At 40.4% G+C, this 209,792-nt stretch overlaps 2 protein-coding genes across 14 annotated transcripts; both read left to right on the forward strand.

The window, feature by feature from the left end:
- The first annotated feature begins 69,540 nt into the window (after nucleotides 1-69,540).
- On the forward strand, nucleotides 69,541-72,324 carry prmt6 (protein arginine methyltransferase 6). The gene has a single exon (XM_031294661.2). The coding sequence runs from the start codon at nucleotides 69,605-69,607 to the stop codon at nucleotides 70,658-70,660; it is 1,056 nt and encodes a 351-aa protein (XP_031150521.1). The 5' UTR covers nucleotides 69,541-69,604; the 3' UTR covers nucleotides 70,661-72,324.
- Nucleotides 72,325-82,069: 9,745 nt separating this feature from the next.
- Nucleotides 82,070-204,909, forward strand: ntng1a (netrin g1a). 13 transcript variants are annotated; one of them, XM_035999553.1, is made up of 11 exons: nucleotides 84,128-84,885; nucleotides 92,911-93,594; nucleotides 139,257-139,900; nucleotides 165,667-165,839; nucleotides 183,831-183,857; nucleotides 187,842-187,886; nucleotides 188,976-189,035; nucleotides 190,880-191,047; nucleotides 193,341-193,475; nucleotides 203,125-203,397; nucleotides 203,431-204,909. In XM_035999553.1, exons 2-10 carry the CDS (start codon nucleotides 93,346-93,348, stop codon nucleotides 203,382-203,384), a joined length of 1,761 nt encoding a protein of 586 aa, XP_035855446.1. In that variant the 5' UTR covers nucleotides 84,128-84,885; nucleotides 92,911-93,345; the 3' UTR covers nucleotides 203,385-203,397; nucleotides 203,431-204,909. The 13 variants fall into 13 exon arrangements, with proteins under 13 accessions (XP_035855398.1, XP_035855446.1, XP_035855413.1 ...); XM_035999520.1 differs by lacking the exon at nucleotides 190,880-191,047 and having other exon boundaries at nucleotides 84,129-84,885; nucleotides 188,979-189,035; XM_035999519.1 differs by lacking the exon at nucleotides 190,880-191,047 and having other exon boundaries at nucleotides 84,130-84,885.
- Nucleotides 204,910-209,792: the final 4,883 nt, after the last annotated feature.

Consider the following 209,792-nt stretch of genomic DNA (forward strand, 5'->3'; position numbering starts at 1 on the left):
TAGAAAAAACAATATACAGTAACTTTATGATCACACTAAGGTATGTAGGCCCATAGTATTTATCCTGTCAAATGTGTAAAATATCAGAAATGAAAGTGGAACTAATCACACTTTTTGTCTGACTATAAAAGTTGTGTCTTGACACAGGAGTCCCGTGTGTGCACTATACGATATAATACTTTCAGGAATTTTATTTATGTGACTCACTTGAACAAACACATACGTTTCTAAATTGTATTATTTTTATAGGTTGGTGTGAAAACAGTTTGCAAAATTTGAATATCAGGTTTAATTTTGTATATTTTGAAAATATTGTGCCTTAGTATTTAGGGGCCCTGATGTTTAAACTCTTGCATGTTAACCTCCCTCATATTGAGTGCTGAGAACAGCTTTCTGGTCTCACTTTTTATTTTCCTCCCTCTCATGTCAAAGCCTTTCCAACAGTTTCTCTGTTGAAGGTGAGAAGTGTGTGAAAGGCTTGAAGGCTGTCACAGCCTCAGTCTGGACCTCCCAGAGGGCAAACCCCTGTGACAGGTGACGTGGCTTCACTGCCATCACAGCCATTTTGGGACTCTGCTTATTGACCCTGTATATCTCAGTGGGCTTTAACATGTTGGTTTTGAATGGTGTGGTTGCAGACTTGGCTGAGTAAACACAAAGCTTGTTCATTTGCCCATGGGTATGGTTTCTAATGGATCAATTGTTAAAGAGCCATATTAACCTGTAAGGATCAGTTTAGGTTATTACAGTTTATCTAGTTTGTTTAATTTCTCGTGGGTACAGAGGCAAACAGAACTACACAAGTACACGGATGTGTTTTAGAATGAAATATGTCAGAATTCTGTATATTTTCTGCAAAGTAAGATTTGCAATAATGCTGCAAAACATTTACTTTTTAATCAACCGCTTGTGTCCTTTTCATTGAATATTTGACTCTCAAACAGCATACTTAACATACCATAGAAATGATTCTTCAAAACACCACTTGCAAATCTGTCCTATTCCATCCACTCTATATCCCTAAAAACCCAAAGCAGTGGCGGCTGGTTTCGCTTTGCCTTCAAGGGTCCAGTAACATAAGCAGTCACTTGGAGGGGGTGAGGAAGCTGTTTTTAATGATCCCCAGGGACAAACCAATATATTTACCATAATCCCAAGCCTGGGGAAGCATCAACTTCTAATCACCTCCATCTTCCCTCCCCACTGCAGATAGAGATCAGCGCCCATTCTAAACATCACAAAGCACCAGGCTTTAAGATGAATCTCTCTCGCTCTCTGAATGACTCATACATACCGTAGGAAACACTGCTTTGTAGCTTGGTGTGTCTGATTAATGTTTTTTACACTATTTGTTATTTCAGAGACGTGATGATAATGATGTTGAAAAAAAATACTTGTTGTTCAATCACATGTTGCTACATGTAGCATTTACAACTATCATTGTCAATTTAAATATATTATACTAAGCAAATAAAAACATATTATAAAATGCCTCTTGTCTTGTGGCAAAGATATTGCTGCTTCATGTTGAGGGACTCTGAAAGCTGCTGCTTTATTTTCAGTTATTTACTTCTTTTTTATTATTTTCTTTCAAAGTTAAATTTACTTATTTCCCCTTCCTGTTGTGTAGTGTAACACGGTTGAAACTGTTGCAGAGGTGTATAAACATCTTGGATACTACCACTGGGTTTGAGCCAGAATTAGAAATGATGATTTTGTTGTCAGAGAACATGCTGAGGTGTAGTAGTAAGACTGATTTGCCATATTCACTTCACTTCATTCTTCTGTCTGACATTGTGGTCAAGTTGGTCAAATTTTTGCTATATTTGCAATCAATGGCAAGCGATGCATCTATCCCTCCAACGTCATTTTCAATTGATATGGAAGTTGTGGTAGCTGTTGCAGGGAGCAGTTAATCTAATGTTTGTCATGTTTAAACATAAAAATACTGTATTTTAATCATTTTACAACAACTTGCATATCTGTGTCGATCTCATGATTTTTCTGGCATAGGGCGAGACTCTGATTGGCTTGTTTTTCCAACCATGGAAACCATTGATAATAACTTTTCCACTAGGCTTGTCGCGGTAGTCAGTGTTACCAGTGTTACACGGTGTCTGCATATGCCGATTACATTACTTGTGTACATTACTTGTGTTATGCAGTAACGACATGCATCTTTTAAAGCGGACGTCACAAAGATTTGCTGACGATAACGCCATAGTGACTTGCAAAGTAGATTTTAGCTAGTAGTTCATTTTTGAGTTTTGGAACAACTTTTTGAAATTATCATTTTTGATTCCCTCCCCCCCCCACACACACACACACACACACACTTTTCCCCATTTTACAGCCTTTGCATTCAGGCCTTCACTTCCATTTGTGGCATGAGTAATTCATCACTAGTCTCGGGCCATCATTCTGTCATTGAATGAATGAATACCAGCCACTGTCTGCTCTGATGGACCACTCGGTTGTACTTGCACTGCCTCACTTTCATGCTCAATTACTGTGACCTCACTTTACATAATTATATGTGTGATACAGTAATTACCTAGATATGTCATTTACGTCATCCAGACAATAACTGATCTTGACTTCCTGCACTGTTCATACACTATTATCTACATATGCTTTGTAAACTGTTACATAGTGTGTGACCAGGGCATTTCAACAGGTGACAGATTGTGGGAGGACGGAGTGGAATATTACCAGGTCAGGGCCAGTCATCAGAACATGATGTGGCCAAATTAAGTTTCTTCAGAGAATAGTAATTGGGTTATACTTAGGTTTATACAAGAAGGAGAACATTTCACTTCCTGGGGGGGAAATTGTTGGTCCACCATATTGGCAGATCAAGCAAATTAATCCCTTCTTTATTCTTAATCCCTTTCCTTATCATAAGATTATGAAAATCCAGATCCCTCCCTCCTCTCAGATATTAAATTGCACTCATAATATAACTCCTGGCTTAAAGAGAAAAAGAGGACTTAAAAAAACACAGCCCATGCCTTCAGCGCTCGCAGATCGTGGCTCAAGTGCTCTTTGTTTTGATTTTCTTTCAGTAATTTCTAATTCCTCCACTCTATGAGCCTAGTAAACTGCGCCATGAATAATGTCAGGGGGCAGCCAGGCTTTGGTATTCAGTAGTTCACAATCTGCTTAAACTGAAGCAAATTGGGAAAAAATAGCTTTCAAATGCACTTTCATTCCTGTGTGTGGGGGAGAGGTTTAGGCAGGGTTATTTTCTCTGCAGAGGGCATTTTTGCTCTCAAAAGACGTCAGCCTCTCTTACTCGAGCCAGTGTGTGTGTGTGTGTGTGTGTGTGTGTGTGTGTGTGTGTGCGTGCATGTGTTTGATAACTAGTCATTGCAAGTTCATTTAGACATTGCAAATATTTAATGTCAACTTTTGCCTTGCTTTTTTGTCACGTATACACAGCATATTTATTTTATACACATTTGTCAATTAATGTATCCTGCATCTTTCACTACGAGTGTTCTGCTGATGAAGTTAGACTTTGTTACAGTGGTGATCTTTGTCTTTTCTGTCATGATGCCATTGCTTGTGCTGCTAATGCTACTGTAATCACAGTACATAGCAGTCAGTTATTTATTTATTTTTTTAGTTTTGTGCAATGCCCTTTTTGTTAATACATGTCTGCTGCCACATGGGGATGTTAGGAATAATTAGCTGAAAAATGATGCCAGTGAACATATTCAAATCTACACACAACATAAAAAACTGTAGAAAAAGGATTCAGTGTAGGCTCAACAATAGCTCTTGGCGTGTGTGTTTTTCTATAGGATTTCTGATTTCTAGTCCCTCCAGTTAGGACTAATACTGTTTGTTAAAATAAAATTTTCACTCTATAGTTACTTGAGAACTCAAGCACACAACCTTCAAAATGTTTAGCTTTCAATGGAACTGAACCTGAATCTTGATAGAAATGCATGTCACACCAGTGGCTTTTACTGTAGACAGCCCGTTGGCACCTTAGTGACAAGAAAAACAGGCTGTATGTCAAATCATATGAGCACATCCTCTGCCACCTTTTGTTTTGTGTTAATTAAGTGTTTGACTCTTTACAGAGGGCAAACAAGAGAAAGCTGCAGTACCTGCCATTAGTGGCATGGGGCAGCTCTATGAAAATACTGCATCATTAGCACATTATTGGTGTGTCTAAATGTCACACAGGACTCTGAACTATTGGGAAACAGCCTCCATGCACAAGCCACAAGCTCTTATTTTGTGTCGGAGTCCGCCTTGACCGCTCTGAAAGTCACACCGGAGATCGTTATTAACCTTCTGCAGGAAGTGGAGTCTACGTGTTTCTGCGTGCTCATATTTCTGTTTGTGTGTTGCTTGGGGGGGGGGGGGGGGGGGTAAAAAACACTGTCAGAAATGGAGTGTACTCATAAATCAAGTCAAGGTCCAGCCAGTTGCCCCTGCCACTGCAATTTTTTTCTCCTTCCGTGTTTCCCGATATTTGACGCTTCCATCTTGTGCTCTTTTAATCTCATCAACCTCATCAAGTTCAGGAGTGGGCGGCGGTGCTCGGCGGCGGGCTGTCCGCTGTTTCAGATGAGCTCTGTCGATATCTCTCATCAAACAAGAGCTGATCAAAGGCCTGCCAGTGCCCATGCAGGCGGAAGGATTAAGCCACATCATGCACAACCTCCTTGACAAAAAAAAGCCTCTCCACACGAATAAAGAGATTAAGTCAAGAGTGAAATCTAATTCAAGGGGAATTGTTCAAAGCAGGGGCTCCAAGTCGTGCTCTACACCTGACTACATCTGTGTGAGTGTGATGCATTTGTAAGCTTTGTTACAAGCTGGTGTTTTCTCAATGAACCAACTCACCAGATACAACAAGATCAATTTGATTTGTTTTCACCTATTGTGGTAATGTAACAACGCATCGTCAACCCCAAAAGCTTCTCTGTCCTACAGAATAACATTTTTGAAAATAATTGTAAAAGTTTGACAATATTCAAATTAAAGTTACTCTAGTCTGCAGAAATGTAAAAATGGCCCTGCATCAACGAGGTTAAGCTTATTAAAGTTGTAATATAGGAAGTCGTCCTAGGAGCCCTTCCAATAATGGCAGACCGTGGCTCTCTGAGGACCAATCGAAACATTATCATTACAGGGCCAATCAGCAGGTGGGATTAGTTCGGCTTTGATCCAAGGACTGGGCTTTGCTTTCTCTGATCCACTCCTCACGAAGTATTTACAGGCTTTGAATTGCCAACCATGTTCCTGTACAATACCACAATGCCTTTTCACACAGTAGCTTGATTGCAACGTGAGTGCTTCTATAGACCAACCAGACCAAACCATTGCACTGGAGACATGGGTTTAAATGCCCTGGTATAGACTCTAACTGTTGATCTGTATTGTTGGTTATTTGTTCCACGACTGTATTATCCTCTTATAATGCCATAGATAAACACAGGCCATAGCCAGGGAAGTAGTGGGAAGTAAACCCACTTTACCACAATGCACTTACCTTATTGATTTGTTTTATAGACTCAACTCACTTTTATTCTGTTTTAAATCGTAAGGGTGTGAGTTTATAGTATGTATCACAGTCAGAGTTATCCAATTCATGTAAGGAAAAAAAAATGTAGTAGTTTGTGTTATAACAATCGCCTGATTGCAGTTCATTATTCAGGCTGACTGTAGCATCTGAAAGATAATTAGTGGAAGATGACCAGGGTCAGAACGTTCCTCACAGAGGCAGCGCTGTTTGGATGGGAGGCATCTTTGAAGCTGGATCTCTTTGATGAACAAAATACATAAAGGTCAAAAGTATGGCTGTTTAATTAGGTTAATGAAGAGCAGATAGCCTTAATTTGGCTTTATAGATGTCATATTTAACAGATTAAATGAAAAATTACAGCTCTCATACATGTTTTGACATGGTTTTAGAATGGCTGCTTTTGTTATACTTGATATTTATTATTAGGTTGAATTAAGTGTCCCAATAGCTTCCCAGGATCCAAAACTTTGCTCCCCAACAACATATGGCATTGTGTATAATGACTGACAATCTGTTTTAATGTACCAAGGTTTTACAGGGCAATTAGTATGCCATTTACCTAGGTGTCTATTTGTGTGCCAATCCTCAAAAACCTCTCCAAGGGTTAACCACTAAAATTGGTGAAATTCAATTTTGTATAGAAAACGAGAGGGTGGATATGTATATGTCCAACAATTTATCAAAATGTATATAAATCTCTCTTTCCTACCATCTGTAGCATATGACTTTGTTTATTTGGGTGACTTTACAACTATTTACATCTGTCTACCGTAGTTGAAATGGAGTTCTGCAGTCCTCTGGCCCTCTGCAGATCATGCCACTCTGCCAAGCAGAGGCGATCTGGGATTATGCACAGTTGTACATTATTTATTATGTGAGCGACACATAAGACCTGCACTTAAAGATTGCTCCGTTTTTGTTCTTCAAGGCAAGGCAGAGAACACAGTACTTCCTGCCAGTTGTTTCCTTGTCCCAAATATCTGAGGCATTCACATCAGGAAAACATCCATCAGGCTTCTTTTCAGCAGCCTCCACCTGTGGCACTGAACCAAACAGAATATTCAATCACAGTGAAGCACCATAACCAAGACGAGAAATTACATTGGCAAACGTCAGTAATACGGAATCAAAAATCCTTCTACACTACTGTTTACTACACCCACAGTAAGAACGAGGAGCGCTCCAACCTTACCTCCTTTCAAGTAAAACCACACAACAGAGGTGTTGTAAAAGACAACTCTGTTTACCCGAGGGAACAGGGGATTTACAAAATTGTATTGACTTATATTAAGGTGAAAACGTTTTTTATGCCTTCGCTCCACCGACATCTGTGGCCGTTAGCATTATTTTTTTGTGCTGTCTGTCCAACCGTCCGTACATCGACGGTCCCATTTTTGTGAACGCGATGTCTCCGGACCCCCTAGAGGGAATTTTACAAAATGCGTTTTCGGCCATAGTTGAAGAATTTATACGCTAATTACGACATTTCACAATGTCTTATATGATAAAAATGGGATGAAATGATGAAGTGATGACATAATATATCCAAAAGGTCAAAGATCAACTTCACTGTGACATCATAATGTTCCGCTAAAACACTTTTCTGGCCGTTACTCAACGCCATTACTCAAGAACAGAAGGGGAGACATTTGATTGGATACTGAATTGGGTACACTAATCTTGGTGTGTCCACCTTGAAACTGTGGTGATTGTTTATATCTTCTGTGCTGCCGGGATGAAGATGTGTGTGAAGCATCCATATTTCACCAAAATATACACTTAATACCTTGTAATAAATTGCTTCAAAGTCTTCACTACATATGTTATATGAGTCTAGACAGATGTAAACTGCAACTTGACTAGCTGGTGGAGGCATACAACTGCAAGGCGGCAATTCTAGTTTCTTCTGTTTTCTTTCTTGTGAATCTTTTTTTTTTGTGGTGAAAGAAAATGTCAAGTAGTCAAGTCAAATAATGTCACATGCCTTTAAATGGCTTTTGATATACTGTAAAATCAGTTGTAATAAAAAGAGAAGGCGGGACGAAGATACTTTTATTAACTAGAAGACAACAGTAGCACTTACACATACATTATTTGTAGCTTATAAATTGCTCATAGTTTTGAGACCTGCATTTGTATGATTTTGGCTAAGAAGCAACTTGCTTTACATATAAACAAATTGTAGGCGTTGGCATCCACACAGCAGGAGGCACTGCAGAAAGGGGTTAACTGCCTACATGACAACAGTCTACAGCCATTCTGGCAGCTCTGTGACGCTGTACTTGAATTAAATGCTAATGTTTAGAGTGTTAAATGGAAATGTAGATGGAAATGTCACAATAAAAAACTGTGACCTGATGATGGCGCTAGATGAGAAATTAAGTGATTATCAAAGTCAATAGGATTCATCCCCTTGTAAAACTGAATGTCTGTACCAAATGACATCTAAATGACAATGTCCATCTATCCAATAGTGGTTGAGATATTTCAGTCTGGAGCAAAGAGGTGGATCCACCTACCCCATCAACCGACAGAAAGAGAACAGGCTGACAATATTATTTGTGCAGCTAAGTGCAGGTCCTGACACATGGATTTATCTAAATTCTGAGTTTCTGGAGGCACATTAAATGCAGACATTTTTAAATGTGTCTCTCCCCACCTTTACCTTACCTTTTTCCTTATTGTATTGCAAACATGCATGTCTGAAACCACTGGACCCTCACACCAACAAATTAAAATTCATATTCTTCTTGGCATATCTATTAAATAATGTACAGAATGTTACATATTTTGACCTACACAAGACTTTCCATCAAAGAAGTGGATACACCAGTCTGCACACAACCCATATTATATTATTCCCAAAATGTTGGCTTGGGTCCTGGCTACAATTTGTCAAACATTTGTGCTGAGATGTACTCAGATTCTTCTCGGGTATCTTTTACAGCTGCACTTTAGCATTTTTTCCTGATTTTATCTTTTTTCACTCATCTTTCTATTTTAGCCTTGCCATGCAATTACAGCACCCATTAATGTCTCCATTCTCTCCCTTGCCCTCGACAAAATGCCCCAGATCAGTGTCAAATGGGGAGGAGGACCGAAATAGACTCCCTGTGACATGCATGTAATATACCAGGCTTGAAGGTTGATTCAATATTTATTCATACATGTTGGAAAGGAGAGGATTTGAAAACTAGTAATGCTTCTTTAGTTACATACAATACAATGTTAGCTGCACCTTAACCACTTTGTAAGATTCAACATACTATTCAACAGAAACTAGGGACAGGACAGAATGATTAGATATTTTAGTCAATGCTGGTCAAGTCAACTTTATTTGTCAATTTTGCAATGTGTGCCAGACATACAGAGCAATTGAAAATACGTCTCTCTCTGACACGTACAACAAGTATAATATAAAACATAAGAAATATATACAAATAAAGATAAAAAAAATATAAGTAATATGTACAAATAAGATAAAGAAAGATAAGTAATATATACAATACAGTAATACATTCTAAATAGTGCAAATGTAAGGCAAAATCCAACAGTACAGATGAAGGCATTGAAATGTGCAATATAAAGGAAGGAGGAGTCCATGAGTGTCTTCTTTTATATAAAGTGGCCAGTGCAGATCCTGATGGGGGGGGGTTCAGAGTCCAGCGTTCTTGGGGGCAGAGGGGAGGGGAGGGAGAGAAGGAAGGGTGTTGAGCTTCCTCACAGCCTGGGGATTGAAGCTACAAGCTAAGGTACAAGTGAACATCATTGTCCGTCATTAACCCGCAAAGTTGCGAGATATTGTCTTGAAACCCTTTTTTATGCCTTATTTGTGTGGCTTTCAAAGGTGAGAGATGACATACATGTTGAGGTGTTGGCATGATATTGCCATGGTAGAAAACTGAGTGATCATCCTGTTGTCATGTTTGTGAGACGACTCATCAGCCAGCACTTGCCAGAAGAACTGGAGTCTGTGATAGGGATGCATCGCACCAATACTAGTAGACATGAGATATAAAAAGGACAATATGTCAAACCTGCACCAGTAGACACAATCTGGGGTTATGATCCATTCAGACTAGAGTGCGGATCGGGCCACAATTTTCTGTCCGCACACACTGAGCTCTCTTAAAGGAGCCGCAGCACCATTTTACAACCAATGACTTATCGCTCTGATGTGACCGAGCTAGACCCGAACCCCGGATATAATTTCTAAATATCTGTCCGAACCCAGCCTGGCTCGGGTCAGATATCAATCCTCTAATTCAGACCACAGTGGAGACTGGTTTGTCCTCAGCTGAGCAGATTTTACAAATGCTGTCACATAAAACTGAGAGAGAATGGTGTAAAAGTAAAATTCTAAAGGAGACACCGCAAAGAAGCATAAATTACTGGAAAAAGGGAAGCTTTTAAACATAGTAGGTATATAATTTCCTGTTGACAGTACAGAGTGTGAAACAATCAGCTCCCTCAATATATTGTACACAGAAGCTCCTATGCATTAGGACAACAGGCCTACATGAATACCAATCAAGCCTGAATGATCTTATAGTGCAGGGATAAAAACACCACAGGGAGAGGAAATATCAACCCATGAGCTGTAATAACCTTAGAATCCAAAATATCTGAGATTACTAAACATAAAAATGACTGCAGCCTGAGACTGTATGTATGTGTAAAGCACAACCTCATTGACATGCATGCACGGTACGCTTCCATACTTGTTAGTCTGGAAGCATTGCTAAAGTATTGTACCAGCCTGCTATTATAAACCATAAAATATGAAAGAGAATGTAAAACATACAGTATCCTCCTATATTTCGTTCGACGAAGACACACGTTTCACTAGTTTGTGACTGCTGTACATAAGAGCATCAACTAAAAGCCTCAAACGCAACGTTCATCAGCCTGTCATAAGCCTTTATATATTTTTTTTTTGGAAAGAAAAAAAGGCTCATCATGTAAGTCCATTCTTTCCGAGGGTGGCTGACTCTAATGAGCAGTCATTTATCACTGTAATAAAACCAGCGGGAAGATTATTCCTGCAAGTTCCTGTACTGCTGAATGTCCGGTCATCAGCATGAGGTATGGACGACTTTCAGGTGACGTTATTGGCTGCATTGCGTTATAATGACTGTATATAAATCTCTAGGGTCATTGACTTAGTCTTTACTTTAGGATAGTAGATTGTTGATTGTATTTTTAGACTATAAATTAACCTATGTATTTTACTATAAATAGGCATTAGGTGTGTGATGCAATGCTGCTATTGGTAACTATTTCACAAAAATATCTGTATTGTATTTAGATTCATACTGGAAGTGGCTGGGGGCTACACAGGACACCGTCATGACTGCTTCATGTTTTATTAAATTCCAGTGCCATATATGCTTCTCCTAAGTCACTTCAGAAGTGCTCGTTAGGCCATCTTGCATCTTTTCTATGAAATCTGCAAAAGGCCTATATTATGAGACGAGGCCCAGATGAATGTAAAGTTGGTCTGACATGTCTATGATAAAAACTGAGAGTTACTGACAAAAAAATCCTCCAAAATCCTGAACTGAAAGAAGAAGTTACTGAAAATGAACCTAAATATCTGAATTGACAATCTACACCTCTGTGTTTTTAGCCCATAGCCTTCATTTTGGCAAATCTGCATAATATTTGAATATGATTTCAAAACAGATTTATGGACATTTAATGGACATTAGACATTGTGAGTCTTGACTCTAAGAAGTGGTAGTGTGACGTGTCTGGCAAATTGTGTCAATTTGGAAAAGAAGCATAAGCAAATATTATATATCTTTAATATCTATCCAGTAGGGGTGTCCCCGACTAAAAATGTACATAGTTGAATCTGATTGGTCAAGTCTTACCTATCGTTGACTGGTTGTTGAATCGTGTTTTTCTTTTCTGTTTTGCTTTGCGACATTGGCTAGCATTTTTTTTAACACAGACAAAAGAGCTAAAACAACCACATTAGCATATTGGCCACGGTACATATGACTATTGTTTAGCTGTTTGAGAACGACAGCGCTATCTGCATGTGTGTTTCTGTGTGTCCGTGCTGCACTCTGAGTGGAGGAGATTGATAGACAGACACGTCACTTAGTTAGTCTGCATGCTGTTCATGAGCTAATGCAAGACCATGAACAAGATCCATTGTAGCAATCCACAGACAGAAGGTAAACAACAATGACCAAATTAAAATATTAGATATAAAGATCCCTGGGGGTATTCTATATGTTTGTTTTCTTCTCTTCTAGTATTGTACATTTTACTGCATCTTACTGTAGCATCATCACTGAGAGCTAACCTGTGATGTAAGTGAAGATATTTCTATCAGCATTCTTGCCCATTGCCATGCAAACATCAGAAAAGACAGATAAACAGATGGTTATAATTCATGACAGGACCAATTTTTTTCAAAGACAGCCTGTTCAAAAATGTGCATCCTCGTGCTCACCTTCTGAACACGCATGCACCTAAACATCCTGCAGAGTTTCAGGTGCTTCTGAACATTTGCACAGAGGGGGAAACATTTCCTCATCAAAGTCACTCCTCTCTTCACTTCAGTCGAGGAAACCCAGTGGGTTCTTGGGAAAGAGCAATGGTGGCACTCTTGAGTGGAGGCCCGTGCTGCTGCCTGGCTTTCACAATGAAAAGAATAGTGTGTATAATAGTTCTGGCCGGTGCTTTTCTCGCTGTTTATGGAAATGCCATTTTGTTTCAAGTCCTTTGTTTTGGATAAACAAAAAGACTAGATAGAAATGAGAGTTTAAGATAAATGGTGGAGCCTAGTCGCTATGCCTCAGGGAGGGTTTTCAAACGTGAACCCACTAGAACAAACTGTTCCCTGATGAGCCCATTAAAGTATGTATTATTTCATATAAAGCTGAACTAAATAATTTTCTGGTCCTCTTTCCCTGTGTTGGCGTTGATGAATATAAAGACTCATTGTGTTCAGTGCCTTTTTGTTCTTGTTGTCTCTGTTGTCCTTCTTTTGAAGTTCAAATACTCTGTGAAGTGGAAAAGTATTTTTTAAATGTTTTTCTGTAATAAATCCACTGGAGGGGTGGCAACTTATTTTTCTTTTATCAATCTGCTTGCTGATCTTTTTTGTGCATGGGCCAGTAAGTCCAATCAGAATGTAACCCCTAAGCCCTTTGATTCCACCAACACAAGTTGATGGTCTCCCAGCTTGTAAGCTGCCTATCAGATAATAAGGGGGACTTGAATACCAGCCGGTGTGCTGCAATGAGGGTGGTCCTGGTGTTTTCACCTGCCGTCCAACGTCTCTTTGCCGGCCCTGTCTCACTGTTCTCTCCAGGGAAATCTCCCAAGAGCAGCTGTCCTTATCAATGTGCCGGCTCCCCGCTCACTGCCTGCCTGGGCCACATTCTCCATGACAGCGGCACTGAGGTAGTGGTAATCTGCCAACACTTCAACAAAATTAAACCGCCAACCAGGCCACCAACGGAGACGCAATGGGGAAAGATTTCCTGCTCACCGTGATATGCCAACAGAGGCCACAGACATTATTATGGCTTTGCATCTGTAAGAAATAATCACTGCTTAGCGTAACAATGTGGAGCCCTTAGTGATTCTACTGCTGCTTTCCGGTTAAAGAGTCAGTTCACCCAAAATACAGTAAAACCCCTTTCCTTTTTCCTTGACTGCAATCTGTCCATCCAGATACCGTTGCTTTGATTGATTGGCTTCATCTGATGTCACCTCAGTAAAATGGTGCTCAATGCAATTTGGTTTGTTGTGCTCAAAGGATTAGAAGAGCTTCATTTGTTGTAAAAACACAATTACATATTGTCATAGCTTGCATGAACTGATCCTTTAAAACAAAAGTGAAGTGCTGAACCATGGGTGCAGTCACAGCACATCAAAACTAAATGGTAACACATTGTAATTAGGTGCACACATTCCTGGGTAGTTTGACCAATTAAACTAATTGATGAATAGCTAACCAGTAGTTCCTTGATAACTGTGAATTCAACTATTTTGCAAATATAAGTTACTTGAGAACAGACTGCTTGATATTGTAAATTAACCAGAATCTTATTAATTCCTAGTTAGTTGTGAATCTGCATACAGACCACTTTCTTGAGTGAAATGAGAGAGAGTGAAACAGCATCTTACAAATATTTATTTACAAATAATATATTTATTTTATTCCCTGTTTTGGCATCATACACATTGGTGCAAACAAGTCGCTACTTTAATGCGCCATTAGATGAAAATGGTACACATTACTAACAAAGCACACTGTTTTATTCTTAACAGTGTTACTACTTTATGTTTGCACGATTTAAGTGTACTTTAACAACATGGTATTTGGTGTTTTACACACCTCATGTCAGGCTTAGTTCTCTGGCTCACAGATGTGCTTCATTTTTCATTTGTTTGGAATCAACAGAAGAGCTCTCTTGAGCAGCAGAAGCTCAGCACAGACAGCGAAAAGAGCACCACCTAGAGAAACTCACACTTTAACATCAGTGCACCCAAAAAAAACTGTCACTGCTTGCTGCGTGGTCTAATGCAGGAGAGAAGAAGACAGATGTATTTTGGACTTTTTTTTACCCATTATGTAAATACTTTTTGAAACATTAACCACCAGGACCACATATTATACTGCAGATTGCAGTCTTTGTGATTTTCTTTTCATACACATCTAACCTGCTTGTAAAGGTTTTTTCAATTTTCTGCAGTTTTACTTAAAAAACTGCAGAAAACTTACTTAAAACAATCATTACTGTTAACATGACACATGCATTAGAATAGTCAATGTAAAATAAAAACAGGATAGCAGTACCAAAAACACTTACCAAAAACTAGTCAGCATTATTCAAAGTACAATAAAACTATCACAACCACTGGGAAGAGTTGGAAGGGGTGAACTGTGAGCTTTGAAGAAGAAACTCCTCCACTGATAGATAGAAAACATGCAGTTTTCATATGCTACGAAAACAGGTGCAATGCAGAACAACAGTGCTATTGAATGATACCATGTTGAGACTCACTACGTGGTGTGTCATTGCTATAGCGCTTGTGGCATTTTCAAGCATTTTCTGAAGCCTTTTGTTCCGCTCCTATCCTTCCGTTAAACCTCCTCACCGTGTCGCCAACATTACGAGTAGTTCAGGGTAAAATATAGTCAGTTATTGTATATGAAACCAAATTCTCCTTCCCTTTATTTGAAGTATCTTGGGAAAGCTGTGAAGCTCGTTGAGGGCTAAAACAAGGAGAGGGAAGAGAGGCATGAGGATTAGATAAAGTCTGGCACATACCGAGACGATAATAAGCAAGGCAGGAAAGTGAGGGGAAAGAGAGGGAAATGGAGAGAGAGAGAGAGAGAGAGAGAGAGAGAGAGAGGGGGAGAGAAAGAGAGAGTGTGAGAGGGTAAGACGGGGAGACACAAAAAGATGAAAACAGAGAGGGGGTGGTTATAAAATGATTAAGGGGCATGCTATATAGAATTTCATGATTTGAAAAACACAAACAGGTCTGTCAGATGCCTCTGCATTACCATCTGTTCTCTGCTGCCAAAATGTACAGCGGCGAAAGATTTGTGACGCTTCACTGTTTTAAACGTAAATAGCTCTCTGATCCAGCATTACTGAAATCATAGTTTCACCTTAGAAGGTTAGGTCATGTTGTATCATATACACATACAATGCTCAGCATAAGTGAATACAACCATGCTAAAGTTGACTAAAAAGAGGAATAAAAAAACATCTTTTGTAAATTGATCTTAATGCCTTAATTAAAAAAATTAGGAAAGATCCGACCTTTAAGGACACCAATTTTCTTTGTGAGTGAATAATGTATCGTAAATAAATAAATGTTCTTCTTTAAAATACAGGGGGCATAAGTAAGTACACCCCTATGTTAAATTCCCATAGAGGCAGGCAGATTTTTATTTTTAAAGGCCAGTTATTTCATGGATCCAGGATACTATGCATCCTGATAAAGTTCCGTTGGCCTTTGCTATGGTGAAGGGTATGTGATGATGTGGGGCTATTTTATTTTTATTTTTTTAATTAAAGCATTAAGATCTATTTCCAAAAGATGTTTTTTTTATTCCTCTTTTTAGTCAACTTTAGCATGGGTGTATTCACTTGTGCTGAGCACTGTATACTATGTATATATATATATATATATATATATATATATATATATATATATATATATATATATATGTATATGTATGTGTATGTATGTATTCTGTTATTTGTACAATATCCAGTATCATCATGCAGGGAACAAGGCTGTAAATTGTATTAAAAGCTTGGCAGGAAACTGGTATCATACACTGTAACAACACCACTGAATAAAGGGTTAACAGTGTACATGCTGTAAATACTCATCTGGTATTTTTGCTTCATGGAGCCTCTGGCCCCTTCCTGTCCGGAGCCTGTGAGTCTGGACACACAGACTAAGGGCCAAAGTGCTCCTAATTGTGCATGGACACACGCACGCACGCATGCACACACACACACACACACACACACACACACACACACACACACACACACACACACACACACACACACACACACACACACACACACACACTCTAAAAAAGGGACAGTTCTTTTGTAAACCCCCCTGGCATGTAAAGTGCACTTGGTTTGATCACATATACTGTATACAGTACAAGGGGAGAACCCGATATTGCCTCACAGTATCATTTAAAAACTATTGATTTTTTAAACTTTTCATAAGAGGAAGGTGCATTATAGTAACATGATGCCTGCTCATCGCTGCACTATGATAAATGGCTGTGGATAACTTCTCAATCATTTGAGCTTGTGCTTACTCTTAATGTGCATCGCTTCAAAGGTAATTAAGGTTTATTTAAGGCTCTACATGTAGCATTTGAACGTGAATGAATTATTATCATAGTCATTGTGGTCCATCAGTTAAAAAAAAAAAGGGACCGTGAATGAGACTCATTATTCATTGTGTAACGCTAGGTCAGATTTGGAGAGAAATCTGCTCAACAGCTTTCCAACTTTTACAACAGGAAAAGTGCACAGAGGTTTCAGATTTGCTGGCACTGGCAGGTCAAGGAGTAAAAGGCTTACTAAAATATATTACAAATATCTTCATCATTGTCAGTAAAGGCACATAAAAAGTCCTTAAATCAAGCGTTTGGAGCAGTGTTTACATGAGTCCCCGTTTTGTTTGTATTGTGCATACACTCGAGCATGCACGTGTACGAATGTAAACATATACAACTACATTATTCAGATATGCACAGATAATGCTCCCAAAACGGATAAAACAACATCTGACCCACTGCATTAATAAAGCAGAATAATGCTTGACTATTGCTACACAGCTATTTTTTTACCTACTGATGTTGATACCAGGCATCTTGCACAGAATCAGTTTAGTTTTACTTTTTGGTGTGGGGTTCAAAGACAAATCATGCTTTATTATATGATTAATTTAGGGACATTTTTAAAATATTATGTTCCGAATTGAATTGTATATTTTGTGGCCAGCAGGATTAAAATGTAAGTATAAAATAATAAAAAAACAAATAAAGTAGTACAGACATTGTTAACAACTCTGGTACAAGCCCTGTCCACTTCTGGTATACTTCTGGAGAAAGATATTTTTGTGAAATAAACAGATACAGGCACAGATAGTAGCTTTGCAGTATACGCCTAGTCAGTTTCATGCTATTCTACGTACCAAGGTGCCAAAATAAGCAGTAAAAAAGAAGAAGACTGCTAGAAAGCAAACATGGATGTAAAAAATGCAGTGTTTACAATATTACAATAATTTACTTTGCAAATGTTTTATTATGAAAGAAATTCATTCAACAAGTGTGTTAGACCTCAATGATATACACAATGCAATTTGGTGATAAACATTGAATGTAGACATAACTTTTGATTATTTACTAGAAAACTCCTAAAGGCACCTTTAACAGAAGGCGCGGCATCTGTGTGTCCTATCCTTTGAGCTGTTTCTGGTCTGTTTTTACTCAGTATTGCCTTTATTTCCCATATATTTATTTCCTTTAAACACCATTAAAAAGGAAATAACCATAGGGACATACAATTAAATATATGTTTCCTCAGTGAAACCAAATTAATATTATACACGTGTTCCAAAAATAACTAAGATGATAGGAAATTGCATTCTGAGCAGCACTGCAGATCAACAAAAAAGGGATCTACATAATCAGGCTATGATTGTTTAAGAAAAAGGCTCTTACTCAGCAGTATTAGTTTATAAGAAGTTATAATGGCTGACATAAAAAGAGAGGGGGAATGACTCTGCCCATCATATTACAAGGGCTATTCTGATGCTGTTTTACCTTCATGGTCCTCCTGGATGATTATAACGGCAGCACAGTGGGAGGGGAAATAAAGCTGTACGGCTGGCTCTATAGCTAGCATCAGATGACTTAATCAGGCCATAAAGAAGGCCTCACTTACAGATGCTGTGTTGCCCCTGTGCTCCGCATTTCATCAGCCCCAGGGAAGGGTGAAATATGCTTCCTCTGAAGGTAATGTGCCCTATCTCTGTCCAAGCGGTGACAAATTTATCGCCCCCTCGATTATTTACAATCCATCTGAGCCGTGATGATCTGGCTACTGTTATTTAAGCTGCAGAGGTACAGCCATGTTGGTAATACTGCTGTTGTTGTGAGGTGCCAACAAAGGGGCACAGCAGAAAACGAGGGGAAAAGTAAAAATACATTTGTTTCATGTGGGTTTTGTACGGTGGCCGACAGGGGCAAACGCCCTGCAACTTAAGAAAACACATGCAAATAGACAAAACACAAGCAAATTAAGAAAACAACTTAATTCATTTGACAACGGAAGTTCTCCAGGCCTCTAGAGGGAGCAGCTAGTGGAACAGCTTGATTTTTTTTTTTTTTTTTTTTAAAAGTGTTGTGTAACACTCATGAGTGTTACACAACACTTAGCCGGCCTTCTATAATTGGTCATCTGCTCCAGGTAGGCAGGACTGGAGTGTGGTGTTAACATTCTCGCATGTAGCTACATGCAACAGCAGTAAAATATGTCATCTTGGCTGCCAGTGTTGTTAAATTCTCCCCAATTCACATTACTCCTGAAACATTATGTAGTATTTGGTTTAAAAGCCTTTTTCTGCAATTTTTGACTGCAGAAAGTGCTGCTATGGCTAACGCATTGGCTGTATTGAACGTGTAACGTATGCGGACCGTTCGCGGGGCGTATGTGGCTACACCTGCTACGCACACACTCTGTAGGATTGTGTGAGTCACAGGCGAGATGGAGAGCTTTTGCTTTGGGATTGTTGTTTCTTCAGTTTTTTTGAGCACAGCGCTGTGAAAACGTCAATCTACTGTCAGCTGTTATCAGAGGATGCAAGTGAAGGAAACAAGAAATAAAAACAGAAACTCTCAAAACGAAAGTCATTAAGTCGTTCCCTGTGTATCGGTAGTTTAATTTAAAATAAATATACACACTTTATGATCCATTTCTGTGTAAAAGGGTCGCACACACCTCGCATAAAAAATATAAATAGAAGACTCTCCTATTTTTACGCTTGTAGAGCGGATCTCTGCGGAGCATACGCATCTCTGCCCGGTGTAGCCAGTTTCATTGATTATAGTGAAAGCGTAGTGTTGGATGGTCCGCTCTGCATATGTTACGTGTGCAATGTAGCCAGCCTGTAAGTGTTCACTGCTAACTATAGTAGCTACATGCCAATGGCAGTAAGGCCGGCTACACACTGCGTGTGTGGCGTGAGCGTGGCGTTTCTGTTGCGTGTCAGTTGCGTGGCGGCTGCGTGGATTTTGCCTGGAAACGCTTCCGACACGCTTGCGTGTCGCGTGAAAAAGTAGGCGTCGGTCTTATTTCTAGCATGCGTTTTTGCCGCGGCTCGAGTCGCGCCTGAGACGTGCGTGTCACGCAGGCAGTGTGTAAGCTCTAACCTGTTAACATGGGAGCCGAAATAAAAACGGACACGCCATGCAGCTGACACGCTCACACCACGCAGGCAGTGTGTAGCCGGCCTAAACAATGTCATCTTGGCTACAAATGTTGTTAAATCTCCCCAATTTTGGATCACATTACTGCTGATCTACAGGGTCCGTGTACTTGGTGGCCAACGGATTTTCGTTTTGAAAGGAAAAAAACTAAAACGAAAAACGGCCAGTTTCCCAATTACCATTAGTAAATAGGAAAACAAAAAACGGAAAACAACCCATTATTCGTTTTTTGTTTTGATATTAAAAAACGGAAAACGAAAAACAATCTCGTTATCCGATTGTCTTTGATGTATTTGTAGATGGAACTCGGAAATTAAAATACGTGTGTATAAGTCGTATTCCTTAATTTTGCATTGGTATTTTTTCGTGACCCGGAAGTTACTCCCGCCACGCCAAGACCCGCCCTTCAATAGCATTTATTGGCCAGTACCGCCTGTAAGATCCGTTCTGTGCATGCGCATAATTACATAGTAGAAAACTAACAATGTCCATGTGCGATTTACAGTCTATGTTTGTACCATGTGTCAACACTTTACGACCAAACATTACAACTTTTTTATTAAATCTTTTTTTATTAAATATTTATTATACAATAGTCATAGCTACAAACATTCAAAACTTGTCACTGATCCAAAACCGTGTAGCGACATCGTTGTTGTGTTGTTTACGTTAATGTTTTTACCTTTAATACTTCGTCTTGACTAATAACCATAGACTGTCTATTATTAATGCGATGAAGTGTAAATGTACATAAGTGTCCTTTTGAAGATGGGATGACAGCTCTCCTAGCCACCACTGCTGTATACCACTATAGTAGCTACATGCTAACAGTCATCTTAGCTGGCAATGTTGTTAAATTCTCCCCAATTCCGGGTCACATTCCTGCTGAAACATGTCCGATTGTGTAGTGTTTGGTTCAGAAGCCTTTATCTGTGATTTTTGACGTTAGAAAGTGCTGCTTCGTTCCACTACAATGTTAGCATACTCATAGCTAACTATTGTAGCTGCATGCTAACGCGACATAGCGGAGCATATAGCTAGCTATGTACGTATGTAGCAGGACTTTGTACCGTAAAAATCACCAATAAAGGCTTCTAAACCAAATACTAAACAAATACAAATACAGTAAAGTGACCGGAATTAGGGGTGAAATGTCCAGCATTGAGCTACATAATAGTTTGCTAGGAGTTAGCTGGTCTCTCACAGAGATCTCATTTGTAGCCCTGTTTTACCCGATACTTTCATAAAAGTACAAACACATGAAGTGAGAGGTATATACACATGCTTAAACTTTATTAAAAGCATGGTTAACCTGAAGCAGGACGGAGTCATGACTTTAAACACCAAAGCAAGGCTTCTAGGTCAGGCTAGCTAGCGTTAGCAAATTACCTTCAAAGTTGCAAAGAAATGATGAAACGTAAAATTTGAAGCCTTTATTTAATTTGCTACATGGTGTTCTACTGGATGGCCAGACGACGCTCCGTTAACAGATACTTTAGGCAACTCCAGCAAACACCTTGTAAACTTCATCTCTGCCATCATAACGGTCAACTGTCACTGTCTAATGTTTTCTTCCGGTAACCGGGAATGTCCAAACATCCTTACGCCAATGCGTGCATAGAGCTGTGAAGTTTGCCGGTGTTCGCGCAAGCGTAGAACTGATCAGGCAGTGCACAGAACGGATTTTACAGGCGGTACGGATCGGGTACTGACAAAGGAATAAGATTTATACACACATTTTAATTTCCGAGTTCCATCTACAAATACATCAAAGACAATCGGATAACGAGATTCAAAACGAAAATCCGTTGGCCGCCAAGTACACGGACCCTACAGCTGCCTTGTTTGTACTTTTTGTTGATTGTAAAGACAATAATTAATAGAAAATTAATTCAAAACACTTGACATGAGAATTTTTTTTGGGCTTTCGTCCTCTTGGAAGAAATGTATCAATTTGATATCTGAAGCTTGATCCGTGACAAGCTTTGACTGCAAAGTTTTGACATCATGCAGTCAGAAACCTACCTATTATCTAAAGCATTTTATGGTAACATTAATAAGCTGGTGGAAATTATGGATGTTCAGCTTATAAATGTTTGTGTTGTCAGATTCAGCTTGCCAGTGAAATGGTAATGTACAATACTGCATATTGTTGATTAGATTTTGTTTACCTTCTGAATTCAAGTTTCTCTCTTTTCACCAAACTAAGACTAGCATAATTGCTTTGTTAACTTGTAGCAAAACACACTTCAACACACTTTCCACTGTTCCAACAATCACCAACTCTGGTTTGGTCGGAAAATAAACCTTTATTTACAGAGTTAAATGTGTATCTCTCTGCCGTTGCCCGCTAGGCAGTGGCTTCACCCATTATTCGGAGGCAGACTATTAAATTAGAAAAATAAAATTAGAAAAATTGCCCACAGAAATCATCATCAAAAGAACAACAACAACCGACACTGTACTTCAGTCGTCCAATCAGCCAACCCTACCCTGCATGACGATAGATTTAGTACATATTGTGATGCCGTGTGTTAGTACTTGAGCTCTCATTTGTTTTTAAAGGGTCTTTGCATATATTGACCTCTCAATAAAAAATGACAACATTATAGGTGCATGAGGGGCTGGTGCTTGAGAAACATTATCATCAAGGATAGGGGACCCAGGGACCCTGAGTTAGAGCCGTGCGCGGGACTGTTTTTTTAATCCCGCTCCTGCCCGCTCCCTGGTGGATTTCTGACCATTACCGCCTGCTCCCGCAGTTTGTATGTTCTGCTCTCGCCTGTTCCCGCAGCTTGTGTGTTGGGTCCCGCCAGCACCGCGAACATAAGATTGATTGTCAATAGATTGACCATTGATTTTGTATCTTCTCCACTCCTGCAGGGAAACTAGTTATTTTACTGTATAGTATTAATAAATTTGCATATCTGTCGGTAATAAGTAGCTAAATTATGTTCTAGTGCATAACTACATTCAAGTGCAAAGTTATTCTAGTGCAATATAAAGGCAAAGTGACATTGTAGTCATTTATTTATTTCACTTATTTTAGAGCGTGTTGTTGGCTGTGGTTTGCTTTGCTCAGGTTGTTTTATTTCATTTTGTTTCCGTCTTTTAACGCACACTAACAGATTTCATGTTAAAGTCCCTGTTGATTGTATCCCTCCAACACAACACAATCCCTCAGGTCGCCGTAGGAGAAAAGGGCGGGCCGCAGGAAAGATGTGAGAGAGAGGGTAGAGTAGAGTAGAGGAGTGTTAATAAAGTGTTTGGCTGGTGTTTAACTGGATGCACTGTGTGTGTTGCTGATATTCTTAAGCAACCTAGCTAGGCGAACCTAACAGTCGGTTACAGCACTGATCAGGGGCAGCGGCCCTAAATCCCGGGACCCACTGTTGGTATTTTTGGACCGGCCGCTGTTAAAACCGCCCGCTCCCGCAAGATTTGTGTTGGGTGCAGGATCCCAATCCCAATGCAGTCCTCTACCCTGTTTGATTTGTGATGGTGGTATATCCAGTTCCAAACATAATTGGCCATTTGAGTGGGTGTGAAGCCATTGAGGGCTCTTGTCCTTGTCACTGCACGAGCAAATCCTACAGGTTGGTTGTGGTGTTAGAACTGGGAGGACAGTGTGAAGCTCTCACATTTCACACTCTCCCAATGATGGTCCTCACTGGCAGGTGAAAGGGAGCACTCGGCACCTTGCGTGATGGAGGAAGCACATTGCTGTCTGCAACCTCAACAGTACAGTCGGCAGTGTCAAGGACTTTGCAGTGCAAAGAGAATTGTGCATTCTAAAATGGGGAGAAAGTGGGCTAGAAACATTGACAAAATTACCTCTAGTGGGTTGAGTGCCAATCGCATTTTTCTTCTTTTACAAACTAGGCCCAACATGATCGGCACACAAGGATAGCCAACATGTTCCACTGTGCACACACGCCCATCAAACTGCCACAAAAATAAAATAAATACATTTAAAAATCAATCACCAACCTCAACCTCAGTAGAATGTGCCAGTGTTTTAACATCCCCTGTTGGTTTGTCAGCCTCTCTCAACACGTGGGTTCCCAACATCCTCCACCTTTTCCCTGTGTCAGTACGATTCCCTTCCCCTTGTCCTGCTCGCCAACTTCTCTCAGCAGTGGCTTAGAAATTATGATTGCTTATTGGACTGTGACTTTCCCAGCCACTGCCTCTCAGTCACCTACACACACCTACTTCCTCTATTGTAGCATCAGGTCCCTTGCCTCGCTCGCTCTCTCTCTCCCCCCCCCCATTTCTGTGCTTCCTCTTGCTCTTCCTCTCCATCCTCCACTCACTTCAGTGCCTTTGTGATCGGAGTGACAGGCTTTACAATATGTTGCTTCGGATCTACCTCACCTTTAATAGTTCAATAAAATGCCAATGCAGGGTGGTGTAGGACCCTGGGGAATGACTGGAGAAGCCAGTCCTGTCTTTCTTTCTATCTCTGGGTCTCATTCTGTCTCCTCTACCCTTTTCAGTCAAGACAAAAAGCTAAACAAACAGCCACAACCATTAATTATCATGGACAATATAGAGGGGAGATGGGTCTGTGTTCAGTCAAAGCTGAGGACAAAAAGTCCGTAAAGCCTGCCATCTGAGTTGTTGTTGAGAAAGATTATAAAGAGAGTGACAAAATGACCAAAATTAAATACATACAGTATATTTGTTCAAAAATGAACCAACACATCTGAGGATCTTTGAGAACCTTGTTACAGGTTGAGCCTCAAGTGTTAAGAATTGTGTAAAGAACCCTATAACTAGAGGTGATGAATATGAAGAGAAAATCCACATTTATTACAAAAAAGTACATAGCATCTATCTGCAAAGTAATGGATGAAGTAAAAATATCTACTGCAAATGCAATACAGTTATTTGTATAATGAATTGAATGCCAAAAAGCATGAAAAAAAAAGTAAGATTGTAATGTTACATTCTACTTATTGCACTGTTTTAGCCACGCTAGCAGCATGGCTCTATGGATGATAATGTTGGGCGCTCGGTCCACCACGTTGGTTCTGACTGAAATATCTCAACAACTATTAGATGGGTTGCTATGCGATTTAGTATGGACATGCATGGTCCTAAAAGGATAAAGACTATTGACTTTGATGATCCTCTAAATTTTCCTTTAGTGCCACAATAAGATTTATATTTGTGATTCAGAGTGAAATATTTCAACAGCTACTGGATGGATTGACACAAAGTTTTGTTCAGACATTTATTCCCAGATGATGAATCTGAATCACAAAAGGTCTGGACAACTATAGGATAGATTGCCATGGAATTTGGTGCAACTATTCATGTTTCCCACAGGATAAATCCTTCTGACTTTGAGGACCTGCCCTTTCCTCTAACGCCACCATGATGTTGACATTGTTGTTTTTATTGAAAGATCTCAGCAACTATTGGATTGGTTGTCATGACATTGGTACATTTATTATTTTTTTATTAATATGTGAATAAAATAAACTAATAAAATAAACTAATATACTAAATTAATTATCAGGTCAAAACATAAATGTGTCCAATATGTTGTTGTATAAATAAATACCTGCAAAACTAAAGACATTGTCATCAGCCTCAGCTGCACTTTGTGCTTAGTGCTAATTAGCAAATGTTAGCATGCTAACACGCAAAACTAAAAAGTGAACATGGTAAACATTACTTGCTGCGCATAGCATCAGAGCCGCTAAACTCGTACCCCTATTTTCCACTGGGTGTGTCTGTGAGGCATTCCGGATGCACCGCGAGCAACCGCAGCCATTCAAGTTAATGCTTGATATTCCACCTGCCACGCCACGGTGCGTCCCAGAAGTGTGTGTGAATCGGCTCTTCGCTCCGCTAGAGATACGCGCCAGGTCTATTTTCACGCGAGCCGCGGGCCTTACGGACAGCGAGAATATCCAGTCACTTTACCTAAAGAACCTGAAACATAATCAAAATACCCCCAAAGCCACAACCACATTTCTCATATCCTTGAAGCGACATTATATTAAATTAATATTTATCAAGGTCTTATCTGAGGCATCTTTGAGCTAAATGTGGTTAAAGCTCCTTGAGTAAACTCCTGATAACAGATGATATCTGCAATAGATGACTGCACACTGTGACTAAAGAGCATATTTACTTTTTCCATCAGTATCTCCCATCAGCATGTCTTATTATTGGGTTACTGTAAACATCTCTATTTATTTGCATAGATCTTACTTTTTTTTAATCAAGGATGCCAATATAAGGTTTAAGTGATTTCTTGTAGTGGGTGGGCCTGCAATACAGAGGGTTGATGCCCGACAGTTTCCACATCCCTGACCTGAACTGGAGGATTTGTCTCCAGCATAATAACCACAGTGAAAAGGATCAGTCCACAGACATAATTAAGACACAATATCCTAACAGAGATCTAGAAAATGTGTGTGTGTGTGTGTGTGTGTGTGTGTGTGTGTGTGTGTGTGTGTGTGTGTGCATGAGTGAGAGAGAGAGAGAGAGAGAAAGAGAGAGAGAGAGAGAGAGAGAGAGAGAGACAGGATATGTAAGAGAGACAATGCTCAAGTCTCCAAAATTATACCATTGCCTGGGGATAATGGTTAGCATCGGGGCTTTTGAATTGGTAATCCAGAAGACAAGATGCATGGATTAATCATGAAGTAAATCTATTTTAGGTCAAGTACATTTGATAGGCATTAGCAGGCGGCAGAAGGTTAATACGCGAGGTTAAAGAAGCTACCGATGTGATCACTTTAGCAGACGATGAGAGAAATTTTTAAATGCATTCATGGTTGTGAAGTAAACAAAGACATTTTAAAGTGTTCATTGGGTATTTTGTGCTGGAATGAATCTGGAAAGTTAGGAAAAAGAAGGTGCAGAAACACAGTGGGTAAATGGCAAACACCTTAGCCCATTTAAATGCCACAAAACTAAAGATTTAAATAAATAATTTTTAGGAATCAAACTGATACTTAAAAATCAGGTTGGAGTAATAGCATACATTAATGCTCATGTCTATAAAACATCTTCCTTTGTTGTGAAATACATGAAATACATTTTAGTTAAACATTTCTTGTTTTAAAGGGGAAAATCAGTTCTGCTTATCCAGGAACTCTTATTGTCTTACCATCTTGGAACTAGTGGTTTAATTGCATTTTAAACTGGCTTAGAATAACATCTTTACAGTTGGAATCTGTAAGATTGTCAACAAATCAAACCCAGTTATTGATGCTATTTATGATCAATGTATTTACATTATTTAATTTCCGTAGTTTTCATTGTTAGTGAAGGAGTCTGCCATTTTCGTGTGGGATTCAAATTGCCTGCCAACACAGCATTCAACTGGCAAAACAGGGAATGGCTTTTATTATGAAGTAATCACAGGAAATGCAATGTATGTGAAATTGTGGTTGCTCATGGCACTTTATTAAACACCATGAGTTTGTTCAGATGCACCTTTTTGTTGCTCTTCTGTTGAATGTCTGACAAAGTAGCTTCTCAACAAGTGTTTGCTGCCTCTAGAATTCTAGGACATGTAGTATTAAACTGCACTTTTCATCTGTAACTACAGGTGTCACCAACTCAACCAGGACTAAAATCTTAATTATTATTTTTTATTTGATCTTTTAATTGTCAAGTGTGTCAAGACAATTGCGCAAGTATCCTCTATTAGTTCATCTTGAGTTTACATACAACAAAAGATATACACTCATTCCAATATAATATTGTGAAGAAGCCCCAGCTGTGTTGGGCATGTACATAGTGAATGGAATTTTAAGCCTTGTGGACAATACATGAAACCGAACGCTTTATTTAGTTGTAATAATCAAACTTCTTTGCACATTATGCATGTTCAGTTTTCTTAATCACCAGCCCAACCAACATGCTGTTGAGTCCTTGCTACTACAGACATGCAGTGAGTCAGGAGTCTGTGGAGAACTCTGGAGGAGGAAGGCGATACCTCTGACTCCTTTCCTTCAGTTCATTCAGACGGGAGGTTGATCAATGCTTCGGCTCTGTATGGACTGGGACTGGTGTTTCTAGGCGTCACTGCACTCGTTAGTGTAGACTGCCCTCCAGCCCCCCTTAACCACACCAGTCCAATCACTCTTCTGAGACTTTTAAAAAGAGCGTACTAGTAGTTAAAAGACTTCTAATGATATGCTACCTCTTTTGGTTGTTTCCTTTTTTGTATCCTTTGTCCTTTTTTCTTCAACACTCACTCCCAGCAATATTGCACTTTCTGCTCCACTCTGTGACCTCAATGACAAGATAAGCAGCGGCTAGATCACCAGCCACAGTCAGTCAATTGTTCAGTGATCAAGCATCGAGATGACATCATTATGCGCTGAAATATTAGCCGAGCCCGGCTCTATCTGCCCAGTCCTACATTCCTGTCACTTCTCCCTAGCCCCTTTTTGCATATTCATTGACGGTGTGATCTCCTTGGCGTGTACCCTGGGGAATCAGGGGGATAACCTGAAGTGTTCATCTGTGCCCGTGTTTATCTGGGCCGCGGCATGGGGGTGGGTGTTAGGGTGCAGAGCGGGCGAGCCAGGGCTCAACTAGGTGTGTGCATACATGATTTATGTGGCTTATACACAGAAGGGGGAGATAGAGGACGACCTTGCTTGCAGTTGAAGCCAAAGCTATCTCCCTACATGTTAGATGCATGGTATGGCATGTTGATGCCGTAGAAGAAATGTCACATTACAACGTTTAAGGCGGGAGATGTATTGCTTTAAAGATTCAATCAGGGTTTCCTCTTCTTTAGCTCCACTCTTGGGTTTTATGTCTGGACTTGAAAGTGGTTTTGCTTTAAAAAAAGGTTTGCATCTTTTTTACATTAAAAAATGTCGTTTGTTGCTGATGTCGTTTGTTGTACTGAACGATATGAGGCATTTCACATTTAGGCAAGCAACAGCATTCATTTAGAGTAAATATGAAAGCTAGAAAAAGTTTAAAACTGCAGTTTCTTTATTATTACATTGTCATCAAAAAAGGCAGACATTGACTAGTGAAAGCCGCATATTTAGAATAGAACAGATTGGATGGATCACATAGTTCAAATATCACTCATAATGCACAAAGTGTTTTATGAGGTTTGGTGGAGGATGGCTGAAAGAACAGAGCAGTAATTAAATGTCTACAGTTACATTAGAACACCCCCTAACCACATCTATTAAACTGCATGTGAGCTTGTAATGAGGCCGCCAATGCTTGCAGCACTCGCATGTGGTTTTAAAAAAAATGTGTTTCCAGTTGCTTCCTTTTGCCCTCCGCTTCACTTTGACAATTCAATCCAAAATCAATTGTGTTCTTGACTGTGACGACGTTTTAACCCTTGTCAAAACAAGGGACCGTGTAGGAAATGTGGCCTACAATTGTTGTGGTTGAAACCTTGTACATGTGAGTTCACAGTGCCATGATTGCAAATGGGATCTTGCATTGATTTGTGTTTTCAATCTAACATACAGGCCACAAAGCATGTCGAACTTGTCACCTGACAAGCTTTAGATTACTATGCTGCATCCGAGCAGGCATATAAAGTAGTCCTATATGTATTTTCACTTTGCCTGTTTGTTTGTATGTGTGTGTGAGAGAGAGACTGCTCAATTTAGGTCTTTAGTCTCCTTTTACTGCATTGAAATCAGCTGTTAATTCACTTTGCTGTTGTCATATTACGTTCTATTCATTTCCCTTAACTTTGGCTTGAATCGTATCAAATACATTAAACCACGAGTCATTTTCAATGTGGATGACAGCTTGTTAATGCAGATGAAAGCCCTCCTCCTTGAGACTGTACATTTTAGGAGAAATGTGTGAGAAACCTTTTACCTGTCCCTATTCACACAGAACCAATCACCCGTTGCTTATAAAACACATTGGATACGCTGTATCATATGCAGTTGTTTATGTGACAGTTCTGTCACAGCTGTCAAATATAGGCCATGTAAAACCCCAACAAAATGAGAACCCAGGCAGCATGTTTCCTCAGACGAGATTGCTTTGCGGAGGTAGTAGGTGACATGTTTATCCTTAATTTATGGGTGAAATGTGTGTCTGTGTGTGTTCATTTACCTATCCTGCTGAAAAACTGTCGGAGTAAGTAGTCTTATACTGTACAGGGACAGTGTAAAGGATTACACAGTGACAGTGCATGCACAATAGTGTCTCTGTTTAAAATTTTACACAACTTACAGTAAGCACTTAGCCTGAATTCAAATTAATTAAGCACATTAGATATGTGGGCTGACAAGCTCTGCATGAAGAAAACTGAACCTGCATCACATCTTTTCTTTGATGGTGTCCTACAGTGTTTTGCAGTGTGTGATATAATATTCTGTGTAATATCTCTAGAGGACGTCAGATCTGGACGGGAATTAGCAGATTCCCTTCAACCTCGGCATTAACTATGCTCGCATCACTTTAGCCGCTTTCCCACTAGACAAAAAAACCCACTAACACCCACTCTGTCCGTCTCCATGTAAGCACTTGAACATTGTTCCAAATTAGTCGGCACCGAGTTTGAAAGACAGACTGAATAAGTAACGTATAAAAGTAAAAAAAAAAAAAAAAACTACCACAACATTTTCCCTGGCCTCTATGCGTCTTTCTACTGTTTACTAACCCTGTTTTCCGGTGCGTTTGTGACGTCGTATGACACAAAACAGAAAGCCATACCCGTCTACTGGCTAAAAGGAGTCAGGAGTGCAGGGTTTCCCACCTTTAAAAAAGCCAAATATATAAAAAATATACAATGGTGACAAATGACGAAAAATGATGTTAGTACTAAGACTCAGTTAGAATTAAGGGGTTTGGGAATGAAAGTATGAAGAGAAGTATGAAAACAAACCTACCACTGGTTTGTCTATAATTCGAGGTTCTACTCCTGTATGAATCCCTATGCGTTTGCATGCCTATACACTTGCGCTAGTGCCTCGCATCCCCTGCTGCTGCTACCTTTTCCTGACAATAGAATTTTATGTGATGCAAAGGCATGTTCCTGAGACCTTTTTGCCTTTCTAAATGGCTTTTAAACCTTATTTATACACCGCTGTCCCACTGGCAGAACCTGCCCATGTCCACGCACCACGTCAAACTAATAAGGCACACACAAACAGCCTGCTATTATTCAGCAGCGTGAGACTGACTACATGTAAGCATGTTCATGATTTATATTCATAGTCACACTCAGGCCCCAAATGGGTTGGCAGTGTGAACCTTTCATTAGGGAGGCCGTCAAGTATCCAAGAGGTCACAGCTTTGAATCACAATGTTCAAATGCAAAATGTGTCACTCAACAGTATCCACATGCAGAAGTAAAGCAATCCATGTTCCTAAAGGTTTCTAAACAAAGACAAATGTATTAATTCAGTAAAGTAACAGTTTGATTATTAGCAGATTTCAATGAGAAAACAACTACAGGAACGTCTTGAGCCTCACAAAGAGATCTAACAAGGAGTTTGTTACAGTGGCTTGTTTTCTCACATCCATCTCATCTTACTTTACATCTGACAGCATGAGCAACAGTAATTACTGGGGCTAAGAGAGGGGGAGTCCCATTCGTAGAGAATTACCAATCGTTTAAGATTTGTGCACAATACCAAAACAATTGCGTTGTACCCGTTGGGTTGCATATCAGAAGCTGGTTTTGGATTGATGCCCATGATAGATGTTATCTTGCTGCATTTAAATATAATCATTTTCAAGCCAAAAAAACAAAATGAAACACAAATAGTTCCAAGGACTCTCTAACACAAACCTCTATTCATGTCAGTGTGAACAGCATGTAGACCAAGATGTGACAGTCAAACCGTCCATTGAAACAAATTAAGTACTACTTTGGATGCTCTTTAAGGGGCAACTCTGTTCATTTTCAGTAAAAATATCCATCTTCCTCTGCTCCTTCAGAGAGAACCATGATCAAACGCCAAATGTTTGACTCAGTCCCAGAGCCAGAGTTATCGTCTCCAGCAGGATCAGATCACAATAGCAGCTGTGGGTGCCTTGGACACGATTTTGACATGTTCCCTGTCGGAGGCAAAACATTTAAACCTGGCAAATTTTAAAGCAAAATTTGTACTTTTTTGGACTTCACCTAAATGAAATCCGAAGGGTGAAGATGTTTTAGTTTGGCAGGTGTTTCATTTCAATTTATTGCAACCCTCAATATAGCAACTAGAGGTAGAGAAAATCCTCAATCTATCAAAAGTCTAAGGTTTAAGTTTAGAATGCCAGTGTCTCAAATTGTATAAAAATAACCTTGTTGTGGGTGAGAAGGAGCATTGCTTTGAAATACATGTGGATTAGAGCATATTAACAGTCTTTGTTAGGCATAAGTGCTTTTTTTTAAATAAAAAAACAATAAAAGCACGTACAGTTATTATTTGGGCCACGAGGATGGATACACCCAGATCAGCTCTTCATCTGCTCTCAACTCACCTGTTTCACATTTTGGATCTTGACTTTCATGTAGGTGTTTTTGTACTGTAAAGGAGAGCATCAGAGTATCATCTGAGCTCTCCTTGAACCTGACCCAGCTGGATGCCCCGGTTCATGCTGGGCCTCAAACTTTTTGCCTGTGATCTCAGCACTCCCTAAAGGGATACACCAGGACATGTTTACTATTGACAACCATGGAGCTATAAAGGAAAATCAGAAACTCACCTTCACCATATTGGCTGATCATTGACTGAAGCCCAGTTTTTATTCAAATGTCAACATCAGCAAACCAGCAAAACACTCAACTCTCAACACTACGCCCCCCCCCCCCCCCACACACACACACACACACACACACACCAGCATACTTCTATTTAAAGGGTAGTATACTTATTTCTCAAGCACCACTGATAAAATGAATATATCTGCTCATTAATAGCGAAATATTCATACTAAACACATTTTTCTGTTCCCACTATACCACTGGTTCAAACAGACGCCCATCCCCTAATAGCTGAGTAAATAGGGAACAGGAGCATAAAGAATACTGAGGCCGTGGATGTCTGTGAGCTAGTGGAGGATTATCCATATAGACCTGCTTTCTTCAGGTCATTAAATCATCTGGCGTTCTGTAGCCAGGGCCACGGCCAACCCATAATGGCATGAGCTCTCTGGCTGAAACCTCCAGCCTGTCAGAGCTTTAATAAGCTGGAGGCTGACACTTCATGTAACACTGAGCCAGAGGGACTCCAGCGCTCTCTTTAGGAAAGCGACCTCGCACTCCCTGGTGGGCTGAAGAAACATCCCGGCCGAGGTGAAATCATAAGATTTTAAATGAGACGTCAAGATTCATGCAGCTGAGTTTGTAAAATGATCCGGAGCTCTGTGGTGTGAGAGTTATACACGTGTAATAGAGTATTTACACGCAATAATTGTAGAATTCTAAATAACAATTGTGTTACATTGTGATAAATCTTAAACTAGTTTACTTTAGTGAAGAAGTGCCTCTCCATTTTACAATGGTGTTCATACAGAGTGATCATTGCCTCAAGCAAAACTAATCCCATGATGGGGGGATAAATACAATAGTAAATCTACATTCAAGTCACCTGAAAGTATCAGAAAGCACTTTATTACTTGAGTCAGGGCAATAAGAATGCAAAAGAACTATTAGAGTCGCTGCAACGAACTTGAAGAGAAATGGAACAAATCAAGCCAAGGCTTTCTAATTGTATGCAGAGAGGCTGCAAGGACTGTAAATCCTGCAAGGGAATTACCTGGCTGTATGCATCTCATGAGCAGGACATATTTAATATCCTCTCCTGAAGAGAGAGTATTGGAATGATCCGAGGTTTATCAACAACTGCTCCTATTCATCAGACTTTTACAGCCTATTTCCATTCTGGGTTGTTATTACTGAGGCTCTTGCTCAAGGCCATCCCTCAAAGTGCTGGACTAAATCTCCGGTACATCAATGAAAAATGCAAGTGCTACTGCATCAGATTTTTAAATATGCTGGTAAAGCAGTCTGATATGTGGGGTCTCCAGGCAAGTGTCCTGAGACTTCCTGTCCTGCCATACACAGTGGCCTAATGGTCTGTAGAGCTGTAACTGGAGCACAGATATTGTTTCCAGCTTGCCTTTCCTCACCTCTTTGTCTTAAACGTTGCCCATACGTGACACTCTGGAATTGAATCACTTCCCCTGGCTGCTGCCTCTTTAGAGCCCTCCAGATGAACAACTGTTGCAGCAGTGGCCAGTGGAGCTCGGAAATAAATGCCCCCCGTTTAAAGATTATCATCCTATCCTCATCCTATCAGCCGTCTGTGCATTGACTAAGCGACTTGCCATGTTAAAGAATGCTACTGTCTGTCTCCGATTAGAGCCCTATCACACTGCGTTTCCATTGCAGGGTAATAAAATGTAATATACAGAGCTGTCACTCACAGGTTATATCCTGCTAAGAGAATATGGAACTGGGAGTTTAAAAGCAGAAAGATAAGCAAGCTATAATACTGCAGGTATGGCCCCTTCAGTAGCAGGTGTTGGAAAATGTGTGGCAAACCTGTCCCTTATAAAGTAATGTTTCCAGCATAGTACATGATCTAACTGGACTGTAGAAGTCCTGAAGGATGACAAGAGACATGTCAATGTCACCCATGGTTTTTCCACTGCTAGGTTTCTCCTGGAGAACGCTGATTTCTTGGTCATGTATATTCGGTAACAGCGATTTACATGTATTCATGTGCAGGACAAAGGATAAAAGGAGAGATTAATACACAGAGCGATGCATTCTCGTATTTAAAATAATTCCATCCAGGGTCAGACCAAAACTGAAACTAACAGAAAGTAGCATTTAAAAGTCTAAATAAATTAGTTTCACCAGGCCGAACCATTGACCATTTATTCAATTCAAAGACTTTCACACTATGTAGAAAAGCTGTGCCCTGTCTTTCTGTCCGTCTGTCCTTTCACTGCAACTGTACTCTTTTGGTTCACTCACGCAGGTTGAAAGTGTGTGTGTGTGTGTGTGTGTGTGTGTGTGTGTGTGTGTGTGTGTGTGTGTGTGCATGTGCATGTGCACAGAGAGAGTGTACAAAGAGGGGGGGGGGGCATTTTAGTGTTGTCTTTTTCGTCAACGATATTGCATGTTGATATCACCACAGTCATGACGGCGGTCCTGTCTCGTCATTATTACCGTATTATTTGCATTCCTAATCCAATTCCTAATTTCAAACGTCAAACTTGACACTGCACTTACTCTTGCCCGTAGCAAGACACCTGTCAAGTTTGAAATCGATCGGACTAACAGTTCGAGAGATATGCTTATAACAGACACACAGACACACAGACAGACAGACAGACGTTCCTGTAATTTAAAGATAGATGCTATATCACTGTCGTGTTCACAACTTTTTTGCTACCAACCAGTGGACAAAAATCACTTATTGCAGGTTTAAAATAAGTAAGGGGAGCAATTTAACTACTACTGTATGTATGAATGTATATGCAGATTTACAGTAACCAAGTTACAGTGCATGTACTGCAAACAGGTTGTCCAATTACGTGCATAAACCCAATTCTCTGAGTAGCCACCCGCACAGTCCTGAGGAGAGGCAACATTAGTGGAAACGCCTGTGTGAGCGGACTATGGGTGTGTAGGGACTTCAAATTAAGGAGTAGCCCATTATAATCATACAGTACCTCTCTTAAAGATGAGCTCTATTCGTGACATTTAGACCAAGGCCAAAGAGGAAGAAGGGGAAGATCAACCTTGGTAAAAATATTGTCCGTAAAGCCATGTTTTTTTTCACACTTTTGCATACATGAATAATTCTAGGCAGTTATTTTACACAAGATGACCTTTAAGTAGCCTAATCAAGTGCTCGTTATGTGTTATGGACTGTACCAATTATAAAACTGACATACCATTACCTCAATATAGCTAAACTAATGTAGCCACATTGTTTTAAAAGAATCCAATATTTGCTCTCATAGTAAAAGATGACCTGATCATTCTCAGGATGTTTAATGGTAAATACTTTTGACTTTTTTTCATGGTTCAAAAGCTGGCAACTGTAGCCAGAGGCGGACTTTACCATTAGGCAAAGGTCGGCAATTGCCTTGGGCCCCGAGCTACCTAGGGGCCCCCAAAATGCCCCATTAACTTATGCTTAAGGTTTTTTTTTTTTTTTTTACTTTTCGCAAATTATATATTTCTAAAACTCCATTTGCGAAAAATGGCATCAAATCATTAGTTTTGCAGACCGGAGGGGGCCCCCCCACCTCACTACATGATTGGACTATTCCATTATCTCACTTACTGCGCACCTGCGAAAGTGACAAGGCTGTAATGCGCCAAAATACGGAGAAAGAAAAGTGACAGACAGACAGGGTGCGTGTGTAGAGTAACAGACAGTGTACAGAGTAGAGTAACAATGAAGCCAAACTACCCAAGTGGTGCTGAAAAAAGGAGGAAGCGGGAGGAAAGCAAAATGTTTTTAAAAAAATTGCCGAAGTTAACAAAGTTTTTTGTGATGCCCGCCGCTGACAATGACAACAACGCTACAACCCATGCTACAACCACCATCACGACCGTTAGCACTGCTGCTAGCGAGGAGGAGCTACCTGTTGCTGCCGACAGTGCCAGCCCAGGCTGCTCAAGTGATATTGCTGCTAACGTTATGGATATGGAATCAGTGATAGCAAGATTTGCTGAGGCCAAAGCTCGCAAGGTCAGATTATAGCGCTTTAGACATGACAATACAGACACTCACTCACTCACACACACACAGACACTCACTCACACATAAACACTCACCCACTCACTCACTCACACAGACCCTCTCACACAGACACACTCACTCACTCACACACAGACACTCACTCACACATAAACACTCACCCACTCACACAGACACTCACACAGACACACTCACTCACACACACACACTCACACACAGACACTCTCACACTGATACACTCACTCACACACAGACACACTCACTCACTCACACAGACACACTCACTCACAGACACACTCACTCTCACACACACACACACACACACACACACACACACACACACACACACACACAGACTGAGAGAAACTCAAGGTTTCTTCTCTCTCATTTCCTCATTCATTCATTCAGTCTGTATCAGGTGCATTTTAATGCAGTTTGTTATCTGCATGAATAAAAACTTAATAAATAAAACTTATTGTTAGGCAGATTTTAAAACGTTTTTTTTCTCAAACATGTCATGTCCTTTTGTCGACGATCCCGTTGATGAAAAAGCTGTATTACTTCACAGAGAGTTTACGTCGGGAGATGATATTGAGTCCCGACTAAATGTATTTTCATTTCCACATAACCGATTTGAGAGGTATTTTTTTTCACAGTCCATCAGATATGTAGATACCTTATCCGTCCTCATATCACTAACATCCACCATCGTGGACATGCTTTAACATCCCAGCAGATTCTTTGTGTCGCATTACGTTTTTTGCAAATGGCAGTTTTCTTTATTGGTGATGCAGATCATACTGTAGGCTAATAGTAAAGCCACTCGTCAGAAAAGTGTGACCCGCTCTGAAACGTTTTTTAAAAGTTTTTTGTATTGTTCCCTGGACACAAACCAGTGAGAGACATAAAAAAGAAATAAATGATTATAAATTATAGTTCTGTTAATGATCATGGTGCTGCAGCCTCAGAATGGGATATAGTAGGCCTAGTAGTTTACTTTTTCGCCAGTAGGATTGCACCCAAATGAAATTATAGGTGTAATACAATTCCAGTTTTCACTAGTAGGCTAATATTATAAGTTAACTGTGATTAAATATGAAATTAATACACTTTTAATGCTTACGCATTGACTCGAGCAGCAATTTTCTCCCACACCAATTCTCTCTCTTTTGCAGCAGCAGGCGCTGTCTTACTTTTTTAACGAAATACATGTTCAAACTCTAGAAAAAACTAGAATCATGGCTCCATTCATGCTGCCTTTTTATTGTGGTGGTGCACGTGCGTGAACCTACTCTGAGTTGATTGAACCAACTCATATCAGCTGTTCTGGAACCGAAAACTCTTCCCATCTCAGGGTAAATCAACTCAGACATCAGGGTTAGACTCCGAGTTTGTTAAACCTTCTACCTGAAACGGACCCCCGAAGTCTAGACATCATTGCTGTGTGAAGACTGCTGAAGAGAAGTTACAAGTAGAACTTTCTTAGAAAAATAAGGATTGACAAAAGGGGGGAAACAAGAGATGTAGAGGGCCCCATGTCTGTGTTTGCCTTGGGCCCCAAAATGACTAAATCCGCCCCTGACTGTAGCTTGCATTCTCATTCGGGTGAAAAAAAAAACAAGCAGTAAGTCCATTTATTTTCTATCTTTTAATCACCCAGAGCTTTTGTCAGGTATGAGAAACAGGAACAACTTCTGTCAGATGTTAAAATACTACAGCATCCAAAAACTTTCTTTCTTATTTTACATCAAATACGCATCCCTGGATGCTTAAAAGGTGGCTGTAGAAAGTTGGCAGTTTCATTCTTCTTAGAGAGAACAGCGGCTGTGATCAGCTTGAATTCATGTCAGTTGGATCACTGTTACAGCTACATTTAAAGCTTCCAGGGTGTGACTATCTGATACTAAAAAAGAACACTAGAAGGCACTAAAAGGATAATGAACTACTTTGGAGAAAGAACCTGGGAAATGGTGCATATTACAACAATGAAGACATCATATGTTTTAAACTAAGACATGCAGTGTCATCAACCCATGGGCCCACCACCTTGGGAGGAACCGCTGGGGTCGGGTGCGCTGCCACATGGGTGGCAGTGAAGGTCAGGGGCCTCGACGGACCAGACCCGGGCAGCAGACGCTGGCTCTGGGGACGTGGAACGTCACCTCTCTGTGGGGGAAGGAACCGGAACTTGTGCGGGAGGTGGAGCGCTACCAGTTGGATCTGGTGGGGCTTACCTCTACGCACAGTCTCGGTTCTGGAACCATACTCCTGGATAGGGGTTGGACTCTTTTCTTCTCCGGAGTTGCCCAGGGTGTGAGGCGCCGGGCGGGTGTGGGGATACTCACAAGCCCCCGGCTGAGCGCCGCTACGTTGGAGTTTGCCCCGGTGGACGAGAGGGTCGCCTCCCTACGCCTGCGGGTTGTGGGGGGGGAAACTCTGACTGTTGTTTGTGCGTATGCACCAAACAAGAGCTCGGAGTATTCGGCCTTCTTGGAGACCTTGAGTGGAGTCCTGTATGGGGCTCCAGTGGGGGACTCCATGGTTCTGCTGGGGGACTTCAACGCGCGCGTGGGCAATGATGGGGACACATGGAGAGGCGTGATTGGGAGGAACGGCCTCCCTGATCTGAACCGGAGTGGTTGTTTGTTGTTGGACTTCTGTGCTAGTCATGGATTGTCTATAACGAACACCATGTTCGAACATAGGGATGCTCATAAGTGTACTTGGTACCAGAGCACCCTAGGCCAAAGGTCAATGATCGATTTTATAATCGTTTCATCTGATCTGAGGCCGTATGTTTTGGACACTCGGGTGAAGAGAGGGGCAGAGCTGTCAACTGATCACCATCTGGTGGTGAGTTGGGTCAGAGGGTGGGGGAAGACTCTGGACAGACCTGGTAAACCCAAACGGGTAGTGCGGGTGAACTGGGAACGTCTGGAGGAGGCCCCTGTCCGACAGACTTTCAACTCACACCTCCGGCGGAGCTTTTCGTGCATCCCTGTGGAGGCTGGGGGCATTGAACCCGAGTGGACAATGTTCAAAGTTTCCATTGCTGAAGCTACGGTGGGGAGCTGTGGTCTTAGGGTCTTAGGTGCCTCAAGGGGCGGCAACCCACGAACACCGTGGTGGACACCGGTGGTCAGGGAAGCCGTCCGACTGAAGAAGGAGTCTTTCTGGGATATGTTATCCCAGGGGACTCCGGAGGCAGTTGCAAGGTACCGAAGGGCCCGAAGGGCTGCAGCCTCTGCCGTGAAAGAGGCAAAGCAGCGGGTGTGGGAGAGGTTCGGAGAAGACATGGAGAAGCACCAAGGTGCTTCTGGAAAACCGTTCGCCACCTCAGGAGGGGGAAGCGGGGAACCATCCAAGCTGTGTACAGTAAGGATGGGACGCTGCTGACCTCAACTGAGGAGGTAATAGGGCGGTGGAAGGAGCACTTTGAGGAACTCCTAAATCCGACTAATACGCCCTCTATGGTAGAGGCAGAGCTGGAGGATGATGGGGGATTGTCGTCAATTTCCCTGGTGGAAGTTGCTGAGGTAGTTAAACAACTCCACAGTGGCAAAGCCCCAGGGATTGATGAGATCCGTCCAGAAATTCTTAAAGCTCTGGGTGTGGAGGGGTTGTCTTGGTTGACACGCCTCTTCAACATTGCGTGGAAGTCGGGGACGGTGCCTAAGGAGTGGCAGACCGGGGTGGTGGTTCCCCTTTTCAAAAAGGGGGACCAGAGGGTGTGTGCCAATTACAGGGGTATCACACTTCTCAGCCTCCCCGGTAAAGTCTACTCCAAGGTGCTGGAAAGGAGGGTTCGGTCGATAGTCGAACCTCAGGTTGAAGAGGAACAATGCGGATTCCGTCCTGGTCGTGGAACAACGGACCAGATCTTTACTCTCGCAAGGATCCTGGAGGGAGCCTGGGAGTATGCCCAACCGGTCTACATGTGCTTTGTGGATCTGGAGAAGGCGTATGACCGGGTCCCCCGGGAGACACTGTGGGAGGTGCTGCGGGAGTATGGGGTGAGGGGGTCCCTTCTCAGGGCCATCCAATCTCTGTACGACCAAAGCGAGAGCTGTGTCCGGGTTCTCGGCAGTAAGTCGGACTCGTTTCAGGTGAGAGTTGGCCTCCGCCAGGGCTGCGCTTTGTCACCAATCCTGTTTGTAGTATTTATGGACAGGATATCGAGGCGTAGTCGGGGTGGAGAGGGGTTGCAGTTTGGTGAGCTGGGGATCTCATCGCTGCTTTTTGCAGATGATGTGGTCCTGATGGCATCGTCGGCCTGTGACCTTCAGCACTCACTGGATCGGTTCGCAGCCGAGTGTGAAGCGGCTGGGATGAGGATCAGCACCTCTAAATCTGAGGCCATGGTTCTCAGCAGGAAACCGATGGAGTGCCTTTTCCAGGTAGGGAATGAGTCTTTACCCCAAGTGAAGGAGTTCAAGTACCTTGGAGTCTTGTTCGCGAGTGAGGGAACAATGGAGCGGGAGATTGGTCGGAGAATCGGCGCAGCGGGTGCGGTATTACACTCAATTTATCGCACCGTTGTGACGAAAAGAGAGCTGAGCCAGAAGGCAAAGCTCTCAATCTACCGGTCAGTTTTCGTTCCTACCCTCACCTATGGTCTGAAGGCTGGGTCATGACCGAAAGAACGAGATCCAGGGTACAAGCGGCCGAAATGGGTTTCCTCAGGAGGGTGGCTGGCGTCTCCCTTAGAGATAGGGTGAGAAGCTCAGTCATCCGTGAGGAGCTCGGAGTAGAGCCGCTGCTCCTTCGCGTCGAAAGGAGCCAGTTGAGGTGGTTCGGGCATCTGGTAAGGATGCCCCCTGGGCGCCTCCCTAGGGAGGTGTTCCAGGCACGTCCAGCTGGGAGGAGGCCTCGGGGAAGACCCAGGACTAGGTGGAGGGATTATATCTCCAACCTGGCCTGGGAAAGCCTCGGGATCCCCCAGTCGGAGCTGGTTAATGTGGCTCGGGAAAGGGAAGTTTGGGGTCCCCTGCTGGAGCTGCTACCCCCGCGACCCGTTACCGGATAAGCGGAAGAAGATGAAGATGAAGATGAAGAAGATGCAGTGTCATCTTGCTTGGTTTTAGTTCAAGTTAGATTCCCCGATAGTAAACAATGGCTCTCACCCAATTACATAGCTTGCCAACTCAGCCAAGCTGGTTGTGGATAACTGTAATTACTGTTAGCCACAATTTTGCTGATGAAGTAAGTGAAATGATTTAAACACCCCACTGGAGCATCTAACACAAATAGCATTTACCTCTCCTGTGTTGCACAAATCATGCAGAAACATCTTGTCCAAATAATTATCCAAATAAGCTATATACTGTCAGAAAGAATGGCAAATTAGCAATGATACACCACCTAATCACAAAATAGGATTTTATTTTTTTGACATAAAAATAACAAATCATCCTTGTAGGAGTTAAATTGACATACATAATGAAATACAGAAATAATGCTCCAGAGCAATTTAATGCCATTACGTACTAATATAGCAGAGGTAACAAGTCTCACCTCATACAATGAAGTCTTCTCCCACAATGTCATGCTCATTCCAACAGTCATGTGAGGCAAACATATGCAATCTCAAAGTAATATCGGTTTAATATGAGTGAGTATCCATTAGCTCAACTCTCATAGAATATGATGTACTTGTATACAAGACCATAGATAAGGCATTGCAAAGGATGGACCAAGAAAGGCACTTAAGCTAACTGACACCAATGATATACAGTGTAGCTGATATTTTATAACATTAATTTTTATCAGTGAATCGAATATCTATTAGTAAAACAGGCAGATTAAAACAACATTTGGATGTGGTTCAGAATGAAAGAATGGAAGCTGACATACATGAAACTCCCAGTGCTTTTCAAATGCCAAGATAAAATAGATCTGCTCGCTTGCTATGCAGTTCATTGCCACAGACAGCCTTTGTTAAAGACACACTTCCCATGGGTAGCGCACTATGCACGGCTCGCAGGAATCTCACTGAATGCAGAGGAGAGTGGAACAAAGAAGTGTAAGCTGGCTTTTTTCCATTTCTTAATAAGGCTCTTTTTTGGACAGACAGCAAAAAATGAAGTTCTTTAGGGAATTTAATATTACATTTATGGGATCATGTGCTCACTATTCTAATAGAAAGTTGAAGTTTTTTGGGACCATTTGAAACATATTAAAATGAACTATAGGTGGTCGGTATCATAATTTTTTAAATATGAATTAGCTTTTATGAGACGCAGTGTGCAAGGAAAGAAGAAGGAAATACTACAAAGGTGGATATTCATCACACATATTTTGCCATCATGCTAAATTACATGGCAGCTTGAAATGAATAAAATCAGTTATTAAAGCTGCAAGTCTCAAATTTTATTTGATTGTAAGTATAAACCTCTCTTAAAGGTACTCAGTGGTTGCGTTAACCAAATATTTTGGAAAGATTTGAAGGGCGTCAGTCATTTTGACAGATTAGAACACGTGTGCGATCTACCGTAACTTAAAGTAATTCACACCCTGTCCAGTTAAACTGAAAGTGTCTGCTCCGTACAGCAGTCACAGCACAGAGTAGCCGCAGCCAGGAGAGTTTACTGGAACCACGATGGCGGAGGATTTGGTGTCAAAGTGAAAAGCAAAAGCGCCTATTTGGCAATATTTCCAGTTTAAACCCAATGCTAACAGGGAACCTGACAACGTAAACTCCGGGCATCCACCCAGCAGCAAGAATGCGTTAGACCTGCCCCCCACTCCGCAGTAGCCATCACATTGGTTGGCTATATCGCTAAATACCATTTAGGGCTGAACGATTAATTGCATTTGCGATAATATCGCGATATGTTAAAACACGATTTCCTAATCGCAAAGGCTTCGATTTGGTCACATGACTCGCGAGAGCAAATCAGTCTGCACTCCGCAGAGAAAGCATCAACTTAGCACGCTAACGCTACGTCGTACCTTGAACTGATTTCTGGCATTCAAACAACTCTGAGTTGTAGTTTAAAACTTTTACAGCTATTTTAATAAAATGAAGGGTTTTATTCTGGTTCGAGTCCATCCGTGCAGTTAATGAATACAGACACGCAGAACTGAAGGCTCGGTTGGCAACTAGCTCTGATTAGCGGTTAGCTCCAGTTAGCTCCGGTTAGCGGTTAGCTCCGTTATAAAGATATGGAGTGGAGGAGCTGCCACTGAGAGGGGTAACAACCAGACTCTGATAAATGACGTTCGGGGAGCTTTCACAGCAGCGTGGCCGCGGTGTTTCAACGGTTTTATTAGTACAGTTAATCCCACGGCAAGAACACCAGCAACTAGCTAACGCAACGATAGCCTCTCTGAACAAGTGCACTCGGCAGCACGCAACTTCCCGAGGGGGAGGGGCTGGAGGCAGCTCCTCTGTGCACTGTAAAAAAAAAAATACACTGTTGTGTGTGTGTGTGTATATACTATAATTTTACTTTTTTAACTGTCTAGTGTGTAATTGTGTGTTGTTCATACTATAAAATGATTTATTGTTTGTCTTTGTTGAATAATACAGAAGACAAAGCTTAAAAAAATAATCGAATCGAAATCGCAATATTTGGGGAAAAAATCGCAATTAGATTATTTTCAAAAATCGTTCAGCCCTAATACCATTGCAAAAAGTCACGGCAGCGGAGTGTCCAAAGTTTCTTGAAAAAGCCCAATAATAAGCAGTGTTTTGAGTGGCCTCTGCTCTCACCGCGGGCAAAATATAATTTATCTTCTTCGTGTGGTGTTGACATAAAGATTGACCGCACAGTCAGCGTCTCTGTTCATCTTTTCTCTCCATTCCCTTATAAATGCATGATCTTGTTCTGTATATTAATTATTTAAAAATAAAATTAATGAAAATGAAATTCTAATAAATATGTCTTTATTATCATTAAAACATTAACATTAAATAGAGGATAATAATAGATTATGACGGAAATTGTTCGGCCGGACAACGAGAAAGTCTAACACAACTTCTAGTATTGCTATTAACCAATGATTTTATGAGTGTATTATACACACAAGTGATGCAATGAAACACAGGAAACACTAGCAAGTAAACATGGACGTAAACAATGTAAGATTTAAAATTATTAAGAATATTTAGTTTAGCAAATGTTTTATGAGGAAGTAAATCCATCAAAATACACACAATGAATGAATTTGGTAAGAAACAGTGAATGTAAACACAAAATGGGGCTGCAGCAAAAATTCTAGAAGAATTCTATTTGTTGGAGATTTACCTTTTTTGCCTACGTGAATATGAGTTGTCGGATATGGACACTGACTCACTGGAAAAGAAGGTAAAAGTCAAAACAAATCGAGGTGAACTGGCAGTGAGTGAGTGTTCCTGTCATGCTGGGAAAAAAATGTGATGGCTTCACAGTATTGTCAATCTTAAAAGGTCTACTTCATGTAATAGTGCATATTGATGGGTTAGGAAGTGATACCTCTGATTCTAAATATTACACAGCAATTGGCATTGACAGAATGTCGCATACTGTATCACAGTTCAATTTGTGCTATGCACTAAACCTGTTTTTAAAGTGCACCTAATGTGCTTTTCCCTATTTTCTGTCACATATATATAATGTTACAATGTCGGATGTTCATATTAAACGTGGCCAAAGCTTCAAATAATGAGTTAAACGTATGTAAAATGAATCCCTGTGAGCAAACATCTCAGATTTCAAACCATTCTAAACACTCGGCTTCCAACAGTTGTTTTATCCTCGGCTCAAGGTGACATCATTCCCTGCCAGATTTTTTTATATGGTCATCTGCTGTAGGTACAGTACGTACATACATAACTAAATGTAGCTACATGCTAACGCCAGGGAAACGACATTCCTGCTGGAACATTTTTAAGTATTCTAGTTTTTGTTTGAGGAGCCTTTATTGGTAATTTTTTATGGTAGAAAGTGCACCTAGTTATAGTCAGTCTACTGCTACATGTAACCTTAACGTTAGCTACATGCTAAGCCCTGACAGCTGTAATCTTGGTTGCTGATGTTGTAAACTTCTCCCCAATTTCGGATCTTATTCCATCTGGAATGTTAGTTGTGTAGCTTTTGGGTTAGAAGCCTTTATTGGTGATTTTTCGTGCAGCTATACTCCGTTACAGTCATCACCCGGCTGCAACAAACGATACACAGACCCGGAAATGCTGACCAATCAGAGCAGAGGGGGCTTTTTCGGGAGGGTGCTTAAAGAGACAGGCGCTCCGACAGAGCATCTCAGACAGGTGCAGCAGCCATGGGCAGTATGAGAAAAATTATGTGTGTTTGAACATTAAAGCAAACATATCCTAGTACAAACACAAAATACAAGTATGAACCTGAAAATTAGCATAATAGGTCCCTTTAACTATTCATTATTCCATGACCTCAGTTTGGATTTGACTAACTGCTACCTCTGGCAGGTTTTGTCACTTTTGATCAGAACAGAGAATGCTTGAAATGCAGTCATTTTAAGAGAGCATGTAGACAAGATAAAACTAGAAGTCCTACAGCATACACATGTTCTTATCATAACTGCCACACATATAGTAAACAGGACTGATACTGGTCTAGATTCTAAGAGAGAAATCTTTTTTCCTTCAATTATACCATAAAGAGATCAAAATTGCTTTCTAATACAGTGGATAATGTTGTTAAATTCTGTTTAACATTTCTGGGGATGCCCAAACCATCAACACAAGCATTTTACAGCACTTCACTATATTGTCTCGAAACCTATTTGGCTTCACCGATTTCTGCACAGTGACCCTCAGTCACACACAAGGATCTCTTTACAGCTCACTTCACATTTCATCTGAGAGCTGGGAACATAAACCAGACCGCTACACTTGCTCTGTTTGCTGCGAATGCTGAGGCAAAGGGACAGGAAATCATTGCCATCAAAACAACTCTGGCAAAGGTCAGTCAAATCAGGGGAATTAAATTAGTCACCTTGAAGAAAAGCAGAGCTCTGTAACAGATGTGGAGGAAAGGACAGGAGGCGGTGGCACGCGGGAAACTCTACATGATGGAATGGATTTGTTTGTGGCTGAGTGTGTGTTGTGTGTGTTGTGTGTTTTTACTTGCTAATTAAGGTGTGTAATTGGGCCATTCCCATTTCTTAATTACCATGACAATAAAAAGGGATTAAAATGATTAAATACGGTTGAGCCCACATTTGGAAGTAGATAAAAAGACGAATCAACCCATCTACACTTTGTTGCATTGCACTCATCACTACTGAACACTGCAGGAATTTCAACAGCCTGTTTAAAGTAAATGCTCTGACCCATGCTCTGCCCATCCTTTTCTAGCAAAGCGTTATACATGTTTTCACACTGGCTCCAAAGAGAAGGTGATGCAAAAATAAGGAGCTTGGAGCTGAAGGATAGAAAATGTAGTATGGTTGGATGTCTTTTAATAGCAGTTGCATTTAATTTACAGACAACAGTGCAATCTCATCTTCCAGAAAGGTCCATTTCATGCTATCGTGGGCAAATATGAGGAAAGGTGGAAAAGGTCGCGGCTGTCAAATTTGTATTGTAGGTGACAGAGGAGCTGCAGGGTCTTTTCAGCGAGGGGATTCGTTAGACAAGCAATTCATTTGGTTGTTAGCGATATCTCATTATGTCAGATACACAACGGCTGCAGTTGTATTCATAGAGTCATTAAGCATGTTTGCACGTGTCGTACACCACAGGAGGTATGAAATAACTCACAACATAGTGAAGCACTGGAGACTTTGATCATGCACACGATAGGCATTGCAATAAAACCTGTTTCGTTTAGTTTTTAGTGACTGAACAATATAAAGTGAGAGATACAAGTGATAAAAGCGCTGCAGCCTTGAAGAGTTGGTAGCTTTGATTGTCTCACATGTATCATCCAGCTGACTACGTGCTTTAAAGTTGTTACATGTTATTGATGGAAGAACTATACCTTGAGGTACTGCATGTTGCTCCATTGGACACTTGGAGAATTGGAAAATCTTTCAAATCTCTCTATATAGCTATTTGTCTATAAAATGAATTACAAAACAGTCAAAGTTAAAGCATCTTTAGATATTGTTTATTAATAGTTTAACACTCCATAGATTGAACCCATATGTGCATGTTAGTTAATTGGTTTCAAATAATGCAGTATGTGATTATGATATTTATTATTTATAGGCGGGTCAAACAATCTGTCGCAAAAACAGATAATATGACAATTTGATTACATTATTTTCCAGTTCAGTGTTCAGAATTAAATTCAATCTAATAACTTCACTTCACTTTTACATTTAGGTCTCAGAAAGTCTGCTGTATTGGAGACAATACATGAGCTTTTCTAATCTAAAAATAAATGATTCCCAAAAGCTTCAAGTGCTTAATCATCACTACTGTATGTATTTACAGACAGTTGTGGTGCTGGATATGATGGTGTTTTTATGAATGCTGGTGCTGACAGCTGCATATGACCCAGAGTATGAAATTGAGTTCAATTGGTCTGAACCAATTTTACATAACAATTTAAAGATTTAAAGGTGCCAAGTGCAGCATTTTGTGTTTCTTTAAAACGAAGACCATATTCCAGTAGCCTCCTGTAGGAGAACGAGGGTCTTGCTACTTGTACACCTGCTGCTCCGCACCATCACTTTTCACGTTTGAATTGAAGAGCCAGACAAAAGGGTAGGATAGAGGCCAATATGCATTTGACCAGATAAGCTGATCTCAAGTGGAAACCATGCAGTAAGAATAGTAGAACCGCTATAAAGTTGCATATTATCTAAAGTAGGGGTGTAACGGTACGTGTATTCGTACCGGACCGTTTCGGTACAGGGCTTTCGGTACGGTGCACAATCGAACGCAATCTTTTGAGTGCGGAACATAGGTCAATTTTCGTGTTTCCACACGAACATATTAAGTGGCGGAAGTCTCCGCGTTCAGCGCAAATCCCGCCCTGCAGCTGATTCTAAAGTTTTCATTGGTCATGTCAATATGTCAATCACTGTACAGATTGCCTACACCAAACACTGATCTCTAAACCTACCCGCCGTCACTGTAACCTAAACCAATGAAATCGACTGCAGGGCGGGATTTCCGCTGAAGTGGTTTGGGGGAAAAAATAAAAATCACACACCGCGTGCTGTACAACAAAATACACGGCACGCTTTAGCCCAGCCTCTCGCTAGCTAGCGTCATGGCCAATGCAGACAAGCCCATAGACAGTATGGACAAGCCGGAGCTTGAAGAGCCACCCATATCATTAAGGTCTCCTGTTTGGGAACACTTCGGTTTCCCAGTGAAATACGTTGCTAACGCACTTGAAAAGGCATCACGCGAGTGTGAACACTACTACAAGGAAAAAAATGACCGTAATTCAAACGCAGCTCCCGTTGGCATTTAAACAGACCTTTTATGGTAATTCCGATCGGGCCAACGCAATAACGAAAGCAATTGGTGTTTTTATAGCAGCTGATCTACGACCATACTCGGTTGTTGACGAGCTGGGATTGATAATGCTGCACTGTAATCCATAGTTATTTATTTATATTTTTCATTATATTTTATTTAGGGCTGTCAATCGATTAAAAAAATTAATCTAATTAATTACAGACTCTGTGATTAATTAATCAAAATGAATCGCATACATAATTAACGGTGCCTGAACTGATACTTTTTAAGAAAATAAATAAAGAAAAGAAAACAAAGGGTACTAAACAACAGTTGGTGACATTAAAGAATGGCTTGTTTATTGCTAAGGCCATATGGTCAAAATTAAATGATTTAATAATAATGTATAACAATAACAATGACTTATTTCACTAGTAAATTGCTGTTGAACGACAAAAACAACCACCAAGGACATTTACAATAACTTCAAATGCACCACGACGCTGTAGTTTACCAGTTTCATTGAACGCCCCGTCTGTGTTGTTTTTCCGACGGCAGCTGCAGATTGGTACATCCCGCTGTTGAGTCACAGTCCTCTACAGTAAAACACAGTCACACTTTACACCGTTCAGCGTTAGCTGTCAGCATTGTAACCGTGTTTAATCCAGCTACTAGCTAGCAGTAGACTAACGTTAGCTGCTGTCGAGTATAGTGTTAACTAGCGTCACGTGCAGCGGTGTTTGTGTTGCCGTCTGTTTCAGAGCACCAGAGAGAAGAGCAGACATATCAGTGGCACCAGATTTCGGTAGCCAGGGTTGGCAGGAAGAAGATTTTTACAAGTAAATGTTCCAGTTAATGATCCAAGCAGCGCATTCTCATCTCCCTCCTTCATTTTACAGTCCAATGGTGGCTAGAACGGCTCCGGGTCAAACGTCAATTATGGAATGGATTATTCTGCGTTATTTTGACAGCCCTAATTTTATTATGTGATATTGGTTTGAGACTGAGAGTATTGTATTTAGTGGAGAACTTTGCAGCAGTATTTTTCTTATTTTTTTTTAATTTTATATATATTTTATTTATTATATTTTATTAAAAAGTGTTTTAAAAAGTGTAAACCAATTGTTAAAAAAAAGTTTATAATAATAAACAACCTGCAGTTTGTTTGCATTTCTTTCCCTTACTGTACCGAAAATGAACCGAACCGTGACTTTAAAACCGAGGTACGTACCGAACCGTGATTTTTGCGTACCGTTACACCCCTAATCTAAAGTAAAGCAGTAGCTGTCAACAAGTTATGGCACTTAATGCTACAACTATCTTTACACGCTACACCTCGTGGCCTGATTGGGGCGCTGTAGTGAAGCACAGCACACATCCAACTTGCCTTTAATTCATACTAAATGGCCTAGATTGAAGCCATATTAATTGTTTGTTTTTTTGGCTGCTTGGGGCCAGTGCAACAAGCTGCAAACACAACGCTGATATATTATCACTTCATAGAGTTGTCATGCAAATGTATTAGCAAATAATTGTCTACTGACACATCCAGTAGACACAGAGCAAAATTAGCAAGCATCAGGATGTGTTTCTGAACACCTGACCAGTCTAATATTCACTATCCTTTTAGCTCTGCTTTAGCTCTTTAGCTGCTAAATGCTCAACTCTGTTAACCAGCTAGTCGTTATCTGAGTGATTTAGCTGAAAACAGATAAGAGTGGTGAAAGTGAACCAAACAGTAGATTGGCAGCACATAAAACCAAAACAATGAGCTGAAGGACCCTACATCGCTCCATAGTGCTGAGGGAAACTGCAGTCAGATGATAATTATCTGTGAGTTTGGGACTGCAAACACATACATACTTAACATCTCAGAAACCATGTGGACCATTTTGACAAAATTTGGAGGGAAGATGCATCTTGTTAATTATTAATCTACCAAGCAATGCAGCCTTGCTGCAACCAGCAACATTTCCAACAACTATTGTTTTCCACAAAATGCCAAACATTAACAGAAATAACCTTCAAGGACTTCCAAATATCACATCACAGGTATGGCAGAAAATTCTGACTTCCCTCATCCTGTTTACACCTGCAGTTACAATATTTTTGAAAAGGAAAATGCCAGCTTGAGTTCATATTTATTGCAAAAAGAGGTTCACTGAGAGTATGCCGAAGTCCTGTTATCTGTAATTTACAACCATGTTATGTTAAGGTAATGCTGAAAAACAAGGCATCCCTCTGCAGGAGGAATCCATTCCCCATGCTGTTAAAAAAAAAAGCTTGATCCAACTGGATGCTTTTTTATTATACTGGAAAGAATGTAGAGAAAAATATGGGCTAAAGCACAGACAATTATTTACAGCTTATTAGCCAGATGCAGTGGGGCATTACTTAGCTCCATGCTGTGCGGCCTGCCATCTTGAATGCATCCAGGGACCTTTCAGCAGAATCCTGTCATCTACAGCACACTGTATGTCTTTGCACTTTCTTCCAGGCAATGTGGCAAACTCTTTACTGGCTCTCCAGGGATGGAGAATGACCAACTTTAACTAAATGTCCTGTGCAGTGGCCCAGAGTAGCCATTTAGGAATGCAGTGTAATGTTCCCTCTGGCACATACTGCCTCGCCAATTAGAGGTCAGAATGGAGGTAATTGTGCAGAGCACCACTTTAGATAGACAATGTCATTGTTTGGGGATGAACACAAAGCAAAATGAAGAGTCATGGCTCACTGGATCCCCAAGTGCAACTTTTTTAGAAAGCTCAAAATAAAGGCAAATGCTTTTTCCAACAGTTGACTTTTAGCAGCCACTACATCACACCCAAAATGTATCTTATTGGACAGGCAATTCCCCTGGTGGGACACTGTTCACCTAATGTTCACATGCCACAAAAATAAAACACATTACATTTAACATGTGGCTTTGTGTAAAGTTTTTTTTATATGTGAAAACAAGTGTGTTTTTTGGGTGAACAGTAGCACTTTGTTTACTCTGCCGGAGGACACTGGCTATATTTGCCTGAGGCCTACACAGTCACCATGACAGCCTCAGACAAGGACATCAAAACCACCCAAGGCAAGACAGTACATTTTACTTTGGGTCAAGTTTGTGTAACAATCAGCTCACGTGCTGGGCTAAAAAAACTCAATCACACTGCACACTGATAATACTAACATTTCATTAAGCTGAGTGATGCACTCCTTTAGGAATATTTCGTAAGTGTCATAGCACAATGTAAATGTTTTCATATTCCTCTTTTATTATTAAGCAGGAAAAAAAAGTTCCAGGTGGGTCAGTTAATATTTCAAAGCACAGTAGGTGTATCACTTTAAAAAAAAATGTAAACAATTTAAAATACTTTTCTCCATGAACACAAATTAATTTTTTTTTTCAACAAGATTTTAAGATTTCATTATGAAATTTTGCTTTCTATGTTATTGTAGCAATCAGTGGGACGAGACATAGCGTGGGTAGGGCTGGAAACAAAAAAGCAAGCTAGCATGGCTAGCACAATATCATTCAATAAAGTAGTAAATTATTCAGCTTCTTATCCAACACTTTACTGTTATTACTTTCTACCGTGATCTTTCTCTAAACCTAACCAAAGACAATATGCAACTGGAACTAAATGTCTCAGCCTTTCCTGTACAGGAATGAATGGGAGGCGAAATCTTGTGACCTCACAAGATGGCTATGTTTGGGGTGTGTCTGCCTTGATTGACATGTTTCATAGCACACCTCAGCTTCTTCTAGCTGTTAACCTGATGCAGAAATTAAGATCTTCTGACTCCATACAATAAAACACTTGGGATGTTTTCTAAGGTTACTTTCATACCAGAGCTGTTTGGTCGGTTTTAACCAAACCCTGGAGCGTTTTGTCGGATAGTCCAGTTTGTTTGGACTGGTGTGAAAGCTCATCCGAACTCTGGTGGGGACCAAACAACTGAACTCTGGTCCGCTTGAAAATGGGGGTCTCGGTTTGCTTCAACTGCACCAGAGTTCAGTTCACTTCAGGTGAGAACGCGATTCGACCCAAATACAGGAAGTGAGCCGAAAACAGATGTCCAATAGACCAGCAATTGCTTCGACCGCGTGACGTGTGTTTACAATATTTGGTGCGTTTGACAAAGTGTAGTGTGAACCAAATGAAAAATGCAACAATGTTGCAACTTCAACCCTGAATCACACCAAGTCTACCGAACTATAGGTGTGAAAGCGCCCTGAGCTTTAAAATGCATGCTGATGGGTGAGTCCACAGATGTTATGTATTGTTGCACACAGTTTAAAGAGAGCACAAGCAACTCAAACTTTACCATCTACAAACCATCAAAGAGAAAACATTATATAACTGGACACACTGATTGACAAGCGATCTCTGCACTCTGCACCAAAGTTGATTTGAATACTGTTGACAGTACGGTAGTACAGCAGAATTTGACCACATACTTCCAAACCCTTTGTACTGAATCTAAAATGCGATCAGTGAGGCTGGATTAACAAATTAGTTCCAGAGTATTTTTGGCTGCATGTGGACGGTGGATTTTACTTTTTTCCAATACACTTAGAGAACAGGATGAAATAATACACGTATAGTGCAGGAGTGATTTGATTATGCTGAGACATTCATGTCCTTAAACCTAAATTATTCATGCAGAATTTGTGTCATTCTAAGCTAAAGAGACTAGCTGAACAAAATCCACCACTGACTTTTACATTCAGGCTTTATAGCGACTATTTCTATTCATCAAATCTGAATTATGTGGCTGAACGTGGCAGAAAATCCTTTATCTGTCCACTTAGGGTCTTTAATTTCACAATTCCATTTCAACTGGAAGAGGTTGTGGACAGATCAATGTGTGCAATAAGACACACAGAGTCTAGCAATTAGCAGTTGTGCTAATGTGCTTGAATGGATTTTCTGATTTGGTTGGAGGAAAGCAATACTGTAGAGCTAAATCTCTCGCCACCTGTCCTCAGTCAGCGTCTCCATGACAGTACAGTCAGAGAAGTCGAAAGCACCTCTGCCTCACTACAGTAGTATACCTATAAGCAACATTTAATTATTCCTGCAGAAGTACAGCAGGATTGTATATTTAAACTGGCATATATTCAACTTTACAATTTTTCAGAGCTTGCTTGTTTTTTTTTCTTTTTTTTTATATACCGGAGAAACAGTTTTTGCAATGAAGGCTTGAAAAATGCTGAACTCTCCAAAGTTCAAGAATGAAGTCTATTTTTCTCTAAGTATTTTCCATCAGTCTTTAGCTGTGCTATGTTAACATAAAAAAATGAAAAAATAGATACAGCATAGTATCGCAATATCTTCTGTGGCAATACTGTATGAATACACGGACGCCAATCTTTTATTGTATAAATTGCACATGAGAATTTAACTTTTTGGTACTAGAATAATAAAATCAATTGCTTTTTCAGTCCACTAGATGGAAAATTGAAGTCAGACGAACAAACAGAAATGTATCTTTTTATATACACCAGATGTTTTTTGATGAATTTCTTACTTTGGGGATTTAATTTGAAATTGGAAAAAAGGTAATTCATTTGAAATATATCGCAGAATATCGCAATATGTTTAAAATAGCAATAATATCGTATCGTGACAAAGATTTCCAAAGCATACAAAAAGCACAAGAGAGACGTGTTATTTCCTGCAGACGATACCAGTCAATAGAATTTCATTTGAGCTAAAGGAGAGAATAGGTGGCATCTCACTAGTGCACACAGAATGCCCTAAATTATGATAGTAGTATAAGTAAATTAACACAGCTTTTGAGTGGAGACAGCTAAAAATATCAAACATGTATTTACATTTTAGAAAGCTGTTGAAATTGTTGGATGATGGCTGGTTCACATTTTTACAGCCCACCTCTAATGAACTCTTTTAAATGACTACTGCATCCCTGTTATCATTGTGATGTGTGCTGAGTTTCTTTTAATATTTACAGCATTATGGGAGTTTCTATTTAATCCTTTAGCTTTTAAGACATTTAAAGCAGCTATTGATGTGCTTTTGTATGCATTAGCAGCTCCATGAGACAGCGGGAGGCAGTTTGGATTTGAAATAGATGAAGCCAATTGCCTAATACCTGGCTTAAAACAATATGCCCCTATAGGTGAGCTATTCTCTAACCCTATCCTTTAATGTCTACGCCAGTGTCTCTGTGTGTCTGTGTCTACGTCTATCTGTTCAGATAAACCCTCCACTGACACGCACTAACACCACAGGTTCTCTCTTCATGCCTTCTGTGGAAGAGGCACGGTACCTTAACAGAAAGTGAATACTGCCTTCTGTCCTCCTGAAAGAGCATTGATTTTTACTTTGCAGCACCCAAGGTCAGCGTGAAGAACACGCCGGGAGGATCTTATCACCTCAGAAGTACAGGCCTCTCTCTCAGTCTATTTATTGAAGGGAAAATAAACACAAATGAAGTTGAGAACACAGCTGTCTGACTCATCGTGACCTTGCATCGTGGCAGAGCAACAAATAGCTAAACTGTGAGGCGCTTTCAATTAAAAGAAAATTGAACAATGTGTTATGATGTTACATATCTTTTAATTGTATGGCTTTTGCTGTAAGCTATGCGTGTGTTTTCAAATTTCTCCGTGTCTGTTTATCTCCAACTCTTTCTCAGCCGAAATTGACCTCGTAACCTCAGACTTAGCATTTCCTTGGCTGTTTGTGATATCATACTACAAAAGGCAACACACTGCCTTCGAGGCAGTAAACAAGTAATGGGCCTAATCATGGCAGGTGACAGCATTTCCAAATTAATTGTTTCCCAGTGAATGACTTTAACTTGGCCCAAAGTGCAGAATTAAAACTGACAGCAGAACACAAAAGGCAACGTTGCATCAAAGAGGGGAATAAAGACGATGTAAAATTTGCCAACACAAACTCCTTACACGATTGTGTTAATATGGAAATTCTCCTGACACACACAGTGCCACTGTGTAATGAATCACATGTTGTAAACCACTTGTTTTCCTATATTTGTTTTAGTAAAATGAACATATGAATAACATGCTCATGGTGGATTCCGCAAAGCATTACAATCCAAGTTTGTATTTTTCACAAACATTGAATATGACACTTTGCGTTTTGTCAACTCAACCATGCACACGCAACATACTGTACAGTATATCGTATTGTTCATATACGTTAATAGATCTATGTTCACATTTGATACGATTTAAAAAAATATATCTTCCTCTCTATCACTCTAAACAGAACTTTTAAGGCTTTTTGATATTTATAAACGTCCGTTACATTCAAGCCATTGCCACAAAGCTCATTAAGACTATCAGCTCCACACAACTCTCTCTGTATTTCTCAGTATGGCTATGTTCAGAAGATTGTGTCGTCCGGTGACTTACCCGCGCATAATTCAATTCAATTCAATTCAATTCAATTTTATTTATAGTATCAAATCATAACAAGAGTTATCTCGAGACACTTTACAGATAGAGTAGGTCTAGACCACACTCTATAATTTACAAAGACCCAACAATTCCAGTAATTCCCCCAAGAGCAAGCATTAGCAGTGGCTAGTGTGACAGTGGCGAGGAAAAACTCCCTTTTAGGGAGAAACCTCGGACAGACCCAGACTCTTGGTAGGCGGTGTCTGACGGTGCCGGTTGGGGTTGTGCTGAACAGTGGCAATAATAGTCACAAAGATAATGGAACAGTGACTACAAATGGTAGTCGTAGTAGTTCATGTCATAACAAGGCACTAAAGGGCGTTACAGGATGTAGCATGGCACAGCACAGCATGGGCAGGCGAAGCAAGACGCAGACACTTGGCAGGACGCAGCCGGACACTGCAGAGCATCGCCGGACACTGCAGGGCATTGCAGAGCGTAGGACCACAGTTACAGCTCCAACCAAGATCGTGGTGCCACCCTAATCCAAGGGAATATTCTGGGTGGGAAAGAAACATAAGGACTCCAGGGAGTAAACCCCCCAGAGCTAGGTTAGTAACAAGCATTTCTGGGGCAAGGATGCACACAAATGGAAACAAATGGAAAGAGAGAGGAGAGAGCAGCTCAGTGTGTCACAGGAAGGAAGGAACTCCCCCCGTAGTCTAGAACTATAATAGCATAACTAAGAGAGGCAGGCTAAAGAGAGGTTCCTGGTCAGGCTAGAACTCTCCCCAACCGGATTGGGCTGTACTGGCCTGCCTCCCTCTACTCTATTCGCTCCCTAACTATAAGCTTTATCAAAGAGGAGTGTTTTCAGTTTATTCTTAAATATAGTGATGGTGTCTGCCCCCCGGACCCAGACCGGGAGCTGATTCCACAGGAGAGGAGCTTGATAGCTGAAGGCTCTGGCTCCCATCCTACTTTTAGAGACTCTAGGAACCACGAGAAGCTCTGAATTCTGGGAGCGTAGTGCTCTAGTGGGACAATAAGGTACTAAGAGCTCTTCAAGATATGATGGTGCTTGACCGTCGAGCATAAGCTTGAGTGAAGATAATTACCTTCTTACCTCAAGAGTCCATCATGTTTTTTTAATCCTCCGTGTCCTCCTTAGCTGCTAGCAACTGCATGGAGGAGGGGTGTGGGTGGTGTACGATCACGTAAGGTTTGTATCATGTGGACGCGCCAAGAGTGTTGTTGTCATTACTTAGAATTCCTCATGGGGGCGACAGAAACTACGCACCATAGCTTTAAATGTTTTGTACTACTCCCGATAAAAAGAAACCTTTAACACAGACGTGAAATGCATAATTTTTCAAAACAATGTCTAAATCTGATATATAGGCACATGTAATCACATAAAGCCATAGGAGGTGCTGGGAGGTGAGGTGAGGTGAGCGGTTTTCGCCTGTCTGTATGCTAAGCTAAGCTAACTGGCTGCTGGCTGTGGATTTGTATTTAGCATACATACATAAGAGTGGTATCAATTATTGTAGCAGTTGCGTAGCAGAATTAATAATTGATACGGACATATGTAACTATAATTAATAACTCAAAATGATATAAAATATAAAAACATGAATGGGCATTAGGTAAAGGAGAGTGATGGGACCCATTTTGCGCTATCAGAGAAAATAAGTTTTATATTTAAGACCTCGGGAGCATCAATAGGAAGGAGATTTGAAAGCCAATTAATTTATTAATTAATGAATTAATCTAGTCTCATAATCTGAAAGCTGCTATTTTACACACACTAATCCGGAACCAAGTTAATGAATGATGAATGAATGTATACAATGATGAACATTTTATGAATGAAAGCAGACCACTGTGTAGGTTAGATAGAATTAGTAAATTATATCTTTGATTGATGTTTACAAATTAAATTAAATTCCAATATATGCATGCATCACATTTGAGAGTGTAAGAAACACCAGGGAGGATTAGGAAATAATTCCAATATTTGGCCTAATTCTAAGTTTTAAGGGAGATTCTACTTTTGGTCTAAAGCTTATTAATCAACACTTGTTAATTTCTTAAAGGCATACTATGTAACTTTTCGCAGCTGTAGTTCCAATGAGACAACCTGTAGGGGGACCGAAGAGGGAAAAGTTACATAGTATGCCTTTAATTAGGAATTCAGCATCAAGCATCTGACATCAATCTATGAACACATGAAAATGCGTTTCTTCACCTGATAGTTCTGCTGGGTAGAGAAGACACTGCTCTGGAGCAGGGGCGATTCCAGGATTTTTTAAGTGAGCTGGCACAGGATGGACCAATAATCAGTTGGGGGGGAGGGCAGGGGAATACAGCATAGGAAATATGCTTAGAAATATAGGAAATTTTGCATAGGATAGAACAACACAATGTTATTTAACTAAATAAAACACATCACATTCATTATTAATTTCACTTGTTTTCATTTTCAACAAATTGTGTATCCAAATACAATACACATTTTCTCTGGGTTGTTAAGGCAAAAATTTAGGTAGTCATCATGGAAACAATAATTGGTCATGTGACAAGGGCTGGGAAGTTGTTTTTTTTTACAGAACCGTAAACAAATAAAGTGCAATACACTTACAATAAACTTGCCTCAAACTTTAACAAAGAAAACCTTGCTGTACACAGTTTTCAGATAATAGGAAACGGAACAGAAATAAAGTGCAATACACAATTTGATCATGCACAACAAAACAAAACATGCAAGAATTAAATTCCCCTTTCAATACCATGGATAAAGTGCCACTCGGCCAGCCATGCCAAAACACTTATTTATGAACTTCAATATTCAATGGAAAATAATCTCAAAATGAAATAGCACAACGTGGTGTCAACATATAATACAGAGCTTTCAAGCCGCAGAGCGGAGTTCACTTTGTGGCGAAAACAAAATTTTCCACCCAGGAAATGCTTGTCCGTTCCTCGGGAGTGTTTAAATCCAAACCACGATCTTTTTCCTAAACCTAACGAGTCGTTTTGGTGCCTAAACTTCGTCGCCGCATGACGCTAACTTTTTCTGGCTAAATTCCACTACCACGGCCCCTGAAAGGACCGTCATCTGGTGGTGCCTGTACCCGGCTCACAGACACCTGTTGGCGGCTAAACAACTGCTGCCGCTGGTAGCCGGCGTCCCGGAGCTCTGTAGCGGCTAAATACAACCAGCAACTGCTGCTCAGATTTTATAGCTCTATGGCACTGTAGACTCTTCACGTCACAGCGCTTTACTTAGTTTAAAATACTTCTATTTTAGGTTTATAATGGTCTATTGGTGAAGCAGCATTAATAACTTACCCCGGTGGGTACATTTTGTCCCCACCGGGGATAAAAATAATTCAGCAGAGGCAGGGATATATAGACCAGAAAGGGGGAAATCCCACGCATCCCCCCTGGCAAATCGTACCCTGAACATGTGTATATATTGATATGCGCAAACAGTAATATAATAAGGTACATGTCAGTGTTTTTTCGGAAGAAGTGGGCTTCGTGTATTACCCCCTCCCTGCATGGATGAGAGGAATTTATATGGACACAAAACAAAGGGAAATGAAAATGGGTAATACACAGATTGAAAAAATATATTTAAACTAAGAGGATTAACCAAAACAAAACTGAGGCATGAGCCTTGGTGTGCCCAGGAATTTCTGTAAGACTTTGGATATATTTAATATGCCTATATAGAATACATATATATTCTCAGTGTATTAATTAACAGGATCTGACTGTACCAAAGTGATTAATGTAAAACTTAAGACTGATAGTTAAGTTATATAGGTTGAAATTGACTAAATTAAACACTAATCTGAACTAGTACAAAGTATTACGGCTGTGTTTTTCTTTTCTCTTGAAGGATTGTGAAGGAGGGTTTGAGAGAGGGTCGGGAAACACTCTCTGTGGCTGTTAGAACATTTAAAAACAGAACATTTTGCTATTCTTTTCATTACAAGCTATGATCAATTAACTGGTTGTATAACTGTGTATTCATAATTATTTTGTTTCATGAGCTACTAACAGAGTCACATGGCATGTTTTTCTGATTAAATGTATCTATACCAGTTCCTATAGACGCGGTTCCATGGTTTTACATTAAAAAGAAACATAACTTCAGTATTTGTCAGATGGTTAGTTAACCCTTGTGTTGCCTTCCCGTCAACCATGAAAAAAACACTTTTGTTGTTCCTATCTCAATGTTTCAGTCACTTTTTGTAGTTCTCAAGTACTCAAGTTTTGTAGTTTACATTTTAGTGTTTTATTCCATTGTTTTGGTCACTTTTTTTCAACATTTTAATCGCTTTTTCTGATTTTTTCAGCTTTTTGTCACTTTTTCAATATTTTGGATGCTTATTTTTTGCTCTTTTAACGTTTTGTCGTGTTTTAATATTTACGGCCCTTTATCGACGTTCCATATTTTCTGATATTAAAAAACATTGAAAATGGGTCAAATTTGACCCGAGGACAACATGAGGGTTAAACATAGCATATCAGTTAATGTACATTTTTACTGGCAAAATAATTTTTCGTCCTGTTCTTAAAAGCACACAGTGTCAAACTGGTTGGTCTCAGTGACTTGTCTCAGAGTCTATTGAAAGAAACCAGATGTCAGAGCTTTTGGCTGTTAAATGTCATAATTTATTAATTATTTAATTTAATAATTTACAATCTTCAGGATGTCAGGACAGCCACTCAACTTTGTTGTTTCTCTTCTGTGAGAATCTCCAGGCCTAGTCGTAACTTACATAAGAGATTGTCAGTCTACTTCCATTAGCACAGGAATTTCACCATTCTGGGATTAATAAAGTCTATCTTGTCTTATCTTATCTGAAAGAAGTCTTACTTGATTATTTTGCATTTTCTTATACTTAGTCATTTTCCATAATAATAATAATAATAATAACTTTAATTGTATAGCACCTTTAAAAACAATAGTTTACAAAGTGCTTTGACAGTGAAAGTAAAGCACATACAAATCAATACGCATATATACACATCGAATCAACACACATACCCATAAATACACAACATTGTAATAGTGAAAAAGGAAGGATAGGGCAGCTCTAAAGGACAGAAACAAAATAAATGATAATGAGTAAGACGATAAAAAGACGATAAAAAGAGGGCATCACATAAAAGCAAGTCTATAAAAGTTTGTTTTAAGAATCATCGCTTCATGATTGCTACATTATTATCCAAGTCTTGGCAAGAAAGTGAATAAGCATATTTTCCAAAATGTTGAAATATTCCTTTAATCGAGTTTTGAGTTTTTCGAGTTGGTTTATATGTCTTAATCGCTTGTGTTAATCCATTGGCAACACTTGACTCCTTTGCTCTCCCCACAGCTAGAGAAAGGGCTCCTGCAACTCTAACTTCCTCATCTTGAGAAACTGTGTGAAAGCTGCAAGAAGCATTACACGAAATGTCATCCTCTTTGGCCAAATGGATTGATCCTCCCATGGCAAACACAGCATGCATTTGCATGAAGTTGACTGAATTTTCAACTCATCTCTTTGCCTCATGTTGCGTGCTTGCGTTGCACTACAAGTGAATTACTTGCTTCTCATAGAAAAAAGAATGGAGACAGAATTGATTCCTTAGTGGTCTGCAGTTGGTGTGGCTCGCTGGTGATCCATAGTCCTCGTCCTGATGTTATTGTAGAAGTAGAAGAAGAGTCAAAGTCTCACGTACAAAACAGGATTATCAGGTAATCCTGCCTTGTACAGAACACAACTGGTTCCAGAGCACAAAGTCCCAGACGCCTAACTACAAACCTGTGTCTGCATATATTAGCCCCAGCAGGATTTCACTATTCATTATTAGGAATTTACAATAGAAGGCTGGCTTTGCTGTGGAATTATGATTCATCTAAAATGAACAAGTCGTAAAAATATGCAGAATTTTCTCTAACAAAAACATTATCATTGTTATTATTTATCTACCTCAGAATCTCATACTTGCTCTGTAGCTCACTAATGAACATGTATATTATAATATTAATTTGTCAAATGTAGAGCTATTGCTAGATTAATATTTGATGGAGCCAGTCTAGCTGTTTCCCCATTTCTAGTCCTTATACTAAACTAAGCTAATCCCCTGCTGACTCTAGCTTTATATTAGGCGTACAGACATGAGAGTGGGATTGATCATCTAACTCTCTGCAAGAAAGTAAATAAATGTATTACCCAAAATGTCAAACTATTCCTCTAACTACGTAATGTGTCTTACAGACCTTGATTGATAAATAAATGAACGTATATTTTATATAATGATTGGTGATAATAAACCTTGTTTTATGTCTGTAGGATATTGTAAACTATTATTTTAGAGCAGCACAACTCCCTTAGACTTCATGGGACAATTACAGTATCTCTTTTATTTATGTACTTATCAAATAACTTCCATTAACAAACAGACAATATTTCCGTTTAACAAATTGCGCAGTGGGTTTGTCGTGGAGTCAGCATAATACCCCGCCTGCCATAACGGCTGTTACATGCCGGTTGTTCTTAGTAATTTAATCTAATTGCAGTGTAATGTAACTGATACTGGGGTGGCATGAGGGAAGTGAGTCTGCAGGGAAAGGGATGTAATTAATGAATTGATTGCCGGGGCTCTGGATTGACAGGCCATGATCCTATAAAGTGATTGGTTGAAGCAATTGAAAGGTCTCAGGTAGGCTTGGGAGTGGTGTGTGTGTGTGTGTGTGTGTGTGTGTGTGTGTGTGTGTGTGTGTGTGTGGGCTGTACAGACAAGGCCGTTATAACTTTTCCAATGATAAGTACTGGCATACACTGTGTTCATATAGGGAGATGTCAAAGCATGAAACTAGATAAGACACTCCTGCAAAAGGCATCCATAGATCCATGCATGAAACCCTCTTTTGGGTGAGATGAATTATGTTTGCTGTAAGAAACAGGTGAATAAGAATGCAAATAAGAGATGGAAATCGTGTTATGACCCACCAGCATTCACAGATTTGGGCTCTTTCTCTGGGAGTGAGATATCAAAGTACCCTGGTATTGATCCCCGGGAACAATCAATATGAAGCCATTGCACCTTTGTATTTGTTGCTCAGCAGTCTGCCTTCCTCTGAAATGGGTGACCATGACACCAAAACTGATGGTTGTGTGTGGTAGTGTGTGCACGCACTTGTGCACGTATGTATTATGTACAGTATGTGCATGTGTGTATCTTGCCACTGTGGGTTGAATTGTCTTGAAGTGGCCTCTGCATGCTGTTTGTGCAGGTTGCTATGCATGCGTGTGTACATATCTACTAGAAGTATGCAAGGTTGGGTTATTGTGTGTGTGTGTGTGTGTGTGTATGTGTTTGTTGCAGCAGTTGACAGGTCCAGTAATACTGACAGGACGCAGGCAGTTCCCATGAGGCTGTTGACAGCAGCTGGCCAAGAAGAAGAGCAGCTGCTGGGCTTCCAGTACAAGGAGCTCAGACTGCGCTTCCCCCTTTATCTCTCTCCCCTCTTAAGACGTCTATTCACTTACTGTGTATTACAGTTACTTTGTTTCATTACTGATATAGCAAAAATCATCATATTATATCAAAGTATGAAAAAAATATTTTTTTCCATTTAACACACACACAGACACCATGAATTCTACACATAACTTGGTGCTTGAGGGAAGATGAAGATGAAAAAAATAAAAGCTGGTTATCGATTTTTCCACAACACCCCTCATTGTCCAAAGTGATTGTGCTACCACCCGTCCGCCATGCTTGACCAACCCTTGCCTGCGCTGCTTTCGCCACCATCTCTCCCGCCTTCAGCATTATCTCTGGATTTACTCAACATGTTTCAGGCACAAATGGGGTACTGACACACATACAATAATGACACACACATACACCCTCAAGCACCCCTCTGCCCTTCCTTAGACCTTGTTCACTTCATAGATGAAACGGCGCTCAATCCTAAAACAACGCAAAAGAACATTTATTGCGTCTTGGAGAAAAACGACCGACCGGGTTGAAAATGATGACTCGTGTTATAAGAGTAGTGTAGCTCTTTTGGGGAATAGCTCAGTGTGTACTGTGTGCGTAGTGAGTGTGTGGAGGGAGAGAGAGAGAGAGAGTAACGGTGGATGAGCTCAGAGCTGAGGAGAAATTAACAGTAAAGTTGTCAAGTGGTAGTCAATGTAAAAGTAGGTTTCAAGATTGTCCATGAATAAACACTGCAGCTCCTCAAGACCAAAGTGAAGTAAATATAAATATATACTGTACATACACTACACTACAGGTAATGTGCAAGTCTGAGTCAAGAACTGAGTACACTTTAATATCTGTTTATTTATCGCAAGTAATATCGTTACCGCATATTGCATCGTTTCCTCACATTGGGCAGCCCTCATCCTCCATCCAAGGCATTGTTTTGGCCAATTTAGCACACATTTCTCATAGATATGTTTGTAACATGCATTTTTAATTCTACTATTGACCTTGCAATCATCATGACAAAGGATCAAATGATTGCTGCTGTAATGTCTTTTCAGAGGTTACATTAAAACGACGATTTGAAATAAGGTAGGTGTGAAGGGTAAGGTTACACAAAATTTAATACCAAGTTAGCCTCCATGTTAGCATCAATAAAACAGTAGTCTGGATCGACGAAATTTTACCGGATAGTTCGGGCGCCGCCGGATGTCCCTCACTTTCCTCTTACTTTGTGTTTATGTTACACTACTGTAGGTTGCATCGAGGAACCGCAACCGGAACCTCTGAGCTAGCAAGCTAACGTTACATGCTGAAAATGGCAATTATTTAAGAAAATTGGGATCGTGCAACAAGGCAGGCCTGCTCGGTTGTTTCGGGAAATGATTGGAAAGATTGACAACGAATATGTTTAGGGCATTTACTATCTAACTGGGACATTTTGGGACCTATTGGCAGGAATTGCTATGGACAAAATACACACGGCCATACACTGGTAAGAGCAAATTACGTTTAACCATATATCCAGCTAATTTAAATAGCTCACGTTACTGCATTGTGTGAACAGTTAACTTCAGGTTATATTGTATCTGGAGTTTTCTTTTGCGTGGTGCAAATGTTCCACCAAAACAAGTTCCTTCCTGAGTCTATTTTGCAGAGCCACGGTTGCGTCTGGAGCTTAGCGCCGCCCAAGACGTTTGTGATTGGTTTAAAGAAATGCAAACAACCCAGAGCGTTTTTTCTCCTATCCAGGAGTGTGTGTGTGGAGGGGCCAGATCTACTCCACAGTGCTAGGATAGGTCTGGCAATGTGAGACTAATAAATCAATTAACAGAATATTTCCCATCCTTCTTTAACTTAACATAAGACGTGGTGTATGATATAGAAGGAAGAGGTAATATTCACATGAGGAAAACTTCTGAACAATCAAAATGTATTTATAATAATGTGAGTACACTTTTTTGTCAAGACACTGTCTGTAATTCAGAATATAGCTTTTTCATAAGCCCTGACTAAAGTAGCAGCACAATTTACAAACAATAAATAGCACAATATAAATAAACAGTACTAATGTAGTGGACTAAAAGACAAATTACAGTGAGAGTTATGAGTTGAAACAGTGTTGATTAAATATTAAGTAAAACATCAATAAAGTGCAATTAAAATCCACACTGAAGAAAATATAGCAATTTTAACATTTTCTGAAGCTTATTTCAAGCTCTAGTGGCATCAAATATGAAAGTTCTAGGAACTGAAGAGACTATATATGCTGTATGCTGTATGTATGTTGAGTTGAAAATTCTAAAAGGACAATGCATTCTCATGAACGGATTTCTATCAGTACAAAACAGGCCACCGCCCGCTGGTCACGTGACGACCGGTCACATGACAGTTAAGTTTAGCGGTCTTTACAGTTACATTTAGCCAACAACAGGTGGCTGTGAGCCGGGTACAGTGCACTGCGAGGTGACGGTCCTTTCAGCGGCCGATGCAGTTGAATTTAGGCAACAAAAAGTCACCGTCATGCGGCGACGTCAGTTACGTTCAGGCACCAAAAGAACTATGTAAGCATTACTTTTCGTAGTGATATGTACGAATGGTTCATGAGAACAGCCTGAAAAGGATATAAGAAGGAGAGTAACACACAAACAAGTTTTACAAGTGTACTTTAAAGGCATCATATGCTTGGTCAAGGATAGCCAGTTTACCTCAGCATACAGGGTGCACTGATGCACTGCAGCCTTTTTGTACAGAAAGGGATGCTTCAGATGTTTCTGTACCATTGTAAAATGTTTTTCTTTTAATGAGAAAGACATCTTTTTTTTTTTATAAATATGTTTATTGATTTTCAAGAAAAAGAGTAAAGAAAGGAGAGAGAGGGAAAAAAAAAAGAAAAGAAAAAAAAACCTAACAAAGAACACATAACATGCAGAACACAGCACATCTTGGATTACAACAATATTCTATGGTCATAGTTAGGATGGGTACTATAAACAAAAACATGTAAAAGTAGTGAAGATAAATGAATTTGACATATACAAAATCACCTACTCATTTGCACAGTGAGGTTTTATACAATAGCCAATGCCTAGGAGCTCACATTTTTAAGGTAATTCAGTATCGGGTCCCATGTTTTATCAAACTTGTCTCCTCTATCTTCACTATAGAATCTCAATCTTTCCAGATGTGAAGTATTTGACAATTCTCCCAGCCACAAATTATATGAAGGCACAGAATCCATTTTCCATAGAGAAAGGCATCTTAATCTTGTTTCCCACAATCAGATTATGATTTTACCGGGTTATTCTAACCCAGCTATGATGCACGTGCTGACCCAAACCTGGGTCAGCTGCAACAGCTCGTTGGATAGCAGACTTTTCTCTGCATGAATACAGATGCATCTTCATGTACTTTAAGGATAAAGGTAAACCGTGCCAGGCATCTAAGTGGGAGCTGGGTGTTGGCTGTGTCTGGGCCTGGCAGCAGTTCTACCAGAGGCTCGAGAGGAGGAGAGGACAACATGGCCAACAGCTGCTTGGCTGTCTGTTGTGTCTACTGGCTACATCACCTTTTGCCAAGTGCAATCTGAATTCCACGGCTTGTATTTTACGGTTCAGTAATCTATGCTATTGTATATTTTTATTCCTCTTCCGCATTTAGTCCAATTTTGTTTTTGACCAGTCGGTTGTGGGTGTTCAGCTTTGATATTTGGCTCACTTTAGGATTACACTGTATCTTTAGATACTGTTTGGTGTTATTGTGTTTCTGGTTTAACATAAATCAAATATATCCAAAAGGGAAAACTAGAGCTTTGAATATCAAGTCAATGTTTACTACAAAGGTATGGCTCATTTCCCCTTAATGGTTGCTGTTTCCATTACTCAAGCTGTAAACATATCAGTTCATGCAGAATTATTTCCCTGCTTTCTTTTCTATATAATTTTGAAAAGACTGAATTATTAAATGCACACATTGTCCCTGGAGTGCTTGTGTTTGAAAGGCAGCATTGAATCCAAATTTAGAAGAAGCATGTTAATGTGAATGCACACACATACACACAAACACACACATTTGCCAGCAATATTTTATATTTATTTATTTTTCGCAATGCTATTATTTCACATTTTCTGCATTACACTGTGCTGTTTTCTTGCTTTAACAGCTAGTCTTGAAAACAACAAAATATCGACCATCTTGAACTACTGCTTCCTTCTCTCTTTTTCTCATCTTTAAGGAATGGGATACAGCTCCTGCTCATTTGTCCAATATCTTTTGCCAAATATCTCTGAAACAGAGTGCAGAGGGTCCCATAGGACTGTCTAGAAGCGAGGAAGCTGAGCCATAGGCAGCTGTGTTCTGCCTGCCATAACTTTGGGGAAAGCTCAGAACTGGTAATGGCCATGCTGTGTTGTGCAGTGTGTTATATGAGATAGGCACTGTACAGTATATGTACTATAGATCAGTGGTTCCCAACCTGGGGTCCGGGGACCCCTAAGGGGGGCGGCAAAGATCACAGGGGGGGCGCAAGTCTTTATCTGGCTTGAGGTTGAGGTAAAAAAAAATATATTTGCACATGTTAAACAAATTATGATAATACACTAGAATATATAATGTATACAAAAGTCTGTATAAAAACTATATATTTTTGTTTTCGCTTAAACTTGTAGGCAGGCTACTTAGTTGGCCAAACCTCCGGGACCTCTTCACCTGTGGCCCTTGCTGTCATCAAGTTAGCTGCTAGCTGCTATCATCCTCATTTTTCCTGCCGCCACGGCATCACTATTTTATGAACGAAACATGGCGGAGAGACGTAAACGTGCTGATAACTCCTCTGCATTAAAAAAGAAAGTGAGGGAAAGTTACCTCAACTTTGGTTTCGGAGGGGGGGCTCAGCTTTTCTTAGACATAAGTAGGGGGGGCGCCAAGGAAAAAAGGTTGGGAACCACTGCTATAGATGATTGGAATTGGACCCTATATTAATTATGGAGAGTGAAATGCTCACAGATGTACGCAAAGGCAATATGACAAGAAGACACTGTATCGAGGATCTGATAAAGCGTCTAGCATCATGTGGTGCACAGTGCAACTTATTGCATGGAAAATAAGAATGGCTTCTGTAATCTCAAAGTTGCACTATAGAGTACTAAAATAAAATGATTTCGCTATTGACAAGCCCAAATGAAAGTAACAGGTTACAACTAAAATGACTTCTTTTTAGAGGTTCGGGTGACTCCAGCTTTGTGCACGGAGCACTTGTTGGCTGATAAGTAAAACATTTATATATAATTATAAACAACAAAGTATGTGACAGTGAAAGTACAAAAAGTATTTGCACATTTAAAGGTCTGCTATATGATTCTATTCTTTGCCCTTACGATTCTATTCTTTTTATGATTTAAAATTGCTTGTATGTGTAATGGTTTACACAAACTGAAACGGCTAAAGCTCCTGAACCACTCTAGCTGTAAACAGGGACTTGAAAGAAAGAAACCCTTCAAGGTTTCTTAGGAAACACTATCAATGTTACTGAACAGAGCAATGGCGGTTTAGTGAAAATGTTAACTTACTGTGAAAATGATTTGAGTCTTTTTAGCATAGATCAGAGACACACTGGAGCTAAAGGCACCAAAAACAGCTGTCTTCAATTTGACCCATTGTAGCACAAAGTATGAAAATACTACTATTTTAAAAGAGACATCTCCCAAAAATAAGTGTCCAAGTTAATACTGCACAACCAAATATTGTTCTGTCATCCAAAACATTTTTATTAGAGTCTGCTTTTTCTATTTTGGAATATTGCATCAATGTCTCAAAAGATAGAAAACGCACACTTTTCAGTTTGTTCACTTCAACAGCCGTGAATTTCTGTCAATGCTCGCTGCTACACAGTAGAAGCTCATATGTACCATCTCCTCCCTGACACTGAATGCAGCAACCCGACCACTGCGTCACTGTTGTTTGATTGTGGGAATTGTAGTCTATTCAAACATGTGTCTCTCGTATTGTGAGCGGTGGGAAACTACAAGTTCCAGATTTCACAATGCGGAAGAAGCGCAACAAAACATTGTGAGGTTGTAGCACAAGAGTCGAGAAGATGTCTCATGTCGTAAAGAAAAGAAAATTGGATAAAACCCGTCAGGACAGACTGTACTTTGACAGCTATACTGATGTGACTATTCACGAGGAAATGATAGCGGACCACGTCCGCACGAACACGTACCGGATGGCGATACTAAGGAACAGTGAGTCCATACGGGGTAAAGTTGTACTGGACGTCGGGGCAGGAACCGGCGTTCTAAGCATTTTCTGTATTCAAGCCGGTGCTAAGAAGGTCTACGCAGTTGAAGCCTGTTCTATCGCAGAGCAGGCTGTGAAAATAGTTAAACAGAACAACATGGAGGACAAAATTGAAGTCATTCGAGGCACAGTGGAGACGGTGGACCTGCCGGAGACGGTGGAGGTGATAGTGAGCGAGTGGATGGGTTATGCCCTCCTGCACGAGTCCATGCTCAACTCGGTCCTCTACGCGCGCGACAAGTGGCTTAAGCCGGGCGGCATGATCCTGCCCAGCAAAGCCGAGCTCTACATCGCACCAATTAGCGACCCGGTGGTAGAGGACCGCTTACATTTCTGGTACACCGTCAAAGACCAGTACGGCGTCGACATGTCTTGCATGTCCGACTTTGCCAGGAGATGTATCATGAACTCCGACATAACTGTGAACTCGGTTACCGTCGAGGACGTGCTGTCCCACCCGGCCCGCTTCGCCGAGCTCGACTTGTACTCGGTCACCGTGGAGGAGCTACGGTTGGTGAAGGGCAAGTTCAGGTGCGAGTCATTCGGCTCGGCGGCAGTGAACGCTTTCTGTGTTTACTTCACGGTTACTTTCCCCTGCCCGGACAAGCCGCAGGCGCTGGTGCTCTCCACTTCCCCGTTCAAACCTGAGACGCATTGGAAGCAGGCGGTGCTGTACCTGGATACTCCGGTGGATGTGGTGCAAGACACGGTGGTTTCCGGAGAGATCAGCATGTTTCCCTCGGAGGAGAGTGCCAGACACATATGTGTCCATGTAGACTACACAATAGGAGAGCAGAAAAGACAGTCCAAAACTTTTTCCATCCCTGACTGGAGCAGTGAAGCTCAGTCATAGTTTAGCATCAACATTTAGTGTAACAGTTCAATCACCAGGCAACACACTCAAAGGCCTAGGTCCTTGTATTATTAGTTGTCACTAAGACTCCCAACCTGCTCAGTGTGAGTATTTGAGGAAGTGGAGCAATGACTGTATTTTTGACCAGTGTGGTAAATAATCCATATCTAAAAACTATAATGTCACATTAGGTCTCACTTGGGCAAGTGTATGAAGGGACTGCAGATGACATCTAGCCTATACATACACATGCTCATACATATTTAGGTTTTGACCCAGCTCTCTAGGTGTAAGTCTTAAAAAATTCTGTTTGAGTAGACACAAGCACACAGTGGCTACTACAATCATCATGTGCACTACAGTACATGGTCTTATTTTGGAGTTGTTTATGTTGTGTAGTGTTTATGCTTGTTTTTCACACCTAATAAATAGTTCAGTAGACATCTAAATTGGAAGAGGACACATGCATATATCTAATACCTTATACATTAGATATGTTTTGTATTGCACACTGTATGATCAGTTTACAGCAATTATGACCTATTTTATACCAAAACATTGCAGTAGTAATGAGTAGGATTGTAACTAACCATTAGCTTACTGATTAATTATGTGGTCTATAAAATGTCAGAACATATAAAAAATGTTTTGACCAACAGCCCAAAACCCAAAGATTGTTTATTTACTAATACTCAATTACTTACTTATTACTATACTATTACAGACAGAGAAAAACAGCATATCCTCACAGTTGAGAAGCTGGAATAGGGGATGTTTGGTATTTTTAAATCAGAACTCCCATAAACAATTAGTCAATTGTCAAAATAGTTGCTGATTACTTTTCTGTCGACCAACTAATAAATTAATCGACTAATCATTTTAGCTCTACTATTTCTTGTAACAGTTTAATTATTATTGGTGGGGAAACGCCTTAGAAACAGTTTTGACCATCAAAAGAAACAAAAAGTCACTTGACTAATAAATAGTTTTAGGAGGGTGTGTAGCTCTGGGCTTTTACAAATTGTTAAATAAATCCAATGCCATGCTGCAGACATCTGGTGTTTTAATAAATGTAATCATGCATATTGTGTTGGATCTGAGAAAGACACTGCATTTAAATGAGGACTGATATATTGACTTGGACTAGCTGCAGTCAGGCAGGAGGTGTTTTACATGGGCTTGGTTTCAGTTTTTAATAACAAATTAAAGTGGCTCATTCTTTTGGTTTAAAACAAGCACGCACTGGCAGTGGTTGCCAGACACCCCTGACTTTGTCCAAAGTTGTAATTCTACTGCAGCATTTTGCAAAATAGCAATGACTATATTAATTGTACCACAATGTATTTCCTTCCTGGCCATTAAGGATCTTGCTGTCTCCAAGCGACTAAGTTGTGGAAATATGCAATGTTTTTATCACAATCAACAATCAAGAATACATTTTTTTTTTAATGAAAGTTAATACTTTGATGGCTACGTTTAATAATTTCTCACTCATGTATTAACGAACACATTATCTGGTCACTGATCAGTCATTGATTCACTTTTGATACTACTTCAGAGTCAGCGTACAGTAAGTGGGTTTGACGGATTATATTGCAGGGAAACTGCGTTTCACAGAGAATTGAGCAAATGCAAACTAGACTCTAATAAACTGTTTGACTGTTTCATGTGTCATGAGTCCTGACTGAAAACATAGCTAACTACAGAAAGAATGATGAGCATGTATCAACACAATAGCTATTGTTGTACAGCTTCATTAATAAGACATTATTACAAACACTGAATTTGATTATAAAAATGTAGATGTTGGGTTTTATTGAGGACCATCAGAACTTTGTTGCTAAATGAATATAAATACTTTGAAATGTATGATAATGTAGGCTATGTAAAAAAACAGCGACATTGAGATAAAAAAGGAATGAATACTTATTATAAATACTTTTTCATTTCATGTTTATTTATTAGTCTCGCATTGCCAGATCTACCTCCACAGCGCTTGTCTATCTCGTCTTGTGCGACGCTAAGCTCTGGACGCAGAGAAGGTGGTTCTGCAAAATAGTCTCGGGAAAATAACTTGTTTTGGTGGAACATTTGCACCCGGCAAAAGAAAACTGTTCACATAATACAGTAACGTAAGCTATTTAAATTAGCTGAAAACATGGTTAAACTTCATTTGCTCTTACGAGTGTAACGCCCTGTGTATTTTGTCAATAGCACATTACCACCAATCGGTTCCAAAACGTTCCAGTTAGAAAGTAAATGCCATAAACATGTTCTTTGTAAATCTTTACAGCCATTCCCCCAAAAGAATCAAGCAGGCCTGCCTTGTTGCACAATCCAAATTTTCTTCAAAACCTGCCATTTTCAGCATGTATCTCGCTAGCTCAAAGGTTGTTTTTTTTTACCAAAGGGAATTCCCGATGAATATCCTGGAAATGAACTGTCGTTGATCCAGACACTTGAAGAACAAATCTCCAATGTACAGCATCACAGCAGTTATAGCGATTGCTAATTTCCAATGCCTGTTTCTAGAAGGGCTTTTAACAGTCATAGGACAAACACATAAAACAGCCACATTCAAAAACATACAAGGGCACATACACCTGTACCATCCCCCAACCCCCACCCCATGATTAACATTTCAGTATTGGCATTGACCTACAAAACTACTGTACTTCTCTTCAGCAGTATTTGTAACACTAGATTGGATACAAATAATATAATAACAAATCCACTCCTAGATGATACTTTTATACTATTTTTTTTTCCCAACAAAAGAAATATTGTGTTACTCCCAAGTCAAACCAAGGACAATATGGTAATTAAACCGTTATGTAACTAAAGTAGACACTGCGGACTGTGCTGATTAAGTCTATTTCAGTGTGTATTGAATTCAAGCCATAAGATGTGAACGAGTCTTAATGCATAAAGCACCTTTCCTGCGTTCTAATTATACGGCAGTTAATAAATACACATAGATTCCTGAAAATGTTAGATGATAATTCATTTTTCACACCCCATCATCATTTGAAATATGGTGTTGTTTGTATCAGTGTCATCAGTACAAATGTGAACCCACTCTGTAATGAACACATTGGAAATTAATCACAAGCTGTAGTGTCTACAAATCAAGGGCATTGTCTGTCAGGATACGAAAGAGTGAATAATGGCTGAATCACAGTTTGAACTGCAAACATCTAGCATCCACTTGGATTAACTACATGGCAAGATTCTGAGTCGAGCAAGAGTAAAAAACACACATCCATAGCTGATAGAATACTCACATTGCTCACTGCCTTTTCAGAATGACATAAAACAAGCTGATTAACTGTTAGTTATGGCCATAAGGAATAGGGACACGTTAGCTAAAGTTATCCAAACCCCATATGAAAGCCTCTATGGACAATCTGAAGTGTAAAACTGTCCTCAATGGTTTTCTTGACCCTCATTTTTTTCTTAATGCGCAGTATTTCGCACTTTAACTCCATTGATCCTGCATCTGAGTATGATCGTGAGGCTTGTGTGAGACATTAGTTCCATATTGAAAGTAAAGATTCAAGCAAAGACTTGACACTTACACAACAGTCATCAGTGCCTTAACACTGACGACACAACTTTAGACAGAAGATCCTCAGTTACTGTGTAAAGTGACAGCAACTGCAAACAATAAACAGTACAGCAATCAAACTCACGATGCATGTGATCAGTGAGAACACACGAACAGTAGAAACCTATCGAGAAGAAAGCAGTCGTCCGTGAAGTCTCTCCTGTCACAGCACACTGAAATCAATGCATTTCTGTAATGAGCTTCAGCTCTACTGTAGTGTCCAGAAAGCACTATGTGGAGCTAACAAACTGGACATATTGCTCCGTTATGTAACTAACAGTCATTACTTGAGCCTTTGGAGCACTTTTTGTCTTAACTAACAAGTATTTTTGATGGTCAGTTAAAGCACATACAGACATTGAAAAGTGTTAGGATGTCTCTGGAATGTCAAATTTTAGCTTGGTGTAAGATGACAGCCTTGTGGAGTGGAAAAGAAAATTGATATTTTCACATAGTAATTTGACATGGGAATAACCCACTTTTTGCCATTTAAACTATACTAGACCATTGGTCATGTGTAAATATTGGCTCCCTGATTTGCGAAACATGTCATTGCTAAACATGACCATCAGTGGCATTGCAATAGCAGTAAATACTCATAAAACTTGCAGTATTTTTTCTTTCTTTGTTGGACTCTTTAATGAAACAAAATGTTCTAAAATCATGTTCAAACTTTACAGTTTATGGCTGAGAGATGTTGCAGTCACAACCGTTCTACACTCTTTCATTCAAAAGTCAAGCAGTCAGATCATCTTAAAGCCCTGGTTGTAACCACATCTGACCAAGGTCAGCTCCTTGTTGTCAAATGTCAAACAGGATTTTCTTTTCCTGGGTCATTGCCCTGTTGTGAAAGGGCTATACAGTGTACAGTATGAGCAGGGTCTTTCAGTTTCTTTGTTGCCAAAGAAGCGCTTTTGTGTCAGAGAGAGACAGAAGCTTTTCATTCAAATGAAATTCTACACTTGCATCTGGCCTCATGTGCACGTACAGTGGCTAAATGTCTCCTACAAGTGCCTGAAGAAGAAAAAGCCCCCGAGACAGCACAAAGGAAGGTGTCCAGTGAATGGAAATGTCAAATGCAGCGCAGGCAGCCACTGTTAAGCCCAGAATCACGCTCATGCATGCATGGCCACTTTGGCTGCTAAATGCTAAACTAATTGTGATCCAATTCTGCCTGAAATGGTTTGGAAACCATTAGAAACAAGTGTTAAAACTTGAAATGGGATTATTTGTCTTGTATCGCACAGCAATTTAGGAGCCAATCAATAGACAATGTGCTTAATCTAACTGATTTCAAGACTCATTGTTCAATGCAAAACTGGTGAACGAGACTGAAAGGCAGCACAGTCCAGGAATCGCTGAACTGGAGTCACAATATGTGCCGTTGTCTTTAGAACCTCAATCAAAGTCATGATAGGTGGTTAGAAATAAAGTGATGTGTATAGTAAATTTCATCAGAATTCTGTAGAATCATATTTAACAGCTTATATTCTGGTTATATATGAAGCTTTACTGTATACATATTGTGTCAGCCTAGCATTTTCTCTCATTCTTCCTTATAGATTTGTTCAACTTTATCTAAGTTGGACAGAAAACATCTATGAACCACTTTAAATTGTTACACAATTTTAAACTTTTCGCTCAAAAACCCTGTGTTGATTTGGCCAGCCTTTATGCCTGAGGTCTTGTTGGAACACCCCGTCTGAGGTCTTTGGCATTCTGCGCCAGGTTTTATATATTGTATCCTATTGCTTCAATGCTGAGCACTTTGCATTATGCCTGATGTTCAGTTTTGGTTTCATCCAACCACAAACATTAGATGACAGCATCATCTTTTCTTATACGCATGTATAAGAAAATCACAGTCTTCTTGGTCTGAAGTCTTTGTCCTGTCCCTCCGTTTGGATAGACATAACAAAGCTACGTCGTTATTAAATTGCATCCAATTGTTGTTTTCTTTCACTGCTTCCCTTCCTCGCATCTTAGTCAGTCCTACCAAGGAAGCATGGGAGAGATGCGAGGAAATCATGTGAGGAGAGAGGCAATGAGGAAATGTGTTTTAGAGGGATGGGATGTCCTTTTCCTCTGAAGTGTCAGGTGAATTCGCCAGCTGTATGGGCAGAGTTAGAAACGGCTTTCAGCTGCATGTCTTCCTGGAAGGTTGCTCTTTTGTATCCTCGCTCATAGCTCCTCAGAGATCCCTCCTCGATCCTCGGAGCAGGAATAATAGCGTTGAGATGGCCTTGTACGAAGGAGGGCCAGAACAACTTCCGATTCAAGCAAGGAGTGAGGAGCTATCAAATAAGAGACCTGAGATTCAGCCCAAGTGTACCGATGATGAAGATTACACTTAGAGATTACTTTTTCCCCAGATACGTGCCTCCTCACTGTCATGTCTTAGAATTTAATTTTGTTTGAATCAAAGCATTTTTCCCTTAATTTAACCAGATAAAAGTCTCATTGAGTTTAAACTCTTTTTCAAGAGAGACCTGGCCATAAAGGCAGCATTAAAACATTGTTACAACGATACATACATACAACATAAACAGGCTAAAACAACTGTCACATGCTACAAAGGAGTATAGACAATATTGAGTTAAGATGCATGAACAGGTATGAGTGTCCAAAACCATTGAAAATAAAATAAAACAATACATTTAGAAGCAAACACATTGACCAAGAATGCTACTTCTGGATCCTTCAAACTGACTTGAATTCACCAACAGTAAACAGCTCGGAACATTTTAATTCCCTCTGTACATTGTTCCAGGAGAAAGGGGCAACATATTTAAAACATATTTAGCCCAACTCCATTATAACTCGAGAAACTGCCGTCTGCAGAACATTGTGAGTGCAGGCCATATTTGTTTCATTTCTACTGTATTTACATAGATAAGGAGGAACCAGCCCAAGGAGAGAGTCATTATAGAACAGTCGACCACTGGGAACATCTGCGCACACACAGTTATACTCACTCACAAATACATTAATTCGCAGAAGTATACAAATACAGTGGTGTACAATATAACCACAGCAGTAATAAAAAGCAAAGCACAGTGGTACACAGTATCCAACATCTTTAGACACTGGGCGATGCATGAGCAGAGCAGGAATGAAGAACGGAGAACCACTTTTTATTGCTTTTGATGATTGCCAATGGAGTTGTAATATACCACAGTGGTCACAGGAGTGATTTCAAGTAACTCACTACAGACGACAATGTGACATTGTAAAGTTCAAGGCAAAGAAATACACAACTTGCAGTTATGTGGTTTTTATGTGACAGTGGTGATATGGGTTTGTCAGCGTCTAGAAAGATGGGAACACGGTGTACAGCTGTTCACATCTGTGTTGACCACATCCATTTAGCTCCTTTTACCTGGCTCCCACTGTATTGCCCTGAAAATTGGAACATTCAGTTTGATGTCTGTCTCAACAGCACTCCATTTAAAATATAACAGCACTCGCATCAGTGACTGTAATAACCTGACTTTAGGAAAAAAGTACAATAGTGGGCTTTTTACCATATTACAAAAATTGTAAGATCAATGGTGCCCAAAAGTGATGAATCTCAGGGTCTTTCACCTCCACATTCAATACCTCGCTGTCACCGCTTGCTAAAATCAAATAGTGCCCTCTGTGACAAAAGTTATAAATTATGTATTCTTCAACTAAAATAGAAAAAATGTAAATGTCCATAATGGGATTTGGTTTGAGTTGAGATAGTGGTCAGTAATGTCAAGCCCATTTAAATCCCTGCAGTAATTTGTTCCTGTTGTGATGTTTTTAGTGACCAGATTAGCATGGGTGGGGGGGATCATTGAACGTGTTTCTACAGAGCTCATTTTCGATCACTGCTGAAACCTGACTGGACTCCGGTGGCGCACAGTATCTAATCATGGCTGCTCATTCATCCTTGTATGCTAATGATACCACGAACAAGCCAATAGGATTCAATTCCCACCCTCGCTTACAGTAACCAATATTTCTGTCAGCATATCCTGTGAGGACAATTTGGGGACGTGGTATTGACAAAAGCTAATTTGGTGACAACCCCCCAGAGAGGTTGACTTCATTTCTCTGGGGCCGGACCATTTGTCATCATTATCATTAGCAACAGGAACTGACCCTCATGCCTGCAGCTAAACCCCAAAATAACTCTGTCCCACTGTATGTTCCTATATTGTTTCTCAACAGTAATAAAACAGTACACTTATTTAAATGAGAAGCAGTATTTATTCTAGCCCTGAGCTGCAAAATCTCAGCCGAAAGAACCCACTGCCTGTCACAAATGCATCCAGCTGAAAGCACTGAGGCGTGACTTCATGGACGGACACACGGCGTACAACAAGGACAGATCTGGACGCCGCCTGTTAAGAAAGTAAATCCCAAATCACTCGCAGGGACACGTAAATCTAAACGGGATGGCCCCGAATCACAATCAGCCCGAGGCAGACGGCTCTCAGCCTGTGAGCAAAGTACAAATCTACCAAACTGTGTGGCCACATTCTCCCCTGCCCCCTCTCCTCCCCACTAATCCTTTTTCAATCATGCACTTTTTGGATTATGCCTCTATGTAATTCTTCTCAGGTATTGTTTTATAACTTAATATGATATTTCAATGTGGGTGAGTCGGGTTATGGGTTTAGGACACCATGTTGGATTGGATAAGCAGTGAAGGTCTGCAGGCAGCAGATTGGAGCGGAGGGTTAGTGCCAGGCAGAAAGAAGCGTGATAAACCTTTGACACAAAGTCCAAATGCAGCCGGTGCACAAAGGTGCTGGGACTGACCTGATTCAGTCCTTCGAAGGTATCCCATATTGCAACGTGAACCCTGTATTTGTCCAACTCTTACTAAGTGTCTCACCTCCCATGAGAAGTTAGGATGCTGTGCATGCTCAATGTTTGTAAAAGAAGTAAAGATAGCAGCTCTGCAGCCACCATCTTGATCCGCCTTGTCCGTATCATGCAAGCAGGAAACGCTCACAAAGACACAACCCTTTCATTTGTCTTTTCAGCTCTTTAGGTAAACTCATCAACAAATCTACACAAGACTTTTCTCTGAAATGTGGAGATTCATGCAATGCAATGTTTTTTTTGACTTAAATATTAATCATTTAGAATTTTATTTTTTATCCATCATCATTTTTATATATAAGAAGTCTGTACCAGCTGATGATTTTGCCAAAGTCAGCGGCACCAGTGGTGAAATGTTTCTAAATACAAAAACTCAAGTAACGTACTTAAGAACAATTTTGAGGCACTTGTAATTTACTTAATACTTTTTTACATTTTTACAGCTTAAGTTACTTTGTAGATTAAGATTTGACAAACAAAATGTATGATCAGTTTATAAATTATGGTGCAATTGTGTGTATTAAACTACTAACTACATAAAAGTATATATTAAAGTATTTAAAACTAGCTTCAACTTGACCAGCTATAACACTAAACTCACTTACACATGTATGCATCAGTAAGGGAACGCAAAATGGATATTTATCAAATATTTCACTAATTGTGTAGCATGATATTGACACATCACGATGTAGTGGATATTTTAATTGAGATTAAATTGAAAAACCATATAGAGATACAATGACCAGATCAGAGTGTCACTTTCACTGGCTCATCCAGTCAATTAAATACATGAATGATCATCACAGGTGCCAAACACTCCCATAAAACCAAATCTAATGCTAACATTGCTTGCCATATAGTCTAAAAAGATATAATAATTGCGTATATACTTCAGTGTAAGCAGTCTGGCAACATCTCTGACGGTTGACAAATGTCTATCTTCTCATGGTATATATAATCATATTGCCCAAACCTTATGCATCTTAAGTAAAGTTTTGAATGCAGGACTTGTAATAGAGTATTTTACATTGTTGTATTGATACTTGTAAAGGCTCTGATTATTCTTTCACTACTAAAAGTCACCACTGTCTGTTCTGCAGATTTGCCTGAACTTGCATTTGTCCATCCCAGCTCCCCGCACTCTGAGACTAAGGTTGATGACACAGCTGTATCTTACCACATAAAAGTGTATTGAGCACAAGCTTAAACACAATATTTCTTTATGAATAACCTGCCCCCCCCCTCTTAACACACACACACACACACACACACACTCCTCTGGAGTTACTCTTCATTGAATAGGCATAAAAAAATCCAATACCTCTGTGTCTGGCGTCCGCCAGACAGGGATGTGCAAAGACAGCTTTACCCATCAATTTTCTAATAACCATCATGAAATAAGACAAGAATGAAAAAAAAAATGAAAAAGAAACTTAACAACACACAAGGGTTGAGGTGAGATATTGGAACACAGGCTCACGTGATTATCGGTCTCTTAAGTAAAGAGCCATCTATTGAACCCACTGATGGATTTGAAGACACACGGTCTGTGTGTGTGTGTGTGTGTGTGTGTGTGTGTGTGGATAATCCTTTAAATTCAAACGCATCCTCTTTCCGTTCTGACCTCTAGCACATCTTGTGTGACACAGTCCGACCACACCTTGTTAACACACACAAGACACCTATTGGTGTTTAAGCACCTTCACCTTTTATTGGTGCCTGGTTTCATTTAGAGAGAAGAACGTCTGCCTGAGTGTAGTGGTTTTAGGCCTTGGAAGAAAAAACTGTAGAAACTGCTTTACAGTCTTCAGATGAACTTCAAAAATGTATTGTGAGCGAACACATTATACTGTCATTGCATTGAGTCAATAAGAGGGAATTTGCTCTTCGGTAGCTTTCCACTGTGCACTCCTCTTTCTTGTCGCTGAGTGATTTAGAAAAAGAGGTTCATGTAAGGCAGGTTGCCCTTGGGCTCACAGAGGAGAGAAAGAGAGAGCAAGAGAGAGAGAGAGAGAGAGAGAGAGAGAGAGAGGGAGAGAGAGAGGGAGAGAGAGAGAGAGAGGCAGCTGTGTGAAGAGCTGTCTCTACAGCTCTGTATCCTTAGCCTGTCCACTGTTTCACTAATAAAGTTCAAGATGAGTTTAAAACTATCTGAACTGCCCTGTAAAACAAGATGATCATGTTCTTGTGTTTTTTATCTGATGGGTTTGGTTGGCTGTATGGATAAATACCAACAATAAACTCGATTTGGCTTGTTGTTGAGATTTATGGCGTTCAAAACGTACTTACTGGCTCAAAAGCTGCCACCCTTTCAGCTGGAACTGCTCAGAAACTGAGTGAGCTACTGGCATCATATTTTCTATTCACAAAAATAATTTGATACATAGTCTCTTTATTTATTTATATTCTCTTTATTGTGTCTTTCTGTTGGATGTACCCACTGATTCTCTAGTTTCCTTTACTGTACCAGAGATCTGCCAATGTTCCATTAAGACGTCGATAATAGTCATACAGTTCAGGTGTAGTTTTAAACATTGCCATATTTTTGTCAAATCAATTGTTCTGAATAATGACTCTAAACAACAAGAGTGTGATCAAGGAGAGTGACAGCCTCTATCTGGCAGCGGTTGCTCAAAATCTACATGTTTACCATAATCCCCTTTGCTTTCTGTGTCTAAGGGAGGTGGTTTTACATCATTAGGAAGTTATTTAACCATCAGTCTTTCCTGAAAGTCTTATCATTCCTTCTGTTTTGTGCGATGCAGCAATTTCCCTTTATGCCATAAAGCAATGCAATAGAGTTCCCAGAAATTCCTGCCACTAATGCCAATGCTGATGATCATTTTGCCTGTGATCTCAGTGACTTGTCACAATAAAATGGGTTTTAGTGGTCAAATGTAACTGGGCGATTTTATAAGATCGTCTAACTGCACCAGTTACAGATGTTTCTGTTCACGGTTGCACTGAGCTGCGGCTCACAGGCTTCAGCAGAGAAATAAACTTGAGGTGAAAGTCAGTTGTCAAAGACTGGCCGCCTCATTGTGTCTGAGAGCAGCGAGTGTGGCCACTCTCCGCTGCCTCCGAGGCTCTTTCTAAGGAGCCACTTGGAATCTTATTTTTGTCATCCGCTTCATTTTAAACAACTTTTTTGTAAAAAAAAAAAAAAAAATCCCTACACCTGGCGTGGAGGATTTTCTCCTGTCGCCTCCGCTTGTGTTGTCCTGGTAGAAGTGACGTTGCGCTGGTACCCGGAGCTCTCCTCCATTCCCCGGGAGCGGCGGAGACAAGCTGGTCGCTTCCACGGCGAGTCTCCCGTTCCTGCGACGCGCTAAGATGTCCCGTTTTAAAGCGGATTTATTGGGCTGCAATAGGCGACATGACTGGCTGTCCTCGGCGGTATGAAGCACTAAAGACCAAGGTAAGAGGTTCCGGCAGCTGATTTCTTTTCATTTCATTCATCTCCATGCGAATGCCGGAGCGCGTAAACTTTTGAAGCTTCGCTGCCACGCGCACCGAGTGGGTGGCCAAATTTTGCGTCGTGATTAGAGAAAGTAATCCGAGTATTTTGAGAACAGATGCTATTTTTTTTTTTTTTTTTTTGGTTATCGTTGTCTGCTTTAACTCAGCGCTCTGGCTTTTCTCTGCTTGGGGATGTACTAATCAGCAAAAGCCGTTTGGTGCGATTCCAAAAAAAGAAATCAGGTGTAGCTTTAAATGTGTAGTCTCCAGACTCTGTAAATGAAATAGCTGTTTTGTTTCTTTCACTAAACTGTTGTGCTCTTACAATGCTATGCATAACTCACCTGTATGTACGAGCCTATAAAGGACACATGTACGCGCTGTGAGCGCACAGAACCATGGCGGTATGGGGACTGTGCATCCCGCATTATGAATCAGTCATGCTCTGTGCAGATAATAACACACATGATTGCTTGTCATTTGTAGATAACACGGAGACAGCGCTCTTGTCATCCAATTGATTTTTTCTCTCACCCTGGATAACCATATTTTATCATTATCTCATCTTTTAAAAACAATATTGATCTGGGTAGAAGACTTTGACACGCGCTTTCTGTGAGCTCCGGCTTTCTTTCTATCTTTCTGGTAATACCATTGAATGTTACATGCACCAAGGTGGGTCAGGGTGATATGTGCGGCGGTGATTAGGGCCTCTGTGGGCCTGTAGAGGCTGCATACACACTGTAAGCATGGACACATTCAGCTGTGTAGAGGCTTGTCAGCCTGCTGCGAGGTTAACCTGTGCGCCAAGTGTTATGACCTGACTCCAGTTAGAAAACACATGAGTTCATGGCAGCAGATCTGTGCGTTTTGATGTGAAATGATAATAAATGCAAGACCCCTTTTCTCCTATATTTATTTCATTATTTATTTCATTATTTATGTCAGTTAAACGCTTCTTTTTTTTTTTTTTATAACGGCACATGTGCCTTCTCACTGGAGTGCCACCTTCCTATTAGAGTTCTTTTATTCAGACTTCCTCTATTTACACATATTTGGAGTTGAAACAACTCACTGAATGAGGATAGGATAGTGAAACTACCTAAACCCAGGGTACGCTCCTTGTTTATTTACATAATAGGGTTAAAACACTTTTTTTTGGAACAATTACGCACCAATCTGAATTGTTACAAATACTTCAAATAAGACATTTACTTTATTAGATACATATAACGATTAGTAATAAACGTTATTAAGCATGTGGCATTTGGAGCCGTTCAGAACTGGGAGTCAGAGATTTCCATTCATCTATTTTCATCCGGATGCAATAATTCCATTGAGACTATTAATGCGCGCATTTGTTGGATAATTTAACGCGATCAGGCGACTCGGGTGGACTCCACCATAAGAGGTTCAACTACAGGCGATCCTCCTCCCTCCTGAGTTCCTAACGGGTCCCAAAAGAGGATGGTGCGCGCGTGTGTGTGGATGTGTGTGGCTGGGGGGGGGTTTGGGGTTGAAGGCGAGGTGGAGACGGGCTAGAGGGGTAGGGAGGGAAACCATAGGTGTGCGTGGGAGGGGAAACAAGCTGAGTGTGCGTCTCATCTAATAGAGCCTAGGAGCGTATTATCTTCCCCGTCATCTCCGTCTGGGCGGTCGGTGCTGCGCCGTGCCTTTCCGGGAAACCATCAGTAGAAGGTGCGTTGATGCGAGAGGATTTTCTTGGCCGCCGAGTCTAATTGGTGCGATCCATGTCCCAGTTGAGTGTCTGAAACCTATTCGTAGCGAGGGAGAGGTGAGAGTTGGGACGAGATTCTCGCAGAGATCCGCAAGCAGGACTGTTTGGAAATGAAGGAATTATAAACGGGGCATAAACAGGAGGGACGCACGCCAGCAGGTTAAAGTTTTGTTTTGCAGAAGTGGGTGTTTTCCGTGATGGAATGACACTTGGAGAGAGGATGATGGACACTTTGGCACCAGAGGTCCTGCTCAGAAATCCTCCTGTTTACGCCCGGCGCGGTGCTGACCGAGCACTCAGGACGGTGATCAGTCATTTGTTTTGAAGTGGCAGGAAAATCCTCTTGATCGTTTTCTCCCCCCCCCCCACTTCGGTCGCCAAACAAGAGTGCGAGATGGTGCGCGCAGCGATTCCTCAGAGCCTGACGTGCGTACTCATCACATTCCCGTTAAGGAGCGCATCTTAAAGAGCTTCTTTCTTCACTCATGTTCATTCTGCCGCTCTGAACTTGTTGAACGGCGTTAAAGAGCAGGGGGACAGGGAGAACCCCGTACAAGAAATGTAAGTTTTTTCTTTTGCTTGTAAAGTTTACTTTCTGTGTGTTGGAGCTACATTCCTGCGTTAAAGTGGCTGTTTATTGTCTTTAGAAGTAACTCTGGCCTGGCTGCATTTATCTCTCTCTGTAATGAACAGATGAGGAGTGGGCAGATAGTTGTGACTCTCTCCCTTCTAAACAGCATACACAACTTTTAAGACTCTCAGAACCACAAAGGAAGACTTAATTATATTTACAATGAGGCGACTTTGAATGCATCCAAAACTTACAGCATGTCTTTAGGTCATTTTTAGAGGCGCCCCCTTGTGGAACTTATTACCTAATCGTTGCCTATCCATCACGCATAATAACATTTGTGTCATGCTGCAGCCAGTGGGCCTGCCTTCAATACGTCACTGTATGAGCAGCCTATTACATTAAGATTTGTTTTGGTACATGCTTTCACTGTTTACACATGCATTAGCTTCTCATTTTAATGCTTGATTCCAATGCTCCTTTGTGCTTTATAGCCCTGTGGGTAGGACAGATATTATTACACAAATGTCTGTGGCGGTGCATGCTCTTAAGTTATTATGTTTTTCATAATAGTTATAATCTGCAAGATCCAAAAGATTTCATCTTGGCCTTGTGTTGGATAATACCTAGCAATTATTCTCATAAGGACATCTTGATTACTAATATCGTTAAACACAACAGGTTAAGGGCTAAGGCACATCCTGAATGGATTTGAATTTGAAATTCAAAACTGGATGAGGTGTTATTAGATTTCAAGTTGCAACTCCCAGTCACAATCAATCGTCATTTTTACGGCCTCTGTAATTGTGATTGCACTCTGTCTTATTATTATTTTACTCATCCAATGAAATAATGACAGGTAATAATGAGTCATCTCTTGTGGGCTTGGTAGCAGCTGTCACTTTAAACCATGTTGCTATTCCTGCCTACATTTCCAGCATGAGAGAGCTACCTGGGTGAGCCCATTCTTTAGAGCTAAAGTGGACATTTTGAGTATTCAGACATGTCACTGTGGTTGCAGAATAATGTGCTTGCAGCCTTTTAGGAAAAGTGTCTTTAATAATGCATAAGGTGTTCCCGTGTCACAGAGAGAAGCATGCTTGGTGGCGAGGAGAGGCAGGGATAGAGAGAGAGAGACAGGGATCATGGAGGGTGGCGGAAACGTGATCTTGTCTAACTGTCTCATTGGGTGCCCCGTGCACTGCTGTATATGTGGCGCTGGAGTAACTGACGCCCGAGGGTGTTCAGCTTGACTTGGGGCAGCACTCGGCCCAGTCACCCTGTCAAAAGTGCTGCTCTCGCACACACAGAGTGCATGTGGCAGCTTCAGCAGCTCGGGGGAGGGGGGAGGGCGGAAGGAGTTGGAAAGGACAGAGGGAGTGACAGAGGATTGTGGCAGATGCAGCCTGTGGAGGCAAGTGGAGCACGACTTCAGCAGTCAGGGACTGGCTCGCCTTCAGAGGCCTGACCTGTCTGGCTCCAGTAGACGTCAGATTGGAGGAGAGACTGCAGCCACATCCTGTTAAAGGAGTGATTACCTCAGCCGGGTTCAAGCATGGCTTTTTGATAGCCAGCACTAATATATCAGTGATTCTCCCAAATTTATCACTTTCTTGTATAGGTGGGAAAAAGTATCTCGAAAATGAGCAACTCTAAAAGATAATGAAATTCTTTCAGTGTGAGACATTCTTAATGGCTCTTTTTTATTGCATGCAGGTTTCACAGACAGGTCGGAGTCTATCATATCAGATGTGGAAAAACAAGCCCAGTTTGTCTAATGCTAGAGCAGAGCCACAGCTTTGATTCCTTCTGAAGCCGCCCAGCCATCCCCAACGCAGATTCACTTAACCAGCTGTCAGCACTCCAGCCTTTTGCTACCTGTCGTCATTATTAAAAGATCATGAGCCTGTCGATTGAAGGCGGCGACATTTTAAGAAGTGGAAAAGAGCGCTAAGTGATGGGCTGACTCGGAGGCAAGCCCCAGGGATGCATTATAGGCGTGCTCGCTGTTCTACGGTAACGCTGGCTGTCATGTTTGCGGGGCCATGCCCCACTCCCCATATGTTTATTCATGAGGACAGCGGCCCTATTGGCAGGTTGTTAACAGGCAAGATTAGAGATTCTGGAAAGGCAGGCAGAGAAATCTGGTGAGTGGAGCACAGAGAACTGGCAGGAGGCTTTTTTTTTTTTTCTGAAGCTGGGCCAGCTTCTATCTTTATCTATCTTTCATCTGCTTCTTTCGTCTGCCCTCCTGTCTTTCTGCCCTTCTCTCTCCCGCACTCCTGTTTCTCTTTTAGTAAGGCACTGGTGTGGAATATGAAACAGGTAGAGTCAGAAGAGATGAAAGTAGGTAGAGGCAGGGCAGAGGCAGGGTCAGGAATTGCCCTTGAAAGTGCATAAAATGCGTGAAATTAAAAATGAAAGGGGGGGAAATAGCAGGGATATCAGTGGTAACCCTGTAATTATTCCACTTTACTCTGTCTTGAGCACATCATTTAGAGCTAAAGTGGACATCCTTTCAATTTTGGAACGTTTATAATAATATTATATGTTGAATTTTTAAATAGACAGGCAGGTGTGTAAGTACTGCCCCCTGTAGGCCACCGTAGGTGAATTGTGTGAGATTATGACCTGACGATTCTTTTCAGTGTCCTGGCTGGGTGAGGAAAAAAAAATGAAAATGCAGTCTGGAGCAGTTAAAAATGTTGGCACCACACAGCCAGCAGCAGGGAAAAATGCTGAACCCACACAAACCACCGGTCAATAAAAAAATAAAATGATCAATATGGGCATGAATTGAAAAGTGGAAGGATGGGAGATGAAGTGAGGAAAACACTGTTGTTCAAAATCAACAAAATGAGTGTTTACTTTCCAATTTGAAATGTAATGGTATGATTTAGCAGTTTGATCAAATTGCCACTGAAAGGGTTCCAAATGTCCTCTGAGTAAGAAGTGAATTACTTACTTCTAGGGTTAAAGTGAGTAAGAAAAGCTAAAAAAGGAGCGGCTCTGGGGACGTGTAACATTTCCCCTGGTGATTTGGAGAAACACTCAGTCATGCTCGAGTGGCCCCAGGGATGAAATAGATGTGGACACCAAGGGCTGTTTCTCAGCCCCAGAGACAGGGGAGTGGTCCGGTTCATGGGTGGCTGTTTGGGTGGGTAGGATGAACTCCCCAGCCAAACAAACCCTCTCCTGTGTCGACCGGGCCTTGTGAAAGATTCATGTATTTAAATATAATATTGAGAGCTGCTGGGTTGGCTCCTTGAGTCCCCTGTCGCTGGCCTACTGTATGTGGTTTACTAGCATCGTGTACGGTGAAGGTTGATATATTTGACCAGAAGCTGCCAACAGCTGATTTTTTTTTAGCCTATTTGCAAGTATACATTTGGTTTTCACTATGAATATTCTTTGTAGAGTGGATTCAAATATTTGAATGTTTTAATACCTGCATACATACAATAACATTTTAGCTACTTAAAATTACTAACTTACTTTCCTTCATCTTCAGTTTAGTGTTGAAAGCCTCCTTTTGTAAATATCTTTTCTTTACTTGCCTCTTTGTTATACCTTGCTGCTTTAACTTTTTATATTTCTTGTTTTTATATTGACATTTTTCACATATTTTTCATATAAGTCCTCCTTCACTCAGATTGTTCCTTCACTGGGATGTTTGACGTTCACTGTGCAGAATGTTACAGTTTGACACTAAAGGCTGTTTCCTCATTCATCTGCTGAGAGAGGGGGGGGGGGGGATTCTCTCTGTGCTCACCTTACATCTGATGTATGGATGAGCAAGGCTTTGTGACATCACAACTATCTTGGAAGTCAATCATGGTCCAGCATGCAACTTACACAAGTGTGATGTGAAAACTTGAACGTAGTAGTTAAATTAGCCATGGCTCCCGTAGTTGAACTTTTGACTTTTGAACATATTTACATATTCATAGATTCTGCATTTTCAATGAGGGAGAAGGACTAGATTTAATTCGAATTTTTAAGCAGGTAATTGGACGCTTTTGTGGAAAAACCATATCAGCAGAAATTATCATTTAAAGTATTTGTACTGGTCTTTAACATGTCTGGAGGAGATCCATAAGGTTATTTTGCTTTAAGGGTTTTATACTCTCAAAAACAGGTGAATCACATGTTTTCCTCATCTTTCCTATTGTAAATATTTCCAAAAAGTGGTTAAAACCTCTTTTTCCCCATATCACACACAATATTTTAGCTTATATGTTTTATATTTAAAAATGTTATATCTCTATTTTTCATGTGCAACTTTTCACATATTTAAAGTTGTTTGTAGTAGCCTAAACACTGCAGGTATCCCATTGATAAAAGGTGCTAGATAAATATGTTGTGACCAGGCTTCAGTAATGTGCATTATGAGCATTTTATTTTCACTTATTTATTGATTTTCAAAATTGAACACAAAAACAGTTTGTCTGGCAGTCCTTCCCTCACACCCAGTGACCCCCCACTGTTACTGTAAGTGTTCATGGCTCTGTGCCTACTGTGCAGTATATATTCCTGTACATGGGAGAACTTCAGACTTCCTGTGAGTGCGCCTCCTCTGATGTCCGCGGACCTTGATCGATGGTTGGAGGAAGCGACCTGCCCTAAAATAAACCTTTTTTCTCACTTAAAATGCACATCCACACTTCTTCCATCTGCTCTCCCTTTCTCTCTCTCACCTCTTCTCCTTGGGGCGATGGAGGGTTATAAGCAGGGAGTAATGAGAGGAAGGGGCCACTGTGTCCAGGACCGTACACTGATAATGACCCCGCTTTAGTGAGCTCTATTGCTTGTTATCAAAGCCTTGCCACCGCTTGTTGTCTCATTACCCGTGACTCGAACCTCTCTTTATCCAGAGGTTGCACGTGAAACGCACACGTGCAGGCACTTTCCGGCCATCTCTTTCGTCTCCTCCCTAACACGGTAATATTATGTCTCGTAATGGGAGCAGGGGGCTCGGTGCCAAGAGTTCCTCTGGATAATTGGCTGCTTCCTCACCTGCTGACATCTCCCCCATTGACATTCTTACATTTTACATTTAAGGTGCTTCATTTCTTCCCCCACCCCTTTTTTTTCTTCCTCTTTACTCCGTCCTCTGACTTGCAATACCTGCTATTGTACTTTTTTCTCTCCTTGTACTGATTTTACATTGTCTTTCGATCATCTTGTGCAAAATTGAATCCCAGTATCCAGCCATATCTGTGCATGATGCTTTTTTCTATTCATGTGATGGATCGTTATTTTGCACTTAGAATGAATGGGAGTTTTTTTTTTCAAAACAGAACATATGCCATAAGGGGCAATTTGCAAGATTTCTTTTTCAGTTTGCATACAGTTTTCAGAGAATATTTTTCATCTTATCGTGCCATGTTCTTAACTACCTCACCTTTCCCAAGTTTTTCTGCCTACACCATCTTGTTTGTGTGCACTCGCTGCTTTGTATTTGACATATGTATGCTGCTGAGTCTTTGCCCCTGACCTTGGCTGTTCCTTAACATAATGATTTACATTCCATCAGTTTGAAATGGCTCTGAATTGCACAGTGTGAAAATATCTGACACCGATGCAGCTCTAGATCTACTACACTTTGGTACAATGCATCAAATTTACACTTTGATGCGTATTACAAATATTACTATTACCACATTCATATATATATATATATATAGCCTACACATGTGAAACCGTGCTACTGAAAATGTGCCTTCACATTTCTGTCCCTTCTTTTGGACGTTTATCTCCTTATCTTTACATCGTATCACTATCTCCATAATCAAGTCAATCATCTGGAATGTTTGTAGTTGTTTCAACACGTCTTCAGGCAGACCGTTAAATGTGAGCACAACTCCTACACTGTATATACAGTCTACTGTTCACGTATTTTTTTTCTCACACTCTCACATTCACCTTGTCATTCTGTCACACTTGCTCGACTAATAGTGCTGCTTTTTTGCACATCTTGTTCATGCTGAAATCCATAATCTTATGTTGTATGCTAATACAATCCAATTTCTCCCCTTTTTTCTACTGATACTATTATTTGTTTTATTTAATGGTCCAGTGTCTAATCTAATCGAATCAAATGATAAATTACATTTTTAATTAATTAGCAATGTGTGTGGTAATACCATCATTTTTCAATAAACACCATATCTATACTGTAGCTGCTAATTGATCCCTGATGACTGGATGGTGCATTGGTCAGCACACAGACACACAGTGAATCAGCTGACTGATTAAGCTGCACTAAAATGTCTACCCTCCTGTCTCCGACCATTGACTCTGCTCTCCATCCATCACCTGCAGCCAGGCTGCTGTTTGAAGGCGGGGAACATACCACATACCTGTGCTGTATCCACGGGCTCAGCCAACTGGCTTACTGCTGTGTTTCTGGCTAGACAGACATTAAGGTACATGCAGGTTGTACACAGCCCAATTTCAAAGACTTTTTAAGGTCAATTCAAAATCCAAATAAAGAAAAAGAAGAATGTTTTCTAAAAAAACATACATAGGCTATTTCTGATTATGCTAGGAGTAAAAAACAGACAGCAGGGGGTTTATATCTGCAAGGCGTCTTGATGCTCAGCTACAAAAACTTTAGACAAAAGAAAAAGTGAGGCCACAGCTCACAGTGGTTGGCACATATAAATGGGTGCATGCGATATACACTAGTGCTGTGGCTCCTGCTAACAGCAGCTCTACCAATTAAGAGAAGAAACATGAAAGCCACAAGATATTTATGTTAACATATGACTATTCTTATCCTAAGTTGCAAAGTAAGTGGCCACTTTATCCTGTTTAAGTGAAAGTCAGGTGTTTATATTTTCACTTGTTCACTCTAGTAAGAAGTAAATTAAAGCGACTAAAATCAATATTTTCATATTAACTATGGATCAGATGACTGTGTTTAATGTAATGTAATGTTTTCTGCAACAAGGTCAAGGAGCCCCACTGCACACTACCTGCTCAGCAGAAGTACATTTTAATCAAGCACATAACCTGAAATGTAAAATATCTATGATTTGTTATTTCCATTTTATGACACTTTTCTTTATGACATTTTAAAATGAAGCCACCATACTAATTACTCCACAGCCGCAGGTTATTTTTACACTGAAAAAAAGGTCAATGCCAATAACATCCCACACCCAGTGATGACAACACAGTCATAATTAAAAGTCATCCATGAGTCTCTGGTGGACCATTGACTCCATGATAGCACTTTATTTGAGTGATGGTTGTCCACTAACTGATTAAGAATCATAATTTGATATAGCTGATGTCGCCAAGTTTCAGCTATTTCAGACACATTCATTCATGTATTCATTCTATACAGTCTCTTTCCCCAGAACTCCTTTGGTTTTATAAACAATAGTATTTAATAGTAATATGCCACACAGGCAGAACTGAAGAAGTTTCTCGGATGAGAGACGAAACGTCTTCGGAGCATCTTCACCCAATTCCAGTTGCCTTTGATTTTTACCCTTTAAGTGCCGCCATGGAACTAGTAGATTGAAACTCAAATTTACATTCAATTTACAACATTAAGTGGAGCACCTCACAGTTCTGCTTACTATGTATGATTAAGACACCACGGTCAGACCATGTGAAGTTAGTTAGTCAAAACATTGTAGTTACTATGATGACCATGCATAACACACAATGTATCTTGATGTCTACTCTTTATTATTCCAGCTCATACAGTGTGGAATGGGAGGGGTGTGAGGAGACGGGGAGCGCTGTATCTAACACTGTAGACTTGATACCGCTGAGTGAGATGAGGGTTTTGTGTGAAAGCAGCGAGATCCAATTTACCCTGATGGCCTCACTCACTGATTTTCTGTGTTTTGATGGACAGCAAACACCAACATGGCACCCATACACCTTTTTACCCGTGCCATGGCGCCAGCTAATGTTCTCTCACTGTCAAATTCTACTCCAAAAAGGGAGGCATATTCACCCCCCCTCCCCTTCTTCTGTTTCCTGTTTCTCCGCAGCACCAGATCGCCACGCAGGAACAGGACCATGATTGACAGCCGGGCGAGCTGAGGAGACCTGTCACTCATCTTCCTATCAGCGTGTCAGAGGGCTATCTCCTTCTCGCCTTCCCCCTCTTCGTCCTCCTTCTCCTCCACCACCATCCTCTTCCCTCCCTCAATCCTCTCCTCTTATCTTCTCAATGGGCTGGTAACCTCACCATCCCTCCTAAAAACCTCACCACTCCAGAAACCTGAAAGAGACAGATATAGTAAAGAAAAACAACAACAACAACTCTTCTAAAAAGACTGTCGCTCCACCTGAGGGAAGTTTGGCATGCCTCCTCACTCCAGTTGAGTGAATTGTAGTAAGTGGAAGTAGAAGAGGGATCCCTTGTTATTACACCTTCAGAAGGAGATACAGCTCTGGGAGAAGGAGCCGAGAGAGGACCAGTCATGCGTTTCCATTTTGCGTTGACGCTGCAGGCGCTGTGGACCAGTGTTTGCCAGGCGGCCATGCAGCACTACCCTGCAGCGTGGGGCCACTACGATGTGTGTAAGTCCCAGATTTTCTCAGACGAAGGCTTAACCTGGGACTACATGGCCTGCCAGCCAGAGGCAGCAGACATGACCCAATACCTGAAGGTAACTCTGGATCCCCCCAACATCACCTGTGGAGACCCTCCGGAGACATACTGTGCCCTGGTGAGTACATGCAAAAGTGAAAAACAATCTTCCCTTAGAAAAACTGTACACACACACACACACACACACACACACACACACACACACATAGAGCTGGGTACCGAATTCGATACTTTTTAGCCACACTCTGAATTGCCTACTGAGTATCGAAAAATGCCTTGTCATTCAATCACAAATTTCAATACCTAAGGAGCAAATCTCATCAGTGTCAGTGAGCCAATAAGCATGCAGCATGCTTCTACCAAGATCTAATAATGCTGCTGATTGGCTGTCTAATGTTATACGCCGTAGAAGCAGGAAGGAAAAACTATACGTTGCGCACAGAGACAGGGCTCACAGAGTAGGAGCTGAAAAATAATTGAAAAGATTTGTGCCGTAATGTTGTAATTTCTTTTTGTTGAAATGGATTTCATAAAATTGGTATCGAAAGAAGTATCGTTTAGGAACCGGTATTGATGTTACGGTATTGGTATCAGCATTGGTATCGAAAAATTTGGAAAGATACCCAGGCTAATAAATACACACACACACATACCAAGGCAGCTTTCTTATCTGTGTCTATGTATCGCGTATATACCCGGCTTGTTCTGACCCCACTGTCGTGACAGACATATTTAAAGCCTGTATGACTCAGATACATTGTGGCTGAGGAAATAGAGGCTTGTGCCCATTGACGTCATGTTCTGCTGTTTAGAAAGCTGCTTCTCGGAGTACACTGCAAACCCCGTATGTGCTGTTGCTTACTTGCAGAAAACACTGTGTAACGTGACTTTACCCTGGAAACACACAAACACACACACACACTCTCTTCATGTCACTCCCCGCACACATCAGAGTCAGATAGAAATACAGTGTGATTGCAGCTTCTCTGTTGCGTCAGTGTTTGTCTTTTAGCAGAGTTTGATGAATGGGTGGCCTAAAAATTCAGACAATCTCTGGGTGGTATAGTGTACAGGTGGACTAAAAATACAAAAGGATGTATGAGAACTTAAGTGGAGCAGTATTTTAAGTGCCAGTACACAAGGTTTTTGTTTTTCTTACATTTAGCAACACCTTTGCACAAGCAGTGCTGTAAGTGGCCCAACATAATATTCACTGTCAGCATTCATTACTAGTCCGTATGGTCATGTTTCACTCTTAAAATGTTTATTTAGGGAATCCAGTCCCACTTTTTGCCTTGAAGGCTGATACTTTCCATTTCAGCATACATGCATTCCTGTCTGTCAGTGTCAGACTTTCTGGTAATCAACTTCGAGATAAGGTAGGAGGTGCTGTGTCTCTGCAGCCACAGTGGTTGTCAGGGCCCCTGCTAACAACTTAGATCTACTTGTGTGTTTTGGGCTAATTAGCAAATGGTAGTATGTTAGCAGGTTGACCTTAGCATTTAGCTCAAAGCACCACTGTGCCTATGTACAGCCCATGGATGTATAATAAGAACTGGATACAGTGTTCAAGGCAGAGCTCTGTTCGTTCCTATAAGAGTTGCTCAGTAGCGTATGAAGCCATCATGGAGCCAAAAATTACCCAGATGATCGACACTGCTTCCGCACTGTGCGGCCCATAAAGCGGGCGCATTAGAGACCTCCACTAACTTGAATGGAGATGAACTGATTTAATCGTGCGGCTCTTCTTGACTTTCCAAATGTTATTGGACAGAATGGCTCATTCTGATAGTGAAACGAGTCATTTTGCGGAGGTTGTGATGCTCACAAAAATGTATCCACTGATTAGGGTTGCACGATATTGACAAAATGTGATATTGCGATATTGATTATGAATATTGCGATATCGATATTAATTTCTTCTTATTTTTAAACATATGTAAAATTACAAAAGTTACGGGAAAACGCATCAAAATAGATTCTTAACAAATGAAACAAGTTTTCTTACAACACAAGGTTTATTTCAACTGACGGTCATATTGGACTGGTACAACATGAATAAATAAATAAGGACCATGTCTACAGAACAGGACATGTTTGGTGGGACAGTATAAAATATATAAAGAGAACAGGACACAACTTTTCTTTCGCTTCTCTGATTCGTTCCGTTTTGTTGTCTCTATTTCTTCACTTACACTGTCGTGTACTAACATGTGCAAGTGGCACGGTAACTGGCCAATGAAACATGATCATTATAGCGTTTCAAGCGGGCTCTAAATCAAACACAACTAAGCCACACAGCCAACAGACGGGATGCATCGCTCCACAAAATAAACAAAATATTGCGTACTTATTACGACACTTTCGATATAATATTGCGATAACGATATTGAGTCGATATATCTTGCACCCCTAGATATAATATTGCGCAACGTGATATTGCGATAACGATATTGAGATATCTTGCACCCCTACCACTGATTTACAGATTTACTGATTTTCCCCGTGTAAGCTTATGGGGAAAAGTCTTTTTGGGCCAGAGGGCATCATATGACGGCCCTGGAGTTGCAATTCCACCATTTGGCGGGTATGTTCAATTTGCTTCAAAGCCAAGGGCACTTCCTGGGCGCCTGGTACAGCCCCACAGTTAGCTTTAGACTCTTAGTCCTGTTCCCATACAAACCAGATACTGTACAATACTGCCTTATTGTCCTTTTTCAAATCAAAGAGAGAAGCCTATTCTGTATGACAAGAATACTAACAATTAGCAAATTTGCTTATGGTGTTTTGCTTCAAGTTGTTTTATGACCAAAAGTAGGGCTTTTTGGAATAATGAACCAATTAGTTTTTTAGAATGTCAGGGTTGTTGAATCACTGAACAAATTTGCCATGATCGACTTGTTGACGAAGTGGTCCGTGTTGTTGCACACTAGTTTAATCGTGATGACTTAAAAGTGATGTTTTGTAGGATGAGAGGGGTTTAATATTCAAACACAGCACAATAAAAAGCACTGATTGGTTGATTGCTTTACCCTTTGAAGTGCATGTGGTGCTGTTGATTCTGCAAATTACATTGCAATCATGAAAATCACAAATTCCTGGTGGAGCTGAAAAGAAAATGAGCAAAAGATGCATATTAGGTCAAGTATTTAATTAGCAAACCGCCCTTCTTCTTATTCCAGGCCCTTTTCACGTTAAAACTCACAGCTGGTCGCCTCAGATTAACGCTAAATGATGAATCCATTTTGGGCCATGGTGTGTTACCGAGTCATCAAAAATTCTCTCAGAACAAATGCACTTCTCAACAGCTTCAAGAGCTCTTTAGATAAATAGCGAGATGTTCCAGGAAAAGTAGTAACTTGAGGAGTATAAATAGACAGTTGCCATCAGCGGAAAGTCAGCTGAGGGGAGACACAGAGGAACAGAGAGGAATTAACAAAATACAGATGACAAAGACAGTGAGCGAATGATCAAGAGAGAAGCGAGACGGCACGAACATGGGGGAGACAGAGACTCAGAGGACTATGTGCAAAGCAGACGGTGACTGAAGAACTAATATCTCCTGCGTGTGGCGGGATGGAGGCTCTGAAATGTGAATAATTCAACATGTTTTGTAGCTAATGTGTTTTATTCATAGGACACATTATTCAGCCCGACATCTCTCAGGCACTTTTGAAAAATGCTGAGTCCCGTCATTGTTGGCCAAGGTTGGTTGAAGGCAAAGAAGGTTAAGGGGGTGGTGAGGCGGTAGGAAGCCATATCCGGGAGGTCATTATCAAAATGGGGTCACCCTCCGTTCTCCCTCTGGGTAGCCCCGTGACCTCCGATTGATCCACATTTGAACCTGAAGTATGTCTGGTATTTGCTGCGCAGCGAGTTGTGTTGTGGATAAACTGGATGAACAGCGGTCATCCGTGTCTGACGCATCAGTGGAGCCATTCTATTTCTGGACGCACACTTGAAAGAGTTTATTATTACTATTGCCAGCCTTTTAACAGTCTGATGATCGCTTATTGAATTAGTGGGAGTTTGCGCCGCGCTGTCGCCCTCATGTCTCCGGCAGTCAATGTGATAGGGGTGCTTCAATTAAACAGGCAGTGGTTAGCTCCCACATAACCATTTCCTCTCTCTGCTGTACTGTACTCATCACAAATCACACAAACATCAGTGAAATATAACCCCTGCCGCTTGCCATAGAGCCCAATTCTCTGCAATTGGTTTATGTTTACCCCAGGCAGTAACATGGCTCCAAATCAACATCAGAACAATTATCATTGATATTCCAGCTACTCCGGCTGCCAATACACTGCTACAGTGCCAATAGTGGTTTGTATCGTAAGTCAGATCATTGCAGATTCGGGGCAATTATCATTAGGGCGCGTTATCGGAGAATTTCATCTCTCTGGTAATTGATTCTGCGCTCGCGGAGGCGGGTGTATTTTAAAGCCTCGCGTCTGCTTCCTGGAGTGCTGAAGGTAACAGACACTGAAGCCTGAGGAGAGGAGAGAGAGAGAGAGAGAGAGAGAGAGAGAGAGAGAGAGAGAGAGATGCAGCAGCTCCAAGGTGTGGTGCTTAAATGAGCATGACACACACACACACACACACACACACACACACACGTATGTACACTTTCACACACACCATTCTCTCAGTAAAGGCTTTTTATTCTGCTTCTAGCCTGGTGACCTTTTCGATAGCAATAAGCTGGCATTCACTGAACTCTGGCACACAAATCTGCCATCATATGAGATTTCACTGTCCCCTCCAGTTCGACTCAGACTGGCCTTTAAAAGCATGGACAGGCCGCAGAGCCTCGGCCAGTTGATGATTGACTTGGTGCAAGATTCAGGAGAGCAGCTTTGACTTCATACAAACATGATGTACTATTGCAGAAAAAGCTGATTCTTTTTAACCAACTTGTCCAAAAAGACTAATTGACAGCTCTGATTATTAGGTATTCTCTAAAGCTCCATACTGGAAAAGTTACAAAATAGTAAATGCAAATACTTATTTTACATTTAGACTGAAGTCTGTGCTGGCTAGTACAGGTAGATTACACGGAGTAGTAGTTGTGCTTTCCTCATGTCTAGCCCCTGTACCATATAGAGAAGGGCTCTCAAGGGAATGATCAGTTTCATTTATTCTGCTGCCGAGGTTTTAAATAACATCTACTCATATATTCCAACACTCCATTTACCAACCAGCATAACCTTGCATGTGTTGGTTCTTCTTTGATGCACATGGCATTAAAAATAGAAAATAGAAGAAGCCCCTTTCTAGGTGTAACTCCATAATTTATACTAACCTTGCGTGTGTCTGTGTGTGCGCGTGTGTGCGCTTGTGTGCATGGGCATGTTCCTATGCATTCCCGTGAAAGTACTGTATGTCTCTATTTGTGCCATCAATTTACAACCAGGAAATGCTGATGAATGCTGAAACCTGAGTCCCGGCAGGCTGGTGCATTTCATAGCCAATCAAATCTAAATGAGGAAACAAACACACACACACACACACACACACACATCACGACACTCAAACACACTGAAAGGCAAAGTGGGTGCGCGCACACACACACACACGTTTTCCTTGATTAAATGTTATTAAATCTGTGGCATGATAAGAGAAGGTAGCTAACACATATTGTCTTAATTATTCTGATTAGCTAATGAGATATGTGCACTGATTTAACTAGGGTGACCAGACGTCCTGAAAAATTCGGGACAGTCCTGAAATCCAAGCAGTTATCCCGAATCCCAAATCCTGCCCTAATTGTCCCGAAAATTAGAGCAAAGTCTCAAGAGCAGATTCTCGAGTAGTTATAGTCTGATAGAACATTAAAAACTGTCGCTGCTCATTGGCTGCAACAGTACGTAGGCGGCTAGGTGCGAATTCTGATAACACGCATTGCTATTTTTCATTCATTCATTGTTGAAATGGAGGCTCAGGCTGGTGTCCCAGGACCCGATGAACACATAGCTAAAAAGCAAAAACGTCTCTGCAGGTACCGGGAGGACTGGGTAGGGAAATACCCCTGGATTACTGCAGTTTTACGTGATGCAAAGAAAGCGTTTTGCAATGTATGTAGGAAGGAGTTTGGTATTTCACATGGCGGTGGGGGGAGTCAGACGTCAGGCTGCATGCTAGCAGCAAACTACATATAACTAACAGCACAGCTGTACAGACCAAGACTTTGGTCTCATCCTTCTTTAAGCGGGAGGATGACTCCATGTATAATAAAATAGCTGCTGCTGAGCTGGTTTTTTATTTGTATTTTCGGGTTTACATGACAGACAGTTGAATTCCTGAATAAAAATAATAAATCATTTTGGTGCAGAGTTTTGAAATTCATGTTACAGCCCCCCCCCCCTGTCTCGTCCGTCCCAAATTTTACCCATTCTTATCTGGTCACCCTAGATTTAACTCTTGTAAAAGTGAACTTTTGGCCCATTTTCTGAGCATTAGCAGAGCTGGATGAGCAGTAAGGTTAGCCATATTGGAGCATGTGGTGAGCATTGTAACTCTGGTGGAGGTGAAAACAAATACTGTGATGAAGATGTGAGGTGTGCGTTTTGTTCTGCATGTGGTGTTGCTAATCATCTGCTCGTTTAGTGACAGTGAAAACAGGTGTGCATCTTTCTAATCCCTCAGCAGTGACTGGGCACTGTCAAGTGAAGGAATGGTAAACATGTTACACAATACATGACACCAATACATTTGGTGCACTCATGTGTCCCCTTGTGTGTGCCTATAGCTAACATTAGATGTTAGAAATATTTAAGTATCTTAGGTCTTTATTTTCCTTTTGGCATTTTACAGTTTAACTGTTTTACTCACCCCCTGTGCTTACCAGAGCAGATGGTACATTCCAGGTTAAAACAGGCTGAGATGCTAACATTGTTACTAACTTCTCTGTAGTGGGAGAGAAGGCCTGACATGGAACTTTAACTTTTGTTTGTTGATTTTACTTCAGCTTTAGGTGTTGAACTTGGCCAGGGTTTACATTTTTGCCTCTTGGTTCAGTTTATTTTTCTGCTAATAAAACTCCCCCCTCTTTCGCAGTAATGTCATTAGATGAGGCATTGTTCATGATCCCTTAAATTTACAGTGCCTAAAGAAATCCCTAAGCAAGTGTGTTGCATGTAACTGATAGTAATGTGTAATGAAAACAACGGAGTAACACAGCATTGAGTAAAAGATTGTAGCTCACAAAGGCTTGCATGATTAAAGTGGCATGAGGGACTTTTAATTTGTGTTGATTCTAGCGGCCCCTTTGGGCAAAAGCGGTAGTGTTTTTACCACACTTGCCCGTAAAAATCTGTTGAAAGCCCGATCGTGTTTTCGCAGTCTGTCACTTTCCCTTTTAGCATTTAATTGTTCTTCGTTTTAATTTCCTTTTTTTCTGTGATGGCCCTGCCCCAGTATTAGCCAGAACTACAACAGATAACTTCTAAAATTAAAATACAATTAGGCCTATATAAAGAAATCTTCTGCTACCTTTTACCTGGCTGGATACTCACTAACACCGGCTTTTCCGGTGTTACACCGAAATCTGTGACCCATCAGAATGTGGTACTGTAGAAGCGGTCTACTTGCCGTAAATCATTTTGTGAATTTGCAGGCATTAATAAAAACTACATATAAATATAGTTCTTTTCACGATTAGCCTTGTTTGCTGTTACAGGTCATTTATGATCATCATATGGGAAATTAAGCAGTTTCAGAAATATTTAAAAGTTCCTCATAGTTACTTTAAATTTGGTTTTTGGTTCTATGTATTTTGGCCACAAAATGCGATTTGGGGGTGCACTGGGCTCCCATGGATATACATTACATTGCCCTTTTCCTAAGCTGATCCTGATTAGAGGTTTCAGACAGACAAAGTGTTTGAACTCCGCCGTACTCCACCCACCCCACACTAGCAAACTGTGACACCTCTCAACAGGCTCGGCGCTGACATTTCCTTGAGAAACGTGTGCGCTATCAGCAGCAATATGTCTCATTTCATATTGTAACAGTCAGCGCAAGGGTTAGAGGAGAGTGAGAGGTGGCTACAGTGTTGTCTGTGACATTCTGTCTCACTTGTTTATAATGGCTTTTTTCTATAAGGCAGGACTGCAAAAACAAGCACAAAGGTGGCTTTTTAGAACTGCTGATTGATTTGAAAAAAAAGCCAGATTCAAGAATGTAGTAGCAATTAACCAGCATTGAAACATTGATTAGTCATTCAGTAGAACTGTTTAACATCAGAGGATTAAGTAAACTTGATCCATTTTATGTGTCTTCTTTCATCTTTGCTAGACCAAACCAAATCAAAGGCGTATTGAAATTTGTGACAGAGGCAAGGGTATGGACTAAAACAAGCTAAAAGGAAAGATGTGTGTAATTCCCCAATTCTTGTTTCATTGTTCTTTGTTTGATTAGTGATTGCTATCTGGAGTGCAAAACAAGACTGGAGTTATTATTTCTGCATAATTCACCAACAGGCAGCGTTTGAGACTTGACTGAATTGTTCATACATGATCTTAATCTGTGCTCAGGGAAGCTGAGCACACTTTTTGTGTAATTTAATTAGTCTAATCAACCCTTAAAAAACAATTTCAATTTGAAGTTTAGGTAGCACACACTCCTCTGTATTTAAATATTGTACTTAAAGGATTACACTTTCCTTTTATGAGTAGAGCACTTCATAATCTAAGGAGCCATAAAATAAGACTAAAGATTAAAGCTGCACTTACATTACCATTGATGCAACCACCAATGATAATGTACTGTATATCTCTGTATGCTGCAGGAACAGAGGCTCGCAAATTACCTAAAAATACACATACTTTAAAATGACGGCTCCGAAGCACAGATGTCTCATTTTGTTAAATGCCTGTTGCTTCGACTCCTCTTTCCTTGTGCCTCTTCCTGAGGTACATCTCACTTCCTTTAAATTGCATCCCCGGCTCCTCCACTTGCCTCCCTTCCTCGCATCTTACTCCATCCCACTGAGGAAGCAGGGAAATCATGGGAGGAGAAATGAGGAATGTGTCTTAGAGGGATGAGACGTCCTTTTCTCTGAAGCGTCACATGAATTCGTCAGCTGTATGGGTGGAGTTAGCAACCCTATCAGCTGCACGGCTTCCGGGAAGGCTGTTCCCGTGTATCCTCGGTTATAGCTCCTCGGTAATTCCTCCTCGATGCCTGCTCCTCGCAGCAAAAATAAGAGCTTTGAGATGGCCTTCACGAATCAGGGACAGAACAACTTCCGATTCAGCCGAGGAGCTATGAAATAAGGGATGTGAGATGCTCCTCTGGTGTCCTTCGCTCGCATCTCAGGAGGGAGGGATTAAGGCCTAAAGATAGGAGACAAGGAAAGAAATCAAGGATATACACATTGAGAAATGAGAAAATGGGCTCATGATCACTGTGACACTGAGCACTTATGTTACTTAGCTGTGTTTACCTCATGCAAATTTGAATTCGCAAAATTCACACGTTTGACCTCTGGTCTCAATTGAAAGTTTATGGATAAATGAAGAGAAGTGGATACCTTGATTCAAAATGATGTTCAATTCTTTCCAATTAAAGTTGCTTACTGGGCGCACCAAGCATATGAAATGATAACCTTGATACACTCCTCAAGACATTTAGATTTCGTATTTTTTATTTGTAAAGAGTCATTCTGGGGTGTATGTGCCTTGGGATGTTTTTTGGGGCCACAGTGTGTCACATGACCTGCAATTCCAACTGTGGCCACAATGCCAAAACGGCAGCACAGACCAGGGCTTGTAAAGATTTTTACCCCAGACCTCCAGATCCTCGAATATGTTAGTACAGGTTGGGGCTACAGCAAGAACAGTGAATTAGTTATCTTGGGCTGCTGCAGGTTTCTGTAGAGAAAGTTGATGGTCAATGCAAAATTAAGGAAATTGAAGGAAGACTAATCTGTTGCATTTCAATAACGCACATCTAGCAAAGCCTTCATAGTCCCGTAACCAGTGTCAGTGTGTTGTACTGGTGGCGTTCTTCCTGTTTGACATCTTTGCCGGCTACACCTCCGCCGGTGCATACTGGGTCAGCTGGAACCACCGTTCACTGATATTTCGGGGGGGAATGGCCAGTTGGGGCATCTCCAGCCACTCCATGCAGCTGCCCTTATTGGGGTGCTAAACCCCAGAAACTGTCCCTTCTCCATAGCCACAGCCAGTAGCTTGATTTCTCAGCCTTCTCAACCAGTTCTTTAATGGCCCTCTGTAGGTTTGTCCCGTCCATACCAGCAGCACAGAGAAGTTGCTGCTTTGCCCACAAAGCCCCTGCATTCTTCCACTGGGTGGATGGTTGCGGTCCAGCCAGCCTCTTTGCACTCCTGTGCCTTTCCAGAAGTAAGCAGAGACACTGCCTTGATTAGGTAGCATTCCTGCTCCACCCGCATGACCTCCTCCACGACCATGGTCTTCCTCTGCTCCCTCGTGGCTTTGAAACACTGCACATGTTCTTCCCGGCCCAGTCCTCCTACTGTCTTGCACTCTGCCCAGGACCTCTTTTTGCTGCAACCTGCTGGTGGTTGGTCCACCCAGGGAAACCAATTAGATCAGCAACAGATTTCCATGGGTGGACGCTTTTTTTTTTTTCAGCATTCATAATAGAAAAAATGGCAATATTTTCAATATTTACATTTCATTTCATATATTTCATTTTATATATATTGTTGGACAGGTATATATATTTTTTGGACGGAATTCAGGCAGGAATTGATTAAGTCAATTTCATTTTGTGAGAGGCTGTTGCATCATGATCCTTATGCAAGATTCACAATAGTTTTTTGATGCAATGTGATTTTCCTTTATGCATTTGTAATTTAGCCAATAAAACCACAACATTACACTTTTGTTCAAAAGGGAAAAGAATGCCCTTGCAATATTGTAAATCACATCTAATATATAATAATAGGGATGTAACGGTATGAAAATTTTACCTCGGTTATAGTGACCAAAATGATCATGGTTTTCGGTATTATTGCGGTATTTTTAAAAGTGTGTTCAATATGTTCAGAAAGCACTGATAGGCCTACACAAGCTGAAATAGTTTCAAAAAGTGTACAGTGTTTATTATATTACAAAAATATTGGAAATAGGCTTGTAAAAGCTATTGAAACTAGGGGTGGAACGGTACATGTATTCGTATTGAACCGAAACGGTACGGGCGTCTCGGTTCGATACATGAATTTACACAAAGAATACACGGTATAAAAATAAATAAACTTGCGTGCAAATGAATTAATGTAATGTGGAACTACTGTTACATACGCGTTTCTTAGGGACACCTAATCTGTAGTCCCGCCTTAGCTCTGAAGCTCCCAAGTTCCGCCTACATGTCCAGTCGGTCCAGTGAGTCCTTATATATATATATATATATATATATGTCAATGAGTGAGTCCACACGAAGCAAACTAGTCCCTTCCATATACAACCAAACACGGATGTACTGTAGCTGTATCCCTTCTTGCCTCGACCACAAATGGCTTCCAGGCCCATTTGCTTCGCTGTTTGCTCCGCTGTTTGCTCCGCTGTTAGCTCCGCTTTTAGCTCCGCCGTTAGCTTCGCTGTTTGCTGCTAGCTCCGCTGTTAGTGTGTGAAGCTAATGCCACAATTCGCCAACTGCTCTGTGTAACCGAAGCTGCTCTTTTAACATCCCTGCTCTGTGCATTCACATATGAGAGCAGCGCTTGTCTCCCATATCACACTACTAGCTGATTGTCTTATTTTGTTTACAAGTTCCAGATGGGGTCTGGAGATGACGTGGGGTAGCCTACTTATTGTTTACTGTTTACATCTTACTTTATACACTTCAGGCTGTTGCAGCTAGCTCAGGGGAGAGACTGGATGACACTAGGTGGTACACAGCCTGAGACATGCACAGTAAAAAAAATTGCCTTCTGCATATTTGTTATGCTTTTCCCTCCATTGTACCGAACCGTGATGTCTGAACCGAGGTATGAACCGAACCGTCACTTCAGTGTACCGTTCCACCCTTAACTGAAACACTGGCCTGCTGTAGGGGGTCCGGTAAGAACTTGAACCAGAGATGTCTGACTTTGAGATCCAGGAAGATTTATTTACAACTCCAACATGAAGTTAACTGAAGTTGTATTTGACGTTACATGTGAAGTTGGATGTGGTTCTGAAATATAAGCAAATAATAATGCACATTAATAAGCATCTGACTTACTATAAACATTATTTACCAAAACTAAATGTTATAGCCACCAGCATATAACAAGAAACAATACTAAGAATTACATTCATTTCTCTGTAATAATTAACATAAATGTAACATATTGCTCAGTATAGTATAGTATAGTATTACTATGGCCTTTTTTACAAGGCTGATAAATGTCCTGAGCGCTGTCATCTCCTCCGCCATGATTCCAACTTCAATAAACGCATTGTAGGCTACGCAGTGCGCCCGCACGGCAACTTCAGGAGACTGGGATGAAGCTGGGAACACGCGGTTTCCACACCGTGGTAATCCACCGTGATAATAATATTTTAAATGAAAACGTAATTGTTATCATCAGCGTTTTTACCGTGGTTTACCGTTACACCGGTAATCGTTTCATCCCTATATAATAACAAGGATAATATGACAGTATGAAAACAGCATAGTAAGGAAATGTACGCTACTCCTCTGTATACTGACAGCACAGAGCCGTCACTCATCATGACAAAAGTGCTGCTGTTGGTTAAAAGCTACATTTGAACTATATTTTGTTCATGCTAGAAAGGTGGTCTAAATCCGGTCCAAACCTTCCTGCCACAACAGATCAACAGGCCTACAGACAAATTACTACAGGACACTAAACAAAATATTATTATAGGAAACCATCTGGACAGCTCAAAATGCTCACAATAATTAGGGTGACGTGTCCAGAATTGATTGATGGCGCATCAATCAACATTGGTCAGTGAAAACATTCAACAATACTAACAATTACTTTCACACATTGCAGTGGATGCAGCAATTGTTAATCAGTCTTATGTTTTGCTTTCTCGTTGAAAATGAATGTTGGGAGGTTGAGGGGTGCGAAATTGGGGGGCACACAATGCACTGTGGAGAGGCATTGCACCCCAGTGCCATTCATTGTATTCCATAGGGAAATATCTATCTTATAATCTTATGTAGAAATATTAAATGATGCACTCATGCTAAATTTCCTAACATAACTGACACCTGAATAACTAATTTTTAGTTGTCAAACACTCTTAATATGAAGACTGCTAGTTGTAATCACTAGTTCTTATAATCTTCAGCCTGCTTTCTAGGGGTATGGCCTGCCTGCGGTTTCCCATAACAAGCGTTCATTTTGTAGCTTGATACATCCAGCTGAAACACTACCAGCACAGTGAGAATAGGTTGAATATTGTCTAACACAGCACAGAACTGTCAGACTGCATCTCTCTGCCCAATGTGAAGGTTATACCCATCGCGGTCACAGGAAGATCTCATCAAATTCTCTCTGACCCATCCTGTGCCATAAACTTTGCATGAGCGTCGGGCACTGTCTGAATTTTTTATCATTTTCTTATTTCCTCAAACCGCTCGTTCCTCTAGGTCTTCAGGCGCCAACACAAGTGCAGCCTTGTCAGCGAGCCGAGGCCAGGCTCAAGAGAAGTCCATTAAACAGGTGTTGGCAGAAAAAGCCACACTTCCTCTTATGGGCATGTTGTGGCCCAGCCTCGCATAGTCCAGCCTGAGTGAGACATAGTGCGGAAACATCCGGCCTTGCATATTCTTACATCACATTCATCTGTTTTTGATGTTTGAATGCATTCTACGAGGGTTTTGTTTTTGTGCAACATGTACTTCATTAATGGTGTAGCAACAGTAACAAAGGGGGGTGAGGTCAATTATATGTGCATTGCTGTTATTGCTGCAGTGAATATTGCCTTTTATCTGCCGTGTTTTCTTTTATTTATGCTATAAACATCACCATCATCAGCAGCAGCAGCAGCATTATCGTCTTTAACACGATCACCACCAATTTCATTATATCGCCCGTATCATTATTGTGTGATATTTTATGGGGTAAATATAAATGGAAATGAGAGAGTTTTGTTTTAAAAAAAAAAAAAAGTGCAAACTGGAGGATATGTTTGCTTCCAGCGAGAAAAGTTTGTAAAAGTGAAGTTGGTGAAGAGTTGGTATGCAGACAACATCAGGTGTTGCTGTGATGTTGTGCGAGTGTGTGACTCGTCTATCTGGGCTCCATCAAGGCGTTCAGTGTTGCCTCACCGTTTACGCTGCCATAACAAGATAACAGGGGGCCTCCTTGACTCCAGCTTCCCACAGGGTTTTCTGTTGACTTCTTTTTTTTTGTTTGGAGCAAAACATGTCCTCCTTTGCCATAAAGTATGGAGAGGAAAGCTTGGAGAATCTGAAGAATGAAAAGTAATGAAAAATAAAATGTTTTTCCCCACCGTATTGAGATATAAAACTATATGTAAGACTATGAAAGTGCCACTTGAAATATATTCTCTTGCACGTATGACGTCAATGGGAGAAGGGCTAACGTTTCATTTTGGGAAACAAAAACATTAAATTTCACTTTCATTCAGCTTTGGTTTACAGATACTGACATGATGAATTCCCAGAAAATTAGTATTGAATAAAAGTCAAGAGAGGAATGATCTGATCTCTCATAGCTCCGATTTAGCCTCTGCTATTGACTACAAGTCACCCAGAAATATCACATTGTCTCATTGTTAAATGCTCACTGCACTCACTGGATTTGAAGACCCGTGCATAATATAAACCAAGCATATGGGCCTTCACAGTCTGAATTTTATGACACAGACTTTTTCTTCTCTTTCTCTCGATTATTTTATTTGACAAAGGTGTTTTTACCCCCTTTTCTCTCCAATTGCTCTGTGGGCTTCAAAATCCCTCTTGCGGTAATGGGGGCTTTTGTTGCATTTCACAGTTCATCACTCATGGTAAATTATGGTCTGAAACCCCCTCCATCATCCCCCTGTACTGTACTCCTTCCACTCCTGTGCACGGGGCTCTGAGAATAGGTGGAGATACAGTGGTTGGCTGCTGGTGAGATCCGTTGATTTTAATTGCTCTTCGAACCTCTGGGGTGGATTTCCCTTCAGAGCTCACTTGCTTGAACACTGATTTTTACAATCCCCCTTCCCTCTTTGGGACACGGATAACAAATGACAAGCACACACACACACACACACACACACACACACACACACAGGCCAATACAGACAAGCTCAGAGAGCCCAAAGCATGGCATGTGGTGTTATTCATATTTAGAGGCACTCATGTTTTCATTTATTTTTGTTGGGAGGGCTTTTAATGTTAATTGCCGCAGATAAGTGGGAGTGTTGTGAATGGAGCAATCCCAGTGATCCCATCTCTCATTTTTATCCCCGGTGGGAGGGTCAGATGCTCCCACAGCCGTGGCAGACGCTCTCCCTCCTCTACTCAGCATTCCAAAGCAGCAGGGCCTCCCGCCCCTCATCAGCACAATGAAACCCTTCTGTTTTAGTTTTTTTAAGTGACTGGTGTACAGTATGTGGTATGCATGTATGCGTTCGCCTCTGTCTGTTTCTATTTGTGTCTGTATTTACATTCACACTACAGGCTTTCATGAGTTCTGAACTGCAGCTCACGTCTTACTGTTTTAGATGACTGTTCACATCTATTTTAGGATGTAACCTAATGTATGTGCCGAGCTTAAACGTAAACTGCTATGATGTGGAAACAACAAGGATGTTCAGAACAACATGTGCCAGTATGTGCCTTCAAATTCTGCCTATTTTGCATTCTTAAAACCATTGGGTGCAGCCAAACTGCAATGCTGCCATTTTACAAATGTCATGATAGTCGTCTCAGGTGAGCAACATATAGGCCGCATGCCTTGTGATCAGTTTAGTATGACATATCCATCTCATCCTAATTGGAAAGGAAGAATTGCAGCGTATTGTATTTCAGGCGTATTGGTATGAGATGTAATGCATAACTTCTTGATGTCAAAACTCAACCGTTTGCAAACAGAGGAGAAAACCTTCCAAGGAAACATCAAATAATTTTAATGGCAAAATGGGCTTTGACCTGATGCTAAACGCTATATTTGTTACTGTTGGCCCGAAGCGTTAATTAGTCCTTATTTAACTTAGATAAGTAAAGGGAAATAAAGTGGAAGCCACTTTCTCAGAAGTTTAATGTTTTTCTTGCCTGTTTGGTCTCCGAGGAGCATTCCTCTCCTCTCAGATAGCTTTTCGGCCCATTCTGTCGTCCTCCTTGTTTGAGGGAAATGTGAGGCTGTATGTTTCACCCTGACAGGCTTCCAAAAAGACTCCTGGATTACTTTGACTGACAGCTCCCAAACCCTAAGATCTGTTGTGTCTGGCCCACACTGAGCATACGGCAAACTCTGAATCAATAGCAAAGCTATCAGTGATGGAAATTGAATGCTGAATCTTGAACGCTGAGTACCCCCTTATGAACTATATAAGAGCATTTTTCCGCTGTTCATCTCAGGTATTTTTCTCCCTGGCAGATACGAGTACTGCCGCATTAAGAGAAAGTGTAAAGTTTGTTGGAACGTGCACCTCTTTGGAGCATCAAAAATAGAAATAGAAGGGAGATGAGAGGCCACAGATGGAATTGTCTTCAATGTACAGAGTCGGCAGTCTTTCAAAGTGATATTACACTCTCGTAGAACATTTTCATTTTCCTGTGCGCTCAGCTTGATCTGACACTGAGCAGTAATTTGACATTTGCTGCCATGTATCATTTTGGATGACTACTCATTGATAGTTGGGAACAGGCTGGATTACTAGTTCAAAAAGACAGAAGAAAACAAAATTAAACAAGTGACATTTCAGATAGAAAATCTACTACAGGTATATACAGAAACAAACATAAGAACTGTCACTGAGGTTTTTAGCCATCTGAACTTTTGGGAGAGCACTAAAATGGCTCCTCTGTGCAGTGTCCTACACATGGCTGAGTTGCTTTGTAAGCTAACATCTGCTCAGCAGAGGGAACCGGAGCGGTCAGCGCACAAGACGAAGGTCTGGAAAATGTGCTTGCTTAATTAAAGAAGGGGAAGAACCAGTGCAGCTATTTACACTTAATTCTGACATAAATCTGCAGTTATCGCACTGGCGAGACTGTCCTCTCCCCAATTTAGGAAGGACCCGAGAGCTTTTCCTTAATAAGCAATCCTCCTGATTAAGCCCAGGCAGGAGTTACAGTCTCTTTCTATGGGAGTGAAAAAGCTAAGAGAAGCTGAATTTAACTAGAGGGAAGGTAGTTAGCAAAGTGCCGTCATGGATATTGAGATGGTTAGCATTTTATTAACCCCAGTCAGGACAAAGAGAGTAATTGGTAAATTGGGTGTATACTTGCAGTATCTGCAGGACTTTAGCCTAAGGGTGCTGGGATTAAGACACTTGGCATTTCAACCTCTCCATCTCCCAAACCATCCACTGAGCCAATACTGTCTGCCTCAGTCCATTGCTCCCCTAATTAGCAAGTTGTTTTATTTCCTGTGGCTGCTAAACTAGTTTCTGTCTCTTTTTTTTTCAGTCTGGAATGAGAGGACATGCAGTAAAAACATCTCCCACAAGGTGCAAGGCACTTGTCAGAGAAGCATCATGTGACAAGGGTGCAAACGGTAATCTGTTCATTATGTTCGCAAGGACAGCAAGCGATTGAGAGGCTTGGCGTGGAAATGCATTTTACATCCTCTCTGTCTGCACATCAGAGGCTCTAAATGAAATGATTTACTCAGAGGTGCCAGGCATTTGCTGTTACTCTGGGACACACATTGTTGTCACGTTGAAGGCTCTCTTTCAACGACATTCAGCATGGCTTTAGACTATTCCCCCACTGTAAAGACAAGGGCCATGAGCCAAGCTGCAGACGCTGTGGCAGGGAGCGTTGGCATTTGATACGAATCAGCTACCCCCTCCTCGCCTGAATTCCCTTGGATCTCATCAAGGGATTTCTTCGCCACGTATTATTAGCTGGCTTGCTTTCTTGCCATCACCCTTCCTGCTTTAGGGAATATGAGAGAAACACCGAGGAGCAGACAATTATACATCAGTTGTGGATTACATATATGAAAACCTGATTTCTATATGGTTGGTAGATCTATCTTTGACCTGCCCATTTAGCATGTGATGTCATCCTACCTCACCTCTCAGACTATTTTAGTTTTTTTCTATTTTCCTTATGTGAATTAGCCCTTTAATAGTGATTGTATGCCAACACTTACTTCATGAAAAAGTAAACTCAGACACATCATCATATTGTGTATGATGATGTGTCTGAGTTTACTTCATGCCAAGTTAGACTATGGGAATGTGTCGATTTTATCAACTGTCTCAGCTAAAGGACATATTATTTATTTACAGTATTCTAGACCCTCTGGGAAACACGCTTCTTCGCTTTCTTTATGAGAACTAGATCGAGAAGATCGATACCACTCTGGTGTCTGCACATCAAATATGAGGCTACTGCCAAAAGCTCCTTAGCTTAGCTTAGTATAAAGACTGGAAACTGGGAAATGGCTTGCTTGGCTCTGTTCAAAGGTAACAAAATCAGCCTACGAGCACCTCTAAAGCTCAATGATTAACATGTTTGTTTAAACCTTACAAAAACCAAGTTGTGATTTTACGGGAGGGTATGTGCTGGACTATTTCTTGGACGGGCGCAGTGACTTCTTGGAGTCTCTAGCTTCATATTTAGTGGGTGTAAGTTATCGATCTTCTCATCTAACTCCAGGCAAGAAAGGATATAGGTGTACTTTCTTACTAGTCTTTTTATATACAGTATATTGACACACGAGACACAAATATTGGAAGAAAATGCAAATAAATGTAGGAGTAGTGAGGCCATTAGCTCTCTGTCATGGCATAGATGCTCTTGTCAGCAATGCACATACTTTAATGCATGGCACATGATAACGTATTACTTTAGCCATCAATGCTTATTCCATGATTTACACCTACAATAGGCCCTTTGGGTTGTTGAAGCAGGAAAAGCACAGGTAGAATTTATAACATTAATGCTGGCTGCATTCCAGTTAGGTGAGCCAGTTACAGGGCTCTGGTATTGTAAAGGCTCACTCACTGACATGGCTTATTGGGACACTTTGTTAACAAATTGTTTATTTTACACCTGTGCTTTTCCTGCTTTTACAATCCAAAATTTCTGCTGTGAAAGTAGTCTGTAGTTATAAACATAAGCTGTGTTATCCATGTTAGATTGTTGTATTTTGTGTTGAAGCTGCTGATTAGATTTTGAGTCATGGCATCACTGTATCCCTCTGAGTTCAAGCATGTAGCAACGCTGCTTCTCACACACACACACGATGGCTTTAAAAAAAAGTGCATGTGCACTTTGTCTGTCAGTAATTCTGCACTTTTCGTCTTGACTGAGCAATTTGTTTTAGTCCTAACTGAATAAAATATGTCCTGCTAATAATCCTAATTAGCTCCCCTAATTTACTCTCCCCTCCTCCTCTAAATACTCCCTCTGGTGTGCAATTGAGGTTGGAACTCATTCAGCCCTGCCACTGCTTCTCAGCTGCCTGTCTGACTGATATGCAAGTGGCGGCGCCACAGCACCTTTTCCTCTGCTGGTGCTATGGGCTTGCTCAACTTGTGAACAGTGATGGTGCTCGGAAATTTAGGGTTTTCCATTAATGTGCTGTTGGCTAAATTAGGGCTAGTTTCAGCACCTCCAAGCCCCTCCCTGGCGCCAACTCTGCACTATGGTGGGTGAAACCAGTATTGTTACTGTTGGAGGCTTCAGTTTAATTTTTTTTAAGCCATGGAAGGTCAACGGAGCATTTATATCTTTCTAGTTAGATATTTGGTACTCATGCAGGATGTGAAAGTTGCCTTTTTAACCAGTTATTCTACCTGCCGCTGAGCTTTTTGGGATTAAATGGCATCCTCAAGAGCACACCCACGCTATAGGTGTTAATGGAGAAAAGAATTTTCTCATTCATTTTAAAAACACCCTTATTTCACCAGCTGTTTTTTGTCATTTAAATCAGTCACAAGCCTCCCTTCTCTTCCGTATCTGCTGCCCCCATCACTAGAATGTTATAATAATTTTAAAAAGGTCGCCTTTGTTTGTGCTGCAGATTATGTATGCGTTAGCAAAGAAGAAACACAACCAGATTTAGATCAGATAACAAAACCAAGAGTTAAGATTTCCAGCTTTTACCCTGGTGTTAATGATGTATAGGAGCAAAAGCTGGTTCGAGTGCCTGATTCATTGCTACTGACTCTTTTGAACCTGCGGAAGTGCTTTTGGAGAACAGATCATAGGAGCCAACGTGTGTCTGTATGTGTGTTGGTGTGTGTGACTGAGTCTCGCTGTGTATCCGGGTGCCATGTGGCACCGAGCAACTCAGCTTTGCTCTGCCAAGAGATAAGAACACAGGGTAAGCTGCTCGCTGCGCCAGCCTACTGGATTTCACCTCTGAATCGTCTTTGTTGGAAGTTGTAGGGCTGCTCTATTTCTGAAGTGACAATTCTTGCAGAGCGTCATATTGACTTTATATGCTGTACATGCTCAATGTGAGAACCCATTTGAAATAGATTATCAATGGCAAAGCACTTGAGAGAGAATTAAAAAAAAGCAGTTAAATCCTGTGTCGGCTGGAAACTGAAACCTTGTTAAAGAATTGTTCGTGGAGGATGTAGTTTCACATGGTGATTAGGAATATTAGCATGTAATAGGCTGGTCTGATTGTTTTGATTATGGGAGTACTCTAATCTTAAGCACTTCATGTTACCATAGCACCACAAAGATTATGTTAGATGCTGTTTAATCCAATGTGTTATTGTAGATCAGAACACAGTGAAATACAGGGAGACTGAAGTAAAGGTGTTAGACTGTTGTGCCGACTGGATGCATGTCTTGCAGAAGATTTCTGCCAGTGAAACGTTGGCAGCAGTCAGCAAACAGGTCTGCAACAAGAGGGCAGAGCCTGCTGGGAAGTGTAGGCGGAGGCTGGCATATGGCTGACGCTGCTCACAGGCTTTTGCCTCACCAGTGCTTACCCTTGTTAGGCTGCCTTTTTGTTTCAAGTGTGCAGAACTGAGATAATGCTGTCGCTTAGTTGTAGTGCAGCATCTTATATTGTCGCACTGTTGTTACAGTGTCATGCCAGTGTGTGTATGTGTGTGTGTGTGGGGGGGGCAGAGATGATAAAAATGTTGATACTCAACAGATTCGCCTTCATTTATTACCGTGTGCATAAAGCAGTGAGAAGCTGCAAGGGCTTTTTCTGCCCCGAGTGACACCTCTCAGGCAGTTGTTGGGGCTTTGTGAAGCCTGAAAGAAATTACCTGCAGACACTACTCAGTGAATAAAAAGTGCTGTCAACTTTGATTGTCAGTTAATATTTTTTAATTTACAATATTCTCATGAAAAGACACACAAAAACATCAGTCAAAGACGACACAGTAAAACCCAGTGCTCTTTGTAGTGAAGATGGTATGACGGCTTTCAACTTTTTACATTTCATGTAAATGTTTTGGTCCATGGCTGCTATACCTGTGTTGTATTGGTAACATGAATTTTAAGAGTGAGATGACTAATTGGAAAATCCAACAACCATCTGCTAGACCTTGTGTTTCTTCCAGACTGCTGTCTGACCGCTGAGGATCAGTATCTGTGGTTGAAGAGGCACATTGTGAGACCACAAACAAGTAGGCTTGTCACACTTTGGTTCATTGGCGCAGCTAATTATGCGATTGCTTTAACTCCCTCGCTCCAGTCCTGTTAAAAGCTTACTTAGTTCAGAGCATTTCAAATTCATTGCTTGCTCTTTGAAATTTACAACGGTTGATTTGAAAAGTGTCCTGTTGTGGTGTTTTGGGGAAGCTCAGGTGTCCGATCCTGTGATACTGCAACTTCCTGTTGGAAAGAATAATGTAAATCTTGTTCTAAAAGAAAGCACATTTTATCCATGTTACCCGTGCACTTTAATGTATTAAGCTTAAAGCATGTACTCATAACGGACCTAGTTGTTCCTCTCTTACCTTAATGGCTGCTCCCTGAAGCAGTCACAGAAGATGTGAAAATTAAAACTTGCTCTGTTTTCAGCTACTGTACACTGAACCAGTATTTACCTTTTGTTATATAATTGCTTGTGGCGTGGTTCTTGTTTTTACCTTTTTTCGGGGCTGAACATAAGTTATACCTTATGAATATTCAGAACAGAAACTTTTACATAAAGGCCTGGTAGAAATACAATATATGTTTGAGTGACAGCCACTAAACACTCTCCCTCCTCACAAATCTTGTTTTTTTCAAATCCCTTCTGGACACCGCCTGGCTGCCTCCAGCATAACAATTTAAATCCCACCTGATAATACCTCTTGTCACACTGACAGCTGTCATCAAGTCAGCCGTGTTCACTGTTTAGTTTGCTTTTCAAATTAGCAAGTGGATATTCTCACAATGGTCTTTGTTTTTCCTCTTCTGAAAAAGGAAAATACGCCATCAGGGAATGCAACCAGGCATAGAGCGGCTTTTGTTCATTTGCTGCAGTTTGCTGCCGCAGTTTTTGAAGTTCTTAATGTTTCAGTTTGGATTTGTCTGGTAGATAACCATGGTACGTGGTACAACCTGCCTGCTGCCATGTCTGAATTTATCCCTTTCATTATAGAAACTATAAAGCTTTCAACGTCATCCGAAAACACAACCCAGTGAGTTGTTGACAGTGTAGTACATGGTTAGTGCAGAGAGCACAAAGTTCCCAGAGACAAAGCTTTATTTATGGCTTGCTGCTGTCGAAAACAACTTCATGAAAATGTCCACATCTGACGGCAGAATTCAATTTGGGCAAAAAGCTTACATTTTACAAGGTTGGATTAGAAGCCTTACTTTGAGTAAGACAGGTGCAGTGTTGCATTCCCCAGCTTTAAAAAGCAACAACCTATAAAGTATTTAGAGCCAAGTTGAGTTGTCATATCAGCATCTGTTCAGCATCAAAATACTCGCAGGGAAGTATCATATCCTCAGCTGCATGTAAAATTGCAAAACAATCATTACGTTAAATTACACCAGCATTATGGCAATGATTTAAGCTTATTGTCGGCCATAAAACACAGTGTAAGTGGAGCCTGTGGAGTAATCAGCTAATGTTCTGAAAGAAACAAACAATAATATTTAATCGACTGACAGAGCTGGAAGGCGTGCTAACCCGTAATCACTCACTTCTCCGATTACCCCCAACCGTGCCTGCAGTGTTTGAGTTGTAACAGCAGCCATGACTTGTGTCTTTGTTTGTTCATGTGCACAGTGTAAAGGTTAACTGAATTTACAGTGTGTCACCTTGCTGGTGATGGTACAGTACACGAGCCGAAGTGGGCATTTGGAAGTGTGTTGGCTTGTGTGAAGCAGGCTGAGGTGAGAAGCAGACCTGCCTGAAATATTGAGATCCAGCCAGGCTGCTGATCACAGCCTTCCTCTTCACCTGGTTGAGAGATCCTGCTGTGAGGAGATTCAGGTTGAGGTAAACACTCTCAGTACCACTCCTGTCCATCTCTCTTTCTTTTGTTGTTGTTTTGTTTATACTTTTATTCAAATACAGCCTTTCTTTTAGCAGAGTTTTAGCAAAGTAGCAGTGCCTGGTAGCCATTTGTTTATGCAGGCTCACACATGCATTTCCAAATAACTGTAACACTACGCAATATCACACAACTCTGTACCTCCCCTCTCAGTCTCTTCTTTGCTTTTTCCCACCTTTTATCTGTTTTTCTTTCCTCCACATCTGAATTCCTCCCGAGCAGAACCACACAACCTTTTGTTACCTAGCTGAACAACACACCACCTCTCGGTGGAGAGCTACAGTAAGCCTTGGGAATCCATTCAGGTCATCTCTTCGACCTGTTTCAGCACTGCGAGGCCAATTGGAAGAGGAAAGTAAGAAAGCAGTAACAAAGGCACTAATTACCTTTTGTCAATCGAGGCAGTTAACAGCACATTTGTTTCAGTGTAGCTATAATGGTATGTAATGCTATATGCCGAAGATATAACACTCTACAAAGACTTTCCCCGTCCATTCATAATAGGCTTTATGTCCGTGACATGACTACCATTCTGTATTTGTGTTCATGTGTCACATACAAAGTGCAATATAGCTGTTTACAATGGACGTCAAGGCCTTGCCACTAAATTGAAGTTGTAAGATTCATCACCTGTACACAGTAGCCTTTATTCCACCCACATTAAGTGATTGGCTGCATTTAAAGCCATTCAAGTTCTTCTACAGAGCTCAGGTCCAAGGTCTATGCAGCATGTACCTCCACCCCTAAGATGGTCATCCTCTATTCAAGAAAGCTTCAGAAGAAACCCCACAGTGGAAGCTTACCAAATGCCCTCTCGCTTGAAACGGCAAAACTCAGCCCAACAACGGTTTAGTTTGCAAAGTTTCAGCCTAGTTTGTTTGTTTACTGTTTGTTTACTCTGCCTTTAGAGAACGTATTTGACAAATGGAATGCAGTTTAGCCAACTTGGAAAGCTTGGATGTGAACAAAATACAAAATAATTACACATTGAAAACATTTGGTCAGACTCCAAGCATCACAGAATTCATGGTTAGAGAAGACAACGTTAACATTGACCGTACTACTAGATCTGTACTGTGGCACTTACAGTATGGCAGTAGAATCAAGCCTGGGAGTTAAACTGAGTTTCCAATTATGTTAAATTTCTACACAACATCACAGCTTGTTTTCAGGGGTTTATGGATATTTAGGAGGTTCATTAATTCAGGGAGATTGGCTGTCATATTCCCATTAAGAAGTTAAAACTGGGAGGAGGTTTGGCAAAGCTGTTCTTTCTCGCTGCCAACAGACTCTCTCCAAGGGTTTCAGTCTGTGTGTGTGTGTGTGTGTGTGTGTGTGTGTGTGTGAGTGTGTGTGTGTGTGTGTGTGTGTGTGTGTGTTTTGTGCCTGCAGTTCTAGTTCCAGTGTAGAGTCAGTGAAACAAGACTGCTTTCACTGCATTATTTTGTGGATTAGTGGAGTGGTGATATTGGTAGTTGAAAAATTACAGCCCCGAAAATGTTTGTGAATTGTCAATGAATGTCAGTGTAGCTATTTGTATCATATTTTGCTAAAAGACAAGAATTATTCAATAATCCATGTTACGTGGGCAGGGAACTAGCCCTATTTAATTGATACAACAGCATATTAACGCTCTTGGCTTTGAAATAAGATATTCAGCAGTCTCCACTCTTTACACTCTTCTGGGCTTTCCACCAGATTTTGTAACCTGGCTGCAGGGATCTGTTCCCATTCAGTCACGTGAGTTAGCTTGGACACTGATGTTGGGCGATTAATGTACTATACCAGGCATCAAAAAATGGCAGAACGCGGTCCGAGAGCCTTTCATCTGGACCCATCACCAATTTCTGATAAATTAATGAAAACAAATAATAATCTCGGCAGACAAACTTAAGTATGGGTATCTTGTTTCGGTGCAGTCTCCAGTGGACTCCAGCATACTGGTAGGTTAGTGTTCGCCTTTGTTCAACTTTGACTGAGTGGATGTGCTCAGTTAGCCAATAGAAACGCTGATGCATTGCAGAGCGCGTTCTTCCTCCTTTATTTATTCATGCATTTTTTTCTAGTGTGTTGACCATTCTTTGCACATTAACACACTGCCAGACTACAAACTGTAGCTTTGCTCTCTGTGATCACGCTCATCAAAATGTATTTATCAACCACATCAGAACCGTGACATCTGTGCAGGTCAGTCAAGTTCTTCTAAACCAAACTCAGAAAGCCATTTCTTTATGGACCTCATACAGCCACACAGATATTTTACAAATCCTGGCAGTAGTCTGATAATGCCACAGAGATTAGATCTATAAGGAAGGCTGAATTACAGCCAGCCCTCATGTCTGCCGATACTGAATCAGAGAAAAGGTTGAAGTTTGATACTCCACAATGATATGCATTAACTCTAGCTTCAGTGATTCCTTATTTACGTTGAAATGAAACGCCAGTTTGAGTGCTATTGACATTGTAGCTCCCTGTTGCATCATAAAAAGCTGCTGTTATTTGCTCTCCGTTCTGATAATGTATCTTGTTTGTAGATGGTGTGTTAGTGTTTTACTCCTAACATACAAAAAACCTGTTTAACCAAATACTAAACTGTGTTTACTTTTTTTATGCATCATTCAAACCCGGAATGTTTCCCTTCGGCATCCCCTTTCCTTGCCACCGCTTCCCTTCCAGCTGGCTCTCCCTCTCCAGTATCAAAACTAGGCCAGCTGAACAGGGTAGGCACAGAACAGTTTGCCAGTGTAGTTGAAATGAGAGATAAAGGCTGAAGTCAAACAGGCGCTGGCGAGGCAGAGCACCGTCACCGATTTCCCAGGTTGCATCCGAGAGCTGTCGAGCCGTTAGCTTCCTGCCATGTTTAGCGTGGTGACAGAGCATTTGTAACACCTCCGCCCATGGCTTCCACATATCTGTCACGTCAGATGAAATCAATTTTCAGAAGGGAGAAGTAAAAGAAGAAGCGGTAGAGGGGGAGACGGGGAGAGGCACGTACAGGAGTAAGAGAGAGATCTTTTTCTGCTTCGCGAGAAGTGGTTTGAGACGGTGCTGGGGCTGGGAACAATGGCGCTGCACCCTAGTTTCACTATGCATTGTTATTGTTGTCAGTCACGGGCAAGAAAGTCATGCCTCGGCTCATGGTGTGTGGACTGGGGTCATACAGAATTGCAGGAAGCCAAGGGTGAGAAAGAAGGGGGAAAGCATGTTGAGTGGTGAAAGAGTGATCCTGGGAATTAAACAACCTTGGTGTTCATACACTTTACTGAATGAAAACCAGCAGATTGGTAACCGTAATGGTACATGGTTGAAAAAATGGAGTCACATTCATCAAAGCATGTGTAGAACAAGTTGTGATGTATGCATATGAACTGCCCGTACGGACAAGTAAGTTTGTGTTTATCAAACATGTGCACGTACAACTGAACAATGAGATGAACATTGATAAATCTCACCGGTTCTGCATCCATCTGCTCATGCAGGCTCATTTACAATAATTATTGACTCTATAGGGTTGTACGTACTACCTCATGGCTGAATTGCAAATGTGTTCATAGCTCTTGGTGCCACATTGTATATGTAGGAATCTCATGTCTAGAGACTAACAAATGTGACAACCTTAAAGAAAATGCTCCTCTTAGGATTCTAGAAGTCTTAGAATTTTAAATGCAAGGTGAAATCTCACCATGGTTGCACAAATTCGGTTTTGATTGCACATATCTCTGTAGGAGTTCATAAATAGTCAAGTACCAAAATAGAACACGGGAACCTGCAGTCAGCACTGTTCTCTTTCATTTTACAAACCTCCTCTACAGAAACCTACTTCTAACACCTCTACAACGAGGAAAGGTAGATATTACTTTATTTTTTTGTCCCATACTGCACACTGTAATTTGCAGTTACTGTATGCATATAAAAAGCTGGAAAAAAGGGATGATAGTACATTCCCAGGACATGTGGGAAATAAATAAAAATAAATACAATTTTTTTTACTTCTTTTAGCTGTGAAATAGTGAAAAGCCAAATGATGTTCGTCACACTGTTTCACCGGAGTTCCCAACTTTAAAAAATGACACTTGAATAAGCCATTCTGGTTTGGTTCTAGTGTCTGTCAAGACCGCTCTAGTCAGTGATTCTTAGTGGGACTCTCCTCTTGCAGAGCAGCAGCTCATTAGCACAGAAGCTGCTTACATGAAACTACATACATGTATGTATACAAATACATTATTTGGATATGAACGGATGATGTGTTATAAACAGATACCAATAGCATCCTCTTCAACCTATTGACAAGTAGCAGTTTGACATTTGAGGCAAATTGTGTCAGAGTCAGAACTCATTCAAATCAAAACACACACACACACTTTTGTATAAGGGGTGTTATGTTAACACATACATAACACGCCTTGTACAGATATAAAGAGTTCATTTCTAAAAACAGATAAAAGCCATTCTTCAAATGAATAAACCAACACTAGACCTAAACCTACCACATGAAGGTACATGAAATACAGTCGTCATACTTCCTGAGTGAGGCCTCCCTTTTTTAAAGGCAAAATAAGAACATTAAAGATTAACATTTATGTGAATTCTTACTTGACAGTGGTTTTACATTTCTGTAGTCCTATGAGTGTAAACAAAGAGGTTCTCCTCTGTCCACCATTGGCACATATCCCTTTATTTCATCTTTTTCAATCTTATCTGTTGACTTCTTAATGAGCACAGCCACAGATCACAAGATCAACCACTGCATCTAATCCCTCTTAAAAGGGCACTGCAGCCTGAAACCTGTGTGCTTCTGCTGTGTTTGGTGCCAGATATGTACACACACATTTCTGCAGGCCACCCCATGTCACACACTCACACACACACACACACACACACACACACACACACACACACACACACACACACACACAGACAGAGACACACACACATACACACACACACACACACACACACACACACACACACACACACACACACACACACACTACTCTGTGTGGTCTCATTAGTTTGAATCTCTTAGTTTAATTAATCACTAACCGACTGCTTAATTCATCTGTAATTTCAGCAGAGTTGACTTGATTAGTGTAGTATTCCCCTCTGGCCTTAAAGTTTGATTTCTGTACTTCTTTTTACCCCCCCACACCCACCCCTCACTTTTCTCTCATCTTTTATAATGGTGGCTCATCAAGCGCTCAGAGACAATCAGCTGGCGGAGCACCCTTGACTCCCTTTTGAGGATTGTGATTATGATGGCGTCGGATGCTTGAAGTTATTGTCATGGAATCAAGGGGATCCACTTTTGTTTCAATGTTGCTGCATGCGAGCTAGGAGAGTCTTCCTTTAGTTTCTATTTTATAGACTGCTGCCTTATTTTGACTGCGACAAGCTTTCAGAGAGTCAATGCATCAAGTGTCTCTTGCTTTGGTGCGCAGTTGCTGGTGGTATTGAAACGTTTTTTTTAATTCCGTTTTATTGATGTATGATGACGGAGAACTACATATTTCAGAAATATTCACAGGATTTTTGATGGCTGCCTTCATAATGACTGTTGTAGTGACTGTTCACAAAGATTTTCTAAAGAAAGAATATGTGATTTAATGTCACTTTGATACTACTTCTTTTTTTAAATCACTTGGCAAAAGTTAGATGCGGTGACTGAAATGGGGCACAATTATGTTCTGTTGTTACAACTGCTGATAACCTGGGTTATTAAGCTATTTTAATGTAAAATCTGAGAGAAAAAAATGTAAAAGAATCAATTCTTGGCCAAGTTTAGGAATTTCATTCATATTTGTAAATATACTAAGCTGTCAAGAATCATAGGAATAGTGCCAAGTTGTCTTTGTGTGTGTGTGTGTGTGTGTGTGTGTGTGTGTATATATGCCCACTTTGCCTGTCAGTGTGTTTGAGTGTCGTGATCCTGAGAGGAAAAGAGAGGAAAAGGCCCGAGCTCTTTTTCCCAGGAGTCATCTGTCAATCATTTCCTCAGATTCAGTGGTAAGAAAAAAAGAAAAAATGGAGGGGAGGGAAAGAGACAAAGAAAGAAGAATAAAGAGGAAAAAGAAGAAAGTCTTCCTGTAGAATGGCTAAATAGACCTTCAGTGATCTGACAGAGAGGCCTGGAGCTGAATCCCAACTACCTCTGCACAGTTAAATATCCACACTGGGACTGCTAAGCCTTACCACGCTATTGATTTTAATCATCTTTCAAAAGCTGTGACTTTAAAATAAATAATAAATAAATAAGAGACTGGAATAAAGAAAATAGAAATGCTGTGACTCTGGAAGATGACCAATTGGATATTTTCTCCAACACTCTCAGCTCCCCCACCCCATCCTGCACCCTTTGAGATGATTATAAGGTGCTAGATTTAACCCCTGCTCTGGCTGCTGCTGACCAAGTCACAGAAGCACTCATTAACGGGAATATATTCTCCATGTTCTCACAGCGCTCTATAGAGCCACTAATGAGGGTTAAAGCTCGATGACGGGAGCTTAATAGAAAAGGCATCGCTAAGAGTGAAATGTAAAGGCATTTATATGACTGTAAGAGCATTCCATGCAAAAATTGTGCAATGGAAACTCTTCTCTGCTTATTTTTTAATGGCAGCAGGCCAGATCACAAGTTATTTCTCCTGATAGCATTTATGTTGATCAATAAATCATCATCTGTTTCTCAATGCTTCCGAATCGGAACCTAAATACTGTGGCATTCCTCTAAAGCCATTTAGGCCTACTGTATCTCTCTACTGGCCTGGAGGTTGGAGCAGCCATTTGCAAGGGAATAAAATATTGGTTCAAGTAAAACACTCAACAGGTCTGAAACCCACCCATTAAAACATCAAAGCCTCGCTATATTTACCTTAAGTTCCAAACCGACTTATATACACTTGAAAAAGCAAGGCACCAACACTGCATCTACACAGGAAGTGTAGCGGGAGCAGCACGTTAGCTGAGCAGGAGCTTTTAGGGCTGGGACGATATGCTTTTTTCCCGATTCAATTATTTCTCGATACATGGATGTCGATTTGATTTGTATTGCGATTCTAGAAGTATTGCGATTTAATATTATTGAGTATTATGATTTTTTTCCCCCTTCTTTAACAAGAACTTTCTAAGAAGAATGCACATCACATGTCAGTCAGTCAGTCTGTACATTATATGTATTTTCTGCATTTTCCGTCGGTTTTGCTGGAAACGGACATGATGTAATCATATGATGTAGTCGCCGTCCGCGGTGCTGTATAAACAGAAAATATTTAGGTGAATCATTTGTAAAAAAAAAAAAAAAAAATCCATTCTAGGGGAAATAATCAATTTTAAAAATCGTCGCAAAATAAAGTCACCATACGTATGATTTTCGATTTCTTTTCCCACCCCTAGCAGCTTTAGTCCTCTGGCATTTTAACACGCTAACATTTGCTAATCAGAACTAAACACAAAGTACAGCTGAGCTGATAGGAATGCTATTAGTTTTACGTTTTTTAATAGACTTTTTATGTATAGCACTTTTTATACAAGTTTGTAGTTTGCACTTGGTCATAAACCATGTATTGGACAAATTATAATTTTGAGCTGATGGTGGCGCTAGATGAAACATTGAGTTATCACCAACCTTTTCACAATTTATCCTGAGCAGGACATGATTGTGTTCACCAAAATGCTTCACAATTCATTCGATACTTGTCGAAACGTATCACTTAAATCCACAACCCTTATTCCTCAACCTGGCACAAGAAGAAAAGTTGGTGGATTACCAAAGTCATTAGGATTCCTCCGATATTTCAGTCTGGAGCAAAGTAATGGACAGACTGACCGACACGTCAATAGAGCCACTATAGTGACTAAAACATATTGCTCTTGCTAAAACTTACCTGGATAAATAAAGCTTAATATATAGCAATGACTGACAGATTGTTTTTTTCTTTTGGTCAATGCCAGGGACGTCACTAGGATTGAAAGACAGGGGGGGCTTAGCCCCCAGGGTATTTGTAACTTGCGTTTGCAAAATCTTTGCACTCACATGTTTTGTTACTGTATTAGAGCTACACTTATGTCAACAACCAGCCAAGAAACCAATATGTTAACAAGTAAACAGTGACAGACATATCCTCTTCTTCCATTTCTACTCTGTTCCTTCTGTCTTATCCTTTAAGATAAAAAAAAACCCTGATGCTAATTTCATGACTTCAAAATGCAAATTGGTCACATGAAACAACATCCAAAATGTTGCATACTTTATCATGTAAGCTATTGATACGGATCCTATTTAAAGTGGCTACTGTCTAAATACAATAACTTGATGGCGGAAGGAATAAAAGATTTGGAGTAACGTTTACTGTATGTAGAATTGCTTTCATTTTATTTTCACATGTGTATCTGTGGGCATGTCCTCATCTTTAGCCTAGCCTTAGGCAACATCTACATATGTATTTAATGTATCACAGCCAATGAATAAAGAAAGTTAAATTGGTTAGAATATAGCTAGCATATATAATAAATATAATGAAATAATTTAGTTTAGGCTATGCATAGTGCCTAGGCCTGCCAACAAATGCTTATTGTTACAAAACAGTCCTTAAACCTATAGACCACTACTGACCTTAATCACACCGGCTCCCTCAGAATCAACTGCTCTGCCAATCTCCTGCTTCTTTCTCTCTGCTGAAATATCTTCCAATATCCATCTCATCTGCTCAATGAATTGAAGGATACAACGGTACATTAGCATTAACAGGGACCCGATGACTTTAGTTTTCAGTGACAACAACATTCTATGGGGGTTGATATTGTTTTAGAATATGCCTACTATAGAGATAGGCTATATTATTGGCAATGAATAAAGAGTTGTGATTAGCTTGCTAAGTTAACCATTTCTTGTATTTCGCTCGTTCACTCTAGCTAGACTATAGGTTTCCATAGCAAACCAAAATATCCCCTTTCCTTTACCTCAAGAAAACGTAGCTAAAGGTAAGCAGGTCATTAAAAACAACTTACAATTTCACTCTGTATCACACTAGGTGTAATCAATCTTCCTTTCACCATTAGCGTGTACCGGTGTGTGTGTTTGTGGGGGGGGTTCAGACCAAAGAGTAGCGATGAGACGAGATGAATCCCCCAGTTACTTGCAACGTGCCGGTCTGCAACGCTCTGAGAGCTGCCAGTTCACACCAATGCAACGAGACGGTGCGGTGCATCATCTTGATAGCACAACAACTCTCTGTACTTCTGTCTCTGAACTTCGGACTTTTCGGCTTTTTTTGTAGCTGGATATATATCATTTGAATGAAATATGAATGAGGATAAATCTAATTGTTATTGTTGTTCTTATTATTATTTAGGGGGGCTTAGGGACATTTTGGGGTAGCTTCAGCCCCCCTAAAATAGGCCTAACGACGTCCCTGGTCAATGCAATACATAATTGGCAATAATTGTTCATTTCAAACATTAGTAATCCAGTTATACAGCATGTTGCAATGTCTAATGACAAAAACATTGGACTTATTAAGGCTAAGGCATGGTTACAGTAGTCCCACACTTTGCCATACCATTTATAGCTCAAATATCCCTTTGTGTTTTATAACTTCGTTCCCCGCTGACATCAGGACAGCAAATGATCCAGCACTAATTTGAGAGGTAGCCATATTGTTGCAGGTTTGTTTCCATGGGGAAGAAGCCAGGGCAGCTCCCTGCGCTGGGGTTAGCCTCTGAGGTTGGTTAAGGTGACAGTGATCCATGTCTCTCTGGAGGGCTATTATACAGGATATATAGCATTATTATACCATTAAAAATACCCGTAAATGAAAGGATGGTGAGAGGAATGGTGGTGGGGGATGGAGTGGTGATGAGAATGTAATATAGCCTTTGCTTCATGTCAACTCCTGAGAGATTTCTCAGCTAAAAGATGAGGGGTGATCATGGCTACAGGCTAGTCTTGTTTTCAAGTCTTAATGTATAGAGAAAAATTCTTCATGTTATCTGACTGGACAGTTTGATTGAGAGATGTAGCATTGCAGCAGCCAGCAGATCGATTATGCCCTGGTGTATTGGCTCACTGTAGAAATGTCATCTTAATAAACGATGACTGACACTTGTCTTGAAAATGGTGGAAAATAACAGTGATCCATTCCTGATTTGGTGGGGGCAGCAATGTAGCAGGCTAAAAAAGAATATATTTGAAACTAGCTATCTGAGCAGTTTTCAGTGTATGAGTCACAATTTCATATAACAAGCATATTCCAAAGGACCAGTTACTGGCTTAAATCTCTCAAAACATATTACTCTTTAACTTTTCTGTTTAATTTAGGCTACTTATAAATTAATAATGCTCCGTTTTTCTTTTGTAGAATTGAATAAGGAAGGATTAGGCTTTGATTTTAAGTGGAACATACTTCTTCTCTTTCTGATTTAATGCACTGCCACTCTTTTGTGGCCATAATTCAGTGGAATACTCTCCCATTACACCTTATTACATGTAGAAATCCTCAAACCTTTTCATGCTTGACAAAAAGCTGGATATTGTCACAACAAAACTATACACATTTATGAAGTGTGTGTGTGTGTGTGTGTGTGTGTGTGTGTGTGTGTGTGTGTGTGTGTGTGTGTAGGGGTTACGATTTCGATAGCAAATGTGCTACAAACTGGTACAATGCATCTCTGCTTGTTCTTATACAAGGTTCATGTTTAATTGTGCATTGTCCCTGTTTAAATACAATTACATTACATTATAACTGGGTATTCTTTAAATATCCTTCACAGATAATTAATTGTTATTAGCTATGGATCTTCTGTATTAAGACACCATTGTCTAAATCAGTGCTTCCCAACCAGGGGTACTACCCAGGGGGTACTGTTTATGTTGGGAGCAAGGTTATAATTGTTAATGAACGAAATAACGAAAACTAGGTAGGAAAAAATATTGTCGTTAACTGAAATAAAAATAAAAACGAGGCATTACAAAAAAACGATAACTAAACTAAGTCTATTTGTAAAACTAACTAAAATAAAATAATCAAGTAAATGTCCTTAGTTTTCGTCTTTGTCGATGTCTTTCATAGAGCAAATAACGTTATATCTTTCCAACCATGACATTTCCCGTAGACATGTATAGTACAGAAATTCCGACATTCCATGTCAAATTGAACACAACATGTCCGTGCCCCTCGCCTGGCATCATAGCGGTACCGAAAGTCGGAAGAAAGCGGCACCTATTTGTTTATGACTGTGTCAGATAAAAGCAAGTGCCTTCTGTCAGAAGGTCTGAGATCTACCGCATCAGCAGACCAATCACGTAATGCACAGCAGACTATGGTGCAGGTAGATTATTTTCTGAAATATAGTGACTGTATTCTTGTAATAGCCTATTATCACTTTATATTTCTCTAAATATCATGACTCCTCCAAATCACAGAGAACACAGATGGGATGAGTTATATTTTGAATGTGCACAAAGTTTTGGACATGAGCAAAAATCTTTGTTGTGCACAACACAACTTATTTCACCCCCAAAGAAAACAAAAAAAAAAGTACACTTGCATAGATAAGGATGCTTTGTGCTGCAAGAATAAGTTTCATTAGCTTTGAGTTAGCTGTGCCAAAGTACTGTGCCAATGTACTGTACTGTACTGTACCGTTAACTGGTAAAGGTAAAGGTAACTGTCCGTGTAGAAGGTATACTTACAGCCATCAAACAACCCTCGGCTGTAGCTCTTGATGTACTTGCCTTGCTCTCTCAAATATACCATCTCTTAAGCAGGGGATATCGTCTTGTCCTCCAAACCATATCGCAGTGGCACCCGCTGGGGCTCGCAATGCCATATAAAAGATAATGGAATATAAAATTGTTTTTATATCCTTTAATGGGGAGAGGCTGCGTGCTGAAGGCTTTCTCCACCATTGTTTTAAGGCACATGAATCTTCTAAATCGCCACCACTGATCGCGATGAATGCAACACAAAGACATTTACACATCGTCTCATCTCATAACCTCCGCTCAGTCAACTGGACGGCCTGCAATGTGGTGCTTAAGGTGGTTGAACGGCGCAGCAAGTTGCCTTAGATCACTATTGAATTTCCCCCGCTGGTGCCACAAAACAGTATATTTAATTTGTTGGATACTTTGAGCTGTCGGCCTGCGGTCCACTTCAAGCTTCTGACGGTTGGTGCAGCACCAATACTCTTTATATATGTGTGTTTGTGTGGGTGTGCAACAAATGTCATTCTGAGACCAACTTTGTTCGATTATTATTCAAATTATTTACTATTGTTTTGTCTAGCCAACAGTCCAATTATTCCATTCACAATGATGTGAAAAAGATCCACTTCAATCCTCACATTATGGATAACGTTTAACAATTAATGATCAAAATTGTTGTCAATTTTCTGCCGACCATCTAATCAAATAATTCAGAACTAATATGTATTAATGTAAAAGATGAGGATCACTAATCAACGTTGCGCCCTAATGTAAAGATGAGTGTGTAAGAGTGTGTGTTCAGAGGCTGTAATGCCTAAATCAGGGTTTAATCTTCAACACAGTCCTTTAGCTCATCATAATAATCATTGTTTATTCTGGGATTTGACTGTTTCACCTTACTGTAAAAATTAACTAGTTTTGCCAAAAAGCTGTATCAAAATCTATGCTAATGTCTGAGACAGTTGGCAAGCTGAACCTGGTGTGTGTGTGTGTGTGTGTGTGTGTGTGTGTGTGTGTGTGTGTGTGTGTGTGTGTGTGTGTGTGTGTGAGAGAGATTTCAGGTCCCCTGTTGCCTTGTTGACCATGGTCCAGGCCAGTCGACCTCCGGCTGACCCTGAGCCATTTGAAAATATGATTGTAATCCTTGTGAGGATTCGGCCTGGGTGTCTATTACCAATGTAATCTGTCACACTGGCATCCAATATTCATTCCACGTCCAGGTTAAGCCCCTCTTTCTGTCTGCACCACCCATCACCATGTGTGTTAGAGGGAGAGAGAGAGAGAGAGAGAGAGAATCCAGTAAAGGTGTTGGCATGACTGGAGAGAGAGAACGAGAGAGAGGTTTTGAAATTGAGAGAGCACTGCTTCAATCAAGCCCCTGGGTCGGGGTGAAGAAATCTATTGTGGAACACAAGGTCTCATTAATGCAGCAGGGATAGCTTTAACCCCACACCCCATCTCACACACACACACACACACACACACACACACACACACACACACACACACACACACACACACACACACACATAAACACACTCCCACCTTGCTGAGGGAAGAGAGGTAAAGATATAGAAGAGAAATGGATAGATGTGAGGAAAAAGATGATGCATGTCTGGGGAGAAGGTGGGAGAAAATCTATACTGTTGATGAAATGAAATGTTCACACATACGAAGTTGAAATATAAGTATATGTAACAGATATATAGATATAGAAATTACAGTTCTTATGCATTACCTTACTCTGTGAATTTCCTTTAGTGGACTTTTTGGACCTTTTTACTCCCCTACAAGTTAATATTGGTAAATTGATATTTTTCAATTTGGATATGATGGTGATGGTAAATTCTGGGTAGTCCTTTATGAGACCGCTGACCTCTCCAGGGTGGATCATGGATGGATGGATGGATGGAGGGATGGATGGATGGAGGGATAGATGGATGGATGGATGGATGGATGGATGGATGGATGGATGGAGAGATGGATGGAGGGATGGATGGATGGAGAGATGGATGGATGGCGGGATGGATGGATGGAGAGATGGATGGAGGGATGGATGGATGGAGGGATGGATGGAGATGTGGATGGAGAGATGGATAGAGGAATGGATGGTACGAATATGATTTGAGTACAATACAGTATCTCAGCTTACTTATCCAGCATTGTTATTGGCCATTTTTCTTAGGAAGTCTAACAGAAAAAAAATGTATTTCTTTTACTGGAAGTAACTGGAAACTTAAAGCAATGGATAAACAGGAAGGAAGACTTTTTTGTGCTTGCACTCTCTCCCCGTTATGTGCCATGAAGCATTATCCCTTTGCAGTGGTGGAGGAAGTACTGAATCTCAGTACTTATGTAAAAGTACAAATAACCAGAGACATATTTACTTTAGTAAAAGTAGAAGTACCACAATGACAACCCTACTTAAGTAAAAGTAAAAAATACCTGATTTTAAATGTACTTTAAGTATTAAAAGTACTTGCATAACGATTTATTCTCTTAATCTTATTTGCATATTACCAAAAAAAAAGTTGCTTAGTTGGTTAGTTTGCACCTTTGTCAGTGAGGGCATTGTGTCTGCGACCCGTGATTTACAAAGGGCTGGTTCAGTTATTTTGATGCTGAGCTTCGACAGTCTCATTACTGTCCACTACCACAAACAAGGCCTGGCTTTTAAAAAAAGTTCCTATCCTAACCAGCATAAAACAGAAATATGTTGTTAGAATTGGAATGCGGTTGGTTTTATTCATGGATGTTTTTTTTAATTTTTTTATTTCACTTCAAATAAAGTGTGTAAAGCAGCGGAAATGGGGAGGCGGATGTGAAGAGGTCCATATATAAGATATGAACCATAGACTGTTAATATTTACAGTCAATGATATGAACGCGTCTTAAGCAGCCTGGCGGAGAAGTAAACGACGCTGTGGACAGAAATACATGGCAACTATAATTTAAAAACGGGAACGTGTGATGGCCAGGAAGACGTTTTGGCAGGGGGAAAAACTGATCAGAAAATGTAATGGAATGTTGTAGAAATGTAGTGGAGTAGAAAGTATAGATAATTGCTGCAAAATGTAATGAAGTAAAAGTCAAAAGTATGCACTATTGATTCTACTTAAGTAAAGTACAGATACAGTACGTGAAAAATGTACTTAAGTACAGTAACAAAGTATTTGTACTTGGTTACATTCCACCACTGTCCCTTTGTGAGAGAGTCTCCTTTAAATGAATGTTGTAATGATTTATGGACAGCCAACTGCAGCACATGATCTTTAATCTAAATGTCTTTTTAAACTCTGTGGCAATTCGAAAGACTCTCCTCACAGACAGTTTAATCTTTAAAGATAGCTGTTGATGCAAAGCAAAGGATAAGAGTGGGAGTGTGATTTGGAAATGGTTGGAATTTATTTCTAATAAACTGTGTTTCTTACCAAAAACCTGCAAAGGCTGGAGCATTTGGTGAGGAAGCAATTTGTTGCTCTCATTAGTAGTTCCTGGTATTGATATGTGTCGAGAGAAAAACTCCTCCGATCACTCTCCATCTGTCTTTGTCTCTTTCCTGTGCTACAATAACAGCAAAGACAGGATTGCATGTGGGTGTTGTTGGCTGGATGGATGATTGTCTGCCTGCATTATGTGGGTCAAAATTGCATCTGAAAAATAAACTAAACATAATATTTAATTTCTTAAAATACCTTAGATCAGAAGGAACAGTGTAAGTGGCAGACCAGCCATTCTTTATACATTTTGTGTAGTGCCATTCATACTGAGTTCATAGAAGGTGTGTGGCGAAAACATCCTTCTAACATATTCTCCTAACAATAGCCCGTGCTTGAAGCTGACATGATTGACAGTTGACTTCATGTTGTAAATGACGATATCGATGTCAGTATCATAAATTGTGTACACAATCTGTGATTGGGGTTGCATCTACAAGGCAGGAAACATCTTATTTCAAATTACCATATTGTAAAATATCCACAAAACTGTTATTATTGAGCATGTTAGTGTGGCCATAACATTGCATGCAGTATTATTCTAAGTATGATGGGTACAGAAGCTAATTTTGTCTAACTCCTTTTGTGAGAGGCATTGAAGCTTAAAGTGTGATTTTTCACGGCAGTCACATGCATTTTGGCAACACTGTTCAAAAAAGTTAATAGCTATTTATTACAGTACAAATATTGCACACACAACGGCCATCCTTTAGGAATTATATCTTTTTACTCCTTTAAAAGAAAGAAGGTTGTTAAGTCAAAAACAAGATCAAATCACATGTTTAGATTGATTGATTTTTCTCAGGCCCACTGATCACTTTCAAAACGAAATTTATTAGTGCAAGAAATAAAGAAGAAGAAGAAAAAGAGACGATGGAAAGGTAGAAGGAAGAAAAGATGGAGGGTGGGATCAATTTGCTAGTCCAAGACATCTGTCACACAAACGGGTTTGTTTGATTGGTGGGAGCCCATTTATCTAGATGGCTTGTCAGCAGTTAGTAAATTTATATTCCCCCAAGTCCCATCCTCCATCAGCGGTTATGGTGTGTCCGGGCCAAGACTGTCAGCCACCATGGTCATATCTTATTTTAAAACTAGAAACGATCAAACTTATCTGCTCTACTTTTCCTTTGTGCATGTATACCCCTATCTACTTTTCATGGATCACAACTGTAACCTCTGTATCTGATTGTTGGTGCAAATACAATAACTGATGATGAACATTACACACATTCTCCCTACCTTTGTCAGAACAACTTTTTACATAGAGCTTTGTTCTTGTTTTTTTTTGTTAGGTAAAGGTTAAATCATATAAGATGAAACACCTCTTGTCATCTGTATAGAGCCATTATGAGAAAACACATGAATGGGAGGGAAAGAATCAGTGCGGCATGGTATGGTTGCCAGGTATAGTGTACAGTAGTTCAAGTCGAGCAATGAATCATAAAAATGTGAGAATTTGCATAAAAGTAAGAAGAATTTCTCAGTGGACAAGTTCAGGAGCCTTTTCTTATTTCATTCTTATGGATAACAAACTAAGGTATAGCAGAGCAGCATGTTTTTAACTTTAAAGCAGCCATATTATGCTCATTTTCAGGTTCATAATTGTATTTTAAGGTTGTACCAGAATAGGTTTACATGGTTTAATTTTCAAAAAACACCATATTTTTGTTGTACTGCACCGCTCTCTCTCACTGCTGCAGATCCTCTTTTCAGCTGGTCTCTGTTTTAGCTACAGAGTGAGACCTCTTTTCTTCTTCTTCTTCTGTACTATCTTTGATTGCACTGCACATGCCCAGTAGCTCAGATGTAGATCATGTCAGCTAGCTAGCTCCATAGACAGTAAAAGAAAGGCTGCTACAACTTCGGTCAGTTACAAGGCAGGATTAGCTGGGAGACTTCTAAATGAGGGCGCATGTAAGTAGTTCTTTTCGAGATTATGGTGAACTTGTGTGTGTTGTAGCAGTGCTTTGCTATTGAGAACAAGGTAGCATGCTAGCGTTAGCATGCTAGCGTTAGCCATAGCGTTAGCATGCTAACGCTACAAGCTAATGGTTGCGGTTAGCCTGCTCGTTTCGGCTTGTGACGTCACAAGCCGTGCCGATTTTGAACAGCTCACCCAGAGACTGAAGGCAGGACACATTCAGAAACTGTATCTCACTCTAAACAGCATGGATGGATTTTTTTCAAAGTTTGTATGTGTGTGGAAGCACCAGAGACACAACATAACACCCCAAATCCCAGAAAAAGTGATTTTTTCATAATATGGGCACTTTAAATTAATAATTTGTTCAATAAACTGTAGCAGTTACGGATGCACAATGAAAGATCTCAAAACTGAAAAGAGAGCCTTAAGACTTGTAAATAAAACCACTTATAGAGCATCAACTAATCCATTTTTTTATCAAATTAAAAGCACTAAAATTTAGAGATATTGTTGACTTTAAATTAAAGTTAAATTAAATTATGTACAAAGTAAATAATCAACAGCTATCGAACAGTATCCAAGGGTTGTTTCAAATGAGAGAGAGCAAGCATAACTTAAGAGGAACATTTGTATTTCAAAAGAAACATATAAGAACAAATGCTAAATATCACTGAATCACAACCAAATGAGTTAATGTATGGAACAGCTGCAGTGAAGAGATGAAATCATGTACAACAATGAGCAATTTCAAGAGACTATTTAAAATGAATATATTGAATGGACACGAAAAGGACTCGAGGTGATAGTATTGTATACTGACTGTATGGTTCTTGGATCTATATACTAAGTCTAGTATGGATGTGTTGTTATTTGATTTACTATTAATTATAGATAAACGGAAAGGAAGAAGATAGATGGAAAAGAAAGAGAGGAAAAAAAAAAAAAAAAAAAGGTGTATGTATGCATCTATGTCTGTGTATGCATGGGTATATTTGAGCTGTAGGTAGGAAGATATACGGTGTACGTGTATGTAAAGAAGAATTGTGTTGAATTGTTTTGTATTTAACTAAAGGATAAAAATAGAGAAAGGGGGTGGGACTAGAAAAGTTTGTTTATGAACTTCTTCCCACTCCTTTTTGAACATGGGAATTTCTTATTTGAATTACTTATAATAATTTTGGTAGATTGTGCTGAGAAGTACATGTCCTTATTCATTCAGTCATTTTAATTTTATATATGTATGTATGTATGTATGTATATGTGTGTGTGTGTGTGTGTGTATATATATATATATATATATATATATATATATATATATATATATGTATGTGTATGTGTGTGTGTATATATATATAATTTTTTTTTACATGTTCAAATAAATTACTACAAAAAAAAAAAGAATAGTGCCTTGATTTACAAATGTTTGAGAGTTAAGTTGCTTCAGACAGATGATATGAAGGCAAATTTGTTGTCTCAAAGCATTGGTTGGCAAAGCAAGGAAAACTTCCCTGTGGCCTAAACGCTTCAAATAATGCTGGTCTGTGGAGTGCAGCTGAATGGAATTAGTCTAATTTATTATCCTCTACGTTGCTGCATTGTTGATTTTTATTCCTCTAGTCGGCTTGTAAAATTAGCCCGAACAGTTTGACAATAATGGTGACAACACCAAAGGAGTTTAGTGCTCCTGATGATTTGTGAAATCCACCAACAACCACGTACATGTTGGTATACATGAACACACACACACACACACACACACACACACACACACTTGCTCTCTGACTCTATCTCACTGCATCACCATGCTAATAATCGGATTAAGCCGCTGTGTTTTGGGTGGGTTGACGCCATCTCTATTAGCACCAATTTAGCGTGACCGCTCCAGCAACCTGAGCGCTGGCTTTGTTATCTGCGGTAGCTGTCCCCCATCCTGACCACTTACACTGGGATTAATAGAAACATCTTTTGTAATTACAGAAATGCTGTGTTGCCATGCCAGGTGCTGTCAATTATTTTAATGTGTGCCAAACCATTAATTGGCCAACAGAGCCCTCAGCGGTGCCCTACAGTAAAACATAGATATCTGGCATTGATTTTCACGAGGCCGTACTCAGCATTTTATCTCCTTTCTCTTCTGACCGGTGAGGTTATTGATCTTCATAAAGGCAGTATTTTGTCTTTAGGGAAGAAGCGGAGTAGACAGTAATGAAAGGTTTTTAACCTGTGTATTTGGGGGAGTGCTGGACGACTGGCCAGGGTTGCCAGATGCTACACGCAGCAGATTTTCAGCTGCTCGGCCACAGGGATCGATAGGGATACATCTTTGTCTGATTACAGAGATGCGCTGGTGAGGATGGCTGTTTTTGTGTGTGTGTGTGTGTGTGTGTGTGTGTGTGTTACAGTAATAGCTGTTCAGTGGATCTGCCTGATTTAGACGTAAAGGAACAAAAAGCTTGACCATGATACAACAGCAACACCCTGTGTAGTGTTTACTTGCTTTTACTCTTCAAGCCAAAGGTAGATGCTACAGCTCGACTTTGTGTTCAAGTACTTTTACTTTAGATACTTTAAAGGTCCCGTATTATGCTCATTTTCTGGTTCAAACTTGTATTTCTACTATTTCTACAAGAACATGTTAACATGCTTTAAAGTTCAAAAATACTTTTTAAATACTGTCTCACTTTTTCCAATATGGGGACATTTAAGTAATTTTTGCTGATAATACCTCTGTACTTGCACTTAAAGAGTAACTTAACACCACCAACATCCAGATGTGGATGTGTGAATGTGATCAGGGCGTTCGTGCAAAAGAGAGGCTCCCTCTCAGTGAACCTTCCCTGAATAAATAAAGGTAAAAAAATAAAATAGAATAAAACACCAGGATGAAAAGCAGTCTTTCGCTCTCCTCTTGAAAAGGTGTGATTGGGTCAGTTGAACCCGTAACCAGGGTCCTGGAGTAAACCCACCGGAGGTCAACCAAGACATCATTTTCAGGGTTTAAGTTACTCCTTAAGTAAGATTTTGAATGGATGATCTTTCATTGTAGTGGTGTATTTTTACATTAAGGTATTCTTACTTGTATTTAAGTAAAGGGAGTAAAGAGTACTCCACTGTTTATAAGTAAGTAGGAAGCAAACACACAGTTGAAAAGTATGCACGTATGAGGGTCAAGAGTTACTTGCTCAATGTAAAAATAGAATATTGTGTAACTGAGAACTTGATTTCAAGGCAGAGATTTAATTAAAATATAAATGTTTTTAACGTTTATTAGGATTTCAAGCATATAAGGGCATCATTTGCAATGCATATAAGTAAAAGTACTTATTGTGTTGTTCAGTTAGCATGATACTGTAGAAATAGAGTATAATTAACAATAATGGGGGCAATAAAAGAAACATGTTCTTCTCTCTCCTCCCAAGTCTACACCTGTGCTCCTAGCATAGCACCATCCACCATCAATGAACAGTTTTAGGTCTCCCTCAATGAATGCCCATTTACAACAAGCCACAGCTACACAGTCAGCCATCCTGCATGCAAAGTGTGTTTTTTAGAGACTTTGCACACCCCCTAAGCAGGCATAACTGTCGCATATGAGTTATTACACATCTGTCTGTAGATACACGGTGCACCAGATGCTGTAGTTAATGGCACACCTAACCTCCCACCATGAGATGGTACACTAAAACCCAAGTGGAATTTTCCACTGCCAGTCTGCCTCCTTCCTCCTCCGTGTCCTCCCAGCCACCGCTGTCCAGTGCTGGGAGAAGCCTTTAGGGGACAACGGTCCAGACCGGATATTAATGGGGCCCTTTAACAGTCAGAAAGCCTGACAGAGCTCTGTTTCATTGTCACCTTGCCTTGAAAGACTAGGAAAAAATTGCAAAGCTTATTAGCCAAATGGAGCTGTTTCTCCCTCGAACTTACATCAGAGGTCTGCTCCTCTATCTCTTTCCTCACCACATCGCCACACTCACACTTACTTACACACACACACACACACACACACACACACACACACACACACACACACACACACACACACACGGGCACACGCACAGGGTGACATCTCCCACCTAATCAAGTAGTGGATTATCTTGTACTGATAAATTGGAGCTTGTAGCACTTGAAAGGTCCTCTTGGAGAAGTGCCTCCTCCCCCTGACAGCTAGATGGAGCCCCCAGGGAGCAAGGAGAGAACATCGCCTGATAATGATTTAGACTAAATCGGACAAATGTTTTTGGAAAGAACTCTTTCAAGCGAAGGGTGTGATGAATTTTAAACCACCAAAAGTCAAATTCAGACACGAGGGATACAAATAATGTATTAACCCTTTATGAATGAAGGTATGATGAATAGGTTTTGGTGAAGTCAGGTGCACAACCTGTTTTTAAGTGTTAATGAGTCAAGTTGGGAAAAAATAAATAAGGTACAAGAGCAACGCAAGATACTTGCAAGATAAGAGCCAACGAGCTCACTGACTGAAAATGAAACAGTGTTGCTTTTTTTCAGTGCTATTCATTTTATCAAATCAGTCTACGAATGAATTTGTGTTCCTCTGGGTCACTTGACACATACGGCACGCTATTCTTGTGATTCCAACATTGGTGAGCAGGAAAAAACAGACATCTTAATTTCAGGACTGGGAATGATGTGACCTTTGTAGTAACATGATGTAACAATGCAACAGAAAGCAAATGTGCCGTAATGACAAGATTCAACAGGGGTGTTGGCAGACTCTTAAAATATAAATGTGCAACATAAAGCTGTGTGGCTTCAAATATGCATACACGACTGCTCACTACACCCAGCGGAGAATATGTATGCACATGATACCCTCATTGTTATTCAGCTTACGGCTTCACAAATCCCTAAATGACTCTCCTAATGACATGGTGGTGCATGAGAGATGCAACGCCATGCCTACATTGAGTTCTCTTCATAATCAACTCTGAAGGACCTGATTTGTTATTCCATGCAAACAAGACTTACAACCTTTCCTTACTTTGTCTTCCTCCCTCTCTGGTTTGTTTCCTCTGCTCTCTCTCTATGTAGGAGAACCCCTATATGTGTAATAATGAATGTGACGCCACCACAGAGGAACTCGCCCACCCTCCGGAGCTTATGTTTGACATCGAGGGCCGTAACCCCACAACCTTCTGGCAGTCCACATCTTGGAAGAAATACCCAAAGGCCCTCCTGGTCAACATCACGCTATCTTGGAACAAGACCATTGAGCTGACCGATGACATCGTCCTTACTTTTGAGTCTGGCCGGCCCGAGCAGATGGTCCTGGAAAAGTCGTTGGATTATGGAAGAACCTGGCAGCCGTACCAGTTCTATGCCACTGACTGCCTAGACGCCTTCACCATGGAGCCCAAGACGGTGCAGGACCTGACTCAGCATACCCTGCTAGACATCATCTGCACTGAGGACTACTCACGAGGTTATGTGTGGAAGTATGATAAAACAGTGCGCTTTGAGATCAAGGACCGCTTTGCGCTGTTTGCTGGGCCCCGGCTCCACAACATGGCTTCGCTTTATGGCCAACTGGACACTACCAAGAACCTGCGGGACTTCTTTACCATCACAGACCTGAGAATCCGTCTGCTCCGGCCCGCTACAGGAGCTACCATGGTGGACGAGAATAACCTGTCCAGATACTTCTATGCCATTTCTGACATCAAAGTCCAGGGCAGGTAAGACCTGAATTATTCTATACGCATGCCATTTGCAAAGCGGGCAAAGCAGGCAACTGCCCCAGGTCCCCAGACACCTAGGGACCCTAAAGGTCTCAGGTGCGCATGTCAATTGGTTTTGTTAATTTGATAAAATCCAAATCGATCAACTTAAGCAGGATCTATAGGGGTCCAACAAGACATTTTTGCTCTGGCGTGCCCTACCAGGTTAACCCAGCTATGGGTGGACTAGTTCTCTGAAGAATCACATTTAGGACTACCTCAGTGGTTTTTCTCTGGTTTTATTGCAGTGACAGTACAGCTACCCAATAGTGAAGAAATATGCGTTTACCGTTCTCTACCATTCTTTCCAATTAAGTAGCGGATCCATAATGATGTGCAGAGTTCACCAGTTGTCAGCATGTCTTAATTAATCAAGCTGCTTACGGCTTGCTGAAGCACTCTATTTTGGACGCCAAATTCACTCAGCTGTCTATTAGCGTGTGGAAGACATTGGAGGTAGCATTTCAGACATCAGTTCACTGCACGTTGTAATTAGTGTTTGATTTACGGAATCAACAGAGGGTCATATAACATGAAAACAAGATGGCATTATCCTGTCAGAGGAAAGGCCAACAAAAGCTTCCCCCGCTTCTTGACACTACCACAAGAGTCACTGGGCCATAAACTTAAGTGGATCAGTTTTACACTCATGTGAATATGGTTGTAGGGGTGATGGAATGAAGATTTAATTACTCTTGTTTTGCTTTTCACACATGACAAGTTTGCAGTACAGAAGTGCAGAGTGGCGGAACGTTTTCGACAATTCGAGGTTGGGAAGATGACTGCAAATAGAAAAATCAGTGGTGTTCAGTGCTCAGTCACAGCAAAAATCAGTTGCTTTAACTGATGTGGTTGTGTTTTCTGAGCTGAGTGCAAGGATTAGCATCAGGCAGAAATTTAAAGACCTCAGTTGTAGTTGTTCTCATGCTACACTGATTATAGCCGTACTGTAATAATATGTTTGCTGCTGTGACATTATTTACATGATTATTCGCAAAAATCCCTTTAAGCTATTTAATGAATCTCTCATTTGTTGATATTCTAAATGTGCCATTCAAATACTACCATACTACACATGGCTGTAATGCTCTGTAAATGAGCAGGTACCCTTGAGCACAAAGGCCTACAATAATGAATGCCTAGCTCAGAAATTGAATTTTTGACTTGTCACATGATTGAGAAGGTCATTCAGCAAAAATAACTGGAGGGAATTTACTAACACACAAGAGTTGGATGGGGCATCCATTTAACACTCGCTGAAATAAAGGGGGCTGTCATAAGCGCAGATTATTTATTCTATCTAACTAATCATGACCAAACTCATACATCCCTGTGGGGCTGTAGATTTGAGCAATGGCTGTGCGCTACCACCGGGCCGCTGTCGTTTACCAGCCCGCTGCTTTTGGAGTGACGCTCGCCGGAGAAATGTTTCCCACTGTTTACCAAAGGTAACACACAGTTCAGCCATAATGAGATACACTCTACACAGAGAGGCTTCACTCTTCTTTTTCCCCTCCCATGGCGAATCGCTGCTCAGCCCCTTTCTCCATGCGTCGTATACGAGACATAAGCTCCTTAACCCCCGGAATACAGTTCTGTGTGACTCGGCGGGAGCGATTTTGCAGGGGCAGTGAGGTTGAATCTGGCATATTTTCCTGTGTTGGACTCAGTTGCCATCCCCCTGGATCAGCAGAGAGAGGGGGTGTGGAGGAAATACAGTAGGAGAGCCCGCAGATTTTCTGCCCTTGCCACAACAGTGTGAGACACAAAGAAAGGAACCTAAGCTCTTTGCCAAAGTAGGTCAACCTAGAAAAGATAGAAAAGGAAGGGAAAAAGAACAACTTTGCAGAAGTAGACCTCTTTGCATCTGTAACATGTAGCTAAAGTTGTTAGTGGGAAGCCAGAGGTGTCATTCATGGCCATTCTATTATGGGTGATTACAAGGGAGGAACGGACTAAAGGCACTAGGGAGAGAAAATCGATGCAAAGAATTTCAAATCAAACCAAGCATGAAGCTGTGAGATCTGAACAATGCATACTGCCCGGTGACTTAAATGAATTTGACACCCTCTGTGTTTTATTGTAACAGCAGGTCTAAATGGGTGTGTAGAGAGAGAATGTGTCGATCTTTGGGAGGGTTTTCTAATTATCCACTGTATGACTTTGGCATAATTGCTCTGCCTCTCTTTTGTACATGCTTTACAGTAACTGCAGCCTATAATTTGGTCAACTATTTCCCCCTTTTTGCCCAATCTCTTAACCCTCCTCTTCCTCCATCCCGCCTGTGATAAATACAGTGCAATTAAAGCTGGAAAACATTCAGGCTACTAAAGGATCTCTTTCTGGTTCCCGGTTTCTCTTTTTCGGCTTCCGTCCCCCGCTCCCTGTCTCGCTCTATTTCTCCTTTGCAGAGCAAACCTGTCTCTGAAGGGGCTTTGGGTTCCTGCCTTGAATTATATACAAAGACCAGCCCTATTCCATTCCTGTACCATCACTCGAGGGATAAACACCAACTTCATACCCGCGAAAAACACTACCCACAACAAACCAAAGAATACACCTAATAGCAAGAACTGTAGTTTGTACTTTTATATAATGCCACCGTCATGGTTATTAATTGCCAAAATCTACAATAACAATCCCTTTTATAGGCCGACATTTTAAATGGCCTCCCAATCTGGCAACAGAGCTGTGCTATTAGTTCCAAACCTGTTCCCTGCTGTCAGTGCATAAAATAAAATGTAAGCCCCATAATGTAAGCACCAACCACCAAGACACATATCTTGTAAGTGTTACTTAAGCAAAAAATCATTTTTTGATTCTGATTTTCAATTCTCAAACTCAAATTTCCAGCTTGTCTCTCTCCTGTTTACGTACAGCAAAAAAGATTTGTACTCGGCTGATATTGTGGAATCTGTAGAGAGCCACTAGCCACTACTATAGAGCTCAACGGGGAGATTCTGGAGGTGAAAATCACATTCATATTCTGAATCGAGAATTTTGATTATTAGCCATAATCTCGTAACCATTGAAGGTAGATTTACCACCAGCGACGAGATTGTGAAACGATTTTTTATGCCCTTTTTTATTTTTTAATTTTTTTTATGGCCCCCTATAGAAGCCACAAGTTGGTATGATATCAAATTAAAAAAAAAAGATTTGCGATGTCATGGAGAAGGACTATACTACCCAGAATCCTAAAGTGTAACAACGACGTCTCTGATTGGTGGAGCTCGCTATTACCATGGAAATGTTTATAAAAAAGGAAATGTTTATGAAGAAGAACATGTTTGAATGCACGCCTGATACGTGAAACCATTTGGATGTTACATTGAGGAAAATGCTTGGATTTTTAAAACACTTGGTTAGGTTTGAGATAAATTCCAAAAATGGTTCAAATCATATCTGAAAGTGTATTGAAATATGTACTAAAAATGGTGTGAAATCCATCCGTAGCAATCCTATTGCTATGCCCATTGCCACCGCCCACAGAATATAAATATGTCATCATGCCTTCACACTTTAGTCATCATTCCCACTCACTTAAAGGATGTTTTTTTGGCACAATACGATTGCATGTTGTGCAATAAGAGCACTGCACATCTGCGATAGTGTGTCAAGTGTTAAGTAGAATGCAGCACGCTATTCTATCATTGGGAATTAATTATCATTACTTGAAGGAATGGTTCCAGAGATAGTGTTTATTCACTTACTTGCTGAGAGTCAGAGTGCTATCGACCTTCTCATCCAACACAAGAACGCAAGAAAGCAAATAAGCGTATTTCCCAAAATGTCAAACTATTACTTTAGGCATTACTACTCTGTTATATTATTGGAACAAGGACCAACTTATATCCACAAGTATGATAAAGCAAATCTTTCATCTGAGGCATACACAAATGTAACAGATGTAAAAGATTAGACAGTTCATCTCTCCCACAGTGCATGGGTCATACTATTGTGCATTCTAATTGGAGTTTAGTTCAGTACATGTGTGCTTTGGATACAGCTGTTTCAACTACAGATCAGCAATTTGGTGAGTGATGGCTCTATCGGATCTCCCCTAAGGGAGGAACAAACAAGAAGTCAATCTGCTTTTTTTCCCCCCCCTCCCTCAACAGTGCTTGGCTTGCTCTTAGGCCTGCCTGTCGTCGACAGATAATCTATTTGTGCTAATTTCATGTTTCTCCCTGCCCACTTCCCCCTTGAATAAGTCATTCCACTTGTCTACACTCCTTAGTCTCTCTCTGTCTGTTTCTCTCTCTCTCTCTCTCTCTCTCTCTCTCTCTGTGTCACCATAAGCATCTATTTACCTTCCGCTGTGCTCTGCATTTCCAACCTTTTTTTAATCAGCAGTCTGCATTAGTCATTGTGTGGGAGAATGCCATATTTGTAGGACAGGCCTAGCCGGGAGGTCAAGATAACTTGGACCATCTGTTAACATCCACGCCACATGTTAGTTTTACAGCTGTAATCAAATGACCCACATCCTTTTGTGAGTCCAACAAAAATAAGTTGTAATTAGTTAGAAATGTCAATGAGGCTATAAGTCGAATTGTCTAATGTATGTTTCATATTTACTGGTGGAGCATCCAGGGATGACTCATGGCTGCCACTCAAAGGGCCGAGCTGTTAAGTGGTTGTAATCATTCACCCAATTCATTCTGCCCCCATTCATCAATCTGTCTCTTTGCTGTCCACACTGCCAGTTTTTCCATAAACTGTTCAGATGCAAATATGACATTGGTATTATTAGACCATTACGACCCAGACCACTGCGCTTACAGTTGTGTGCCATAAAGTAATGTCACTTTGTGCAGTAAAGCAAAGCAGCATATTTTTCCATCAATGAATGTCAATAAGAATGTATGATTATCAATGCATGAAATAGCATTTTATGCTGTAGCTCATCGAGGTGGAGCTAGTTTTAACTTTAGTTTAGTCCAGTGGTTCCCAACCTAGGTGTCCAAAGTGTAACATGATACATATAGAGGGTCATGAGTAAAGTGACTACTAGCTATAGCTGTCAGATAAATGTATTGAAGTAAAAAGTACAATATTTTCATCAGAAAAATAGTGGCGTAGAAGTAGGAAATAGCTTTAAATGGAGTACAAAGTACAAATACCTCAAAATTGTACTTTTTAAAATGTACTTTGTTACTTTCCACAACTGTTAAAAGTTTTTAAACAACTTTGTGGACGTTGCCTCGTTTCTTTTGTAAATCTGGTGAGTAGTCCTGGTCAAAAAAGATCCGTTTGCCTTGAAAAAACACTTGTCCCTGGCTCCATGCTTGCATCCTTCACCGCTGCATCCAAAAACCTCACTATTATCGATCTGGGGGAGGCTGCAGAGTCTTTAGGTTTGGGCATGAGGGAGCGTTGGGCTCTTTCGATTTTAACATCTATTTCTGGCGGTAGTTTGAGCAGTGTTGGGCAAGTTACTTTTAAAAAGTAATTAGTTACAGTTACTAGTTACTTCTTATAAAAAGTAATTAAATTAGTTATTCAGTTACAAATTATGAAAGTAACTAGTTACTTCAGAAAGTAACTATTGCGTGACCCCACCTCCACCCCTCTTTAATGGAACTTAAAATACAAGTGCATGTTCAATTATGTATGATAAATCTGAATATTATAATGAAATGGACACTTAATACAATACATTATTAACAGAAACAATGTACACAAATCTAAACTATTTTACACCTCAACAGGCCACAACTGGGCAAAATTGAATTATGCTTGTTAAGCACTATACCAAAAATAAATAACAAATATATACACTCTTTGTAGTGCAAATAACGTAAGTGGCCTGATGTTTATACTTGTGCGCTGGTGTGTGCGTCAAGCCGGCATGTGTGTGTGTGTGTGTGTGTGTGTGTGTTTGTGTGTGTGTGTGTTGTTCTTGTGTGTCTGACTATGCGTGCTTTCGAACACCCGCCCAACTCTACCTTTGATTGGCTTACCATGACATTTTACTCAACCTCAGCCAATCGTCAGCATTTATGCGCTTGCGTCATGCACTGCCCACTACCCAAGGAAGAACAGTAAAAAAAAGTCTTTGCCTCTCGGCTCAGACTCAGAGATCTAGTTGGTCTGATGAAAAAAACAGCTTCAAATATAGTAACGCGCCGCGTTTTTTGGCAATAACGGTAACGGCGTTATTAAGATGGGAAGAATAATCAATTAGATTACTCGTTACTGAAAAAAAGTAATGCCATTAGTAATGCCGTTATTTATAACGCCGTTATTCCCATCACTGCGTTTAAGTACCTTCTGGAGCATATCTTTCACAAATCCAACCATATATTTTCCTTCACTTCCTTCTGGAATTTCTCCTTCTGCTCAATGTTTTCAATTCTCTCGTCATGCTCACCCATCTTTTCTTTTATGTCCGTTACAGCCTGTTTCAGTCGTTCAAGGGATTTCTTAGTGTGGTTATGGTCGTCTTGGTTCTCTTTACAGAGGTTCCTTAACTCTTCTAGTAATGTTAAGTCTGTGTCGTACTGGCACATGTTGCCCGCGGTGCCAATCCTAGCAGTAGAATTGGTCGTTGTGCTCGTTTGTTCTCCTCTTTCGAGGTATCTTGTCTACTTTGAGTCCTCTGTCTGTCCGGCTGCCCCCTCGTCCATGACGTCACCGGAAGTCTGCTTCATACTGTTTTACAGTGATACTTATTCACTGTGTGATCCGACAAGCGCACATTGTAAAATTGTATTGTTCCGTGGCCTGAGTCTGTCCTCTGATCCATTCTTGCCTCCCTGCTCTTGTTTATCCACCTTCTCACTTCAAGTGTGCACAGACATGTCTCCTTTATTTATTTCTGCTGTGTGTTGAGTCTGTTCAGTCTGAAGGTGTGAGCTGCCTGCCTACACTTGTGGGTCCACCAGGAGAGGAAGCGTAGGATGGTTTATTAACTGGTGACCTTTTAGTTTGCAACTGAAATGTCATCACTTCTTTTACTGAAGGTTCATGGTTACCTCTCAAGATTTTGCATCTTTGGTTTAAGATTGTATTCAGCTTTCACTGGATTTACTTCAAACTATTGTCCTGAATCGACATTTGGTTTTTTTGTTCTGTTTTTGACCTGCTATGAAGCCTGATTTTACTTTACTTTATCTCCTTGTATCTATGTTACTTTTTACTGAAGAGCTCAATCAGCCAGTCAGTCGCTGCGTCAGACTCAAACAAAACCAGCTGCCTCTTAATTTCCTTTGTCTCTTTCTTCCGTCTTCCATCAACATCTACATCACCTGTTGCTCCTGACTTCGTCCAGACCGTTTTCTCCGCCTCTCTACCTTTGATCCTCTTCCCTCGGTTCATCTCTAGCTGGCGTCCTCCCTGCTTGAGTCTGCCAGGTTAAAGAGCTCAAAAGAAATGTTTATCGGTCAGGGCAGAAACGTATTTACTCACCTTGTTCCGATGCTCTGGAAGTGCCTGCTTAATCATTCTTTGAAAAGTATGCATGAGTGTTTGGACAACAGAGCGTCTTACAGTTTTTGGGACCAACCTCCAGCTGCAGAGAAGCAGGGGCAAGCTGGCAGAGAGAAACATCTCTGCCAGAAATAAATCCTAATATGATGTATTAGTCCCCTTTGTCCTTGTAGAGTTGTGACCAGTCTCAACACCTGCAGTCCCTTCATTGTTGTCCTCATGCAGCTCCTGCTTTTGACTTCTCGCTTTTTCAAATGCTTTTTAATGTAGATAATGAGAACAATAAGGTAGAATTTGTTTCCTGTGGTTTACTTGTGTTGAGCATTTACCATTCTCAGTCATTTACTCTAACATGTCCCCATCTCGAGGCAGCTGTAGTGGGTGTATTTCTGTGTGTGGCGATAATAATATAGAAGCTGGCCCCCCTGTCCAATTAATTGGATATTGCCAGCTGCACAAAACGCCCCGAGCATTACACATGTGAACCGTGAAGGTAAAAAATAAAGAATATGAGGGGAGGGTGGATTTGAAAAATGCAATAGGCGGAGGCAGAATATGAGACGCATCGCGTTGACAGCAGTAGAGCATAGTGCATCGTATCTAGAGGCCACAGCTGCCTGTGCACAGTCATCTGCGTATGGCTGCTGGCAATATTGAACTGCCATCACCACGTCTGTGTCCTTTATGGCAATGGACAAAAGTAGGGCATATTCCTGGATGGTGGGACAAACATATTCTGTGTGATGTTTTTTCTGTCAGTCAAGCCTTGGTTCAGATGCTTAATTAGCTCTCATTAAGGAGAGTAACCATATTGTTAGCCATGCCAGCAGCGCGGATCTATGAATGGCAGCCTGTCAGCCCGCCGGTCCACCACTTTGGTCACTTTTGAATGGATTATCATGAAATTTGGTACTGATATCCATGGTGTCTAGAGGATGGATTCTAATGACTTTGGTGATCCCCTGACTTTTACTCTAGCGCCAGCATCAGGATGACATTTGAGGTTCTGAGCAAAATGTCTCAACAGCTATTGGATGGATTGCCATGGCCAAACACAACGGTGTTCCCCACAGGGTTGAATTGTAATCTCTTAACAATGTTCTAGTGTCATCATCATGTCAAAATACCTGCAAAACGAATGACATTCCCTTCAGCCGCTGCTGTACTTAGTTGTTTTTTTGTGCCAATTACCAAATGTTAGCATTTTAACACATGGTTAGTTTAATGCTAAGTACAGCCCCACAGATCTGCTTTCATGGCTGTAGACTGCAGACACTACAGTGGTACATGCATATTACCACCATATTCAACCATCATATAAATAGTGAGGGGATTATAAGTCATTGCACCACCATCCTTTGGCAGGATCGGCCATTTTTAAAAGACCAACATGTAGCAACATTTACATGAACTTCATATGTAGAATAATATAATCTGTGATAAGGCTTACAGAGACGTATAGTAGCTGTTGGATACAGTTAGAAATGTTTTAAGACTACATGACATGTTTAACTTCTTCCACCAATTGCTATTTCCTTCCAACAGAGTTTTTAATCAGGTCCTTGTAGCTTTCCTTGTTAGCCACTGACCACGTTTGAACATGGTGCTGTTGCTGTTCAGCTGTTAAACTGCCACAGGGTTGCATTAAAAAAAAGTTACATTTGGCTTGTTGTATCACATAAAGAGTAACAAATGATTTAATGAAAGACTTTTGGCATGTACGTGCCAAAGCAGTTAGAATGTCTCTCACCCTTTTTTATACTTCATATTTACATGTGTAAAACCCTTGTGTTGTCCTTCAGGTCCCAGTGACCCGAAGGACAACACAAGGGTTATGTACTTCCGTTTACTTTGTTGAGAATTACTCTCTAAACCCTGTCTCTTGTAAAGTAAGTAAGTAAAGTTTATTTCTAGAGCACATTTAAACACAGTTTAAGCTGACCAAAATGCTGTACAAAAAAGCACTAAGGTGCTGTATTGGCCCTTGTTTTGTCCTTCGGGACCCGAGGGACAACACAAGGGTTAAGATGTGATTTTCAGAGTGGTATGCTATTGTCTAGTGTACTTTTTGTTGGTAGAGAGACATTCAAAATGGAGCTTAAGAAGTGAATCTCCCCTAACTCAAGGCGTAAACAGCACAGATAATGAAATTAATCAGGCATATTGAAATAGACATTGCATTTTCTTCACTGAGTCTCACAGAGGAGCAATACAATCAGGCACTTTTGTCAAATCTAGTTGAAAATCAATGTATCATTTCCAAGTACTACACTCCAATTAATTTGGAGAATATAGTTAGTCAAAAACTCACATGGGGTACAGACTAATTATTAAAAGACACATACATTAAATAAAGAGATAAAAGCTCCATTAAGCAACAATTATCATCCATACCCTGGGTGCCATGTAGGTGTGAGTTTGCGTTATGCAACTTCCAGGTATTTAGAAGCTAAGATTCAAACATATCTCTCATTTAATATCATATCAGTAGTCCGGATCAAAGGAAGTACATTTCCAGGACAATTGCCTGACACACGCGTCAGATGTCCCTCACTTTACACTCTCTATGTGTTGCCGTTCTCAAAATCCCTTTGCTCCAGGAAACAACAAACTTCGAGCTAGCAAGCCACACGCTGAAAATGGCAATTTTGAAGAAAATTTTGATCGTGCAACAAGGCAGGCCTGCTTGGTTCTTTTAGGGAATTATTGTAAAGATTTACAAGGAATATGTTTTCTTTTGCGGGATGCAAATGTTCCACCAAAACAAGTTCCTTCCCAAGACTATTTTGCAGATTACGATTGCTGCGTCCGCAGCTTAGCACCGCCAAAGACAATTGTGATTGATTTAAAGAAATGCAAACAACCCAGAGCGTTTTTTTCTCCTATCCCAGAATGTATGTGTGGTGTAGCCAGACCTTACTCCACAGCGCTGTGGAGATAGGTCTGGAAATTGAAGACTATCATATCAGTAGCAGTCAGACCCAGTACAATGTGAATTTAAAAGTGGAACAAAAGGAAAAACATGTTTCCAATACTCACCGTTCAGAAAACAGTTCTCTGTGAAGGAAAACAAGTGTTGCTGCAGTTATGAGAAAAAAAAATGGTTGTATGAGTTTTGAATGTGTTTTGTTACAACAACAAAAAACTTTATTCTAATTGTTCAAGGGCATCTGTCTGAGTGGCACATTTTATTTATCCTGTGTGTCTTTCGAAGGTGAATATAAGTGTGAGTGCTGAGGTGGACTTTTAACTCCCAAACTGTTTCCATGTATAAATTACCTTTTTCCAAGCACGGATTCTTCTCGCTGCCTTTTAAAAACCTCCTCTGTCTTTCCCGACACTGACTACCACTCTCACATACAAATGGCAGGATGAAAGAAAAATGGGTTTTGACTGCTTAGCCTCTGTTTGCTGAATTGCCCCTTTTCCAAAGACAATCCGAGCTTAAACCTATTGTGCTGTACTTTCATAAGGCCCATGATATTTCATTTTTAATATTCATAACACAAACAGCAGTGTTTGCTTTCAGCTGTTTTCCGTCTGATTAAAGTTGCTGCATTGATAAAGGAGGCTGCCTATAAAAACCTCTGTAGGCGTAGTTTGTGTGACAAAAGGCACCCAGGTGAAAGAAAAATCTTTGCTTTTGAAATAGATAGTGCTGTAACAACATTTACTGCATTCAAATATTTCTAAAGACAAATGGATGCCATTTGTTTCTAATAATAGCGGTTGTAAGTACTCCTTAAAGCTCAAAATGAACAGCCATTTAGACAATTTGTTAAACTGTCGCAACATTTTTAACAAATACAGCTGGTAATTTTTGTAACCCATTTTTTTGTAATCCAATTTTCTTTTGTTTTGTTTGATATTTTCGGGCCAATCAGTTAAAAAAAAAAAAAAAAAAAAAGGTTGTAAGTAATAAAAAATAATTTATTGTACAATGTTCTATTTTTCAATAAAATCAAATAAAAAAAAACACTGACATTATAGACCACTAAAAAAGTTGCACTTAATGACATGAAATGTGCACTTTTGTTGGAAATTTAATTTTACTGAAGCTTAAATAAGGATAACCTCTAGCCTTTTCTTGTGAAAGCATTTTTTACGTTTGTGTTTTTCACCAAAAACAATGTGTAATCTCTCTCTCTCTCTCTCTCTCTCTCTCTCTCTCTCGCTCTCTCTCTCTCTCTCTCTCTCTCTATATATATATATATATATATATATATATATATATATATAAACAAATAGGTCTAACAATGTGTTGCCGATTATTTAAATATTGTAAATCATGCCTTTTTTTACATCTATGTCTGCTAGCTTGCAGTGTTTCTCAGCATTGCCTCCGGGAGCACATTGCTATGCTTCTTTGCACGTTACCGCCACCAACTGTTGTTCAGCGGAATAGCGTTTAACTGTTTATCGTAACAAACTAAATGAGAACCCAGCTCATAAAAAACACAGGGTCCACAAAAAAAGGATGTGTCCACATTCAAATTCTCTCACGTGTGGTGCCTTCTCTTCTCTAAAAACAACTGATGTCAATGTTTCACAGTGACGACCAACATAGAAAACAAACCATGGCTACAGGTAGCATGGAAATAGTACAGAACAGCTCAGTTCTTTGTAGAATTAGGTACACTTAGAGCTTTATGTACTAATAAAACCCAGTGATGAGCCACAATGCCACTAGCGTTAAACCCACAGAACGGTGCACAAGCCAATCCCTTACTATTTATCACAGGCCAGAGGAATCGACCGAATCAAGAGATATGAGGAGCAAAGCTACAAGTGACATGAAGATTTTATCAGCGGAGGAGGGGACAGGAGGGGCGACGCCTCAACAAATCCCTTTCCCATTCTCAGGGATGAAGCAACTTTCATTTTTCACTTCAGAAGCCGAAGTTTACTTTTCAACTTGATACACCTTTTTCTTACGGAGTGCTGCACTGCTGATAACGCAGATCTTATATTTTGTGCATTGATTTCTCTCCCGATGGGTTTAACATTATTAGTAGCCAGCACAGACATGGATTTATGTCAGTGCTGATGTGCCCCGCATGACGAGACAACTCACGCTTCACTGGTATCTACGAGATGTGGTGGCATCATATACAGTATTTCCACAACTAAGGGTTGTGTGTGTGTGTGTGTGTGTGTGTGTGTGTGTGTGTGTGTGGGCATTTGCTCCAGGCTATATTCATCATATATTTGTTCCATAAATCCAAATCTCGTTCAGCAGGAATTCAATCTAAAATCCCCACATATACACACACATACAGATAACTGAGGCAGCATCTTTGATTCCTGTCATGATCTATACATTAAAACCCCCATACAAACCAAATGATTAATCTAACTGTTTACCATGGAGCTACATTAAAATCGTGACAATCTCAATGGGTACAATGAGCCCTTTTCCGATCTGATTTCTCATAAAGCCTTTTTATCTCCAAGTTAGGGCAGCCAATTTCCTCTATTGTGCCAGAAAGGGGTCTCAGGCGCAGAAACCAGCCATATCAGAGCCATTTTCTCTTCCTCACTGTCGACAGAGCACATTCAACATTCATGTGGTGACCCATTTCATTAATGGAGAGGCCTTTTTCGACGTGTCTTCCCCCCGTTTTTGTCGGCTACAGCCGCCCTTATAATGGGCCCTCCTGTCAGGGTTTCATGACTAATCTCCTCATTGACCTCTCCTTCACTTACAGCCCCCACCACCACACTGATAATTTGGTAACTGGTAGAGAGTGGGGGGAACATGTTGGCAACACTTGCATAGTCAATGCCATCTGGAAAAACATAAAACACTCCACTCAGAACCAGTTTAAACATGGTTCTATATTTAACTTAGTATGTATTGTAAGCTTGTGAATATGGTTATGTAAGTGTAATATTTGGATTTGAAAAAGTAGCGTAGCATTTTTAAACCTCTTAAATAATTTAGATTTCATTGGGATATGATTTCATGTGTAATAAATACCGAAATGATTGGGAGCCTCTACATTGCTAATGTTTCTCAAAACGAAAACCTCCACAATGTCAAGTTATTTTTCATTGTCCCTTACACCATCTACCATCAGCTCATTGTTTTGATTTTGGGGTCAGCATATACATTGTTCTGGTTCACCATTACATTACATTACATCATCATACACATGTACTAACAAAAGCTTATTTGCTATTAATACAATATTTCCCTAACCCTATCCATATGAATGTTATGATAACTATAAGTACGATATTGTAGGAAGCAAGAATTTGGAAAATGTTGGCATTGGATGTAAAAAAACAAAAACAAAAAGAAGAAAGTAAACGCATGAAAAACAATCCAGGGTTATGTAGATTCGTCCAATATTAACATTCTTGTCTGATAATATGGTTGCCTGTTTAGTGCCAAAAGAAATAGATTAAAAATACTGTGTAGTGGCCAAAAAAAGATGAGTTTTTAAGCTATGAACTCATAACAGTAATTGTCTCTAAAAATGAATGTGATAATGACTTATTAATGCTAAAATAGCATATGTAAGACCTGACAACTCGTGCTAATGAACTCTAAACTTCAGGTACCCACCTGAGGAGCTCACCCTGACCCAGGCGAAAGAAAGTGATGAGTTGCAAAGTAGTACATAATCAAAAATACCAAAAAGAGTTGGCCACCCTCTCATCAGTCAGACATCCGTGAGAGCTAGCCATATCAGAATGGGTGGCATTGGAACTGAAGTCCAATAAAATGTGATCCTCAATGAAAATTCAACTCTCTATATATCTTCACATTCAGTTCTCACAATTCAGATTCAAGTTACTGTGACAGACATCCGGGTACTTGAAGGATGAAGAGCAATACTATTCAGATTCAGTTTTTCAATGCAATTATTCAAATTAAACAATACAATTTCAAATAATGTGATTCAAATTCAGTTTTTTTATGCAATTATTCAAGTTTAGCAATTCAAATTCAAATATAAATGATTCTGGTTCTGGCACATATTTCAGCCCATATGTTGACAGCGTCATCATACTGTTCCTGTTTGTCTAATTCCCCTCGTCTGTGCACATATATACACACACACACACACACACACAGTGAGAGCGCCGATGTGGTAAGATCCCAAACCTCCCCAAGCGAGATATTTGATTCTGATCTGAAAACGACAGGGAGTGATGAATAAAAACTGCTTGATAATGGGATCATTGAGTCATGAAAAACGATTCTAAGCGAGTTATCTTTTTGGGAGGCCAAATGAATGCAGACGTTCATTATGTATGACCATCCGATGGTGCTTTAGCCTTCAAGCAGAACAAGAGCATACAATAGAGCTGCACCTGACAATAGAGGGGAAGAATAACAACCAAACAAAGAAAAAGTGATGTACTGAATTGTTCAGACCTGTAACTTACTGGAGCATGATGACTTAGTGGTGATGTTGGCTGATGACTTGAGATTATAGTGATTATGATGCTAGATGATGGTGATTGAAGGGTCTGCGTGAAGTTCACTAGGTTTGACTTACTAAGCTGGAACCAAATACACATTTATGCAGGCTGTTATCATGAATAATTATATAGCTACGGAAAGTAATGCACCGTAATTCGTATGTATTCCACATATTTATTGCTGTATGCACCACAGTAACTGCTGCTGTATAAAACCCATCAGGGCTGCATAGGGAGTAGGTCAGGGTGGATGGGTGGGTCATAACACTCGGGGCTTTCTTTCTTTTTGTGATTAACAATTTTCGTTTTGATTAAACACAAAACATACAGTTTGCAACATGAACATATCCCCCCCCTTCATCATCACCATCCACCCAGACAGAAATCAAGAAAAGATGACACAGTAACCATGCTATTCAAATCCATACAACAAAATAATAACAAAATAGACAAACTCTAAACCAAATGAACATATGTAGCCTATAAATGACGACACCATAAACCCATCATATACTGCACCTCTCTCACCAGCACAAAGCTTCTTAGAAGCCCACCAGAAAGCTCAAGTACCTTCCCCATTTTCTAGTTTAGACTTCTGATTTGGAAAACCGTTTGTATGACATATTTCCGCCACACTAGCCATCTTACAAGCCAAAACTCAGGGGTTTCAAGCGCGGGACAGGAGTTTGTGTCCCGGGCAAACCACAACCCTAACCCATCTGCCTTTGGCTTTCCATTAACTGCTCAGTCGTCGGACGCAGTGGGGGAAGCCATCGAGATAACTTTTCTTATACCTAACCCTATATAATCCTAACTATAACTAATCCTATGTAACCCTAATCCTATCTATACCTAACCCTAACTATACCGAACCCTATGTAACCCTAACAATACCTAACCCTGTATAACCCTAACCCTACCTATACCTAACCCTATCTATACCTAACCCTATATAACCCTACCTATACCTAACCCTAACTATACCTTACCGGGTAAGGTATAGTTAGGGTTAGGTATAGGGTTAGTGTTACATAGGGTTAGGTAAAGATAGGATAAGGCTTACCCTATCTTTACCTAACCCTATGTAACACTAACCCTATCTAACCCTAACTATATCTAACCCTCTAATCTTACCTAGTCGTTATGGTGCCTAAACTTAACTGTCGTCGCTCACTTTTTGTCGGCTAAACTGTAATGGCCTCTGAAATGACACCTCACGGTGCCCTGTACCCAGCTCAAAGTAACATTTTGTCAGCTAAATTTACCTGTAAAGAGCATTCAACTGTCATGTGACCAGTCTTCATGTGAGCCGTAATTTTGTAGGATATCATACGAACTGTTATGCATAACCTTAATACGATATTATATAAACCCGTTTTCGAGAATGCAGTGATTTTTGTCACTGGTTGTTTTGTAGTGAGTATATACTGACACTGCTGTGCAGCAGTTGAGTTCATTTGAATGTGCTGACAATAATTAAGACCTTATGGGCTATTTAAAGTTATAATCCTTAAAAATTCAGTCCTGATTAATTTGGCGTCTGACACCAGTGTTTGCTGGTGGTAACGCTGAGAATGTCTTAATAATAGTCCCAGAGTTCAAATCAAAATGACACATTTTTAACCACTGGCTGCAGGAAACCTCACCTTTCCAGATGACATCATTATGTCATGAACACACGTGAATTACGCACAATGTCGCTGTTCTCTTCTGAATTTCATACAGCACATGTATGTTTCATTTTCTGTGAATCCCTGGCGATATGTGCAAGTCATTTGACTCCAGCATGAGAATGGCGGACTTCGCCACTGACAATGCAAACTACTATTAAAAGAGGTAACTAATACATACATTTATTTAATGGCCATAGCAAAATACATGCCAGCCATAAGTAGTATCAGAAATTGGTTTTGATGACATTTTTAAGGATTGTAATTTTAAGATGGTTATTGTGCATATTTGGGAGGGAAATAAGCAAAAGAATGCTTTCTGTTGCTGACATTGAAATATTGCTTTAAAAAGCACATTTTGCAATTTCAATCACACATGCCTAGTGCAAGACAGAATGAAGGAAATATTTTGTATTTGTCTTCTTTATGCCATGAAGTGCCTGTGTGTGCTTGTTCACTTATTTATAATGTTTAATTATCTCACTTTTCTGCTTTCGGCGGCTCCCCCTTTTTTATTTCTTTGTGTTATCACTGACCCGTTTGGGAAGCCTCTATCCACCGTTCATTGGCACCAAGGGAAAGGTCCATGATTGAATTGAAAAGGCTTCCTTGAAAGAGTTTTGTGATTCCTCTATTGTAAAAGAAAATCTTGGCTACATGTTTCTGTCCCTGGTTTGAAAACAAAATGTGCTGTAAATAGGCAGATCAGACTGCTGTTAATGCTTTGCTGGTCTTTTGGCTTGTTTTGTAATGCTGAACAGACAGCTCCCGTAAATTGCACATTACATGTGTATTTTACTGCAATATTCTTTGTTTCTGACTCTTAGGTGTTTGTTATTGGAATAAAGCTGTTACTAAAGTGTTGATGATGAGAGGGGCAATCGTCTCTTATCTCTCTGTCTCTCTCTCTCTGCCCAATAAAACAACTTAGTGTTGCAAACTTTACAACTGCTTTTCCCAAACGTTATAGCAGAAATACATCATACATCAATTCCAATAACCGCTTGTATAAAATTCCCTTTTCTTATATTTTGCAATATTGTATTACAGTAACACTAATCTGTCATTTTGCCAGCTAAAGGGTTTGGTGTGGCCACATACTGAATATATTACATATACTCATTACCCCACCCCACACACACACACACACACACACACACACACACACACACACACATACCCTCCCCCTTGAAAACGAGATAGGACATCTGAAGGGGTTTATCCTCACATAAAACAAATTTAAATAATTAAAAACATGTTTCACTGTTTTACTATGAATGCATTATTAGCCTGTTAGCTTCTGTTGTGGTTTGTGGTGCTGAACGGACAGCTCCTCTTAGTATGCATCTTTTACTTTGCTACAATGTTCTGTGTTTCTATCAATTAGTTTGCAATATAATATAGCTACTATAGCTAGCCATAGGTACTGAAATCTTGAACGTCCAGTTTCTCTAATCTCTCTCTCTCTTTCTCTCTATAAGTCTCTTCTCTATCTCTCTTCTTCCCTTGTTGCTGAATAAAATAACTATGATGCAAATTTTGCACCTGCTTTTCCCAGTTGTTAAATCACAAATAAATTTCCAATGCTGCAGCGGTCAATCTGCAATAAGAAATCCGTTTCTGTGACCATTTCTATAAATCCTCCCATATTTTGCAGTCTTACTGTACTAATACCCTCCAGTACACGTTACATGAACCCAAACATGCAATCTTTGTGCTGATTTTCTTTCATTTTTCCTGCAAAAATGTTTGCGGTTGCCCCATTTTAAATATAGACTCTTTCTAACGCATTAGAGCCTAAAAAACTGCCACAGATCCTGACCTGAAATGCACAAATAAAAAACCTATGGCCCAGATGTAAACACACACAAACCCAGTTCTTCTCCCTTTACATCTTCCTCTCTTTTCTATCACACACACACCTGCATGCACTCCTTCAAGCAATTCTTTCCATCTCATGCCATTCTCATTAATCACCAGAGGCCATACAGCCTCCCATTTAATGTAGTGGAAACGCTGCCCCCTTTGGTCTGTCAGGGGCAAGTTTTCAACACAGCAGTGAACACTGTTACCACCCAAGCTAACAATGATCCCAGCCCAGGGTCCAAGAAGGAGAAGAGATGCTAAGAGTTAGCCCTTTTGCTAGCTGGGAAACGGCCAACATTTTCTGTAATTACACCTGCTCTTTGGGTCCTACCCTGATTTAAGATTCTGGCCCCTGGTGGGCATAGCCATGGGAAATGTCTGCTCCAGACATTGGGATTATGTAACAAGGAAGAGGGTTGCCAAAGTTTAATGGCTGGTGACATTAGCAAGAAGCAAGATAACAGAAGACAGTTAAGAAGTAGTGGTTTTCATTATTTTCCATATTCCCTATTGAGTTAACGTTGTGGTGTTATTTCTCTCTGAATCCGGGTTAATTTTATTCCTTACAAATGTGATCAGAAATCATTAAATAAATTGGTGATACTGTACTGAGGGCAAAAAATTTAAGATTATTTTAATATTACATAATGTGTGGCTGGGGATGAGGCAAATGTTGTATGCTGCTACATTACACTTGATATCTCTTTCTTTATACACTCACATTCTCTCTCTCTCTCTCTCTCTCTCTCTCTCTCTCTCTCTCACACACACACACACACACACACACACACACACACACACACACACACACAGAGGTCAAATGCAGTCTAACCTCGGCAGTCTGTGGACCAGCTACCGACCCAAACAGATCAATGCTGGCAGGATCTTTGGGGAGTTACTTCCTTAAAGGGCTCCAGTCAGCGATGTCGCTTATGAAATGACAAGATCACTTAATATCTCTTCTCCACCTGGCCTCGCCTTGAATCTGTATGGCACCAGCATTCTGACCGTGATGGAGTCTCTCCCTCCTCCGCAGTGCATTTTCTGTCGCCGGGTCCACAGCCAATAGTCTTTAGCTGAGAGCAGTATCAGTGAGGCCCAGCATGTCGATTGTATTGAACTGGCTTGGCATGTCACAGGCAGTAAAGACCTTCTGATTGACTCCTGCTTGGATAGCATGTCCAACTGCATACATTAGTAATGCTGAGGATTCGATAGATGGATGGCCCGGACGGATTGATGCAGGCAGGCAGCACATTTACCTCAACGCAGGGAACCGGAGATGGACTGAACTTGCAGTGACAAGGATCACAAAATGTATTCTACTGCTATCTAAGCTACTTATGAATTAGATTTCGATTTTTAAATGCATTATTTTGAGAGGAACATACAGCAGAACCCTTCATCAGCTCACCAAAACAATCGTTAAAATAATTTAAAGTGCTGCAATTTTTAAGCTTGCTGCCGTAGTTAGGCAGCTGGGTCATTGTGCTGTGTGCCACCCCAAGGCTTAATTGGATACTTAAGGATATCACTTTTCCAATATGTACTGGTGTAAATATAAGAACAGCCAGACAGTGTCACTATACAGTTATAGCTTCTGTATAGACTCAACTCCCCTTCTTGAAGTCATTTGTTCATGTATGTTGCATTTATACAAACTTTAATCAGTCCCTCCAGGATTGCAACAATTCGCGCAAATTTAACCAATCACCGTGAATTGAGTGTGACTCGCAATTTTGACCAATCACCGCAACTTTACCTCAAATTTGACCAATAACCGGAGTTTCCCGCGACTCCAACCAATCACAGTAGTCCCACGTGCGTCAGTATGTGACTCTGAGAGCCTCTGACCAAGCGGGAGTGAGAACAGGTTGACGTAACACACGTACGTCGCCAAATTCATTTCCTTGTTTCTGATATGAAGACGAGACGTGTGTGACTCGAACATCTCACATTTACCATCAAAACGTACAGCAAAAGACCGTGCAAAAAATTTCAGACCGTCCTGCCAACCTGTATACATTTTAACATCAATGTACGCTCTAACAATTTTTCATTCTAAAGTCGCTGAAGTTGCTGCCGTTTCAATCCTGTCGGCTCTCTGCAGCGGGCGGGGCTGCTGCTCAGTTCCCCCACGACTGATGTGCGCACACACACACGCGGTGGATGCAGGAGACGTACAGGATGACCTAAATTGAGGACAGCTATGCTCGTTATTGTAAGTGCAATGATAAGTTAAAGTCCAATAAGTATTTTATCAAACCGTATGAATGTGCGTCCCAGGCCAGGATAGGAAATTAACTAACAATGTAAAGATCAACAGGCCACTAACAGATATGTTCAAATTTGATTCATTCAATAAATTATTATTTTTTGTCTTAAATCCACCAGCCATTTTCATATTATACCAACATTTGCAGCATCCTGAGCCTTTTGGTAAGGTTACTAGGAAAACTCAGCCCAGAGGAATTTTATTTTCCCCGAAACAAGTTTCCTTTTTATTTCTATTGTCTCTCGCAACTTCATTGCAACAAAAAAAAGTTTTTCCATAAGCTCCAGCAAAATCAGGCATTTTGGGCCGCAACAATCTCAAAAAAGGCTGTGAAATTTTCATTTCATTACCAAACCAAAATGTAGACGTTACAAATGATAAAGATGTTCTTGTATGATTGCTGTGCTCAGACAGATGTTCTGCCTTGCATCAATTTCACTTGTGTTTCTTCACCCCTAACTGCCAATGACCAACTGCACTTTAGTCTTAAGATGCTCTGACTGTCTGTGTATTGACTGTTCAGCTCAGCCTCTGACTGAAACGCCAGTTCTTTCTGTTATGCCCCCCCCCACCTAGTTTCTCTCCTTTTTCTCTAGTCTGTACATTTATGAAGCAGATGTATTCATCCCAATGCAAGTTCTGCAGCATTATATAATGTATATTCTTAGATATGTTCAACATATGTATATCCTAAATAGGCCTATAATGTCTCTGCATGCAGTAGCTGTGTAAATGTTTTTTTTCTCAAGCCAACAGATTGAACCATACGTTGACATTTAAGAGAGGAGTAATACAGAGAATGTGCCATGATTCTTCTCCACTTCTCTCTAACTGCCCACTTTCTAGTTAAAGGAGAAGGATGCAATTAGGGGAAGGTTGGGGGCCAAGGTCCATCCCAGGAGAGCTTGGTGTTGATATCTCATTCCTTCCACTTCCCACAATGCACTGCAGGCCAGAGGACATGGGGAGAGGGGGGAGAAAAAAGGTAGAGGAGGCAATTAGCAGGTAACACGTTAGCAGACAGGCTGATCTGTTTTAAGCCAATGCAGACGTGTGTGTTCAGGGGGATCAGGTGGGAGAAATATATTGTACAGTCAATTTCATTCTGTGTGTGTTTCGCAATTATCCATTCCACCGACAACAAATCGCCTGCACACACACACACACACACACACACACACACACACACTCACCTCAAGGCCTTTTAAACAGCCACTCCTGTGTTTCTATTTCATTTTCTTCTCATTTTCATCACAAATAATTAAGCCGAAGTGTTCTCTGAGCCCCCCGCCCCCCGACACCTCCCCCCACCCCACTGCCCGCCCCTTGCAACCCCCGGTGTGTTGTCGCTACTTTACAGCACACACTGAATGAAGACACAAGCTAAAAAAAAAAAACGTTTATTAACAGAATGTTTGACCCAATTGGCTTGCGTATGAAAACACCTGGGCGTTAGATTGAAATTTAATTGCTTCACTTAGCTAACCCACTTAAGGACCATGTTGAGTTTAGTCTGCTCAATTTGTTGGGATCAGCAGCTTTGTGCGTCGGGGATGTTGTAGGCTTGGATTATGGATAATTACTATCAATTAGTGGCTGATACTTTTGGCTTTGAAGCCGCAACGAGCAAAATGGAGTAATGTCGGGGAATGAACTTGGCTGAATGGAATTATGTAGATAATGGCTGACGTGATAGAAAGGAAAGGGGCATTTGTTTTTGAGAAACAGGGAACTGTGTTGCTCTGTTTTTGTTTGTTGTTGCTCCAGTGGGAAGGCACAATATGTCGTCTGCACCCACGGTGTCAATCAGAAAGCCATTACTGCAGAGGTCAGAGACACACTGCTCCAGGTAAGCTATGTCTCAATGGGCTGCTGTACTCGCATTTCCACCAGGATAAAGAAAAATAATAAATTTGCGCCCAACAATATCTTCTGTCTCCCGCATTTCAAGGAGAACTTTAAACTTGTGTCAGATAGGAGAATGTTTGCTGCTTTCTCTCAGACAAAATGGAATCAAACCTTCTTTTTTTTACCTCTCTCTTTTTTTGTTGTTGCCAGTCTAGCAATTTAAGCTCATGGGTAATTTTGTGAATACATATCAGGACCTTTAGCTCACAGGCGGTGGCTGGCACACTCAATAATGCCTCGAGCAATATCACTTTGAGAGCACCACACAAAAACAAAGATGCCTTAGCTCCATGAATATTTATTAATAGCAGATACCGGAGTTTAAAAATGACAGACTAATAGGTGGATGGAGAGGAGAGATATGATGAGAATGATACAAAGACTGATGGAAAGTCAGCAGAAGACAACCCATAGAGCTTTCAAAGTGAAGCGGGCCCAGTAGGAAATGAAGGCGCGACACCGTACGCACGGGGAAGCCTGGAGGAAATTTGCTATTAAAATGCTGTTAAATACACGTTGTCTTGGCAGTGAGGGAGTCTCCCCTGGTATCTACATTCAGGAGCCACTGCTGATTGGCAGCACAACAGCACTGGTGGGTATGAGACCCAAAGGGCCTCACTTGCGGTCTCCATCATTATGCCGACGGCGCCATCATTTCTGGACACTGATTAAAATGTTAGCGATGTTAAAAGAAGCTGAAGGTTAAATCACAAAGGGCTCCATGCGAAGTCATTTCACTCCACATCCTCTACCCACTCCTCTCATACACACACACACACACACACACACACACACACACACACACACACACTAACGAGGCAAACTTTTATTACAGAGAAGGAAAGAAAGTGCATTTAACAGGGCTGTGTAGGACTGCATTCTGATCTTGATTTTAGCCACTAATGGACGCTGAGCAGGCTCAGTACCTAGATGAGGCAATAGAAAGAGAAATGCCATCACAACAAACATCAGTAATTATAGTGTCAGTGTGACCAGAGAAATGTAGATTCAAATAAATTGAATCTGAATCCTTTAGAATTCCTATCAGATCCATATAGGGTCAGCCTTCAACATTTGTACCCACAGTAAAGAATACATCTCATATATTGAGGTATGTTATCAGCTTCTGTTGGCCCAGAAGGCAGAAGCACTACAGTTGTGAGTGTCAGCCGTATTACTGTTCTCATCCTGTTTTTACAACCTGGAAATGACCTGAGCAGCATGAGCTATGAAATGATGTATAGCCTACTTACTTTTGCACACCTTATATTACATGAGCTACCTACTCCAATCACTGCATGCCCCATCTCAAAACTAATGTGCCTGTAAGATATGCATGAAATGTCCGACATTCTCTGGGAGATTGTGACTACTGTAACAGATGTAAAAAGCACAAAGTGCACTTGTGATCATTGAGTGGTGTTAGAGAGTGCTGTCTCTTTTTTCATTTAATCAAGCTCTAAACCGGATCTAAAACGTAACCAGGTATCGGACCCCAAACCGATTCAGCACACAGCCCTTGATTTGGGGTGAATAGCAGATAGGTTGAGGGTGAAGGAGTAGTGAGTGGTTTAAGACTTTTCCTCCATTATGATATGTCTGCGAGGATTAAGCTAAGCTGTGGTGAAGTAGAACGGACAGGGTGACAGAGGCCAGCTATCACCAGAGTTTCTATCTAAGACGTTAGCGAACATAACTGTGGGGCTATCTGTGTCATCTCCTCACTCTCTGCCTTAGGAACCAATGGAAACATGCCTTTCACCTGGCTCCTTTTCTTTCTTTTTTTATGGTAATAGCTAAATGATAGGGCACTTTCAAAAGAGGGAGACAGGCTTGAATGGTACCATTTTGTCTGCCTCTCAGCATTTTATCCTAAAATAAACAAACGCAGCTACAGTTCCATAATTTGAGGATGAGTCATACGTGTTGGAAGTCAGATTTCCAGTTTATATTTGAAGTTGCAACCAGTGTTAGCATTGACACTGTACCATGACTCATGATGCGCTTTGGAAACAATAATGTCATTAAATATGTTTTGGGAGTGTGTCGTGTCACATTTCAGCATTAGATGTCAAGCAGTGAGTGATACCAGCTCAGTTCTTTACTAAGTAATAAGCAGTAGGACACCAGTACAACAGGAAATAGACGCGGGGGGGATAAAATATGGGAAACATTATGTGAAAGGAAACAAAACTTAGATGTAACTTAATCACAATTACAAAGGTAGACACCTATTAAACATACAATATCTAAAATTCTTGACTTTCTTTGAAAAAGGAACATTTAATACATCTGTTTATGTGCTATGAAAATGATCCTACGTCTAATGTTAAATAAACCATTCAAAAACCCAATGTATTGTCACAAAGCTCAAACAACCTTTGCGTAGAATATTTTTACAACACTCACTCATGTTGTTCTCTATTGCAAAGTTCTTCAAAAAGAGGTCAAACCATTCCCCATATTCCTCCTCAGAGTACTTTATGCTGCATGAGGATCATAAATTCATTTAACAGATAGATATCCCCTCAATGCTCATCTAGCCACAGCAGAAAATGAATTTGCTGAGTTTATTGCTAAATGAAGGTTCTGGTGAGCAGGATGTGAGTGAGGATTTAGTGCACCTTAAGGGAGTCCCTCTTTCCAAACTGGAAATATGCTTCTAAGATCTCATCTCATATTAATTTGTCACAGTGAACGTAGCCGTGCTGGTGCTCCATACCGCCCTCTGGCCAACTCTGAGCTTTTCATCGCCTCGCAGAGCTGCAAGCCTCGGCACCTCCATTCTCCCAGTGCTTGTTCCACAATTTAGCTTGGCTTGTTTTCCTCAGCCTCCCCTCGCACCTCTTTATCCATCTCTCTCCCTTCTCATCTTTCAATTAAAACTCAGCTATAACTTCCCAAGTGTGTGTGTGTGTGTGTGTGTGTGGGGGGGGGGGGATAATGATGCCAGATTTCTTCATGCAACTGCTTGCCTCCTTTTGAACTAGCTCCTCTTGGAAGTTGAAGAAGCAACTGTTTTAGCCGTTGTGACTGTATTCCAATGCCACCGCTCGTCAAGGACAGGAAGAAAAGCTGTCTGTTGTTCATTCAGCGCCAGCAAATCCACTCATCCCCTCCTTCTCTCTGTTTGACAGGTGCAAGTGCAACCTTCACGCCAACAGCTGTGTATATGACAAAGAGAAGTTGAGCTGCGAGTGTGAACACAACACAACTGGGCCTGACTGCGGCCGCTGTAAGAAGAATTACCAGGGCCGAGCATGGAGCGCTGGCTCCTACCTGCCCATCCCAAAGGGCACAGCCAATATCTGTGAGTAAACACACACACACACACCCTACAGACATGTTGAGTAATTAAAAGGACACAGCAGGTATTAGTATAGATCTTACAAGCACTGGGCAAAATAATGGAGCTTTCCAACAAAGGCAGAAGAGTTCGATTCTATTAAGTTCCAATTAGCACCATCATGTGTCATCTTGAGAGTTCTGACAATCACCGTGTTAATAGTGAGACATTGAGTTGTGAGGTTTCAAAGCAATGTGAAGCAACTAACGACGTTTCAGCGAGAGATGACATGTTGAGAAACCAAGACCAACTTTTCTGTATTTGATTGATCAAGTCCTGTGGATACAAATGTAGTAAAGTGGAGTTAAGCCAAATAATGTATAGGGTGAACAGGCTGTTCTTCTCGGGTTCTGTAGCCCTGTGTTGTAATTTAGCCGAATAAAACAGGGATGCAAAATTATGTTAAATCTGGGCAAACTGCATTAGCAAAGGGAGCAGTCAATGCAGTAAGTAAGTCATTGAGCGAAAGCACACACTTACAACAACAGCACAGTCACTTTAGTACTGATACCAAAACTATACACAGAAAGACAAAGTCTTTCAAACTTGGACTGAAACATTTAAATATAAGGGGAAGCACTGCTCCATATTAGCAACTTAATATGCACAAAAACTGCTCATTTATTTAATAATTAGTTTTGAATGTACAGTAGGTGCAGTAAGCTTATGGCATCTGCCTGCAGATGCCTTGTGTCTGACTCATCGTTACCATCTTCATATCCTTTACAAAAACAGCCACGACACCAAGTCATTGCTTTGACTAAAAAGACCATGCATGCTCTCTCCTCCATCTGTACAAACTGAGCGTGCAGGGTCAGGGTTTCAGTTCCCTTTAACTTTTAATTACAAGCTTTTCTTTGTATCTGCATTGAAAGGAAAGTGACTTACAGACCTAATGAAATGAGCACTGCTTTGTTTAAACTTTGGCTCAACTGTAATAACTGAGAACAGTGTTTCAGGAGCTGTTATAATAAACAAAGCAATGATTGATTATATATGATTATACATAATTTGTGTATATTAGTTTTTTCCCCTATTTATATATGATTATACATAATTTGTGCATATTAGTGTGTTTTCCCCTATTCTACTGACTCGGTCTTCTGTATTGCAATCCTGAGAGTTTGTGGTGGGACTAACTGAAATTTAGTGTGCGACGATATTAGCAGCAACATGCCACTGAAGAGATCATTCAAATGATCTTAAGTAGGGCTGGGTATCGCCAATGATTTTCCAAATCGATTCAGTTTCGATTCACAAGATGATTGGATTACGTTTGGATATCAATTAGGTAAGGGAAATTTCAGTTCCAATACCAAATTAGCTTGGATATAAAAGAGATTCTGAGAGAGAACTGTAAATTGTACAAGCAAGAAGAAACCCTCATATTTTGTATTATGCACTAGGTTAATGTTTACATTAAGAATTGAGCCCCAAAAAGTTTGTTCAAAGTACTTTTCACTTAACAAGACTAACATTATATTAACATATTGAACACATTAAAGGATCGCTTTCGGGAGCTTATTAATCAATATCAGATAACTCAAACAAAGATTGATTTCAACCGGAGAATCGATTATCCAATTATTACCTAGCCCTAATCTTAAACCCTAACATTTATTCTGATACTGCTGATTTCACCATGGACTGTGCTTAGTGTACTGCTTTGTTTCATCTACAAATTACTTAGGATTTCAGAAGTTTCGGTGAAAAATATGTAGCTGTGTCATCCATTTCTTTCTCTCCCGGAAGACATGATTTAGAAACACGTTCTGGAAAAAGGCTTCCCCACTCTGCACAATTTTTGGCATCCTCTCTTGACCCCAAGGTCTTATCATATAAGAATGGCATGTACAAACATGAACAATAGTGTTATATATATAACACTTTAGGAGGGTGTCATTATTGGGAACAGCAGTCTATAATAAATCTACAATAATAATCCACCACATTCACGTGCAGTTATAGGGGCCAATTACCATGGTCCCATGTATGATCCATTCATTCAGCAGACTGCATGATCTTGCATCATCATAATTATTGTCAAGTGCCTGGGGATGTACAGTAGGGACACAAGCATTGCTTTACACTGGTATACTAAATGTATTAGAGTGAATAAATAAGGTTCTCCCAAGCTGCAGCTGCAATGCTAATGTAGGATAGAACCAGTTATTTACTCGTGCTTGTGCTGCAGAAAGTAGGCCAGCTTTACAGTGGTGTTTTTGTCTAATGTCTTGTGGTATTTTTTATTGTCTTCTTCGAGAGCTTGGGCTGTGCTGGGAACCTTTGTTCATGTGGGCCTATTAATCCAATGAGACAGCTTGAACAGATTGGTTTTTATGTGGCACGTGCGAGTGATAAACCTGTGTTAATAATTGTTTTGGATCTACTTTAACGATTACTGAAACTGCTGAATATTTTCCATTTGTCTGCTGGTTTTTGACTTGAAGCTCTGCAGTGTGAAGTTCTTCTTTGTGCTCTTTTGTGAATGAAACTTGTCCACAGCCTGAGTGGAACCCTTATGTGGCAATAGAGGTGCGTGCATGCTAATGATCATTCCCAAATTCACACCTACTCATGAACGGTTGGCTCTCATTGAACGAGCAATTAAGAGGGAGTGCTGAATCTGACTCGTAGCACTCTTGAGTATGAGCAGACCTCATAGGAAAAAAGTATAATTTAAGATTAAAATAAAAAAATGTTCTTGCATGAGGCCCTTCCTTTTTGTGATATTGGGCTATGCAGATAAACTTTGCCTTGGGTAGAAGGAGAAATGTAAAGCTTTTTACAAGCCATGCAAACTTTTGGGATATATTATCTCCATTTCCTCATTTTTTTCAAAGGTTGTCTCTCCAACACAATCCCAAACTCTCGCTGTTTATTATTTATTTGGATCCCCAACAGAAAAAGCAACAGCTGCTCTGCTGGGGTATGAACAAAACAAGGACACAGTGTCACACAGATAACCCCCCCCCCCCATACACACACACACACACACACACACACACACACACACACACACACACACACACACACACACACACACACACACATACACACACACAAACAAGTTTAGTGGCACTGCAGTGAGGAGCTGAGCTATGATCCAGGTCGGCATGTTTACACTTCCTCAATGACTGCTAATGGGCACTAGGGGGCAGATAAGCTGTGAGTTAATACATTAATTAATGAATGATTGACCTTTGCGTAGATATATGATTCACGTTTAGCATAAAAACAGTCAACATCATCCCGTTCTTATTATCCTCTCCAGTTCGCCTGCCATACATCAGCTAAGTAGCAGGGAGAGGAGCAGCAGCGCTATAAGTTTGAGTGTGCCGGGATCCATTTGAAAACCCAAGTTTTATCCCGCCTGTCCCCTTATTGTATCCGCTGTGATTTCTGCCTTTCTCTGCGGTGCTCGAGGACTCTCTGCCACTGGCTGATGACTTATTCTTCATCCCAGAGGATCCGTGTTATGAGACTTAGGGAGGGTTAGTAAAATGGCCATTGCCAGAGCCCAGATTGACAGCACATTATTAAAAAAGGTGACACACACACACACACACACACACAGGTGCTCATCCAGACCTCCACTACTCAAGGACACACACACTACCTTTGCCCTGCAAGTGATGAAAAACAGTCTTAGTATAAAGTGCATTATTATACTTTGTCTTGGAGGGGAAAAAATCCATAATGTAATAACGCAGTGAAAAATCTATAGGAATGCGATTCTGTCCCTCCTGAATAGAAAAGAAATGCACAAGGCTGACAGAAAAATGCACATTGTGCTGTTCTATAATGTTCAAGCCCATTCAACTACAAATACCAAAAGTCTCTTTCCCTCTTAATGTTTCCCCCAAACCCAGTGAGCATATGGCAGCTCCTCGGAGACAAATTTGTCAAAGATGAAAATTTAATTAAGATTTAATTTCTTTTTACTATGCCCATCAAGTCGTCTGATGCGATAAGGAGATCGATGAATCATTATCCGGAGGGGGGTGTGGAGTTAGGGAGGGGCTATATTTCGTCTTACAATGGCACGAAGAATAAGAAGAAGAAGAACATGATTCAAAAAGTGATGAAGAGGGAAAAGGATGGCAGAGATAGAAGGAGGGGAAGTGGGCATCACTCTCTGTCACAGCTAACTCAGCCTTCTGGGGTGGCTCTGTCTCTCTTGTTTTCCCTCTCTCCATCTATGACTCTCACCCCCACCCGTCTCTCAGCCTCACACGTTCTCGCTTTCTCCCTCTGTGGAGACAGAAGGAGAGGGATCAGTTTGAGAATTAACCATGGCAGTTCATTTCACTGTAGGGCTGAGGAAACTGAGATAGAAGCCGGCAGTGGATGGGGGGCAGTAACGGGTGGCCTTTGAAAAGTTGATTTCAAATAGTAAAGATTTATCCTGAATGTTATATTAAAGGAAAAAAAATCCTTGAATGCACTTTAAACTGAAAACTGGATTTGGAGAATAGTACTTTTCTGCACCCTGTATGTGTCTGCATGCATCGTACAGTAGCCTATGTTTGAAAAAGAAGATTAGCTTAGTTTAGTTTAAGTGCTGGATGTCTGTGGAATCAGTAGCAACTCTGCTCAAGTGCTCATATTATGCTTTTTGGCTTTTTCCCTTACCTTTATTGTGTTATATATCTTTTTTGTACATGTAATAGGTTTACAAAGTGAAAAGCTCAAAAGTCCACCCCAAAGGGACTTACCATCTCCAACAGAAAACACTGTTCACAAACTGCTCCAAACAGCTCTGTTGTAATCCAGCCTTTACTTCCATGACGAACGCGTGTCAGTGTGTAGAAGTGAGATGCCTCCACTCGGTCAACACACAGGGTGAAAAGAGGAGCTGCAGCAATGTGCAGTACGACAAAAATATGGTGTTTTTTGAAGATTAAACCATGTAAACCTGTTCTGGCACAACTATGAACCTGAAAATGAGCATAATATGAAGTCTTTAAGGTTTAAAGTAGCTTCAACTCAAACAAGTATGCACACACACACACACACACACACACACACACGTACAAAATGTGTGCACACACTAATGGCCATTCAACAGAACAGATACTGGAAAGCAATGACAGTGCATACACGTTCCTAGCTAAGATGCTACACTCAAGATGCTACACATTTGAATATGTTAATGATAGGCAATGCATGTGGATCTGCATAAAAACAAGTTGTATAAATGGCCACATGTTGGTTCAATCCACAAAAAAAACAGATAGGATCTTCAGATCAAGTCATTTTATTGAAATCTGTCATGTAGTTATTAGATATTGTGCTAATTAACAGACAAATGAATGATGAAAGTGAATAAACTTGCTTTCCAAAATGTTTCTAAAACAAATCTTTCAAAAGATAGAAGTGTCGGGTTTTGAAATCATCAGCAGACTAATCCAAGAACGGGGCTTCAAAGTTCAAAACTGCTCGACTGCTTTTACAAACTGGTGTAGCTTGCTGATTTCTATTTTGTAAGATAATATTTTGTAAACAGACTGATGAAAGCTTTAATCTGCCAAATGCACAGAATCGGATACATTATTCATCATGAATGTTAAAATCCCTCTGCAGATGACCAACTTTATAGTTATTCATCCAATTAAAGATGCATTCTGACCTCACCCAGGGTAAAGTTCTTTACAAATGCAAATTAAAAATAATTGTCACCAGTGAAAAACAATCTGAGATTGTAGGAAAGGACAAAGCGAAGCTATTGAAGGCCGTGAAGATCATGACTCGTCTATACGTTGTGACATAAGCAGTTATATAGTTATTGTAAGTTATATAAGAGGAGTGCTACCTTGCTGCATGGTGACAGCCTTGTAAATGAGTTGAGTTGGATGATGATGATACTTTGACAACACTAAAAGATCCTGCCAATCATCTGCAGCCTTTTTCTGATGATAACACACAAATTGACTGTTTTTGGTGCCAGTATTTAGACACTTAAAATGGCCATTTAATCAAAATATGACAAATCACATTGTCATAGTCTTTTTCCTGTGCAAATAAGTGTAGATTTATTTTTTTATTTATTTCGGAAACTTCTTAAAGATTAGGTCTTCATTTGTTCTGTCTACAGCTTAATAAAATGAATAGATTGTCAGGACAGGATTAGGAGACACTTGTTCAGATTTAGCTGAAGCCAGCCTCAGAGTTTACGGATCTCCTTTGATCAAAGCAGTATAAGGCGTGGACATGCAGCGGATTTCACTGTAATGATTCATCCTCTGCCTAAAGAGAAGATCCACATTAGCCCCGCACCGTCTGACTGAAAACCCTGCCGTTCTTGGTCCCGGATGGAGAAAAAAAAAAGTAACGCTGTCGTATCTGGAGGTTACAGTCAAAATAACAACAAATATTATTTTATTTATATGACCTACAAATTGCATTTGTCTGCCGCTGTTTTCTAATTAGTGTGCTCAATGCAGAGCTACCAGATGCCACAGCCTTATCATCAGTCCTCTAGTCCAACTGGGAGGTGCTGATCATGGAAACACTTTATAATAACCATCATTAATAGATGGTAAATTGATAGTGAATTAATCTTTAGTTAATTTTCATTTAACTGTTAGCAAACAGTAATTTTACTGTTAACAAATAATGAAATTATAATTAATAATGTTTACTAGTTATTAGTAGTGCTGTAAATTAACAGTTTATTGTTACACACATGATATCCCTCATATAGATAGATAGATAGATAGATAGATAGTTAGATAGATAGATAGATACGTTATTCATCCCGAGGGAAATTTTAGGCATCCAATAGCTTAGACAACCATAACACAACAAACACACATACACACACATATCTCACATACATAAAAATCACTCACAGAAATGTAAAGAGTTATAAAAAGTTATAAAAATCACTTTAAAGAGTTAAAGGTGCTATGGTAGACTGTGTGCAATGGTGGTAGTGCAAAAGAGAACAGTGCAGGGATTGAACAGTGCAATAGCTTATTATTAAATATTAACTATGACTATGAAAAGACAAGAATGTAAACATAATTGAATTAGGATTGCTTGACAAATATATATATATATATATATATATATATATATATATATATATATATATATATATATACGTTAAGAACAATATATAACAGGGAATAAGTTATAAGATGTAGATGTTATGACCAGAGTCCAGATTGTGTAGGAGGGCTAATATAACCTATAATCAGTCAGGTGTACAGCATATACTATGTTAGGTATCGGGTAATGATTAAATAATGTTTGTAAACCTTTAAGAAACCATTTTTAAAACATCTATAAACATCACATAGATAGATGGACCAGATAGTCCTAACACTTTGTTAAGGGTTACTAGTTGGTTGGTAAACCGTCTATAAACAGTGTCTGGATGGTTATTATAAAGTTGCAACAGATGACTATAATACCTTGTTAAATAGTTTATAAATACTTTGTAAACCATCTATGGACATTATCTGGATAGCTATTGTAAAGTTGCGACTGATGTTTTTCATAGTTAGTTACTGGTTAGTAAGTGCTTGGTAAAGCAATGATAAATGTTTTGTCCCTTAAATTATATAATTTTTTTATCAATAAACATTCATATATTATATGTATATACATATATATATATATATATATATATATATATATATATATATATATATATATATATATATACACACAAACATACACTACCGGTCAAAAGTTTGGGGTCACTTAGAAATTTCCATTCCACTCCATTATAGACAGAATACCAGCTGAGATCAGTTGCATTGTTTTTTTAACCAGGGCAGCAGTTTTCAGATTACATTATGTGCTTGCATAATTGCAAAAGGGTTCTCAAATGTTTTCTCAGTTAGCCTTTTAAAATGATATCAGATTAGTAAACAGAATGTGCCTTTGGAACATTGGATGAACGGTTGCTGATAATGGGCAATGTAGATATTGCATTAAAGATCAGCCACCCACTCAGATCAGCTGGTATTCTGTCTATAATGGAGTGGAATGGAAATTTGTAAGTGACCCCAAACTTTTGATCGGTAGTGTATATACACACACACACACACATATTATATATATACATACATACATATACAGTGAGGAAAGTAAGTATTTGAACACCCTGCTATTTTGCAAGTTCTCCCACTTAGAAATCATGGAGGGGTCTGAAATTGTCATCGTAGGTGCATGTCCACTGTGAGAGACATAATCTAAAAAAAAAAATCCAGAAATCACAATATATGATTTTTTAACTATTTATTTGTATGATACAGCTGCAAATAAGTATTTGAACACCTGTCTATCAGCTAGAATTCTGACCCTCAAAGACCTGTTAGTCTGCCTTTAAAATGTCAACCTCCACTCCATTTATTATCCTAAATTAGATGCCCTGTTTGAGGTCGTTAGCTGCATAAAGACACCTGTCCACCCCATACAATCAGTAAGAATCCAACTACTAACATGGCCAAGACCAAAGAGCTGTCCAAAGACACTAGAGACAAAATTGTACACCTCCACAAGGCTGGAAAGGGCTACGGGGAAATTGCCAAGCAGCTTGGTGAAAAAAGGTCCACTGTTGGAGCAATCATTAGAAAATGGAAGAAGCTAAACATGACTGTCAGTCTCCCTCGGACTGGGACTCCATGCAAGATCTCACCTCGTGGGGTCTCAATGATCCTAAGAAAGGTGAGAAATCAGCCCAGAACTACACGGGAGGAGCTGGTCAATGACCTGAAAAGAGCTGGGACCACCGTTTCCAAGGTTACTGTTGGTAATACACTAAGACGTCATGGTTTGAAATCATGCATGGCACGGAAGGTTCCCCTGCTTAAACCAGCACATGTCAAGGCCCGTCTTAAGTTTGCCAATGACCATTTGGATGATCCAGAGGAGTCATGGGAGAAAGTCATGTAGTCAGATGAGACCAAAATAGAACTTTTTGGTCATAATTCCACTAACCGTGTTTGGAGGAAGAAGAATGATGAGTACCATCCCAAGAACACCATCCCTACTGTGAAGCATGGGGGTGGTAGCATCATGCTTTGGGGGTGTTTTTCTGCACATGGGACAGGGCGAATGCACTGTATTAAGGAGAGGATGACCGGGGCCATGTATTGCGAGATTTTGGGGGAACAACCTCCTTCCCTCAGTTAGAGCATTGAAGATGGGTCGAGGCTGGGTCTTCCAACATGACAATGACCCGAAGCACACAGCCAGGATAACCAAGGAGTGGCTCTGTAAGAAGCATATCAAGGTTCTGGCGTGGCCTGGCCAGTCTCCAGACCTAAACCCAATAGAGAATCTTTGGAGGGAGCTCAAACTCCGTGTTTCTCAGCGACAGCCCAGAAACCTGACTGATCTAGAGAAGATCTGTGTGGAGGAGTGGGCCAAAATCCCTCCTGCAGTGTGTGCAAACCTGGTGAAAAACTACAGGAAACGTTTGACCTCTGTAATTGCAAACAAAGGCTACTGTACCAAATATTAACATTGATTTTCTCAGGTGTTCAAATACTTATTTGCAGCTGTATCATACAAATAAATAGTTAAAAAATCATACATTGTGATTTCTGGATTTTATTTTTTAGATTATGTCTCTCACAGTGGACATGCACCTACGATGACAATTTCAGACCCCTCCATGATTTCTAAGTGGGTTAACTTGCAAAATAGCAGGGTGTTCAAATACTTATTTTCCTCACTGTATATATATATAAAACCCTTCCGCATACTTTAATTCACAAATAATTGTATATGAAGGATTTAAAAATGTAAAAATCTGTTTGTAATTACAAACAAAGACACATACACAACTATTACTGCTGCTACTATTTATAGTTTTTGCTATATATATTCGATTGCCTTCCGTGCTATTGTTATTACTTGTTTGTATTAATGTGTATTCAAATGTTGAGAGCAGTCAGCGAGAAAACATTTAGCTGCAATGTGTACATCCTATACTGTGTTCAATAACGAGGATGTTGCTGGAATCAACACGGCCAGAGACCCCTGGTCTTCCAGTACCAGTGCTGTGAGGAAGGACGCTACTGTAGGCCTAGCAGAGACAGGGAGGAGTGTGGTAGAGGTAGGAAAAAAACAGTGACACACAAATGTACTTTGGGTTTGTAATTAACTCTACAGTAGAGGGGAACACATATGACAATAATCCTAATGATGTCTACATGTAGACACATTTAAACTTAACTGTACATTAGATCATAATTATTCATTATTATCTAATTATAAGTATTAAAACTGCAGAGTTAGAGACTTAAACGGATTGTATACAGACAATATGTACAGTGTCAACTGAGAGAAACAAGGAGAATCGAACAGACAGACAGTGACAACAAAGAACATCATACTGTAGAGAATGACAATAACAGCATACAAACGGCATAAACAGACAGCGCACAGACTCTACAACATCCTCAGATTCTTTTTCTTTTGTTTTGACTGTATGTGTAAATTTGTTATAAACGTGTGCTCTTTAAAAAGTAGTAAGCATTGTTTGCCTGTCACTTACATGTTTAAAAATCTGTTACATAAGGTACTGCTTATATTATTTCACCATCTGTACACAAATGTAATTAGTGAATGCACGAGTCCGTGGGTGGGGCTGCATGAATTTTTGTCCCAGTCCGCCCCTGTTCAGATTTAACAGGAGTTTGTATGTTTTGCACAAACATAGCAAACTGCCTTGAAAAATAAGATGTTTAAATATTGATTATAGGCATTAATACGGTTTAAGGAGCCCTGGGTAGCACATTACTAACTAACGCATTAGTGTAATCACATTACTTTGCTAACAATGCACTAATGAAGCACTCATGTAATTACATTACACACATGTGCCAATACATGTGTTCCATTTAAAATGTCAGCAAAATGAATGTGTAATGCTTTTTTCACCTTACTATTGCTTGATAAAAAAGAAGGTATTCATTTTATTTATATTTAATTTAAGTGTCATTGCTCTTTAAATCTACATACAGTAAGCTTTGTGAGACCGACTGCTCTATGTCAAATATGAGTTTTTTTCATCATGCCCACAGCTCGACTATGTATTCATTTAGTGCCCTGTGTTTAGGCATAAATACACATAAACACTTTGCTGCACAATAAACATAAAACACAGCTTCACTTCCATCTTCTCCCTCTCACACAACACCCACTTTGTGCTTTTATTCCTTTTTCCACAGCTATTTGAATTTCCATTTTACCCCCATTCTCTTTCTTATATTCTCTGTAAAACTCATCGCCTGTTGTTTTGCATCCTTTTACTTTGTTGCTCCTTCTGCCCTTCTTCCCCACCACCGTTGTCTTCTTTTTATTCTTCTGCCTCCGCCTGTTCTTGCTCCATCTTTTGGTTTTGTTTCATGCTCTCTCTCTCTCTCTCCCCCACAACACCCCCAACCACCCCAGAGACCGAGCTTGTTTACTCTGCCTTTCCCACATCTCGGCTCTGTGCAGCTGTGACGGTAATCTTTCTTTCAAATATTTGTTTCTTCCATCTCCAGATTTTTTTTTTTCATTCCTCCCCCTATAGCTACCACCACCGACGTACACCTCATTCCTTCCTTGAAATCTTAAACTGTTTTTTTTCTAACTTGGCTCCCGGGCACTTTAAGTCTTGCCACCTTTAATTCAGATCTACACATTGAGAGGGAGCGAGCGAGCCGGGCACTCTGGCAGGCCAAACTGTAATTTTGCTCCTGAGGAATTCAATCAAGTTGCATGCCGTGTGCTTGTGTTTTGGCAGCCTTTCCACTGCTACCAGTTAGCAATGCCTGTCACCATCACTGGGCTCCATATAGCCAAAGAGCTCCAGATGATGATGGATTGCTAAAAAATGATGGCAGCCAGGGAAAGTAATTACCAACTTTGCCTGCGGTGGAAATTCAGCAGATAAGCCCCCCTCTAGAGTAGTCCAGATAGCGCCAAGCCAAACAGGTGAGACACATCGAAGGTCAATGCCGAATGGATACGGACAGAAACAATGTAATGACGACCACACACAAACACTCTCTCTAACTTCCACGCCAACAACTGAATGTGCTTTTGACAGGAGAATCTTATCCGGCAGATAAGATGTCCTCTTTTTGTACATGTTACACATTCAGGGTGCAAAAAGTCAGACTGCCAGTCTTTTGGCATATCCAGATTGCATCCAGATTGATTTTAAAATATCCAGACAGCAAAAAAACACACAAATGCGATCTTTGCAAATGGGATCCAAACCACATTTGGAGGTGGTTTAAAATGCGATTCCAATCTGATTTCTACAGATGTGTCTCGGTCCGAAAGATCTGGCTGCCCAAATCGGATTTGAAAGTGTCTTTTATGTCACTCGCAACACGAGACACAATGAAAACGTCAAAGTGCTGAGCTGAATCCATGCTGCTACTCCATACTACTAACTTCCATTTCTTATGCTTCCGCCTTACCGCAGCAACCCATGCAGAGAGGTTGATGATGTCTGGACACACAAATCCAAACTGATCACTTGCATATAACAGTGCAGACAGTCTGTCTCAAAGATCTGATTTGAGAAAAACAAATTGGATTTGCCTGCAGTGTGAACGTAGCTTAAATAACAGAATAGCTTGTTCAGTGAGGAAATAGAATGTATGCTAAAGATGTAAAGCCTTTAGACCATGGGAGAACATTTTATTATTGGTTTCTGATAATCCATTAGCAAGGTTACAGTGATGGTCTTGGATGGATGACAGCGTAACTGGAACTGAAGCAGAGAAGGATGAACAACAAGCGCTGGGACTTGAAACAACACAGCTCTCTGATTCAAGGATTATTGTAAATCAGTTGATGCCCTACACAAGGCAGGCTCTCCACTGTATTTTAATGCCCACATTTGCGTGTGTGTGTGTGTGTGTGTGTGTGTGTGTGTGTGTGTGTGTTCTGTCGCATGTGCTGAACTTACATACGCACAGATCATGTTCAGTGAATTGCACATCCCTCGGAGATCATGTTCATCACCCAGTGGCTTGCAACCATGAGGCTCACAACCATGATCCCTGCATAACTCATAAAAATCAATGGAGCACAGCGTCAACATAAGCAGCTCCTAATGCTCATCCTGTGCGATAGGACAAAATTAGATTGCAGCCGTGCCCAGTAATGGCGGGCCAAGCAGGTGAAGGGGATTGGAAATGACGGTGATTGAGAATAATCAAATGACCCGACATGGGATCCTGGACGTGTGCTTGAACCCCACAGGTTGTTCATAAAGTGGCGAATAATTGCACTGACAGGCCACTGGTGTTCCAAATCATGACCTGGAAGAAAAGGTCATTTGACCCAGAACTAGTCCAGTTGACAAAGAGCAATTTGTCAAATGAGTCGTCATTTTGACTTCATAACATGTGATGGGTTCAACACTTCCAGTCATTGATATTTAGCTAAAAGCAAAAGGCATTCATGTACAGCTGGAACAGTGCAGCACAGTGTTCATTTTCTCTGTATAAAAACTGTTAGGACAAATATTCACTCAAATGGTGAACTTACAGTTTGATGATTCACACTAATGGAAGTCACCTCTCTCTTTCTCTCTGCTTTTATATACAGTATATATTTAAATCCCTCTCTGTTTAATGTAGTGGGTCCACCTGCCAATCTGCCAGACTAGATGTAGATAGTACCTGTGTATTATTGCACAGCTACAGTTAGGTCAGCTACCTAACCTAACCTAAACCTACCTAGTCTTTTTTAACAGTTCAGTTAAAAAGCTAAAACACTTGCAGTCTCACATGTTTGACTTTGTGAGAGCTGGAGAAACCTGGTATAATGCATCTTTGGCTCAGCAGTGTATGCATAAATAGAGTTTGCAGAAACATGTGTTGGTAGATGATAATGGCGTCCAAATATGATATAATTATGGAAACTGATTGGTTACACATTTTACTGTAGAAACTGCATATTACATACATACATAATTCACTGTTTGCTGTGATAAGCCCAGCCCTCATTAGTTACTTGTTATGACCCAGCTCTTATAGGCCACAACAAATAGGAGACAGACCATAATAAAGTTAAACAAGAATATTCTTTATTAAATCAAATCAGACCAAATTAAAGGATTATTGTGGTGTGGTTGTCAGCATAGTCAGTGGTGTAAGTGTGCATGAGTGAATGGTGTGTGTGTGTGTGTGTGTGTGTGTGTGTGTGTGTGTGTGTGTGTGTGTGTGTGTGTGTGTGTGTTTTTGGGTGTTTGTATGTGTGTGTGTGTGTGTGTGTGTGTGTGTGTGTGTGTGTGTGAAGTGCAGACAAAGCATAAAGACCAAACCAACAGAAAAAAAGGGAGAACTGGAACCACGGCAACCAGCAGCTGCACTGCATCCAGGGTTAATTAACCTGGGAACACTCAGGTGTTCCACGTTACAGTAACGAGCACCTGCAGAGTCAGAGAGATGAAGGTGAATCACACAACACAAGACACAGCAGAGGTCGCAACATACTGTTGCTAAGCCTGTCAAGCTTTATTAAAATTGTCGGTGGCAGATTCGCAGCTAGCTAAAGTTGACGTCAGTGTTGCCAAATTAGCGACTTTCTCGCTAGACATAGCGTCTTTTCAGACCCTGTTATTTCTAAAAAGTGACTAGCAAATAATTTAGCAACTTCAGACTATCAGGAGAAAAGCAAGATATATTATATTGTAAATATGTCCATGCATGCTGCTCAGAGTAATCACAGTCCATCTGCCAACAACATGGGGTCTTCCTCCCTCTCCTTTTGCGCTGTAAGCAGCAGGCAGTTAGCCGGCACAGCCACTGAGCAGTTTGCAAATGAAACGCAATGATGAGTGCTAGCTACTTTAAATGGAAAAGAGTTAGCAACACTGGCTGACGATTGTCCAATGAGTTGGTTGAAAAACGCCGTCTTCTGCTGACTTTTTAATGTTTAAGGCTAAATAGTTTTCTTGCATTATATGGATGTAAAAATGTAATGCTCTTTCTAACAAAACACAATGGTAGCCAAGCATGCTTACATTTGCAGCTTACACGAGAGCAGGTAAACTTTTGGTCTTGTGTTTCTGGCTATGGAAATGTTAAAAGAAAAACATATATTGTATCGACACATGCCTTTGGTGTGGGAGATCTGGTTCCAATTCCCACTGTGGTACATCAACCAATCTGTCCTGAGCCAGACACTTAACCCATAGTTGCTCCAGAGGTATGGGGCCTCTGACATACTGTATATAGCAATTGTAAGTTGCTTTGGATAAAAGCGTCAGCTAAATGACATGTAATGTAATGTAATGTAACAGAATATCCCATGGACACCGCTTGGGCCAACTATTATGGTTGCTAAGCTATAATTGGACAATCTTTGTTTGTGGGAGATGCTTAGCAAACAGCCAATTAGCCTACATATTAAACAGATACATATTTTACTGTAGAATGTATAAGTAGCTGTAGACTGGAGGCACTTTTCTAACTTCATTTAAAGTACAAGTTGAACTTGATTACACAGAAAAATGCATGAATCTGGTTACTTCTTAATTATCAGTATAAGTATAACTGGTAGATTAAATTGGGGTTTTGACGTCATTTTTAAAAGTTGGTTCAGTCAACCTATTCCAACTGTTATCGTTATTATATATTGGTGTTACCCTTCACAAACCCTTAATAGTCAAACAAAATATCATATTTGTAGAATTATATTTAATTTGTGTAGTGTAGTTTTAACTGTTCTGTTGTATCAATATCGTGATGCTCAGAACCAATGCTGCCAAATCAAACTGTATTTTGTGAATAAGGTGATTGTGATTGTCCTTGCCCTTGTCCTTCCTGTCTCCTGGTTAGCATCTGCCCACCCCCTTGAGGTTTGACATCCATTACGCTCCTCCTCCATATGTCAGCATAGCCTCCTGCACTTCACAGCTTTCAGACAGGTCACAGATTTGGCTCCTAAATACAGCTTGCAGTCAGAGATCAGAGGAAGAGTGATTGAATGACAGGAGTTTGATTAAAGTCCACGTACACAAACACATGCCCACTCTCAGGAAATCCTCATGTTTTCCCTGAGTACTTGGAGATATTTTGTGACGGCTCCATTAGATGAAAGGCCCCAAAAAATCCTGCACGTCTCCCTGCCTCCTCAGCTTCCTCAGCTGAAGGTGTGGTGGTAAACGGGAGAGACGTGAGCTAGAAAAGGGAGAAAGCTCCCTTTATATTTAATTTCTTCCTCTCTAATTTACATGGGCGCATTTCTCCTATTGCCCAGCATGCTTCCCCTTCCCATGGGGGTTGTTTGTTTTTGTGGGCAGGCTGCCTTATTGAGGGCAGGGGGTAGAGCGAAAAGGAAGGAGGGCCTCCGTTCAAACAGATGATTAGAAAAAGTGGAGCTGGCGTAAATCTGAAATCAAATGCCGACCAATAATACACCGCTGGTGTGTTCACGTTCCTTTGAAGCATACAGATGCAAACAGGGACAAATGGCAAAGTCCTTTCAAATCAGCCGCCTGAGCTTCACGGTGTCTGAGGCCGCTACAGTCCTAATTAATACCCAAACCGAGATGTCAGTGGTCAGATCAGATGGCGAAATAATCGGCGCAAGAGACCTATGAACGTGTCAATCTCCTCAGATCTACAGCCAGACAACGTCCTGGTGTGGGAGAGATCCAGTCACCATGGGGATGAGACAGACTGTATTATCTGCTCAGTGGCTGTCTGGCACAAGGGATTGCTTGATGGAGGGATGGACAGGCAGGCAGCAGGATAAGACATGTCCTCCTAAGGCATCAGAGGCAGAGTTTGCCACCTATGATGTCATCTGATATGCCTTGTGTGTCTGTGTGCATGACAGTTCTGTCTTGTGTGTCTTTGGCAACACATGTTTTAAAGACTGATGTGCCTCTGTGTGTGTCTCAAAGCAGTATGCAACTTTTTTTAACTTTTCAAATAACTTAAATATTATAGTCTGTCCGTGAGCCTGTGGTATTTTCTGAAATAGTTTTTTTAGTGATGTTGGGACATTTTCAGGTGTGTACCTTTTTGCTATGTGTGATGGCAGCAGTGACCTTTACTGGCAACAACAGGGACATCAAAGCAAAAATAATGAAGGAAGTCAGGAGAAACCAAAGAACTGTGAAGCTAAACGTGCCAAAGACAACACTATCAAGTAATGATGAAGACTAGCTTTTCTTTAGGTGCCACAGAGATGTGTCATTTCAAGTGTATACAACTCATCAAGATGAATCACAAGTATTGTGGTTGGGAACCCAATCATCTGGATGGCAGGACTAAGCCTGCAGTCACACTGCCTGCGTCGGCCATCAGACGGTCCGGCGAAAACGCAGGTCTGCCCATTCATTTTAAATGGGGGTAGTGCGTTTAGGCTGCAGTGAACAGTTGAGACCGACTCAACTTATGGAGAAACGCAACCCAACGTCATGCTGTGGTGGCCAATCATGTAACCGGCAATCAAACTTGTCAGTCAATTTTTGAAGCGGTGTGAAAGTCCCGTACAGCAAACAGGAAACATCACTGCCTCTATCGCTGCTACAAGAAAGTTTTAAAACACTATGAGGGTAAAAAATAAAATAAACGCGCTGAACTGCCCAGCAGTTTGTGTAACAGCAGACTGTTTTCTGCAACAACAAAGCACGGTCCCTCTGTCTCTTTTCTTTCTCTCTTTCTCCATGAAATGAAGCTGCCTTCAAGTGCGGTCAGAAACGTTGAGCTCTATAAACGATCTGACAGAAAACAGTAACTGTGAAATATAAAGTCTACTTGTACTACGTTGGGGGTAAACAAACACAACAGGATGTTACACAAAAGGGTCAATTCAGAGACACAACCCTGCAACAAATCGCCGGATCGCTGTTTCCTGGTCTGAACTTAACTGAATCCTAACAATTCAAGGAGAAATGTTGCAGTTGTTGCCTTAAAGACAATTTTGTGCCTTAACTGAAGTTGTGTTTTTTCTCTTTCTTTCTTGCAGGTATTCCTAATAACATTGGTCCAGTTAGTAAGTACAAGTTACAAAGGAACTATATGAATGCTTTATGCTTTGCTTTGCCTATTGTGCCACCCTTCACCATACAACCCTGAACTTGGTGCCAAGTGTTCATTTCTGATTCCAATCTTCCTACGAAAGATCACTCAGCAACTTACCTTGTTTTTCGGAAAGACAAGATAAGCAATAGCTGGGGGCTATATTGTCATGATGTAGGCATATTAATTTACTTTATCCAGACTCAACTCAACCAGATAACACTGGCCTGACTCTGCATGCAGAATGTCATTTTTTTTCTCATCTCTCCCATGCATTATAAATAAATGGCATCTAGACTTTATTAAGGTGCCAAGACCTCTCTGGCAGTATAATGTCACAGGAGGTCATTTTAATATAAGCCGCAAGCGCCTGGGCTGGTATTATCTTAGTCAACCAGTAGCCCCTTAGGAGGGGGAGGAAGAAGAGAGGTGCCATGTCTCAAGTTACCGCTGCCTGGAAGGCAGTGTGATGCAGGAACCATAGGATTGTATTGAACAAGTCAAAGTGCATTCACAGCCTGGCTCAATTCTCTTTATCTTTTTTCTCATTGCCCTGTTCTGAGTTAGTATCCTCTGTTCCCGGGGCAGCAGATTGATTAGCAAATTGCCCCCTCCCTGTCAGATCCTGGACCCATATAGACTGGCTGAGGGTTACAGAGACATGCACATGTATAATAAATTGGCCCCAATGATCATCTTAAAATGTTTATGTAAATGATTATGAAGACAGCACCGTTTAATTTTGTCTATGCTGTAGCTGCAATATTTTTGGCTCTGATGCTTCATGCTAACACTTTAGCATATACTGGAAGGAGTGATGAAGTCCATTATCTTCATCCAAAGTAAGACAGCTGACCTTAAGTAGTAAGATGTTAGTGGCTTTCATAAAATTGTCTGTAGATGTAGATATATATCTAAATAAAGAAGAAGATACATTAATAGTCAATATACTTTTGGGTCATATTCTGTTACCTATACTTTACACAGCATTGCCAGATCCACATAATTTCAAATGAATAACCATTGGGCTTAAAGGAATAGTTTGACAGTCTGAGGAATTTGCTTATTTTCTTTCTTGTCGAGAGTACCACTCTCATATCTGTTCATCAAATATGAAGCTGAAACCAGGAGACAGTTAGCTTAGCTTATTTTAGCACAAAGACTTAAAGCGGGAGGAATTGCTAAACTGGCTCTGTTCAAAGGTAACGTACATCCATAAGAGTGGTGTCAATCTTCTCGTCTAACTCTTTTAAAAAGTGGAAAATTCTCCAAATGTCGAACTATTTTAAGCTCTAAGTGCTGATTCTCACTATAAGGCTAGTGGCTTACTTTCACTCAATATCTAGTTAATGCGCAAGTGTTACCGAGCCAAGTTATACGCACCAAGTGACACATGGATGACACATGCAGACTTGTTTTCATCATTTAAGGGCTAAGATGATCACTGGGCAAGTGTCCCAAAACATGCTGTGTGAGACACAGGGTGAAAACAGATTATTCCCAGGTGGTTTTTAATCAGGCTTTAGAGTGAAAGTGAATACTGGTTGCAAAGGCTGATGCTATGTCAGGAGTCAGAAATGGACATGTGGCCAAGAAGACCAAACCACCCCTCTCCCAATCTTCCACTGCTTGCCTCCTCCCCCCTTTCAACTTTAGAAAGTATGCTTCCACTCCATGCATGCCTGACAAGAGCTTAGTGTGTGTGTGTGTGTGTGTGTGTGTGTGTGTGTGTGTGTGTGTGTGTGTGTGTGTGTGTGTGTGTGTGTGTGCATGCTCCTCATACATACTGTATATGCATACATATTCACTTCAGTCCTCTCCGTCCCATCCAAATGCCAGGCCAGACTATGTCCAAAGGCTGTCCTCAAATCCTTCCCGGGGAGAGTGTGAATGCTGATAAGTGTGTGAGTGTGTGTTTGCGGAGGGGGGCTATGTAGAAAGGACACTCTGACAAACCAAAGTCTTCACTTCTCATCCAGATTGGCCCACAGGGATTTAAAGTTCTTGCGAATGGCTGTCCTGTCACAGCAGCCTCCCAGAGAACCGGCATAACACTAAAAAGTACACACACTGAGGAGGTTGAGGCTGTTTACAGTGAAAACACAAAGCAATATTATGTCTCATTATTAATAAAGTAAGAATAGAGTGGACACAAAAAAGTTAAGAGCAACCTTGAGGTTGTAAAATGGACTTGAAGCAAAGCTGTTGTAAAAACAGAAAGAAAGCACAGCACTTTTCATGTTGTTGTTTGAAGGTAATTGAATTCCTTATTGACTTTTCTCAATTCTATTTCAAGTTTATTAAGCCAGGCAGAATTGGCTAATGCAGACCATTAAAGTGAAATTAATATTTAAAAAAACAATTCTGGCTCCGCAAGATTGCATTTCATTATGGGTACGGCATTGATTATAATCCGTCACCACTCATTTAGCTCGCCTTACCTGAATATTCCCCATAACAAAATAATTAATGGAAGCCAGATGTATATTACATCCAATCAATTGCCAACGCAGAATAATTAAAAATTAACTTACTTAACCAATTAGAGGTTGTAGATCCGGACAGTGTGGCTTGCTCATGTGTGTTTTATTTATTCTCAGATAATACGTATACTTTGTGTTGTTGTCATAGATTAATAGCTCATGTCCTCATAAGTCAGTTTTGTGTTTGAGCAAACAGCTTCACTGCTAAACGCTTAACAGAGCATCTAAATTCAGATAAAAACAAGGGATTTGACTATGTAAAAGGTATAAGACCTGAGTTTGAGCAGCGATGTGGTGTGGCCTTTTTCTCTTTATTTGTTAATCTATCATTTTTAAAGAGCCTTTCATCGGGTGACTCAAGTGACTTTAACCCACTGGAGATGTCGCAGTCATCACCGATGCCAGAATCCCACAGCAGGATCCATTGTGAAACATTTTTTGGGGAGATAAAAATAAATGAAAGAAAAGGATGAGACAGGAGATACTGCATGATAGTCTTTTGTTCATGCAGTTTTGAAATCAATGACGGGTAATGTTAGGGGGGCTTAAAAGTGAGTGTCAGTGTGTAGACATGCCAAGCTCAAAGCTTAATTCCAGTGTAGTAGTAAAAAAAAAAAAAAAAAAGGTTTGAAACAATTATTCCATGTGAAAAAGGCATTTCTAAAATGATTCAACCTGAACAGCAGTCTTGTATTCGATACACATATAGTTATGGCAATGGGCTTCTTGCCAAGACACCACTGGATGTTAATTACCCAAGATTGCATGATTCATGGAGTCAATAGCAAAGGACAGAAAGATCAAGTGAAGAGATGAAGGGGCACGATGAGGAAACGCATCCGTATTCCTCCCTTTGCTTGAGTCCTCTCCATTTCCAACCGCAAAGTATTTCCCTGTCACGGAAATACGGACTTGTATGTAATCATGAGGTTATACTACCCACAGCAGTCCGTCATTCCAAGTCCCAACACCTGCCATTATTTATTCATTGTTATTCCTTCACCAGAAATACACTGTAATTAGATATTGATTACATAGTCGATGTGATGAATTAAACAGAATGCCCCCTAACTTCTTAATTTGCTATACATAGTTTAGACTCGCTTGCATTAATCATGACTTAAGTACCAAGTTTAAGAGGGTTTAATCTTTTTTCTTCAGTTTTTCACTCATCATTGCCATTGCCATAAACATACATACACGTACACAGCAAGCCCATGGAAGTCACACAAATTACATACAACGTCTCTCCTAAATGGGTCTTTGGATGCATTCTCTTTGCCCATCCATGTCAGCCCTGCCCCATTGTATTTGCTGTTTCCTGATTTACTGATTTGAGTCATGCTGGACATGTCCTTGTCTCCAGTTGTGTGTGTACACTACCACGTAGTCCCCACCCCACCCTCTAGATTACCTGTAAAGTGCATCACACAAGTGCACATGAATAACTCCTGGTTTCTCTCAATTGCACGCAGTTCGGCCGAATGTGTCATCGCTAGGTGTCGCTAACCGAAAAGAAGGTAGGCATCTAAGAATATGCAACAACTATGTTTTTTCACAGATTCATTTATCTCGGGGTGTTTGCATAGAAGCAAAATAAATGACTCTTTGGTCGATATGAGTATTTGTGGGTAGTATCTTCCCCCGTTTCCAATCTTGGTTATTTTCCTGACAAACCCCAAAAAAAAACATCCTCAGCCTGCTTGTCTCGCTCCTGATAAAGGGTTTGGGCTCCTTCAGCGGAGGATTGAGCATTCACAGGGCACTCATGTAGCAACATGCTGCAGTGGCGTACATTATCCTCTCAATGTGTACGTTCATACATACACACTCGATTTTAATTAGGCGCAGAGCTTCCTGGGATTCTCAGTCCCATCTTAGCGTATTAGGAAGAAAAGCAGGAGAGGTTTCACGGTGTTTTTTATGCAGATTAATGTTAGACTCATTTCAGCTTAATCCATCGTGCAGATGTGATGTGCAGACACCTCGCAAACAACTAGCACACAACCACTCAGCTCTGTGTTTCCATGACTGCAGCCAAGCGCACACAGTGTATGTGTCAGGGGCTTATGTCAAACCCAGTACAATGGCAGAGGCTGGACCTATTATTTCTTTTTCCCACTGTTTGTTTTATGACCGGAAAGGAATCGAGGGATAGATGTGCTCACTGCTAGCCAGTTTCCCTGCCCACGCTCCTGTGCACAAATTTATAGGGTGAAAGTTCTTGGCTGGCCTCCACCGAGGTGGAGAGTAGTTTGTCAGGGGATAGTTTCTGTCTGGGGAAACATACACAGAGGCTTTTGAGTTATACAAAGCACTTGTTAATGAAATGAAGCATAAAAGAGGGACCATCATATTTGAATTGTTCGGCATCTAAGGCATTTGGAACAGATGCTGCTACATGCAGCCAACTTCAATTGGCAATGTCACTCCTTATTTCCCAACGCCATCATTCATCATTATTGCGTATGTTTCTTTCTTTTTTTACAGTTACATTTGTTATTAAGCATGATGCTCAGTATTGTTAAATCTCTGACATTACGTTTTATGTTTAATTGCAATATCATGTTTTTTTTTATTTTGTTTGTTTCTTCTTTTAATTTGTCTAGTAGCTCCTCAGGTTGCATTGTCCACTGCCCCTTCTGTCCACGTTGCAAACAGCAAGCGAGGTAGGAGCTGGAATTCATACGTTGCCCCCCAGATGACACCCAAGCCTTCTTACTGTATGAACTCATGTTTGTGTTTAACCGTAAGCCCCCTAACCCTTGCAGTACTAACCCAATGTTAGAGCACTGTGTATCCATATCTCCAGCTCAGTTCTGGACTGATGGCTTTCACTGTACAGGGCACATTGAGGATCCATTCATCTATGGAATCGTTTCTAAACACTATAAAAGTCCCTTGGAATCATATCTTTTTCAGTGCAAATAAAGTGGGTGCTTTAGACTACAACTATTTTTGGGAAACGTGTTTCCAAGACTCAAGACTTTTTATTCCCCGTGCGTGCATGATTTATGACTTTAGCCTATTTCTGGAAAGGAGAATTTTTTTTCTTCTGCGAGAGTGAGTCATCTAATGTAGAAGACGTAGCTTACAGTCAGACAAGACTTTCTGCTTTAGGTGAAAGGTAGAGTGGACTAGACTTGCTGCTCCTTCATTTCCAAGCCTTGTCGGGTTGTTAGCAGCCAGACAGAGAGACCTGACCTCAATACAGATCCTTAATAACCACAATCCCTTGGACGAAAGCCCCATCCGCCACCCCCCTATTCTGGATCCGTGGGCATTCTGTCCAAGCGGCTGCCAGTGAGGCTTAAGGGTCATCTGTCTACGCTGTGACACGTGGTAGAGTGTGGCAGACTTATCCTCAGTCGCACCCCTCCCATCCTGCACCCCTTAGGTCAGGGCTGCCAGTGAGGATCATTGACTGCTGCATTGGTTTTCACAGTTTAGCTACAACTCCGTATATCTAATTTAGCATGACATACCACTACATAGCAGGCAGTGACACACTCTCTACCAGTGCAACTCAGCATATGCTCACTTGCCATATTGACTGCTTTTAAAGACAGAATAAGTAAGGTTGTAATAATATTGCCTTTAAAAACAACTATAAAGCCAACTTGCAAATATGTGTTGGATCAATGGTTCTGAAACTTTTTTGTACCCCCTTTGAAATATGTTTTAGCCAGGTACCCCCTGACCAGCACAAAACATTTTTGGTAGAAAAAAAAGTCTATATAAAGAGGCACAATACAGCGCTGCATCACCAGTATCTAAACAACGGCATTGTAACTGTTAAAAACATTTAAATGCTACATTTCAGATGTTTAGAATCAGTAAATTAATTTATTATTATAGTGTATGATTTGTTTAGGAATTATGCACAGCATACTGTACCCACATTTGAGAAACACAGGGTTGGATGACTTAAGGGTTTCTTAAATCCAGAATTCATCATGAATTTCATTACAGAGGGTTGTGATAAGAAGGACCATTGCAAGTTTCATCCCTTTACCATATTGACCTTGACATTTAAGACATCAATTAGACAATATTTTCAAAAGATCGCAATACCATTCCCTGAGTTGCAAGATCCATTTCATTCATGGTTTGACCTGCCGTACGCTGTGTGGTGTTCCTGATGTGACCGTGTTTCTGTGTCATGATTTCGGAGCCTTCCTTGCCTCGTGTTGTGGTGTGCTTGAAGTGATGTGACCTCTCGGGGTCTTATAACGCTGTGCTTTTTAATGTGATGTCTTCTAACTCTGGCTGTGCCCATGTCAGACTAATCATGAGTTACCCTCCCTCTCATTAGTTTCCCAACATCTCTCACACAACACAGTCTCCATTTTTTAACCTGCATGCCGTGGTGCTTCTCTCCAATTCTTGCTAACCCCACCGCCGTATCACTCGCAGCAACAGCAGCATTGCCAACACTCTCTTCCGCGTCTCTCTCTCTTTCGTTCTTTTTCTTTCTTTCTCCCTTCTCTTCCCTCCACACTCTCTTTGCAAGACTGTGAATGCTTCGGCCACTCCAACCGATGCAGCTACATCGAGCTGCTAAACACCGTCATTTGCGTGAGCTGTAAGCACAACACTAGGGGCCAGCACTGCCAGCTATGCAAGCTGGGCTACTACCGCAATACCTCAGCAGAACTGGACGATGAAAATGTGTGCATAGGTTAGTCCCCCACCGGCCCCTTTCACTGCCACCCTGCTTTGACACAAACACTCTCCTTTGCCTCACCTCCTGTCTTTGACTTGTCACCAGAGAAAGTGTCATCTTTCATCTCTCATCGCTCCCTCATCCATCCACACTCCTGCCTCCATGTCTTTCAGTGGCCCCCACATCTTCCTGTTTCGCTTCTTCTGCTCTCGCACAATGGTGGGGAGTTTTATGGAGGACGCTGGTCTTTCAGGTTTAGTCAGAAACACACTATCATGATGTTTGATTTTCAGTCATTCCTTTCGGACATGGTTTTTTAATAACTTAGACTGATTTGGGTTTGATTCAGTATTAGGGGGGGTGCTAGCTGCTAACTTGATGTAGTATGTTACAGTTGGTTTGTAGCTGCTAGCTTGTATTTATTAATATAGCGCGTTGCAGTATCTTTGTAGCTGCTAGCTTGTATTTATTAATATAGCGCGTTGCAGTATCTTTGTAGCTGCTAGCTTGTATTTAAGGGCATGCAGTGAGCCAAGCATTGATTTAAAGCTAGAATGATCTGATTTGCAGATATATAAGAATAGATCATGTGCACAAACTAATTGAAACACCTTAAACTCATTTATGTACATAAAACATGAAGCTAAAGCCAGCAACATTACTGTATATATAATAGGAGATATATCGCTTCTATCATTTGTTTAATTCGTACAAAACTGAACTGTAAAAGCGGCTCGGACAGTGGCAGGCTAGCTGTTTTCTCCTGTTTCCAATCTTTATGCTATAATTTCCCAAAATGTCATCCTTAGTAACTAACATATCATTTGCGAACAATGGACATGTATTTATACTATTAAGCGTGTAACTTCTTGCTTGTCTAAAAACCAACATAACATTACAGCCTACTAGTATTTAAGTTATGACTTGCCTGTGAAGACAGTGTCACCTTTGTAGCTGTGATGTCAAAGTTGAAAGGCCATTTTCATCTGGTGTGTTGTCCATGACCTCTATGCAGGCATTCATACACTGCATCATCTGTTTTTCTTACTTGTAAAAATGTGTGAAAATTGCATTTCACATAGTTCATAAGGCCATAGTTTGGTTCCCTATTGGTTTCTTTAGTTAGCATGTGAAGTGTGAGTTCTTAGTGCCAGGTGCATTTGTGAGTCCTGAGGGGGGAGTCTGACAAGCAACAAGAGTTCTGAGAGAAATGTCGCAGGGAAGTCACACCGCCAGTCAGAGGTGCCACGCAAGTGCATATGTCATATACATGAAATGGCCTCAAGAGTAGCAGCTGAAACCTGTCACGAGGCATTAAGAGTCACAGAGGCCGTTACCTTGTGCCAAACTCGCTGTCACCCTGCCTCTCTCTCGCTGACCCGCCATTTTGTCACTTGGTGTCACCTCTCTCCTCTTGCTTGACCCCCGGAGGCCACTCGGGTGCAGCCACGTGCAGCCAGCACAGCCACAGAAGGTGCGATGTGATGGTCAGGGACTGTCAAAATAGGTGTCACTTTGACTGCAGAGTGCTGTGGAAAGCTGGAAGGTCAGTTGAGCGTAGGACACTAGAGACTTAACAGGTTGTTTTTTTTATAGAGAATGTTTTTTTAAGTATATTCCAAATCTAATTGTGGCTAATGACGATTCTCTTCTGTCAATGGTTAAAGGTAATTTTAAGATTATGCAAAATTCTTAGACAATTTTTACATCCATTTGAAAATAAGAGAATTAAAGAACATATTACAACAATGCCCATTTCAATGCGCCGTACTCTCATTCCACTAAAACCCTAACATTCACTCTTTGTCTTTGTTTCTTGCTCATCACATTTCCTGTCTCCTCTTTCCATCTTTTCCTATGTAAACCTGTATGAATGAATCCAACTTTAGAAAAGCATGTGCAGATTAGCCCACTTTGCTCATCTTAAATCAAAGCTACTGATAATTTTTTGCATATTTGCTCATTGCACGTTGTATAGCTATATAACAGTAAAATGATTTCTATAATAATTGCAAATATGCTGTAATTAATACAAAGTGTTCATGCATCTAGCATAAGTCATTCTTTTATCATTCTGTCTCCATTACAGTTGAAATGGTAGCATTTTTTTCTGTATGAGTCTTTAAATCTATTCCCTTTTCTTACTAGTTAAAAATTATCAAGCGCCTTGTTGTAATAGTTGAGCTCACTGTATATTTGAGCTTGAGGAATGTGGTCAGTGCTGTGAAAATCTTAGACGTGTGCCGGGAAGTGAAAGCACCACCCTGTTTCCAGCCTGTGTGTGTATGTGTGTGTCTTGTTTTTCCAGAGTGTAATTGTAATCCCTTTGGCTCAGTCAGTGATCGCTGTAATGGCACAGGATTTTGTATATGTAAGGAGGGCACTACAGGGCCTAAGTGTCAGCAGTGTCTACCCGGCTATTTGTGGGACGATGGCTGCAAATGTAAGTAAAACCACAAACCTCTCCACGCAGCTCCCGACTGTTGTCCCCCATCAGCTCTGTCTCTCTCTGCTATCTCTCTCTGATTTCTTCTCTCTCTCTGTGATTCCTGAGCTTTGGCTGGAAGAATATGCTGCACATGCGCAGGACTGCCCAGCTGCCTTGACAAATACAGACCTAACCCATAACATGAGCTAACTCAATATCAAAGCCATTTGATTCACTAACTGAACCTGCATTTCACACTTGCTGCGGCTGCGTTAACAATATATATATCAGCAGGTGCCCTATATGGCTCAAATAGAGAAAACGCAATGGCATGGCATGGTGCATGCTGCTTGGTAACTCAGTTATCCAGCCATGTCGCACACCAACAAAACAACAGCTGAGTCAATATTGACTGCTTGACAGGCTGCCTGTGATCTGTTTGAGTAGCCATCACCCCCTTGCCAGTCCACAACAGGACAATGTCATCCAACACTAACATTTTTCAAACGAGAATGCAGGTCATTTTGAGTTCCAGCCCATTTATTACTGTCTACTGTTTATATTCCCCCCAGCCATTTTGCAATGCATGCTCTGTGTAGTCATTTGTTTTCAAATGTCACCAATTTTTCATTGTTTCTCTCAAATCAAACTTCGGTGACAAACATACAGGAGGCAGCCATAAGTCATAAGTCCACGCCTCATGAGCAGGGATTCTAACATCTTCTAACATGACAGTGTAAAGAAGGAACTTTGAGATACAAAATTACCATGGCAAACACTGTTTATGCTGCATATTTTTGACTAATGCACTTGCAGTATGGGCACAAATGATCTGGCCCATTTTGGAGCAGTCTCACTTGTCTTGTGCTGGTTGAAAAACTTACATAGCTTATTGTCAGACCAGCTAATAATTGCTGCTAATTAGCATTTGACCAACCATGACCCATCTTTGTGTCACTGTTTGTAACTGTGATTAAGTTATGTCAGATTTATAGACCTTTTTCCACAAGGTGGTGACATCTATTTGCCTTCCTCCTGTAGCACAACATTAATCTCTATCCTGGCCAACAAAGGCGTCCTAAATAAGGCGCCTCAACATTGTAAGGTGACATGATTTTAAGGAATTAATTTCTTCTTCTTCCTGTGGATGTAAGGGGATAGCCAGTATAATAATGTCATGAAGAATGTCAGCGATTGGTGAAAAGTTGTATCTGTTTTGTATGAAGTATTCATCCAATCACAGAGCCTAAAATATTTTTTAATCCAATTAGTCAGGCACAGCAGAATAAATGCACAACATACACATTGCGAAAAGATAAATCACAGCTTAGTCTGTTTTGTGATGATTACTCAAACAGAGATAGGTATTGAAGGAAGATTATTTTTTAAGTATAGAAGGAAGAATGTAAAGTAGAGGAACTACTTGTCCATTTGCACAAACATTTGTTATATTTTTTTCAGTAAATTTTTTTAAACCTGCAACAGTTTTTGTATGAATATTGAAAAAAAAAGCTTGCATAATTTAGCTGGAATATTTCTCAATGTTAATAAAATACCATACCACATTATGTGACTCAGGAAGGCCAGACAGATATCTGTGGATGACTCTCACCCACTAAACTCTGAGTTTGCGTCGCTCCCGTCTGGCCGTCGATTCAGGGTCCCGAGGGCGAGCCGGAAAATTTATAAGAGGTCCTTTGTTCCCCATGCCGTAGAGGCACTGAATGCAAAATGACTGCAATATAAAAGAAAAGGTATTTTGAAATATATTCTCTTGTAGGCTGTATCCTACCTCCTCTCCTGCTGCTGTTTCTGCCCATTGCACAATTGTTGTTTTATGTTTAATGGTGTGTAGTATTAGTGTGCTGTATGTTTAATGTTGATAACATCCAGTGTCATGGTTGTGTTTTAATGTTTTGGAGAGGCTAAAGACAAATTTCCACCAAAGTGGGCAATAAAGTCTTATCTTATACAGTTTGTAATAAATATAATGTTGAACAACTGATGAGCTATGGATCTCACTTGGTAAATAACAGGTTGTGATGTCAGTCCCTCAAAATAATAGAGCAATGGGTTTTTAGTAAATTGCTAGTGTCGAACAGTACAAGGAGAAATCCATCATCTAAAAGGCAAAGATACCAGAGTTTTCTGCTCTGACAGTAGCTACAATTGACCACAATGCACTAAAGGATGCAGTGTATGCAGCTTGAAACTTTGGCCTTTTTTAGTCCGCAACATGTAAATAAAAGTGCTTTTAAAGTCTGATTTAAATTCAGTGTCAAATAAATAATCCGTTTATTTTAGCAGTACCCGACACAGATGCATGTTCATTAAAATGCACTGTTTTTGACTAATATATTCAGCGTGTATCGTGTGAATACACAATGTCGGCACACAGATCTGTTCCTACACAAAAGGTTGAGGTGAAGGCATAGGTTGGTCTGGCTCACATCACATGTCATGTGTGTGTCATATGTCTGTCATAAATACATAGGCAGACTCACTACTCAGTAAATACTGGCAATGGTGAGCTGTACAACAGCTGTTATTTAAGGTTCACAAGTAATAAGAAAAGTAAAAAAAGAAAGTGAAATTAAAAAATATGTTTTCATGCAGGGCCGAGTCAAACAGATGGGAAGTGACACACAGCGAGACAGAGCACACAATGGATCAGTAGTTTTATTTGTCAGATTAGTTACTAAGCAGTGATTAGAAAATCAAACACAAATTATTGTGGGAAGTGTTTGTATGTTGTCAAAACATGTATGCCTTAAACTTTCACTCTTCCTACAATACGACTCTGGAGGTTTACTGCAACACTTGAAAACTGAAGAAAAAAAGAAGTAGATATCCATTTTATTTACATGAAAGATATGTATTCTTTTGTGATTGAATTAGAGTTTATTCCCTAGCATGTTTTACTACATTTCCCAGAATGCCTTTCAGAGAAAGAAAGGTGTTCTCTGTGCTGTACATGTGTAGTAATAGTAATAGCAATATTAGAAAGAGAAAAATGGTGTGATCTTATATTTGGCCCAGGTGAAAAGTGCACTGGGTTTTAAACTCTACTATACCGACAATCAACAAACATGAAACCCCTGACTGCATTGCATTCTGGTCTACTGAGGCCACGGAGGAGAATTAGTATTTCTGCCTCTGCTATGGATTTTTCCATGTACTGTTGTTGATGTATTAGTAGCTAAAATAAATCCCTAACTGCTCTGGCAATAACTTAAAAATCCGTTTTCTATGGGAATTAGAAAAATAACTGGCTCGAAAGTGGAAAATACACATTCATTGAATTTGTTCTCACATTGGCTGCACAAAATGTGGTATACACAAAGTATCAAAATGGGAAACCCCTGAAACAGTGCCTGCCCAAGGAGCTACTAGCGCCTGAGTTGTTCCTTGACTGAAATAGACTGAAAACTTTTCAGTCTTGACCACTTCTTGCTTCCCTGCTGCAGTATTTACGTGCATGGACAAAACTCTATCTGCATGCAGACTGAAGAATGCAATTAAAACTAAAATCTCTCGTCAAACACATCCCAGTCCCAGACAATCACACCTAGTTCATTGGCCCCCTCTCTAAATATTATCACTCATATCAAAAGCAAACGCTACAAATCTTTTCATTTACTGCCTCTGCTGGCTCTGTTTACACGTCGAGAAATTGTTAATGTGGGAGATTAAAGAGAGATAAAGGTGCCGAGCTCTCAGAATAATTCATCCTACCCCAATTGAGTTTTCAGACTTTCAACACAATCTTTTACTCATAGAATACCCATTTTCAGTGTATTAAAACATAATGCCGTATATCTGCTGCCTCCAGTTTTGCTCTCCCTTTCACAGTATTAGTACCTTTAATCTTAACACTGTTATACATCTATGACAAACTTGCTTCTGATGTTGTAAGAAATCTATATCTCTGTTTCATTTTGGACTTTAGCATTGCTTAATTAGCAGCAAATGAAGCGCTTTGCCTGCAGGGGTCGGCAATTACCTGAACTTTACTTTGTCAACTGAACATGCTATGCAGTGTTGAGCATCATGCATAATTAAAAAGTAGGTGTTTGCCTTAAAATGAAGATTCACTCTCAATATCTAAACACAATACACATCAAGCTAGCAAGGGCTGCTTCCCCTAATTGGAAACTGCTGAAAGCTGGAAGTCAGTATAACATGACAACATTTTCATTTCTGAATGACCCATGCCTTTAAAACTACCTCTCTGTCTTTCCACTTATAAAAGAAATAGGCTATTTTCCCCACTTCATGTTTTGCTGTATTTGGGCTTAGCCTACTTTCTGGAAGACAATGCACCAGTTCTAAATCGAGGCTAAATGCAACCTGAGGAGAGTATCCATGCTGCTGAAGTTAGCAGTCAGCCTTTCCACATAGCTATTGTTAGCCAAAATTAATTTCTAAAACCAACTCAACTCATACTCACTACGGTAGGCTCTGCACTTATTTGACACTGGAGTCATACTGTTTGTTGGCTACCAGCTGAAGCTAGCAATAGGTGAAATTAGCTAGCTAAGGCTACTAATGATAGTAGGCTAGATAAAGCTTGTTTGACACTGGAGTCATATTGTTTTGTTGTCGCTTTTAGCGACTTTAGAGTGAAAAAAACGTTCTTTCGCTGTATGTTTTGTTGGTAAATGTGAGATGTTTGAATCACACGTCTTGTCGTTTATGGAACTCACGCAACTTTGAGGAAAGGCCCGCCATTCAATAGCATTCACACGCTACAATTGGCCAGGCGTCCGTGCTTATGCAAGGTAACGTAACCCGATTTGTTCAAGTCCTATCCCCTGACCAATCGGCTGTCCTAACCTTAACCACTCGAGGTCAATGCCTAACTTCAACCAATCTGGCTGCTTCGTAGGGCGGGACTTGCCTAGAAGTTACGTGGGATCCATAATAACGCCTCGTCTTCATATCAGAAACAAGGTAATACATTTGGCGACGTACGTGTGTTACATCAACCCGTTCTCACACCCTCTTGGTCAGTGGCTCTCAGCGTCACATACAAATACATAAACGCACTGCAAATAAAAAAACGATGCAAAAAGAAAAGCACGCAAACCCCGAAAAAAGAAGCGATGCAAAAAGAAAAACAACTTCATTAATTTGACAACACATGCACAGCATTCAGCAAACGCACTGCAAATATCACAACACAACCAAATACATAAACGCGCTGCAAATACACACAACACAACCAAATAGATAAACGCGCTGCAAATATGAAACGATGCAAAAAGAAAAGCACACAAACCCAGAAAACAAATGCAACAAAAAAACGCTGCATCCAGATTACACAACGGAAGTTCTCCAGGCCTCTAGGGGGAGCAACTAGTGGAACAGCTGGATTTTCGACCCCACATGGAGGGAGGGAGGGAGAAAGAGAGAGAGAGAGAGAGAGAGAGAGAGAGAGAGAGAGAGAGAGAGAGAGCAACTGCATAGACTGTAAATATTAAGTCTATGTTTGAGATCTGTTTTCTCTCGTTTGGTGGGTGTGTCTCGGCTCAGGTCACAGGTGATACTCAATCAGCAGAGACGTCTGTAAACTCGTGGTGATAAAACATTTAAAACTGCATCAGCGTTTAACGTTGACGTTTAATTGTTTAATTTCGAAGTCCGAAAGGCGCATTACTGAAGTATAGGCCTCCTCAAGTGTAATACTGTGATTATACAACAACGGTTATCAACAAAATAAGTGATCAATCTGTATTCATATTGTGGAACAATTCACTCTTGAAATACAAAAACCAGACAGGATTTATAGTCCCTCCCTGTTAGTAAACCAGCCAATTTACCGTGGGATTTATCAAACTGAATAAATCCAGCTCGCACATATAAACACAATACTGCTTTGCTAACTCCATCATGTTGTAACTAAGACATCTGCTGAACAAGTTATTGTATTCATTAGCATGATTACCATACTGTTTAGTTAACAAACATCCAAAACACCAAAGTACGAAGACATAGGGACCAGACGCAAGCTTTTACTTTGAAAAGCCGAAGCTCGGGGACGACACCACACGGGATGGCATGAGACGGGAGCATAGACTGTATATTATTAATATGTTATGTTATTAATAATAATAATATGAATTTAATATACAGTCTATGGAGTTCTCCAGGCTGCAGCCATACCCGACTCTAATAAAAAGGCAGAGTGCTCTCTCCCCGTGGGGTCGAAAATCCAGCTGTTCCACTTAGCTGCTCCCTCTAGAGGCCTGGAGAACTTCCGTTGTGTAATCTGGATGCTGCGTTTTTTTGTTGCATTTGTTTTCTGGGTTTGTGTGTTTCTCTTTTTGCATCGTTTCATATTTGCAGTGCGTTTATGTATTTGGTTGTGTTGTGTGTATTTGCAGCGCGTTTATGTATTTGGTTGTGTTGTGTGTCTTTGCAGCGCGTTTATGTATTTGGTTGTGTTGTGTGTCTTTGCAGCGCGTTTATGTATTTGGTTGTGTTGTGATATTTGCAGTGCGTTTGCTGAATGCTGCGCATATGTTGTCAAATTAATGAAGTTGTTTTTCTTTTTGCATCGCTTCTTTTTTCGGGGTTTGCGTGCTTTTCTTTTTGCATCGTTTTTTATTTGCAGTGCGTTTATGTATTTGGTTGTGTTGTGGCATTTACAGCGCATTTGCTGAATGCTGCGCATGTGTTGTCAAATTAATGAAGATGTTTTCTTAATTTGCTTGTGTTTTGTCTATTTGCGTGTGTTTTCTTAAGTTGCAGGGTGTCTGCCCCTGTCGGACACCGTAATTTTAGAGCATAGAAGGAATACAAATTACCTTGAACATCTTTAGAAATACATGTTAGCATTTTACCATTAAAGCAAGGAGAGATAAGATGCACAAGATGAAAGGTCACTGTCTAATTAATATAGTCTCTCCCATGTACTGATCATATCAAGGCCTCTTTGGGAAAAACATGACTCTTTAATTAATACATTGCTCGTCCTTGTCATCTTAAAGGAGACATTTCTATTACCAAGTTTAGCTGCCTCATCATGAGGAGAAAACCAAGAGAATAATAGCTTTCCAAGTTGGAGGAAAAAAAAGACAAAGATAGAGTTCAAATGTCTTATTTGGATCTTGTTGTGCATGGTAATTGTTGAGCTGTGGCCTGAAGCAAAAACGTACTGAGCCAAACAGCAGCTCTCTTATTTTCTCCTACAAAAAAGACGTGGCACAAATGGGATTCGTAGAGTCAATGTTTCTTAACAAACCTCCCATCAAAGCCTTATTTGGCTATTCCTGGGAGACAGCATGCATCCAATCCTGAGTATTAGAAGGGAGGCCTGATATTTGTTATTGTGATATTGATGTCCCATACAGTGCATAGATTGCTCACCACATTGTTTTCCACTCCCATAAAGGTCTGAAATGGGCAGAAGTGGCCCCTGTGTTTATCACTGTTTATTTGTCTCTGTTGGTTTATTAGTTTGTGCGGCGCTGCTTTGTTTGCCTCCAGCTTGCTTGACAGCTTGCCTCCACTGGGAATAGAGTGGCCTCGGTGTCCCAGCTCTAAATATACAACAATTTTCACCTGACGTTCAGTTTGTCTAAAGACACTGTTGTTTGGGGAAAGTCTGTCAGCCTTTGTGGATTTATGTGCAGTAACATCGCTGATGGGACAGGGCTGTAATCAACTTTGTTATTAGAGAAATGGAAATGATTAAAAGGAAATTTCCTCACACTACAGACAAAAGGATTATGTTTACATTAAAAGAGACAAGCTTTCTTTTTTGTATCTTTTAAAGGTGTCATGATGTTCAATTGCATGTCATATTATTATAGGTGTGAAATTATATAGAGATTTATTCTGTAAATGAGAATGAATCAGCACACTGTGAAAATGTGAAAATCTTTTCTAACATTAAACTAGGATACTAGATGCGATTAAAGAGCCCTTTAAACCCACAATGTGCATATGTTTGATGTATTAAAATGATCGTGATGGCACAAGTTTTTCAGTGTAGAAAAATGACACAATCCTTGAAAATATGTGTTGAAAATTTCTATACATGTGTGCTTTTACCAACAGATTTATACTAACAATACTAACCTGTTATCGTCTAATTTTACCTGATGTAATTAAGATGCATGCATTGCAAAGGTTGCCTTAAAGAATAATATATAATTCATATCCGAGATGTTTTGCAAATCCAGTATATTGCATAATGAAATGTTTAAGCAATAGTTCTACATTTTTTGGTTTGGCTTATTTGCCTAATTGCAGAGAATAAGATGAGAATATTGATACCACTCTTACTTCTGTACAGTAAATATGAAGCCGGAGGCAGCGGACGATTATTGTGTAAAACGACAATTTGCAGTTTTACAGGGGTTTATGTTTATGTGTCTTGGCTAGGGAAAGTTACCAAGCAACCAGCAGATAATCCTGGAAGTTACTGGCACAAAAACAACTCGTAAAACTGTGAAATGTCTTTGTTACACTTCAGATTTTGTACAGATTAAACAAGACTTATAAACTAAACTAAGCTAACCGGCTGCTGTCTCTAGCTCCATATTTAAAGGAACACGCCGACTTATTGGGACTTCAGCTTATTCACCGTAACCCCCAGAGTTAGATAAGTCCATACATACCCTTCTCATCTCCGTGCGTGTTGTAACTCTGTCTGACGCACCCACCGGTAGCTTAGCCTAGCACGGATCATGAAGGTAATTGGTTCCAACTAGCCTACTGCTCCGAATAAGTGACAAAATAACACCAACATGTTCCTATTTACATGTTGTGATTTGTATAGTCACAGTATGTACAAATAACAAGGTCACATGAGACACAGCCATCTTCTAACCGTATATAAACTGGGAACTATATTCTTAGAAAGGCGAAGCACTGCTACTTCTGCTACTTGGGCGGAGTGATATGCTTGCAGCACCTGAGAAGCCCCAGGCAGAGAGTAGAAATGCTTCACCTTTCTGAGAATATAGTTCCCAGTTTATATACGGTTAGAAGATGGATGTGTCTCATGTGACCTTGTTATTTGTACACACATGTAAATAGGAACATGTTGGTGTTATTTTGTCACTTATTCAGAGCAGTAGGCTAGTTGGAACCGGTTACCTTCAGAATCCGTGCTAGGCTAAGCTACCGGTGGAACCGTCAGACAGAGTTACAACACGCACGGAGATGAGAAGGGTATGTATGGACTTATCTAACTCTGGGGGTTATGGTGAATACGCTAAAGTCCCAATAAGTCGGCGTGTTCCTTTAACATACAGTTATTAAAGGGCATCGATCTTCTTATCAACATGTAACTCGCGAGAAGAAATTGAATAAGCCTATTTCCCAAAATGTCAAACTATTCCTGTAGGAGTTCAGCTAAATCAAATCTCAAAAAAAAAATACAGGTACACTTTACTTGAAGAAAACATTTAGTGAGTTGTTGATTTGTTAGAATGAGAGCATGAGAGAATTCCCAATTTCCCCACAGGGCTTATTTAAGTTTCATTTTAATGTGGCAGCCGAGTAGATAATTAAATTATATGAAATCAACTTGATTTGATTATGATATGCTTTTGATGAAGCACAGTGCACTTCAAGTAAAGTGTCACCCAAAAATGTGTTGCATGTTTGACTCTCACTCCTCTCTCCTGTCTTTACATTGCTCCCGTCGCAGCCCGGGTGTGTGACAACGAGCTCCTGCGCTGCCAAAATGGCGGAGTGTGTGTCAACAACGTCCGCTGCAGCTGTCCCTCAGACTACTCAGGCCTGCTGTGTGAGAAGCCCCGCTGCGAGTCGGAGCTGGGGGGCTGCGGGGGCCCCAATTCGGGCCAGGCCCCACTGACGCCTCCATCAACCCCCAGGCTGCTGCTGCTGCTGCTGCTGCTGGGCTCGGCACTGCGGAGAGACGCCTCCTACTGGCCCGCTGTGCTCTGAAGAGACCCATGACCTGGTGGGAGTGATAAACTCCCCATCGCCTTCACTTTAACCTTCCCATCCCACCTTTCAAATAATCAACAACCATTAAACAAGAACAACCATGAGCTTTCTGGACTGTACTGTAACGAGCTTCTCCGCCGCCAGACTCAATGGACACTCGCGCTGACAATAAAGGGAATGTGACAGACACATGAGTGCAAAAAAAACTTTTCATTTAATTTCAAAGAATATATAGAAATGAAAATAAAAGATATACTTCTAAAAATGCCAGATATTATAAGAAAAAGAGCATTTGCCTAATAAGAATAAAATGTGCAAAGAACAATGAGCCCCCCCTCCCTTTCTAAGCCATACCAGGTACTTGAGCTCCTTCCAGTTTGAGAAGGGATAACTGAGGATGACAGACTCGTTCACGTCCTCTCTTATTGCCACGGCAACAACAGCTGCAGACCAATCAGCTCTTGAACGAGCCGGCAGTGGCCGCCGATACACCCCCCCCACTCCCCACCCCATACCCCCCCCCCACGCGGGACGCTTCTGCGATTTAATGTTGGCTGGACTGATGCCGAGGAAATCTCAAAGAAACTGTCCCCACTGAATGGCTGACTGACTGGCCTCCAAAACATAACCGTTTTACTTCAATACAACGACAGACATAAAGCGGAGAACACACAGGGAGCATTCTTTGCTGTCAGTGCATTGTGGATAGAAGGAAATCCGCCCGGACTGCCACTTTGTGACACGAAAAACCTCGTCCATGTCGACCCCTCTCTAGCATCTGTCTCTCCTTTCGAGCTCTATCTCATTCTCCCTCCTGTTCATCCTCCCTTCCTCTCCTTTCCTCCGATCGCCAATTCCCCCCCCCCCCCCTGCCATGCTGCCACAGACCTGTGCTTTCGTGAACGTTACTCTGTAAACCTTTGTTGGTTGAAAGATTCTTTTGTCCGATGTTAGTGATGCACATGTGTAAGAAGCCCCTTCCCCTCCCCCTCCTTTCCTCTCTTGCAAAAAGAAACTCCAATGAAGCTGTCTGATTCTTTTTCTATCTATAGAGCCACCACGCTCCCTTACGATCATGGTCCGAGGATAGTTTTCACCTGAGCAGACGAGAAGTGCATAACAAAACATCGGTGTATTTGCAAATTCTTTTCTCGACAGAGCAAAAAAAAAAAAAAAAAAAAAAAAGAGTCATGTAGTCCTTTTGTATCTTTGCCGAACTGTGGTTGAAAAAAGACAACCTTTAATGTACCTATTTAAAACATCCAAATGCAGAAGCAATTGTTTATGGGTTTTCTTTTTTTTTATTTCCATTTCTTTCATTCACCTATTTTATTTGTTAATATTACTTTGAGTTGTGCGGTTGATTTTCCTTTGTATTGGCAACGTGCTGGCATCAAAGAATATCAGTTTACATATACAGTATTAATAAAGTGTAATAAAATCCCACCAAAGGACATTATAAATGTTTTGTTCTTGCTTTAACACTTGAGAATTTAAGTGAATAAAAGTTGAAACAACTAAACTGTGTTGATAATTTGTTGATCGCAGGAAGGTACATCATTTTGTTATTGATCTGAGATGTGAATGTCGGACTTTTTTGGAAACTATGAGATTATAGATGGAAATAGGGATGTCCTGATTGTGTTTCTTTGCTCCTGGTCCTGATTAGAATCTTTGACTGTCGAACAAATCCAATACGATCCAATTGCTTTTTGTAACACGTAAATTTATAGGCCCATAATTTCTAAATCAATTCCTAATAATTTCCTCTAAAGAACCATGTAATTTGGTACCAATTAAAGTAAAACTAGACACAGTGTTAGTGCTAGAGTTACCTGAGAATAAATGCACCTTTTCTCTCAAGGACATTCCTATTCTCCCTTTAATTTATACCAAATGACATCCTCTTCTTTCCAGGAAACTTCTTACAAAGTATTAGAAAATTACAGACCTTTGAAATAAATAAAGCATTACCTTTAAACTACAAAACATTGTACAGGAACTTAGTGGCATTAACAAATGGTTTGTTATTAACTCATTCAAATATATATGTTTTATTAATTTAAAGTCAATTTAAAGTAAAGTTCTAATATCTCATTTTCAGTCCCTGTAATCCATACAACATTACTTTAACAATGTATGTGGGGGCAGCTTCATGTAAGGTCAGTACAGTAGAAGCCACGGCTGTAATTTATTTCTGTCAGTTGAAGAACTGAATTATCAAGATAAGACAATCTCAATGGAAAAACTAATCTGACTGTAACATTTGTCGGTGCGATATTTTTGATTCAATTTAATATCTTAAATTTATTGAACTTGTTTTCTCGAGTTCAGTGAATCTAACTCTGGTTTCACATTTTCACAACTACAGTTATAGGATGACTGAACTAGTTATATCAAGTTCAGTGAACTCTAACTTTTTTACTTTAATAAATCATCTTTTTGTTTTACAGTGTATGTTTTTGTTGACATTTTCCTTCATTTTCTAGCTGCACAGCATACTGAGGCTACATTAACATTCCATTAAAATACAGTAAGATGAGTAAAGGAATAGTACCTGCATCTCAGGCTTTCTCTGATGGTTTCCTACAATATGTTGTATACTTTGGTGTAGTCTTGTGATACGTATCTGTGCAGGGGAGGATCAGTGTGGATCTGCTGTGGCAGGAAGCTCTCTTCATCTCCGGTGTGAACTAAATACGGTTTTAAAAAAACGTTTTTTTGAACCAACAGCAGCACCTGAGAGTTCTGGTTCACCTCTGAAATGTCATTGAAAGACAGTCCGGGTATCGGGTGTGGAGCCTTGGGTTTAAGATATTGGAGTTTTTATTCATTTCTGTCAGTATTTTACCAAGTGATTACTGCATTGCTAATTAGAAATCTTAGTTCATGACATTTTTTTTAAAGCCTTAACATTCTGTCCTGTTATCTCATTTATATCTGCACGTACGATATGCGACAAACACTTGAGGTGCTGCCTAAGAAGTGCTGACACATTGGATTACATGCGATCTGTGGAACTGAAACCCCAACAAGGCCACCCTGACAATACGACGGCATAAAAACCTGTGTATCAGCTTTGGTGATATTTCTGTGCTATTTATCTTGAATTCAATCTGGGAAAGATTTGTTTCAGTGGCATGCATTGTCGGAGGCACTGAATTAAATATTTACAACTATTGATGTCTCGCGGAGAGCCTGTGTTCAAAGTTTATATAGTGGGTCTTGTCAGATACTCGACAGTTCATCTATAACCTGAAATATTTAAGCCGCAGCTCCGGCTAAACAGACTCCATCCTTTTTCTTCTTTTTTAAAAGTTTGACTCAGAGGAAATAAAGGAACTTAAGGCCGTTTGTTACGATAATAGCTCACAAAGAGAAGGCAATGAAACTTGAAATGTAAACACATTCACATGCTTAATGTAAGTTTTTTTTTCTTTTCTTCTCATCTTTTTATGCTGAGATTACCAATCGAATGGGACAGAAAGACCAAATAAAACATTTTTGTTTCCTGGTATTGTCTCTTCTATGTCAAATTAATTGATTCAGATTTTTCATATTCTTGTTTGTGTCTGAGCCAGAGCCGCCAAATACAAATCCCCAAAACAAATTCAATTCAATTCTTCATTTGAAAAAGCGATCTTCAGTGTACTGTAGCACCTTTACTGAAATGAAAATTAAAGACCCACTTTATTTGACTGGATTCAGGTTTTAGTTGTTCGTACTGAGGTTTCTTTGCATAAGTTATTTAAAAAATATAGATATTTTATTTTATTTATGTTTTTTAATGGGTTATATAATACTTCTATTTGATACATTATCTGTTTTGGTTTATACAGCATTACTAGAATTAATTCCATAGCACACATTTAACATGCAAATGCATAGCAAAAATTGTGAGAAAAGTACAAAATATAAATGCAACCATTTACAGTTGCATCACATATTAAAACAGGAAATAATCGATAACACAGACAGACTAAAACTAAACTATTTCCTCCACCACTGTTTTGAGTGTGGGAGAAGTGTGTGACATCAGGGACGCCCTGATGAATTCAGTCAAAGTCACTTGTTTGTCAAGGTCCCCTGCAGTGGCCCTAATTTTAACCATGTGTTCAGCCCAGGTGTCAATGCACCATGCTGCGTGGAGAATTAAAATAGAGTTGACGTCGTTTGGGGAGAGGACTTCATCCCAGATATCTCACCTCCAGCAGCTGTTGGCTGACCCAACCATGAAGCATCTCCGAAATACCTCAGAGCAAACCATCCGCTGCCACAGGATTATCTGCCCTGTAATGTGCTTTGTGGAAATGACTGGCGAAAAGTGTTTTACGGGGCAATGTTATTTTTTAATTCTGCCCTGTGGCAAAAATAGTGTGGCATTTATCTGTGGGGAATCAAAGACTCAACAAAGGCATTTCAGCTCAGGAGTTAATGAATGTTTCATCTTGTAATGTACCAACTGTTCACTCACAGGCCACCGTAGCTCAAGGGTCAAGTCTCTTTGTCAGATTTGTGCAAATCCAGGAACACAACTCAACTTAAAACTTGTGGAGAGCTTCTCTGTGATGCCTTAAAGACTTGTCTAAAGAACTTGACACTTTGAGGCTCTGACCATTTTCTCATCTATTTCAACCAGTTCTGTATAGTAAATCTAATGCCTCACTCTTGCCTCTTGAGGCTTTTCCCATTTGCTACTGAGCCAAATCGCCATCTGATGCATACTTGGGTCTCAAGCAAATTTAGGGATCTTTATCCATCTACCATACTTGCATTCTTTTATTTTGGAGTCATACTTCAGCTGTGTTGGATATTATGCCAAACGCATCACAGAGGACACAAGAAGGCACAGTAAGACATTTTGAGATGCTTGAAATGATAAAAACCTGGACACACTTCTTGTGTTTCCTAAACACAGCAACGCTAACCATCTCCTGGCTGTAGCATATTTAGCGAGAGTAGCTATAAAGCTATGCAGAGCTGATTGGACCTGCAGAGTCGGGTAACAATTCTCCGTAGGTTCATCACTTTAAGCGACCCCTTTCACAGACAAGTAGTCCATAGTTAAAAAAGGGCATATCATGAAATACTCACTTTTCCAGTGCTTGTGCAAATAGATTTGGGTATCTGGAGTGCCTACCAACCCACAATCTGTAACATTAGACTAGACTCTAGACACTAGACTGCCTAGATCAGAAAACATTGGATTTAACAAGCCATTCAGATTTGGCTCCACTTAATATGACACATGCAGACTCATTGGAATATACAGCCCCCTATCTGAGTATATCCACAAACAGCCTGAGAGAACTACCTTTGCAAAGGCGCGCCATTTTGTTTTTGAAAGCCAATCAGAGCAGACTGGGTTTTTCGGGAGGAGGGCTTCAAGAGACAGGCGCTAAAACTGAATGTTTCAGACAGAGGGTGAATACAGACAGTTGTATTCAGACAGACACAAGAACATGTGTGTGTTTTTTTTTAAATACATACAAACCTATTCTGAGTCAACTACATTACTATAAACTCAAGACCACTGCCAAATAGGCAGTTCTACACACACCTGCACTGTTTGTAGTACCTGAATCACTCTCACTGTGAATATCAAGACTTCCTATTTGTTCAAGTCAGGCAAGTCATTGGATGATGTGTCCTTGTTTGGTAAAAGAAATGTCCTGGGTCTTTATCTGTGTCTGTTTTCTATTTCTGAGATTCTTTGAAAAACTACTGTGTAGATATCAGGAAGGACACACAAATACTTCACAAATCTAAAAACTCTTCCTTGGCATTGGACTGGACAGCTGTGGTTTAAAGAGAACTATATTTTTCATATAAAGAGTCATGTCCTCTGCAATAAAAATCATATCACTCATACAGTACCTGTCATCTATTCTCTAGAGAATTAACTGTGATTCAGGTCAGTGGCTGTCATGTGAAACGTGAAGGTGTCGAAGGATACACATCAATTAATTCATACTGCATTTTCTATTCTCTTAAAATAGATTATCCTTGGTTACTAAAATATTTCACCCTGCATGTCTTGACAATGTAATGCCAATCTGCCATAACCATGGAGTTTATTCAGCATCATTTTGTGAGAATGAAACTGACAGCAGACATGTCTCACATGATGAACATTTAGTGTATATTTAGCTTGTGTACTTCAGACAACTGATCCCATGTTAGAGGGCAGGTGAAAACAAGCCTAAGTAGACTTACATTTGGTCGGGTTGAGAGGTATTGACCTTGCCCCGGCACTCTTATTCCCGCTATGGTTGTGATGTGTTTGTTTGTGTGATGATCAATGCACTTATTGAACCGCACACAGCAGTTATTGATCAGTGTTTCTTTTTCCTACAGTGGGCGCTGAGTGGTTTCTTCACTCTGGAACTAGACATACAGTATGTC

The sequence above is a fragment of the Sander lucioperca genome, chromosome 1 (assembly GCF_008315115.2).
Source record: "Sander lucioperca isolate FBNREF2018 chromosome 1, SLUC_FBN_1.2, whole genome shotgun sequence".
Lineage (NCBI taxonomy): Eukaryota > Metazoa > Chordata > Actinopteri > Perciformes > Percidae > Sander > Sander lucioperca.

Excerpts from the sequence above, each read along its gene's own strand:
- prmt6 (XM_031294661.2), top strand. The coding sequence starts at position 69,605 with ATGTCTCATGTCGTAAAGAAAAGAAAATTGGATAAAACCCGTCAGGAC.
- ntng1a (XM_035999553.1), top strand. The coding sequence starts at position 93,346 with ATGCGTTTCCATTTTGCGTTGACGCTGCAGGCGCTGTGGACCAGTGTT. Across the intron at positions 93,595-139,256 it reads CGGAGACATACTGTGCCCTG|GAGAACCCCTATATGTGTAA; the intron begins GTGAGTACATGC and ends CTCTCTATGTAG. Across the intron at positions 183,858-187,841 it reads TAATAACATTGGTCCAGTTA|TTCGGCCGAATGTGTCATCG; the intron begins GTAAGTACAAGT and ends AATTGCACGCAG.